General features: G+C 41.1%; 1 protein-coding gene across 5 annotated transcripts; it reads left to right on the top strand.

Moving 5' to 3' along the window:
* The first annotated feature begins 56470 nt into the window (after window positions 1-56470).
* Window positions 56471-281725, top strand: wnk2 (WNK lysine deficient protein kinase 2). 5 transcript variants are annotated; one of them, XM_041191976.1, is made up of 27 exons: window positions 56471-57337; window positions 126822-126994; window positions 135307-135527; window positions 138982-139139; window positions 160838-160926; window positions 164366-164585; window positions 175651-175927; window positions 185588-185787; window positions 194030-194152; window positions 194277-194315; window positions 194716-194880; window positions 212205-212263; window positions 212932-213097; window positions 213193-213309; window positions 213446-213616; window positions 214902-214932; window positions 230196-230315; window positions 230721-231964; window positions 243691-243784; window positions 246559-246656; window positions 252754-253409; window positions 253764-253978; window positions 254307-254501; window positions 263303-263401; window positions 275967-276008; window positions 276340-276614; window positions 279702-281725. In XM_041191976.1, exons 1-27 carry the CDS (start codon window positions 56579-56581, stop codon window positions 280053-280055), a joined length of 6360 nt encoding a protein of 2119 aa, XP_041047910.1. In that variant the 5' UTR covers window positions 56471-56578; the 3' UTR covers window positions 280056-281725. The 5 variants fall into 5 exon arrangements, with proteins under 5 accessions (XP_041047910.1, XP_041047909.1, XP_041047911.1 ...); XM_041191975.1 differs by having other exon boundaries at window positions 243688-243784; XM_041191977.1 differs by lacking the exon at window positions 263303-263401 and having other exon boundaries at window positions 243688-243784.
* Window positions 281726-288358: the final 6633 nt, after the last annotated feature.

Here is a 288358-nt window from a genome sequence, read left to right as displayed (position 1 = left end):
TATGGATTTGATTTTCCAGATAGGTTTCTCATTAGAAACATCAAACTTTATTTACAGGTAGCAGCAGCAGTTACATGCTTCCATCAAGCTCCACAACTACAAGAAGAACTCACACTCTAATGTTTCCTGCACTTAGAGCCAATTCATTCACACTGTCATATGATACTATACAACATAATAAGTCTTAAAGCTACAATCACCACATTCCTTAAAGCTACAATTACTACTCATGATTAGTCCTTGAGTCTCCCAAAAACCAACAAAAGTGTTATAGATATCAGATTATAAACAGCTGTTCTGTAAACTATCAATTTACTTCTAAAAAGAGAGTTAGGATCAAATATAGCCAATTAGCATTTCTACCTAGATACAAGGATATGGTGTTTCACATTGCCATGGCAAAGAGGGCAGAGGAAGCCATTTTTGAGATCAGGGTACATGCTTCCCTACAAATCCATGACTATCAAAAAGACAGTAGTTTTTTGGGTGGGGTCTGCAGCCATCTGGGAAGCAGAGAGCAGGAGATAAAAGCAGCCAGTCCTGCACCTGAAGTAGAAAAAATGCTGACTCTATTGATTAAAATGTGGAATGTGGGTGAGAGCTCACATTCAGATTGAAGAGTGACTTTCTGAGGATTTAAAGGAGGCTGGAAGATCTGTCTAGCTTGGGGCTGGAGGGAAGGAGTCTATAGTGTAATTGTCACAGTAAGAGTCAATCTGGGATCAGATGTTACCTGGCTGAGAAAGTGAAAAAGGAAGCAAGCCATTGGGAGCTGAGAATTATTTTAGACTGGTTTGTGGAGGATGAAGTGTCCACTCATGGGGCAATGTTATGTATAACCATAGTGGGAGATTTTCATTTGTGCTAAAAATGAAATGGTAACTCTCTTTTCTGTAGTTCAAGGTATAAGTTACCTACAAAAATATAGTGTTGGTCATTAGGTTTTTTTTGTTCATTTGTTACAGTATAAGTTTTAAAACATGAAATCATGTCAGATCATTCTTTCAGCTAATAAGTGGAAGTTTATCTCTATGGAGATCATAACACTAGGTATGACTCCAACCATTGGCAAGGTTTTTTGACTTTCATTGTGGAAATGATGAAGACTGCAGCCATTTTGAAGTTACAGTGACTGAACATTCCCTGATTACCATTGATGAGTTGGGAAGAAGGACCTCTAAACATGATGGCTTTGGCTTGGCCTGGGCCATATCGTAATACCCTGATACCCATTGACTTCAATTTTATTTGGACTCCTTGATGCCAACTCAGTCAAATGCTGCCTTAATGTCAAGGCAGCCACTGTCACCTCACCTCTGGAATTCAGTTCTTTAGTCCAAGATTGGACCAAGGCTGCAATGGGGTCAGCAACCAAAGGTTCCTGGTGGAATCCAAACTGAGCATTGGTGACCAGGTTATTTGTAAGGGCTGATTGATAGCACTGTTGATGACACCTTCTGTTGATGATTGAGAGTAGTTTCATGGGGCAGTAAATGGCTAGATTGGATTTGTCCTGCTTTTGTGAACAGAACATACCTGAGCAGTTTTTTGGGTATATGCTAGTGTTGTAGATATACTGGTTAGAGACATGGCTACTTCTGGAGTCTTCAGCATCACTGCCAGAGTATTGCTAAGGCTGACAGTCTCTGCCCTATCCAGTGTACTTACTGTTTCTTGATATAAGAATCTAATTGATGGAAAATGGAACCGGTGATGCTAGAGACCTCAGGGGGAGACCGACTTGGCATTTCTGGCTGAAAATGGTTGCAAATACTTCATCCTTGTCTTCTGCACCCACGTGCTGGGCTTTGTCATCATTCTCCTGCAGTTAGTTGTTTAATTGTCAATTGCTGTTCATGACTGGATGTGGCAGGACTGCAGAACTTTGAACTGATCAATTGGTTGTGATGTCACTGAGCTCTGCCTTTGGCATGCTGCTTCTGCTGGTTAGCATGTATGTTGTCCTGTGTTGTAACTTCACCAGGTTGTCACCTTATTTTTCTCCCTCCTGTCCTCCTCTGAGGAAGAGTGGCATTCCAGGTTCTCCTCTTCATCCAGCTCCAGGTCTTTTTGTTTATTCATGGTATAGGGTGCACAGCAGATGACCACAATATGACCCACCCTGGAGAGCTTTTTTTGGATCCTGACCAATCAAAGCAGGGGAAACATATCTTCAAGATGCCAATGGTCTGTTTAATGCAGGTATAGATTGGTAGATGGGGGTAGGTGGAATGCAGAGCTCAGACTACAATCAGATCAGCCATGATCTTACTGAATGGCAGAGCAGGCTCTAGGGATGAATGGCCTACTCCTGCTCCAATTTTGTATGTTTATATGTTCATATGTCTTTGGTTGCAACACCTCCCTACCTCTGTGCCTGGATGCCAATTGTGAGATGCCTCTCATGTCCGCAGTGGGTTCCTGGTACAAATTGGATGCATAAAAGTTCAAGGCCATGTTGACCATGGAGGCTACGAGGCCTCAGGTCATTATGGATTATGGAGCAGAACACAAATGTCCAGGAGCAATTGCCTGGATAGGCACAGTCTCTTATGGCACTGGCATTCTGTTATTTACAGGTAGCTGACTCTTGAGCAGTACATCTGATGTCTTGAGTAGCGTCTTTTTTCTCTTGCAGCCCTTGCTCTGCTCCTCGGGTCTCCTCCTGACCAAGTGATACATCTGCTGAAGCTTCTCCTCTCTGCTCTGTCCAATGTAAGACTAGGCTGCTTACACCACTGTTCATTCACCTGCTGCCTATTCATTCACCAGGGTTTCCTCTGATTCCTAAGTGATGCCAACAGCTTCACATCCCGCTCAAAACTCCAACCACTCACTGTTCACAAATGCAAGCCTCTCAGCAACAACAGTGATAATTCTGTGCCATTGGCTGAGCAGCTGAGTTTAAATCTCCCTTTTCATACAGCTGTTGAAGAATGCATTCATTCGCATTCCTGGCTCCCAGCCATGTTCTCAACAGCTGCATCCTGATGTGTCCCAGATCCTCCTTTTTCCCCATGCCTCCCAATTGAGAATCTCAAACTGCTGCTGTAAAGATTGTTAATGAGCCCTACAATGAGCTCAACAAACTGTTAATTGGAGGAGTGCGGATTGCTGGCCTCCCCCGCTGCCCTCCCTTTGAAAATCGCATCACATTCAGAAGGCATCGGCAAGAAGTGATGCCACCTAAAATCGTGATTTTCAATGCACATCTGCACTCAACCTTGCACTCACAGATTATTTAAAATCCAGCCCATCCTTTTGGCATCTACCCTGTTAAACTCCCTCAGAATCTTATATGTTTCAATAAGATCACCTCTTATTCTTCTGAACTCCAACAAGTCTAGGCCCAAGCTGCTCAATCTTTCCTTATAAGATAACCTCTTCGTCCTAGGGATCAACCTTCCTTGGACTGCCTCCAATGCAAATATATCTCTCCTTAAATAAGGAGACCAAAACTATACACAGCACTCTAGGTGTAGCCTCACAATGTCCTGTACATTTGTAGCAAGTCTTGCTTACTTTTATGATCAATCTCCCTTGCAGTAAATGCCAACATCCCATTTGCCTTTCTAATTACTTGCTGTACCTGCAAGTTAGCTTTTTGTATTTCATTTACGAAACATCCAAATCCCTCTGTACAGCAACATTCTGTAGTCTCTTTCCATTTAAGTAATATTTTACTTTTCTATGCTTCCTACCAAAGTGGATAACCTCATTTTTTCCCACATTATACCCCATCTGCAAATTTTTGCCCACTCATTTAAACTATCCATAATCTTTTGCAGACTCTTTGTGTCCTTCTCACAACTTGCTTTCCTACCTATCTTTGTATCATCAGCACATTTGGCAATGCACTTGGTCCCTTCACCCAAGTTATTAACACAGATTGTAAATAGTTGAGACCCAGCACAATCCCTGTGACACCCCACTATCTACAGTTAGCCAACCTGAAAATGACCCATTTCTCCCAAGTCTCTGGGCAGAATTGTCCCAGAATTGCACTAAGTGTGGTAGTGGGCATGAAAAAAAATGTTTTACCTGCCAGTTGCAATGGCGGGCTTTCATGCTGTATCGTCCATCTCCTGCCTCATTAATTATGCAGCCACAGGAAACACGCCACCTTGCTGGTGGGCAGCCTCTGAATCGCCTGCCATGCTGTTACCTCACCATTTCCTCACTCCAAGTGCCATATCTAAACTGCAGTCACGCATACAGTTCTCAATGCTTGTAGCCCAGGACTGCTCCACTGAAGACATGGCCCTGAAAGCCAGGAAGAGCTCAGGAATGCCTCTTGGAAGCCTGTCATGATGACCTCCACCCCCACTCTGGCCGCAGGAGGTCCAGCAATCTCACCGCTCCATCTTGGGAAGCAGTGGCAGTGGTGGTCAGGGCCAACGCTGCACAGAAGAGGTTGGCCATCCAATGCAGAAAGAGGATGAATGATCTCATCCATGCTGCCAGGTTAAGGCAAACATTTCATCACTCTAAACTCACACACTCACAAGCCCATCACACATTCACTGGCATCTCACTCACTGCCAGCTCAAGGGTCATCACCACTCATTCTCTCACACACACCCTCACATCTCCATCTGACCTCACCTTCTCTGGAGACTGCCTTCTCAGACCTCACCATCTTGAGGCCCTTGCACAGATTAACATGTGGCCCCACAAACATCCTGGGTACACCTCAGTATACCCCTTGTCCTGCAGCTTCTTTCCTGCAGCCTCTTTCTTTGCCTGAGGCCACTTCTCCCCTTCACCAACCCTAGCCCTAGCCTTGAAGCTGTTGAAAAGCCACCCCCACCTTATGCTGGTGGTACATAGAGACCTGCCCGTGAATCCCCTAAAAAGTGATGTGGTGCTGCCTGTGAAGCCTGGCACTGATGACCGGAGTGCTACACAAAGCTAGATATACAAGCAAACCTCAAAACCCTGAGTGAAGTGCAGCTCACCAGGTGCACGTCGCTTATGTGCAGTTGTGAAACACGTCGGTTTGGAAGATCCAGCGAGAAGGTCTGATAATGAAATGCTAAAGTATTGAAAGTAGTTTCCCAACAAGCGGTGGCAGGAAACGTGGCCCACCATTGACGGGTGGAGCAGACAATCGGAGATTGGTTTCACAACGGCATAAAACCAATTTTTGGTCTTCTTGTTGTATTGTGCGCTCAAGCCGCTAAACACGGCCTTTGCCAAAGGGAATGGAAAATTCCACCCTCTGTTTTCTGTTAGTTAACTATGCCGTACACACTAATGTGTTGATTACTCTAACATCATGAGCTCCAACTTTGTGGCAATTTTCGAATGCCTTTTGCAAAACCATTTTCACTACTTCTACTGGTTCCCCTTTATCCACACTGCTCATTTCATCCTCAAAAAACTTTAAGAAATTTGTTAAATATGATTTGCCTTTCATAAAACCATGTTGACCTTGTTTGATTATATTATGATTTTCTAAATTGTCTGCTGCTGCTTCTTTAACAATGATTTGCAGCACTTTCTCAATGACAGATGTTAGGCTAACTGGCCTATACGTTCCTGTTTTCTGTCCTCCTCCTTTCTTGAAGAGGTGAATTAAATTTGTGGTTTTCCAATTTTCTGAGATCTTTCCAGAATCTAGAGAATTTTGGAAGATTACAACCAATGCATCCTTTATCTCCATAGTCAGTTCTTTAAAGACCAGAGGATGCAGGCCATCAGGTCCAGGGGATTGTTAGTCTTTTAGTGTCTTCTACCGTGAACAACAGTTACAAAATATTTGTTCAAAGTCTCTGCCATTTTCTTGTTTTCCAGTCTCATCCCTTAAGGGACCAATGATTACTTTAGTCACTCTCTTCTTCTTTATATGCTTCTAGAAGCACTTACTGTGTGTTTTTATATTGTCCTTTTTTAGGATAAGTTTTTTATTCTTAGAATAAAACAACTAATTTGGGGTAACATTTTCTTCCTTTGCACCAGTGTCATAGGCACATGACCAGTGTAGGGGGTTTAGAAAACCAGGTTCAGAGGCCTTGAGTCCATTTTGCACTGATTTACACCTGCGCAGGGTTTTCGATTGGACTTGCACATTGAGGCACAGGAGCAATCTCATTACAGAATTCATTTGGGGACATGTCGGGGTGCGTTCTTGTTGCTCCAGGAATCATGATATACTGCACTCTTAGCGCCAAAAGATTGAGTAAAGCACACATTCATAGGTGCACAACTGCCTTAAATATTCTTCCAATTGACTTTTTGCCTTTATTTATAAAAATTCATTTTTGGCAATGCTTATTTGTATTAAATTTTCATTGGCTTGTTTATTTAGAGTGGATATTTATTTAGTTGTCTTTTTTGTTTTGAATTTTAAAATTTGCATCTATACATTTGAACAAATGGGGCAAATACCTGTGGCATTATTGGTGTATACCCACAATAACATCAGGGGTACCATGCTAGAAACATCAGAAAGTGGTCCGGAGCCTGTCACAGTTTGCAGCCATGGGACAAGTTAAACATCCTAGATGTGCCAATGACATTAAAATTAAGAGACTCTCCCATGAATTTGACAAGGTCAGCTGTAGAGATCCCAGGACTTTATAAAGGGTCTTGGTAAACTATCAGGGCGTTGAATTTCTTCTTCAGGTAGGTAAATGAACCATATACTACAGGTACTGTATTGCACTCTTCAGGCACCTCTTCTCAGGCAGCCTTAATGGTGGCTTACTGAAGAGGGTGGCCCACATACTCATAAATGATGGTCCAGATACCAATGGGGCAGAGATGTTGAGTTTTGGTTTGGCTGCTCTGCTTTCTGTGCATGTTGAGGAGTTTTAACTTCACAGTGTCCATATTTTGGTCCTTACAAGTTCCCTGCCTGGAAGTCAGCTTGATTGACAGGCTGGGATTTCAGTTGGGTGGAGAACATTTTGAAGCAGGCCACAGGATCAGGTAGGTCCAATCCACAACTTCAGAGGTAGTATGATCCCGGGTAGGGGGTTTGCAGGGTCTAATCCCTGTCCCTGGAGGTGGGTTCCGATCCCTGACTTCAGGGTGTCTGATTTGGGGCATCCAATCCCCAACCTTGAGAGAGAGGAGGTTCTGACTCCTTGGTGATATTGGGGAGTCTGACCCCAATCCCATAGGCCTTTGTATGGAGTAAGATGGGGGAACTTGGCAGGCCCAGCAGAAGCACTCCTATTCCTCCTGGCCCACAAGCAGTGCTATGAAGGCTCTTAACTTCTGTCCTCACCTCACTTCAGCTGCTGGATTTCCTGAGACCTAGGAAACCTGGCAGCCCAACGCAAAATCTGCAAAGCAGGTTAAATCAGAGGCTTCCAGCCTCATTAAAATATTTCAGTTGCCAATTTTCCTCCTGGAAGTGGGCAGGTTTGCCCCACATCCATAGCTGTGGGTTAAAGTCAGAGTTCAGCTATTTAAAATTTTAGCATCTGACCCAAACTACCTATTTTTGTGTGCCAAAATTCAGTCCAAGAAGTCTCCAAGCCACCACTTCACTCAGCATGACCTACCAGACTCTCTCAAAAGTGGGATCTGTCCCCTTCCTCTAAACATTCCTCCCTTAAACTAAATATTTTATCATAGTAGCATATTTCATGACTAGAATAATCAATTTGGAAAGAGTAGAATGCCGGAATTGGACGTATTTCATGTCGACCCATGCATTATATAATCCGCAATGAAAATAAACTGTTATCGAAAAGATTAACACCTGCACAAGTCATTCAAATGCTGAGTTATAACATCTCTTAAAATTGCAGCTGCTTAATAGGCTGTATATAGGATTCATATTGGTACAACATTGTGAATTTGATTACACAAGTTGATGATACAATCTCTTTAAAATTATCATCCTACAGTAACACTGAATGAAAGAATTGCAATGGTAGACAAATTTCAGTGCACCAAGGCATTTCCATCAATTTATTATCATGCACAGGCTGAATCTATTTTGTAATGTACTTTGCTAAAAATTCCCAGTTTGCTTTAACAAAAACTGTAGTTGAAGGAAGTACCACAATTATAATACATTCTGTATTTAGTAAAGCTATAGCAGTTGATAATGTGATCCCTCCCTGCATACTGACAATGGGACACACACTCTTTGGACACTGAGCTAGAAGTTCATCTAGGACAGTGATGCACAAAAGGTGGTTTTGGATCACCCACCCGTTCAATGTGGCACCTGATATTTCATTCCATTGATTTCAATGAAACTGAATATTAGGTACTGCATATGGTGGGTGGTGATCCGATGCCACTCATTTTACGTCACTATCCCAAAATGAATTTCTAGTCCTCTTTGTTACAATAGTTTGAGGCAGCCTTCATTTGAGAATGCTAGGTAAACTCCAGGTTCAAGCACAAACATCAGAGCAGCTCCATTTATTGAACCAGGTACTGCTGAAGATCTTGTCGAAAAGGGTAATCCTTTTTGGAGCTGAGGGCCAGCCTCCAGTGAAGAATAGAGCCACAACAACCTGGATAGCCATGACTAAAACAGTGACTGCAGTCTGACCTGTGCACTGCATGTGGGAACAGGGAACAGTGACTTTTGCTGGTCTCAGGAACATTGTCAAGGTAAGTATGCTTACATTTCATATAATGGTATGATGTTGTCTTACAAGGCATCTCATTAGTGCTTCAGTTCAAGTCTGTGGCAGCATTGCAAATGCAGGTATATATAGCACTTAGCAACTCTTCATGTAATTTCCAAATGCACTGAGCACTATGTAATGTTGTCATGGCAATACAATTGTCTGTGGACCATAACACGTGGCAAGCAACAAACATCAACCAGACACCCTCAGCAGTACATGTATAATTGGGGGTGTGGGGCAGGGTGAGACAGGGTGAGGTGGTCATCCAACATGACCTTTGGTCCCTTATGAGGGGAGGTCCTGAAGATTCTTAAATGAGTGGCTAATAGAGAGATGTGGATGATGAGGTCATAGGTGTCTCCCAAATTCATGAATGATATCATCTTTTTTCATTCTTTATCTCCTTTGTCAAAGGCATCCCCTTCAACAAAATAGCATGACATACTGGAATGCATTGGCATGTATGTTCTTTTTCAAGGTGTCTTCCAGCCAGTATTCCAAAGCCTATTTTTCTTCAGTAAGAAGAGAAGGAGATGAAAGGCTCTGTGTGTTGTCACAACTGAGCATCTCAAAATGTCATGTGTCACCCACCTCCATAATGGCAAACACTAGCATAGATATATCAAGCTCAGGGAATGTCAGTTTAGTGGTGAAGCACAGAACACAAGTAAGGAAGAGCAAGTAGAGGGGAAATTGGAGGTGTTGCACTTTCAGCCTATGACTTAGCTCAATGGAGCCAACAAGTGCTGAACCAGGCACTTACATTTCACAATTCTTGCTTACAAATATTTGGTATCTCAACATCAGCAGTTGCAATCATTCAAGAATGTACCAAGTAGCCTGTAAAGTTTAGGGATGTTTGTAGAGAAGTCCACAACCCACAGCTGTGCAATGCAGGATAACTGAGACTCCAAAAACCTTGGGCTGCAAACTACATCCGTCTTCTTTGCATTCACCAGATGACCCAGGCCCTCAATATCTTCATAGCTGCACAGAGGTCTCCTCCCACAGGTATGTCAAGTTCCAGGTGAGCCAACAACAAGATAACATTCCTTTGCAAGAACTACTCTGAAGTTATCGTTCCAGTGCGTATGAATTGAAACTGCCTTAATATTTTGAAACAAATGATAAATTGACTTTGGAAAGTTTTACTGGACAAAATGCTCCAAATGGATGGGAAAGAAAACACCCTCTGGGACCTTGATACTTAACTTAGAAAAATGATCCTAAATATGAACAAACTTGTTTAATTGTTTTGTAGGCCAGGCCCTATGTAATGGTGAATTCACTATATAGCACTTTTTAATGAACCAGGTAACTATAAGAAGATCATTGGCATATCTGGTGAATTACTTAATTGGGGATTTAACCTTCTTTATTTACGTAATTCCTGTACTGTGCTTAACAGCCCCTATGTTTTGATACTGAGGAAGAAACAGTAATCTAAATTTATTCAACATTACAGTTATGCTTATTTCTCATTTCTTTCATTGCTTAAAGGTTCAGATACTAATTGTAATTCATAACTGGAGTTGATTGTTAGCTTAAATTCACACAATAGAAACAAGTACACAAATTATTAAATTACTGGGAATGTAGCAAATATGACAATTATTTTTCAGGGATTAGTATATTTCAATAATATATAACCGATAACCTAAGTTTTTAAATCTCAGTTTCTGTGGTAGTTCAGTAGCGCAATTAGGCAACACGTGGATCCATGGGATGTTAGTAATGCGTTTAAGCCAATTCCCAGTATTGGGTAGGATTTCAGGGCAGGCACGTGCAGGGAGGAAGAACTGGAGAATCAAACTATTCTCACCTGCAAAATAAAAGCAAAATATGGCAGATGCTGGAAATTGGAAATAAAAACAGAAAATGCTGTAAGAACTCAGCAGGTCTGACAGCATCTGCGCAGAGAGAAACAGAGTTAAGGAGTGGAATCTTCTGTGCGCAGTAATGTTGGGTGATCGTCCGCTCAGCGTGTCAATGCTGGGTCACATTTCCTGCCATTGGACATCGGGAATCTCATTGTAATACATCTGCATATCCTTATAAGACTAGCCCACCAGACTTAACCCCCTCCTCCCTCCCCACGCTGGATCGTCTGCCATGCCAATGTGTTTCACAACTGCACATAAGTGATGTGCACCTGGTGGGCTGCACGTCACTGGGGACTTCAAGATTTGTTTGACTGCACCTGCAGTCACTAGCACCAGGTTTCACAGACAGCACCACAGCACTTTTAGGGGGGTCTCACAGGCCAGTCTCTACCTGCCAGACCAGCCATAAGACTGGAGTGTCTTTGTACGGCTTCAGGGCTAGGGCTTGCCTGGGAAGTGGGAGAAGTGGCTTCAGGCAAGGGAAGAGGCTGCAGGGTGAAGGCTGTACGGGGGAAGGGGGGGATATCCCAGGGTTTGTGTGGGGGCATGTTGATCTGTGCAAGTGGCTTGAAGATGGTGAGGGCTGGGGAGGCACTCTCCAGAGGAGATCAGGCCAGATGGAAATGTGAGGGTGTGTGTGAGAGAATGAGCGGTGATGTCCCTTGAGCTAGCAGTGAGTGAGAAGGCAGTGAATGTGTGATGGACTCGAGCAAGTTTAGAGTGATGAGATGGTTGCCTTACCCTGGCGGCATGGATGAGTTCATTCATCCTCCATCTGCACTGGACGGCCAACCTCTTCTGTGCAGCATTGGCACTGATCACCACTGCCATTGCTTACCAAGCAGGGGTGGTAATTTTGCTGCCACACCTGAATGGGGGTAGAGGACATCATTGCATGGCATCCAAAAGGCACTCAAGGGATGCATCATTAATCCTGGGGGCTGCAGTCTTCTTGCCTTTCGGGCCATGTCTTATTTGCAGCAACCCTGGGCTGGAAGCACTGAGAAATGTGCGTGGGGCTGCACTTTAAATGTGGCGGCCAGCGTGATGAAGTGGCGAGGTGACGGCATGGTAGATGGATCAGAGCGCACCCACCATGGTAACAGCGTGTTTCCAGGGAATGCATAATTAACACGGAGGGTTTGGGTCAATATGGCGTGAAAAGCCGCCATTGCGGCTGGCGGGTAAAGCATAGCGTAAATTTGGGACAATTCCACCCCACGTTTCGAATCCAATATGAGTTCTTTAGAACTCATTGAAGTCATTTTGGACTCGAAATGTTAACTCTGTTTCTCTCGACACAGATGCTGCCAGACCTGCTGAGTTTTCCCACCATTTTCTGTTTTATTTCAGATATCCAGCATGCGCAGTATTTTGCTTTTATTTTACTGTTTTACTGCAACTTCTCTTCCAGGAATGCCTACCTTGAAGAAGTTCTGCTCTTCTCTTCAATGTGATTTCCATTAGGTATTTTCCAAAACTTGCTTTCGCAGCTATATTTCCTCTCTGAGTGACTGTCTCTGGCTCTGACAGTTCTGAAGGGTCATATTGGACTGGAAACGTTAACTCTTTTTTCTCTCTCCACAGACGCTGCCAGACCTGCTGAGTTTTTCCAGCATTTTCGTTTTTTATAAATTCTCACTTGCAGCTGACCAATTACAGAGCAGCTTCAGAGGCAAGAAATCAGGACACACCACTGCATTTTTTGGCCAATGAATTTTAGCCAGCCCATGATGATTTAAAGAGGAATAACTTTAAAAATCAAGTCGTTTAACTTTAGAAATATTCCCTCTCTGTCATTCTTCACTGAATAAGGTGAAGGATTCTCCACAGGCTCTTTCATGCTTATTCCATGGGTTGCACACTTATGGAGAGATGGAAGAGTTATTGGAAGAAATTCCAAAACTGGACTGTCGGATGACCTAAGGCATTTACTTTTCTTAATGTTTATCCCTTTTTCAGATATATTAGCTCCTTGACATGAGAAATGTCATTCGTCAGAAAAGTAAAATCTTCGATTTTTGGTATCCAGCATGGGTAACAACTTTTCACAGGTTCTTGCTTCCAGCTGGGCTTGCATCCAATCAGAAAACCCAGGCCTTAGTGTTAAAGCCTTAAACCGTGTGACTGTTTAACAATTTGATTGTCTATGTTACGATGCTTGTTTCAACTTGTAATGACAGAACTGTGCTTACAGCCTTGTAATGAATGAAAAAGTGATATAATTATAAATTGTTCCCAGGATATGTTCCAGCTTTGAATTGAAGATGTGCACACAAAGATGTATTAAATGAGGTATCTCTAAAAATGTAAGAGGCAAAAAGTAAATGATGTTACAAGAACTGAATAAAACAATTCAGCACAAAGTAAAGGGAAATTACCTCATATAATTGTGAAAAACTAAAAATATGAAGCAGCATTTTGGAATGTAACCTAAAGCTAACATATTTAATAAATAATAGATAGAAGATTCACGTACTCCATCGCTCTCAACTCACACACTCACAAACCCATCACACATTTACCGGCATCTCACTCGCTGCCAGCTCAAGGGACATCACCACTTTGCAGATCGTGTCCTTATCCAGTCCATGGCTTCCCTCACCACCCACATATGCCAGGCATCCTTATCATCTGCCCTGGCATGAGTCCTGCTTACGCTTTTTCCAACTGTCTTTATGCAGAACAAGATCACACATAGTTGCAGGGAGAGGTACCAGACCTGGGGTGGAGTGCCGGAACTCAGGGTCCTCTCTCAGTTCGAAAACCAAGTCATTAAGCTGGCCGGAGAGGACATGGACCATGCCTGTCAGGATCCAAGCTAGCTCATCCCTCAAACAACTATACTATGAGTGCATTGTCTTGTTTTAGAGTCACCTGCCATGCACTAATTATCTCTATTTTCTTTCATAGGAACCTCAGCCAAGTGCCCAATGGCCTCAACCAGCAAGACCTTAGCTTGAGCCCTGACAGGGCGAAAGAGGATCCTGAGGACCCATCAGGAGACCCATCACATTGCTCACCCACACCCTCCACCAGCGCAGAGACACACACCTCAGAGGGACCTAGTTCTAGAGGAGTCTCGGGGTCACAATCTGGTGAGCACAGCACACAATCTAGTCCTCAGTAGGCGGAGGCAGGGACATACGAAGTTGCCAGCACTCAGAGGACTGCTGGAAGCCAGGATTCTGCTGAGTCCAAGTTCAAATACAGGCCTCTGGACTAAGTCTTAAAGTTGGTGGAGCTGCAGCGTCAATCACGGGAACGTCAGGAAGGGATGCCAGCTGTATTCCTCAGATTGCAACGGGCGATGGAGTGGCAAACCACCCACATGAGGATCCTGCACCAGCTCATCCTTCAGACAACCATACTGTGAGTGCGTCGTCCTGTTTTAGAGTTGTCTGCCATGCACTAATTATCTCTACTTTCATATGAATCTCAGCCAAGTGCTGAGGTCAACCATGGCAGCATTGTGGCCGCTATGGAGACTTTGGTCCAGGACATCAGTCCTGCACTGGTGCAGGAACTGCACTCCATTGATGTAGCCATTGGTGACATCCATCAGTGGCTATTTGAGAGGGAGCGGGGCACCTCGATCCCACTCCAGCTGCCCCTTCTCCTCAAGGAGTCAGCCAGGGGCCCTTGGGCACCCATAGGGAGGAGGATCAGCAGATGGACATCCCGGGGCCATCAACCCAGGTGACTCCATGAGTGTCCAGTCGATTCCCCCCCCCCCCACTTCCTGTGACCGCATCACTTCCAGCTCCACAGGCCAAGGAGAGTCTACCTGCCCCACAGCAGGAGACCCAAATCAGGCTGGGGCCCTCCAGGTTTCTGCTGTCCAGAGGACACCTGCCAAAGTCATCCCAGACAACAAGGCGGAGCAGTCAGCTGGATGCCTCTACCTCTGCTATGGATGTTGGTATGCACCCAGACATTGTGGTAGGAAAGTTGTACATCTGCTAAGCTCACCAATAAGTAGGAGGACCTTGCCACCTTAAGGTGGCAAAGCTCTGCCTTTCTCACCCACAATATTCCCCTAGTGCTCGAACTGACAACCTTGATCGTTTCTCAACCTGTAATTGTCTGTATTGCAGCCACAAGGCTCTCGTCACAATGTTAGGATGCAGCGCTGTGCATCCCATTACCTAAATGTTTGCTGACCCGTGTGATGCTAATTGCAAATGGTGATTTTTGATGGTCAATGGAGCCTTTGAGCATTCTCTGGAAGCGCTCATTGTAGCTTTAGACAATGTTGAGGGGAGCAATAGGATAGGAGTGAGGATGTACTGAAGCTGAAGGCTGCTCTTTATTAGCAATGACTCTTCATCTTGAGGGCCTCACGGTGTCTGAGCATTTTGGAGGTCGCATGGTCTAGGGCTGGCCACGAGTCCACAATGTGTGGCTTAAAGAGGGGGCATTATAATGTCTGGCATGCAAGTGGTTGAACGTCATCATCCTCAGGTGGTCCACATGCATAGGAAGGAGAGGATAAAAGCAGGCCAGCATCCCTAATTGAGAGTGTCGAATGTTAATGGATAGAGAAGAGTGTGACACAGAGGATTAAGTCATCTCCGATTAGATGCATACCTGCGGAATGTCCTCAGCTGCCTTGGCCCAAGTGTCACCTATTAGTTTTGCCATCAAGGTTACACAGAATGCACTGTCCCATTGTTGGAGATGGATCTCCTTGAGGAGCTATGTCACACTGAAGACATACAGCTACAAGCCCACTGATGATAGTGGAACATCTCCTGGCTCTTATAGGCTGCTGCTGCGACTGGGGTGCTGGAGAGATGCTTGAAGAGCTCCTTGAAGAGACCTTCTAATGTCTGATGCTGGGACTTCCTCCTCCAGTTAGCACCTCATCTCAGCAAGGACACATGCTCCTGAGGCTTCATCGTCTTTCAAAGGATCAGGACAATGTGATGTGTAACTATTCACTCTCAGATTGAAGTACATGTTTGAAATGAGAGGAATGGCAATGCTGGTGTAAATGTTGGCCCATGATGGAGGGCACTTGTCCAAGAGCGTACTCGCTGCAACTTGTCATCCTCCTCATGGAACCTGGTGCTTATGTGGGTCTCACCACTGACTGTCTCATCTGGCCCAGGCATTGGCCTCTTCTTCTGGAGCCTCAGCTTCCTCAAACTCAACGCCTTCATCCCCTTTGATGTCCTCCTCATCGACAGAGACGTGCAGCTCCTCCATGTCGGCATCTGGCAAGTCCTCCCTCTCTGCAGCGCCAGGTTGTGCAGCGCATGATGATTCATGAGACCCTCTGAGGACTGTAGAGGAGTTCTCCGCCAGATCTGTCCAGGCATCAGAATCACATCTTTGGATGCCTATGATATGCTCCACCAATGCTCAGGTAGTGGCATGAGCGTTGTTGTACCTTCTCTTTGCAGGATTCTGTGGCCACCGCACGGGCACTATCAGCCATGTCCTTTGCAGGTACCCCTTGTCATTGAAGAGCCAACCTTGTATCCTACATGGTCCCTTGAAAATATCCAGGATTTGCGATCTACTCAAATTGTGTGAGTCATGGACGCTTCCTGGGTATCTGGCCCAAACCTGCATGATAAGTTTATGGCCGCAGACCAGCTGTACATAAACAGGAAAGGCTTCCACTTGTTCAATGTGTTGGAGTCCTATTGCCAAGGAGCTTTTATAGCCACATGAGTGAAGTCAATGGCACCCTGCACCTGTGGGAATCCGGAAATCTTGGCAAAACCCAATGCTCAGGCTTGCTTTATCTCGGTCGAAGTTGATTTATCTGTGGACTTTGGCAAAAAGGGTATTGTCATGTCATGTATGCATTTGTGGGTGTATTCTTGAGAGACCCACAGAAGATCCCCAGTAGACCCCTGGAAGGAGTCACTTGTGTAGAAGTTCAGTGCAATGGTTACTTTCATGGCCAATGGCAATGGATGCCCTCCTAGTCCCCGTGGTGCCAATTCCTGGAGAATGTGGCAAATTTGAGTCACCAGATCCCTACATTCAGAGGCATCGGTGACACTGTTTCTCGCTTATCTGCAGATAAGGCATGTGAGTTCTGTACACCCGCCCTCTTGCGAGGCCCACTTAACCTATCTATATTTTTTCATAGCCTTCCTTTGGTCCTCTTCACAACTTACTTTCCTACCTATCTTTGTGTCATCAGCAAATTTGGCAACTATCCCATCTATCCCTTCATCCAAGTCATTAATATGAATTGTAAACAGTTGAGGTCCCAACACTGTTACCTGTCATCTTGCCAGCTTGAAAAAGATCGATTTATGCCTACTCTCTGCTTCCTGTTAGCCAGCCAATCTTCTATCCACGCCAATATATTACCCCCTCTCGCCTGAGCTTTTATTTTCCGCAATAACCTTTGATGTGGCACTTTATCAAATGCTTTCTGGAAATCTAAGTACAGTACACCCACTGGTTCTCCTTTATCCACAGCACATTTTGCTTCCTCAAAGAACTCCAATAAGTTGGTTAAACATAATGTCTTTTCACAAAACCATGTTGACTCTGCCTGATTACCTTGAATTTATCCAAGTGACCTGCTATAGCTTCTTTAATAATACTTTTAACATTTTCCCTATGACAAATGTTAAGTAACTGGCCTGTTGTTTCCTGCTTTCTGTCCCAGCTCCCCTTTTTGAATAATGGAGTTACATTTGCTATTTTCCAATCTAACGGAATCTTCCCCGCATCTAGGGAGTTTCGGGAAATTAAAACCAATGCATCAACTATCTCACTAGCCCTTCTATTAGGATTAAGACCATCAGGACCTGGGCACTTTTCAGTCCGCAGCTCCAACAATTCACTCAGTACCAACTCTGGTGATTGTAATTTTCCTAAATTCCTCCCTCCCTTCCATTTCCAATTTATAGCAGCTTCTGGGATGTTACTTGCATCCTCCATAGTGAAGACTGATGCAAAATACCTGTTCAATTCATCTGCCATTTCCTTGTTTTCCATTATCAATTCTCCAGACTCACTTTCTATAGGACCAACGCTCACTATGTTAACTCGTTCCTTTTTTAAATATTTGTAGAAACTCTTACTGTCTGTTTTTATATTTCTGGCTAGCTTTCTCTCGTACTCTAGTTTAACCCTCCTTATTAAACTATTAGTCATCCTTTGCTATTCCTTATATTCTGTCCAATCTTCTGTCCAACCACCCAATTTTGCATAATTAAATGTTTTTCTTTAAGTTTGATGCTACCTTTAACATTTCTAGTTAACCAGGGATGGTGTGTCTGTCCCTTGGACTTTTTCTTACTCATTGGAATGTATCTATTCTGTGCATTCTGAAATATCCCCTTAAATGTTTGCCGCTGCATCTCGATTAACCTATCCCTGAACCTAATTTCGGGTGTTTGACAGTTAACTGCCACTAAGGCAGCTGCCTGTTTAACAAGGCTATCTAACTTACTTAAAAGCTACTAGTTCTAGGTTGTTAGTTCTAGGTCAGAATCTGACCCTTACTCTAAAATTGAGCTTGAAAAAGATTTACCAGTTGAATTCCCACTTTGAACCAAATTCCAAATATATCAATGATTTGGAAGAAAGAACCAAATGTAATATTCCCAAATTTGCTAACAACACAAAATTTAGAGGGAATGTGTGCAATGAGGAGGGTGTTAAGAGGCTTCAAGGTGATTTGGACAGGTTGAGTGAGAGTATAAAGTGGATAAGTGTGACATCCACTTCGGTATGAAAAAGAGAATGGCAGAGTAATAGATTGGGAAATGTTGATATACAAAGGGACCTGGATGTCCTAGCACACCAGTCACTGAAACCAAGCATGTAGGTGCAACAAGCAGTTAAGAAGGCAAATGGTATATTGGCTTTCATTACAAGAGGACTTGAGTACAGAAGCAAGGATGTCTTACTGCAGCTATACAGGGCCTTGGTGCGACCACGCCTGGAGTATTGTGTGCAGTTTTGGTCTCCTTATCTAAGAAAGGAAAAACTTGCCACAGAGAGAATGAACAGAAGATTCACCAGACTGATCCTTGGGATGGCAGGATTGTCGTATGAGGAGGGATTGGCCGACTAGGCCTGTATTCACTGGAGTTTAGAAGTGTGAGAGGAGAGCTCATTGAAATGTATAAAATTCTGACAGGGATGGACAGACTGGATGCAGAGATGATGTTTCTTCTGGCTGGGGTGTCTAGAACAAGGGGTCACTGTCTCAAAATATGGGGTAGACCATTAGAACTGAGGTGAGGAGAAACTTTTTCACTCAGAAGGTGGAGAACCTATGGAATTCTCAACCACAGAAGGCTGTGGAAGCCAAGCCATTGAATATATTTAAGGAGGATATAGATAGATTTCTGTGCTCTAAAGGTGTCAAGGGGTACGGGGAGCGTGTGGGAGTATGGCATTGAGATAGAGGATCAGCCATGATCATATTGAATGGCAGAGCAGGCTCAAAGGGACAAATGACCTATTCCTGCTCCTATTTCCTGTGTTTTCATGTTTACCAAATATACTCATTCGGTCTCTGTCTCACTCAGGCTGAAGTCTCCACTCACTGACCATGCGCCTCTTCTGATTTCTTGAGGTATATAGTAAAGAAACATGCTTAGGTTTTTTTTGTGTTGTGTTTGGTTATAACCATTTTTTTAAAGACACAGGCAGGATTTTAGCTTCCAGTTGATTATAAACCACCTTAATTTCATTGTTATTTTGAATCCTTTAATTTAGTTACATACATGTGATTTAATTACAAGTAAATACATTATTACATACAGCAAAGTAGAAGGTGTTTGAAAACTGCTGTTTTAAATGAAACAAGCTGGTGTAAAGTTGAGCACCATAATGCAAGTCTCAAGATCTGTATATGTTTGGACACATTTATTTATTCTCAGGAATTGTTGACAAAACCAGCATTTCTCTCTATTCCTAATTGTTGGTAGTCACCTTCTTGAACTTGAACTACAACTGAATGGTTTGCTAAGCCACTTCAGAAGTCAGTCAGACATGTTCCCTATTTTACTTTCTGTAATTTTCAATAATTTTCCCAGGAGGTTATCTGGAGGTTTGGTTTCACAGAGCTATATCTCAGATATTGGCTCTCAACAGTAATCAGCTCCATAAGTTAATATATCATAATGTCATCTTTTGAATCATTCCAATCAGGAAGCTTCTGAGACTGGAAAATTCAGTGATTAAATGTTGTGGGTTGTTCTGTTTTGGAGCTGATGACTGAAAAGAATACCAAACAGAATGGATAACCCCCAAAAACAGATATAGTGATCGCAATGCTCGATTAAGTCACCATGTCACTTCTTATACAGGCAGCACACAAAATTAGTACTGTAGTGTAAAGAGTTATTGTAAATTGACAGTCTACATCATCAGTGATATAAGGTCACATGACAATGGAGCATGCTGAGAGATAGTTCCATGTAAAGCCTCGTGCTAAACCTTATCCTGTACATTGTTAGAAGAATGTTCAATAAAAGTTAAAGTTTACCAACAGCTTTGCCTCCAGCAGTCTATATTGATCCTAACCAAGGACAACCTAAGCTAAATCTCACAACAATGATAATAGATGGTGACAGTGATAAAGACAACAGAAAAAGCACTGAGTAAACAGCCCAGCAACTGAAAAAGCAGCAAGCAAAATGCTTGTGAGGAAAGAACAGCATGGGAACAAATGCCAACAGAATTCGAAGAAAAGCTACAGTATCGAAAATTCATGGAGAATTTTTTTACCTTACCAGAGTGTTTTGAACACATGGAAGGCACAGATCAAGCCAAGAAGTGGCAGAACTGGTGTCATAGGTTTACCAGGTACAGAACCGCTTCAGGACTAGTAAAGAAGCCTAGGAAGAAAGAGGTCAGTACCCTTCTAATACCATAGGCAGTAGTGCAGATGATGTAATGGTCAGACAGGACATAAATGAAGAAACAGAGACATACAAAGATGTTATAAAAGCTTTTGATATATATTGCAACCTTAGAAGGAACACAATCATAGAAAGCTCAATAGGTGTACCCAAAGACGAGAGAGACCATAGATTCCTTAATTAACGATTTATATTCATTAGCTGAGAATTGCGAATAAGAAGCCCTGAAAGCTTCAGGATTGTATTGTAGGAATCTTGGAGGAGACATTATCAGATTTTCTACAGCCTAGGGAGGATTTAATGCTATCAAAGGCCGTGCAGTTAACAAGGCAGATAGAAGTGAGAAAGCAAAATTGTGTATATATTCGAGGCAACAGGGAGCTGTTGTGGAGAAAAACAACTGACAGTGCAATTTATAGGACACAGAAGTAGCAGCACACCTACTAAAAAAACAAGCCATTACTCAGTGTTCTTGCTGTGGTGGGAAAAGGCTGCACAAACTATCCAATATCTGAGTGCTACAGTGGAAGCTCACACTTGAAGCCAAGCAAGCTCAGACTGCTGCAGATATCCGTGTTTAAAGTGTCTAGGGTGGTGTCATACAGCAATCCACCCATCTGCCCTCCAATTCATTGCTAGGGTTGCCGAGGTGCCACCCCAGCAGAATGGCAGTAGTTCAAGATGACAGGGTTCATGCTTTCGCCGCTACTATTTTGTCTGTACGCTATCTGTTACCTGTCAACCAGCCAGACGAGAATTCTGTTGCCCATGTCGAGGTGGTGCATCCAATCCCACTACGGCAGCTGGTGGAATTTAAATTCAACTAATAAATCTGGAATATATAGCTGGCCTCTATATAGCTGGTCTCAGCAATTGCGACCATGAAACTATCATCAATTGTTGTAAAAACCCATCTGGTTCACTAATGTCATTTAGGGAAGGAAATCTGCCACCTTTACCCAGTGTGCCCTGCATGTGACTCCAGACCCACAGCAACATGGTTGACTCATGACCGCTCTCTGCAATGGCCTAACAAGCTACTCCATTCAAGGACAGTTAGAGATGGGCAACAAATGCTGGCCTTGCCAGCGACACCCACATCCTATGAAATAAATAAAGAAATAAATCTGGTCCTTCTAGGATCAAAGCTGCTTGATGTCATTATGCAAGGCCATCAGCAGTCTCTTCCACTGAAAGTCAGCAACCCTCCGCTAGCCATGCTTCAGCCATTGAGTTAGCACAGTGTAGGAACACTAGGACAGGTGAAGACACATGGAAGAAAGCCGTAAAGGGAATGCACAAAGGTATTAGGTGTCTGGGATTTTGGATGGTTTGTTTTATAACATTGGTTTAGAATGTTTGTTTTGTGGTTGCTTTTATTTTAGCATTGTGGCTGAGGATGCTGTGAGAGTCAGTTATAGGAGAAAGTTAATGTGCGAGACCATCGTTGAATGGGGAATTCAGATTGTGTTCACTGGTACCACAGTTGGATGAGTTGATTATGGACAACCCAGCAGAAAGGGGGATTTGGTGGCTATCTCCACCCTTCCTCCTCCTCCCTTTCAGCTGCTCAGCATATACATGGTGGCAAGGTTGTGCAGGGTGCAGCAAACCACAACAAATTGTGAAATACACTCTGGAAAGTACTGCAGGTTTCCCCCAAAGTGGTCCAGGCTATGGAAGCTTGCTTAAGCATCCCAATGATCTGCTTGATGACTTTTTGTATGGCAACATGGCTCTTGGTATAAGTACAATATGCAGATGTGCATGTGTTATGCACCAAAGTCATGAGCCAGGTGATCAGTGGATTAGTTACTGCCCAGTAGTCAGCTCTAGTTTCTCATGGTGGCTCAAATATTGATGGTACAGAGGACTGGTATAGAACAAAAGCAGCATGACTGCTGTCAGGATATCAATCATTAACCTACATGATGTCCTGAGTGTTGTTGCACATCAACTAGACATTAAGGGAATGGAACCTTGCAGTTGTGATGCATCTCTGGATTTTCATGCAGCACCTGCAGCATGATAAGTGTGCAGTCAATGGCACCCTGCATCATAAGAAAGCTATGTGCTCACTATGCTTGCATACAGAGCGTCAGTAACCTCCCTTACGCAATGATGGATGACAAACTGCGAGATGCTAGAAATGTCACCCGCTTCAGCCTGGAACCCTTGTAAAAAAAATTCATAGCCATGGTCACCTCCACAGCAACTGGCAATGCTGTCCTCACCCTTCTCTGACAGCAAGTGTGATTTCAATAGGTGACAGATTTCCTTATCGACACAAAAGCCTTACACTGTTCTTCAATGAAGTTGAGGTAGCAGAATTGCTCCTTGAAGACCTTGGGCGGATATGACTTCCTGCGGAGAGCCCCTCTCCCCTTTTCCTTCCTTCCTGTTTGAGCAATTTGCCCTCCTCTGTGTCACCTCTGTTCATTCTCCCTGCTATGCTGTAGGCTAAGGGGGAAGGAAACCACAGTGCCCATGATTGGGAGGAAGTGGTCTGAGCAGAACCTTTGAACCTTCACCACATGCACACCACTCCCTGTAAATTTCAGCAACTTTAAGTAGCAGTACAAATCAGTCCAAAAAGTCATTCCTACTGTCAAATCAGATTGACCTACTAACTGGTGTCATGATCTGGCTACCCTGTATACTTCCTGTGCACATTCCCAGTGCCCACACTAACTACCCACCCAAAATTACATCCGGCACAGCCCATGTTAGAAGTGCACATGCAGAGCAGGGATGCCATTTTGGAGCCACAATGGCACCTGTAATGCCAAAAATACATGATACACAACAAAGGTTTGCAGCCAGCGGTTCCAAACATTCATCATTTTAACTTACAATTGCTGGGCACCACTGCAGTAATCAATTTAATTGCTTAACATATATAATAGATTTTGGATTATAAAATCTTAAAGCTGTTAATTTTGCATGTGCCAACCCCTTGTTTTAATGTTGACCCATGAACTCACCTGCACCTTGTGCCAGCCAATTCAGTTTATACTTTTCTAATTGCTGGTCTCGAATCTCGAACTTTTTGCTATCAGAGTCTCATAACTGAACTGACTCACTAATCCAAACCCTTCCCATAAAACCCAAACATAATGTAATTTGTGAGTCAGGTTTTTTTTTTAAACATATAATCATGATTCTTTTTCAAGTCTTTTTGTTAACGCCCCACTTTACTGATTCATTTGGCATTTGGACATCTGGGTTTTATAAGTTTGCTTATACCCTGTTGACTACATATTTTTCTAAAAGAAAAGCTTACTTTGCTTGACTGTTTCAATTCAGTGGGTAAAGGTTGGCGCTATGAATTCTGTGCACGTATTTCAATAGCTAAATTTATCAAGAATCTTTAAATTGAACACCCCCCTTGACATGTGATCTTGGGCGCAGTGAGGAAGTAGTCTGTAAAGAGCCTAGGGATTTTGTTTTACTTTAATGGCACTATGTAAATGAACAATGTCGTAAATGTCTCTCTCACGGAGATGAGCATGTATCTTTCAACCAGAAATCTAAAAAGGTTTTTGGTACATAGAACCTTATTATGGAAAAGTTGGAGGAAATTAAACATTTACACCGTGACGTAATCCATCTGCTTACTCTGTGCTTCAGAAACCTGCCAGTAGCTTTTACTTGGAATGTGACTAAATTCATTCCAAGTAAAAATGCGGTTAGCTTTTGAACATGGATTTTCATTTCTCCTCACATTAAAGGAATTCTTTCATCACAGTTCTAATCATAATGTCAAAGAACTGATTTGTTCCAAAGTCCCGAGCTTATCGCTGGAGTTGTCAAAAAGGAGATCATGAAAACTTGCCTCTGACAGCAGAACCCCCACAGAGTTGAGGCTTCCCAATGCAGGTGAGACATTGGCATTCTGCCAGTTGTGTTGGAGTGCACATCAACCCTTCATCTGCTTACTTCAATATAATTTCACCCACTCCTCCAGGTATTCCCATCTCCCCTTTGCCCACTTGGTGTCATGTGGTGCCACCCTCACGTTGTCCATGTTTCCTCCTCTATAGCTATGAGGATGGTGAACTAGGGCAATTCTCCTTCTATGTGCCCTTGCATTCTGTGCCCACTTTTCCTGCAAGGACAAAAGAGAGACAGAGCGAGAGATAAAGCAGCGCAGGCCTCTCTCACTAATGCCAGCAGTTCATTTACCTAAGAAGTTACATGTATCAGTGCTGCCAGATTCTCAACATCATGAGGGCTCTGAGCCTTTCTGATGGGTCATTAATTACCCAAGGCACATATATCTCCAATATTCAGGAACACCATGCACCCTCAGGCTGCTCAATTTGTGTGTCTGCTGGAGATTGCAGATCTGAAAGCCTGCCATCTGGTTCTAGTGTTGCACAGAATTATGGAATCACAGAATGGTTACAGCTCAGGAGGACACCATTCGTCCCATCGTGTCAGCACTGGCTCTCTGTTCGAGCAATTAATCTAGTGCCATTTCCCCACCCTCTCCCCAAAACCCTGTACATCCCTCCTTTTCAGATGATAATCCAATTCTCCCCTAAATGCTTCGATCGAACTTGCCCCTACTATACCTTCAGGCAATGCATTCCAGATCCTAAGCATTTACCCCATGAAATAGTTTTTCCTCATGTCTCCATTGCTTCTTTTGCCAATTGTCTTAAATCTATGCCCTCTTGTTCTCGATCCTTCCACAATGGGAACAGTTTTTCCCTATCTGCTCTGAGCAAACCCCTCACGATTTTGAATACTTCTATCAAGTCCTCTCTCAGCCTTCCCTTCTCCAAAGAAAACCATCCCAATTTCTCAACTGCACTCACCTTGCTGGAATGAAGAAGGTCATTAAATCTCTTGCAGAACTGCACCCAGTTCCTCTAGACGGCATTGTGGCTAATGACATTTGCTGCCACCTCCTGCTTGGTTTGATGGGGTGGCCTTCTTCTCCCACCTTATAGGAACAAGATGCCTTAATTCTCTTGTACTGACTCCAACAACTCCTCAAGAGCCGCATTTGGGAACAGTGGGGCAGCCCTGCCCTGGGTGCCAGACCTCTGTCTTTTCTCCTGATGACCTCGGCTTCCATTGATATACAAGACTAATAATGGCTGATGTTCTGCTTTAAATCGGGTGTGCACTTTAAGATCCCTGCCTCCATTCCTTGGGACAATGAGATCACTTTGGAGATGTGCAGTACACATTGGTGGTATAGTGCATCTATTCAAGGTTGTGTTTTCAATGGATGTGTTCTCACAGGCAGATCAAAGTGGGTGCCAGAGATTGCAGTTCTGCTGGATGAGCAGCACCGAGGTGATACGAGTCTGGATCAGAGGTGCCACAGCATTCTCATCATCCTGATGAGAGCTTTGACTCCTGAGCTGGCCCCAGATACCTCCCTGCACAGCATGAGCAGTGTTCTGCTCTGCAACTTCCTCCTCCTCTTCCTGCTCCTCCTCAGATGAGCTGTGTTGATCTAATTCTTCACCCTCTTCAAGTTTTATCCTCTCTGGATGACCATAATAGATGGAGGGTGAAGCAGGAAATCATAAATGAGCAAGATCCTTGGAGGAATGTGTTATGAAAGTCAAACTTACCATAACATTGAGAGCAGAGGTCAGAAACTTCAATTCCTGACAGACCTCAGAATTTTTGTGCATGTGCAGATTGGCATTTTTACACTCTTTGGGCCCAGCGCACCTGTGCAGCAAGACAAACAGCATGAATACACAGGTCATGTGACAGAGCGGAGCACCATGGAAGACTAGTGCCCTAGGCAAGGAACAGGGAGAGATCCCAAAGGGAAGAGGGGACTGAGAGAGAGATCCCAAAGGGAGAGGGGGCAGGGAGAGGTCCCAAAAGAAGAGTCCCAGACAGAGAACTGGAACAGGAAAAGGTCTTGGTTCTGTTAAAAAGAGAGGAGCAGAGAAACAGGCTCCAAATTGGAAAAGGGCTGCAGGAACCAGACTTTAAGAAGAAGGCAGCCAGAGGTTGGTGATTCCATGCTGTGGGCTATTGGAGCAAAAGTACCCCTTTGGAGCTGGTGTGTTCTGCTTTATGCAGCCAAAGAGCTGAATTTGCACTTGTGAGTTAGTGTTTGAGTGTATACTTGGGAATCCAGGGGAACGGAATCTCGGGAAATAAGATAGAAGCCCTGCACGGTGGGCCATCATTGATGCCATCTGAGTTGGAGCGATCTTTGGAGAAAATTCCCAGGTTAGACCTTTAAAGGTGAAGAATGGAGTCCCTCATGAGACAAAGACAGGGTTTCAGTGAGACTGACTGACTCACAGTGCTTACTGATGTCTGGGTGGGTTGTTGAGAAATCTACAGACTCTGTCCTGGTCGCGTCTACCATTTATTGTGCAGTGTGGTATGTTCGACCACAATTTGTTTGTTAATTCATTTGTACCACATATTAACCCGGAATGTTAGAGTATAAGATGGATATTGTTAATTGTTTTATCTTTCTGACTTTGTATAGTAAAGTTATTTTTGTTTGTTCAAAACCCATGGAATCTTGTGGCTTTATTCATTGGGCAAGTGTCTTGAATCTCAAACATTGTCTACTTGAAACAAAATGTTATTGGTCTCTAACTGTATCTCCCCACATGACTTGGGGGTCTGGTCAAGGATCATAACTAATGCAATGCAGGAGGTCACCTGACTTGGTGCCGGAACCATATTTTCAAGCCCAATGGCTTGCTCGATGGTGGTCCCTGTGAGCAGATGCCTCTGTGCCTCCATTTCAGGATCAAGTAAAGGGGTGAGTAGCCATCTTTTCAAGCGATATTTCTTGTTACCTAGAATCCATCCACAAGGCTTGAATAGTGGCATGAGGAGCTCTGGCATCCTGGACTGTCAGAGGATGGAGGGATAATTGCAGCAGCCAGGAGGGTCCACTAATATCCCCAGCCTCAATGATGGGGAAACCCATCAGTACAAAAGATAAGGCTGAAGCATTTGCAACAATCTTCAGCCAGAAGTGCTGAGTGGATGATCCATCCATAAGAGGTCCCCAGCATCACGGATGTCAGTCTTCAGCCAACTCGATTCACTCCACATGATATCAAGAAATGGCTGACGGCACCGGATACTGCAAAGGCTATGAAACCTGACCACATTCTGGTAATATTAATGAAGATTTGTACTCCAGAACTTGCTGCGCCCCTAGCCAAGTTGTTCCAGTACAGCTACAACACTGGCATCTACCCAGCAATGTGGAAAATTGCCCAGATATGTCCTGTACACAAAAAGCAGAACAAATCCAACCAGGCCAAATGCCACCCTATCAGCCTACTCTCGATCATCAGTAAAGTGATGGGAGGGGTCATCAACCGTGCTATCAAGTGGCACTTGCTTAGCAATAACTCAGTTTGGGTTCTGCCAGGGTCACTCAGCTCCTGACCTCATTATAGTCTTGGTTCAAACATGGACAAAAGAGCTGAACACCCGAGGTGAGGTGAGAGTGACTGCCTTTGACATCAGGGCAACATTTGACCAAGTGTGGCATTCAGGTGCCCTAACAAAACTGGAGTCAGTGGGAACCGGGGGGAAACTCTCAGCTGGTTGGAGTCATACCTGCCACAAAGGAAGATGGTTGTGGTTGTTGGAGGTCAATCATCTCAGTTCCAGGACTGCAGGAGTTCCTCAGGGTAATGTCTGAGGCCCATACAACTTCAGTTGCTTCATCAATGACCTTCCCTCCGTCATAAGATCAGAAGTGGGGATATTTGCTGACGATTGCACAGCACTCAGCAAGTGGACAGTATTCCATCACACTCCTGACTTGTGCCTTATAGATGGTGGACAGGCTTTGGGAACTTAGGAGAGTTACTCGCTGCAGTATTCCTAGCCTCTGACCTGCTCTTGTAGCCACAGTATTTATATGGTTAGTCCAGTTCAGTTTCTGGTCAATGGTAACCCCAGGATATTGATTGTGGGAGATTCAGTGATGGTAATGCCATTGAAGGTCAAGGGGCGATGGTTAAATGCTGTGGCTACAACAGCAGGTCAGGGGCGGGGAATTCTGTGGAGAGTAACTCACCTCCTGACTACCCAAAGCCTGTCAGCTATCTGCAAGGCACAACTCAGGAGTGTGATGGAATACTTTCCACTAGCCTGGATAAGTGCAGCTCCCACAGGACTCAAGAAGCTTGACACCGTCCAGGACAAAGCAACTGGCTTGTTTGGCACCCCATCCACAAACATCCACTCCCCCCATCACCAATGTACAGTGGCAACAGTGTGTACCATCTACAAGATGCACTGCAGGAACTCACCAAGCCTCCTTAGACAGCACCTTCCAAATCCATGACTACTACTATCTAGAAGGACAAGGGCAGCAGATACATGGGAACTCCACCACCTGGAAATTCCCCTCCAAGCCACTCACCATCCTGACTTTGAAATACCTTGCCATTCCTTCACTGTTGCTGGGTCAAAACCCTGGAACTATCTCCCTAACAGCACTGTGGATGTACCTACACCACAGGGACTGCAGCAGTTCAAGAAGGCAACTCACTACCACCTTCTGAAGGGTAATTAGGGATGGCAATAAATGCTGGCCTAGGTATTGACACCCAGATGAATGAATAAAAAAAAACAATAGGAATCTCTTGTTATGAATGTTATGGAGTGGAAGCCATTCCTGTTGCTTGACATCTTGATGGCCACAGGGGCACAATCAACGATGCCCTGCACCTGTGGGAATCCAGCGATGGAGGCGAAACCCACTGTCCTCTGTGTCTGTGAGGCCCTATCTATTTGAAGTGCATGTACTCATAAATAGGGCATCAGTGAACTGCAAGATGCAGCAGTGTGTGGCTGCTTGCAAGATACCACCAAGGTCTAATGATGATACTTGGAATGAGCTGGAGATGAAGATGTTCAAGGCCAGAGTGACTGTAATGGCTATTGGCAGAAAATAGCGAGCAGTGCTGCAAAGCTTGAGGACATCCTCAATGAGGGTATAAATCTCAGATACTATCTGCATGAATAGGCAGTCTTCCGTGGCACTGATTCTCTGACATGTCCAGTTAATTGCTTCTTTGGTGGTACACTGTATGCTGAGGGTATGAATTTCATGGCCTTCCTGACCCTCATCCCTCTCCTCTGCCCTCCTCATGTCCAGGGTTCTGAGGATGTTGGTCCTCATCAGTATTCATCCCTATACCCAAGTATTTAATCCCATCTTCAGCTGTTGCCTTGCTTGCAGTCAGCTGTCTTCATAATGCTTACTGGATATCCCTCTGATAGCCTTGTGATCCATGAAGGGGCAAAAACCCCTACACTGATCGAGTGCAACTCTGGTCACCCAAGAGCATATGCTGTCACCCTTTAATGGGCCCACTTAATTGAATGGCATGGTGAGGACTGGCTCCCCACTGCCTCCAACCACTTGAACTGTTCCTGATCCACCATACAACCTGTGCATTCCACAAAAATTCCAAAATGGCCCTTGAGCTGACAAGAAGCTCATAAACAAGCTCAATTAGCCAATACAAAAACAAAAACAGAATTACCTGGAAAAACTCAGCAGCTCTGGCAGCATCGGCGGAGAAGAAAATAGTTGACGTTTCGAGTCCTCATGACCCTTCGACAGAAGCTCTGTCGAAGGGTCATGAGGACTCGAAACGTCAACTCTTTTCTTCTCTGCTGATGCTGCCAGATCTGCTGAGTTTTTCCAGGTAATTCTGTTTTTGTTTTGTTTTGGATTTCCAGCATCCGCAGTTTTTTTGTTTTTATCAATTAGCCAATACTCTAACTCGGGCAGGTTGCCAGGTCTCACCTTCCGCTCCCCTGAGAAAAATCACCAACAGTGAGAATTATGATGACAAACCAACATGATGGCCAATGCAATAATTTTCATGCCCTCCTACATCTGTACGGGAAGAGTCTCTCTGAGGTGCAACTCTTACCTACAGAAAGGCTTTCAGATCTGAGCATATAACAGGCTGAAAATTCTGCTCCTTAACATTCAAGGAAGGTTTGGTGGCTGAAGGAAGGGGGACTAAGGGTATATGAGATCAAAGTTGCATATCTGAATTTGGATTGCTTCTCAAGTGGGTGCGCTGAATGCTGTTTCTATGGTGTGCTTTCTGTGTCGTTCTGTGTAAAATATTCTTCTCCTGCATATTTTGAATACAGCCAAACTGGAGGAATACTGACCCTTTGAAAGCTTTGCAGTACTTCCATGTTAGATGAACAAAATATTTGCATATGTACATGAATGCACTGTTAAAATACAGAACAAAGCTACCGTGAGATCAATTTCAATAGCGTGGTACATAAGCTAATAAGAGCTTTGTGGCTCTCTGAACTATGAATAATGTATGATTCCCAATTCAGTTAATGCAATTAAACATGTGGTAACATGTATTTGTGAAGTGCAATGTGTTGTTAACTTGAAAGTAGAAAATGACAATCCATTATTCAGGTAGGAGCATATGCAAATAATCTGATTAAAAGGCTGGTGAAATAACAACCTTATCACATCAAAAGTGATGGTGACCAGGCTGAAAGGAATCTTTGAGCTGAATTTTATTGGTCCCCAGGTGATGGGATTGGAGACGGGAGGGGGGAGTGGAGGGGTGGGTGGGGGAGCAGCTGGTAAAATGGCAGAAGAACACATTGGAACAGGACCCTGGCATGTTCCCACCAACTGCAAAATTTTCAGGTGGACAATGACAATATGCCCAAGCCTGTGACACCGAGGGCCAGCAACATGCGTGCCAGGGAGACATAGGAATCACTCAAATGGGCACATTTCTCCTGAGCTTGCGTAAAACACCTATGTATGCACTTTCATTATCTCCCTGAAACATCCTTGTTGTTTTTTTCAAAATGCCCTTACCATCGCAGTTGGTCCATCTTGATAGGAAATACACTGCCCATTTCCCTCATGCAGACTGTCTCCTCACCTCCTTCTCAAGAGCTCACCAACTGGTGACAGCCCAATGGTGCAGAAATGAACAATCGGGACCTTAGCTGAGTAAAAACATCACCTTTAATTTAACACATTCAACTAAATCTTTTCCTTTACACTTTAAACTATTACCCGATGAGACCCAAGTGCATTTAGGTAGTTTTACACGAATGTTTGTGGCTGTTCCTACAGTATGCTGTTCTGGTACATGAAGCTGAAGCAGAGGCAGGCTGCTTTCTTTTCTGCTCCTTTAGATGAACAAGGCAATTGTCCTCTGGGTGGTTCAGATCCTGAGGACCTTGGCAACTGTTGGTAGCCACCTGCAGGAGCTGCCTCTGTTATTGTGGCTTCATGGAGCATTGGTGTCATCATCAAAGTGCCAAGGACCTGTGATCAAAGCCAGAAATGTCCTGAGAGGAGCACCCAGAGGCTTCAGATATCTGTTCCTTCACCCTTTCAAGGCCCTCCCCTGTGCTTCCCTGTGCTCCTTATGTACTCGAGTACCTGACAAGGGGGTCCATGAATCTCAAGCTCATTTCACACACCCATCACTCCACAGAGCTCATGGATAAGGCAGTAGTATGCAAGTCAGCATGTACCTCCTGCATCCACTGTGTGGTTGCTGTATGTCACCACTCTCTTGATGGAAGAGGTCATGTGCTCATAAGCCAGAGACATGGTACCACTTATGACATGCATGGACTCCTCCATCCTCCGTTTATGGGTGCAAACAGCTTCTGGGAACTCTGACAGATTTCCACATATTTCATGCTGCAACTCCAGCATCAGTCGCCTTAATGACTCCTGAGACTTGCCATCTGCTTGAAGCCGAGCACTGCTAGGCCCTTCCCCAGGCCTTCAATGACCAGGGGCCTCTGATGTGAGGCAACTGTGCATTTCTCTATGAACATTGATGCCTTGTCATGCCAGATGTTGGAGTCTTCAACCTTGTCTCATATTATATTGGCGTCTTTTGTGACATCCAGGGTTGGGAGTCTAATATAAAGAGGTTCACTCACTTTGCCATATGTCAGCAGATCATTGAATCACTTGAGGCACTGTAACCAAGCCCATTTGGCTACACCACAACTGCTAACCTCACCTGCAGCCTCAAGCCACACCTTCTTAATAAGGCTTGCTGGCCTCTTCCATCACATGGGCAAAGCATATCCCTCCATGCCTTCGTCACCTGGAGAAGTACCTCCAGGGAGGCATCACTGAACCTGGCTGCCACTCTTCCTCTAACTGCAGCATTATTTGCATTTGACCTTCTTCTTTCCAGCTTCCCCATTTGGTAATTCCTTTAAATTTAGCAGCAATGCATCAGTTATAGGTACAGGGACTTCCTCCCACTCTCTGCTCACCTCTCACTACTGGGGGCTCCCAAGCTTGTCAGCTCATGGGATGTGAACAGCAAAATCCACTTCCAGGCCCTGCCTTCTGCTCAAGCAGCCATGTGACCCAATTTAGGCCGACATCAGTATGTCCTCGCATTTGGTAAAACTTAGTCCTTTGTTTACTAAAATGTAGTTCTGAATTAATCATTAAAAAATTTTTAGAAAGAGACAAAGCTGCAAATGCTGTTAATCTGAAATAAAACCAGAAAATACTCTCTTTACCGATGCTGATTTCCATCATTTTCTGTTTTCATTGCAATTATGTGATTAGTGAGTATCTGGGTCTGGGGCTTCGAAAAAAAAACCTGACACAGTCCAAGAAAGTTGAAACTCAAAAAATAGCATACAACTGAAAAGCTGTCCTGAGTAAAGGTCTATCACGAAGGCAACTGCTTCAAGGTGAATGAATATGTATGTTCAACCTTTCTTTATTATATTAGGGGTAATATGAACCTAGATGCCAACTGTGGCTCAGTTGATAGCATTATTGCCTCTGAGTCACAAGGTTCTTCAAGACTCACTTCAGGACTTGAGCAGAAAATCTAGGTTGACATTCCAGTACAGCACTGAGGGAATGCTGCACTACAGAACGGCTGTTTTACAGATGAGATGTTAAACCCTGTACACCTTCTTGGGTGAACAGAAAACATTCCATGGCACTACTTTGAAAAAATGTATGGGAATTATCCCCAGTGTCCTGGCCAATATTTATTCCTCAATTTACATTCCAAAAAAAATTATCTGATCATTATTATCTTGTTGTCTGTGAGAGCTTGCTGTGCACAAATTGACTATCGTATTACCTCCATTACAACCCTGACTTCACTTCAAACGTTGTCACTGGGTGTAAAGCACTTGGGGTGTCCTGAGATAGTATAAGGTGATATATCGAACTGGATCTTACACTCCTCGCTGGTGGGTGGCCCTTTGCTGTCATTCGTAGTCCGATCCAGTGCAACACTATCTCGAGGGATTTGTGGCATTTGTGAGTAAAGGAGGAAACAGCACATCTCATTAATCAATCCAGATTTAAAAATCTTCACTGACCCATGCAGAACTACACCAGGAAGTATGGATTAGGTTTAAGTCATGCACAGAAAGTGAAATTATTATTGGGAAAACAAGATGCAGATTAAGAGAGAGAGAAAAAAGATACAGAAAAAAATTAAAAAGTGCGGTGATAGCAATTGCCCTTGACTGAATGTGATATCAAGGAACCCGAGCAAAATTGAACTCAATGGGGGAAATCTTTCCACTGGTTGGGGTCATATATAAAGGAAAGGAAAGTGGTTGTGGTTGTTGGAAGCCAATCATCTTCTGGATTTCCATCTTTAACCGTGTGTGTACATGGACCAGAATTTGCTGTGCGACTTATACCATGTTGAGTGCTGTAAACCTTGATCTTCATGCAAAACCTGGTCCAACTTGTTTGGCTCTTTTTGTTTACACTATCTGACTTTTCTCCTTTGAAGATAATACCTGACAGTCAGATTAAATACAATGGCCTGAATTTTCAGCTTGGTAGGTCTGGGCCCAGTTCGGAAACAGACCCACCAATTTCAATCGGCTTCCGATCATGATTTCACGCTGCCTCACCAATTAGCGGCCAGCCAGCATGAAGCACATGCTGGAAAGCTCAGCACTATCACGGTGAGGGTGGAAGGAGGGCGGGCGATGAGGTCAATGCGGGTGCAGGCAAGCGCTGACAGAAAGCTCCCTGAAGACAGAGAGCTGTCTCAGGGAGCTGAAGACCTGAAACCCAGGAAATAAAATCAGGAAAAAAATGCTCAAGCATCACAATCAGGTACCTGAACATACAGATTATAAAAATGCTGTACAAAGATTTCTATTTTTATTTTGTTTCATAATGGAAACCTCATCCATTGGATGAGGTTTCATGAAAAATATAATGGCCGCCTGGCTGATTTGCCCTTCTGTTAACCATAAGCTTGGATGGGCTACGTAAAATGACAGACAATTGCGCTGTTTATGGGCTTAATTCCCTCTTAATTGTTGGTGGGCATCCTTCCAACTTTTGAGTGCTCCCGCCGACCAAAATATCACGTGAGCGCGAGATGACGTCAGGCGTGTGTCTGATCAGTGTAAAATTCAGCTCTGTGTCCTGTAACAAAGTGAAAACCTGAAAACCTGGATTGATAGCTTGTATCGAAATATCAGCATCAAACAATTAGAATTGACATCTAAAGACTACATAAAAGCATAAACTAAGTGTCAAACTGATTTATAAAATATGTGCCTGAATGGTAGCAAAAAAGATATCTTTAGGTCTGTCGCTAAACTAGGAGGGAATATTAATAAGACATCTTATGAGACAAACTGAAGAGAAAGCACATTATGACCTGTATTACTGGACAGAGAGATTCATTTTCTGGCATGTTTAGATTTTGGGTAGGAATCTGTCTCACAGTAAAGTTTTTAGGATTACCACTGAGCAAAGACTGCTCTGCCACTGATGTCCTGGTGTATTTCCCTTCCCATTTCTCCCAGTTTTCCTGATGCAAGTTACTCTTCCTGGGGTACAAATCATGATGCCAAGAGCCCTCTAATAACTTCCTCAAGTGTTGCAGCCTTAGTATGTGGGTTACAATTTAATAACTGCTATTTTGATTGCTACCTAGATGTAGTGGAAATCTGCTGCTTGTGGTGCCTTTCTGAGAGTTCTAAATATATGATATTCTTTTCCCCTGCCACTGGTTCTTTTTCTTTTACCCCATATAGTGCCTTGAGCAAACCTTAATTTCCCAAGAGTGATTATTGAAGATAAAAGCAAGTTGTGACTGTCCCTGTTGGCATTACCTGATGAGACCAGATGGTACCGTCAACTGCAGTTGGTATAGTAACATTGTTCTGCACCTATAATGGAGATGCCTTTCAGAAAGCTGGACCCGATATTTTCATATGGTCAATCTTTCCTGCCTAAAACATGCTTGACAGTGAATAGCGTTCTGGCCACAAGAGCTTTGTGTTCTTTAAGGGCCGTCTGGGTGAAACAATAGACACGGAAATTAAAGTTAGAAAATTGAGGATGAATTATATTTTTCTTTTCTCTTTTCTTGTTTTTGAGGTCTTCCAAAAGATTATGGTAAAAGTTACTATCTCAGTAAGGGTGTGAATGTTTCTGTGCTCCTGATCTATCTCTAATTGGAGATTATGCTGAGGTGAAATGGCTGAGGGAGTGGGACTTGCAGCTCACCTCCTGAGCAATTTTCTTAAATGGCCTTTGTAGACGGATGAGCCCCTTAACCACAATCCAGTTGCTGAATGTTAAGCTGTGCTAGTTTCAGCTTATTTTTCCCCATGTGACACATTGTACAAGTCTAAAGTTCTTCTTCTGGTGCTTTGTGTTTTCTTTTGAAGCTTATTTGCTGTTTTCTTCTTTGCAGAACCAAAGGTTGCAGATTCTATTAAACAGAAGCAATGATACTAACTGGCAGATGATACCTGGCTCCTTAAAGCATTATATGAATGAGACTGAATATGTACACAAAGCAATTCACCTTAGAAATATTTCCCTAAGTAACTTTTAGCATGTTTCCACCTTTTGTGGCAATCTTTACTACTGCTATGTTGGGGCCAGACATCCAACAAGAACTACAGTATATAAACAATGATACTAACTGTGTGTTTATGCACACACTGAGCAACATGCAATAGGGACACCCTACAATGCTATAGTATCATCATAATGTTCTGTGGACTGTGCTTAAATGTGACTCAGTGTTGATAAAAATGTTTGAGAAGTCATTGTATGTGAGAGTGTCAAATGAATAAATGATTCTCTTTTACACATTTTTCCCTACTTAGGAAGAACATAGGAACATAGGAGCAGGAGTGGGCTGATCCGCCCCTCAAGCCTGCTCCACTATTCAATCACATTATGGCTGACTTATTTTAATGCCATTTTCCTGCACCGTCTGCATAACTCTTGATACCTTTAATATCCAGAAGTCTATCAATCTCTGTCTTGAATATACTCAATGGCTGAGCTTCCACAGCCTGCTGGGGTAAAGAATTCCAAAGATTCACCACCCTCTGACTAAAAAAATTCTTCCTCATCTCAGTCCTAAATGGTCTACCTCTTATTCTGAGACTGTGTGCCCTGGTTTTAGCCCCCACCCCCCCAGCCAGGGGAAACATCCTTCCTGCATCTATCCCATTGAACCCTGTAAGAACGTTGAAAGTTCCAATGAGATCCTCTCTCTTTCTTCTAAACTCTGGAGAATACAGGCCCAGTATCCTCAATCTATCCTCATAGGACAATTGCGCCATCCCAGGAATCAGTCTGGTGAACCTTCGTTGCACTCCCTTTATGGCAAGTATATCCTTCCTTAGGTAAGAAGACCAAAGGTGTACGCAATACAACAGGGCATGAATTTTCAGCTTGGCAGGCGGGCGCGGTCATCAGGCCTTGGAGTGGCCGGGAAACAGACTGCCAACCGCGATCAGCCCCCAACCACGATTTCACGCTAGCTGGCCAATTAAAGGCCAACTAGCGTGAAGCGTGCGCTGAAAAGCTCAGTGCTGCCCGGGTGGGGCAGGAGGACGGTGGGCGATGATGTCAATGTCAGTGCAGGCGAGCGCTGGCAGAAGGCTCCATGAAGGCAGAGAGCTGCCTCAGGGAGCTGAAGACCTGAAACCCAGGGAATTAAGTTTTTAAAATCAGGAAATAAATTCTGCCCAAGCATCACAATCAGGCACCTGAACATATAGATTATAAAAATGCTGTCCACTGATTTCTATTTTAATTTTATTTAATAACAGAAACCTCATCCCGCCCTTGGATGAGGTTTCATGAAAAATGTAAAGGCCACCTGGCAGATTTGCCATCCAGCAACTGTAAGGTTGGACAGGCTATGTAAAGTGACAGACAATTGCGCTATTAATGGGCTTAATTGCCCTCTTAATTGTCGGCGGGCGCACTTCTGACTTTTGAGTCCGCCTGCCGACCGAAATATCGCACGAGCACAGGATGACATCAAGATGCTCGTCTGGCATCATCTTGCGCAATTTCATGCCCAATTGGGTCGGGTGTACAATTCTGCCCCAGATGTGGTCTCCAGTACTCAAATTCTCTTGCAATAAAAACTACCATACCATTTGCCTTCTCAATTGCTTGTTGAACCTACATATTTTTCAGTGATGTATGAATAAGGGCACCCAGGTCAATATTGATCTCCAACGCTTCCCAATCTTTCATCATTTAAGAAATACTCCGCATTTCTGTTTTACCTACCAAAGTGGATAACTTCACATTCTTCCACATTATATTCCATCGGCCATGTTCTTGCCCACTCACTGTCTAAATCTCCTTGAAGCCTCTTTGCATCCTCCTCACAACTCACATTCCCACCAAGTTTTGAGTCATCAGCAAACTTGGAAATATAACATTTAGTCCCCACATCCAAATCATTGAGATAAATTGTGAATAGCTAGGGCTCTTATATTACCACACTAGTCACAGGCTGCCATCTGGAGAATGAATCATTTATTCCTACTCTCTGTTTTCAATTTTTTAACCAATCCTCAGTCCATGCCAGTATATTACCGCAATCCCATGTACTCATCCCACAAGGGCAGCTCAACATGTATCCTCTGGGTTGTGAGGGCCACAAATGCACCATCCTGTGGAGGGACCCCTTCTCTGCAATGATGGCCTGGCTGCTTTGTCCACGTTATATTTTGAAACATTTTTCAAGTCTTCAGTAGGTGCCTCCTTCTTGTGGCGCTCTCTCAATTTCTCATCTACAGCAGCAGTACTCACTTCTCCCACTGGGCCTGCAAGCCAACTAGAGCCTCGAGTGCTTGCATTGGCCCTCCCAGTTGCAGAACCCTTCGTATCATCAGCAAATTTGGCTACAATACACTCAGTCCCTTCATCCAAGTAATTAATATAGATTGTAAAGGGTTGAGGTCCCAGCACTGATTGTGGCACCCCAATAGTTTGCCAACTTGAAAATGAACCACTTATCGAACTATCTGTTTTCTGTTAGTTGCTTAATCCTCTATCCATGCTAATATATTACCCCCAACATCATGGGCATCTTGTGCAGTAACCTTTTATGTGGCACCTTATTGAATGCCTTTTGGAAGCCCACATACACCACATCTACTGGTTCCTCTTTATTCATCCTGCTCATTACAATCTTAAAGAACAAATAAATCTGTCAAATATGATTTGCCTTTCAATAAACTATGTTGCATCTGCTCAATTATATCATGATTTTCTAAATGTCCTGTTACTATTTCCTTAATAATGGATTCCAACCTTTTCCCAATGACAGAATAACTGGCCTGTAGTTTCCTGTTTTCTGATTCCCTCCTTTCTTGCTAGGTTCTAAAATTTTCCTGATCTTCTTCCCTACTACTAACATTGTATGCTTTATCTTTCGTTTTGATACCACCATTAACTTGCTTAGTTTTGTACCTTCTGTCTCTTGTTGCTTAGCCGATTTCCTAACCAGGTCAACAATTTGCCTTTAATTCCTGCACTTCAAATTTAACTACTGGTCTTTTATAAGGAACTTCGTATGTGGATTGTTATATGTTCTCCTCTTCAAAGAAGTACCATGTAGGATGAAAATGGGCTGTGAAAGGCGGACAGAAATGTGAGCTGGATGATTCCTTCTTTAGTTTTTTTCCACAATTATCTTAAATAACCACTGTGGGTACCAAAAACACTGACATGACTCACTAAGTACTGCCAGTTTATCCCATTTCATCATATTATTGTACTTTATGTTCTGACTGACAATTCCAAATGCTGTGGGATATAAATAGTACAATCAACAAAATTGAATGTGCCTTTTCTCAGAACAGTTTGCTTTATTTTTCTGTTCTTTATTGTCATGAAGTGGATTCCAGTTTAATTCTGGTTCATCTGTAGATGAATGAAAGAATGATTTCAGATGTATTCCTTTTCCTGATTTTGAGTTTTACTGCAACGTTTACTGAAAATATTGTAATGGAAGTTTGAATGTTACATCCAGCAGGAATAGCAGCAGCAGAAATAAAGAATGTTAGGTGACAGTTTTTTGTTCCTGAGCTTCTAGATTTAGTGAGATTGGAGTTAAACTTATGAACAGTGAAACAATTTATAAAGTATTGAAGTGATCTCATCATAAAGAAGTGGTCCCATTGCCAAAAAGAAAGCTGTAATAAATATTTCCTTTTTCAAAGATGGAAATAAGATGAAATCTTGGGTTTGTTTGTCCGCACAAAAAATTAAAGGCAACAATGGGTGGAATCATCCCAGATTTGCATTGCGTACAGTAGCCTTGATAGCAGCTTTTCACGCCATAACATCCCAATTCAGCCTCTTTAAAAATGCTTTCCCAGCAAACATGCCATTTTGCTGTAGGGCAACCTCCGATTCACCTGCCATGCTGTCACCTCACCACTTCCTCACGCCAAGAGCTATATTTAAAATGCAGCCATGTGCACAACACTCAGTGCTTGGAGCCCGGGACTGTTGCACAGAAGACATGGCTTCGTATGGCAAGAAGACTGCAGCCACCTGATTCAGTGATGTGTCCCTGGAATCCCTTTTGTAAGCCATGGAGACCCACCATGATGTCTTCTAGCCCCGCTCTGGCTGCAGGAGGAGCAGTAACATCACCAATCTGGCTTGGGAGGCAGTGGCAGCGGTGGTCAGTGCCAACACTCTGCAAAAGCCATCCAGTGCCAAAAGAGGATGAATGTCTCCTTGCCTATGGCCACTTGTTCTGATGAGCAGTGTTTGTGTCACTCAGATGTGAAACCTTGGTCCGTGCACAAGATAAAGGCAGGTGTCTCAGTCCAGAGCCTGTTTCCTGTGCTTTGTGCAATCTTCCAAGCACAGTGATGGCGTGCCTTCACTGTCACTGGTCGCATCAGTCATGCCTGCACCTCCATGGGGCTAATCATTGCTGCCAGAATGTCCTGGGCCAGCGGCAGAGTTCCATCATCCTCTCTGTGTGCTCCCAGCACCTTTGAGGTGTGGCTGCCACCCCCATCTTATCAGCATCTGTGTCCAGTGACAGGGTGGTCCTGAAGGGTTCAACTCACGAAGGATGCCATAGGATCAGGAGATCCTATGCATCTCCATGATATGACCCTGTTCACAGAGCGCAAGCGATCTGCCATCAGGCAGACAGGAGTCAGACGTTTAGATAAGCTATGTGAGGATCTATGGAGTGTCCCCACTGCATGTCATCATCATCCTCCTGAATGTAGGGAATATGGGCATCCGCTGCATCTCCATGATAGGAGCCATAACACAGAGGGTATGTGCGCTGCCATCAGCCAGACAGGAGTCAAAGTTCCCAGACCGGTGATGAAGTAGCCCACATTAAGCCCCTCACTCACTTTGAGGAATGTGCCATCGAGCTGACTGGTGAGGTTGTTGGCCGTGCCTGCAGCGACGGTGAGGTTGGTGGCGCATATCCATATGAGGATCCTGCACCACATCATCCCTCCCTCAACACAACTGTGAGTGCTCTCTCTCCTGCTTTTGACTCTGCCACCATGCACTAATTATCTCTACTTTGGTTCACAAGGAGCTCTGCCAAGCAACCAGCACCCTCAGCCAGCCAATCCCTCAGCTCCATCCAGATCCTCACCTCCAGCCAAGAGGGCACGTCCTCCATTGAAAAGCTGGAAATAAGCAGCCTGAAAGACCCATCACAGCGCTTACTCACACTCTCCACCAGTGCAGATACACACATCTCAGTGGAACCTAGATCTAGAACAGGCTCGGGTTCACAATCTGGTGGTCACTGCATGGACATGTGTCTGCAGCTTGAGGAGGCAAGTTCAGCCGAGCTCCCCGGCACTCGAAGGACTGCTGGGGAAGAAGCATCTGTGAGGTCTGAGTCAGATGACAAGCCTCTGGATTTGGCCTTCTAATTCATCATACAGAGTCAGCAAAAGGCGGGGAAATATCAGGCAGAGCTGTTGGAAGCCCTCAACAGAGTGGCATGTGAGTGAGAGGCAAGCGTCTGCCTGCTCTCTGATGAAATGGTGCCCACATGTGCACATGTGGAGGTCTCCATGGGAAGGATGGCAGATGCCATGGAGACCTTGGTCCAGCAGAACGCAGAGATGCATGTAGACATGCGGTCCATCATGGTAGCCATGGGTGAGTTGCTGCAGTGGCAACGTGAGAGGGAAAGAGGACACCTCGGTGTTACCCCAAGTGCTCCTTCCCTCTAAGGAGTCAGGCTGGGGCCTTCAGGCACCTGAAAGGAGGAGGAGTGGCAGCTGGACACCCCTGGGTCATTTACTCAGGAATCTCAGAGACTATCTGCTCCCTCCGAGTCCCCTTTGCCTGTAACCCCCACAACCTTGTCCTCTATCACTGCAGAGGAAGCAGCTGGCCCACAGAACAGCTAAAGCAAGCTGGGGCCCTCAAGGCCTCATATCTCCAGAGGACCCACACTGAAGGCATCAGAGGCAACAGGGCCAATCATTGCACAGGCTGTCTCCACACCTGCTGCAGATGTCAGGGCAGCACCTAGATGAAATGGTAGGCCTAGAAAAGTTAAGAGTTTCTGATCACAAATGGTTGCACGGGTGAACACATTTTGTCACTTTATAATCTGAAAATATATTTACTTTGACTGAATAATGTGTAATGTTGTCTTTCAGCATCATTGACAGGCTTCACGATTCCTCCCACTGCATCCCCCCACCACTAGCAGTTCAGTTGCACACAGCCAGACCATAAGTGATCCTGGAGGAAGAAATGTGTGTGTGTGTGTGTGTGTGTGTGTGTGGCAGGGCCTTTCAGAGCCTCGTGCAAGAACTCTGCCACGCAAGCCTTTATCCATCACACTCATCTCACTGTCCTGAGCATTTCATGGGGTTCTCTTTCAGTTGTCCATCTGAGCTGACTTGCATCTCCACCCAACAATTGATTGCACTCCAACATAGCTCCTGTGTCCATCTGACATGAGGCTCAGCTCACTTTCGATTTCAGCAGACATGGTAGTCGTTAAGTTACTGATCATCTCCCCTGTCCTTTCTCTTCCCCCAGTCACCCTTGTCCTTTCCCCCATGACTGTTGACCCCCCGGCATCACCTTCTACATCCCCACTATCATCTACGAACCCAAATCTTTTTCTTTCCGGGATGTCCAAGTGAATGTGCACGTTCCCTACCTTCCTGAGAATCACACTCAATTTACATTGGCCTCCCCGACCTCGTCCTTCCCATCCCCAGGGTCCATGTCTGCCTCTGAGCCCCCACCAACTATCCTCGCCATCCCTTCTACTGCTACCAACGCACCCTCACCCTCCTAACCTTCCAGCTCCCTCTGTCCCCTCTCATCCTCATCATTCACTCCTACCATGCCCTCCCTCAGTATGCCCCCCAGGAGGCAGTGATTGACTGCAAAGAACCCTCCCTTGCACGTTCGCCTGGACATTCCCTCCCTCCTCCACTCTTACTCTTTCCTCCACCCTTATGCCCATGGATACCTTCCTCCCCTGGACTCCACCCTCCTTCAAACTCCTTCCCCTCTCTGAACGCCTTCTCTTACACCTTCTTCCCCCCCCCCTTACACCTACCTACCCAGTCCATTACGCCCTCTTCTCCCCTCCCAACCTCACCCCCTCTGACAGCTTCATCGCCCCTCCAAACTTCACCCCCCAACATCTTTGCATCCCCCTCCCAACCTCAAACCCCAACACATTCATCTACCCCTCTCAATGTCACCTCCTCCTATCGACACCCTCGTCTCCCCCTCCCAACCTTATCCCATCCCTCCAGGTACACCTTCATCTCCCAGCCAAATGTCAAACCTAGACCTTCCTCTCCCAACCCCCGTTACACCTTTCTCTCCCACTCACAGCTGGACCTTCCTCTCCCCTCACTTGCTGATCATCGGTAGCAGCTCATGGCCAAGACTGTGATGTTCTGAAGCAGACCCGAAGCATCAACAGAGAACTCCCACCTTACAAGAGCTGCTTCATGGCAGAGCCATGTCCATGACGAACCACCCTGCATGCAATGCACATGTTCGGTCCGGTAGCTGTAGGGCTCCAGCATCTTCTGCTCCTCGGATGTCCACCATCTAAATAAGGCCCTAATGGTAAGTCCCAATTTCTGCATGTCATACATGTCCAGTTGTATTCTGGGCCAGTGTGTTTTCCCACCGGCGTAACGGTACATCTGGTGGGTGAAGGGCGATTCCAGTCAGGCCTTACTTTGCATCCCACTAGCTGGATGCAAAGCGGGTTCATGCTGGTCTCCAGCAGGATTGGCATTCTGCCATGGCAGACATCATCGGATGATCCCGCTGTGTTTTCACACTGGTGTGAGACTGATTTTAGGCCTTCTCACCAAATTGTGCCCCCCTGCCCACCATGACGCCCAACACCAACGAGGCCAGAAAATTCTGGCCTTCAATTAACATAGCACTTTTCACAAACTCAGGACATCCCAAACCACTTCACAGCTAATGATTTCCCTTTTGAAGCGCAGTCACTGTTATTATGCAATCAAACACAAGAGCCAATTTTACATAGCAAGATCCCACTAAAACCAAGAGGTGAAAGAGCAGCATAAAGAATTTTTACTTCCAATTGTACCTTACTCTGTTGTTCAAATTCTGTAGCTTTCAGTCAATGACACTGATATTGACCACAGTGAATAAGTAGTTTTTAAACTGTGGTTCTTAAAAATAAAAAGGGGAAATACAATTGCACTAGGCAAAACAGTAAAGAATTGGCAGAGTCCATTAAGAATTATTGAATGCAAATGAGTAAAGAAAGAAAGAAAAACTTGCATTTATATAGTGCCTTTCACATCGTCAACACTATCCAAAGCACTTCATAACCAATTAAGCACTTGTAAAGTAGAAAATGTGGAAGCTAATTTGCATTCAGCAAACACAGTGAGGTAATAACCTGATTGTCTGTATTTGTGAGGTCAGTTGAGGGATAAATATCGGCAGGATGCAGTGGACAACACCCCTGCTCTTGTTTGAAATAGTGCCATGGGATGTTTCATGTCCATCAGAAGACAGATAGGGCCTCGGTTTAATGTTTCATCCAAAAGATAGCATCTCCAACAGTACAACTCCCTCAGTGTCAGCCCAGTGTGTGCTCAAGTTTCTGGAGTGATATGTGAACTCACAACTTTCTGACTCAGAGGCAGCAGTGCTACCAACTCAGCTACAGCTGACATCATGAAGAGTAAACTTGTTTGTTGCACGTGGAAATGCGTTAACCCTTACCAATCCCAGTTGTACCACATGGAGGGGTACTTAATAAAGATAATTGTTTCCATACAGCAATGGGCGCTATGTCCAGAGGTGATTTGTCTGAATCACCCCTGTACATAGAATAACATAAGAAAGTAAGAGACAAAAAAATGCATTAGGCCAATCAAGTCCACATCTTTGAATCAGCTTTGTGTATTGTGTGTTGTTATTACCGCTTCCCCAATTTATTAAGATCCTAAGGGAGGTGAATAATCACAGGTAGAACCTTCAGGAAAACTAAGATCTGATACTTTTCTGTGTCTATTGAAAGTAATTTAGCAAAACTTTCATGATATTAAATTAAAAATGCATCCATTATTAATTTTGACTGGGTTGAAACCATGGCATTCTAAAAGTATAGTCATACATAGCCTTGTAAAAACCTTCTTAACCAGATATTAATTCAGTTCCTTTCTAAAGGGGGTAATTAACATAACACTGGTCACTTTTTAACGGTAGTCTTCCAACTAACGATCTCTCTGTGGAAATTTGTCTCTTGAGGTCTGCCTGTTTGGTATTTGAGTTCTCGAACTCTTCAAACATATAGTCACTTGGAAGTACAGAACTAGGGTATTGCCAAAAAATGCTGTTGAAGCTTTTCATCTTGCCATAAAGAATGCATGAGGGAACAGTTAACTGACATGCTTTTGTTTTAACTCAAACCAGGCAGGTCAACTCTGATTGGTCAAGGCATTGCGATGGGAAATGAACCAGGGAATGGCAGATCCCAAGCTTTTGTTTAGTTTAAAAAGGTGCAATCTTCCTTCTGTCTGCATCTGGAATTAGTTACTTGAAAAATAAGAATAGAGAAGGCTTTGGGGAGCAAGCAAGAGTATGATATTAGACTAAATTACTTAAATAGAGAATAACACTAGCATAGCCTTAATTGGTCAAATGGCCAGCATTCGTGCAATAATGCTCTATGATTAAACAATAACTTTAAATATTTTAAATGCTCGCATTATGTACCTTCTTAGTTTCCTTTAATGCTCTGAAGAAAAGTGTTGTCATCTCTCCACTTAAGTTAGGAAGACCGTTAAGTTGTGTAGAAGGGAACAGGAAGTTACAACGGGATTTGGCGAGGTTAAGTAATTGGGCAGAATTGGCAAATGGAGTTCATGAGGGTCAGTCGGAGGTCATCTACTTTGGATATAAGGCAAATCAGAATATTGTCTTAATGGTGAGAGAAATATGAACTGTGGAGGAGCAAAGGGATTTGGGTGTCAGGTAAACAAATCATTAAAATCTAGCGCACAGGTACAAAAGTAATCAAAAAGCCTAATAGAATATTGACCTTGGTCTCAAGTAGGTAGGAATACAAAGGAGATGATGTTACCCCTCAGTTGGATGAAGCCTTGGATGGATTTTGTTAGGCAACGATGTCAAGGGATATGGTGCAAAGACAGATGAATGGAATTGAGGTACAGATTAGCCATAATCTAACTGAATGGTGTAACAGACTTAAGGTGCTGAATGGTTGACTCCTGTTCTTAACTTGGAGTTTTAAGTTTGAATCATTCTGGTGTTCTATGAAATTTTTCTCCTGCACCAGATTCATCTTCAAAGTAGAGTGTGCAAAGCTACACAAAAATGGCATTACTATATTAAGAAAGGGTTAAAATGAGCTTTTTTATCTTATCCATAAGACCATAAGGCATAGGAGCAGAAATTAGGCCATTCAGCCCATCGAGTCTGCTCTGCCATTCATTCATGGCTGATAAGTTTCTCAACCCCTTTCTCCCAACTTCTCCCCATAACCTTTGATCCCCTTACCAATCAAGAACCTATTTATCTCGGTCTTAAATATACTCAATGACCTGGCCTCCACAGCCTTCTGTGGCAATGAATTCCATAGATCCACCACTCCCTGGCTAAAGAAGTTTCTCCTCATTTCTGTTCTAAAAGTTCTTCCCTTTACTCTGAGTCTATGCCCATGGGTCCTAGTCTCTCTTACTAATGGAAACATCTTCCCCACGTCCACTCTATCCAGGCCTTTCAGTGTTCTGTAAGTTTCAATCAGGTTCCCCCTCATCCTTCTAAACTCCATCAAGTATAGACCCAGAGGCCTCAAACGTTCCTCATATGTTAAGCCTTTCATTCCTGGGATCGTTCTTGTGAACCTCCTCTGGACCCTCTCCAGGGCCAGAACATCCTTCCTGAGATACGGGGCCCAAAATTGCTCACAATATTCTAAATATGGTCTGACCAGAGCCATATAAAGCCTCAGTAGCACATCCTTGCTTTTATATTCTAGTCCTCTCGAAATAAATGCCAACATTGCATTTGCCTTCCTAACTACCGACTCAACCTGCAAGTTAACCTTAAGAGAATCCTGGACAAGGACTCCTAAATCCCTTTACACTCCAGATTCCTGAATTCACTCCCCATTTAGAAAATAGCCTATGCCTCTATTCCTTCCTACCAAAATGCATGACCTCACACTTCCCCACATTGTATTCCATCTGCCACTTCTTTGCCTATTCTCCTAACCTGTCCAAATCCTTCTGCAGCCTCCCCACCTCCCCAATACAACCTGTCCCTCCACCTATCTTTGTATCATCTACAAACTTAGCCAGGATGCCCTCAGTTCCTTCATCTAGTTCCTTCATTAATGTATGAAGTGAAAAGTTGGGGTCCCAACACTGACCCCTGTAGAACTCCACTAGTCACCTGCCGCCATCCTGAGAAGGACCCCCTTATTCCCACTCTCTGCCTCCTGCCAGACAGTCAATCTTCTATCCATGCTAGTACCTTGCCTCTAACACCATGGGCTCTTATCTTGCTGAGCAGCCTCCTGTGCGGCGCCTTGTCAAAGGCCTTCTGGAAGTCCAAGTAGATAATATCCATTGGCTTTCCTTTGTCTAACCTACTCGTTACTTCGTCAAAGGATTCTAACAGATTTGTCAGGCATGACATCCCCTTGATGAAACCATGCTGACTTTGCCCTATTTTACCATGCACTTCCAAGTATTCTGAAATCTCATCCTTAATAATGGACTCTAAAATCTTACCAACGACCAAGGTCAGGCTAATTGGCCTGTAATTTCCCGTCTTTTGCCTCGCTCCCTGTGAGCGATTTTCAAGTCCTCTGGGACCCTCCCTGACTCGAGTGATTCCTGAAAGATCACCACTAATGCCTCCACTATCTCTTCAGTTATCTCCTTCAGAACTCTGGGGTGTAATCCACCTTCAGACCTTTCAGTTTTCCTAGCATCTTCTCCTTGGTAATGGCCACCATACTCACCTCTGCTCCCCCCGACTCTCTTGAACCTTGGGGATGTAACTCGTGTCTTCCACCGTGAAGACTGATGCAAAGTACCTATTCAGTTCCTCTGCCATTTCTTTGTTCCCCACTATTACTTCTCCAGCGTCATTTTCCAGCGGCCCAATGAACACTTTTGCCTCTCTCTTCCCCTTTATATATCTAAAAAAACTCTTGCAATCTTCTTTTATATTACTGGCTAGTTTACCCTCATATTTAATTTTCTCCCTCCTTATTTATTTTTTAGTTGTCCTCTGTTGGTCTTTGTAGGCTTCCCAATCCCCTGGTTTCCCTCTGCTCTTCGCTGTAGATATATATTTATGTGATGATATATTTATCATCAAATACTTTAGAGATGCATGCCCAGTACTTGATTAGTCTTCTGACAGCTTTTCATTAATTGGATGCCATCAGTGTGTGGTCAGCAAGTACATCCAAATTATTTTTGGTTCCATCAATGAAGTGGGCATTAATGATTGCACAGGCATGTTTATGTTGACAGTGGTAGTATCCAGAAATCTGTGCTGCAACCTAAATTTATATTTGTAATTTGAACATAGGCAGAAGAGGAATGATATTGAGCTTAGATGATAAAACCAAAATACGCGACAAAGCAAACTGTGAGGGCAAGTGCAGACTGTTGAAGCAGATGGATAAATAAGTTTGCAGAGTTGACAATTGTTCAATGTGAAGTAGCAGACATTGGGGAAAAAACAGTGAAATGAAATTGGCCTTGAACACTGACATTCTTATCTAAGAGGAGGAACAGTTATCTATGAATGCAGATACATAGACCTCTCATGGTGAAACTGCAGAAAGAATGGGCAATTTAAAAAGTCATAGGATTCTGAGTTTTTAATATATAGGGCACTGAATATAAAAGCAAGAATTGGTACTATAAATTGGCTAAAGTACAGTTAGTGTATTGTATGTAGTGGTGGACACCTCTTAAAGGAAGGACTTTAGGCCTTTGGAAAGCTTACGGTGTAGATTTGTTAGAATTATACCATGAATAGAAGGTTATATTGATTAATAATAGACTGAAAATTGGCTTTTATCATAGAAGATTAAAGAGAGGGGAGTCAAATAACAGTTTTCAAAATTTGGAAAGGTTTTGAGTATAAACAGTTAAAGATTATTTTGACTGATGGGCAAATCAATAACAAAGGGATCACACTCATGACTAAAAAAAAAGATAGTGGAATTTTACCACAAGATTTTTTTTCACAGAGTTGTTAGAACCATGGGATATTTTAACAGAAGTTGTTATTAATGTGGAAACTACAACATCAATGAGGAATATAAAAGAATATGGGGAAATAAATTGAGACGAGATAGCTTCAGTCAAGGATTTAACACTAAAACAGATATAATGCACCAAAGGGCTCCTACTCTACTGTCATGTTTCTGAATCTATTTTTTCTATACTATGAACGTAGGCTACTTTTTGTGTTAAAATCCATTTGTTATCCAGCTCTTTTTAAATGCTAACAGTTTTCCTTGTACTGTAACTGTATTCTTGTAGCAATATTGAGGTCCCAAGGATGATTTTTAGATAGATTCCATTGGCATTACTACGGCAAAAATCAAATTAGAAAATTGGAAATGATCAAAAATCTTTGGATATTTTCTTGGTTAAACGATGCTTTGATAGAAAAACCTGTCTATTGAATAAAATGGTTATGGTCAACAGCCTGTGAACAGGTCCTCTGTGTATTACAAAGAGATCTAGGGAGCAGGGAGAGTATAAATCTATCTTGTATATACATCAACATTAGGTTAAAGGTACATTAGAAATCAATGCAAAATTTGTGGTTTATAATTAAATTGTCAGATACTTGTCATAATACATCCAAGGAATATTTAGCTTTAATGATTTGGAAATGCTCCTGCTTCACTGACAAGAGAATTTATGTTCTTTGTTAAGCATACATACTTCATAAAATGTATTGTTTTATCACATCACTCTTTGCTGGTAGGTTTTCCTATAATGTTAATATTACAAAAGCGTTCTGTAGTTGAAGCCATTGGCAAGACCAGACACAAAATAAAATTAGTAAATTATGAATTATCAAGCAATATTTTGGCATTCTATTAGTTAAATGATGGCCCAGTTCAAAATAACCTAATGAAAAAATGTTATTGCAGCTAACTGATATTCCTTCTTGTTATCCTTTCAATCATTGTTCTGGATGCCCTCAAAGCTCCTGGCAAATGGTAGCATCAAGATTGATACATCATAAGCCCCCCAAGAACATGAACAATTTAAATATGAATTGTAAGGATTCTTTAATTTATGTATTTACATACTGTCTAATAGACAATAGAATACCAAAATAGATCAATGGTAATATGTTATCAAATAATTTATTTTTTATCCAATTTTTTATCAATATTTTTTTCTGTTATGCTTTATTGCTTTTGGTTAGTTCTATTTAGTTGTTCCCTTCTGCTGGTACTTTTGAATTATTTATTTAATGTTTTGTGATGTTTATGTAATTGCATGTTGTGTCTGTATTTATTTCTTTAAAGCACAAACACAAAGGATATAAAGAATCATAAAACATATATTTTAAATAGAATACCAGGGAAATTGGGGTGAAAATAGGAAATGTAATGCCATATGCATTATCCTGAAAAATCCTGAGGCCAAAATTTGCTATCAAAATAATAGCAAGGCTAGTTATTTATGGGTAGAAATGCTTTAGGCAAGGAGCATGCTCAGCCTTTAGCTTTGCAAAAATGGTATCTGGTCCTTAGCCTCTTAGTCTTCCTTTAAAGAACTTACTATATTAACCCATTAATTGCCCATTAAAATTGCTACAAAAATTAAGCCATGTCATTACAAGCACAAGTACCATTTTATCATGAGATCATTTTTATGACTGCCAATCATTCCCTGGTACCAAAAATTAACTATTACAAATGTAGAATCTCATTCCTTCAGGTTTTGAATATTTTTGGGAAGATTTTAAAAACGTCAAATTTTTAAAAAGAAGTTTCACTTGTCTTTTCTGTCTCTTTTCTCTCAATCCAATCTTTCCCTCTCTTTATTTCTATTTCTGTACCTTACTTGACATTGAATTAACCCCCCCCTTTAATTCATCCTCCTTTAATTCATCCTTCTTCTCATCCTTCTTCTCAGTCCTTCTGCTATTTATTTCCTAATTATTAAATCACATTAGTTAATGAAATACCCTGTTGGTTCGCCTATTCACTCAGGTCCCAAATGTTCTGTTTCCCTCTCTGTGCCTTCATCAGTTCACACGTTCAGCAATTCCACAGGCAAAAACCAACAGCAGATGTCATTGGATGCATTACTGCAGGAAATTCTGGAGAAATATGCTTCTTTGGGAAGAGAAGATTGGAAAATAGGTGATTTGTCTTAAATCTTATAAAACATGGGTTATAATTATAACCCTGAGAAATATATGCTTGTCAGGGGGTATTCATTAATTTTCCTATTTCACAAATGTTTCGGCAATGTGTTCTAGTTCAGGTACAGAAGCAAAAATCTGAACTGAAGACAGAAAATGACAGAAATACTCAGCAGTCTTGGCAGCATCTGTAGAGGGAGAAACAGAATCAGTGCTTCGGGTCATTGACCTTTTGTCAGAACTGGGAAAACAATAACAACAACTTGTAATTGTATACAATAGCAAAATACTGTGGATGCTGGAAATCTGAAATAAAAACAGCAAATGCTGGAAAATCTCAGCAGTTCTGGCAGCATCTGTGGAGAGAGAAATAGAGTTAATATTTCGAGTCCGTATGACTTCTTCAGAGCTCTGTTTATCTCTCCACAGATGCTGACAGACGTGTTGAGATTTTCCAGTATTTTCTGTTTTTATTTCAACTTGTAATTATATAGTGTATTTCACATTGGAAAATATCCCAAGGCATTTCATAGGGGCATTATGAAACAAAATCTGACATCTAGCTACATAAGGAGACGTTAGGGCAGATGACTAAAATCTTGGCCAAAGAGGTAGGTTTTTAAGTAGCATCTTAAGGAGAGAAGTAAGGTAGAGAGGAGGAAAAATTCAGGAAGAGAATTCTAGAATGTAGGGCTCAGGCAGCTGAAGGCATGGACCACTAACCGTGGACCAATTAAAATCGGGATGCTCAAGGGGCTGGAATTAGAGGAGCACGGATATCCTGGAGAGTTATGGACTGCAGGAAATTACACGGATAGAAGGGCGACACCATCGAGAAATTTGAAAGGAGTATGAGAATCTTAAAATCCTGGCATTGCTCAATTGGGAGCCAATGTAAATCAGCTAACATGGGCATGATGGGTGAGCAGGACTTGGGGCCAACTTTTAACTGCCAAGTGTTGGCAGATTTGGGTGCAGGAGGGTGGCAGGTTATAGCCCTGAAAAGTGGTGACAAGTTTGGAACCAACTTGATCCTATCCACTTTTGGGTTTAACCCATGTGGGTTTGCAAGGTGAGCCGGAAACTCCCTGAGAGTTATCAGGTAAGAAAATAAAATCTTCAAACTGGCAATTAACTCAGGAAATGACCCAGAATTCTGGATTTTACAGCCATTTCCCAAGCTGTGTGGAAATTGCCAGTGAGAGCACAATGGGGTGTACTTCTTTATGAAAGTTACAGGCTGAGAAGCCTTCAAACAATGAAACTGATAGGCTGCAGCTCTGCCTAAGTGAGAGACTGGTGTTCATACCACTTCTTCTGAGAGTGTGCTTTTACTGCTTCACAGGTTATTCCCAGCTTCTTAGAAGTCAATTCATTTCTCTCAGACTTTACTTATCTTGATCTGCATGTCCCTGCTGTCAGCCTTCACCACAGCATGGGAGCAACTTAAGGAGCTCTACCTTGCACACCTGATGAGGAACAAGAGAAGGAGCAGGAGCAACAAAGGTGTCAGAACCAGCCATAGCCTCAGCCATATGTTGCTCTACAGGACAAGAGGGTTGGATACAGGAAGCGAGATCCCCAGCACAGGCAGCTGATCAGCTCTCTTGACACATGTGAGCATCAGTGTCTTGGGAGGCTCAAACTTTCACAGCTTGCTGGAATGACATCTGCAGCCTCCTGGAAAAATATCCACTTCCCAGTGCATCAGATGGCAAATAGTGCCAGGGGCTGTTACTGGAGGCCCCCTCCAGTTCTCCGCATCTTTCTGGAGTTCTGCGCTTTCTTCTCCTGCAAGGAGAGGAAGCAAGAGTTTTGTATGTGAGAAATGGATTATATCAAGAGAACAGAAGGACATGTGTGGGGGTTGTTAGATGGCACAAAGTTGAGGGTGAGTCTGTGTGTGAGTGTTGGCTGTTCAGTTGGGGTTGTGAGAAGTTGCTGGGAGTGAGAGGAGTGAGTGGAGCTGCTGAGCAGTGTTATACAGGAGAATGCTGGGAATGTCAGAGTGTGGGGATTGGTACTAGAAAGTGATATTCCACTCACCTTTCCTGCCCTTCTGTGTTCCTTGAATCTCTTGCGGTGCTGCCTCCAGGTTCAAGGGATCACAATCCTGCTGCTCACTTCCTCAGCCACTTCCATCCATGCCTCCTTGGTTTCAGAGTTTGGACATGAAGCTTGAAGAACATTATCTCAATTTTGATTTGGCACTTTGCAATCTTCTGGATTCAACATTAAGTTCAATAATTTCAGATCATAACCAGAGTCCCCCTTTTTCTTGTTTATGGACAAAGGCTGTTAGTGATGATTCTACTATTCTCCTCTAGACTCATTAATTGTTTCTTTACTTGTCCCATCACCATTTCCTTTTTGCCTTCCACCATAATCCCTCTCGCCATTTAATCTTCCCTGCTTTCAACTCTATCATGGACCTTCCCTTTTGTTCTTTCCACATGCCCCTCCACCCCCGACCACCTTTCCCACTCTTTCTCTTTACTTTTTTAAAACCAGTTAGATCTCTAACTGTCCACCAACATCCAGCTGGTTGGGATTGCATTCACCTGATTCCATTCATATCTATCTAATCATAGCTAGAGAATCACCTGCAATGGCTTCTCTTTCTGTTCCTACATGGTTACCTCAATTCCACATGTACACTGATGGTACCCAGTTCTACCTCATCACCAACTCTTTTGATGCCTCCATTTCCTCTAAATTGTCAGACTGTTCGTCTGACACATTTATCTTATCTAGCGCCAGTGTTCAAATTACCAATTTATTGAACTCAATTTCACAAATTACTATGGAATGGTCACTATTCAGTCAGAAATACTTGCACTAAGGCTGTGACTAACCTTTCTAAAACAAATTTATCATTTCTTGTTCTCCTGAATCAACTGTTTCAATCTATTTTAGTACTCTAAATACTTTTTTGCCCACCTTGAGCACAATCCACTCTTTTAACTTGCCCATCTCTTACAAGATTACAATTTTTCTTGTAATCAAGTTCAAGTTCTTAATCATTTCTGGTATTTCTGTAAAACCTCACACTGAATTCTTGTCTTTCCTTAACATTTCACACTTACAAGTTTCCAAACTATGAGCAATTAAAGATGCTAGAACAGGGAAAACCCAGGTATGTGTTGAATTAATTTATCTCAATGAATATCACAATAGGGAGGCTGCAATTGATGTTACTACCCTTGAGTTGAGGAGAACACAAAAACCCTGGATTGGCTAATTGCAAGTTTTTGGCCATTGCTGAATGTACAGCAGATGACAGAATTGGCAGTCTTTGCTGCTTTCACTGTCAAATAGCCTGCTAAGATTCACTCAAGGTAATTTTCCACTTCTTGGTACTGTCGGTAGGTACCAGCTACAATTTTCCAACCATTGTAACAAATGAATGAGAAATCGAGAGTTGGGAGGACGGTGACAGCAGAATTTCCCAATATGTGTGACTTATGGATGAGACTCCCTGTAATATGAACCTGGAAAATTGGTCCACAGATCTGAAGACCGAAGATTTGGACAAAATAATGGAAAGCCCTGATGCTTGTGGAATCTCAGCAGAAATGGAGAGAAGAAAAATCAGAAGCTTATATAAGATTTTAATTTTAATATACTGCATTAATAAACATGCTGAAAAGTTTGAGCATTATACCAGATGCAACTCTGATACACATTGCCTCTCTTGTCCTGGTTGTTTGTGTCCCTCACGCCTCAGTCTTCCCATTAGGACTAGCAGTAATGCATCATTAAATATCAACTCAGCAGGTCTGACAGCAACTGTGGAGAGAAAGACAGAGTTAACATCTAATCATACGGACTCGAAACGTTAACTTTGCCTTTCTCCCCACAGATGCTATCAGATCTGCTGAGTTTTTCCAGCAATTTTTTGTTTCTGATTTCCAGCGTCCGCAATATTTTGCCTTTATATTAAATATCAACTGTTGCTTGCGCATTAGATATAGATTTTTAAAAAACTGCAAGTGACATTGCAAGAATTATGTTTAAGTGATTGTGGATGAGCTTTTACTACCAGTTGTTTTTCGAGTGTGACTGTGAAAATATGAATGTTTATAATCCATAGTTCAGCTCAGTGTGACATAAATGAAAAGTTACAAAGATGTTCCTGCTAAAAGATTTGAAGATATGACGTATTGTGATAGGTATTATGCAATGGGTATATTTCTCAAACAGAAAATTACAAATGTATTCTCTGCAGGTTACACATCTTGTTTTTCTTTTGACATGTACCGCAGGGTATTGACTGTCCAGCTGACACAAACAACGCTATTGCGATGAAGAATTCTAGATCTCTTTATGATGGCACTTTACATCTAAATCATGTTAATGTAGCCTCCTTAAGAAAGGACATTTGTGGAACTATGTTTCGGCTGGTGACGCTGGGACAACGTAGTGTCAAATTTATTGGGTTATTAAAAAATAGCCAAACGTCTGTTTCGGGCAATAACAGTGATCTCTGTCAAGTAGGGTTTGATTGCTATGAGAGGGAGAGAATAGAGATCTCAATAAAGCAGTAATATGGGGGGTCGAACCCACCTGAAAGCAAGCCTGCGCTGCAGCTCACGCGGCTCCAGGTGGCCGCGCGCATTGACGCGCGAGCGTGCTGCTGACGTCAGGGCGCGGTGGGCGTGCGCCCGGAACGAGGGGCTGGAGCGAGCGGGAGAGCGCGGGCATGTTGGAGCGCTCATGACGACACGGGGCTGGCGGCTTAGCTGTTTCTCTGAATGGATAAAGTTGCAGCTTCGGGGCTGTTGTGCGAAGGTGTCTTTTGGGCGGGGGGGCAGAAGAGGGGGGAGTTTGTGCCGGTGGTGGGGGTGGTTGTGGCTGGGGAGGGGGGTTGGGGGGGGTGGGTGGTTAAGAGAGAGAGCTGCGTCAGTCGGGGCTGCGCTCTTTGCAGCGAGGCATCGTGTCGGCTCCCATCCCCGGCGTATCTCCCCGTTAAATTTGGTCATTTTTGTTTTTTTTTTGTCTCTGGCCATAATTTAAATGGAGCCTCGGGAGGGTGTGAGTGGGAAGCCGGGGCTGACGGAGATAACCGCCGCCGCAGTGAGTGACAACACCGGCGCTGGGGGAGACGACGCCGCGGCCGCCGGCGGTGTGGTGTCTGCGGTCGGCACTGGGAATGGCCCCGAGTGCGGTGATGGTGGACAGGAGGAGGAGGAGGAGGAGGCTGCAGCTCCCACCGGCGGCTGCAGCAGCAGCAACAGCAACATGGACTCTGCTGCAGTGATGATGAGGAGGAGGAGGACAGCGGCCCCCGGCCCGAATCCTCTCGTCCAGGATTACCCGCGTCACCCTCACAGGTTCGTCAGGCGGATCGTGCCGCTGTCGGTGCCGCCGCCGGCGCCGGCCGACAGGCCAAGCCGGCTGCTGCAGAACGGGGCTGAGCCGGAGCCGCAGAGCGCGGCGGTGAGAGCTTTGCAAGGCGAAGCGGCCGCCGAAGGCTCCAGCACCGAGAGCCAAGCCGGGAAGAAAGGCAGCGCCACCGAGAGTGTCAGCGCCGATGAAGACAAGGAAGGCAAAGCGGGCGAGAGCGCATCCAAAGAGCCGGCGGATAGCTCCAAAGACCTCTCCAAGTCCAAGAGTGAGGACAACGAGGAAGAAGCTGAGATGAAAGCGGTCGCCACTTCAACCGACGGCAGATTTCTCAAGTTTGATATTGAACTTGGAAGAGGCTCGTTCAAAACTGTCTACAAGGGTTTGGATACGGAGACATGGCTGGAGGTCGCCTGGTGTGAGCTTCAGGTAAGGTGCTTAAATTATCGCCTGTACGCTTGTCAAATAGGTCTTCACTCTTAGTGCTGCCTCTTATTTCATTCATTTGGGGAGGGGTTTTGGGGTTGTTTGAAGCTCCATGCCCACTGGCTTGGTAAATTACTACAGTAAACCTCAAACCAGACCTTTCACTATTTAAATCATAAGCACTGAATATGAGCAAGTATTTAAGGGATACGTTTTGTTCTTGTAACCGGTGTTACTGTTTTATCTGTCCATCTGTTAATCTGGCCAATGCCATAAACATGTCTATGGTTTCGAAGATGGTTGAATGTAAGTGTTCATCGGTGGATAGAAGTGTAAGGAATAAACGGATAAAGCCGCTGCCAATAACGTATAGGATTGAGATCGGGCAGATCGCTTCTTTCGACGAAACGCTTCAGCGTAACACTTGTCAACCTGGGAAACTACCCATTACCTGAGTTTATAACATGCTTTCTTTTTGATCCGGGTTTATGAAAACAAGACCGTGCGTCGCCCACTTCATGTTAATAATGTTGTCATCCCGTAAAACATTTTTCCCCCGATATGAAGAAATTTGGGGGTGAGGTGATGATGCTGGTTAACGTATTTGAAGTTTCTGCATTACCCTGATAGACAATTTTTAAACCTTCAGTGCTTTGCCCTGAAATGCCCCTTATGTCACGGTTATTAAATCATGGATTAAAATGAGTCCAATTTTAAATGAATTAACATTTTATCTTTTTACTTTTAAAAGTAAAAAGATAGAATGTTCATTTAAAATTGATTTCGGGTTAAACGCAGTAAGGCTAGTTTTTGTTTCGTCGCTTTGGAAAAAAAATGAATTGTGCTGCAGTCTGTTCAGCGCTCAAAACGGACAGTAATTGGCTTTGTAAAAAAAAAATCACTTCCTTGGGTTTGGAAAGAATTATATTAAAATTACGGGTGTTAAAATTTGCAAAGAAACGTTGCCATAAAAGCTTGGGTTCCTTCCATTTTTGCACCATATTGGCCAAATACTGAAGACCTCATAACCATAATTAGATGGGTGAGATGTTTTCTAGAACACGTATTTTACACATGATTCAGTCCAGATTCTGATCAGCCATTGCATAAAGTAAGAAACTTCAATTTCTTATTGCAGTGCAATTTAAGCTTAAAGGAAATCCTATTTAAACCTTCCAAAAAATCAGCCTAATAGATATCATTATTTCAAGTGAGCATGAAGAAACCTGTATTACTTAATTAGATTTCTTTCCTAAAGTTATAGTATTTGTTTTCCTAATGAAACAGATGTCCAATGTCTGGTGATTATTGTGTAGACATGTTCCTTCTGCCATGAGCCCATTTTAGAATTTAGAAAGCAGCATCTGTTTTTTGTCTTGTGGACAAAATGTCAAATCTTTAAAAGTTCTTTAATTTACCACCTTAAGAAGATGTAATTGTCTATGAAAAATCCACTTTCACCATCCTACTTATTAATTACTTCTCTAGTATGGAGTTAAGCCAGTGCTTCCAAAACCTTTTCCTGATGTGACCCCATTTTAATGTCTCAGACTTTGTGTGGCCCTGGGGCAAGGGGATGGGGCAGGGCAGGGGGTTAGTGGTAGCTCCTGAGCGGAGTGGGGGTCGGTTTAACAGCACGGAGGGGGTTTAGCTCCCGAGTGGTAGTGTGGGAGAGAAGTTCAGCATGTTGAGAATTGTTTAAACTGCAGGGTTTTGAAAACTAACACCTACCTTTTAATGGGTGTTTTTTACGGCACCAATTGGTCCTCAAAGATCTGTCTGTTAAGCCATGCTAATAGGGAAAAAAGCCCCAAGGATTTAAAGGGGCCTTGGGATTCAGTCCAAGCTCCATGGCAGCCTCTGAGCTCACAACCCCAAAATCTTGTGTCGCAACCCCACTGGGGGTCGTGATGCACAATTTGGAAGCCCTTGCTTAAAGCACTTTTGCTCTAGCAATAGTAGGTGCGAGTTGCGTAGTATGGCACTTGCGTTTTTATGTATATTTTGGCAGTAGGGCAAATTATAATTGCTATAAGTTCCATGTGTAGGGAGAAAATGCACAATTTCTGTCGGATGTATGGTTCTTCCTACAACCTCTTTGAGCAATGTAGTTTCCCTTGGGCTTGAAATAGGGTTGAACTAGAATTGTAGCGGCACATTACTGGGTTCCCAGTCACAAGTTTTAGATGCCGGCCTCATTGGACAGATTTTTCCAGTTCTTGTGTGGCCTTTTGAATGAGCTTGGTGGTTCTTGTAGAGCCCATCTAGCATGCGAAGATTGTGATGCTTGCTGATGGGACTGATTTCTGCAGCCATCGCAGAAATAGACATGTAGAAATGATTAAAAGCAAAATACTGTAAATTCTGGAAATCTGAAATAAAAACAAAGTGCTAGAAAAACTCAGCAGGTCTGGCAGCATCTGTGGAGAGAGAAACAGTTAACATTCAGTCCGGCATGACACTTCAGAATCAATAAGAGTCAAATTGGATTTGGAAAAACTAACTCTGTTTCTCACTCCAATAGGCTGGCAGACCTCCTAATTTTTCCAGTGTTTTGTTTTTATGTAGAAGTGATTCTTTTCCAACTCCATGAATGGGTGCCATGAATTGTGGGCAGTACTCCTTTTCCCTGATAAACTTGAGATCAAATGAGGATGTTCCAAACACAGCATTGCAAAGCTTCCTCTATCAGTTCAAAGCATGCAAGGTGATGACTAACAAACACATGTACACATACATGTACTTTATCCGTCTTTTAATACAGTTAAGAGTGTTGGGATTGAAAGATATTTGTAACCGTGAATTTTCTCAGGTCAGTATTTACCAAATGATGGAGCCTTTAACTGTCAGCACTTTGTACATGCTGATCTGTTGTCTTGATGCTGTGTAGCTATAAACTAAAAACACCTCCATTCAGGTTACATAGGTTTGGTAAAATTCGAAACCTAGATCACAAGGAATTGCATCGTATAAAGATCAGAAATAAATATACAAATGTCTGTGAACATTTTCAACTCTTAAACATTGGGTTTTATGTATTCAGTTTGGCTCTTTCAAATGCCTCCAGGAATGCAGGGTTGTATAAATTCTTGTTTCCAGTCTGTTAATGTTGGATCCATAAGAATTGGCACTGTTGATACTCTGTTGTATTCTTGTAGGTGCTATGTTTTCATTTCTACAATGAAATTTATTTATTTTTAATGTTAGTGTTTAGTAGTTGGTCTGACAAATCTATGCAGAGCCGTTCTTAAATTTATTGAGAAACCTAATGGTAAAACTGTTCTTGAGCTTTTTAAATTTGTCTAAGTGTCCTTGAAAACCAATTGAAATACACAAAGTAACAATTAGTAGTAAGTAGAATAATGCTGGCATTGTTCTGTATTTGGCCAGCAAAACCTTACTTTAATGATTTATCCTAGAAAGCAGGTATTATTCCATCAAAATGCCATTGTTAGGTTGAAATGAAATACACTGTAATCTCTCCAGTCCAAAAATCTGTTATTTGGAAATGCCAATTATCTGGAAATATTTTGAGCAGACCCAAGCAACTCACGGCATCGTTTTAGCAGTAACATGGAAGATACGGTATTTGGATCAGTAAGACAATTTTTATTACTGCTTTTATGTCTTATCACTTTTATGCTTCAGGTAAATATTTATATCTGCAGTGCTTTCTGGTTCATACACTTGTGATTAGGCATTCCAATGCCATTCTATAATCCAATAAATTGCAAAATCCAGAAATGATTTAGTCCCAAGTGTTTTGGACTAGAGAGGTTAGTTATTTTTCTTAGAAGATGGACAATTTGCAACAGGAGGAGAATGTTGTCATCCTTTAATCAGTTAACATCAAAAAAAAGGGTGGGGGTTAAAAAATAAGTTTAATTATAGTCTGGCTAGCAGAATTGTGGAAATATTTACAAGAAGTCTGGCTTTACAGGTATATTTTTGCACTCTAGATGCTCTATATCTTCACAGTGTATTTGCTTAGCATTTCATTATGCCACCATTTTTGCATGGCATATTTGGTCATTTTTTGCATCTAAAGTGCTTTGCGAGGTTTCGCATTTAATGTTTTTAAAGTGCATGTTTGTAAGTAACTTTGAATAATTTTTCCTGTTTGTCATTGCTGAAACCATCACTCTTGGTGCTAGCTACTGACTCATCTACCTCCTAGGCCACTCGTATTGAACAAAACATGTCAAATCTTTTTCTTTTGTAACTGTGAATTGAGCTGAAGTCCCACATCCTATTGACTGTCAAGAATAGTTATCTGCCTCATAAAAGTTACCTGTTTCCATTTGTATGTTGCTGAACCCTTTGTCTTTTGCAACCCCTAAACTCTATTCCAATGTGCTCATCATTGGCTGCATTTTGTCTATCCTCCATAAAGTCTAACTTGTGCAAATTGCTTTCATGAGGTGTGGGTGTTGCTGGCAAGGATAGCATTTGGTATCCATGAACTAAGTAGCTTGATGGGCCATTTCAGAGGGCATTTAAGAGTCAAACACAGTGCTGTGGGTCTGGAGTCAAATGTAGGCCAGACCACATAAGGATGGCAGATTTTCTTCCCTGAAGGGCATTGGTGGATCAGATGGGTTTTTACAGCAATCAATGATAGTTGTCATGGTCACCATTACTCAGACTAGCTTTATATTCCAGATTTATTAATTGTATTTAAATCCCACCAGCTGCCCATTTGGGATTTGAGCCCATGTCCCCAGAGCATTAACTCTGAATTACTAGTCCGGTGGCGTTACTACTATGGCACCACCTACCTCCTTTGTAGTCCTTTACCAAGCCCAGCTCATCCATCAGGCGAGTTCTTGTAGAACTACATTGGCTTCCAACCACCCATAGGAAAGTTACAATGCAATAGAGGCCATTCAGCTCAACATGTCTGCACCGGCCTAAAAAAAGACAAACTAATCTGGTCCATAGCCTTGCAGGTTACAGGTCTTTAGATGCAGATCCTGGTACCTCTTAAATGAGTTGAACATTTCAACCTCAACCACCAACTTAGGCAGTGAATTCCAGACCCATTGCATTAAATTTATATATCTTTGTGGTTTCAGTCGATTCATCCTGCAACTTTTTCCTGACTTGTTTTCCCTCTCACCCTTTGTTTTATCGATTCTAGCCTTTTGCTTCCTTTATCTCATGTGCAGGTAATATGCTGCACCCATAATATTTAACTTAATTTTCATTAAACCCTTCCACTTCACTACTTCTCTTGCCTGTTAAAATCTTTACCAAATTAATCTTTTCTCCCAATTGTTTGATTACCCTTCCTAAATGCTTTCACATGGCTCAGTGTTCCATTCCTCTTACTTTTACTCTAACCTGCAAAATGTACAAGCACCTAAAGTTCATATTCTTAACCTGTTTCCATTAAAATCTGCATTGGTAGTGGAAAATGGAATATTCCCATGTCTGGGATAATGTAAAAGTATTCTTCTAACTGAATTTATGATTGGATTTTGGCCTGCTTCTCCTTTCCTTATGTTTTGTAAATATTTTCTTTCCGATATCAGCATTGTAGTTTATGATACAAAGGAAACAAATTATCAATCTGTGTGCAAGTAGGTTGGGAGACTAATTTTAAAACTGTTAATATAGATTCTTAACTAGTTATAATTTTACTTTTGTCTCCAAGTTGAAACCTAGAATGATGTTTTATAGGTTTCATTGCTAACTGAAGTAATTTGTTGCATCCATGCCCTTTTACTCCAGTATTAACAACTATAGGTGGATGACAGTTAGCTAACCATGTACAATTGATTGGAAGTTTGCCCTTACAGATTGTGTTGCTTGGAAATGAGCTGAGTATGTTGAAGAAAAAAAATCAAAATTTTATTAGGACCTTTCCTTCTGACTTCAAAAGTTAAGGTTGTGATCTGTTTTTCCATTTAATAAGCTTAAGTGCCCTTCAGAATAAAAGGGCAACATAGCTGAATCTGATCCCATCCTTCCTTCACAGCAACACACAATTTCAGACAAACCTCACTGGAAAGTTTTCAGAAGTAGAAGCCTTACTTTTTTGCTTTGCTGCTTCTCCATTCTCCTTCCCTGACCCAGGAGTGATGAGGCCACCTTTATTGCCCAACTGGTGCGTCAGCTGAGAATGCTAACTACAGGCTAGTTAGCCTGATATTAGGTCATCAGAAAGATGCTGGAATCTATTATTAAGGAAGTCTTAACAAGTAAATCACAGTATGATAAGATAAAGTCAACATGGCTTTACAAAAGGAAATTGTGGTTGACAAATTTGTTTGAGCTTTTTGAGGATGTAGCAAGGCCGATAAAGGGGAAACCAGTTGACGTAATATATTCCAAAAGGCATTCGGTAAGGTGTCACGTGAAAGGTTGATGCACAAGATAAGAGCTCATGAAGTTGGAGATAATATATCAACGTGGATGGAGGATTAGCCAGCAGACAGGAAGTAGAATGTAGGGATATACAGGGCATTTTCATTTGACAAGCTGTAACTAATGAACTGCCACAAGGATCAGTGCTGGGTCTTCAGCTATTTACAATCTATGTTATTGACTTAGATGAAGGGATCCGAGACTAAATGATGATACAAGGCTAGGTGGGAATCTAGTGCTGATGAGAATGAGTGACTCAGATAGTAATAATTAGGTGATGCTAAACTTGTGTCTGTAAAAGTCTAAAGGTTATAAGAAGAGGGAAGGACAAGTTAAACTTATCACAGTTTTGAAGTCAAGAAGGGGCAAGTTGGAATTGGAGACTCTGTGGTAAGGTTGCGAGTGGGGATACCACTGTCACAGGGTCTTCGGCTAAGAGAAGGCATACCATCACTACTTCACGGTAACTGGTGAGAGGCAATAAATGTGAATTTGACAGTGTCATCCTAGAACCAAAATATAGAAAATGTCAACATTGCAGGATGCAGGGAGAAAGGAAGAACACGTGTTTCGTGCTCCAGAGGGAGAAATCCACAGACCATAACAGTACCAATAAAATGGAGAGAAAGAAATCAATTAATTGTAGTACAGAGATGAAAGGGTGAATTGCCATCGGATAATGAGCTCACCTTAATTCCGATTATAGTGTAGCTTATAGCTTTGTCTTTGGGTCTGTGAAAGATGCAAACAGTAGGAACTTAGCGGTATTTTTTTAGCTCATCTTACGAGCACTTTTATAATATGTAAAGCATTATATGAGCCAGTTTTGGGAACCAGACCTATTTCCCTAAACGACTTGTGAAAATTTTATTGCATAGCTGTTAAGGGTGTCAAGCTTGTAATAATATTCTTTGTAAACCTAAGTAATTATGAACTGATGCCTCAAACAAGAGCAGGGGAACATTTCTTTCCTCCCAAGTATCTACATGTCACAATTCAGACACCTTGTTGGAGTGGCCAGTTTCCTGTCAAAAAAGGTTGAAGTTTTGAATTATAGGAATAAAGCTGAAAAATGATGTATATGGTTATTTGGGAAAACTAGCAAAAGGATTATGACTAAGTATGAAGAAAAAATCTTTCTTCTTGGAAATAAGTTAATATAGCTTGGATGGAAAGTAATGTTCTTTTGAGCATTTAACACAAGATGCAGTTTATTAGAATAAGAGGATAGGGAGTTTTTGCATGTGGGAATAGTGCACCTGATGTAATGCACAAGATTTCATAAACTGGAGTTTGAGAAGATTGAATATAATCAATGCGTTTACCCAATGTATTTAGTGGCAGTGTAAAGTGTTTTCTAATTCACACTGATGCTAAACGTATGTAATTCCCAACAAAAACAAAAATTGCTGGACAAATTCAGCAGGTCTGACAGCATCTGTGGAGAGGGAGACAGTTAATGTTTCGAATCCGAATGATTCTTCATCAGAACTAAAGAGAAATAGAAGTGTGGTGAAATATAAGCTATTTAAGGGGGGCTGGACAGCTGAAACTGAATAGGGGGCCAGTGATAGGTGGAGGCAATGGAGAGATTGCTAAAGATGTCATAAACAAAAGGTCAAAAGGATGTTGACGCTGGTGATATTAGCTAAAGGATGAAGGAGGTCATGCTTCCTATAGTTTGCCATTTCAACACACCACCCTGCTCTCATGCCCACATGTCTGTCCTTGGCCTGCTGCAATGTTCCAGTGAAGCTCAACGCAGACTGGAGGAACAGCACCTTATCTTCAGATTTAGGCACTTTACAGCCTTCCAGACTTAACATTGAGTTCAACAACTTCAGATCATGAACTCTCTCCTCCATCCTCACCTCTTTTTGATCCCCTTTTTTCTAATAATTGTAATTTTTATATGTTTTTCTTTTCCCACCTATTTGTATTATTATTTTTAAAATTTATTTCCATCCATTGTTTTATCTCCACCTTTTAGCCTATTTTGATCCCCTCCCCCCACCCCACTAGGGCCATCTGTCACTTGCTCATCCTGCTTTCTACCCTTAATGTCACCATTAGTACATCCTTTAGCTAATATCACCACTGCCAACACCTCTTTGATCTTTTGTTTATGACATCTTTGGCAATCTCTCCTTTGCCTCCACCTATCACTGGCCCTCTATCCAGCTTCACCTGTCCAACCCCCCTTGAACAGCTTATATTTCACCACATTTCTATTTCTCTTTAGTTCTGATGGAGTCATACGGATTCGAAACAACTGTCTTCCTCTCCACAGATGCTGTCAGACCTGCTGAGTTTTTCCAGCAATTTTTGTTTTTGTTTCAGATTTCCAGCACCCACAGTATTTTGCTTTTATCTTAGTATGTAATTCCCATCCTCCTTTTGAAATTCTGAATTGAGACTGTATTAACACTATAGTTGCAGTGTCAGGATGAAGTGAAACTGCTTTTGCACTCACAATACCTCCTAAATTGCCTCAATAATTTGCTGCGGGTTGTGTTTTGTCAATTTTAAAATAAGTATAAATTATTCTGTAGGATCAGTCTACCAAATGTTTCTTGTCCTAGCCAGCTACCTTGCTGGATTTACTTTACTAAGCAATGGATCACAGTAATTATACCTTTTATCAAATGTAAAGTCTGATATAAACATGACCTAAATGTTATCGCCAAGACTTTACATGTTACCAAGTAAAATCAAACTGAGTTACTGAGTAATAACTGCGAAGGATGTCTTTGCATTTGATTTGTATATCATGTCTCGATTGGAAATTGAAGACAATTTGGTATAATCTGATGCTTAGTTCAGAATTAAGTTTGAGTTACTACTTCTAGAAAAGCACAGACATTATCACTTACAGTTTTACCTTACAATAACCCTTAACTAATTTCAGTCTTTGTTTTCAAATATATCACCATTATTTTTGTAAGAAGTTAGCATATGACATTTAAGAAAATTGCTTTTAAGACGAGGTAATGCGGTATGTATGTGAAACTGATTTTATTTTAAAGTAACAAATTAGGCTTATTGCTGAGATAGAATCAATTGATGTTTTAGCAGAAAGCAATTTTTAGCCGAACCACTAGCTGTGGGGGGTCAAAAATGAGTTACACCACATTCCTTGGATTAGTGAAAAGAAAGAAAGTTGTATTTATACAGTGCTTTTCATGATCACCGATGGCTGTAAAACACTTTGGTATAATGAAGCACTTTTTGAAGTATAGTCACTGTAATGTAAGGAATGTGGCAGCCAATCTTTACACAGCAAATTCCCACAACATGCGATAATGACCAGATAATACTTTTTAGCAATCTTGATTGGGGGAGAAGTATTGGCCAGGACACTGGGGATAACTTCTCTTCTTTGAAATGGTGAGGTGGGATTCTTTGCATCCACCTGAGCAGGCAGATGGAGTCTCGGTTTAACATCTCACCCAAAAGAAGGCACCTCTAACGCGACCTCAGTACTGCACAAGAGCGTAAGACCTGGAGTGGGAATTGAACCTGGAACCTTATGATTCAGAGACAAGAATGCTGACAACTGAGCCAGAGCTGACACTGGAATATAATGGAATACAGTGTGCAAAAAAATTCTATTTTGGGCATTGAAGATGGCCTGGTTAAAGGGTGATTTCTATGCTTTTGCATGTTGAATTATTTTGTAAGATATAGTACTTGACCTGTGTTCTGCAATGTTCTGTGATCTGGTGAATACTGAAGTCATCAGGAAGCAAACTTTAAGGTCATAGAAATTTCTGAATACAAAAAGACACTTTGTGGATGTTAAATCCTTGTTCGTGACTTATGAGTGAAATTAGGAAATGGAAAAGGATTTAAGACTAGGCAGAGATGTGTGTAGACCCGCTGGTAGCAACCTTGAAATGGTAGATCGTATAAATGCAGAGATTAGGCAAGCATGTAGTAAAAACTGTGATTTTAATGGGGGCTATTAACTATTGTATATATTTGACTAAGTAGATTAGCACATTCCAGAAAGGTAATGAATGTTCAGGATAGTCTTTTGAAACTGTCATAGAACCAGTAAGTGCGTATCATAAAACTAAAAGCTAACGTGCACAAAAATGCAAAATATAGCTCAAAACCTCATTAAAGGGAAAGCTACAAAGAACAGCAAAAAGGTGATAGTAAAAGTTACAAAAAAGGGAGTATGAAAAGAAACTTGCAAGGCGCATCAAAATCAAGTCTTTATAATTGTGTTAGGAAAAAGTGGTCAGGAGAAATGTGGGATCCTTAAGTTGATATTGTTAATAATAAGGAAAGGGTGAACATAACAAAGTAATTATTCATGGCCGAGGAGGAGGTCAGTATCTAGACATCTTGAGGAAACTAATATTGAAGCAGGGATAGGACTCATCAAAATTAATGTAAACAAAAAACAGTAATGAAGAAAATACTGGCACTAAAAAGGACAAGATGGGTTCCATCCCAGTGTTTTAAGGGAAATAGGTGAGAAAATTGTTGATACCCTAACTATGATCTTCCAAAGTTCACTAGAATCAGGAGCTGTTCCTGTAGACTGGAAAATTGCACATCATTCTGCTGCTAAAGAAAGGTGAGTGTGGAAAGCTAGAGAATTTTACACCAATTAACCCATCATCTGTTATTGCAAAATTAATCAAGTCCATAATTAAGGATAACATGACTGATCAGAGAGAGCCAGCTGGATGTGTAAAGAATAGGTCATGCCTGACGAACCCGATGAATTTTTTTGAAGAAGTGACTAATCTACTGGTTAGGGAATGTCTGTGGATGTTACGTATCAAATGCCTTCTTTAAGTCTATATAATGTCTGTTAAGAGACTGTTTGTTTAAAGAATTGAAGGCAAGTTATTGACCTGGTTTGAATAATGCTGAGTGGCAGGAAATAAAGTACCTGTCCATTATCCCTAATTTAATTGTCAGGATGTGAATAGTGGTGTCCTGTAACGGTCTGTTCACTGTACTATTCACTGTATTTATTAATGACTTAGATGATGGGATAGAAAGCCACATACCCAAGTTGCCAATAACCCAAAGATGGGCACCATTTTAAGCAATGTTGATGGAAAAATAAAATTACAAAGAGATACTGATAAGTGAATGGGCAAAAATGAGGGTTATGTACACAAATGAAGTCATCTACTTTGGAGCCAAAAAGGATAAACAGGATGCTTTCTAAATGAAAGGCTAGAAGGTGTGGAGGTCCAAAGAGACAGAGAGCCCATATACATGGATCATTAACATGAACAGGTGCTGAAAATAATCATAAAGGGTTAATGGAATGCTGACTTTTTATATCTTGAGGACTAAAATACAAGGGAATAGAAGTCATGCTTCAGCTATACAAAACCCTGGTTAGGTGATACCTGGAATACACTGAGCTGTTTGGGCACCACACATTAAGAAGGATATATTGACTTTGGAGTGCAGATTTACCTGTATAATACCTGGACACAATGGGTTAAATTGAGACATTACACAAACAAGAATTGTATTCCCTGGAATTAGATGGTTGAGAGGTGATTTTTTTTTTAAGGGCAGCAGATGGATCAAGTAGAGAGAAAGTATTTCTGCTGGAGCCTGGGACTAAGGCATGTTCGGAATATTAAAGCCAGACCTTTGACGAGGACAATTAAGGAACAGTTCCACACAGTAGCAGAGGTTTGGAACTCTGTTTTGAAAATGGCAATGGATGCTCGATCATTGTTGATTTTAAATTGTGAGAATGATTGATGGATTTTTGTTAATCAAAGATATTAAGGGATATGGGTCAAAGGCAATTATATGAAGTTGAGCTACAGATTGATCTCATTGAATGGTGGAACAGGCCAGGGGCGAGTCATTCCTGTTTGTACTGGCTGCTTTCCGTTTACACTTTATACCTGTCTTCATGTGTATAATTCTGTATTGAACACTGTTGATTGATCGTCTTCAGTAGTTATTTGTGATAAAGTATTCAAGATCCTAATAATTGTGTGGTGAGGGATTACTTCTAAATTGCCCCTTTTTACTGGACAAGTGTGGTATTCCTTCTCATCTCCCCTCTGTACTTGTGCCAATCCTGAGCTTATGGCTACTTTGTTACTGATTTACAGCAATTATCTTTCTTTATTTATCTCTCTAAACTACTTCATCAGCGCTGGTTTTGTGGTATTTCTAACAGGAAGGCTATCAATACACACTACATGTGCAGCAAAATGTGGAAATCAGGAAGATGCGGTCTGATTTACTCTGCTCCACCACACGCTTGGCTGCGCTAGTATCTCACTGACTCAGCATTAAAATATATGAAGGTTGTGAAGTTGCAGTAGATGCGCACTAAGCACATCAGGAAAAGTTGGGGCGGGTTCATTCAGGTGTATGTAAATTATTAACAGTGCTTTAAGTCTTTAATTACTGTCAAACAATCCTTCTGGCACTCAAAGTTAACTTTTCCAAGTCTGGAGTCTCATTATTTCAGATTTTAATTGTTGGAAGCTTTAAAAAAAATTAATTATTTCTTTGTCTCTTTTATTTCTCTCTCTCTTAATCTCATCTTTATTTCTCTTAATTTTGCTTTCTGGCTTAGCCTCTAAGTATCTGTGAAGATTCTTCAATCTGGTTGGTTTGCTTGCCCTGCCCTCAAGTCCCAGATGCCCTGTAGACGGCACTGAACTGTATCAGATTACCAATGACAAAATTGTCAAGCAAAAATCTCTGGGCTGCTGAAAGCATAATGAATGCTGGCAGCGTTCGCTTACTGCTGACTACTAAATATAGGCCACCATTTAGTACTGCTATTAAATCTCACCCCTCTTGATATATATATATGGTACTTGATAACTGAATACTAGATAATCCTGCTTTTAAAAACTTGTGAGCATCCCTGATCTCCAATCTTCATTTGGGATGCGCTTCCAACCTTTGTTAACGTTTTCTGAAATTTAGTTTTTCAGTTTTTTAACTTTGAACTGCACTCATCTTTTATCTACTCATTTTCTGACCATGTTTTCATATGGCTGATGTGAGGCAGGCATGCTGATCTACAATAATCTGAATTATTCACTATCCCTTTTCACGGGGTAAAGCTTATCATCTTTCATTTTCTTTCTCTCTCTCCAGCATTTGTTTCAAGCCAGCAGTGTTAATCCATTGCCTTTCCTTGCTCTGTTTCAGTGTACATTATCCAACAATGAACAATTTTCTACATGACATTCAATGGGAATGCCCATTGTACAGAATCTCACTTAAAATATTCTACAAATAGAATCCCATATCCACTGCTTGCACTAGAGCCAGTGTTTCAGTGGCCGACGTATTTTTAACAGCCTTTTTATTTTCTTAGCTTCTAAGTTAAGGGTCAATGTTTTGCAGTTTTCACTCAAATAATGTGAAAGTAGCTGCAACATACTTAAGGTGATGAACATGTGAAATAATGCTAAAAATGATTAGCTTCATGTTGTTTGTGTCACTTGAGTATGCATTTCTCTAGATTTAATTTTTAAAATGTTTTATTTGCCCTTAAAATGTTCTTGCCTTCAGTGTTTCATTATAATACTTAACTCCAACACATCAAAGCTAGCACCTGGTCTAGTGTTAATGTCTAATTCAATTGACCCACCAAATTTCCCAATTACTTTATCACTTCTTTAGATATAACACCATCTTTCTGTGAGGACCCATTATGATTGACTGGATGGGAGTAACAGTCTCTAAATAGGATTGCTGATTTAAAATTATTCCACACCTCCTGTTGTGGAGTGCTACCACCATGCTAAATGGGATAGATTTCAAAAAGATCTAGCAACTCAAAACTGGGAATTCATGAGGAGCTGTGGGCTATCAGCAGCAGCAGAATTATATTCCACCACAATCTGTAACCTCATAGCCCAGCATGTTCGATACTCTGCCTTTACCATCAAGCCAGGGGATCAACCCTGGTTCAAAGAAGAGTGCAGGAGGGCATGCCAGGAGCAGTATCAGGCACACCTACACATCTGTCAACTTTGTGAAGCTACAACACACAAGTACTTGCATGCCAAACAGCAGAAGCAGCATGTAATAGACAGAGCCAAGAGATCCCACAACTAATGGAGCAGATCAAAGCTCTGCAGTCTCGGTGCAGCCAGTCATGAATGGTGGATAATTTTTAAAAATTATTTGGAGCAGAAGGCTCCCCATCCTCTACGATGGGGGAGCCTAGTGCATCGGTGCAAAAGACAAGGTTGAAGCATTTGCAGCCATCTTCAGCCAGTGGTGCTGGGTGGTTGATCTATCTCAGCCTCCTCCTGAGGTGTCCAGTATCACAGCTGCCAGTCTTCAGCTAATTTGATTTACTCCACGTGATGTCAGGAAATGGCTGAAGGCATTGGATACTGCAAGGCTATGGGCCCTGACAATATTCCAGCAATAATACTGAAGACTTGTGCTCCAGAACTAGCCATGCTTCTAGCCAAGCTGTCCCAGTACAGCTACAACACTGGTATCTACCTAGGAATGTGGAATATTGCCCAGGTATGTCTTGCCCACAAAAAGCAGGACAAATCCAACCTGGCCAGTTACTGTCCCATCAGTCTACTCTTGATCATCAGCAAAGTGATGGAAGGTATCAAGTGGCACTGAGTCAACAATAACCTGCTCACTGGTAATCAGTTTGGGCTCCACCAGGGATACTTAACTCCTGAACTTGTTACAGCCTTGGTCCAAATATGGACAAAAGAGCTGAACTCGTGGTGAGGTGAGAGTGACTGCTCTTGACATCAAGGCAGCATTTGACTGAGTGTGGCATCAAGGTGCCCTAGCAAAACTGGAGTCAATGGGAATCAGGGGGAAAGCTCTCAACTGGTTGGAGCCTTACCCAGCAGAAAGGAAGATGGTTGTGGTTGTTGGAGGTCAGTCATCCCATTCCCAGAACATGGCTGAAAGAGTTCCTCGGTGGTGTCTTCAGCTCAACCATCTTCAGCTGCTTCATCAATGATCTGCCTTCCATCATAAGGTCAGAAATGGTGATGTTTGTGGATGATTGCGAAATGTTCATTTGTGACTCCTCAGAAGCTGAAGCATCTCTCTGCAAATGCAGCAGGACCTGGACAACATTCAGGCTTAGGCTTTTAAGTGGCAAGTAACATTGGTGCCACACATGTGCCAGGCAGTGACTAGCTTCAACAAGGGAGAATCTAACCATCTCCCCCTGACATTCAGTGGGATTACCATTGCTGAATTCCCCACTAGCAACATCCTGGGGGTTACTATTGACCAGAACCTAAATTGGGCCAGCCATATAAGTATTGTGGCTGCAAGAGCAGGGCAGAGGCTGGGAATTATGTGGAGAGTAAATCATGTCTTGGCTCCCCAAAAATGTCCCATCATTTCAAGGCACAAGTCAGCAGTGTGATGGAATACTGTCCACTTGCCTGGATGAGGGCGGCTCCCACAGCACTCAAGAAGCTCGACACCGTCCAGGACAAAGCAACCGACTTGATTGGCACTTTCTCCACACTGATGCACAGTGGCAGCAGTGTGTACCATCTACAAGATGCACTGCAGCAACTCCCCAAAGCTCCTTCAACAGAATCTTCCAAACTAGTGACCTGTGCCCCTAGAAGAATAGGCAGATGATGTGTGGGAACACCACCACCACCAAGTTCCCCTCCAAGCCCCACACCTTCCTGACCTAGAACTATAAAGCCGTTCCTTCACTGTCACTGGGTCAATATCCTGGAATTCCCTTAACAGCATTGTGGGTATACCTACACCATGTGGGACTGCAGCGCTTCAAGAAGGTGGTTCACCACCACCTTAAGGGCCAGTGATGCCCACATCCTGTGAACAGATGAGAAAAACAACCCATAAATCATCAGTGTGCATCGTGAAGGTCCCTGAAAGTTGTCCTTTGATATCAGTAAAAAAAATTCTGGGATCATCTTTTAGCAAAACAGAGCACTAAAAAATACCACATCCTGGAAGCATTATTCAGACCACAGACACAATTGTTTATTTTCCATAGTTTTCCTTCTGCATCTCCTGCGTCTTGGGTCATTTCACAAACACTTATTTCTCTAAGTGTTGCCCTGCAGAAATTCAACTTCTAAGTTGATTGATCTACACTCTGTGAATACTTGGCCAAAAGAGCTAAAAGGTTTTTAAGATTACTTTTCCAGCTGTGGTAGAGTTCACTGTATTATCCAGTTGCTCTTCAAACCCCCTAGTAATGAGCCTTGCTTTAGCATTAAATCCTATCTTCAGGAAAATATTTGTCTTAAGAGGGTGTGCAACGATGATTCACTAGATTGATTTCTAGGATGAGGGTTGCCTTGACTCAAATGGGCTTATACTTTCTTGAATTTAGAGAGGTGATTTTATTGAAACATTTAAGATGCTGAGTGACTGTTTCCCATGGCTGGAGAACCTGGATCTGGGGGCATAGTCTCAGGATTAGAGGCCTGTCATTCAGGACTGAAGTAAGGAGAGAGCTTTTCACTCAAGGTTGTGAAGTGTTAGAGCTCTCTACCTCCAAGGGCTGTGGATGCTAAGTCGTTGAGTAAGCTCAAGGCTGAGAACAATAGTTTTGGACATTAAAAGAATCAATTGGTAGAGGAATCGGGTGGGAAAGTGGAGCCTAAGGTTGAATAACAGCCACAGTCTTATTCAATGATGGAGCAGACTTGAGGCTATATGGCCTATTCCTCTCCTTTGTTATACATTTTTATTTTTTACATCTTTAAAAATATCTATGTTTTAGAGCAAGTTTTCAATATATTCTCTAGTTCTAAGTAAGCATGCCTTCAGAAGCCACTTGTATCAGTGTCTCTTTCACCGCCTGCCCTGTATGGATTGTCTTTTCTTTCGAGAAAAGACATGAACACAACCGAATTAAGTTTATAAAAGCGCAACCTTTTGGATACTACTGCAGAAATATCTGCTAAGAAAAATATATATACAATTAGTTTTTTTTTCTTTACTGAATCTCAATTGTATAAAGTTGTGGTATAGTTGTTGAAGTAAAAAAAATTGTGGGTTCAAGTCCTACTCCAAAAATTGAGTACATACTTAGGCTAACATTTCAGTGCAGTTCTTGTGGAGTGCAGTATTGCAAAGAGATACTACAATGTCAGCTGGGATGAAGAAGAAGAACCTTTTTACGCAGTAATTGTTAATGACCTGGAACTTGCTGCTGATAAGAGTGGTCAAAGCAGAGGCATTGAATGGTTTTAAATAAAAAGTTGGATGGACACTTGAAGGAATGAACCTGCTAGGCTGTGGGGAAATGGGTCTGATTGGATTGCTCTACAGAGCCAGCATAGATTCCAAGGGCCGAATGGCCACCACCTGTGCTATAATGATTCTATGATGTGCTCGTCTCTGGAGCCAACAGCTCCTTAAGTGAGAATGTCATTGCTTAGCCATGTTTTAATACTTCAAAGAAAGAATGAGGAAGGCAGTACTAAAGACTGACAATCTGAGTTTCAGGTTTTCAAACTGGGGCTGGCACCTGCAAGTCCAAGAGGAGACGATGAGGTTATCAGATGTGAGTGTGGTTAGGCATACAGCATGCCATGATCGGTTTTGAGAATTCATGTATTTTGAGTATTAATTGATTTTTGCCTGGGTAGATCAACAGAAATAACATAGAAGTATGTAACAATTAGCTGACAATTTTGATTTTAGGTAGCTGGAAATTCTGGAGTCCTTGGGCTTTGTCAATATTTGCAGGCCTTACCCCTGCTCACTGGCTTCCGCTGCCCCCACCCGTCCCACCTCACCAATATATAAAAGCTTTGAAAATCATTGTTTGAAGTTTAAGCACGTGACTTCTAAGATCATACTCGTGCAGAACTAGAAAATGTATTAAAAACATGCTCTAAAAGGCATGCATTTTTAAACAGGTGATGCTGCATTTCATAGTGCATGGAATATTTTTTTGACATCTATGCTTGTAACAGGCTACGTGCTGGTAGATGGCTTCTAATATGATACTCAGAAAAAGCTGCAGTGCATGCCATTACAATCATTAGAATGTAATCCTTAGTGAGTTTTTAAAAATCTATTATAACGATGCTGGAATGAAGATACAATAGAAGTCTTTTAATTGTAATATCTCTGACCTGCTGTACCCTGGGATATGTCTACAAGCTAAGAACAAGTTATTCCAAAATAGCTCTGAAGAAGAGTCATAGGGACTCAATGTTAACTCTGTTTCTGTCTCTACATTTATTGCCAGACCTGCTGAGTATTTCCATCATTTTGTTTTTCTTTCAGTTTTCCAGCATCTGCAGTATTTTCTTTTATTTTAGAGAGTTATTCCATTTTGTTTGTGTGAAGAGGATGACAAGTTCTATAGCATTTTAGGCGTACACCTTTTGTTTAACAGTAAGAAGTGGTGCACTGACTCCCCACAAATCAAACAGGGCAAATGGTAGAAATAGCCTGTATTTTTCAGCATAAAATGCAAATATTTTTAATCTCTTTTGCATGGTACGTTGCTTCAGTAAAATGGCTTCATTACCTCATGACCAAGTCACATTGATTCTTATGCTGTCATGAACAAGAGTAACAGGAGCTGCTCTATCCTGGATTGCAGTGCCATGGGAAAGTTATTAGAACACATACAGAACTAGTTAGTATGAAAATGACATTTGGATTTGGATTGTTTTCTGCTGGCTGCCATTGTTAAATTCCATGTAAAATAATAAATGTGATTATCAGGAATGTAAATTATTAGTTATATAATGAGCCAGTAAACAACAGTTAACATATTGTAAGTGGGAAAACTCCTTGATAAACCACCTTGGCTTTTTTGGGTCAAGTTACTCAAATCAATTGTAGTAAATTCTGAAGTTGTGTGCCTAAACTTCCAAAAAGCATTTGTTAAAGCTCAATACAAAGGGCTTCTCAAAGCTGTTAGGATCCAGAGCAAAAGATTTTTTAAAATAGCTAATATATAGGAAACCACTTACTGCATTAAAGAATGTTTTCTCCTACCGCCTTTGGTTCTTTTGCTAGTCACCTGAAACCTGTGTCCTCTGTTTGTCCACCCTTGCTCCAAAGGGAACAGTTGCTCTCTATCTGCTCTGCCTAGACCCCTCTTGATGTTGAACACTTCTTTCAAATCTCCTCTCAACCTTCTCTAAGAAGAACAAACCTAACTTCTCTGATTTATCCCTGTAACTGAAGTCCCTCATCCCTAGAAACACTTTTATAAATCATTCCTGAACCTCCCCTAAAGCTTCACATCCTTGCTGAAGTGTGTGTCCAAAATTGGATAATTATCTGTCTATTATAATCTAGTCCAGAACAAACTTGGCCCTGTGGTTTGAAAACCATTTATGCTGGAATTTTTAATATGGGATGCAATCAAACAGTTGGCAACTAAGTTTGGAGAATCTCCCTCCTCATGTTAGTGTGCGATCTATCAAAAGGGGAAATGATTTTTGAAAACTTGACTAAAAACTTTCTAACTGTAACACTTAAGTGGTGGTATGCTTAAAGTGTTAAGTTCTTGAATGTGTTTTTGCCCCTCAAATCTGTGCCCATCTTTCCTGGAATTCCATGACTGGTGGGATTCAAGCAAGGCTTCTTTTCTGCCACAGCATCAAAATGGTTCTTGTCAAAGTCACAAAAGACTTCCTTTGTCAGTCACAAAGGTGAACAATCCCTCTGGACCTATCTGCAGTCTTTGACACAGTTGACTACACCATCCTTCTCCAAACGCACCGCCACCGACATCCACTGCACCCTGGTTCTCTGGTTCCATTTTTATTTACCTAACCATAGCTAGTATATCACCTGTAATGGCTTGTCTTCTTGCTCTTGTATAATTCTTTTTGGTGTCCTGTAAGGATCTCTGCTTGGCCCATTTTATTTCCCATCAGCATGCTGTCTTTCAGCAGCATCACCTGAAAATACAGCATCGGTTTTCACGTGTACACTGACACCCAGCTAAACCTCACCACCCATTCTCTTGACTCCATTATTGCTAAATTATCAGGCTGTTTGTTTATTTGACATCCAGTCCTGGATGAGCAAAAAATTCCTCCAGTTAAATATTGAGAAAGATGAAACCATTGCCCTGCGACAGTCCCTGTTCCATTGCTGCTGACTCCGAGGTTAAATCAGATTGTTCACAACCTTGGTGACCTATTTGACCGTAAGATGAACTTTTGACCAGATATCTACGCCATCACATAAGACCACCTATTTCCACTTCATTGACATTGTTGACTCCACCCCTGCCTCAGCTCATCTGCTACTGAAACTCTCATTCATGCCTTTCCTTTTTACCTCTAGTCTCAACTATTCCAGTGCACCCCTGGCTGATCTCCAACCTGAGGTCATCCAAAACTCTGCTGCTGTCTTTACTTGCATTAAGTCCCCTTTACCCATCACCCCTGTGCTTGCTGAACTACATTGGCTCCTAATCCAGGACAAAGCAGCCACTTGATTGGTACCCCATCCACCAAATTAAACATTCACTTACTCCACTACTGATGCACAGTAGCAGCAGTGTGTACTATATGTAAGATGTACTGCAGCAATTCACTGAGGTTCCTTCAACAACATCTTCCAAATCCATGACCTCTACCTCCTAAAATGACAAGGGCAGTTGTCGCATGTGAACACCACCATATGCAAATTCCACTCCAAGTCTCTCACCATTCTGACTTGGAACTATATCGCCATTTCTTCATTGTCACTGGATCAAAATCCTGGAACTCCCTTTCCAGCAGCACTCTGGGTGTACCTGCACCAGATGGGCCTCAGTGGTTTAAAAAGCTGGCTCACCATCACCACCTCAAGCATAATTAGGGATGGGCAACAAATGTGACTTCCATGTCCCATGGTAGAATTAAAATAGAAGTAACGTCTTGATTTTGAAATTCTCACCTTGTTTAAAATACCTCCATGGAGTCACTGCTCCCTAAGTCTAATTTCTTCCAGCCCCACAGCTCTCTGAGATACCTGAACTCCCCTAATTCTGGCCACTTTCACATGCCCAATTTTACTTGCCACCACAATTGATGACCATGTCTTCAGCTGCCTAGGCTTTAAGCTCTGGAATTCCCTCCCTACACCTTTCTGCATACACCTTTTTCTCCTTTAAGCTACTCTTTGAAGCCTGACTCTTACAAAAGAGAGACAGCACAGAAACAGACCATTTGGCCCATGCTGGTTGATATGCTCCACTGTAGCGTTATTAGATCTTTTCTCATCTAAACCTACCATCATAATGCTCTCCCTCAGATGCATCCATATTTTTCATTTCAACCACTCCCTCTGGTAGTGAGTTCCATACACTTGCCACTCTCTTTGTGTAAAGGGGTTTCTTTTGAATTCCCAATTGAATTTCTTGGTGATTATCTTATCTATATCTCCTAGTTATGCTCTTCTTTGACCAAGCCTTTGGCGGTATACATAACATCGCCTTATGTGGCTTATTGTGAAATTTACCATTATAATGCTCCAGCTGTGAGATGTTTCATTGCATTAAAGGTGCCCTAAAAGGGTGCCTCGTCTGGCCCCTCACTGTCTCTGAGCCCACTTGGACCAGCTGGGATGGTGGCGTCCAGTGACTCCAGGGTGAAGATATCTACTGAGGCTCCAGCTAGAGCCTCCTAGCCAGACTCTGGTTGCTCTGGGGTAGCTCCTGCCTGGCGGGGATGTACTGAGTTGCTGTTGAGGAGGCTGTAGACCCAGCCATTGTTCTCCCATTGAATCATCTGCCCTCAGTATCCATCTCTTTGTTCCCACTGAGCTTCTACCAGCTGAAAGCGGAGGGAGGCTAACCAGGAAACTGACCAGTCAAGTTGCAGCTAAAATGGGATAGCTTGAGCCCACATTACCCAAAGAGTCTTCAGGTGAAGTTATCTTTTCACACAGCTTGGTTATGCTGGCGTTGATTTAGTGGATGTTCCTTTTCTCTTTATAGTGTGGCAATCCTATCAGCTATCTAAAGAATCCATGAATTATTGGTAATTCGGTGGATTGGCATTGTAGTGGTTGCAGGTGTACTAGTTTGGAGATGAAAACCTGACACTATCTATTCCCAGGTGGCCTCATAGCGAAATCACTGGCCAAGATTTTGCAGTCAGCAGTATATGAACACTTTCTGGGAGTTTTGCACTGGATCTTGCTGTGGTCAGAAACCCATTTTGATGCTGCACCCTCTACAGGGGAATTGGGACCTGTGCAACAAGCACTGCATTTTCTTAACCAACCAAAGTGAAGAATTACTACTGTATAGCAGAGTCTGAACTAAGAAGTATACACTAGAATATTTAATTTGATGCCAATTACATAGAGCAAAATGAAGAGAAGGAATAGAAAGATAGGATTAAGTGAGAGATAAGAGGCAGAAAGAAAGTTTTAAGATTTTACTTTTTTTAAATAAATCTCCAATAACTAAAATCTGAGAGAGTGAGACTGCATACTAGTAAAAGTTAATTTTCAGTGCCAGAGAGGAGTTTTGGCCATAATTAAGAATTAACACACCATTTGAAAGTTCACTTATACTTGAATGGGTAAACTTTTCTGGTGTGTTTCGTGGTTATCAAGTACCAGAAATTCAAACTCTTGCAGGCGTTTCAGCGAGAGATTGATGTGTCAGAATTTGTGAAGCAGGGCAAATCGGACAACGATGTCTTGATTTTCCTGCTTTACTATGCATGTGCAGTCACCAGAGATTGCTGTCCAATTTACTGCATAATAACGGTGAGCGCTGATGGCCTCGCCATTATTTACTGGAAAATCTAGGCCCATGAATTTATCTTTTACAAATATATTCAGCTTGACTGCAAGGCTGCGTTCAGCCCCACAAACTGGAAATGCTGAACATAAACCATTTTTTAATGAAAGAAAAATTTAAGTTGTCCTGAAAAGAAAATCTGAGTTTAGCTAAATTTTGAACATAAAATCCATTCCTAATTTTTTATAAGAGTAAGAGAAGCAAAAATGAATGTATAATGTTGTATAAACAAACTGTCTCTTTACCCATAAACTTAGGGAGGAGAGCAAAGGAGATAAGTACACTCAAATATTCTTATTCTGGATGGTCCTTTGCTTGATCACAATGGAGTTCTATTTTAGTCTTCAGTAGATTTCATTTTCCTATCCCTCACCATGCCCCCACAGAATAACTGATACTATATGTAAATTTGAGTGAAAGGTGGACCTGTAAAAGAGTTAATTTGTATGGTCGGATCGTTCTTAAAAAGCTGGGGTCGTGGAGCATGATGCACTCTTTCTCATTTGTATACATTTTGGCATTTCCAAGTTTCTTAGGAAATCTTTGTACTAAATTTATTTGGATTTTTCTTCCATTACTAACATGGAGTACTTTTATCAGCTAGATTTATCACCAGTAAAACTTCCACAACTGTTGCTTGCCTCTTGGAAACCTAATCATGGCAGGTATTGAAATATGATCATCTACCTCGCTTTCAGGTAAAATCAATGCAACAACCATACTTTGTATTTATGTAGCACCTTTAACATAGTAAAATGTCCCAACGTGCTTCCTAAAGCAAAAATCAGCAACAAGCCACATAATCTTAGGGCAGATGACCAAACAGTTGGTTAGAGGTAGGTTTTAAGGACTGTCTTTTTAAACATTCTTTCACAGGATGTGGCTGTTGCTGGCAAGTCCATTCCTAATTGCTCTGGCGAAGGTGGGATGAGCTGTGCACTGCTGTCTATTAGGAAGGGAGTTCCAGGATTTTGACCCAGTGACAATGAAGGAACGGTGATGAATTTCCAAGTCAGAATAGTGTGTTGCTGGGAGAGGAACTTGCAGATTGTGGTGTTCCCATGTGTCTACTGCCCTTGTCTTTCTAGATGGTAGAGGTCACTGGTTTGGGCCATAGTATTAAAGGAGGCTTGACGAGTTGCTGTAGTGTATCTTGTAGATGGTGTGCACTGCTGCCACTGCATTGATGTGGAGGGAGTGAATGTTGAAGGTGGTGGATGGGGTGCCAATCAAATGGGCTGATTTGTCCTGGATGGTGTTGAACTTCTTGAGTGTTGTTTGAGCTGCATGCACCCAGGAAAGTGTTGAGTGGTCCATCATACTCCTAACTTGTGCCTTGTAGATGATAGACAGATTTTGGGGTGTCAGGAGATGTGTTACTCATTGCAGAGTTCCCAGTCCCTGACCTGCTCTTGTAGCCACAGTATTTATATGGCTGTTCTAATACAGTTTCTGGTCAATGGTAACCCCCAGGATGTTGTTTGTGGGTGATTCAGCAATGGTAGTGCCATTGATTGTCGAGGGGTGATGATTAGATTCTCTCTTGGTCTTTGGAGATGGACATTTCCTGGCACTCTTGTGGCATGAATGTTACGTGTCACATATCAGCCCAAGCCTGAATGTTGTCCAGGTCTTGCTGCGTATGTACTTGGACTGCTTCAGCATCTGAAGTCGCAAATGGTGTTGAACTTGTAAATTATCAGTGAACATCACCGCTTCTGACCTTGTATTGAGGGAAGGACATTGAAGCAGCAGAAGATGGTTGGGACTGAGATGATTGATCCCCAACAACCACAGCCATCTTCCTTTTGTGCTAGGTGTGACTCCAATCAGTGGAGAGTTTTCCCCTGATTCCCATTGACTTCAGTTTTAATAGGACACTTTAATGCTTGGGGGAGAGAGTGGTGCAGTGAGAAAGTCACTGGACTAGGATTGGTGGAATTTAAATTCAACTAATAAAATCTGGAATTAAAAGCTAGCCCCAGTAATAGTGATCATGAAACTATTATTGATTGAACCCATCGGTTCACTGGTTTCAGTCTTAACCAATATTTAGTTGGAGGAAATTTCTACGCGTCCAGTACTGAATGTCAGATAAGCAGCCTGATAATTTGGCGACAGTGGAGGAGATGAGAGAGGGAAGGAAGATGATGGCAGATTTAAAGGCGAGAGGAAAAACACTAGAAGAGAGAGAACTGTTAACAATGTTACCTAACATGGGGGCCAGGAGGCAAGCTGAGTAGTCATCAGTTTAGTGGGGGTAGGCTTCAGGGGGAGCAGGGGGTGGGTGTCATGGACAAGATGAACTTGGACAGAGGGAGATGGGAGAGAAGCTAGAGAAAGATGAGAGTTCAGGGTTGGGGCAGGAGGAAACCTTAAGAGGAAGTTTGACCGAATGGGCTACCGGAAAGGCAGGAAGCCCAGTGGTAGCTGGTCGGATGGCCTCGATTCTAATGGCAAAGAAATGCTTGAGCTCTTATTATCGAAAGTGGGGTGGAGGGACATGCATCCTGCTTACTATGCAAAAACCCCCCCCCCCCCCAAACTGCTTCCACTGTGTGTTGGCAGATCTACAGTACAGGCTAGTCCAGGATCATGTACGTAACCTGGAGGAAATGCTTCTGTTGCATGCCTAGAAGTTCTGAGTTGTGAAGGAGATTTGTTAGGATGTGCCCTGTACACAACAAGCTTAACCTGCACAAAGACCCCGCTGTTAATGAAGAAAGCCAGAAAGGATTTTTATTAGCCTGGAAAGTACATCTTTTAACAAAATGAAACTAAATTTTAAACACACATTTTAGTAGTATTTTTGCACTTGGTTTGTACTTCTCTGCATGTGACCTACCAGGGCTAAACTGCTCTGGAGCAAAGACACTTCTATACACACAGTATAGAGTATGTAGAACCAGTTTGGCTGGAGATTGTTTAGTTTGCTTCCATTTAGCTTAGCGAAGGAGGAGCATGGAACAGAGAAGCATTTATACAAGTCACAAATTTAGCACTCAATAAATGACAGTTCTATTGTTTCAATAGCAGTAATTATTGTGGGCCATTTACAATAACATATCTTGTGTTGGCTAGAAGTAATAATTTATAATTGTGATAAAAGCAAAATACTGCGGATGCTGGAAATCTGAAACAAAAGCAAAAATAGCCGGAAAAACTCAGCAGGTGTGACAGCATCTGCGGAGAGGAACGCAGTTAACGTTTCGAGTCTGAATGACTCTTCTGAGTTTGTTGTCCATTCTGATGAAGAGTCATTCGGACTCAAAACGTTAACTTATAATTGTGCCTGGTTTTAAATGCTCCATGCCATAGGGCAGCTTGATTGGACCTGGGGGAAATATCTGTGCAATATATAACATTGTCATGGTAATGTAAATGAGCAGCCTATGTGGTATCCTACTTCCACGTAAAGTGCCCAGGTATGTGTAATTGAGCAAGATGATTTTTCTATGGCTGTTTGTTTTCATGGACAAGTTTGGTACAGAATTTCCAGGCTCTCTCTTTAGAAGCAAGATAGAGTAGTGACAGATTTGAATATAAACATCTGTTATCTAAATTAGCCAATCTGGGTTTTGGTTTTGAACAGGTTCTTTGAGACCTGAGGTGTTGATAGTGGTTGACATCTGCCATATGGGTACTGTACTAAAAAAATTTGTAGAAACATGCAAAAACAATGAAAAGTTGTGGTCCTCGTTTGCTAATGTGACCACTGACCTAATCATATGCTATCTAGACAAATAAAGCACAAGGAACTAAGGAACAAATGAATATTTCATAGCATGCATCTAAATTCCACTGCAAATCACACCTGGAGGCTCATTGTTCCTTTATCATTGCTGCATGAAAATCATGGAGTTCCCTACTTGTCATCAAGGTAGGAACAATGCAGTTCAAGAAGACATCATTGATTTCTTTGGGCATTCCAGTATGGACAAAGAAATACAGCCTTACCAGCATCACCCAAACAGGGAACATAAAATGCCCAGGAATACATCTCTATCAGAACAAACCAGTGCTTCCACGGATGAGCCAGCACATGTGAACCAATATTTGCTATACTGTTGCAAACATGGACAATCTGTTGTGAAGTACGGTTATTGCATAAAATGTTTGTTGTCCAGAAATACGCAATGTTGCAACTAGCTGGATTTGGCGAGTTCACAAAATGCGCCCATAATGGATGATCGACACTGAATTCTGTGTAAACTTTGGGTTTAATATATCTTGAAGCAGCTAAATATGATTCCAGTAATGCCTGTGAAAGCTAGCCTTTTGTAGCCAGCTCTGTATGCTCTTTGTTATTCCCCTGTGGAAATAAGGATTCTCAGGCTCACAACTGTTGTGAATAAGTAATTCATCTCTATGAATGCATGTATGCTCTCAGTCTACATCGCTTTCATTAAAGACTTCTCCCTTGTGAGGCACAATTACTTCTATCTAAAAACGAGGACTTAAGCCAGCAAAGGTATATATGGCATCCTTACCCATGACCATGCTGGTGAATTGCAAGACATTTCAGATCATGACATCTGCAATTTCAGTTGTTGCAGTTGGAGGACAAAAAAAAAGGCGGCTACATTGTAGCATGCTGTGGAATTGAGCAAGATTTAACTTTCAGCTTGCTCCTTGGCAGATTTGCAAGGCTGTGTTACTGCACAGCGAATGGTAAATACTGAGCTGTTCAAATCCCAGATGGAAGCTTGAAACAGCTGCCAGAACTATTTTATAATTTGTATTTGAGATGTGTGCCTTGAATTCAGTTGTAATAAAACCACCAAGTCTTATAGGTTTCTTACAAAACTAAATTAAGCTTTTATTAATTAAAAAAATGATTTTAAGCATGCATAGGTTTACAAATTACTGCTATGTTAATTCCTAGCTCCACTAGTTAATCTAACTCCAGTTACACCTCTGTTAAGGTAACAGTAAACCACACAGATTTTAAAAGACCCAGGCAAAGTAACACAATATCCTGAACAGTCGAATTCAAAGTGAGTTTTCTTCACTTCAGTTTGTGTAGACAGCAACTTGAGGCTGCGGGCTTTTCACACTTGTTAGAGCTTAGAATTCCTTCCTCTTACACACAATCTCATCTCCTTTATACAGGTTTCTCCCTTTTTAATGTAAATTCCAATGTCCCAATATGTCTTCTTTCAACTCTACTTTTTTAATAATAAAAATCTTTTCATAGTACCAATTTTATCATTTGGCTTTAGGCAAAATAAACCTTATGTTTGGCTTATTCTGGCTGAGTGTACCACCTCCTTTGAAATTCAAATTACTCTGGTTTATCTAAGAATGCAAATTTTCCCTTTACACCTCATGTTCTAAAATTTCAGCCATGTTTGCCCATTTAACTTTTCAAACCTAGCTTCTCTTCTGATACATCAAAGCCTTCAGACCAGCTGTCTTTAATTCAATTAAGTCCACACACACACACACACACACACACACACACACACACACACACACACACACACTCTTCCTACCTTACAATAAAATTTAATAACGTTATGAAAGTTATTATATTTTCCAAACAGTATGTATCGCTTCACTCTCTTGGGAGCTGCAGCTATTGCTACAGCCATTTAATGAGCAAGCTGTTTATGGGTATCAGTATAGGAACTGTTGGAATCATCTTAGGAATAAAGATGAACGTGTCTGCTATCATAAATACTTGACTATGAAAACAGGATCCATTTTAAAAAGCCCCCTACTCCATTCAGTTGGGATTACAAGCTGGGTTCAACAAAAGCCAAAGTCAGTATAAGTTAGCCTCAGAATACGGAGGGATCAAATGAGGTGGTGGTGACTCAGATCTGGATGTTAGAGATTCTGACATTGTGTGTTTAGATGTTGCTGAGGGGGCAGCATGCAGATGAGAAATGGGTGATGGTGATAGATCTTTAGGGGATTTTACAGCTAACAAAGTGTGGGTGGAAAGAGAAGCCATTTTAAATGAATTTGTGGCTGCAACTGAATAAGACTGTAAATAAGCAAGAGCAGCTCTCCTCAGTTTAGCAATGCAAGAGCATGGCATAGTCAATTGTGTCAAACATTGCAGATATTTCACAATGATGAGGGGACAGTGTAAAACAATTAAAGTAGATGTCATTTGTGTCTTTGTTTACAGCCATATCAGCGATGGAAGCCAGATGCCTGATTTGAAGGCTGAAACATGAATTTGCAGGAACAATGTGCACAGATTTTGAAAGTGACAACCATTCAAGGACTTTGGAGTAGTAATGGAGATAGATAAATAGGAGATGAGCAATAGTTGATAAGCATATAGGAGCCAATGGTTTTTTAAAATTTGTCTCATAGACTCCTAGAAGTTTACAGCACAGCAGGAGGCCCATTGTGTTTGGGCCAGTCAACAAAGATCTGACTACACTAATCCCATTTTCCAATGCTTGACCCATAGCTCTGGAGGCAATGGCAACGCAAGTGAATATCTAAACACTTGTTAAATGTTACAAGACTTTCTGACTCAACCATCCTTTCAGGCAGTGAGTTCCAGACTCCCACCACCCTCTGGGTGAAACATTTTCACCTCAACTCCCCTCTTAGCCTCCTAACTTAAATCTATGCCCCTTGGTTATTGACCCCTCTACTAATGGAAAAAGTACCTTCCTATCCACCCTAATCTATGCCCCTCATCATCTTATACATCTCTATCAGGTCCCTTCTCAACCTTCGCTGCTCCAAGGAAAACAGCCCCAGCCTAGCCAATCTTTTCTCACAGTTTAGACCCTCCAGCTTAGGCAGCATCTCTTCTGCACCCTCTCCAGTGCAGTCACATCTTCCTATAATGTGGTGATAGAACTGCACGCAGTACTCCACTTGTGGCCCAACCAGCGTTTTATACAGTTTCAGCATAAACTCCCTGCTCTCGTATTCTCTGGCTAATAAAGACACGTATCCCATATGCTGCCTTAACCACCTTATCTACCTGCCCTGCTACCCTCAGGGATCTGTGGATCCCTGTGCACACCAAAGTTCCTCTGATCTTCAGTACTCTTCAGGGTCCTACTATTCATGGTGTAAACCCTTGCCTTGTTAGCCTTCCCCAAGTGCATTTTGCATGTTGAATTCCATTTGCCACTGCTCTGCCCACCTGACCAGTCCATTGATGTCCTCCTGCATTTAAGGCTATCCTCCTCACTATTTACCATTCTGCCAATTTTTGTCATCTGCGAACTTCTTGATCAAACCCCCTAGTCCAAATCATTTATGTACACTACAAACAGCAAGGGCCCCAGTACCGAGCCCTGTGGAAACCCACTGGAAATAGACTTCCAGTCACAGAAACACCCCATTACAATCACCCTCTGCTTCCTGCCTCTCAGCCAATTTTGGATCCAACTTGCCACTTTGTTTTGGATCCCATGGGCTCTTACTTTCTTGACCAGTCTGCCATGATCTGCCACCTTATCAAAAGCCTTGCTAAAGTCCATGTAGACCACATCAAATGCATTACCCTTATCAGCACTTCTGGTTGCCTCCTCAAAAAATTCCGTCAAATTTGTCAAACATGATCTTCCCTTAAATCCATGCTGACTATCCCTGACTATAATAGTTATTTTCTGCCCCTCAGAATTCTTTACAGTAACTTCCCCACCGCCAAGATTAGACTGACTGGCCTGTGATTTCCTGGTCTATCCCTTCCTCCCTTTTTTAATAATGAGACAACGTTAGTAGTCCTCTGGTGCCTCACCTGTGGCCAGAGAGGATTTGAAAATTACTGCCTGATACCTCTTCCCTTGCCTCCCTCAACAGCCTGGGATGCACCTCATCCAGGCCTGTGCATTCATCGACTTTTAAGACCACTACACCTGGTATTACCTTCTCTCGCTGTTAATTTCCTCTAATATTTCACAGTCCTCCACCATGATGCCTATACCTGTGTTGTCGTTTTCCATTGTGAAGACTGATGCAGAGTATTCATTGAGGACTGTATCCAGGTCTTCTGGGTCCACACACAGATTACCTCTATGGTCCCTAATTGGCGCTACTCTTTCCCTAGTTATTCCCTTGCTCTTTATATATCTAAAAAAAACCCTTTTGGGTCTCTTTATTCCACCCACCAGTACTTGTTTGGTGTTAATAGCAATTTTGAAAGGGAAGAAAATAATAGCTGAGGCAGGAAATATACTATTAGCTAACATGGAGGCCAGATAGGGAAGTTGGGTTGTCAGAACGGTAGCAATAGGGCTGATATAGCAGATGGATGTGTCTTGTGGATGAGATGAGCTTGGAGACAGCACGATAGAGAGAAGCTAGGAAAAACAGCAGGTTCGGAGCTCAGGTGGCGGGGGGGCTGGTTCTCTGAGGGGTGCTTGGCCTGGCGAGCAAGGGGAAGGGAGGGGTCTAACAGTGACGGGCAAATGGATAGTTATAAAGACAAAGAAATCCCTGAGCTCCTCTCCCTCATTGGAGGAGGAAGGGGAGAGGGGTTAAATGGTTGGCAGTGGAGAATAGAAACTCTGGTTACCCTGCAATTCCAATTTTGGCAGAGGAGAGCGGGGCTTTGGAGTTCAGAGCAGAGAAGGTTGGATTGTACTGGGAGAATGGCCATGTTAGGAGTTACATGTTTTACTCGGAGCAAGAAAATTCATTGCATAATGCTTTGGGACATCTGAGGTCATGAAAGGCAATGAAGTTTTTTTTTGTTTCATTTGTTCTGTTTGTTTATTCTTTACATTCTTTCCTTCCTAAAGCGCAACCCATTGATCCTAACTAGATCAGAACAAACTGCTTAAATAAGTGTTAATGAAGCCTGTCCATTGTGCCAAAGAGCACATGACAGTATGTGTCACTGGTCACAAACAAAAAAAAATGTATTGCCTTTGTGCACCAAACCTAAATGGACTCTTTATACCTCTAAGATATAATAGTTGAGATTTATGTGGCCTCTGACTTCTTCTACAAAATTTCCATTAGCAAAAAATTGAGATCTACAATAGCATAACATATCAAAATTTTGTCTTTTATACACTTACCCTATCCAGTTCAAGATAGTAAGAAGAACAGGTAGGGTAGGTAGAGAAAAACTATTCCTGCTGGTTGGGGATCTAGGAGAAGGTGGAGATTGACTAAAAATTACACCCAGACTTCTAAGGAGTAAAACTGGGAAAAAAAAAACTTCCCCACATAAAGGGCGGTAGCAGTTTGGAACTCATCAAATGGAAATTATGCTAAATCAGTTTTAAAAACTGAGATTGACAATTTTGTTTTAGATGAAAGATATTAAGGGATATAAGACAAAGGTGGGTATGTGGCATTAGGCTACAGATCAGCCATGATCTCTCAGAATAGGGAACTGGCTCGAGGAGCTAAGTGGCTTACTCCTGTGCCTGCATTCCAATGAAACCTGCTGAATTGAATATAATATGTACTGGAAATATTATGATCTCGATTGAGACCGATAACTTTTTTTAAAAAAAAGAGAAATTTGAACTTCCAGTGAATAGCTGAAAGAATGCCATGGCAAGATTTTACGTTTTCAGACTTCCAACTGTAACAAATAGACTAAAAGCATTTTTGACTAAACACTGTTGTTGCAGACAACTTATACTTTTAATTATAGAGTAGAACTTTCCCCTTTTTACTTCTAACACAACTCAGAAAATTCACTTCATGGGTATCTTTTATTTAGTCACTTAAGTAGTCATTAGACTTCCCACCCAGTCCAAAGTGATTCTTGGTTCCCAAGGGTTTACTTCCATTCCTTTCTTTTCACAACCTGGTAACTGTCTTTCACAGTGAGGGGGTTTTTCCTGGCAATTCTCCCTCTAGCTCAGCTAGGCAAATACTCCAGCCTGTTTCATACCCTCACAAATGTGTTTTTTTTCAGTCCAAGCATGAGCTCCCCCACCTGCATTCCTGTGCAGTAAAGCAGAGAGACTCGACCTCCAGCTGCGCTCTCTGTCCTGGATCCTGGCAGACTGTGTCCAAGTGTTTTTAGGAATTTCTTAGAAACCCTTCCCCTCTCGAAGCCAATTTTCATGGCAACATGAACCACATGGGCCTGTATCCAAGTGGAAATGCTGATTCACTATTTTTGAGACTCCAACTTCCTTTTATCTGTGAAGTAAATGGACAGTTTAAAGCACACTGTTTGCAATCTCACATTCTCAACATCTCCCTGGGACTTTGGAGACCAGCATTCTAACCACTGTAAACACAGATGCTGCTCCTATTGTGTCCAAGTATAAACACCTTGCATCTTCTTTCTAGCAAACAACCTGAGCCTCCCTTTAATCTTTAACAGTCACGTCACACAGGCCTTTTCAGATTAACTTCAGAACAGGTCACATGACTCCTTCATTTTATCCTAAATAAAAGACAGTACCAAAGCCCAAATATCTTAAACTTCATATTTGTAACAGTATGTTGTAAGATGTTTTCTTATATCACATTTTGAAGGCTATTCTGAATATACTGAGTTTTATGAAGTAATTTTTTAAAGGGTTTGAAATTTCAAGTGTCAGTTTATTTTTAACATTCGGCAATCTAGTAATTTTACTGAATCTGCTTGAAAACATGCTTTAATGTTGCATTGAAACTGTTCTAAATGTTCCAGGAATTCTGTAACTAACCTTACAGTAGAATTGATTTTTTTATTAAGAGTGACCCTATCCATGGAAAGCTAAATACTATATATTGTTTAATAAATTTGAAGATCTGGGTAGAAAAGTTAGACAACATATCAATAAACCATCAAAAATCTTCAACTATATGATAGAGTAGAAAATAAATTTTACAGACAAAAAAACAAATGCATCAGAAATTAGAGTTCCGCTGCTAGCTTGAGACTTAAAAGGAAGGCATATGATAAAGCTAGAGCTGGTAATAAACTAACTGAGTATAGAAAGTAGAGGCTAATGGGAAATATGCAAGAAAGCTAGCAGGTAGTATAAAAAGCTGTTTTTACTTTTATAAGTAAAGAAAAAGTAAAAATAATTTCAGAAGGTGTAGGACAGTTTGCAATGCAGGAGGAATCGAGGTCTTGCAGAAATTTGATTTTGTTTAGAAATTATTGTGAAAGTGTAAACATGGATGCACTAGAGAAGGGTCGGAGCAACAATTAGTTGCAGAAAAGTAATTGTTCTGGAAAAACTGAAACTAGAGGTGGATAAGACTACCAAGCAGGCACCCTGGGCTGTTCAAAGGAAGGAGAGATTCTGGCCATAGTTTTTGCAATCTTCATTAAATATGCAAGTTGTGCTACCTGACTGAGAATTAGTTGATACAACACTTCGTTGAAGGATAAGCTGGTGATAATTTCATCTGATGCCTGTTGTGGCAAAATGTTTGGAGCTATAATTTTAAGTAAAACTATTGAGCATTTGGAAATGCATGGATTAATGGACAGTCAGAACAGATTTGCTAAAGCCAACTGATGTTTAACAAATTTAAAACTTTTTGGACTGCAATATGGTTGGTGTCTATGGATACCCAAGTGTTCAATAAGGTATCTTGAATTTTTAGACCATATGTCTGATTTTTTTTTTGAGGAAATCTGGAAGCTGGTTAGCTTTGGCTCCTTGTACTCTCTGACTTCCTCTGCGGTGCTGCACACGTTTTTTTAAAGATAAAGCAACATGTAAGCTTTACCTGCAAATAATTTTAGAAATCGGTTTTCTAGCATTTTTTCCACCTAGTTTGGAAAACAATGATATCATCTTGGAAGCTAAGAGAAAATTCCTTTTGGGAATGATTAACTGCAATCTGGGATTTGGCACACACTGCATGTTCAAATCACAGCATCTGCTAATTTTGCTCTTGTGCAAAAATATTAAGACCAAATCTAGGGTTTGGGGAGAACTTGAGGCTTTCAAGTACTAACTCTAATGAAGGTTCTTAAAGTCACAAAATCTGTGTTTATAGTTGAGTTTAATCATGCGATTGTGAAAAGTGTTTTTAATGCCCTTATATGGGAGTTAGAAAGTTGGAAGTTATAGATCATTTGCTTAGAACCCTGTAAGGTTCAGTGTGCATATTTAATTTGTGATTGTTTCCTGAAGCTTGCAATAAAACTCTCATGTTAGTTTAATTTTCTTCCCATTGTTGCCACTCAATGATCTCTTGTTAACTAGCCATTCTATTTTGTGTAAAAGCTTTTTCTTCTACAGGTGTAGTGTTTTTTTGACATTCCATTTTTATTTTGTCTACTGCTGTTTCTCTAAATAGGGTTCAAAATTAATTGCCCATTATGTACATTTTAGTTGGAGTTTAATAGCATTGCTTTAATATGACCTGTTTTTAGAGTTATTTTCAAAATTACAAATAGCGTTGTTTCTGTTTATGCTATGCTGTGAACAAAGATTATTGTAGTCAAAAAGATGTTGTGAAGTGCCCCACTGAGCTGAATTGTTGTAACTGAACACATTTGGAACAAATACTGCTTTTAACTTGGGCAATTACAGCCACTAATCAGACAATTACCTTTAAATCTAAGCTTTGAATTATGCTTTGCATAAGGAAAATCAAACAATAAACTAGATAAAAGATAGTTAATCATCCCATTTCAGAAATAGAATAAGGATTTAAGAGCTTTAATATGTTTTCAGGATCGATTGTATTGAATTGATAATTTACCGTGAACACTAGGGTTGCATTCACCAGAAAATGACAAAATGCAATAGATAACACTTGCATTGGTTTGTATAGAATCCCCTCTAACACAGTACGCTGAGGATATTTGTACTCGTTGCCACACAAAGTGGCTGAAGCAGATAGCATTGACAAGTTTAACAGGGGCCTTTTTATACATAGGGAAACGGTAATGGAGGCATGCAAGGTGGGAAGATATAATTAAAATGAAAGGAGGCTATAATGTATTCAGGAAAGAAAAAGGGGTGGGCTCGGCAGTCTAGATCAAATATACTATTATAACACTAGAAAGGGATGTTAAGTATCTATTTGGTTAGAATTAAGAAACAATAGAGGAACTCGGGTCTGGCAGCATCTGCGGAGAGGAACACAGTTAACGTTTCGAATCCGAATGACCCTTCAACAGAAGGAAGTAAAAATAGAAGAGAAGTGAAATATAAGCTGGTTTAAGTGGGTGGGACGAGTAGTGCTGGATAAAGGGGCAGTGATAGGCAGAGATAACCAAAAGATGTCACAGACAAAAGGACAAAGAGGTGTTGAAGGTGGTGATATGATCTAAGGAATGTGCTAATTAAGGGTAGAAAGGACAAGCAAGGTACAGATAGCCCTAGTGGGGGTGGGGTGGGGTGAAGGAATTGAAAAAGGCTAAAAAGTAGAGATAAAACAATGGATGGAAATACATTTAAAAATAATGGAAATAGGTGGGAAAAGAAAAATCTATATAAATTTATTGGGGAATAAAAGGGGGGAATCGGAAAGATCATCGCATCTGTTCTGATGATGCCACTTTCAAAAGCAGTTCCTCTGACATATCTTCCTTCTTCCTTAACCGAGGTTTTCCACCCACGATGGTTGACAGGGCCCTCAACCGTGTCTGGCCCATCTCCCACGCATTTGCCCTCGTACCTTCCTCTCCCTCCCAGAAACATGATAGGGTCCCCCTTGTCCTCACTTATCACCCACCAGCCTCTGCATTCAAAAGATCATCCTCCACTATTTCTGCCAACTTCAGCATGATGCCACCACCAAACATACCTTCCCTTCACCCTCCCGGCGGTATTCCACAGGGATCATTCCCTCCGGGACACCCTGGTCCACTCCTCCATCACCCCCTACACCTCAACCCCCTCCCACAGCACCTTCCCATGCAACCGCAGAAGATGCAACATCTGCCCCTTTACTTCCCCTCTCCTCACCGTCCAAGGGCCCAAACACTCCTTTCAAGTGAAGTAGCATTTCACTTGCACTTCCCTCAATTTAGTCTACTGCATTCGTAGCTCCCAATGCGGTTTCCTCCACATTGGAGAGACCAAACGCAGACTGGGTGACCGCTTTGCAGAACACCATCGGTCTGTCTGCAAACATTACCCAGACCTCCCTGTCGCTTGCCATTTCAACACTCCACCCTGCTCTCATGCCTACATGTTCATCCTTGGCCTGCTGCATTGTTCCAGTGAAGCTTAATGCAAACTGTAGGAACAGCGCCTCATCTTCCGACTAGGCACTTTACAGCTTCTGGTTTGAATATTGAGTTCAACAATTTTAGATCATGAACTCTCTCCTCCATCCCACCCCCTTTCCGATCTTCCCCCCTTTTTTTCCCAATAATTTATATAGATTTTTCTTTTCCCACCTATTTCCATTATTTTTAAATGTATTTCCATCCAATGTTTTATCTCTACCTTTTAGCCTTTTTCGATTCCTTCACCCCATCCCACCCTCATGAGGGCAACTGTACCTTGCTTGTCCTGCATTCTACCCTTAATTAGCACATTCCTTAGATAATATCACCACCTTTAACACCTCTTTGTCCTTTTGTCTGTGACATCTTTTGGTTATCTCCACCTATCACTGGCCCTTTATCCAGCTCTACTTGACCCATCTCCCCCCTTTAACCCAGTTTATATTTCACCTCTCTTCTATTTTTACTTAGTTCTGTTGAAGGGTCATTCGGACTCGAAACGTTAACTGTGTTCCTCACCGCAGATGCTGCCAGACCTGCTGAGTTTTTCCAGGTATTTTTGTTTTTGTTTTGGATTTCCAGCATCCACAGTTTTTATTGCTTTTAACAATAGAGGAACTGTTAGTTGAATACTATAGGCCACCAAATAAAGAAAAGAAGGTTGCAGCAAGATGAGGACTACAAGGTAATAATGAGAGACTTTGCTTATGTTGATATAGAAATTAACAGTGCAAAGGAGGGGAAGAATTCCGAAAATGTGTGCAGGAAAATTTTTATTAATGTTTCTTGCTCAAGGATGAAGAAAGCAGTGCTGGATCTAGTTCTATTGAATGAAGTGGGTCAATCGAAGCATGATTCATTGGGGGAATATTTGAAAACTGTGATCACAGTATCATTAGGTTGAGAGTAATTATGGAAAAGGACAAAACTATCATATGTGAAAATACTCAACTGGAATAGGCTAACTTCAGTGAATTTAAAAGGGACCTGGTGCAGGTCGATTGCAATCAGAGTGACAGGTAAATAAGCAATGGGAGGCCTTCAAAGCAAAGATAGTTTGGGTACAGACTGAACACCTTACCACAAGGAGGAAAGGAATGGAATCCAGTGCTAGAACTTCCTGAAAGACTGAAGATATGAAAATTAAAATCGATGAGAGAAAAAAGGGGGCTTATGATGGATGCCAGCTTCATAATTCAGTAGAGAAGCAAGCTGAGTACAAAATCCAGAGAGAACTGGAAAAGAAAATGAGAGGCAAGAGCTTGTATGAGAATAGATTAATGAATAGTATACAAGGGAACCTGAAAGTCTCTTTATAAACAAAAAGTAAACAGTAGATTTGGGAGGGTAAGGTTGACTTAGAGATCAAAAAGGAAATCTTTGTGGCAGCAGACGGCATGACTCGAATGTAAAATGAACACTTTAGCAGCATCCTCCTCTTTAGTGAAGATAAATGTGACGTGAAGGAAAAGAAAACTTCCACTTAAATAGCCTTTCATGTCCACTGGATGCCTCAAAGCGCTTTACCTCCAAATAAGTACTTTTTTGAAGTCTAGTTACTATATTTTAATGTAGGAAATGTGACATGCAATTTGCGCAGTAAACTCAATGTAATAACCAGATAATCTGTTCTTGTAATGTTGATTGAGTGATTTTTATTGGCCAAGACGTGGGATAAACCCCTGCCCTCCTTTGAAGTAGCGCCAGGCAATCTTTTATGCCCATTAGAGGGCAGACAGGGCTTTGGTTTAATGCTTATCCGAAACCTCTGACAATGCAGCACTCCCTCAGTACTGCGCTGTATTGCCAGCCTAGATTTGCACATTCAAGTCCTGGAGATGGACTTGAAGCTGGCACCTTTTGATTCAGAGGTGAGTGTGCTACCATTGGTACCACAGCTGATGCAATAATAACGTAATCAGCAGAGGGTGTTATAGTAAAAGACGAGGTAGTAGTGAGAACGGATAGGATTAAAAATAGAGGAGGTACTTAAAAAGTTGGTAGAACTCAAAGTAGAAAAGTCACCCACATTGGATGGGATATTTTATAAATTATTGAGAGAAGTTAGAGTAGAATTTGCTAAGGCTCTGCTGCGATAACCAGTCCTTAGATTTGGGAGCGGTGCCTGGGAAATGGAGGATTGCAAATGCTACACCCCTGTTCAAAAAGAGGCAAAGGATAAGCCCAGCAACTATAGACCAGGCAGTTTAATGTTGCTGGGGAAGCTTTCAGAGACAGAGGCAAAATTGATTGCCACTTGGAAAAATTAGTTAATAAAGTGTTATGGACAGGTGGGGGCTTGATTTAAACAGCACTAATTTCTCCTCTTACCACCCATCTGCAAACAGAAAGGTATTTTGACTTGTTTCCCTCTGAGCGGTGGCATACTTCTCAACCCTTTGGTTTTTTTTTTGTGATTCAATTTTTTATTAATAACCCCACAGCAAACTCAGGATGAATTCAAAGGGTTTGTTTATTTGCACACACTGAAAATGTGGGAGGAGAGTTCGGTACGTTACCTCCAGACCTAGACAATAAAGAGGGATAGAGAAAAGAAGGATCTACAATAGAGACCACAGAAATAAATATTGATGTGGGTTCCAGAGCCCAGAATCAAACTCCAATGAGGTATTCGTTCACTGAGATTGGTTGAAAACCGATGCTGTATAATTCACTTTTTTCTGGTGGTACCCAGATGAATTGATCTTGTAGGCAGTGGTACAGAACTTCCAACAGAAGCAATGTGTGGGGCCAAGTGTTCCACCTGGCCAGAGCTTCTTGTCTGTGAGGCTGTTAGCCAGATGAGAAAGAGCCGACTGAGCTATTCAGTTCAGCAAAGCAATATTACTTGTTCCACAAGCCAGAGGCCTATGCCACATGATCCTCACCTCTCCACCCGGTCTTCAACAAAGGATGTGTATCCATTACAAAAACAGAATTACCTGGAAAAACTTAGCAGGTCTGGCAGCAACGGCGGCGAAGAAAAGAGTTGACGTTTCGAGTCCTCATGACCCTTCAACAGAACATCCATTGTTTGGAATGTGGCTGGGTTTTGAAGATCGCTAAGTGTCCCCAGTCATTACAAATTGAAAGAAAGGTTGTGGGGTCTTTTGTCTTTGCAGACCATTAGTCTCCTTCTGGCCAGCCTTGGTTATTAAATGCAGATGGCCTTTGTACAGCTGGCTTTGAAGTGGGCTGTGAAGTCCACAGGTTAGTGGCCCCTCAGAGAAAACAAGGTGTGGGTTTCCCTGAAACTGCAGCATGGCTTCTTTTATTCAGGGGTCACAGACAGACATAGGTTCAACCAGTTTAAGGATTTTTGGTCAGTTAAAAATTTTAGAAATGGCAATGAGGAAACCTGTGTGTATATTTTATAAAAATATACAGGATGAGGTCATAGTCCCTCACAAAAGAAGTCAGCATTGATTTGTTAATGGTAAATTCTTTGACTTAATTTGAGTTCTTTTGAAGTAGGTGGTTAATGAGGATAATGCAGTTTGTGGTTAGCCATTGAATGACATGAGCTGTTCATCACGGTTAGGCTTGCCCAAAGATTTTGTATGGGCTTTTACGCTGGAAGTTGTAATTAGAAGTCCATTTCAACATGATGCCCTTTACGTGGATTCTATGATCTGTGTGAACAGGGCAAACAACTGTGTACCTTGTTAGCCAATCAAATTGTAGAATTCTAATGAGGCTCACAGAGCTAGGAAATGTAAGTTGGAATAAAAACAAAAAAACTGCGGATGCTGGAAATCCAAAACAAAAACAGAATTACCTGGAAAAACTCAGCAGGTCTGGCAGCATCGGCGGAGAAGAAAAGAGTTGACGTTTCGAGTCCTCATGACCCTTCGACAGAACTGTCGAAGGGTCATGAGGACTCGAAACGTCAACTCTTTTCTTCTCCGCCGATGCTGCCAGACCTGCTGAGTTTTAAATGTAAGTTGGAATATTTAATTCAATCAGGAAGAGAAATAGAGACGACAAGAAGTTGGGATTAAGCAGACAGCGATAAGAGACGATGAAAAAGTAAAAATTTACATATGGATTAGGAACAAAAGTGGGCTGTTTGGCCCTTTGAGCCTGCTCCACTATTCAATCAGATCATGGTTGATTTGATTGTGGCCTCAACTCCAGGTTCCGCCTACCCTGATAATCTTTGACTCCCTTGTTAGTCAAGAATTTGTCTACCTCTACCTTAAAAACATTCATTGGCCCTGCCTCTATTGCTCTCTTGCAAGAGAGTTCCAAAGACTCTTGACTGAGAGAAAAAAATTTCTTCTCATCTCCGTCTTAAATGGGAGACCTCTTAATTTTAAACTGTGCCCCTAAGTATCTCCGACAAAGGGAAGCATCCACCCTGTCAAGTCCTCTCAGGATCTTTGTTTTTCAATAAGATCACCCCTCATTCCTCTAAACTCCAATAGGTACAGGACCAACCTGTCCAATCTTGCCTCATAAGATAACACTGTCCCCACCATCCCAGGTTTCGGTCGAGTGAACCTTCTCTGAACTGCTTCTAACACATTTGCATAATTTCTGTACACAGTGCTCCAGATATCTCACCAACACCCTGTACAGCTGTCGGAAAGCATCCCTGCTTTCATATTCCGTTCCCCTTGCAAAAATGACAACATTCCACTTGCCTTTCTAATCACTTGCTGTACCTGCAGACTAACTTTTAGTGTATCATGTACTTGGACACTTGGATCCCTCTGTACCCCAGGGTTCTGCAATCTCTCCATTTAAAATAATATGCTGCTTTTGTTATTCTTACTGCCAAAGTGGACAAGTTTGTATTTTCCCACAATATACTCTATCTGCCAAATTTTTGTGCACTCTCTTAACCTATCCATGTTCCTTTGCAGGCTTCTTGTGTCTTCTTCACAACTTAATTTCCTATCTATTTTTGTGGTATCAGCAAATTTAGCTATCATACATTTGGTCCCTTCACCCAAGTCATTGGTATAAACTAAAAGCAAAATACTGTGGATGCTGGAAATCTGAAACAAAAACAAAAATTGCTGGAAAAACTCAGGTCTGACAGCATCTTTGGAGAGAAAGACGGAGTTAAAGTTTTGATTCTGTATGACTCTTCAGAGCTAGTGGGGGTGGGGTGGGGGGAGGGGATGGTGTGGGAGAAAAGATCGAAATAGGCCAAAAGGTGGGGATAAAACAATGAATGGAAATAAATTTTTAAAATAATAATAGAATTAGGTGGGGAAAAAATATATATATATAATCGATGACTGTTTTGGTGCCGCTTCATGCTCTCGCCTGAACCTGAAAAACTTATTAATTTTGCTTCCAAGTTCCACCCCTCCATCATCTTCGCATGGTCCATCACTGACAGTTCCCTTCCCTTCCTTAACCTCTCTGTCTCAATTTCTGGTGATGGATTGTCCACCAATATTCATTACAAGCCCACCGACTCCCAAGCTACTTGAACTACAACTCCTCACACCCCGCTTCCTGTAAGGACTCCATCCCATTCTCTCAGTTCCGATGATGCCATTTTCCAAAACAGTGCTTCTGACATGTCTTCCTTCTTCCTTAACCTCAGTTTCCCACTCATGGTGGTTAACAGGGCCTTCAACTGTGTCCAACCCATCTCCTGCGCCTCTGCCCCCCCACCTTCCTCTCCTTCCCGGAACCATGATAGGGTCTCCCTTGTCCTCACTTTTTACACCATCATTCTCTGCCATTTCCACCAACTCCAGCATGATGCCACCACCAAACACATCCTCCCCTCGTCATGTCTTGCCAACCCGAAAATGACCCAATTATGCCTACTGTTTCCTGTTAGCTAACCAATCCTCTTATCAGTGCTAAAATGTTACTCCCTATACCACCGCATCTTATTTTGCATGGTAACCTTTGAGGTGCCTTTTCAAATTGATTTTTTTCAAGTTGTCAGGCAGTGAATAGTGTAGTGCCTCAAGATTAGTGCTGAGGCCTCAGCTGTTTACCATTTAAAGACACAGGATTGTCATGTATCTAAGTTTTCTGATGATATGAAGCTAGGATACAAAAGGTAAGCTGTGGGAGGACACTGAAGCTGCAAAGAGATATGCAGAGGTGAGTGGGCAACAATATGGTAGTTGGACTATAATCACTTTGGTCATTAGAATAAAAAATAATTTTTAAAAGGTGAGGAGCTTGTAAGTATTGATGTTCAAAGAGGCTTGGGTGTGCTTGTACAAGGAATGCAAAACGTTAGCATGCAGGTGCAGCAAGCAATTAGGAAGGCAAATGGCATACTGGCCTTGCAAGGGGTTTGGAGTGCAAGAATAAAGAAGTCTTGCTATAGTTGTACAGGGTTTTGGTGGGATTGCATCTGGAGTACTGTGTGCAGTTTTGGTCTGCACATTTAAGAAAGGATGTACTTGAATTGGAGACGGTACAGTGAAGGTTCACTAAATTAGTCCCTGCAATGAGGGGGTTATCCTATGGTGAGAGGCTGAGTACATCGGGTTTATATTCTCTGGAGTTTAGAAGAATGAGAGGCAATCTCGTAACCTTCAAAATTCTGAAGATGCTTGATAAGAAGGACACTGTTTTCGTTGGCCAGGAAATCTAAAACATGGAGTCACAGTCTCAGGATAAGGGGCCAATCATTTAGAACTCGAATAAGAAATTTCTTCACTCAAAGGAATCTTTGGAATTCTCTACCCTAGAGGATTTTGGACGCTCCATTTTTGAAAACTTGAGTATACAGGACATAATTTTAAAATTTGCAGATGACACCAAACTCTGACATGTCGAAGTCCAGGAGGACATGGATAAATTAGTAAAATAGCCAGATGTGTAGCAGACGATTCATTTTGGTAGAAAGAAGCTGAAGAGGAAGCCCTAAGACCAGATGAAAAGATGCGGTGGCAAGAGACTTAAACACCGCAGAGTTGGAAGAGGAATGCGTAACTAACAGGAGGAGATGGAGATGGGTGATCAACCAGTATTGTGGTAACTCCAAGTAAAATGGGAAGCTGAATGGGCAGGAAAAATTCAGATAGCGTATGAGCTCCTTGGCTTTATAAATAGAGGCAGAGTATAAAAGCAAGGAAGTTGTACTTAACCTTCATAAAACATTGGTTAGACCCCACCTGGACAATTATTGCCAATTCTGGGCACAACACTTCAGGAAGAAGAAAAACAAAAACAGAATTACCTGGAAAAACTCAGCAGGTCTGGCAGCATCGGCGGAGAAGAAAAGAGTTGACGTTTCGAGTCCTCATGACGCTTCGACAGAACTTGAGTTCGAGTCCAAGAAAGAGTTGAAATATAAGCTGGTTTAAGGTGTGTGTGTGGGGGGCAGAGAGAGAGAGAGAGAGGTGGAGGGGGGGGTGGTGTGGTTGTAGGGACAAACAAGTAATGATAGAAGCAGATCATCAAAAGATGTCAACAACAATAATACAAAAGAACACATAGGTGTTAAAGTTAAAGTTGGTGATATTATCTAAACGAATATGCTAATTAAGAATGGATGGTAGGGCACTCAAGGTATAGCTCTAGTGGAGGTATTTTTTTTATATAAAAATAATGGAAATAGGTGGGAAAAGGAAAATCTTTATAATTTATTGAAAAAAAAAGGAAGGGGGAAACAAAGGGGGTGGGGATGGGGGAGGGAGCTCACGACCCAAGGTTGTTGAATTCAATATTCAGTCCGGAAGGCTGTAAAGTGCCTAGTCGGAAGATGAGGTGTTGTTCCTCCAGTTTGCGTTGGGCTTCACTGGAACAATGCAGCAAGCCAAGGACAGACATGTGGGCAAGAGAGCAGGGTGGAGTGTTAAAATGGCAAGCGACAGGGAGGTTTGGGTCATTCTTGCGGACAGACTGCAGGTGTTCTGCAAAGCGGTCGCCCAGTTTACGTTTGGTCTCTCCAATGTAGAGGAGACCACATTGGGAGCAACGAATGCAGTAGACTAAATTGGGGGAAATGCAAGTGAAATGCTGCTTCACTTGAAAGGAGTGTTTGGGCCCTTGGACGGTGAGGAGAGAGGAAGTGAAGGGGCAGGTGTTGCATCTTCTGCGTGGGCATGGGGTGGTGCCATAGGAGGGGGTTGAGGAGTAGGGGGTGATGGAGGAGTGGACCAGGGTGTCCCGGAGGGAGTGATCCCTACGGAAAGCCGATAGGGGGGGTGAAGGGAAGATGTGTTTGGTGGTGGCATCATGCTGGAGTTGGCGGAAATGGCGGAGGATGATCCTTTGAATGCGGAGGCTGGTGGGGTGATAAGTGAGGACAAGGGGGACCCTATCATGTTTCTGGGAGGGAGGAGAAGGCATGAGGGCGGATGCGTGGGAGATGGGCTGGACACGGTTGAGGGCTCTGTCAACGACCGTGGGTGGAAAACCTCGGTTAAGGAAGAAGGAGGACATGTCAGAGGAACTGTTTTTGAAGGTAGCATCATCGGAACAGATGCGACGGAGGCGAAGGAACTGAGAGAATGGGATGGAGTCCTTACAGGAAGCGGGGTGTGAGGAGCTGTAGTCGAGATAGCTGTGGGAGTCGGTGGGTTTGTAATGGATATTGGTGGACAGTCTATCACCAGAGATTGAGACAGAGAGGTCAAGGAAGGGAAGGGAAGTGTCAGAGATGGACCACGTGAAAATGATGGAGGGGTGGAGATTGGAAGCAAAATTAATAAATTTTTCCAAGTCCCGACGAGAGCATGAAGCGGCACCGAAGTAATCATCGATGTACCGGCTAAAGAGTTGTGGAAGGGGGCAGGAGTAGGACTGGAACAAGGAATGTTCCACGTACCCCATAAAGAGACAGGCATAGCTGGGGCCCATGCGGGTACCCAAAGCCACACCTTTTATTTGGAGGAAGTGAGAGGAGTTGAAGGAGAAATTGTTCAGCGTGAGAACAAGTTCAGCCAGATGGAGGAGAGTAGTGGTGGATGGGGATTGTTCAGGCCTCTGTTCGAGGAAGAAGCTAAGGGCCCTCAGACCATCCTGGTGGGGGATGGAGGTGTAGAGGGATTGGACGTCCATGGTGAAGAGGAAGTGGTTGGGGCCAGGGAACTGGAAATTGTTGATGTGACGTAAGGTGTCAGAGGAATCACGGATGTAGGTGGGAAGGGACTGGACAAGGGCAGAGAGAAGGGAGTCAAGATTACGAGAAATGAGTTCTGTGGGGCAGGAGCAAGCTGAGACGATCGGGCTACCGGGGCAGTTCTGTTTGTGGATTTTGGGTAGGAGATAGAAGCGGGCTGTCCGAGGTTGGGCGACTATCAGGTTGGAAGCTGTGGGAGGAAGATCCCCAGAGGAGATGAGGTCAGTGACAGTCCTGGAAACAATGGCTTGATGTTCAGTGGTGGGGTCATGGTCCAGGGAGAGGTAGGGGGAAGTGTCTGCGAGTTGACGTTCAGCCTCCGCGAGGTAGAGGTCAGTGCGCCAGGCAACAACAGCACCACCCTTGTCAGCGGGTTTGATGACAATGTCAGGGTTGGACCTGAGAGAATGGAGTGCAGTAAGTTCAGAGAGAGACAGGTTAGAATGGGTGAGAGGAGCAGAGAAATTGAGACGACTAATGTCGCGCCGACAGTTCTCAATGAAAAGATCAAGAGAAGGTAAGAATCCAGAGGGAGGGGTCCAGGTGGAGGGAGAATATTGGAGATGGGTAAAAGGATTCGTTGAACTGGGAGAGGACTCCTGCCCAAAGAAGTGAGCCCGGAGACGAAGACAGCAGAAGAAGAGTTCAGCATCATGCCGAGCCCGAAATTCATTGAGGTGAGGGTGTATGGATATGAAACTAAGTCCTTTGCTGAGCAGTGAACGTTCATCATCGGAGAGGGGAAGGTCAGGGGGTATAGTGAATACACGGCTGGGGTTGGGATTGGAAGAAAGGGTGGGGACGGAGGGACAGGTAGGGGTGGAGGGTCCTAGATGGGTGTTGGTGTCGATGAGTTGTTGGAGCTTGTGTTCCTTAGCACTTGAGAGAAAGAGAAAAAGTTTCTTCTTGAGGCGTCGGATGAGCCGAAGGATAAAATGAAACTGGGGGCACGCGCAGCTTTGAAAAAGGGTACGGCGGTGCTGCTGGAGAGAGAGGTCGAGTGTGTTCATATGGCGGCGCATGGCACTGAGTGTGGATTTCAGAATGTGACGGGAACAGCAGTCTGAGAAACCGTCTTCGTCTCCGGGCTCACATCTTTGGGCAGGAGTCCTCTCCCAGTTCAACGGATCCTTTTACCCATCTCCAATATTCTCCCTCCACCTGGACCCCTCCCTCTGGATTCTTACCTTCTCTTGATCTTTTCATTGAGAACTGTCGGCGCGACATTAGTCGTCTCAATTTCTCTGCTCCTCTCACCCATTCTAACCTGTCTCTCTCTGACCTTACTGCACTCCATTCTCTCAGGTCCAACCCTGACATTGTCATCAAACCCGCTGACAAGGGTGGTGCTGTTGTTGTCTGGCGCACTGACCTCTACCTCACGGAGGCTGAGCGTCAACTCGCAGACACTTCCTCCTACCTCTCCCTGGACCATGACCCCACCACGGAACATCAAGCCATTGTTTCCAGAACTGTCACTGACCTCATCTCCTCTGGGGATCTCCCTCCTACAGCTTCCAACCTGATAGTCGCCCAACCTCGGACGGCCCGCTTCTATCTCCTACCCAAAATCCACAAACAGAACTGCCCCGGTAGCCCGATCGTCTCAGCTTGCTCCTGCCCCACAGAACTCATTTTTTGTTATCTTGACTCCCTTCTCTCTGCCCTTGTCCAGTCCCTTCCCACCTACATCCGTGATTCCTCTGACACCTTACGTTACATCAACAAGTTCCAGTTCCCTGGCCCCAACCGCTTCCTCTTCACCATGGACGTCCAATCCCTCTACACCTCCATCCCCCACCAGGATGGTCTGAGGGCCCTTAGCTTCTTCCTCGAACAGAGGCCTGAACAATCCCCATCCACCACTACTCTCCTCCATCTGGCTGAACTTGTTCTCACGCTGAACAATTTCTCCTTCAACTCCTCTCACTTCCTCCAAATAAACGGTGTGGCTATGGGTACCCGCATGGGCCCCAGCTATGCCTGTCTCTTTATGGGGTATGTGGAACATTCCTTGTTCCAGTCCTACTCCTGCCCCCTTCCACAACTCTTTCTCTGGTACATCGATGATTACTTCGGTGCCGCTTCATGCTCTCGTCGGGACTTGGAAAAATTTATTAATTTTGCTTCCAATCTCCACCCCTCCATCATTTTCACGTGGTCCATCTCTGACACTTCCCTTCCCTTCCTTGACCTCTCTGTCTCAATCTCTGGTGATAGACTGTCCACCAATATCCATTACAAACCCACCGACTCCCACAGCTATCTCGACTACAGCTCCTCACACCCCGCTTCCTGTAAGGACTCCATCCCATTCTCTCAGTTCCTTCGCCTCCGTCGCATCTGTTCCGATGATGCTACCTTCAAAAACAGTTCCTCTGACATGTCCTCCTTCTTCCTTAACCGAGGTTTTCCACCCACGGTCGTTGACAGGGCCCTCAACCGTGTCCAGCCCATCTCCCGCGCATCCGCCCTCATGCCTTCTCCTCCCTCCCAGAAACATGATAGGGTCCCCCTTGTCCTCACTTATCACCCCACCAGCCTCCGCATTCAAAGGATCATCCTCCGCCATTTCCGCCAACTCCAGCATGATGCCACCACCAAACACATCTTCCCTTCACCCCCCCTATCGGCATTCCGTAGGGATCGCTCCCTCCGGGACACCCTGGTCCACTCCTCCATCACCCCCTACTCCTCAACCCCCTCCTATGGCACCACCCCATACCCACGCAAAAGATGCAATACCTGCCCCTTCACTTCCTCTCTCCTCACCGTCCAAGGGCCCAAACACTCCTTTCAAGTGAAGCAGCATTTCACTTGCATTTCCCCCAATTTAGTCTACTGCATTCGTTGCTCCCAATGTGGTCTCCTCTACATTGGAGAGACCAAACGTAAACTGGGCGACCGCTTTGCAGAACACCTGCGGTCTGTCTGCAAGAATGACCCAAACCTCCCTGTCGCTTGCCATTTTAACACTCCACCCTGCTCTCTTGCCCACATGTCTGTCCTTGGCTTGCTGCATTGTTCCAGTGAAGCCCAACGCAAACTGGAGGAACAACACCTCATCTTCCGACTAGGCACTTTACAGCCTTCTGGACTGAATATTGAATTCAACAACTTTAGGTCGTGAGCTCCCTCCCCCATCCCCACCCCCTTTCTGTTTTCCCCCTTCCTTTTTTTTTCAATAAATTATAAAGATTTTCCTTTTCCCACCTATTTCCATTATTTTTATATAAAAAAAACACCCCCACTAGAGCTATACCTTGAGTGCCCTACCATCCATTCTTAATTAGCATATTCGTTTAGATAATATTACCAACTTTAACTTTAACACCTATGTGTTCTTTTGTACTATTGTTGTTGACATCTTTTGATGATCTGCTTCTATCACTGCTTGTTTGTCCCTGCAACCACACCCCCCCCCCCCCCACCTCTCTCGCTTTCTCCCTCTCTCTGCCCCCCACACACACACCTTAAACCAGCTTATATTTCAACTCTTTCTTGGACTCGAACTCAAGTTCTGTCGAAGAGTCATGAGGACTCGAAACGTCAACTCTTTTCTTCTCCGCCGATGCTGCCAAACCTGCTGAGTTTTTCCAGGTAATTCTGTTTTTGTTTTTGTTTTGGATTTCCAGCATCCGCAGTTTTTTTGTTTTTATTACTTCAGGAAGAAGGCCTTTGGTTTACAAGAATGGTACCAGACTTATGTGGAGAGACTAGAGAAACTGGGTGGTTCTCTCTAGAGCAGAGTAGGTTAAGGGGAGATTTGCTAGAGGCGGTCAGGTTTTAGTGAAATAAATAGTTTCCAGTGGCAGCAGGGTTGGTAACCACAGATTGCAGGTTTAAGGTAATTGTCAATAGAACCGGAGGTGACATGAGGGGGAAAAAACATTTATGGAACAAGTTATGATGATCAGGTATGTACTGCTTGCAAAGATGATGGAAGCAGGCAATAACTTTCAAAAGGGAATTGGATAAATATTTGAAGGGAAATAATTGCAAGGCTATGGGGGAAAGAGCAGGTGAGTAGTCTAAATGTATAGTTTTTTCAGAGTTGATGAGCATAATGGCCACCTTTCTTGCTGTTTGATTCTATTTGTGAAGTATGAACACTTGTGTAGTCCAGTTAGATTGAATGACCTGTTCCTGTTGGGTTGCCTTGTGGAATTTTCCACTCAAAGTAATATTTGGTCCACATAAGTACCAGGCACCATTTCCAGCAAGAGAGAATCTAACCATCGTCCCTTGACATTCCATCGCGTTACCATTGCTGAATCCCCCACTGTGTGAGTGTGAGTGTGAGAACTGGACAAGCCATATAAATAAATACTGTGGCTAGAGGAGCATGTCAGAGACTAGAAATTTTGCAGTGAGTAACTGACCACCTGATGCCCCAAAAGCTGCCCACCATCTACAAGGCACAAGTCAGGAGTGTGCTTGCCTGGATGAGTGCAGCTCCAACAACACTTGAAGCTTGACCCCATCCAGGATAAAGCAGCCCAGTTGATTGGCACCCTATCTACCATCAAGGCACAGTGGCAGCAGTGTGTACCTATACTATATAAAGGTGTAATTCAACTCACCAACACTCTTTTGAGAGCACTTTCCAAACCTGTGACTTCTACCACCTCAATGGACAAGGGCAATAGATATATGGGAACACCACCACCTGCAAGTTCCCCTTCAAGCCACAAACCACCCTTGGCTTGGAACTGTATCACCATTCCTTCATTGTCACGCAGTCAAAATCCTGAAACTCCCTTCTGAAGGGCACTGTGGGTGTACCTACATCAGATGAACTGCAGCAGTTCAAAAAGGCAGCTAACTCCCACATGGGCAAATATGGATGGGCAACAAATGTTGGCTTTACTCGTGATGCCCACATCCCATGAAAGAATAAAAAAAACAGATTTTCTGCATTAGTCTGAGATTGGCTTAAATTTACCTTTTTTATAAAATGACCTGAATAGGTTTACAACTATGCCTTTTTTTAAAAAAAACTTAATGTCATGGACCTCATGTTGATTAATATTTGGAATCTTTGATGAATATATCAATGAGTATATTGCAGCAATCTCTTTGCTGTAAACTCCGAGTGCAGTCTGATCTGGTTTCCATGGGAAGAGTTATGTAGCAGCTGTTTTAAAGGCTGGTGACAACCAAAAATAGTTGGGTTATAGAGTCTGCATCTTTCACTTAGCATTAACTTTATTTTTGAAAATTACGATATAATTGAGGGTGTAATAAGTAGGAAATATTTAGGATACTGAAAAATAAGAGCTGAATTTGCAATGGGACATGGCAGCAGGTAAGTCCGCAATTTCCCTCTACCAGCCAGCATTCTGTGTAGTCAATTAGGCCAATTAAATTGTCCTCGAGGGTACTTGTCAGAAGTCATCTTAAATTTTCCAGACAGCAGATGGGCCTCCTGCTGAGGCCAAAGCCTGGGCAATGAATTGAGGTGGCCTCCTGGTGGAAGAACAGGGGCCCATGGATGCCTCAGTGAATATAATCACCCACACTCCAGCCTCAATTGCCAGAGGGCCGCAGCTGCACCAAAACCTGCCTACATCTGGCCTGATCTGGCAGCTGTGGCCACTTTACATTTTTAATCTTTGAAAAATTCTTTAGAGGGCACCTCTATCTTGAAGCGCTGCTATTGGCTCTCCAGCCTGGGAGCCCACCCACTGACATGAATTGGACAGGCTATCCAGAGGCGGCCATCCAATTGGTCATTCTCAGCAAATGCCCTGATACTGTTGGGTTCCTGACCCATATATTTTCCCGACAGCGGGATCAGGGCCTGGGAATTATTCAGCCCCCTGTGTTTGGATGTACCACCTCCTTTAAAAAGCTTATTTTCTGTTGTCCTGTTTTCATCTTTGCCCCCAATTATAATTGAAACTTAATGTATTAAGCTTCTAGTGGTGGTGCTGTAGCAGCTCAGGTTTTTGCCTCCCATCTCTTTAGTCTGCACTACAAAGAAGTTAATATGCTCCAGCAAAAAATTATTTATCTGCTTTTCAAATTATCATATGTTTTGCCATTTAGCTACAAGTAATATTTTTAATATAGCACTTATTTTAAAAGGGCCAATTGTTTAAATTTAAAATGGGGACTGAATTACATTTGCATGTCCTGCTGTAGTTATATGCTCTGTTTTGCCTGAAGATTGCATGTGGCTTTGACTCCACCTAATGACTGCCATGGACAACCTACTTGTTTCATTGTAAAAGTTAAATTATTCTCGTGCTTTTTTTCTGTTTGAATAATTACTTAATCTGTGGAATGAGAGATTCAAAGTTAGCAAACATTAAATGGTGCTGTATGATAAAGTTAGGGTTAGCATACGATGATCATTATGGAATATTCAAACTATAATGAGGTAAGGAATTTAAGACTAAAATAGATTATGTAAAATGACTAGCACATAATCTAGACTGGTAGGAAACTGTAAGGGAGGTAAGAGCACTGGATTCAATATCCCATCTCTCATTGTTGGTATGCTGTGGCTGCAATGTGTACAGAATGCACTGCATTCTGAAGCAGTCATTTCAGCAGCACCTCTCTTGGTGACGTCTACCACTGAAGAGCAGCAATGTTGTGGGAATATCACCTCTAAATTTCCCTCTGACTTGAACATAAGCTTGGACATAGATATAAAAAAAAAGTCATATTCAATTCGAAATGTTAACTCTTTCTCCCTCCACAGATGCTGCCAGACCTGCTGAGTTTTTCCAGCACATTAAGTTTTAAATAAGCATTCTTTTATTTTTGCTAGATCAGTACCCTGGAATTCACAACCTCACACACCATTATGGGAGCACCACAAAGACTGCAGTGGCTCAGGGAGGTGGCCCACCACCTTAGAACTGCAAGGAATATGCAGTAAATTTGGCTTCACCAATGTCATTCAAACCTTGAAAACAAAAAATAGTAAGGCTTTTTTTCAGCAGATAAAAAGTGAAAAGACTGTTAGTGAGGATAAGACCACTTCAGTGAAGGAGAGAGCCTTATTTCGGAGGATACAGTTATGGCAAATGATATTAATTAAATGCTGACTTTATATAATTGGGGAAGTGAGAACGTGAGTGTACAGGAATTAAATAAATAATAGAAATTCCTAGAATAAGAATTTGTTCTGAAAAAATAGAATAGTTGACAAGTTTGGCATTGTTAATGTACCCTGAGGCTGTTGAAACAAGAGACAGCAAAGACACTGACCACAACTTTTCAATTCTTGCTAAAGATTCAAAATGTGGCATGGAACTGGGGAATAACCAACATAATGCCCTTTCTCAAGACGGAAAGAAATAAACTGAGTATCTGTACTCCAAATGGTCTAGTAAATTAAGGGAAAACTCTTAATAGAATTTTACTTGAAATTCTAGATTCTTAAACATTCAGAAATGCATAGGTTGATGTTGAACAGTTAATGCAGAACTTTAATTGTATATGTTTGGAATTAGTTATTTTTAACTATCTGAGTATACTTAAGGGAAGGGAGTAGATGTAGCGCGTGCATTTTCAGTATATACATTGCTGTGGCTGTAATTGAAAAAACAATATAAGACAAATTTACAAAATATATCTCACTTTCTACAGTTTCCAAGAGGTCTGGCTGAACTGTTCAAAAGTAGCATATTTGCAAATCTCTTCTCTGTATCTATTGCATCCACACTATATTGGAAAGTTTTTCTACACCAGTAGTTTCTAGTTGAAGCACTAAATTTCTACTGAGATTAAACTGAAGTGCAAACATAGGATGATGACAGAAACTAAGAATAGAAAAGTACAATATTATTTAAATGGAGAGACTATAGAATGCTGCGATACAGAGAGATCTAGTGTCCTTGTATGTGAATCTCAACATTAGTATTTAGGCACTTTAAGTTATCAGGAAGGCAAATGGAATGTTGGCCTTTATTGCAAGGGGCATGGAGTATAAGAGTCGGGAATTCTCCCTTCAACTGTACAGGGCACCAGTGAGGATGCACCCAGAGTACAGTGTCCAGTTTTGCTTTCCTTATTTAAGGAAAGATATCCTTGCATTAGAGGGAGTTCAGAGAAGATTCACTAAATTGATCCCTGGGGCTGAGGAGGTTGTCTGATTGAATAAAGATTGAACAGGTTGGGCCTTCAATATTGGAGTTTAGAAGGATGAGAAGTGATCTTATTGAAACGTTGAAGATTCTGAGGTGGCTTGACAGGGTAGATGTTGAGAGGATATTTCCGCTCATGGGGATGTAGAACTGGGGGGTTGTGCAGTTTCAGAATATGGGGACTCCCATTTGATAAGGAGATGAGGAATTTCTTCTGAGGGTTGTCAATCTGTGAAATTCTCTACCTTGCAGAGAGGTAGAGGCCGGGATCATTCAATATAGTCAAGGCTGAGATGGACAGATTTTTGATTTGCAAGGAAGTGAGGATAATGGGAGCAGACGGAGAACTGGAGTAGAGGCCATGACAAGATCAGCCATGGCCTTATTGAATGGTGGAGCAGGCCCGAGGGATTAAATAGGCTACTCCTCCTATTTCTATGTTCTTACGAACATAGCCTATTTGATATTGTCATGGTGTAACTTGTGCTGTATATATTTTGCCATAACAGCTAGCTATGTACCCTCTCAAGAAGAAAAAACCCAAAATAAACTCTATTGTCAACTGTGGAACTAATTTAACATAAGTGCTTTGCACACTGAAAGACTCTATGTAGTTTCCTACAGGTTTGAAATCACTTATGTGAAATGTTAATGATTTATTTTCACAAATGTTTTGTGTTTTTTTTTTCACTTATTTACTGGTTTGGTGGTTAAGCCAGGAACTTAAGTTGCCTGTGTTGATACATAGATTGAAAATTGCAGAGGCATGAGAATATGACCCCTGCATGAGGAAAGATATATATATATATTTTTTTATGTCCTGAAGTGGCTGTGGCCATTTGCAAGGGGATGCATTTTTAATTCAGTGTGTGGAGTGCACACGTCAGTGAAACAGCAAAATATTTCTTTTGAGGGATGTTAAAGCACGTTATTCATACAGAGCAGAAATAATTTAATCCTACCTGTAGCCTTTGTTTTACAAGAGCAACTGATGTTGATTCTGAATATCAAAAATGGTAGTGTGCTCAACTCCAGTTATAGCTGCAGCTCTTCTTGATAAGACTAAACTCCTCACAAACATTTCCTCATTTTTGTGCAAGGTGTCTGGAACATCTTGGGTTGTCTTTTTGTGCATATTTATTTCATTGTGAATGACTGCTATGAGCTTTTGCTGAGGTTGAACTAATTAACCCTGCCTTTTTATCTAATCCATTCACCCCATAAACAAATGATTACTTTTCATCCCTTGTGGCCGAAGTGAATGTCCACCATGTGTCATAATGAATCTCACTACTGTAACTACTGAGCAGCTGAAATGTATTTGAAACTCTTGTTTCCACTGCTCCAGTAATTCCTAGAAAAGAAAACCCTTTTATCTAACATCCCAGTCACAGCTTTTTGAAGGAACAATCCATTGATCTGGATTTTCCCCATTTGTCCTGCAATTTTTGCCTTCTGTAAGTAATTCAGTTCTCTTTTATTATTGAATCTGCTTCCAGTCAGTGCAATCCTGATCATCATGACTGGCTTCATGATTTTCTTTTACTTCATGTTGCCTCTAGTTCTTTTGTCACATATTTTAAATCTATGTCCTCTGTTTACTGGAAACTTTCTGCTACTGGAAACACCTTCATGATTTTGAACACCTCTATTCCTTCTCTGCTCCAAGGAGAAGAACCACAGTTTCTCTAGTCTTTCCATGTAACAATTCTTTTCACTGGTGTCATTACAGTAAATCTCCTGCTTCCTCTCAAAGGCCTGTATTTCCTTCCTGAAAGTGTGGTGCCCAGAATTAAACACACTGCCAACTGAAGCTAAACTAGTGTTTTGGAAGGCTTAGCATTACCTCCTTGCTTTCATACTCTGTCTCTTTTAATAAAGCCAAGGATCTGATGTACTCTTTTTTTAAAACGGTCTTCTCAAATTGTTCTGCCAATCTTCTAAAATTTTTGGAGGCACACCTCCAGTTCTCTGTTTTTGCACTCCCTTTAAAAGTTTAATTATTACCTTCGTCACTGAAGGTGGGCAGAGGTAATTTTTTTTCCCTGTTTGTATTAAAACAATATACCTCAAAAAATTAATAGACAGATTTCAGTGCAATTTAGCACACAAAGTATGACTGATGGAAGAACTTATTAGCTTTGGCAAAGGTGTGGATATGGATCCCAGAATGTTTTAAAGGATCCGTTAACATTGGAAAACGGGACAAATTGACATTCTTGTTTAGAATGTTGTCAGTTGTTTAGAATATTGTGGATTGCTGTGGTGAAATTTGTCACAGCTGTCAAAATGTGAGCAGTTTTCAGAGCAGGTTGTTGGTTGTGGATTGGCCTGAAGCATCCTCAGTGAGTTGGAAGCTCTTAATAAAAAGAATTATTTTTTCAGCTTTAGTTACAGAGCATCAGTCAGGCAGGAAAAAGCCTTGAAGAACTGCGTAATTATAATGTTGAGTTGATGCAGTATCGCAGGCATATCTGTTCTACCATCCTCTTCGCTTGTTAAGTTTAAATTGCCCCTCTTCATTCTTCCTACTGAAATGATTTGGGATATGGGGCACAATCTCAAAATTTGCAGATGACACTAAACTTGGAAGTGTATTAGAAGTGTAGTAAATAGTGAGATCAAGAGGATATAGGCTGATGGATAGACAGGTGACAGATGAAGTTCAACATAGGAAAGTATGAGGTGATACATTTTGATTGGAAGAATGAGAAGCAACAATAGATGCTAATAGTCTTTTGCTAGTACAGAACTTGAGCATTGTTTGAAAAAAGAGATGTCTGGCATTCATCAGGACGCTTACAAGAGTACCAATATAAGGGGGAAAAACAACAATTTGTACTGTATGTGAAGAGAGTACTGATTGGTTGGCAAGTGGCATTGCCATGGAGAATGCACCAGTGATGGTGACTGACAGTTCACTGTGAAGCATTGTTGAAATTTAAACCATTCAGCTTGACCCTGATTAGTTAAGGCATTGCCCTGAGGAATGAATTAGTGAATGGCTGTCACTCATTTTGTTTAGCTGAAACAGGCCCAATGTATGTATATGTTCTTTCTGTCTGCAAAGAACAGGGCCCTGTGTATTAATATATAGCAAAACTCAAAACAATGTCCAACATTCGATGTGATTCCACAATTGGACAACATTTGCTAATTAATCCTCAGTGTGCTAAGAATTACGCTGACAACCAATTTAAAATTGTCAGTCGGGCTCGCAGTGTGGCGCATTTGTGTGTACTTGAAGCTACATGTAAAAAATAAACAGGGCCCTACTCTTTGCAGACAGAAAGAACATATACATACACTGCACCTGTTTCAGCTAAACAAAATGAGTGACAGCCATTCGCTGACTCATTTCCTCAGGGCAATGCCTCCACCAATCAGGGTCAAGCTGCCCAGTTTAAATTTCAAACAATGCTTGGCAGTTAACTGTCAGTCACCATCAGTGGTGCATTTTCCTTGGCAATTCCACTTGCCAGCCAATCAGCACAGTCTTCACATACAGTATAAATTGTTGTCCTTTCCCCTTATATTAGTATTCTTGTGAGTGTCCTGATGAATGCAAGACAACAAACTCAGACACGTCTTTTTTTCCAGCAATACTCAGTAGATGTTAGGTAGTGCAATTTCAAGGAGGGGTACAGAAACCTAAATACCAAGTGTATTTGTGCACAAACCTTTGAAGGTGGCAGGTAAGGTTTAAAAAACAGTTAATGAAGCATGTTGAATACTGGGCTTTATAAATTGAGGCATAGGGTACAAAAGCCAAAAAACACATATAAAAATGTAGTTTGGCCCCTCCTGCAGTATTGTGTTCAATTCTGGGCACCGCTGTTCAAGAAGGATGTGTGCAGGCTATGGAAAGGGTGTACAAGATTTACTGGTTCCCAGGATTAGGGATTACAGTAACATGGATAGACTGGAGAAGCTGGAGTTGGTTCCTTGTAGGCCAGATAATTTGAAGAGGAGAATTGATGGAATTGTTTAAAATAAACAATTTACATAAAATAAGTAAGGGGAATTGTTTCTAGTGGCATGGATATATCAGAAAAAGAGCAGTGAATGGTAATCGGGTGAAGTTACAGTTCATAAAAATATAACCCCAGTCTTAAATGAGGAGCAACATTATCTTGGGTCTTTGATCTACCATGTGTTTGTTCCTGAAGTTAAACCCTTCAGAAGTATCATGATGAACTATATTTTTAGTCTGTTTGGCTTTATTGATATCCCTCTGGGCAATGAAACAATGAACTGAATGGAACAGGTCTCAATAGAGGAGTGCCCCAGTTTTGGATCTTGCAGCTCCTCAATCTGTATTGAAGGAAACACCTATGCATCAACCCACTCTGCTTCCCAAACTGCTATGTTTTCTACTTGAACTATAAACAGTATAAAATTGAAGTACTAAATAATTTAATCCTATGTAAAACGATGACCAAATTATATCTGTACATCTTGGTCCAATTGTCCACTTTCCTCTAACCTCATTTCAAACGCTGACACTTTTCACATGGAGTCAAGACCATTGAAGATTTACCTGTGTTCATTACCAGTGGTAGATCCATTGAAAAGCACAATTGGGGAAAAAAAAGACGAACAAGTCACTCAGTGGTCATAGAAATGGGATTTGAGGTGTTAAGTTTGTGGGACTTTACTATGTGCTGCTTGGCTGCCTTGCTTCCTCCATTTCATCCATGACTATATTTCAAAAGTACTTCAAAATGTTTTGGAACATCGCAATCATGAAAGGTGCTTTATAAATGCATGTCCCTTCTGTCTTTGTCTCTTTTTCTTAAAGGACAATCATGATGAAAATAAACCCTTGCTTTAGACATTCATCAATATTACCCACACCACCTAAAGACAAATAGAAACTGTACATTCTACTAAAGAGATACCTTCCATGCCCCCTTTCACTCAGTAGAAAGAAGCATTTTTAGGTCACTTGTAAACTGAAAATGAAGCATCCAGGACCAAAAGTCAGCTGGTTTAGTTACATAAAGAGAGCCTCATTAGCATAAGATCCCTCTTGCACAAATATGCAGGTAATTGATCTTTGTCCAAGAATTAGTACAAACAATGTGATGAATTTTGAAAAGCAGCACTTCTCATACAGTGTAATTATGTATGCTACTGATGCATCTGTATTGGAAAACATCCTTTTTACTTGCAAATTTCCCAACAAAAATAGGAATATTGTTTAGAAGGTGGAGGTCAGATTGAAGAATTTTGTATTCTACTGTGGAACACATCTCTTTTTAATGTGTAAATAATGCAAACAGATATTGCATTTGTAATGCAATATATTGTTTCAAAAAGATGAACTGGACAGTATTTTAGTGTCTAGAGGTTTATTAACCTGAGGACTGGTGTGACATTGCTGCATCAAAAACATTTTCATAATGGAAACTTGATGATCTAATAAAATTCAACACTGCATGTTATTTATCAATGTTAATTTTTAAAAAAAGAAATAATTTCAAATGACTTGCATAGCGGGATATGAATTCTTCACTAAGTTCCAAATCACACTAGAATCAACTTTATTTTATCCATTCCATCTGCTATCCAGCTCCAAAGAGAAAAAGTTTTACATTTATTTGGTGCTTTTCATGACCATTAGACATCTCAGAAGCATCTTACAGCCAGTGAAAATGTTTCTTAAAAAATGTAGCCTCTGTAGTACTGTACAAAACGCAACAGCCAATATGCACTCAGCAAACTCCACAAACAGCAAGGTGATTATGATCTGTTTATTGTGATGTTGACTAAGGGATAAATATTAACCAAAACACAGCAGAGAGCTCCTAAGCTCTTCATCGGAAGTCTTTTGCATCCACCTGAGGCATGTGGGGTCTCAGTTTAACATCTGATCTGAAAGGTGGCACCTCCCACACTGCAGTGCTCCCTCAGTAGCACACTGGAGTGTCTGCCTAAATTTTTGTGCTCAAGCCCTGGAGTGGGACTTGAATCTGGAAAAGCTTAACAATTCTACCACTGAATTGTGTTTGAATTTGATTCTAGCAAAATTATAATTTTACATTTAGATCACCATTTTAGAACCTCAGTAAAATATTCAATAACCATCTTTTAATATTTTAAGTATAATAATATCACAACATCTGTTCCAACAAATAGTATTGATTTAGGAGATTAAGGATTTTCTGAGAAACAACACAGATATAAACTGAAAATAGCTTGTGGTTATAACCAATATGAAAATTACATAACTACTCGGGTTAAAAAGAAACACATTACATTAATAGCCTATTAACTTGGTTCCTTGCATAGTTTAAAAGATGGGTCCCAATCTAACACTATACTGGCATGTTTACAACACTACAATGTGAAAATATCCATGCATTTAAGCATTTAGGAACCTTTCTTTTATGGATTGGGTACATTAAAGCAACAACAATGACTCCAAGTACAACAGAATAGCATCAAACAGCTACATGGAGAAATGTGTGTACAGTTAAAGTTAGATTTCAAATGTGTAGTTAGTGACCGAAACAGTCAATTTCCATTATGAATGTAGACTTACAAAATTTGACAGGATGCTTGCCCATCTACAACATGTTTAACATGTTATATACAATTTTGTTTCTCATATGCATTTCCAATTGTTAGGAGTTAATGATATGCTAATGTCTGCTTCTATAACTTAATAGCACTAATGCCACATTCAGCCCTGACACCAGTTATAAGACTATAGCACGTGTCCAGATGTGCCCATTGCCATTTTGATAAACACGGCTCAAAGATGTGCTGTTTCATGTGACTAATCATGAACAAAACCACAGCAGATTAGCCAAAATAAAAGCAAAATACTGCAGATACTGGAAATCGGAAATAAAAACAGAAAATGCTGGAAAAACTCAACAGGTCTGATAGCATCTGTGGAGAGAGAAGTTTTGAGTCTGTATGACCCTTCAGAGCTAAAGAGTAGTAGAAATGTGATGAAATTTATACTGTTTAAGGGGGGTGGAGCAGGTGAAGCTGGATAGAAGGTCAGCGATAGGTGGGGGCTAAGGAGAGATTGACAAAGATGTCATGGACAAAAAGATGAGAGTGTTAATGGTAGTGGTAAGGGCTAAAGGAGGTGATGACAGTGGCATAAAAGTAAGAAAGTAGAACGTGTCAGTAGCAGAACAAGGGTATGCACTCTGAAAGAACAACATGGAACAAGTAACATATGGCCCTTTTGGGACGGGGGAGAAAGGTTGGGGGAAAAGGATGTTAAAAGGGATAAAATAATGAATAAATGAATAAAAATGAAAATAAGTGGATACATTTTTTAAAGGGTGAAGATAGAGGGGAGAGTTCATGGTCTGAAGTTGAACTCAATGTTAAGTCCAGAAGGCTGTGAAGTGCCTATTAGCAGATTAGCCAGTTTGTGCTGATCTTACAAAGTTGAAAGACTGAGGCAAAGTGTATTTTATGGCCGGAGGGCATGGGAAATGTTTGGCATATTAAAAAAGGGTTAATATTTAACATTTGAAGTCCTGGCTATAAAACCAGAACGTCAGGCTTGGCTCAGTGGTACTTTTTAAATTCTGATTCAGAAAATTGAGTTTAAGACTTGAGCAAATCATCTTGGTTGATACTTCAGTGTCGCATGTTACTGGTAGTTTTGACACCAAGAGCAACAGTGAGATAATGGCATGTAACTGATTTTCTCTCAATATCCTGCTTATTTTAATTCCCAGCTATTGGAATTTGTGTTGTCATTTTTGTACAGCACACCAGGAGGGATCTGTGTAGTAGATGATCAAAATTTGAAGTCTGAGTCGGCCATCTTAGTTTTTAATAAAGCAATTTGTAACCATTTTAGAGCTATATATCCCCATTTAAAAGACATCAAGAATCTCATGCCTTTTGAACTGAAAATTCTATTTAATGTACTGTTCAAGTGAGGAAACAATATCTACTCTTAAACTGGGCTTGACTATGTGTAAAAATGCAAGAGACTTAATTTTGCTTTGGGGGCATGGGGGATGGTAGAATGCACAATAACGTGGGGAGGATCATCTGATGGGAAGGCATAATGTGTCCTTAAACTTTAGATATGCTGAGAGTTTTGTTTTTGAGTTGCTTAGGCATACATGGCTTTGCATCACAGCTTATTGTGATGAGAATACAATATTTGAAAAACAATGTTTAAAGGTATGGAGAACGGGACTTAATTCTAAAGATTGGTGCAAGTATAATGCACTTGTTGGTCCAAGTTGAATGAAATGCCTGAGGAGGCGGCTGCGGCTAAGGGTGATGCGTCCTGCAAGGCGTTGAAGCAGTCACTGACTAAAGTCACCAAGAAGTTGCCCAAGAAGCGGATGAAATCTTGCAAGCAGAGCTATTCCACTTACGTGTACAGGATGTTGATCCTGGTCCATCCTTCCACCAGGATCTCATCTAAGGCTGAGTGTTGTGAATTCCTTCGCTGTCGACGTTTTCGAGAGCATTATCTCCGAAGCTGTGCACCTCGTTCACTACAAGTGCCACACCATCTCAGCCAGAGAGATTCAGAACGCCATCCGCTTCATGTTGCCAAGGGAACTGGCCAAACGCACCATCTCTGAAGGCACGAAAGCAGTCACCAAATACACCAACTCCGTTTAGGTTGTTCATTCTGAGGATTATAATGTGCTTAATGGTCTTTCTAAAAAATTGTTCTTGTGATGTAGGAGATTCTTGCACAGCATATTTAATTCCCATTCCTAGTTCCCCCCAAGAAGATGGTGATAGGCCACCTTGAACTGCTGAAAATTTTGATTTGTTTTGTAAAGGATATTTTCAACTCTGTGGTTTAATAGGTCACTTCAAGGACTGTTAAAAGTGAACAAGTGGATTGGAGTAGTGTATAGGCCATACCAGTTAGGGATGGTAGATTCCTTTCTCTGAAATTCATGGGCCAGTTGCTATTTAAGAACAAGATAGATGGTTCTGTGCTGTAAAAAAAAAAAATACAATATTTCTAATAAAGCACTATTATACAGCAGCAATGATGAGGATGTTTTCAGCATTTTGGAAGACAATATAAGGTCATTGGTTCACAGTCTGGGAAAAACATGCAGCATTTTAAATTAATTGCTGAATTAATTAGCCATACTAATCTGCTGCAAGAACAGAAAGGAAAATTTAGAGAAGAAATTACAGAATTGAAGCTGCCTCTAGGTGCTGAAAAGTAGATTTTGTGGAAAAAAATACTCACTTAAATGAGCTAAGCAGACACAATGTCCTGCTCGTGCAAAGAGAATGTAAAGAAGCAGCCCTGAATAGGTCCTACTGAAGTGTAAGAAAACTGAATTGAGATTCCGCAGGGACACGATGTACAAGCCTCTAGATAAAGGGGGAAAAAACGTGCCCAACATCGCCCTCAAACTGATGGCCACCTTTGTGTGCGGCTGCATCAAGCGGTGCGTAGACCCTCAGTATGCAAACACCAAGTGTCACTACATGCTGAGGTTCTACCTGTCCCCAGTGTTGCGAAGGATGGGTCTGGCCACGATGCCGCGGAACGCTCCAAGTAGTTGGACCGTGCCGTACCACCTATCCCTCATGGGAAAATTTATGCAGAGAAACACCTTCAACCACAAGTCCGTCAGGCAGTGGTTGGCACGTAACATCTTAAAGGCCCTGAGGGAAAAGGAGAGGGTGGATCCTGTGGGATGGTTCCCTGAGCAGACTGACAAAGTCATTTGGCAGAATGCCTCATCACCAGAACTTTCCAACAAACACCAAGATGTAGCTTGGCTGGTGGTGAGAAAGGCCCTCCCTGTAAGATCCTTCCTACACGCCAGGAGTCTCACCCCCTCTGCACGTTGCCCTCGAGGTGGCTGTGGTGGGGAAGAGACCGTTGTTCACCTCCTTGTAGATTTTGTCTTTGCAAAGAAGGTCTGGAGAGGGATGCAGTGGTTGCTGTCGAGGTTCATCCCGAGCAGTTCTGTGACAGAGGACTCTGTGCTGTACGGGCTGTTCCCAGGGACACACACCGAGACAAACATCAACTGCAGCTGGAGGATCATCAACTCGGTGAAAGACGCTCTTTGGTCTGTCCGAAACTTGTTGGTTTTCCAGCGCAAAGAGTTGTCCCCGACCGAGTGTAGCAGACTAGCACTTTCCAAGGTCCAGGACTACGTGCTGAGGGACACAGTTAAGCTTGGGGCAGCCGCCGCAAAGGTGCAATGGGGAAGGGTTGCTGCCTAAGACCTTTCTGCCACAGTGCACTGGGGGGCTGGGAGAGCCCCTCAGTCTGTACAGATTAAAATGTATGTCTGCCAATGATTGAAATATTCATTGTTTTTTCTGATACACCTTGTGTTTTCAGTTTGTAAAAGTTGAACCTTTGTATTTTTGTAATGGTGATTTAAAAAGTTTCGAAATGTTTTTGAAGATTTATGAATAAAGTATATTTTTGCAAAAAAAAAACTGAATTGAGACTAAGGAACCATTTGTGTTTTAGTTTGTGGAGAACTAAGTATTTCTCTGGTGGTAACTAGTTTCAATTAGTCCCAATGTGAAACATACCCAGTACTTTCGAGTTTGAGGGAATTCTTATGTGAATATAAATGTCCTTACTATAGGGCATCCTTATTTTGACCTGTCTCTGCTCTTATTTAAGACTGAAGAAATGATTTTTTGCAACTGATGAGCAGATCGGACTTCTATCAGACAATTAGATTTTGCTCATTACAAATTCTTGATTTTGTCTAAGAAATCCTTGTAATAAAATTAATCATATGATTGGTCAGCTATTTGAATGGGAAAAAAGTGTTTTTAACCTTGTGGAGTTAAAATATAAAAGAGTTTTTGACTCTGAAACCCAGAGCAATGATTGAAAAATAACATTATAAGACTTGAGTAGCTTGGATAAATCTAAGAGTTCGGAAGATTAAAAAAAGTAACTAGTGAAGCACAACCTCTAAATTAGGAATGTTAGAGCAAGATTCCAAAGTTTGAGGTCCAGCTAGATGTTGGCAAACACTATGTAGTACATCACTTACAAAGGAGCCTTCTGAGCACAGAAGACAAAGTTAGGTCCTTCCAAAACAGAGCAGACATTGAAAGTAGGAAGGAATAGCATGACTACAGACAGATTCATTACACTGGCCAGCCCAGTTAGTGATAGATGAACTTTGAGGGATAAATTGTAAAACTTCTGAAAAATATGAAATAGTAGAATTTCATTTGAATATTGTCAAATACACTGTCTAATCTTCTAAAGAACAAGCAAGCTTAAAAAGCTTGTTTTTTCAACAGTTCTGGAGCTCTTTAGAAATTCTGTTCGCACAAACAGCTCAATTTTTTTGTCCTGCTTGAGCTGTGCTTTACCTTATATATTAAAATGTGATATGCTGGTACTGAAAGTGACATGAACAAATTCGATCTTTTGGTAACCAGGACTAGTTAACTAGGTATATATTAAATATATATATTTATGGAATAATGTACATTATGGATTTGATGTTCAGATCTCTGATATATTTTCTGGGTGCACTCTCACATTAAGGGCAGTTTAACAGAAAGGCAGTTTCCAGATTGTGGGACACAAGCTTATTTAAACCACTGGATATGCATTTACTATACAGCTTTAACATTGTAGAGTGGTTTTCTGCCGTTGCTGACCATGGCATGTAAATCCATGCACACAACTCCTGCCTAGATAGTGGAATTCAAATTTCAGCCAGGTAATGCCACATGACAGTGAGTACAGAAATAGGAGGGTAAGGCAGTTGAATGCATGGCTGGAAGGATGGTGCAGGAGAGAGGGCTTTAGATTCTTGGGACTCTGGGACTGGCTCTGCGGGAGATGTCACTTGTACAAGCTGGGCAGGTTGCACCTGAACAGAGCTAGGACTGAGTTCCTTGTGGGGCGTTTTGCTAGTGCTGTTGGGAGGGCTTTAAATTAACTCGGCAGGGGTGTGGGAACCTAGAGAAAACCTTGGAATACCAGGGTGCACAAAATACTGGCAGAGACAGATAGCACTAGTGTAGAGAATAGTAAGTTAATGGGTAAAATAGAGGTAAGGGAGAAAGTAACAAAATCTAAATCAAGGTTACTATGCATGAATGTGAATGTACGGAGTATAGTAAGTAAGACTGGGGAGTTACAGGCGCAGATTGCCATGTGGAAATATGTTGTGGCGATAACAGAGACCTGGCTTAAGGAAGGGCAGGACTCTGTACTAAATATTCCTAGGTACAAGATGTTCAGAAGAGATAGGAAGGAAAGGAGGAGGTGTGGCAATATTAGTTAAGGAGAGTATTGCAGTGCTGGAGAAAGAATGTTCCACAGGGTTCGAGGACAGAATCAATTTGGCTAGAGCTAAGGAGCAAAAAGGATGCAATTACATTGCTCGGTGTTGTCTATAGACCGCAAAATAGTGAGAAGGCTTAGAAGAACAAATGTGCAAGTAAATTAGAGACTGATGCAGGGATTATAGAGTAGTAAGAATGGGGGACTTTAATTACCTGAATGTAGACTGGGACAGTGGTAGTGTAAAAGGCGGGGAGGGGCAAAAGTTCCTAGTTGTGTTCAGGAGAATTTTCTATAGTATGTGTCCAATCCAACAAGAAAAGACCTAGTTCTTGGAAATGAGGCGGGTCAAGTAGATCAAGCTCAGTGGGGGAGCATTTAGGAGACAGTGATCATTGCGTTGTATGCTTTAGGATGATGATAGAAAAGGACAGTAGTGGATCCCAGATTAAAATTAATTAATTGGACAAGAGCTGACTTTGATGGGGCAAGAACGGAGCTGGGCCAAATAGACTGGAACGAAAGATTGGCAGGAAAAACTGTAGCCGAACAATGGGCTACCTTCAAAAAAGAATTGGTTCAGGTACAGTCGAGGTACATTCCATCGAAAGGGAAAGATAGGACAAACAAATCCAGAGCTTCCTGGATGAAAAATGAGATTGGAATTAAGATAAAGAAGAAAAAGTGCGCTTATGACAGGTGTCAGGTATAGAAAATACAATTGAGAACCAAGAGGAGTACAGAGGTCCGGGGGAAGGTGAAAGAGCATATTAGAGAAGCGAAGAGGGATTATGAGAAAAAACTGGCAGTCAATATAAAGGGGAATCCCAAAGTCTCATTAATAGGCATATAAATAGTAAAAGGGTGGTAAAGGGAGGAGTAGGGCTGATTGGGGACCTAAAAGGAAATTTACACATGGACGAAGGGGCTGTGGCTGAGGTGTTAAATGAATACTTTGCACCCGTCTTTACCAAGGAGGTAGATGATACAGGCCATGGTGACAGACGAGGAAACCCTGTCACTAGGTGGTTTCAGAATTGATGAGAAAGTGTTGAATAGACTGTCGGCACTTAAAGTTGACAAGGTACTGGCACAGGATGAGATGCATCCAAGGATATTGAAGGAAGTGAGAGTAGAAATTGCAAGGGAACTGGTCATGAACTTCCTGTCTTCCCAAGGCTCGGGGTGGTGCCAGAGGACTGGAGAATTGCCCTTGTTCATAAAAGCCCAGCAATTACAGACCAGTCAGTTTAACTTCAGTGGTGGGCAAGATTCTAGAAACAATTATTTGGGATAGAATTAGAAGTCACATGGAAAAATATGGGTTGATAAGGAAGAGTCAGCGTGGATTTCTAAAGAGGAAACCACATTTAACTAACTTGCTGGACCTTTTTTTATAAAAGGTAACAGAGAAGTTTGATGAGGGTAATGCTGTTGATGTGGTGCATATGGACTTTGAAAAGGCATTTGACTCAGTACCACAGTGGACTTGTGAGAAAAGCTATTGCTCATGGAATAAAAGGAACAGTAGTAACGTGGATACAAAATTGGCTGAAAAATAGGAAGCAGAGAGTAATGGTCAATGGATATCATTTGGGCTGGAGGAAGGTTTGTAATGGAGTGCCCCAGGGGTCGGTATTGGGACCTTTGCTGTTCCTAATCTATATTTATGATCTAGATCTTGGTGTGCAGGGGCCAATTTCAAAGTTTGCAGATGATATGAAGCTTGGGAGTGTTGTGAACTGCGAGGAGGGTGGTGTGGAACTTCAAGAGGTCATAGACAAGTTGGTGGAGTTGGTGGTATATAGGTGGCAGATGAAGTTCAATGCGGAGAAGTGTGAGGTGTTGCATTTTGGTAGGAAGAACATGGACACGCAATATAAAATAAGGGGTGAAATTTTGAAAGGGGTGCAAGAGCAGAAAGACATGGGTGTATATGTGCATAGATCATTGAAGGTGGCAGGATAGGTATAGAGAGCAGTTAATAAAGTGTATCGTATCCTGGGCTTTATTAATAGGGGCATATAGTACAAGAGCAAGGAAGTTATGTTGAATTTATATAAGACACTCATTAGAACTCAGCTGGAATTTTGTGTACAGTTCTGAGCACCATGTTATAGGAAGGATGTGAACACGTTGAAGAGAGTGCAGAAGAAGTTTACAAGAATGGTTCCAGGGATGAGAAACTTCAGCTATGAGGATAGATTGGGGAGAAGAAGGCTGAGAGGAGATTTGATAGAGATGTTCAAAATCATGCGGGGGCTGGACAGAATAGATAGAGAGAAGCTGCTCCCACTCAAAAGAATCAAGAATGAGAGGGTACAGATTTAAAGTGATTTGCAAAAGAAGCAAGTGTGTGGAAAAAGTTTTTTTTTTTCTCATTTCATGATAAGTGATTCAGGTCTGGAATGCACTGCCTGGCAGTGTGGTGGAGGCAGGCTCAATCAAGGCATTCAAGAGGACATTCGATGATTATTTGAATAGAAGCAATGTGCAAGGGCGTAAGGAAAAGACAGGGCAATTGCACTAGATCATAAAGCTCATTTGGAGAGCCAGGCAGACATGATGGACTGAATGGCCTCCTTTTGTCCTTTTAAGATTCTGTAATGTGAGCAAATCTGGACTACAGCTACTGATCTGAGACTGACAGCTACAATGCGAATGCAACTTGAACAAAAACAAGATAATATAGTTATATTAGAATGACAAATCCATATGTGATTGATCTTCATAACCTTGGCATAATTGGTATATGTACTGCAAAATGATTTGGTTGCATTTTTGAAACATGAACTAGAGTCATATTAAAGCATTAATTGTACATTCCTCAATCTATGATTAGACTTTTAAATCTGTCCTTTTGTTGTAACTTTCAATACAGGACAGAAAACTTGCAAAGGCAGAACGTCAACGATTTCGAGAAGAGGCAGAAATGCTTAAAGGACTGCAGCATCCCAATATTGTTCGATTTTATGACTCTTGGGAAAGTACTCTGAAAGGGAAAAAATGCATTGTACTAGTTACTGAATTAATGACCTCAGGAACTTTGAAAACGTAAGTATTTCTTCTAAAATATTTGCATTTATTCTGGTGGCAAAATGAACTACAGTAATTGTAGTTTTTAATCCTCTTATCAAGAGGTAGGTGATATTCTTCAGTGTAGGAAATAAAGCTGGTTAAACTTTAAATGGTTATATACATTTAACCATGCTGATAAATGGAGCTAAAAGCTATTATATATTAAAATATTGAATGGGTTTAAGATTCTAAACATCCTGTACCTGCAGGAGATGCTGCAAATGTAAAGTTAACTTATTATTCATTTACAAAAGCCTGATGTAACTTGACAGTCGCTTGTAACAAACCTCAAATCCTATCCATCGAAAAAATATTACATTTGGAGGCCTCTGAGATGTTCCATTATACAGATATAAAATATAAAAGTGATCAAAAAGTGCCTACTATTGCAGAGAATGAAATTGAGATCAGAAAAGCAAATATTGACCAACAAACTGAATTGGCTGATGTCGCATTAAACTGACCAGCCTGGAGAAGATAAAAGAGCAATTTAAGTACAGTAAAAATCATAAAATGATGGAACGAATTACGTGTTACACAACTCCTCCCACCCAAGCACACCTTGATAACGATAACCCTATTCCCTCAGAACAGAAGCCTGCAGACAGTAAACTTGGTACAGAAATTTAGCAACTAAGCCGTTATCCCTTCATTTGCAGAAATTCAACTGGTTCATATGCAGTCAGGAGAAATTTGGTCTTCCTCACGTTCGACTAAGGATAAACTGGTTTTGCCACACGACGCTACCACTGAGGACATGGAAAACTTGGGCTTCCTGCCTTACCCCTGCACAACCACCACCCACACACCCCCAGTGTGACCTTACCCCCTTTCCTCATGATGAACACTTTCTTTCATGTGAAACTCCATCCCCACTCTTGAACCTCATTCCCCCAGGATAAACTTAGCTTTCAATAGTGAGGAATAGATGCAGCTTGCTGCTAGTTTCATTTATGTAGAGTCTTTAACATAGAAAAAATTCCAATGCACATTAAGAAGACAAATTCAGCAAAAGGATTTTGAGCCAAAGGAGGAAATAGCAGTCAAGAGGAGAGGTAGTCAAAAGCTTGAACAAAGAGGTGGTTTTTAAGGGTGGTAAGGAAGGAGAAGAGGTGAAGGTGTTTAGGGAGGGAATTCCAGAGCAAGAGGGCCTATGTGACCAAAAGCATGGCTGCCAATGGCAGGGAAATGAACAAGAGGCTAGAGTCTGAGGAACAGAATGTGATTGGTGGGGAGATGGTGGTGGTCAAAGGGCTGGCGGAAGCTACAACAATGGGAGAGACATGGCCATGAAGAGACTTCAGTTCATTAATGAGAATTGAAAAGACATTGAGGAACCTGGAGCTAATGCAGGTGAACAAAGATGTGGGTAAGTGGAACTTGGTGTGGGATTATAATACAAACAGCAGAGCTTTGGATGAGAAAAAGTTTTAAGAATGGAGGCTTGGATCTTGTCCAGCAAGCATTGGAACAGTTAAGTCTGATGGTAACAAAGGTACATATGAAGGGTTCAGCATCACATTGGCTGAGGTAGCAGTTTGAGGTGGGTATTCTTACAAGTTGAAATAGGTGGTATTGGCCATGAACAGATATGGGGCCAGAAGCTTAGCTCATGGTTGAGTAAATAGTAAACAATCTGGATCAGCTTGAGATGGTGGTTAGAGAAAGAGGTGGAATTGGTGGTCGTGGTTGAAGTTCGGTTTGGTTTTGATCATCCCAATGTTTACCTGAAGGAAATTACAACTTGAGACTACTTATCTAATGTTATGCCTTAACAGGACAGTAGAACTAGGCATTATTATTAATATACAAGCTGACCTCATACCTGCAATGGTATTGCCACTGAGATGGAACGTGGACACGCATACACCACATGCTACATGCCTACTCCAGTCCCCCTCAGAAGCAATTCAACACCCACCCCACTCTAAAGTGTAAATAAAACCTTCATACTGTCCCCTTTGCCCCTCTCCACTCCCCTGAGAAAGCTACAGTCAAATCCTATCCTGGCCTGGCCCAGTATAGCTCCTTCCTTTAAACAGAAAGCAAAATTGGACCTGGCTCAGTTTCAGTCAATCCTTCCCCTATCACTGTTACCCCTCTTCTCCATTCCTATCTCTCTGTCCCTTGCTCAATCGTTTACCACCTGGTTTTTGTAATCTCACTCCTTCCTAAGTTGTTTCACCTCGGTACTGCATTTGGTTGTCTTTTCCTGTGTGCAATACAATGTGACATCCGTTAGTTAAATGTAAACCAAATAATTGAAGAGGCTAATTTTATTTTTTGGGCAGGAGTTGATATTTGGTCTTCGTTCTGGAAATCAAAGGGCAAACTTCTTAAAATAACTCCTCCTATCAGAGCTCTTTCCCTTCAAATTTTCTTGAATGACCTAGTTCAAATAATGGTGGAAATACAATTGTCTGATTGTATCATAATTTCTGCTTCTGAGTTGCAGGCTCTTTCCCTTTCTTGCTCTTGCTGGCCAACAAAAGGAGAGGGTAAAGGTGATGGTGCAGGATTCGCAGGTATCCAAGGCAGGATGGAAGCATAAATTGGCCAACATCTCTATTTGGACTAAGTTAGGAAGGTTGAACGTTTTCATTTTCCTAAATGAATTCTGAAATGTTGCAATACATTGATCTTGAAAATCATAATAGAAAAAAATAATATATTTGAAATAGAAATTAGTGAAACACAGTCTGGATTTAGATCTGGAGTAGGAACAAGAGAACCAATATTTAAGCTAAGAACAATCTTTGATACATATCTAGGAGTAAGCAAGAACATTTACACCAGCTTCATAGACCATGAAAAAGTGTTTGATCATATTTATCATTAAATTAGTATTGTTGCTGAAATGTGATGTTGAAAATAAAGATGTGAGATTTATCCAGAGCCTATATTGGGATCAAGTAGTAGCATCAGGCTAGAAGAGGCACAATCCGATATCCTATCAACATCCTGGGGGGTCACCATTGACCAGAAAGTGAACTGGACTAGCTATATAACTACTGTGGCTACAAGAGGAAGTCAGAGACTAGGAATCCCGTGGCGTGTAACTCATCTCCTGACTCCCCAAAGCCTGTCCGCTGTCGACAAGCCAGGAATCTGATGGAGTAATCTCCACTTGCCTGGATGAGTGCAGCTCCAACAGGACAAAGCAGCATGCTTGATTGGGACCCCATCCACGAACATTTACTCCCTCCCACAGTAGCAATAGTGTGTACCATCTACATGATGCACTCCAGGAACTTAGTAACACAGCACCTTCCAAACCCAAGATCACGACCATCTAGAAGGACAACGGCAGTAGACACATGGGAACATCACCACCTGAAAGTTCACCGTCACTGGGACAAAATCTTGGAACTCACTCCCTGATAGCACTGTGGGTGTACCACATGGACTGCAGCAGTTCAAGAAGGCAGCTCACCACCACCACCACCACCTCAAGGTCAATTAGGGGTGGGAAATGTTGGCCAAGCCAGTGACGCCCACATCCCATGAAGGAGTATACAGCAAGAGAGGAGTATGACATGGCTGTGTACTGTCGCCAAAATTATCCAATCTGTACACAGAACAAATATTCAGAGAATTAGTATTCTTTCAGGGATTAAAAAGTGGAGGCAAGGAAATAACAAACTTGTGGTATGCTGATGATACAGCGCTACTTGCAGAATCAGAGGAGAGGCCCCACAGAATATCTTAGATCAAATAAAATCTAGAAGTTTAGAATATGGATTGAGCATGAACACCAAAAGACACAGACAGTGAGAGTTAGAAGGAATACATTAGCAGAAGCTAGAGTGTAGATTGAAGTGGATGGTGTCACACTGGAACAAGTAGATAAGTTTGTCTGTTTAGGGCAAATGATAACAAAAGATGACAGATTGGCAGTTGTGATGCAGAAGTTAGAAGAAGGATAGAGAAAAGCCAGAAGTAATTTTGCGAAGATGAATAATGTCTCAACAAGAAAACTCAAGCTTGTAACAAGGAAAAAATACTCTGCTACATTCTATCCACTTTCCAGTTTGCCTCAGAAACCTGGAAAATAAGTAAAGATCTTTGGAAGAAAATAGAGACATTTGAACTGCAGATACTAAGACCCAAGCTTCAAATTCCACATAAAGACTATAAGATAAATGAAATAGCAAGAGTGAAAAGAACTCTTAAAAAGTGATATCCAGAAAAGAAAATGTCAGTATTTTGCCCATTTGATGAAAGTTACAGAGATCTCTTCTAGAGGGCAAAGTGGAGGGCAGCAAAGAAAGAGTGATCAACCTAGGCTTAATTAGTTTGACGGATGTCACAGAATAATTGCAGATGAGCTACAGTGGATCTGTGAAGATGACGCAAGACAGATGAGTGTGGCATACCGTGACAGCAGATCTCCTGGCAGGAGTACTTTGTTTTGCACAGCTAATAACATAAAATATTTACAATAATAAAAGCAGAAAATGTTGGAAATACACAGCAGGTCTGACAGCATCTTCTCTCATGATAGTTGTTGTTGGATCTGCTAAGTATTTACAGCACTTTGTTTTCATTTCAGATTCCCAGCATCCATAGTATTATCGATCATTTAACTGTTTCTCTAAATTTAATGCAAAAGGTGATTGCAACTAGTGGCTTTGGCTTTTCTGAATTTTTCTTTGCTCCTTCAGTTACTCAGTTAAATGTGGGCAATCATTTTGCTGGATTTTACATCTAGTGTGCGTTTCGTTGATGGGAGGTCACTCAGCTATGACATTTTACTGTTCTAAAATGATTTTTTTTTAAAAAAGAAAACATTATTTCAACTAGATGGAAAATGCCCTCTGGAGTGCAGTGTATTTAAAATGTAAATAAAGCTCTGTGTGGGGCAAAACAGAGGCTGCACATTAGGGAACTGTTGCACATGTTTGTGATCAATAGACAGAGGCAACTGAACAATGCATGAGCAATGTTCTAACTAAACTCTGTTCTGAAGTGTTACAGGATGTTAAAGTAATCAATCAGCCATAATAGTCACCAGGAATGCAGGTGATGAGACTGAAGTTTGTGAGATTGCAAGGGAGCATTTGTTGGCATTTGACTTGCCATTGTGAGAGTGAAGGAAAGTTGGTGATTTGATTTCAAATGGTGGACACTTTTGTACTACGCTCATATGAAACAAAAATACAGGTAGAGTATCCTTTATCCGTAAATCCGAAAACCGAACCCAAAAACCACACAACCTCATCAACCCTTAGCGCAGTAAGTACCTGACCTGAGCCGGCGTGACCCAAGCCAACATGAACCTCATGACTGCACCCGACTTTTAGCTCAGGAAGTCCCTGACCTGAGTCGACATGAACCTCGTTGACCGTGCCCAACCTTTAGCACAGGAATCCTAGTTGTTTGTCTGCACATGAGCACTATGAACCCTCTCCTACAAACAGAATCGCAGATGGCACCATGGTGGGAACTTAGTACAGGTACCCTGTATTTATTATTCAGTGGTACATCCTACTTTTCTAGCCATTTTATTTGCTTTAGGCTATAGCAAGCCTAGGCTTAGACTACGGTAATGTAAGTAGGCCTAGCCCTATATGCGGTATCCAAAACCAAATTATCTGAAATCTGAAACTCGATCAGCCCCAAGGATTTCAGATGACGATACTGGACCTGTAGTTAAGTACTATGCCTTGTGGATTTAACAATGAAGTCTTTGTTGCAAAACATTGTCTTTTTTTTTGACCCTAAATACTGACCTAAGCCAAAAGTCCTAGAGTCGTACAGTACCGAAGGTGGTCTCTTGGTCCATAATGCCTGTGCCAATGCATGTTGGTAAAGGAAAAATGCAAATATGTTAAATTGGTATAGATGTGTTTTCCAGTTTTTCTAACCTTTTTTTAAAGATATTGATTCGTTTGTTGGAGTTTGATTCTAAGGGTACGGGGAATCCATCTTTGATATCTCTCCCCTAACCCAAAACTGCTGAGGTTTGTTTCAGTACATCAACTGCTGCCCACGTATGATAAGCTGATTTGATGCAAGCAAGGAATCAAACTCAGTCTGTTAGGCTACTTAGGGACAAAGATGATATCTTTGAAGCATTAGGATGACTATTTTATTAAATCTTTTTTTTCCTGTCACCTTTTGCACTTGGTATGTATATGACGTCATGGTACAGTGTGTAACATTTAATGAAGCAATCCTACGCAATCCTGAATCAGTTTGTATTTTGGCTTTATAAGGAACAGGCTTAATGATGAAATTCGCCATTGGGCAGGTTTCAGCTATTTTGGGTAGTTCAAAGAAATGAATGAATTTATCTAGAACGATAACATAGTAGTTATGCCACTGGACTAGCAATCCAGAGCAAAAACAAAAATACCTGGAAAAACTCAGCAGGTCTGACAGCATCTGCGGAGAGGAATACAGTTATCGTTTTGAGTCCGAATGACTCTTGCATTTCCCCCAACTCCCCCAGATTTGTTCATGTTTTGGCCTTGACAGGGATCTGCATGCATGCTAACTGGCCATCACACTCCACCATCCGTCCACCACCCCAACTTGCTCTACTCTTGTTTTGGATTTCCAGCATCCGCAGTTTTTTGCTTTTATCTTAGCAATCCGGAGACCTGGACTAATGTTCCAGGGACCACGATGGCAGCTGGGGAATATAAATTTAATTAATTGAAATGACTCTGGAATAAATAAGTTAGTATAAGTAATGGTGAACATTTGCAGAATTTTTGTTTGCCTGACGAGGTAGGTGGGCCTGCAGTTTCTTGCTGCCAGCTGGCATGCTAGTCACCCATCTCTGGGCTATTTTCATTCTTGTAGAGCAAGTTGGGGTGGTGGACGGATGGTGGGGTGTGACAGCCAGTTAGCGTGCATACAGGTTCCTGTCAAGGCCAAAACATGAACAAACCTGGGGGAGTTGGGGGAAATGCTCTACCCCTACCAGCACCCACCATAAACATAAGAATGCAACAACAGCTGCTGGAATCCAGAGGAGGGGAGGGAGGGATTGGCCCTTCGTGATAAAGGCCTGGCAGCTGTGACCTTTTTGAATTTAAAAGTTTATTAAAACTCTTCAGAGAGCGCCTCTATGTTGAAGGCCCTTTTTTCCTATTTAAATCAGCAACCTCACCTCTGATAGTGGGACTGCTGACCTTATAGTGCTGGAGAACCTCTTATTAGCACCTCCAGCTTCTGGAGCTGGCCCACCATCGTTAATTGGAAGGCAAGCGTGTACCCTGACTACTAGTTATCTTTGTTAAAAATCTTGTTGGGCATCAGGCACTGATGCGATGTAGGATGGGGATGTAAGGGTCTTGACCCCAGAATGAATATTTAGCTCCGTGAAACTATTGGATTGTCGTAAATACCCACCTGGTACACTAACATCCTTTTAGGGAAAGAAATTTGTCCTTATCCACTCTGGCCTATATGTGAGTCTGGTTAAATACTGTGGCTAAGAGAGCAGATCGGAGACTGGGAGTCCTGCAGTGAGTAACTCGTCACCTGACTCCCCAAAGCCTGCCCACCATCTACAAGCCGCAAGTCAGGGGTATGATAGAGTACTCTCCGCTTGCCTGGATGAGTGCACCTCCGACAACATTCAAGAAGCTTGACACCACCCAGGGCAAAACAGCCTGCTTGATTGGCACCCCTTCCACCACCTTAAACATTCGCTCCCTCTACCGCTGATGCAGAGTGGCAACAGTGTGTACCATTGACCAGATGCACTGCAGCAACTCACCGAGGCTCCTTCTAAACCTGTGACCTCTACCATCCAGAAGGACAAGGGCAGCAGATGCATGGGAACGTCACCACCTACACACACCATATTGACTTGGAACTATATCACCATTCCTTCACTGACACTGGGTCAAAATCCTGGAACTCTGTGCTGAACGACATTGTGGGTGTAACTGCGCCGCATGGACTGCACTGGCTTGCCACCATCTTCTCAAGGGCAGTTGGGGATGGGCAACAAATGCTGGCCTAGCCAACAATAACCACATTCTGTGAAAGAATGAAAACAGTTGAATTCAAGAATGCAGCGCTCAACTCCCTTCTCGAGGGCAATTAGGAATGGGCAACAAATGCTGGCCTCGTCAGTGATGCCCACATCCCCACATATAAATTTTTTAAAAATCTCTCAAGTTCTAATTTTTTTTACATCTACCTTAACATGCATAGGTTCAAACTAAGATTTGAATTGAGTAATTCCGAGATATTTACAATCGCTATTTTAATCTTAAGCATGCTGCTGTAACTGTAAACTTGTGTAAAATACTTCTATTTATTTGCAGATATTTAAAAAGATTTAAAGTGATGAAAACAAAAGTTATGCGAAGCTGGTGCCGGCAGATATTGAAAGGATTATATTTTCTCCACACGAGAGCGCCACCAATTATTCACCGGGATTTAAAATGTGATAATATTTTTATTACTGGACCTACTGGATCAGTGAAGATAGGAGATTTGGGTCTTGCAACTCTAAAGCGTGCCTCTTTTGCCAAAAGTGTTATAGGTAACTACCTGACAATTCCTTCAGATTTATTGTTACACAGAAGCATAAGAAATAGTAGTAGGTATAGGAGATATGGCTCCTCAAGCCTGCTCTTCCATTTAATAAGATAATTGCAGATCCTCAGTCTCAACTCCACTTTCCTTCCATATCTCCACATCCAAAAATTTATGGATCTCATATTCTCAATAAATAAGTATCTACAGCCCTCTTGGATAGAGAATTCAAAAGATTCACCAACTTCTGAATGAAGAAATGTCTCCCCATGTGAGTCTGAAATGACTGTCCTCTTACCCTGAGACTGTCTCCTAGCTCTAGATACTCTAGACAGAGGAAACAGCCTCTCAGCATCTACCTGTCAAGCCCTCTCCAAATCTTATGTATTTCAATCAAATCTCCTCTGTCTTCCAAACCAGACACTATAAGCCCAGTCTACTCAATGTCTCCTCATAGGACAAGCTTGTCATTCTAGAATCAACCTAGTAAACCTTTGTTGCGCCCCTTAAAGGCAAGTATATCCTTCATTGGGATGGAGACAAAAATTGTTTTTAGTACTCCAGGTGTGGCCTCACCAAAACCTTGTACAAATGCCTTTCTAATTGCCTGCTGTACTTGCATGTTAACTTCAGTGTTTCTTGTACAAAGATGGCAAATCTTCTGAACACCAACATAAAAAAAATTCTGCTTTCCTATTCTAACTACCAAAGTGAATAACCTGATTTTCTTGCATTTTACTCCATCTGCCACCTTCTTGCCCTTAACCTATCTGCATTTCACTGTAGACTTTGCCCTTCTCTCAACTTACCTTTTCCCACCTAGCTTTGTATCGTGAGCAAACTTGAATGGATTACACTCTGTCCCTTCATCTAAGTTATGAAAATGACCTGTTCATTCTTATTGTTTTCTATCTTTTAACCAATCCTCTACCCAAGGTGATAAATCCCCACACGCGCGCACACATACACACACTGCGCCACCCCCCACCCCCCCAATACTCCCATTTCTCATGTAACAAACTTTCACGTGGCATCTTATCAAATGCCTTTTGAGAATCCAAATATACTGTATTCAGTAGTTCCCCTTTATAGAAGCATAGAAAAGTTATGGCACAGAAAGAGGCCATTCAGCCCACTGTTTCTGCACCAGCCATAAAAAGAGAAAAAAGAAGCTAGCCGCTCATTTGTAATCCCACTTCCCAGCACCTGATCTGTAGCCTTGCAGGTTACAGCACTCTAGGTGCTAACTCTGCCAATTACACCCTTTGTCAATCATGACTTCCTTTTCATAAAACCATGTTGACTGTGCCCATTTATATTATGATTTTCTAAGTACCTAGTTATAACTTCCTTCATAATGGACTCCAGCATTTTCCTAATGACGGTTGGCCTAACTGTAGTTCCCAAATTTTTCTCTCCTTCCTTGACCTGCTGCTTGTTATTATGGTTAGGAGGGATGAAAACTTGATGGAAGATTTTCCAGAAGTATTTTTTGATTTGTCTCAGTTATGGGATCTGATGAAATTCATAGAATAAACTTTACACTTCATTACTAATAGTTTATTTCACAGAAACACAATTGTTACAGGAATTGTTAAGTGCAGGAGGAGGCCATTTGGCCCGTCATGTCTGTACTGGTTCTTTGAATGAGTAATTCACTTAATGCCATTCTCCCACCTTCTTCCCATAATCCTGCATATTCTTCCTTTTCAGATAACGGTCTAATTCTCCTTTGAATGCTTCGATTGAACCTGTCTCCACACGCACTCAGGCAGTGCATTCCAGACCTTAACCACTCACTGTGTGAAAAAGCTTTTTGTCGTATTGCTTTTGCTTTTTTCACCAATTACTTGAAATCTATGCCCTCTTGTTCTCGATGCATTCATGAGTGGAATAGTTTATCTACTCTGTCCAGACCCCTCATGATTTTGAATACCTTTATCAAACCTCCTTTCAGCTGCCTTTTGTCCATGGAAACAGTCCTAATTTTTCCAGTCTATCTTCATAATTGAAATTCCTCATCCCTGGAACCATTTTTGTGATTCTTTTCTACACTCTCACCGTTGCCTTCATATCTTTCCTAAAGTGCAGTACTCCAGCTGAGGCTGAACTAGTGTCTGTTATAAGTTCAACATAACCTCCTTGCTCTTGTACATTATGCTCCTATTAATAAAGCCTAGGACATTCAATGCTTTATTAACCGTACTGTTAGCCTGTGCTGCAGCCTTCAATGACTTATGTACATGTACTTCCAGGTCCTCTGCTCCTATACCTCCTTCAGAGCCCTTTACTTTATATTGTCTCTCCACGTTCTTTGTACCAGAATGAATCACTTGATAGCTTGAGTGCTTGAGATCTCGACTCTAACTCTGTTAGTAAATTTGGGTCTTAAGAGTTGCCTCGTTGCTTTCAACAGGCTTGCCACATGGATCATAAGATTACGGGAAAATGGAGAGGCAAATCTGCTTATCCCTCAATTTGATTGTTGCATTCACTGTTTGCAAATTCATAAGTTTACTCTGGGTTAATCATGTATGCTTTAAACTAGTCTAAGAATCTTGTTTATATGACCTGTGTATATATAATGTCTGTGAATTTCAAATTAACTGTTTTATGATGTTGAGCTTAATTGTGATGTTATTGAAATGTTTAAAGCAAGTTGATGTCTGAGTTAGTCCAGAATTATTTAAGATGAATTCCTGCAATGTGTGGTTTTATTTATTTCTAAAAGTGTTAGTGGCACACCAAGCTGCTAATGGAAAAGTCCCTCCAAAGTGACCCCGGAGCACAGAAAGACAGGTAATTGTACTTAAAAGTGCTAATGGGAAAACTGCAGTGTCACGTTGTCTAATATATGCTTTTGCAGTCCTCTTAAGTAAGTGATAGTCACTACTTTCTAATTTGTACTTGGAATGCAATAGTTCCATAGGATGGCACCCCCTTGGGCAATTCCACAGACAGTTTCACAAATAAAAAGTGAAATGAAAGTTTGTTGCTTTTACTCTGCATATTTTGGATGGATAAAGAATATTTCAATGTAGTCTGCAGCAATTATTGTGTTTCTGACAAAAATGTGGAAACTGTCATGTTCTATAGTCATGCTGTATTCTGAGAGTTGACCATGTCTTATTTTTTAAGTTGGATGACTCGTATAGAATAAGCCAGCCTCATTGAGTCCATTGTTCTGCATGGCTTTAGACCTTCGTGCAGGGACAGGGAATTCTTTGAAGATTTACAAGTTGTTTTTTTAGAAGCTACATAAGCAATGAGCTTGCAGTTTTTAATATGTTTTTTTATTTATTGACGACTGTTGTCAAACTCACTGACCATTAAAGCCTAGCATGTATCAGGAATTGTGCACCCACAGGCTATGATTTCCTGTTCATGATTTTCTGTGGGATAGCAGTTTTTACTGTCAGTTAAATTTTTGAAATGTTCCATTTGCTTTTAACTATCTTCAGGTACTCCAGAGTTCATGGCCCCAGAAATGTATGAGGAACACTATGATGAATCTGTGGATGTATACGCTTTTGGAATGTGTATGTTAGAAATGGCTACCTCAGAATACCCATACTCAGAATGTCAGAATGCTGCCCAGATCTATCGGAAAGTTACAAGTGTAAGTGTTCATTATCCAAATGAATAATCCTTAATATTTCTCATGTAGCAAACTGATTTATGGCTAGATGAAAAGTTGGCTTAGTAATATAAACAAATTTGTGTTAATCGTGTAAGGTTTTTGTTTTGTGCACTGAAATTTTAAGCTATCCAAATCCATTAGATTTGTGCTAAAAGGCAATAGAACTATTCCAAGAATTCTTCTTTGAGCCTTTTCCTCAAAGTTTTGTGTGTGCTACTTTCATGTACAGTTTCAGTATCAGTATTTGACTGCATATTGTACTGACAGAATTAGCATCAAATAGGTTAATAGTATTTTTGACACATCTCTAGTTGTAAGCTTTGTTCAAAGGATATAGCATTGTTTTAATGTAAGAACTTATTAAATGTACCGTGCAGCATTTTTTAGACTATTTCAATTTAAGAAACTACATGCTTTAATTCCTCTTTTGTGTCCCCACCCTTTTTCCATTTTCTTTTTGTAGGTTTTAACAAATACATTTTAATTGATTAGCAGACACTAAATGTTGCATACAACACAGCTGCACAGGAAAAGAACCATTAATATAAATCCTGACACGTTGGAGATCTTTCCAAAATAAATACACTTAGCTCAACACATTTTGTGGAAGAAAAGCATTTATACCTTGCCTCAAAATGATTGCTGAATAATTTTCACTGAGGTCTACTTCTGTAGATATCCCAAATTCAAGCTCATCAAACTAATGAAGTCAAAAGCAGCCAGAACCATGGGCTCTTTTCATGTAATACTATTTTATTGCGGACTTGCTTCAGCTAAAATCTCAGTTTTAAAAAAAAAATCACTTTCAATAACAGTTCCTCATCTAAATTAAAACTTGTTTCCTTATGAATTTTTTTTTGTGTGAGGCAAATGGATATGCTGTGTCGGGGTTACCAATTGCTTATTTGATATTTGAATTTCACACTAAAAGTTACCTGGGTTGACAATCACGCTATCTCAAGGTAGCTGGAACTCATAGGGCAGGAGGTTATGTTTCAGTTATTCAGGGACCTTGATTGGACCCCATCTAGAGTAATGCATTCCGTTCCGGTGACTGCACCACAGCCAACATATGTTGACCTTGGAATTGGGTCCAACACGGATTCACCTGACTGATACCAGGGCTTAAAGGATTAAATTATGAAGGCAGGTTGCATAAATCTGGCTTGTATTCCGTTGGGTTTAGAAGGTTGAGAAGTAACCTAATTAAGGTATTTATCATGGACAGAATGTATGTGCTCTCTTATTGCCTGTAATCAGTGTACTTTGTAGGGAAAGAGGTGTGTCTTTTTGTGGTAAAGTGAGGTACCCCGTCCCTTTAAGAGAATGCAAGTGTATTGATCATGTGACAGCCCTGACCAATGACTATACAGTGCAGGCAACTGGGAACCTGTAAGTCTAGTTCTGGAGGTTTCTGAGTGAGCATGTATGATCTGGTGCTTTGCCCTATGTCTCAATAAATCATTCACTGTTTATTCTTACATCAGTCTCTCCCCATTATTGAATGCAAGCAGCAATTGATGATAACCTAGGAAGGCATGCAGTTAGAGTCCGGTTGGCCAACGAACTCATTTACCCAAAACACACAACTTTTCTTACCCTTGGAGTTAGTATTCCAATTAAACATTTCAGCAAACTTTCAGGAGTTTGGTACAGAAAGTTATTTATTCTCTCATGCTTATCCCAAATTTAAGCCAGGTGCGCATGCACGCATGCAATGTGTGCTTTTACAAATTGCAGTTAATTTAGTCTCTGATTTACGATTTCTGGTCTCCAACATAGGCCTGTGATTTTTTTTGGATGAATTAAATAGTTTAAAGTTGAAGTGAGGCCCTTATAAAGCGAAGGGTTGCAGGTTGAAGTTTCTTGGAGTCAAATATCTAGTAGGTTGTTCTCAGGTGAACTTTGGAACTGGAACAGGCCAAGTACTTTGGCTGTTTGATGACTTGCAGCTTGTTTCAGGGTTTGATTCTCAGACTGGCTGACGCCTGATGGTTCTGATGGATTTGCTGTGCTGTGGGGTAATAAGGGAGCAGTCCCTGAAACCAGCTTTGATCATGTGACCACTGGGTTAACACTTCTGAAACCCACCCAGTCTGGTTTGGATGGGGGAGACCATCGTGACACAATGGGAAATTGATAGTGGCCATTGAGTTTTGATCTTCCTTTTTGTGCAGTATAAAACATGGAGACAGTCTGTAAACTCCATAGTCTTTAGGTGTTGGCGCAATCTTAATGAGGTGTGTGAATTCCACAGATGGCCATGAAGTACCCTCACTTATGTCTGTATTTAATTAGGTATTCGCCAGAAACTTGATATTGTCAGTAGTCAAAATGCTAAAAGGCTCATGATTTATGGCAATCATCTTAACAGCTTTTCTGTATCTAATTTTTTAAAAGTATTGACTGAAAGTTCATAATTCTGATATGTCTGTACTAGGCATGACATTTTTTAAATGATAAAAGAATTCCAATACCATAGATACAGAGATACTGTTGTGTTTGGTGGGGGAATGGAAAAACAATGAGGTACAGTTATCTTACAATTAGAGCTAGGCCATATAGGAGTAAAACCAGTTTTGTCTCACAAAGGGTAGTGGAAAATCCTGTTAAAAGACTTTGGATTTATGGTCAATTGAAACATTCAACTGAGATCTTTTGGTGGGCATGGATCAGAGGTGGGTAAATAAAATTGAGGTAAGGGTGAATAATCTGATTGAAAGGCCAGGCTGGCCTGTGAACCTGATTGGTCTGTTCCTAATAATCAAAAACATTCCTTGTCTAAACAAAAGCTTAACATTTTTTCTTTTGAGAATTTAATACTACAGGAGAGCATGGCAGCTCCTGTAATCATGCGTTGGCCACTAATTTAAAGATGGAGGAGGGGAGGGGAATAGATAAGAAATTTAAAATTCAATTGGGTAGCTCATGTTCCATGATCAGTTTCTTTGGTTTGCAGTATTTGCTTCTTACGACTATGGTGTGGCTAAAACTTAAAAAAAAATTTTAGGATGGCAGCTGGGAAAGATTCTCAGCTTCTGTTTCTTTGCTGTGAACTTCATGGTAATCAAAGGAAGTGGGCTGTCATAATATACCTGATCCAGTTCATCGTTGTAGTATTCAAAGGGACAAAATAGCTTTTTCATTTAAAGTAAGCAGCAAGGGTTTAGCTAGTGGGAAAGCTTTTCATTTTTTCTTCAAGTATGGCACTCAGATTTGAGTGAATGTATTAGTGGTGTATATTGTACAAAGAAGAAAGTAGATACAGTACAGCTCACACTGCAGACTGTTGGAGAATTTTCACTGTCTTACAGATGAGCATGCAGGTTAGAGATGAAGAAGATTGCCTATTCTGCAAAGCCTGCCAAGCACAATTATAGTTCTACAGATTGTAATTGTAATCCTGATTGGCAATTAAACTCCAACCCATCCCCATTCAAAATTGCAATTTTTATAGTTGATAATTATGAAACCAGATTTTAATTGATCACAAAGGCAGCAACACGCCCATAGTGTTGAGTAGCAGTACCACAGTACTAAATGAGATAGACTCAGAGCAGATAGGGCAGCTCAAACTTGGGCATTCAAGAAGTGCCATCAGCAGCAGCTGAATTGCATTCAACCACAATCTGTAACCTCATAGCCTGGTATATCCCTCATTCTACTGTCTCTATCAAGCAAGAGAATCAACCCTGGTTCAATGAAGATTGCAGGAGAGTATGCCAGGAGCAACATTAAAGCATACCTAAAAATGAGGGGCCAACCTTGTGAAGTTACAACACAGGGCCACATGCATGCCAAACTGCAGAAGCAGCAAGCAATGGATATTAAAGCAATTACAATCAACTCATCAGATCTGCCACATCCAGTTGTGAATGGTGGTGGGCAATTAAACAACCAGCTAGAGGTGCCAACTCAATATCTCCATCCTCAATGATGGGAGAGCCCACCACATCTCTGCAAAAACCAAGCTGAAGCATTTTCAACCATCTTCAGCCAGAAGTGATGAATGGACGATCCAGCTTGGCCTCCTCCTGACGTGCCAGTTGTCAGCAAATTCAATTCTCTACAACATTGGCACCCACTCGACAATGTGGAAGATTGCCCAGGTATGTCCTGTCCATAAAACAGGGCAAAACCAATCTGTCCAATTACCACCTCATCAGTCTGCTCTCTGCGATCAACAAAGTGATGGCAGGTGTCCTGCACAGTGCTATTAAACTATAATTACGTGGCAATAAATTGTTGACTTTACTCAATTTGGGTTCTGCCAGGGCTACTTGGCTCTATACTTCATTTCAGTCTTGCTCCAAATGTGGACAAAAAGTCTGAATTCCAAAGGGGACACGAGTGACTGCCCTTGACATCAAGACAGAATTTGACCAAGTGTGGTATCCAGGAACCCGAGCAAAATTGAAGTGGGAATTCACTGGTTGAAATGGTGCCCAGCACAAAAGATGGCGGCTGTTATTGTTAGAAGCCAGTCATCAATTCAGGCATTCTTCAGTGCACTGACCTAGTCCCAACCTTCTAAAGCTGCTTCGTCATTTATCTCTCCTCCATCATAAGGTCAGAAGTGGGTATGGCTGCTGATTGCACAGTATTCAGGAGTGTACCTGTCCATACACAATAAGACCTGGGTGACATTCAGGTTTCGGTTGATAAGTGGCAAGTGACATTGCCTGGCACTTGTGTGGTGTGAATGACCATCTCCAACAAAAGAGAATCTAACCATCTCCTATTGACACTCCAGGCATTACCATCACTGACTCCCACACATCAACATTCTGAAGGTTACCATTGACCAGAGACTTCACTGGACCAGCCACACATACTGTTGGCAGGATTTTCCCGTTGGCGAGCGGGCCCCATTTAAATTTTCAGGTAGGTGGGGTTGCAGCGAAATCAGCTGTGCGCCCGCCAACCTGTCAATGGCCAGTTGAGGCCATTGACAGTCAATTAAGTAATAAAGGACCTGCCCGTCCAACCTTAAGGTTGGCAAAACAAAAACAGAATTACCTGGAAAAACTCAGCAGGTCTGGCAGCATCGGCGGAGAAGAAAAGAGTTGACGTTTCGAGTCCTCATGACCCTTCGACAGAACTTGAGTTTGAATCCAAGAAAGAGTTGAAATATAAGCTGGTTTAAGGTGTGTGTGTGGGGGGGAGAGAGAGAAGTGGAGGGGGTGGTGTGGTTGTAGGGACAAACAAGCAGTGATAGAAGCAGATCATCAAAAGATGTCACCAACAATAGAACAAAAGAACACATAGGTGTTAAAGTTGGTGATATTATCTAAACGAATGTGCTAATTAAGAATGGATGGTAGGGCACTCAAGATATAGCTCTAGTGGGGTTGGGGAGAGCATAAAATATTTTAAAATGCTTAAAAATAATGGAAATGGCTGGGAAAAGAAAAATCTATATAATTTATTGGGAAAAAAAACAAAAAGAAGGGGGAAACAGAAAGGGGGTGGGGATGGAGGAGGGAGCTCAAGACCTAAAGTTGTTGAATTCAATATTCAGTCCGGAAGGCTGTAAAGTGCCTAGTCGGAAGATGAGGTGTTGTTCCTCCAGTTTGCGTTGGGCTTCACTGGAACAATGCAGCAAGCCAAGGACAAACATGTGGGCAAGAGAGCAGGGTGGAGTGTTGAAATGGCAAGCGACAGGGAGGCTTGGGTCATTCTTGCGGACAGACCGCAGGTGTTCTGCAAAGCGGTCGCCCAGTTTACGTTTGGTCTCTCCAATGTAGAGGAGACCACATTGGGAGCAACGAATGCAGTAGACTAAGTTGGGGGAAATGCAAGTGAAATGCTGCTTCACTTGAAAGGAGTGTTTGGGCCCTTGGACGGTGAGGAGAGAGGAAGTGAAGGGGCAGGTATTGCATCTTTTGCGTGGGTATGGGGTGGTGCCATAGGAGGGGGTTGAGGAGTAGGGGGTGATGGAGGAGTGGACCAGGGTGTCCCGGAGGGAGCGATCCCTACGGAATGCCGATAGGGGGGGTGAAGGGAAGATGTGTTTGGTGGTGGCATCATGCTGGAGTTGGCGGAAATGGCGGAGGATGATCCTTTGAATGCGGAGGCTGGTGGGGTGATAAGTGAGGACAAGGGGGACCCTATCATGTTTCTGGGAGGGAGGAGAAGGCATGAGGGCGGATGCGCGGGAGATGGGCTGGACACGGTTGAGGGCCCTGTCAACGACCGTGGGTGGAAAACCTCGGTTAAGGAAGAAGGAGGACATGTCAGAGGAACTGTTTTTGAAGGTAGCATCATCGGAACAGATGCGACGGAGGCAAAGGAACTGAGAGAATGGGATGGAGTCCTTACAGGAAGCGGGGTGTGAGGAGCTGTAGTCGAGATAGCTGTGGGAGTCGGTGGGTTTGTAATGGATATTGGTGGACAGTCTATCACCAGAGATTGAGACAGAGAGGTCAAGGAAGGGAAGGGAAGTGTCAGAGATGGACCACGTGAAAATGATGGAGGGGTGGAGATTGGAAGCAAAATTAATAAATTTTTCCAAGTCCCGACGAGAGCATGAAGCGGCACCGAAGTAATCATCGATGTACCAGAGAAAGAGTTGTGGAAGGGGGCAGGAGTAGGACTGGAACAAGGAATGTTCCACATACCCCATAAAGAGACAGGCATAGCTGGGGCCCATGCGGGTACCCATAGCCACACCTTTTATTTGGAGGAAGTGAGAGGAGTTGAAGGAGAAATTGTTCAGCGTGAGAACAAGTTCAGCCAGATGGAGGAGAGTAGTGGTGGATGGGGATTGTTCAGGCCTCTGTTCGAGGAAGAAGCTAAGGGCCCTCAGACCATCCTGGTGGGGGATGGAGGTGTAGAGGGATTGGACGTCCATGGTGAAGAGGAAGCGATTGGGGCCAGGGAACTGGAAATTGTTGATGTGACGTAAGGTGTCAGAGGAATCACGGATGTAGGTGGGAAGGGACTGGACAAGGGCAGAGAGAAGGGAGTCAAGATAACGAGAAATGAGTTCTGTGGGGCAGGAGCAAGCTGAGACGATTGGTCTAGCGGGGCAGTTCTGTTTGTGGATTTTGGGTAGGAGATAGAAGCGGGCTGTCCGAGGTTGGGCGACTATCAGGTTGGAAGCTGTAGGAGGGAGATCCCCAGAGGAGATGAGGTCAGTGACAGTCCTGGAAACAATGGCTTGATGTTCAGTGGTGGGGTCATGGTCCTGGGAGAGGTAGGAGGAAGTGTCTGCGAGTTGACGCTCAGCCTCCGTGAGGTAGAGGTCAGTGCACCAGGCAACAACAGCACCACCCTTGTCAGCGGGTTTGATGACAATGTCAGGGTTGGACCTGAGAGAATGGAGTGCAGTAAGTCCAGAGAGAGACAGGTTGGAATGGGTGAGAGGAGCAGAGAAATTGAGACGACTAGTGTCGCACCGACAGTTCTCAATGAAAAGATCAAGAGGTAAGAATCCAGAGGGAGGGGTCCAGGTGGAGGGAGAATATTGGAGGTGAAGGTTAAGGTTGGCAGGCAGGCCAGGAGCTCAGGTGCAAATTAGAAAAAGCATGAAACCTTATCCACGGGCGGGATGAGGTTTCATGTAGGTTTTTAAATTTTAATAAAGTTTTGGTAAAAATTATGGACATGTCCCAACTCATGTGACAGTGGCACATGAGGGGACATGTTAGGAAAATGTTATTTTTCTATTTTGAGCTTTATTTACATTTACAGCCGATCTCCCTGAGGCTGCACTTAGCCTCAGGGAGATGAGTTTGCTCTTTCATTCGCATGTGCGAAAGAGTGCTCTCTCGATTTTGGGATTCCCCACCGCCTGCACAGAGAGCACAAAATGGCGCTGGAAACAGTGTGCAGCATACTTCCCAACTGCTAGTTTACTAACCCCTCCAGGAAGCAGAACACGAGGAAAAAGTCTCGGACTAGTTTTAGTAAAAGATCTGGAAAATTTCTCTGCCACGAGGCAATCAGTTAAGCTTCAGGAGACTATTATTGCCCATGGCACATCACCAGATGAGCTTCACTAATGCCCACCAGCCCTTCACAAATATGTTGCAATGCTTCAATTCTTAATTGTAAGTCTTCATTGATTTAGGTTTTTTAACAACAGAGCAATTGAGTTGAGAGCAAAAACATCTGTAGTGCTTCTATTATTTACGAATGAGTAGCCTCTGGTTACAACTGCTTCTCAAGTTATGATCTGGAGATTAAAACTTTGAAATGTCATTGTCTAATTTAATAAACGTCTAATCAATCCTATTGAGTCGTTGTGCGGGACACATGGAATAGCCTGAAGCCTGAATTTGGAAAACCCCTCAATTTCATAATTTTAAAACTTTACCCATATTGTAAAGGTAGAGTTGTTGCAATATGAATGTTTGGTGTAACGTTTCTGTATAACATCCTATTATTTTGTATACCCAAAATACATATCAATTAGTTAAAGTTCAACAAAAACAGGAAAAGAACAAAATGGAGAGGGCCAAGATAGGGTAGGGAGCAGGAGTGATTAAATGAAAATAGTTATGGTGGTGAAAGGCAAGATGAGGTGGTAATGAAACAACTAAAAAAGATAGGTCCAGAGGAGATCAAAATGATTACAGCAGAAGGGGAGGGAAATCTGACCAAGAAGAGGCTCCCATGGCCCAGGAACGTGGTGGAAGAAAAGTAAGTAGACCCCATAGGTGCTGAGCACCCAATTGGCCATGTTCCAATTGGAGATCTCCACCCCAAACACCAGCCCCTACCTCTTTACTTCCTGTGTCTCTGCTGCAGTCATTTACCATTACCAGCACTGTTGCTGGAAATAAAATGGGAGTGATGGTGAAGATCTGAAGTTATTAATGCAAGTTTGAGGCTGGAAAGCTGTAATGCGTCTAAGTATAAAGATTAGGTGTTGTTCCTCAAATTTCCCTTGAACTTCACTGGATCAGGGGAGGAGGCCAAGAACAGAGGTTAGAGGTGTAGAAAATTAAGTGACTACTGGAAACTCCAGGTCGTGTTACAGACCAACTTGAGGTGTTCAACACAGCAATAACCTATTTTCTGGATTCCAACAACATAGGTTGAAAGGAAATTCTGGCTCTTGTGTATCTGTATTTACAGTGCCAACATTATTTCATACCAGTATGTGAAGCACCCAGACGAGGATGTTTACTTTTACTTTGTTTTGGAAAGTGACTACATTGTGTGTTTCTTCTAGGCTGTTAATGTTATATTACGTTCGCTCTATCAAGAATTGTGCTGTAAATTTATAGCCGTAAGCACAAATGTCTGTTGCAGTGTCTTGATCATATCTCTAGTTTACTTTATCACCTTCTCTTCCTCCCCTCCTGTTTCTGACAACCAGATTTCAAAGAATGTTCTATATTTTCAACTTTTTTTTTCTACCCTTGTGCTTTCTCATCATATTATGAATGAACTCAATGAAAGCTTAAGGTGTATTTGCCCTTGAAGCATTTAGCTGGAGTTAGATACTTAATCTGATCAGTAACCTCTACCATTCCTAAATTTTAAAATTTGCATTGAATGTCTTGGATTATTTCTGCCACTTGATTTATAACACTTGTTATCTGATGTAATGAATTTCAGAAATGTGGGTTATTCAGCAAATGCTGTTAAATGTGTAGCTGTGATTTTTTTTTTTCAATTTGAATTGCCATCCTGACAACAAAGTTGTCCAAGCTTAATTTCTTCCTGATTTATTGAGATCTATATTTGCATCTGACCAGAAGCATACTTCTAAGTAAAAAAGGAAAGGTGCATAGGAAGAGAATGCTTTCATGAACTTTTCAGGAAACATGCATTAATTAAACAAAATTCTGTCCTGTCAAGGCAATGGGCTCTTTCAGCGGCACAGTCACCCTCCAGTATTCATCACAAACATGACACAAATCAGTTCTGAATAACTTGTCCAGTGTCACTTGACAATAGGTCACAATAAGTGACTGTGTTATTGCATTTGATTGCTGAGAGGCTTTGGTGAAGTTTTAGGCAGTTGCTATGGAATCACTGTCAATTTTCTCAATTGATATGAGGTAGGAGAACAATGCTTGACCACCCTCTCCTGCTTGAAAGAGTGAGGTTTCAACAAATGTCTTAAAAGAAAAAGCTGAGGCACTCTGAAGGATACTTTTGTGATAACTTTTGTATATAGAAATTCTTTATTAATTTTGTGCTTTAATAGGTGTGCGTGCCAGCCAGACATTCCCTGAATTTCAGCTCTCTCCCATGTCAGCAACCATAACAATTGTGAGAATTTGTCAGGCTGGTCTAGTAACTTTTCGTCTAGATAAAGTACACTGTATCAATACTGATGCACACCATTAATAGTGTTATTTGTCATGGTCAGACAAGATATGGGCAATCTACTAAAGTAGGCGATGTTCCCAGCTTCAAAAGTACAACAGTTGGATGTCTGTGAAAGAAGTTGTTTGTATAAAGATTGCCGTGGCTAACACTTGCATCCTTTGAAATCAAGATGAGATAAAATGGATAATAGTACCAAGATAGCTTTGCTGCAATAATTTTTCTGTGGATCTTGACATTGGTACTAGAACAGTGGACTAAGGTATCAAATTGCAAGGATCTTTTGTTTTCTTGTAGATCTCCAGAAATGATCATCTATTACTTTTGTTTACAACTGAAAACTCTTGCTACTCCAGCTTGTTATTTTTATGGGCCAAAAAACACGATTCTTCTTTGCTTTCTGTAGGGCAGCTATCTCAATCAGATTTCAGAGTTTTAAACCATTATTATATTTATTCCATGACTTATGATAGTAATATGTTGGCATTGTAATTTTCAAAGCTGTACTGAACATATAGGTCTTTGTCCCATTTCCAGTTGGTACATCAAGTTGGTGTACTATTTTAGTGTTGAGGTTCAATGAGAAACCTACTATAGATTCCTGTTCCTTTTGACTTAATATTGTTGGCTTAGGAAATACATAAATGTAAATCTGTTAAGTTGAATTTTAGTCCTGATGTCCACTTTTTATCCATTTGTCTTTTAATCTTTGGCCTTCCTGGTGGAAATTTTGCCTGCTTGTACAATGCATTGCAGCAGTATTTTGAGTCTATACAAGTTGCAAATCATACTTTTTTTGTCAACAGAAACTATTTTCTGGGACATAATTTGCTTTGGTGATGGTTGGCACATAATATTGCAGAATCTGAAGTTTAAATCCAAAGCTGGACAATTGGTTATAGATTGATGACAGAAACACAGCTTGGATTTGAGCCCACATGCTTGAGTATGCATTTGAAGCAGTTGATATGCTGTGTGCTGCAGAATTTTATAGAGAGGAGTAAACTGAATCCCTTGATAATTATTAGCTGCAATATTTAAGCGCACATTCTGTGAGGGAGAGGGGAGTAAAAGCTGCAGTCCATGATAAAACCAATGACAGCAAAAATGTTGGGGCCTTTCAGGGTAGAGTTTCAGGAGCTAGGAGAAAATTTAAAAAACACAGCCCAAGGTAGTAATCTGAAGATAGCTATCAATTCTGTGTGTTAGTGAGTTTATAAATAGAAAGATTAGGTGCAGGTAAAAGCATGGTCAGAGAAGTATTGCAGGAGGGAACATTTCAGACTCTTGGGGCATTGGAATCCGTTGTGGTGGAATGTACACTTGTATGAGATATAATGATTGCACTTGAACAGAGCTGAGATCAATATTCATGCTCTGAGGTTAACTAATAATATTGTTGTGGAGTGTTTAAACTAATTTGGCAGGCAGATGTGCACCAGAAAATAGCAGAAAGGGGCAATAGTGAGATTACAGGACATCAATAAAGTCAGAAATATCCCAAAAGTTGTAGGAAAAAGATTAAGTAAGAAAGCAAAAGTGATGGGAAAGATATTGTTGGAAGTCACTGTCCATTGTGTAACTGATATGGTTGGTGAGCTACTTACATAAGTTGTGACGTGGGATTATGAAATGGTTGTATTAAGAGAAATGGCTCAAACAAGGCTAGAAATGAGTTTTTAATGTTCCTGGTTACCAAGTATTCAGGAATGATAGAAGGAAAAAGATTAAGTGAGAAAGCAAAAGTGATGGAAAAGATATTGGTTAAGGATGATACAGTTCTACAAAGGGCATGCTAGATAGTTCTAGGACTGAACCTATTTGACTTGAATTAATGAACATGGGGGAGCTGTTTACATTGTTTTTTTTTCAGTAGAGCTCCAAACAAGTGAGAAGCAGATGGGCAAGTTTGTTGGCAAATTGAAAGGCGCAAAAATATAGTAATATTAGGAAACTTGAATTATCCTAATATAGACTGGAGAAAACATAGTACTAAGCTCGCAAAGAAGAGGAATTTCTGACATCTGTACAGGTAAACTTTTTTGGTTGATGCACCTCCAGCCCAGCAAGGATGGAAGCAGCTTTGGATCCAATTCAGAGGCATGAAGTGGTGCAAATGGAGTGTGTTACAGTAGGAGATCATCTAGCTAACATGATTGCTACCTAATTCAATTTACACCAATAATTGACAGATCAGAAAATATCAGAAGTAAAAATGCTGAACTGGGGAAGAGCTCATTCCGTTGATTAAGTAGGAATCTAGCACAAGTAGATTGAAAAGGCAATGTGGGGGGGGTGGGGGTGACGGTAAAACATTACGGAGCAATGGAGGGCTTTCAGGGAAGGGATGGTTCAGGTACAAATTAGGCATGGAAAAGGTAAAGCATCCAAAGCTAGTGAGCCCTGGATGACAAATGAAATTAAAGTTAAAACAGTAAAAGAAATCTCACAACAAATATCTGGAACAAGTTTCAGCTAACAGCCAGGAAGGTCATGGGAACTAAAATAATGTGGGAAATAAGGAGAGGTTATGAGAAAAAAATATCAGGCAACATTAAGCTGAACCATGAAACATTTTCTGAACATATCAAGTTGTGCCAATTAAGGACCCAAAGGAAGAAACCTCCATGTTGAGGCAGAGGCTAAAGTACTTGCATCTGTCTTCACAAACGAAACAGGTGATCTGAAAGTTGCACCAATAGAAGGGAGGGATATTGTGAACAGGATAATGTATAAAATAGCACAAAAATGATCAGCAGTATTCAAAATTGGAAAGTCATCTTGTCCAGATAGAATGCATCCTAGGTTGCCGAAAGAAGCAGAGGCATTGGTCACATTCTTTTAATTCATTGTAGTGTCAAAGAACTTGAAGGTTGCTAATGATATACCACTATTCAAGAAAGGCAGAGGAATAAATGAGGAAACTATGGGCAGGTGAGTCTGACATTTGTGATGGGAAAGTTATTGGAAATGATCAAGGATGAAATAAACTTTTATTTGGATAGGTATGAGTTAATCAGGGAGAGGTAGTATACAGTTGAAGATAAATTGTGTCTGACTAGCGATTGAATTCTTTGATGTAAGAGAAAAGGTTGATCAAGGTAGAGCAGTAGATTTTGTATAAATGGACTTTGAGAAGCCATTTGAAAAATGCCACATTAGCACATTAAGGTGGAAGCCCACGAATTACAGGAAAGATGGTAAAATGGATATGGAATTGGCTCAGTGACTGGCGGCTAAGGGTGTGGTGGAGGATGGATTTTTTTCAGACTGGGAGGTGATTTGCAGTGGTGTTCCCCCGAGATCAGTATCGGGTCCATTCCTTTTTCACCTATGGTAAATGACCTGGACTTGGGTATAGGGAGCAGCATTATAATGTTTGTAGATAATATAAAATTTGGCAATGATAAATATAGTTGTAGACTTCAGGGTGTTGAAAAGAACAGAAGCATGGCAGATTGAGCTCAGTAGGGAGAAGTATGAAGTGATGTCCTTTGAAGGCTAATATGAGAAGACAATGTACTATAAATGGTGCAACTTTGGACAGTGCAGATGAACTGACTACACCAAAGTGGTGGTGTCCATACACACAAATATTTAAAGGTAGCAGGGCAAGTTGATAAGATGGTTCAAAAAACATGGGCTGCTAGGGTTTGTAAGTAGAGCGATAGAATATAATTTTTTTCCAGATATTCAGAAAACCAAAGTCCTCCATCAGCAAGCTCCAAATGCACACTCCTCAGCCCTATTGATCAGGATTCATGATGGGTGCCTGGAAAACGTGGAACACTTCCAGTACCTTGGAAGTTATCCCTCTCGGAAGGCTGACATTGACAAAGAAATACAGCATCGCCTGAAATCTGCTGATGCAGCCTTTGGCCACCTTGGAAGCGAGTGTTTGAAGATTGTGACATAAAACTGAATCCAAGCTCATGGTCTACCACACGGTCATGATCCCCTCCTTATCTATGGGTTTGAAACATGGACGATGTATAGGAGGCGCCTTTTAAGCACTGGAGTCATACCACCAACGCTGCCTGCGAAAGGTCTTACATATTAAATGGGAGGACAGACACACCAACATCGTTGTCTTCTTACAAAGCGAGCTCCACAAACATTGAAGCTATGATCATCTGCCATCAGTTTTGTTAAGTTGGTCATATAGTCCAGATGTCAGATACCAGGCTCCCAAAGTAGGTCATCTTCTCCCAACTCAGTCAGGCAGACGCACCAGAGGATGACAGAAGAAGCACTTCAAGGATGAGCAAAAGCCAACTTGAAGAAAAGCAACATTGACATCAATTCCTGGCAGACCATTGCCTTGAACTGAACCAGATTGCGGCAGAATCTGTGGGAAAGATCATGGCATTTTGAGACCCAACATAGACAATAAAGAGGAAAAGCAAAAGCAGTGGAAAGAACATGTCATGACTCGAGCTGACATCCCACATGACAACAAATGCCCTATGTGCTATTAAATCTGCAGATCCCAAATCTGCCTCATCAACCATCTTTGAACCCGTGGAAGGCAATCATCGTCTCTTGTGAGGCGTAGTCAATAATAATAGAATATAAAAGCAAATAAATCATGCTGAACTTTATTTCCTACTTTAGAAGTCCAGTATATGATCTGGCTAGATGCAGAGCCGATCTCCCTCTACCCCACCCAACATTGTGGTTTGATCCAGGTGGCACTTTCCTGGGCCAACTTCCCTTTTTGCCAAAATGAAGCTGACAGCTTGTCCTGATGTTGAGTTTTTTGGCTGTGGGCAATGCCTACTCATTGCAAATAGGATCTTTGACAACTGATAGTAAGCTGAAGTGCTGGATTTGCTTCGCATTTGTACTCAATGGGCAGAAGATGTGACCTGCGGTGTTCATCCCATCAGTCTGTACTCCATTTGGACATGTTTCTTGTTACAAGGTCAACATTCTAATTAATCCCAAGCCACCCTTTAGGCTTTTCTAAATGTTATTTAAAATCTAGACAGCTCCATCCTTTTCGTTAATGGAACTATTATTTAGATTTAGAAAATTTAGAATAAATAGTAAGGTATTTTGGAATAATTATATTCTTTCATTGAATTTAAAATATGCCCAGTATTAAATATCAAACAGATCTTAATATGGGCCACTGCTTTGTGCTTAATTTAACTTTCATGCAGGTGGGCATGGTGTACCAAAGTTGCCTTGAAAAGTTTTTGTTGGACAAAAGGAGATGGAGTGTGTTATGATCCTGTTAGAGACTGTTAACATGTAAAGAGAAATCTGAGCACTTCATAATTAACTGACAGAACTATGCCACAGTATTTCACGTTTTTGTACCAAAAAGTTTATTGTATGTAAAAAGAATTAAGCAAAACAAGCGCTGTTAACTTAACATTGTGTAGTACTGTGGTTTATGACCATTTGTGCTATGAACTTAAACCTACATTTTATTTTTCTCCCCCACCCACCAAAGAGTTCCCTTTATACATTACAAGAATCTTGAAGGTTCATTCAGTTTTCTTGGGACTAACTCAAAGTATGTCACAGCCTTCTGGAATTAACTTTAATTCTCCTCAGTGTTTCAGCTATTCTCCGTAGTAATATTTTGAGGTTTCTTCCATTTGCTTTTTGGCTAAGTGTCCAACTTTTTAATATCTCACAACTGTGGATGCTACAGCTCCTTTCTCTGGTTGCTGGCAGATACCCAACTGCCTTCTCATAGCTTCTAAGCCAACTCTACTGGCTGCTTTGTGCCTCACAGCTCTGAGGACCACCGTAGATATTTTTTCTCTAGCTGCAAACTAGGCAAATCTTCCAGCTGCTTTTTCCCTCATGAAATCCAAATTCAGCTTGAGCCCAAGCTACATTCCACATGGTAAACAATTAAGTTAGTATTTTCTCTGCATGATGTGCAGGTTTGACTAACGATCATCTCCTGTTGGCTCTCTCAATTCAGTGAAATACAGTCTACACCAAAGCAAAATTGCAACTGCTTGCTTTCTGTGCAAACACCCAAATAATATAAGCAAAAGAACCTTCTACACCCACAGCCAATTTCTATGACAACATGACATACTTTGGGATGCCATCAAACAGTAATGTAAATTAGTTGATACTTTGATTCTGTAACCAATATGAATAATTTATATTTATTAATGTAATTGACCCCTCTCCAGAATCCCTGGTTCTACTACGTGATCCTGAGATGGACGTTTAAGATTTTTCTTTTTATGAACTCTGACCTTGTAAGATAAACACAGGTTAATTAAATCCAGAGGCTTGTTTGATCTGTCTTTACCTTAAGATTGTTTCAGTATCTTAACCAAGGTCTTTCATTTATGTTGCTTTTAACCATTTAATTTCTAAAACTCAATGTTATTATAAAACATATGAATTACTTGCAACAAATTAAAAAGAGTAAGAGCGCATGGAATGCATGCCTCCATGTTTGAGCTATGGTGTGACTTAAACACTGGGCAATTGACACTTTGAACTTGCCATTTAATTGTGACATGGTATAAAAATAAGGGTAATTCTGAAAAGATTGCATTATGTCAACAAATGTCTTTAATTTTTCGAATAGAGCCTCATGAGAATTTTAAAGGCTCTACGAGGTCTGTGTATCTGGGACCAGACATACTACATACTTTGCGGATAGTGTCTTGGATTCTGTGCTCAAGATCCTGTTTGCAATAAGTTTGCATGGCCCACAGCCAAAATATTCACAGCATTCAGGGCAAGTTGTTGGCATCACTCAGAAAAGGGAGGCTGGCACAGGAAATAGTGTCATCTAGATCAAGCTACACTGTTGGTGGAGTAGAGGCAGTTTTGCCCTGCACCCAGCCATATTATACCTGACTTGTGGTTCCAAAATAGAATTTTAATTAAAAAACAAAGAACAGATACTTGAATGCAAAAGCCTGTTGCGGGTGTTGGAAGTCTGAAGTGAGAACAGAAAATGATCAGTGACAGAAAAAAATGAATTGCATTAAAGATCAAGTGGTTTTGGATGTAGCAAATTTAAAGTGTAATGTACAGTAGATTTATATAGGTGAGGTACAATGGGGCACAATCCTCCTTTCTGTGACATGCTTTTTTACTAAGGTTAACCATCTTAATTTGTTTAAAATAATACATTATTATAAAATTGGATTAGCAATGGTTAAATTGGGAATGCATTTCATTTGTACCAGGATTAAAAGAAAGACCATAAAAATATCTGGATTTAAGTAACTACTTTTCAAGTTTTTATGTTTTTCTGACCCCCAAAAGATAGTTTAGATATTTCCTTTGAAAACAATTGATTTCCTGGTAAATTGTACTGTGAACTCTATCTGGCTCTTCCCAAAGAAATGAAGTAATTCAGTCAGGTGAAACACCCGTTATCATTATCTTAGAAACTACTTTGTCTCAAAGTGAGTCCAGTGAAACCAAAAATTACTGCCTGAAGATCATTAAATAAAAATAGAAAATTGTATTTTTATTTTGAGTGATAATGATTTCAAATTGCTTTGTATTCACTCTTTTTCTGCTTTTCTTGTACCAACATGGTTTTATGACAGCAGAGAAGTAACTTGTGTCTCAGTTTCTGCTCGTGTACCCCCAGTAGCCCATTGTCAGTGATATGAGTAGGGCTAACTGACAGTGACACTGTTTAATGATGGCTGTCATTTCAAACTTATAAAATGCTTGTGGTCTACGTTTTATGGGGGGTAAATATATTCCATCTGGCTGACATGAAATGTGCAACTTATCAATGATACGAAAATTATTTGACAGATTAATGCTTTTGTGGGAGAAATAATGCAAGTAAAATCTTTTTTGCTGACTTGATGCCAGTTTTCTTTTGTCAAATACTGGCCTGGCCACAATTAAAATTTATCTAAAATTTATCCAAATATAGACTGGGATAGGAATAGTGCAAAGGGACAAGAGAGGTGCAAGTTCCTGCAGTGTGTTCAAGATAATTTCTGCAGCAGCATGTTCCCAGTCCAATGAGAGGGCAGGCACTGTTACACCTGGTCCTGGGGAATGAGTTGGCCCAGGTGGATCAAATATCACAGGGAGAGCATTGAGGACAGTGACCATTGTATCATAACGTTTGTGTTGGCCATGGAAAAGGACAAGGAACAATCCAGAGCAGAGATAATTAATTGGGGGAAAGCCAACTGCGATGGAATGAGAATGTATCTGAGTCAAGTGAGTTGGAATCAAATCTTGGCAGAAAAGATGGTGGCTGAACAATGGGCCAGCTTCAAAGAAAAAGTATTGCAGGCAATGTCAAGATATATTCCCTTGAAGAGAAAGCGAGGAAAAATAAATCCAGAGCACCCTGGATGATGAGAGAGATAGAGGTGAGGAGGAAAAGGAAGAAGTGGGTGTACGACAGACGTCAGGGAGAAAATACAACGGAGAATCAGGCTGAATATAGAAGGACCTGAGGAAGTGAAAAAACTCTTAAGAAAAGCAAGAGAGAGCATGAAAAGAAACGGGTAGCTAACATAAAAGGGAACCCCAAGGTCTTCTATAAGTATGTAAGTGATAAAAGAAAGTAAGGCCAATTTGGGATAAAAAAGGGGACTTGCATGGGGGGGCAGGAGAAATAGTAGTGGTATTAAATGAGTACTTTGCATCTGTCTTTACAAAGGAAGAAGATGCTATCCAGACTGAGGTGAGAGAGGAAGTAACTGGTACAATAGAAGAATTTACAATTGATAAGGAGGCTATCTTTACTTAAAATAGATAGGTACCAGGACCAGATGAGATGCATCCAAGGGTACTGAGGGAAGTGAGAGTGGGAATTGCAGAGGCACTAGTGATGACCTTTCAGTATTCTTTAGACACGGATAGTGCCAGAGGACTGGAGAATTGTGATTGTTACATCCTTGTTCAAAAAGAGGTGCAAAGATAAAGCTGGCAACTACAGACCAACCAGTCTGACTTCAGTGCTCGGCCAACTCCTGGAAACTATAGTTATTGACAAAATCAGTGATCACTTAGACAAGTGCAGGAAATCAAGGAGAGCCAGCAGGGGCTCATTAAGAGAAAATCATGTTTAACTAACTTGCTGGAGTTTTTTTGAGGAGGAAACAGAGAAGGTTGGTAAGGGCAGTGCTGTTGATATGGTATATATGGATTTTCAAAAGGCATTTGATAGTGTCACACAACAGACTTGAGCAAAATTCTAGCTCTCGGAATAAAAGGGAAAGTAGGCATTTGGATAAGAAATTGGCTGAGTGACCGGAAACAGAGTAGTAATAAATGGATGTTTTTCAGAATGGAAGAAGGTCTGTAATGGAGATCCCCAGGAGTCAGTGTTGAGACCATTGCTCCTCCAGACATATATTAATAATCTAAACTGTGGTGTTCAAGGCATGATTTCAAAATTTGCAAATGATATGAAGATTGGAAACATTCTCAGCTGTGATGAGGATCATCTTGAATTTCACCAACATGTCTATGTCCTTTGGAATTGGGCAAATAGCAGATTAAGTTCAATGCTGAGAAGTGCGCAGTGATTCACTTTGGCAGGAAAAATATGGCGAGACAGAATAAACTAAAGGGAGAAACTCTAAAGGAAGTGCAGGAACAGAGGCTTTGGTGTATATGTACATAAGTCATTCAAGATGGCAGAACATGTTGAGAGAACAGTTAATAAGGCAGAAAGTATCTTAGGATTTATTAATAGGGGCATTGAGTACCAAAGTAAGGAGGTCATGTTGAATTTGTATAAGATACTAGTTAGGCCTCATCTGGAGTACTGCATCCGGTTCTGGGCACCATACTTAAGCAGGATGTGAAGGCATTGGAGAGAGTACGGAGGAGATTCACAAGAATGATTCCAGGGTTAAAGAACTGTAGCTATGAGGATAGATTTGAGAGGTTGGGACTGTTTTCCTTGGAGAAAAGAAGGCTGAGAGGAGATTTGATAGAGATATTTAAGATGTTGAGGGGCATGGACAAGGTAAATAGTGACAAACTGTTCCCACTTAAGGGAGCATCAAGAACTAGAGGGCAGAGTGATGAGAGGAAAGTTTTTCATCCAGCAGGTGCTTGGAGTCTGGAACGAACTTCCCAAGAGGGTGGTGCAGGCAGGTTTGATCGAGGTATTGAAAAGGGAATTGGATTGCCATCTGAAAAGAGAGAATGTGCAGGGTTATGGGGATCAGGCAGGTGAGCAGAACTAGGTAGAATGCTCTTTCAGAGAGCCAGTGCAGACTCGATGGGCCGAATAGTCTCCTACACTGTAAAGATTCTGTGATCTACTTGGAGGATGACAAATCAAGTCACCTTCAGTTGAAATATCTTATCAATCTGGATGAAAATTCTTACTGTAAACCCAGACCAACTGTGGCTGTTTCATAATGGCATCCGACGTGAGTTTACAATTATGTATTAAAAGGTGTTCACACTTTTTTAAAAGTACTTTAATAAACCAATTGTTGCAAAGGTTACAAGTTGAAAGAGGAAAACTAGCAAATATTCAATTATTGATCCAGATAAGCAGAAGCAAAAAGAAGAATCTGCTTATCACAGTATTTACAGGAGGGTTTATAGACTGCATAGTTGAACAAAATTGTACAGTAGTTTTAACAGATTCTTAGGAGAGCCTGATGGGAGAAACTCAGCCAGATAAAAGCTTTTTTTTAATCCTGTATACGTGAAGATCAGTAGTGCTCTGACTGGCAAGAATCTATCCCTCCCTCTATAGGGATGTGTTGTTGGATTTGTGAGATGGGATAAGGGGATGGATCTATTATACTTTCTAAAGAAAGTGATCCTGAGAACTTGAAATACAGCCTCTATATCATGTGGTGTCACCAACATCCCATTGGTGTTTAAGTAACATGTTAGTAATGGAAAAATGTTGCTATATTGCATGAAGTACATTTTCATTTGATGTATGTAACATATATGGCTTCTTTGAGTTGCTGCTGGAAAGTTGTTCGCTAAGCAGAAAGCATTTTGCAGCTGTGGCAATCTCTCAGGCAACAATATAGTGTGTATATGAGATATAGTATCAGTTCTTCCTTTAATAATTTGTGTATTTGCTGTAAGTTTTAAATTTGCTTTTCCACATTTAGTTTTAAATGTTTTTAACCAATGAAATATTCATTTGAAATTCCATCTTGCCTACACATATCTAAAAATGGAAGTGGTATTGTGATGGAGTACTTACTCCCTTTGAATCGAGAGAATTTTTGTGAATTGCTAATTGTATTGTGGTGATAGTTGAGTCCAGTGTAATTTTTCTGTACAATTATGGAGAATGCACACTAAAACTACACCTTTCGAAGTTTATGTTGATTTTGATAATTGATTTTGAATACTTTGGATAATATTCCTCCAAGCTTCAATGGCAAAAATCATCAAGTTTGTGCAACTTTTTTCTAAATTTTCAGGGTGTAAAACCAGCAAGTTTTGGCAAGGTCACAGATCCAGAAATAAAAGAGATCATTGGAGAATGCATCTGCCAGAATAAAGAAGAAAGGTTTGTAACAAAGTCATGAACAAATGTGTATTGTTTCAGACCTGATGATAATTAATTACTATATATTACTAACAAGGCAATTGCAGTAAATGTTTCTTCGCCAGTTATCAGCAAGTCCTTGACTTAGTTGACAAAGTATTTTTTTTTTTTGCTTTTTAATATTTATTTATTAAAGAACAATATATTGCATTCAACATGGAGTGATACAATGCAACATTTTTGTCTAGTATTAATAATTCACTAGCAGAGAGCACCCCCCCCCAAAAAAAACCATTTGTGGTCAAATTAGTATCTTTACTTAAATAGTACTTCTTTACAGGATTTCTAGTTATTCTTTCACCAAAGACTTTAACAGGACAAAATTTCTCCATTCTGGAAAAAAGCTGCAGAAAACTGTCAATACATTTAAAAACTGGCCTAGGAATATATTTACAAATTTTGTAAAGAATCTGTCCTTGTGACTTGTTTATCATTTTAGAATATGAAAATCTAATTGCGAACTATTTTCTCCTGAGTTGAAAAGGAAGGTTAAAGGGCTTAATATTTTTTGAGGGACAAGCTCTTTCCTTGAAATCTGCTTGTTGTAATTTTAACACATCTCAGTAAAAGAAATAGTTTTCAAACTACCAGCTTTGGTCCATGATGACACAGTCCACAGTCCCAGGTTATCGTAGCAACATTTTCCCTTCCTTCAGTCTTAGTTGGCCTGGTGACAAAACTATTGAAGTTAGACTGTGGAGAAACTCTAGGGGGTATAAACTGTTATCATCTTCATCTATAGAATCAACACTGATGTATTCTCTTAATTGACCTGACAGCTTCTCTGCAACTTTTTATTCAAGTTTATTGAATCTTAATTTTTAGCTCAAAGAATAGCTTTTGAATAATTTGTATCAAAGAGTTTTCTTTGACATTTTGCCACACAACCAGTTCCATCATCTCACCCTTCCCTTCATGCCATCTTCTCTCTCTCATGCCACTCATATCCCGTACCGTGCCATCCCTCTCATGTTAGATCACACCTAGAATACTGTGAACAGTTTTGGTCCCCTTATCTAAGGAAAGATATAATGTCATTGGAGGCAGTCCAGAGAAGGTTCACTATGTTGATCCTGGGTATGGAGAGATTTTCTTATGTGGAAAGGTTGAGTAGGTTGGGCCTGCACTCATTGTAGTTTAGAAGAATGAGACACGATCTTATTGAAACACACAAGATTCTTCGGGGGCTTGACAGGGTCGATGCTGAGAGGTTGTTTCTCCTTGTGGGAGAGTCTAGGACCAGAGGAAATAATCTCAGAGAGAGTGGTCACCCATTTAAGACCGAGATGAGGAGGAAAATCATCTTTGAGTTGTTAATTTGTAGAATTCTTTACCGCAGAGGGCTGTAGAGGCTGGGTCGTTAAGTATATTAAAGACTGAGATAGACAGATTTTTAATCAGTAAGGAATCAAAGGTTATGGAGAAAAGGCAGGAAAGTGGAATTGAGGATTATCAGATCAGCCATGATCTAATTGAACGGCGGAGCAGACTTGATGGTCCAAATGGACAACTCCTGCTCCTACGTCTCATGACCTTTTCCATTTCTTCCATCACTCCCATCCATCGCATCTTTCCCAACCCATCTCTCACGGAAACAATCTCTTCAGCCAGGGCTTTCCTGCCCCCTCCCCCGCCCCAACTACCTCAAATCCTGATGCTGTCGTTGCCACCAACTGTTGGCAGCTGCCTGTGCATCAGTGTTTGCGGCCCATGTGCTTCCGCATGCACTAGGCTCCGCCCACAATCACTCACGAATAGATGCACTCCTTAAACTGACCAAGTAAAACAGTCCAGTCTAACAAAAAGACGGAGTAATATTGTAGATATGAATTTGTTTTCTTGAATTTTCGATACTCGACAAGCATACTTTTCCCAATAAACTGAGTTGTTTTACATGTATAAGATATTTTCAACTGCTTTTAGAGTTTCTATAAAGACTGATCTTTTAAAAAAATTTACTGTTGATAAGAATGTGAACGTTGTATATGATCACTTAGCACATGAGAAACCTGAAGTACAGCTGCAAAGAGAATAAACATTACACATTTTCGCTAGCCTTTTCAGCACAATTTGCTTGAAATCAGTGAGACCTGTGCAATAGATAGTCAAATTGCATCCAGCGCAGTTTCCAGAATCTCTCTGCTGGATTAAAAACATTGCCCTCAACAGACCCCATCCACAACTTTTTTTAAATTATTCTGTCATGGGATGTGGGCATTCACTGGCAGACCAGCATTTATTGCCCATCCCTTATTGCTCTAATGTCAGGCCATTATGGAGGGCAGTTAAGCCTCTGGATTACTAGCCTAGTAACATTACCACCATGCCATTTCACTACCAGTACTATTGGTAACATCCAATAATTGTGTTCATTTGCAGACCTAAGGCTCTTTTTTTTTAAAAAAAAAAGCTGGTTCTTTTGGGTGCACGGTCACTAATAGGCATATTTAAATACTTTTGTATGTAATTCTTTTAGATTTATGAACAGCTGAATCCCAATACAGGTTGGACATCCCAAATCTGGCACACTGGGACCTTTTTTTTAATTTGTTCCTGGGGTGTAGGCATCGCTGGCTGGGCCAGCATTTATTGCCCTTGAGAAGGTGGTGGTGAGCTGTCACCTTGAATCGCTGCAGTCCATGTGGTGTAGGTACACCCATAGTGCTGTTAGGGAGTTCCAGGATTTTGACCCAGCGATAGTGATGGAACAGTGATATATTTCCAAGTCAGAATGGTGAGCGACTTGCAGTGGAACTTCCAGGTGGTTGTGTTCACTGTGCTGGATTTTTCTAGGTTTTGGACTGCTCTGCTTATTGCTCTCATGTTTATTACGCTAGCTGCTGAAGTTATATTGCACAAGAATTTCTCATAGAATATATGCAGATGCAGGAAAGTTTGAATATTAATCCTCACCTCTCAGATGCCCAACCTATACAGTCTTTCACAGGAGCATGGGAACTGGACCTGCATGCCATTTCAAAAATGTCTGGTTTTCAGACAGCTGGATTTTGAATGTGGTTCCTATATAACATGGAAATGGCTCAAAATGGTTTTTAAAAGTCGTTATCAGTAACATAATATTGGGTTACCCACAGGTAATGGATTGATTAAAATGCTTATTTTTCTGTGGTAAACTCATTTTCAGTTATGAACTAAATTCTGCCAAGTTAACACTCTTAAAGTAAAATATTAATACAAGTATTCTAAAATGCTGTTTGAATGCACTTCTTCAGAGCAGATATTGCATTTGACAATGTGCAAAAAAGTTTGAAGGGAAACTTGAAAACCATGAACCTCTCAATGCTGCAATTGTGGGCTTGGTTTACACCTGGAGTGCTGACTGTGCCCAAAACAGAAACTCTACCCTAAGCTGAATAACGAGTGTTGAATTATTTTCCAGGTTTGCTATAAAAGATCTATTAAATCATGCATTCTTTGCGGAGGAGACTGGGCTAAGGGTTGAGCTTGCTGAAGAGGATGATGGGAAAAAAAATTCAATTGCAATGAGGCTCTGGGTTGAAGACCCCAAGAAGCTGAAGGGCAAGCCGAAAGATAATGGAGCTATTGAGTTCAGTTTTGACATAAATAAAGAAAATCCTGATGATGTTGCACAAGAAATGGTAAGATTTATATACTTCAATGAATATGAGGTTAAGTTGAGTTAGAAATGGGAAAAGTAACTTTAATTTATATACAGAAAGTGTGTGATCATATTCCTGGAACATCCCAAAGCATTTTACAACAACTGGATTTCTTCTGAAGTGCAGTCACTGTTGTTTTGTAGGCCAATGCAGCAGGTTCACAAACTGAAAACACATGAATGACTGATCTGTTTTTGGTGGTAATTAAAGCATGAATGTTAGTTAAGATGCCAGAAGAAGTCCCTATTGTTTTTTGGGGGAGTTCTTGTCTTGTCCAGGGAAGGATGCCTCCAACAACATAGTATCCCCTTCATGGCATAGAAATGTCAGCCAAGTCCATAATGAGGCTGAGCTCTCTCTTAACTTTCTGATAGATGAGAGCTTTATAAATTAAATCAACCTGGTACCCAACATGTCATGAGGAACAAAGGCACCTGGTTTAAAAGCTTTACCTCTAATTAACAAGGTGTTTTCATGGTCTGCCAAGATGATGCATGGGTTGCTTGCCTCCGTTTTCATACTCCTTTTGAATATTCCAACTGTGCACATGCGTGCTTCCTGTGTTTAGCCACGATGCTGATGGGGATATTTCCCTGCAGGTTGGGAAAGTTTGCCCTCTCACTTCAAACTGTTTTAGAAGAGATGTTTGAAGAAGTTACCTGCTTGGATCTTTGGGCATGGATGGCCTACTGAGAGTGAAAAAGGTGTGGTAACATAAGATGCCCTATCTTGGGAAAGACTCACCAATCTTATGCAGTCAGTTTATATCTCCTTTTAAAATTGAATTATTCAACACTGCATTTTCTGGAAAAGAATCTGAAACCCAAGCTTCCTTTGAAGCATACCAGTTAAGTTAGTTGAATCAAGGCCTGGTGCAAGTTATGTACCTTCAAAAGGCACAGTTTCAGAATAAGGAGCCTCCCATTTAAGATGGAGATGAGAAGGAATTTCTCCTCTCCAAAGGGTCAGCAATCTTTTAAGCTCTACCCAGAGAGCAGTGGAGGCTGGGTCATTGCCTAACTCTGTATTGAATATATTCAGATTTTTGATCCACCAGGGAGTCTAGGGTTATGGGGCGCAGGTAGGATAGTGGCGTTGAGGTCATGATCTGATTGAATACTGGAGCAGGCTTGGGATGCTAAATGGCCTACTCCTATTTCTTATGTTCTATGACAACTATTTCAATTACCTCTGACAACCAGTGCCATTGCATTGCAAAGATTAGTGGTAGGCCAAAAGATTTGGAAAATTGGAGCAGAATGCAGCAAGTGTATCCCCATAAAATATGAACAAACCCTGTTAATTACACATTTGTATTATTGTAAATTGTGCTGAAGCTATTAGAAATCAGAGAATAAGTGAGACGTGCTTTAAATACCGAATGGTATTGTCGCAGGATGCTTTTTATGTTAGCTGTTTTCTCTCCTCAAATAGGATGAGGTCACTGTTCATAGTTCATTCAGCATACAACACATGCAGTTATGGTTAACATCCTCTTAGTCGATAGTGCTTAACTGAAATAGGGAATGGATAGATTGGGGACTTAAACGTGTTAACATTTCTGAGCTCAGCATACTGTTTGACCAGGTCAAACCTGTGTACAAGCTGCCATTTTTTGCATATTTTCTGCTAGGTGACAACCCACATGTTTTTGCACTGATGTTTAAGTACAACTCTAAGGAGCATTTAATTGAACTTGTCCCGTCATAACTTTTGTTAAATATTAATGAGCTCTTTTTTCTATTGGGTAAACAAGATTGCTATAATCACCTTATTTTATTTATCAACAGTTTTACTTTTGTTATTAAAGGACTGTTATTGTACCAATTGACACCATAAGTTATAAGTATGTCTTCAATTGTCATATCCCATTCTATAAAAACCTCAATTAAATAGATAACGTTTACCCAACTGTTTTTCTTCTGCTGAACTAATGACTGTCCTTCTATCCATTGACCCATCAGAAGTTTGAGATCACATCATGTCTTTAATTAGATTCCCTCATGATACAGCTGATCATTTCATCCTGAAAATGATCATTGTTGAGGTGCTGTTGTCAGTGTAACAGTTGTGTTCATTACTTTTGAGATGCTGGCTTCTTATAGTGAGGGCAAAAGGGGCCAGAAATGTGTGGAGTTCAGTCTTTGGGTGCTATGCAAATTTATTTTGTCCTGAAATAAATATTTCTTTGAAATGAGCACAAAGAGCTTGTGCATGTGTTAAAATTTCCCAGCTTTGATCTTTGCATCAGCGTAAGTTCATAAAGTGCTACCACTCATCCTGAGGTTTTGTGAGTTTTTCAAATTTTTCCAGAAGACTGAAAAGGGAGATAAATTTCCTAAAGCATTATTTCAGACTGCTCTACACGAGTGCCTCCTCATTCCCTTTGCAGCTTCCTTTATTCAGACAACCAGGGCCCACTCCTGGCGAGAGGCTGCAGCATTGCTGGGTTCCCAACACAATGGGGCCAGGAAAGTTGCAGTACTTGGGGGGGAAAAAGTCCCTTGAATGGGGCCTTAATTAATTTCATTGCTTGCTGCCTCTGTGGATTGGTCTGCTGATTCCTGTGGCAGTCTGCCCTGGGAAAGTTGCGCCCCATCACACCACCCACAAACCTGTCTCCATGTGGCAAGAACATTTAGCCCCCTGTTTTTAGAGAGCTTGTGCATTCTCTCTCAGCTCATTGATACATTCAAAGACTGTTCATCCTTTCTGAAAGTAAGGTGTAAGCGCAGATATGGAGAACTTAAAGAATTTTAATGGCAGAATCTCAATGTTTTTCTTCTGTTTCCTGTCCAAAAACTGGCCAGAAGGACAAAATACTTTAGTGGACCCTTGGAGGTCCTTGGCAATTGGAAAAAGGAGGAAGTGAGATAATGGGTTTGGGAGGGAGATCGTCAGTTGCGGTCAGTAGGTAGCCTGTTTTGGGGGAAGAATGAACCATAGCTTTTTGATATAATACTCAAGTGCTTGATGCTAAATTGTGTCATGACAAATATCTGTTAGAAACTAAACCATGAAATGTGACTGTTGTGGATCCACTGTGCCTATTTTCATATTTCTGCTAATGACCCCAATGGAAAAGTTTAATGATTAGCAGAAGCCACATTTGGTGCACAATTGTTGAACAAGCAGCTAATTCCCCTTTATTCCCCACCTCATTGTCAGTTTCTTGTAATCTTGCTATTAGTAGGTAATAGGAGCCTTGCTTGATTTGTTCACTTAAGCAAACCAAATTAATGGACTCATTTGTGAGACAACTAGTAATAGACAAATGTGTGAAATGTGTGTTTAGGAAAGACACTCTGTAATTATGCTGAAAAAAGAGACATGTTGCTGAAGCTTTTCGTGTTGCACTCAGGGCAAATGCAAGCATGCCACATTTCAAATGATTGCAACAATTTATACTACAGGAAAAAAGGCTGCTGATTGGTTGGCGTTGGCCAAGGAATTGCCATGGAGGAAGCAACAGGGAACTATAAGCTCCCCAAGCTCCAGGCTAATTCAAAAAAAAAATCCAGGCTTGAACATATTAATTTCATTTGCAGAGAACAGGTTCCTTAAAATGAATTTATGTTGCTTCTAGCGAGCATAAAGGAGTTACGTTACAAGCTTGACTGATTATCTTAAATTGGTTGTTAGTGTAGCTATTGGCCTCAGCCAATCAAAGTCGACTTGCCAACCAATCAGCACCCTCTTCTCCTGTAGTAAAAATTGTTCTGATTGTTTGAAATTGGCATTCTTGTGTTTGTCCTGATGAGTGCAAGATGAAAAGCTTTTGCAACATTTCTCTCTTCAGTAATATTCAAGTTCTGTACTATTAAGTAACTGATTCTACAGTTTATAAATCCAGAGGGGCCATGATTCACCTAAAATTAGGTTTCAGTTGGACAAGTACAGAAGTAGTTTGTGTATTACTGGTTTAAATCAGCCCTCATCATTTGCGAGAATACCAATTGTAAAGGAAGCAACCATTTATACTGCATGAGAAGAGAGTGCTGATTAGAGGTACCATCTCTAGCAGAGGCATTGCCATGGAGAATGCACCAGGGAACAGTTAACTGCCAAGCTTTTGTTTAAACTCAAACCAGGCAGGTCAACTCTGGTCAAGACATTGTCATGCGGAATGAACTAGGGAATGGCTGTCCCCAAAGCTTTTGTTTAGTTGAAAAAGATGCAATGCATGGACATGCTCCTTCTGTCTGCAAAGGACAGGGCCCTGTGTGTGAATGTAGGTAACTCCAGACACATGTAAGTGGGCCACACTGCGAGCTTGACTGATGATCTTGAATTGATTGTCAGTGTAACTCTAAGCACAGTCAGGATTGTTTAGCAAGTGTTGTCCAATTGCAGAAACCATCTAATGTCAGACACTGTGTTTTGCAAGCAAAGGGCTGATTGGGTTCAGCCAGTTATTTGCCTGTTGCGAACAGCTGAAGGGCTGTGCTATTTGATACAATCTGCCAGTTGTTGGGATGTATGGCCTACACACCTCGGATTAGACTGGCACTAAGATGGACAAAATGCCTTTTTGGCTTGACAGCAGCACCCTGTTAGTGGAGAGTATCACTTGTGTTGCTACTGCATAGAAGCAGCATGAAACAGGTAGCTTCATCTGTTGGTCAAATTTTTGGGATGCCTTACCCTTCTGGGATAATCTGAGGTAGACTAGGCATTTTTCAGATCTGAAAGTGGTGGTCTTAGACCCATTCATGAGTTTGCGTGATATGTAGTGAGTAATGATCTGATCAGGGTAGCCATTATCCTGCAGGATAATTTTGATACACCCTATTTCGTAATTGTCCTTAACAAGTGTGACTATATCAACAAAATGCATGCCATTCTTAATGATGGGTCCAAATTCATATCCATTGGACCTACAGCTAAGCATGACTGGATAGCCCCCCTCGAAAGCAAGTCCCAAAAACCTTTGTTGGACTTGTGTAAGAATAACTAGTTGCTGGATGGTATATATTTTAGGCTTACTGCGTATGCATGGGGGCTGTGCAAGACGCACAAAAGTGATGTCCCTTTATATCGTATCGATTACTGTTTCTGTATTAGCCAAATGGTTGACCGAGTTGCTAGAACTAGTTCTGAGCAAGCTTTCCACATACACGATGAAAGGTTCCTTCACCTTTACGAAGACCATACAGGGCTTGTGAATCAATAGCAATGCTGTGTTGATGTGCTTGTTCAGCATTGCTAGCCTATTCGCCAATATACCACTCAAGGAAGTCATAGTCATTTGCATCGTTCCACTGTCATGGTGATGTAGACGCACCACCATTGTCTGAATCTGTATTAATTGAATTTGTGAACTCAAAAACTCGTGCAGCTGAGTTCAGTTTTAACAACACCATGTGTCCCTAAGTAGATGGTGTTGCCAAGGGATCCCCTCTAGGCCCAGCTCTTTCAAACATCATTGTCAATTTCTATGAGAAACGAGCCTTCAATGGAATGACACCTAACCTCCTACCTCTTGCATATTTCTGATATGTAAATGAGATATTTTCTATATTTGAATTTGCAGCTGCATGTACGAATTTCCTTACACCTTAATGGACTCCATCCTGTGCTCAAATTCACCTTTAAAATGGAGCAGTCAAATTTTCATTGAAATGTGAGTTCAGAAATCTGCCGATGGATTCTCTACTTTGTCAACCGCAAGCCTACCTTGACTGGTCAATATACGTGTTGGGATTCCTATAGCTCCATGCGCTATAGGATTGGCCTATCGGCAACCATGTAAATAGGCCCAAGCCATTTGCTCACCCTGCAGGCTTGATGCTGAAATCAGGCGCATCGAAACATCCTGTGGGATAATGGCTACCCTGATCAGATCATTGCTTGCTGTATATCCTGCAAACTCATGAAACTCTAGCGAAAAGGGTAAATAGGGTGGTCAACAGGACTTTAAGCTAGAAAGTTGGGGGTGGGAGGGGGTGCAGGGAAGGGTAAAACTCCAAGAAGTATGACTAATGGGAAACAAAGCATCAGGTTAGCGTGTGGGGGGGTGGATTCAACTTCATGGAAAATTATGAAAAAACTGAAAAGAAAGGAGAGCCCAGGAGAGGCTATTAAAGTCTCCAGAACACAAAATAGGACAGTGTGTTTGGAAAGGGCTAGGAATCTAACTTCAAGCACATCAGATAAAGGGATGACAATGAGAAAGGGGACGGGAAATACAGGACTGAAGGTGTTGTATCTGAATGCACGCAGTATACTAAATAAGGTAAATGAGCTTGTGGCGCAGATTGAAATTAGCAGGTATGATGTGGGCATTACGGAGACATGACTGCAAGGGGATCAGGACTGGGAGCTAAGTATCCAAGGATATACATCCTATCGAAAAGATAGGCAGGTTGGCAGAGGGGGTGGGGTTGCTTTGTTAGTAAGAAATGAAATTAAATCGATAGCAAGAAACGATTTAGGGTCAAATGATGTAGAATCTGTATGGGTAGAGTTGAGGAACTGCAAAGGTAAAAAAAAACCATAATGGGAGTGATGTACAGGCCTCCAAACAATAGTCAGGATGTGGGGCACAAGATACACCAGGAAAAGGTGTGTAAGAAAGGCAAGGTTCCAGTGATCATGGGGGATTTCAATATGCAGGTAGACTGGGAAAATCAGGTTGGTAGTGGATCTCAAGAAAAGGAATTTGTGGAATGTCTACGAGATGGCTTTTTGGAACAGCTTGTGGTGGAGCCCACTAGGGAGCAGGCAATTTTGGATTTAGTGATGTGTAATGAGGCAGATTTGATAAGGGAGCTTAAGGTGAAGGAACCCTTTGGAGGTAGTGAGCATAATATGATAGAATTTACCCTGCAATTTCAGAGGAGAAAGCTGGAATCAGATATAACGGTATTACAGTTGAATAAAGGCAGCCACAGAGGCCAGAGGGAGGAGCTGGCCAGAATTGACTGGGTGATGAGCCTAGCAGGAAAGACAGTGGAATAGCAATGGCAGGAGTTTCTGGGAGTAATTTGGGAGACACAGCAAAAATTCATCCCTAGGAAGAAGCATACTAAAGGGAGGATGAGGCAACCATGGCTGACAAGGGAAGTCAGGGCCAGCATAATAGCTAAAGAGAAAGCATACAAAGTGGCAAAGAGCAGTGGGAAACCAGGGGATTGGGAAGCCTACAAAGACCAACAGAGGACAACTAAAAAAGAAATAAGGAGGGAGAAGATTAAATATGAGGGTAAACTAGCCAGTAATATAAAAGAAGATTGCAAGAGTTTGTTTAAATATATAAAAGGTAAGAGAGAGGCAAAAGTGGACATTGGGCCGCTGGAAAAATGATGCTGGAGAAGTAGTAGTGGGGAACAAAGAAATGGTGGAGTAACTGAATAGATACATTGCATCAGCATTCACAGTGGAAGACACGAGTGACATCCCCAAAGTTCAAGAGAGTTGGGGGGCAGGGGTGATTATGGTGGTCATTACCAAGGAGAAGTTGTTAGGAAATCTGAAAGGGCTGAAGGTGGATAAATCACCTGGACCAGATGGATTACTCCCCAGAGTTCTGAAGGAGATAGCTGAAGAGATAGTGGAGGCATTAGTGGTGATCTTTCAGGAATCACTCGAGTCAGGGAGGGTCCTAGACTGTTTAAGAAGGGAGTGAGGCAAGAGACGGGAAATTACAGGCTGATTAGCCTGACCTCGGTCGTTGGTAAGATTTTAAAGTCCGTTATTAAGAATGAGATTTCAGAATACTTGGAAGTGCATGGTAAAATCGGGCAAAGTCAGCATAGTTTCATCAAGGGGAGGTCGTGCCTGACAAATCTGTTAGAATTCTTTGAGGAGGTAACGAGTAGGTTGGACAAAGGAGAGCCAATGGATGTTATCTACTTGGACTTCCAGAAGCCTTTGACAAGGTGCCTCGCAGGAGGCTGCTCAGTAAGATAAGAGCCCATGGTGTTAGAGGCAAAGTATTAGCATGGATAGAAGATTGGCTGTCTGGCAGGAGGCAGAGAGTGGGGATAAGGGGCTCCTACTCAGGATGGCGGCCGGTGACTAGTGGAGTTCTGCAGGGGGTCAGTGTTGGGACCACAACTTTTCACTTTATACATTAATGATCTAGATGAAGGAACTGAGGGCATCCTGGCTAAGTTTGCAGATGATACAAAGATAGGTGGAGGGACAGGTAGTATTGAGGAGGCAGCGAGGCTGCAGAAGGATTTGGACAGGTTAGGAGAATGGGCAAAGAAGTGGCAGATAGAATACACTATGGGCAAGTGTGAGGTCATGCACTTTGGTAGGAAGAATTGAGGCATGGAATATTTTCTAAATGGGGAGAGAATTCAAAAATCTGGAGTGCCAAGGGACTTGGGAGTCCTAGTCCAGGATTCTCTTAAGATTAACTTGCAGGTTGAGTCAGTAGTTAGGAAGGCAAATGCAATGTTGGCATTTATTTCGAGAGGACTAGAATATAAAAGCAGGGATGTGCTGCTGAGGCTTCAAAAGGCTCTGGTCAGACCACATTTAGAATATTGTGAGCAATTTTGAGCTCCGTATCTCAGGAAGGATGTGCTGGCCCTGGGGAGGGTCCAGAGAAGGTTCACGAGAATGATCCCAGGAATGAAAGGCTTAACATATGCGGAACGTTTGAGGACTCTGGGTCTATACTCGATGGAGTTTAGAAGGATGAGGGGGGGATCTGATTGAAACTTACAGAATATTGAAAGGCCTGGATAGAGTGGACGAGGGGAAGATGTTTCCATTAGTAAGAGAGACTAGGACCCGAGGGCACAGCCTCAGAGTAAAGGGAAGACCTTTTAGAACAGAGATGAGGAGAAATTTCTTTAGCCAGAAAGTGGTGAATCTATGGAATTCATTGCCACAGAAGGCTGTCGAGGCCAGGTCATAGTATTTAAGACCGAGATAGATAGATTCTTGATTGGTAAGGGGATCAAAGGTTACAGGGAGAATGGGGTTGAGAAACTTATCAGCCATGATTGAATGGCAGAACAGACTTGATGGGCCGAGTGGCCTAATTTCTGCTCCTGTGTCTAATGGTCTTATGATTGAGCCTAAGGCCACCACTTTCGGTCCTGAAAAGTTCCCAGTCTTCGTTGCCCTGGCAGGGTAAGGTGTCTCAACAATTTGAGCAATAGATGAAGCTAGCCGTTTCACGCTGCTTCTATGCAGTAGCAACACCAGTGGTTTTCTCCACTAACAGAAAGCTGCCATGAAGCCAAAAAGCCATACTGCCTATCACACAAATGAGTAACCTGGGATATAAATTTTACTGCTGGTCTGATGCCTGGTGTGTAGACCGTATGTCTCAATGACTGGCTGATCATATCAAACAGCAGTCCTCTTTGTTTGCAACAATTGAAGTACTAACCAGCTGGTGCTTGCAAAACTCAAAACAAAGCCTCTAACATTAGATGTAATTCTGCGATTATCAGTTGGCTCGCAGTGTGGCTCACTTCTGCATGCTAGAAGCTAATGCTAAAACACAAAGGGTCCAGTCCTTTGCAGACAGAAGGAGCATATCCACGCATTGCACCTTTTTTCTACTGAACAAATGCTTTGGGGTAGCCATTGCCTGGTTCATTGGTCAAGCCTTAACCAATCAGAGTCAACCTGCCTGGTTTGAGTTTAAACAAAAACTTGGCAGTTAACTGTCCCCTGTGTATTCTCCATGGCAAAGCCCTTAGCAATCAGAGTCTACTTACCAACCAATCAGCTTCTCAGGCTATATAAATTGTTGTTTCCTTTATGATCGGTATTCTTGTAATATGTCCTGATGAGTGCAAGACAAAAAGCTTTGACAGCATGTCTCTTTTTTTCATCAAAATTCAATCCTGTACCCCCGTACAACTATAAGAGAAATGCCTGTTCAGTAGGTAGAGCTTGGCAGCACTGCACAAACTTGGGAGTGAGTCTTGATGGTTGGCAGGTGATTATGAACTGAGGAAGGGTCAGGAAGCATTGGGCACATTATTTTACTGTGGGCACATAACATCTTGAGATGAAGGCCCTAATGGGTTGGTCAAGATACCTTTGAGACACTCATGGTGTCAGCACTTGAGAGCCCCAACATTGTGCTCTGTTTGTAGTTCCAGATGCAGTCTGTTGAATATCTGATTTGACAAGCACATGTCCTACAAGTATTTTTACCATGTTTTTATTGTAGAGCGAGGAGAAAACATATCTCTAGCACAGCTGATGAAGCTGCGCAGCAGACCAGGTGTGCATGCAGAGCTTCAGGAGTTAGTGCAGGGGGTTGTGGCTTGTGTAGCCTCTTGTCTTTCTGTGCAGAATAACTGGTGGGTGTAGGCCCAGAACTTCTGCACTTGTTTATCCATGGCTTTCTACAAGGGCTGGATTTGTTGAGTACCTGCAGGCTTAGAAATGCTCACTAATGTTGAGATATCTCCGTTCATTGCTATAGGTGAAAATGGTGATGGTTAACCTGCATGCTACTCTTTAGCTTGTGATTTTACTTCTACTGATAACTTTGCCTTTTCACATTGTTAAGCTCAGCAACTCCTCTAAACTACCAACTATCTATAGTTGAAGTCTTGAAAGTACTTAATGTGGGAATGAGTGTTTTTTTAAAAAAAAAAGGAAATTAACGTTAATAGCCTTTTGAGTACTTTTCAGTTTTAGCCTTATCAAACTCCGAATTGTAACTAGTTTAAACTTTAGTTTTATATCCACTATACACTGTTAACCATTGTGCTATTTTGTAGTATTGAAATGAGGGAAGGGATAAGGTGGGAGCTAGAGTAAGTAAAGGATTTGTCAGTTCTATTATTTGTACTTCGCTTCAAAATGTTAAATACGAAAGAATTATAAATGTCTTTCTTTTTACTCTGCATTGCCAGCACTTGTGCACTAAACAAATATCATTTGATTTCCTCTACAATTTTGAGTGTGAAGTTCTTTCACCTTAAGAAGTTAAGATCATTGACTAAACCTGAAATTTACAGCAACCTTGGTTAATATTTTCCATCAGACTCTCATGTAATGGGGGAGAACAATTTTTGTACATTATAACATTTATTCAATGTTGATATTTTGGTTGCAGATTGACTCTGGTTTCTTTCAAGAATGTGATTCCAAGACTGTTGCCAAGTCGATACGAGACAGAGTAGCCTTAATTAAGTGGAGAAGGGAAAGGTGTCAGCAAGTAAATGTGACTAATGCACAAAGTGAAAAGGCAGAATTGGAAAAACAGAAGGATTCTTTTCATCAAGTTGTTGGTGCACCCCAGCCAGGCCAGCAAATCCCTTCAGAACTGGAAGAACCTGAAGTTGATCAACACGTGCATCAGAATCTGCTCATTAGTGTCACATCTGTTATGTGTAAGTGAAGTCATTTGATTTTGACTTTGTGTTTGGGGATATGACAGAAACATTTAAAAGTTCTGTCTGGTATGAAATAAATTAAACTAACCATTTTTTAATAAAAGCTGTTTATTGGCATCTAGCATTTGAGAATTATGTTTGGTCATCTCCACAGAAATTCTGAGATCAGAAAGTAGTGTTGCTCTTTTACTTTTTTCTTCTATCTACCCCCTTTACCGTATATATTTTAAAAAATACTTCTTTAGGGATCTCAACAAGAATAGCCTTGGAGAGTATAACTTGCTTCAGTTCTACCAAAACCAAACTGAATGTTAGAGCCTCTCTAACCTCCTGAAATGTATCCTCACTCAATTTGTCATAAAATCATTTTAAGATTGTGTGAGATCTAGAAAGCGAATTATGTTACTGGAGTAGGTACATGCATTACAAGTAGGCATCTTCCAATGAGACAGACATTTTATTTTGTCGAATCCATTCATCAATAAGATGTCAAAATTAGTATTGCTTTTGGCATTTTGCAAAACTCTCTCATTCTGAGAGAAGCTGTGGATAATATGCAGACAGCAAAAAAAGCCATAGCAGTCCATTCACTCTAAAGCTGCGATCTGCTACCAAGAAGCAGTATGATTGCATTCTCTGCTTCCAGGACTCCTCAAGTATTAGGAATCTATTGCTCCAGGTGGCACTCAATATACTTAATTATTGGTTGATTTATCGAAAGGTACTTTTTTATACGTGCTTTTCATAGTGTGGATATTTTCAACTGGTTTGAAGGCTATTCCATATTATTGGCCAAAATTCTGTTCCCCTGTGCTTTCTCCTAATACATCAAAATTAATAAATACTTGTGGCAGGCCGTACTATCCTACTGAGTAACCAAATGAACTTTGAAAAAAATCCCAACACTAAAGTCAATAATTGCATTAAAAGCAAGTAAGTAGGCAAAAGTTTGCAGAAAAAATAATATGCAGAAAAAAGGAAGCCAAAAAGAGTGAGCACGATTAGGTGTAATAGGTTAACCATAGAGAACAGTTAATTAAACTTGAAAATAATATGGAAAAGAATTGTAAGTGACAAAATTAACTGAACCCAGATCAGAGCACATCATTCTGTTTCTCCTGGAAAAACTCAGCAGGTCTGGCAGCATCTGCGGAGAGGAACACAGTTAACGTTTCGAGTCCATTTGACTCTTCAACAGAACTAAGTAAAAGTAGAAAAGAGGTGAAATATAAGCTGGTTTAAGGGGGGAAGGGTAGAGCTGGATAGAGGGCCAGTGATAGGTGGAGATAGTCAAAAGATGTCATAGACAAAAGGACAAAGGTGTTGAAGGTGGTGATATCATCTAAGGAATGTGCTAATTAAGGGTAGAAAGCAGGACAAGCAAGGTACAGATAGCCCTAGTGGGGGTGGGGTGAAGGAATCGAAATAGGCTAAAAGGTAGGGATAAAACAATGGATGGAAATACATTTAAAAATAATAGAAATAGGTGGGAAAGAAAAATCTATATAAATTATTGGAAAAAAAGTGGGGGGGAATCCGAAAGGGGGTGGGGATGGAGGAGAGAGTTCATGATCTAAAATTGTTGTACTCAATATTCAGTCCGGAAGGCTGTAAAGTGCCTAGTCAGAAGATGAGGTGCTGTTCCTCCAGTTTGCGTTGAGTTTCACTGGAACAATGCAGCAGGCCAAGGACAGACATGTGGGCATGAGAGTAGGGTAGATTGTTGAAATTGCAAGTGACACGGAGGTTTGGGTCATTCTTGCAGACAGACCGAAGGTGTTCTGCAAAGCGGTCACCCAGTCTGCGTTTGGTCTCTCCAATGTAGAGGAAACCGCATTTGGAGCAACTAATGCAGTAGACTAAATTGAGGGAAGTGCAAGTGAAATGCTGCTTCACTTGAAAGGAGTGTTTGGGCCCTTGGATGGTGAGGAGGGGGGATGTAAAGGGGCAGGTGTTGCACCTTCTGCGGTTGCATGGGAAGGTGCCGTGGGAGGGGGTTGAGGTGTAAGGGGTGATAGAGGAGTGGACCAGGGAATCCCGGAGGGAACGATCCCTGCGGAATGCCGCCAGGAAGGGTGAAGGGAAGATGTGTTTGGTGGTGGCATCATGCTGGAGTTGGTGGAAATGGCGGAGGATGATCCTTTGAATGCGGAGGTTGGTGGGGTGATAAGTGAGGACATGTTTCTGGGAGGGAAAGGAAGGTGTGAGGGCGGATGCACAGGAGATGGGCTTGACACGGTTGAGGGCCCTGTCAACCACCGTGGGTGGGAAACCTCGGTTGAGGAAGAAGGAAGTCATGTCAGAGGAACTGCTTTTGAAAGTGGCATCATCAGAACAGATGCAACGAAGGTGAAGGAACTGAGAGAATGGGATGGAGTCCTTACAGGAAGCCGGGTATGAGGAGCTGTAGTCGAGGTGGCTGTGGGAGTCGGTAGGCTTGTAATGGATATTGATGGACAGTCTATCACCAGAAATTGAGACAGAGAGGTCAAGGAAGGGAAGGGAAGTGTCAGAGATGGACCATGTGAAAATGATGGAGGGGTGGAAATTGGAAGCAAAATTAATAAATTTTTCCAGGTCCAAACAAGAGTATGAAGCAGCACTGAAGCAGTCATCGATGTACCGGAGAAAGAGTTGACTGGAACAAAGAATGTTCCACATACCCCATAAAGAGACAGGCATAACTGGAGCCATAGCCGCACCTTTTATTTGGAGGAAGTGAGAGGAGTTTAAGGAGAAATTGTTCAGTGTGAGAACAAGTTCAGCCAGACGGAGGAGAGTAGTGATGGATGGGGATTGTCCAGGCCTCTGTTCGAGGAAGAAGTGGAGAGCCATCAGACCATCCTGGTGGAGGATGGAGATGTAGAGGGATTGGACGTCCATGGTGAAGAGGAGGCGGTTCCAGTCCTTCTCCAGCCCCCTCCCACAACTCTTTCTCCGGTACATCGATGATTGCTTCGGTGCTGCTTCATGCTCTCGTCTGGACCTGGAAAAATGTATTAATTTTTGTTCCAATTTCCATCCCTCCATCATTTTCACATGGTCCATCTCTGACACTTCCCTTCCTTGACCTCTCTGTCTCAATTTCTGGTGATAGACTATCCATCAATATCCATTACAAGCCCACCGACTCCCACAGCTACCTCGACTACAGCTCCTCACACCCTGCTTCCTGTAAGGACTCCATCCCATTCTCTCAGTTCCTTCGCCTCCATCGCATCTGTTCTGATGATGCCACTTTCAAAAACAGTTCCTCTGATATGTCTTCCTTCTTCCTTAACCGAGGTTTCCCACCCACGGTGGTTGACAGGGCCCTCCAATCGTGTCCGGCCCATCTCCTGCGCATCCGTCCTCACACCTTCCTTTCCCTCCCAGAAACATGATAGGGTCCCCCTTGTCCTCACTTATCACCCCACCAACCTCCGCATTCAAAGGATCATCCTCCGCCATTTCCGCCAACTCCAGCATGATGCCACCACCAAACACATCTTCCTTTCACCCCTCCTGGCGGTATTCCGCAGGGATCATTCCCTCTGGGACACCCTGGTCCACTCCTCTATCACCCCTTACACCTCAACCCCCTCCCACGGCACCTTCCCATGCAACCGCAGAAGGTGCAACACCTGCTCCTTTACTTCCCCTCTCCTCACCGTCCAAGGGCCCAAACATTCCTTTCAAGTGAAGCAGCATTTCACTTGCACTTCCCTCAATTTAGTCTACTGCATTAGTTGCTCCCAATGCGGTTTCCTCTACATTGGAGAGACCAAATGCAGACTGGGTGACCGCTTTGCAGAACACCTTCGGTCTGTCCGCAAGCATGACCTAGACCTCCCTGTCGCTTGCCATTTCAACACTCCACCCTGCCCACATGTCTGTCCTTGGCCTGCTGCGTTGTTCCAGTGAAGCTCAACGCAAACTGGAGGAAAAGCACCTCATCTTCTGACTAGGCACTTTACAGCTTTCCTGATTGAATATTGAGTTCAACAGTTTTAGATCATGAACTCTCTCCTCCATCCCCACCCCCTTTCCAAATCCCCCCTTTTTTTTCCAATAATTTATATAGATTTTTCTTTTCCCACCTATTTCCATTATTTTTAAATGTATTTCCATCCATTGTTTTATCCCTATCTTTTAGCCTATTTCGATTCCTTCACTCCACCCCACCCCCACTAGGGCTATCTGTACCTTGCTTGTCCTGCTTTCTACACTTAATTAGCACATTCCTTAGATAATGTCATCAGTTTCAACACCACTTTGTCCTTTTGTCTATGACATCTTTTGGCTATCTCCACCTATCACTGGCCCTCTATTTAGCTCTACCACCGCCCCCCCCAAACCAGCTTATATTTCACCTCTTTTCTATTTTTACTTATTTCTGTTGAAGAGACATAAGGACTCGAAACGTTACCTGTGTTCCTCTCCGCAGCTGCTGCCAGACCTGCTGAGTTTTTACAGGTATTTTCATTTTTATTTTGGATTTCCAGCATCCGCAGTTTTTTGATTTTATTCTGCTTCTTTCTCCTCTTTACTCTTTACCCTTTCAAGATGCCTCTTTTATCATCATTCTTCCTTTCACTTTTCCACTCTCAGGTGCTCTACCCTCCCTATTCCCTACCCTAACCCTTGGGTACTCCTTGACTTTCTTGCTCTTTGCTACCATCCCAGGCTTGACTTCCTCTTGGATAAACCTACAGCTTCCCCCTGTGCCTCTTGCAGCACCCTCCTAAAGGTACACCAAGGCACTTGGCACTGGCTCATTCTGAGCAGCAACCCCAATTGCCCCATCCCACACACTTGTTGACCTTTCCATTCATTAGGCCTACTAGTGGCTAAACTTGCCAATCTCCTCCTTGCCCAACTCACCACTCCCACTGTTGACCCTTAACACCAAATCTCACCTTGGCCTGATCCCTGACTTCTCTGAAACTTTATCCTTTGACTATTTTGAATGAGAGGGTGGAACAAGGCAAGATGCTCAATCACTGCCATTCTCCCTGGAACAAGAAAAATATTCTCACCCCTTTCCTCCCTCAGCATGTGCATCAAACGACTTCTCATCCTCAGTGATTTCAGCCTCATCATCAATGCATCATGTTCTCTTTCCTCTTGAGTTCTCTGCCTTATATTTCTCCCTTAGTCTCCGCCTTCATGAAAACTCCCCAACATATATTCTTGCCCATCCCTTGTCCTTGCCATCCAACATAGTTTTGCTCACCCCATTGTATCAATCACACGAGGCCACCTCTGATAAATTCCTCGTATCACTCCACCCATATTCCCCTTCTTTGCTCCAACCCTATCTGTGTCCACCTCAGAAAAAGAAATCACCCACTTCATTGTCATATTCAGTTTCCAAATCCGAACTGTCTAACTTTTGACCTACTGTTTACCACAGCATTTCTGCACCTATTGATTTACTCAACCACAGCCTCACATCCACCATTGATCCCCTAGTTCCCAATAAAAATCATTACTCTTTCTCACTCAGAGATTTACCTTTATCTCTGCTTTTTATCCAAGATATGCAGACATTGAATGATGTGGCGGGCGACTTGTTTTAGCTATCACAGCAAGATTTGGTTGATCACATACTGGGTCCTGCTCACTTCTGCTAAAGTGCAAAGATAACCCTGACTTCTTTCCTCCACTACAATGCATCTGCTTAAAGCCCTCTCTCCTGTCATCTCCTCCCTCACTCCTATCAATAAGTGCAAGGAGCTCATGGACTTGTATATCACTAAGATTGATGAGCTGTGTCCCTCTCTTCTGCTAGCACATCAGATGCAACTTCCTCCCCCTGCCTTAGCCCTGAACTTTTATAATTCTCTCCTATCACCCCTCAAGCCCTTGTCTACGTGACCCACCACATGCTCCCTTGACCCTATTCCTACTAAGATTGATGGCTGCACCGTCAGTTGCTGATGTTCTGTTTAGCCTAGGCTCCGCTGATTGCTTCACAAAGACACTCCTTAAAATCTACCTCCTTGACCAAGCCTTTGATCATTTGACCCAATATTTCCTTATCTGGCTTGGCATCACATTTTGTTTCAAAATGTTTGTGAAATGTCTAGGGACATTATTATATTAACTACTGTATATAAATATGTTGTTGAAGAAGAAACAGAGCATGGATTAAAGGAAATGTAGAGTTAATATGACAGTATCCCTTCTTTAAAATGACTCTCATACAATCAGAATTTGCTGTTTTCCATAATTGATCTTTGTTTCCATTTTGAAATAGCTATAATGCCACATTCATTCACATTTGGAGCCTGTCACCCTTCCGGAAATGCCTGCTCACAATTGTTAGCATTCCCTAAATATGGAATTGGTGGTTTTGGTCATAAATTTAACTTGAATCAAGGATGATTCAAAGAAAGTGAGCATAAATAATAACTAGAAGATGCCTTTGAAATGAATACAAAATTTTGTATATACTTCTAGTATATACAAAATATTTTCCTTCGCTAAGCTGCTTTTGTGGGCAGGGTTCTGCAGAAATTCCATTCTGTTGCAAAATACAGCATTCTGACGGATTTTCAAAGAGCTGTGGAATGCAGGAGGTAGATAATGTAAATGGAGGTGGTTTTCCTCCATTTTCCTCCAATACTAATAATAGTATTGAGCCTCTCGTTCTTTCACATCTTCAGCAATGAGAGTGTCAGTTGATTTTTGCGACAAATCAAATGTGTAAAATTATCTGTTGGGATTCAGCAAAATACACGATCTTATGGAAGAACCCTTGGTGTGTAAATTTGACTGGAGCACATCATAGCCAAGATGGCTCAATGAGGAACAGCATAGTGTGGAACAAAATCGCTGCTTTAGAATCATTGGAATGGCCACTTCAAACACTAATGACATTTTGCAATAGGAAACCTGTCCAGGAAAAAATTACGAATCCTGAAACCTTCTGTCATATTGCAGCAGTACACAAAATTAATGTAGTTTTGAAAAGATACATCCAATTACATTTTCATAACCTAATATTCTGCTGGTCTGGTCAGTTATATGGGAAACTGGTTTACAGTGGAACTGTCAATCACTAAATTAAAAAATGATTGACGCAATGAGGAATGTTAAGGGAGTGAGAAAGACATTCAATATAGGGTACTTGCACTTGTGTTTTCCACCACCCTGCCCTGTAGTTTTTCAGTGTTATCATGGAAATACAGCTTCCATGGTCATTTTTAGTTTGTGGAATGATGCTAAGCTTTACTGATTGCTTCTGATTGATTGTCAGCAGTGTTCAGCAGTATTTTCATTAGCTTTTTTCTTCATTTTTGAGACTCAGTAAGAGGAGAAGCTGTAAATTTTGGAATATTACTTTGTTGATGTAATAGATCAATATTTTGACATGCTGTTATATTTTTTACATGATTACACTATGATCAAATCTTTTGGCACATTAACTCTTCTAGAATAAATGTTGCTGTGTAGCATGCTGCCGCTGACCGCAAGGAAGCAGCTCCTCTAATGAAACATGGGGCCATTGTGTTTATCTCTTTGTATCACTGAGTCTCCCTCCAGGTTTCCACTTCTGCAGTTAGGCTTCCTTTTTTAAGCTGGTGCCACTATATCCAAGCCTAACATTATTTCTCAACATCAAAGCTAATTTGTGCTGTTGTGATTTATTTTTAAAGAAGGACAATAAATAAAAAGAAAAATGCTCAACCTGACGGAAGAACACAGAGGGCGTGTTAAATCCCAAAAATGTATTTTGAGTTGCATGCAAGCACAAGATTTAATTGCAGTCTTGACTTGCTCCGTTGAGTTCATATTGTCTTTGTTTGTTCAACAGTTAGTCTTACTACTTATAAGTAGTACTGTGTTGATAATTCCTGAATAGATTTCTTGCCAGCTGGTTGCAGCGTTGAATGAAAATGCAGGCATTTAAATTTGTAATATTGTGATAAGTTTACTAACTGCAGTCACTTCAAAGAGTGGCCTTAGAAATCAACTGGAGTTTTCATAGCGACATTATTGAAGGAAGCCATTCAGTCCATTGTGTCTGTGCTGGCCCTCTGAAGGAGCAATTCATCTAGTGCCACTCCCTTGCCTTTTTCCTGTAGCTCTGTAAATTTTTCCTTTTAAGATGATGATCCAATCCCTTTTTGAAAGCCTTGAGTGACCCTGCCTACACCACCGTCTCAGGCAGTGCATTTCAGATCCTAACGCCTCTGCTTGAAAAAGTTTCCCCTGTGCCACCATTGCTTCTTTTGCCAATTGCCTTAAATATGTGCCCTCTGGTTCTTGACTCTTCCACCAGTGGGCACTGTTTCTCCATACCTACTCTGTCCAGACCCCTCATGATTTTGAATACCTCCATCAAAGTTCTCAACCCTCCCTTCTCCAAGGAAAACAGCCCCAACTTCTCCAATCTATCTACTTAATTGACATTCCTCATCCCTGGAACCATTCTTGCAAATCTTTTCTGCACCTTCTCCAATGTCTTCACATTCTCCCTAAAGTGTGGTGTCCAGAACTGAACACTGCTTCATTTGAGGTCGAACTAATGTTTACTACAAGTTTAACATAACTTCCATGCTTTAGCACTCTATGCCCTTATTAATAAAGTCAAGGATGCTGTATGTTTTATTAACCGCTCTCTCAGCCTGTCCTGCCTCCTTCAATGATTTATGTATGTAACCCAGGTTCCTCTGATCTACACCCCCTTTTAAAATCGTATCTTTTTTTATTGTTTCTGTGCATTATTCTTTCCAAAATGAATCACTTCACACTTCTCTGCGTTAAATTTCATCTGCCATTGTCCGCCCATTCGACCTACCTGTCTGTGCACTTTTGAAATTCTACATTGTCCTCATTGTTCACAATATTTCCGACTTTTGTATCATCTGTAAATTTTGAAATTGTGCCCAATGCACCAAGGTCTAGGTTATTAATATATAAACAGGAAGATCAGGGGTCCTAACACCAATCCCTGAGAAACTCCACTGTCCAAAAACGTCCTCCAGACCAAAAATAAGCATTCACCACTGCTGTTTGTTTCCTGCCTCTCAACCAATTTCATATCCATGTTGCTTCTGTCCCTTTTCATGAGACCTAACTTTGCTCTCAAGTCTTATGAGTTTTATCACTCTATCAAATGCCTTCTGGAAGTTTTAAGTTATCCTTTTTATCCCACGCATGTTCTTGTGATGATAATATGGAGAATCTGTGTCCGATAAAAGTAACAATTTTATTACCTTCCTATTTAAACCAGCACTCATCACATAGGGGCAACTTGCTTATTGTGTCAAGATAGCACTGTCTTTTGCTTTTTCACAGTTAGGGTGGAGGTTTCCTCCTCGTAAGGTTTATTTGTTCCTGCCTGGAAGCAAGGATAACAAAAGAAGGTGCTTCCAGTTTTTGGTTGCCTAGAAGCCCTAAACAAGATCAGGCTGTCATGACTTGTCATTTCTCAGGAAACACTGGCTCTGACCTCCCAAAAATAAGTTTGAAAACATGGGAACAGTGTTGTTTGTTCTGAACATTTATTTTAACATTTATTTTAATACTTCATGGCACAGGGTGCTACGTTTCATTTGGATTGTCAGAATTGACCTGCTCAGTTTATGTTGTACTTTTGGTGTTTTTACAAATAAATTCTGTGGACATGTAAGCAATATTACTATTTATCAACTATATATTTTAAAGCCGACAGCACTTGTGACAGTGGGCAAGGGTCAACACTTTACTCTGACTCCCAAGGAAGCCAGCAGAGCGTAGTCCACTCATCTGTTCATGAACCAATCCCCCCTGGAGTACAGCAGATCAGCAGTCCACCTCAGAGTGAGATTCAAGCACCTTCCATTAGCTCACAGCAACTGTTGGCTCACTACCAGCACACATCTACAGTAAGTTTTAAAATTCTAACATGCTATTTCAAAATTTATTTTTTGCATTACTATAAAACCAATTTCTTTCTCTCTCAGTTGAAGTAACTACCAACTATAAGTTGCATGACTGGACCAATAACTACTAACAAAAATATAATAATTGAATTTCATCCCAAAGCTGATTTATGATTCTCTTAATTCATCGGACTCCAAATGGGGACACTTTGAGTATAGCACAAGCTAGGATATGCAAATGGCATCAAAATAACTACGCTTAATAGCTAAATTGTAATGTTTAAGATCTCTAGAAAATAGTTAGGTTTGTTAGCAAGCTCTTAATAATTGTATTATTTACTGGTAACTTTCAAAATGCACTAAGGATAAAAACATAGCTCCACTGTAGCCTTGATGTAAGTGTGAATAGGAGTTTTTCCAAAATAAAACTGCTTTGAAAACCTTACTGTCCTGTGGCTAGACTACCATATTTGTTGCAAATATCTCAGGTATACAGATTGAGGTGTTAAAACCTATTGTCTTAACTTGTAAGTTGTGGATTATTGCTTTTTGGGTTTGAAGATGACATATAGTCATGCTTTAGCCTTGGTAAATTTTGAGATAAAGCCCATCCACCATGTATTGATTTAAAAAAAATAAAATGTGTGGGGCCTTGTCTTTCATGGCACATGGAAAAAATAAGAATTTTATTTCCCTACCTTTTTAACTGGAACTATCTCTGACTTTGTAAGTAAGCAATTTGTCTCTAGTAACTTATTACAAAACTACGGTTATATTTTGTTTGCTTAGTTTAAATTATGAAGTTGTCGAATGCCGTGCTAAAGCATGGATGAGTGTTTCAGTGGCAGATAAACTGAGGCTGGTTGGATGGGCATTGTCACAGAGGTGGATATAGGCGGCCTTTGTTATAGGAAGGAGTAGGGTTGAAGCTCATCTTGGTCAAGTAGAAAGCTGAGCATACAGACAGTCTGAGCTTTTTGAGACCGTGGCCAAATAGGGTGTTGGAATTGGTTGTGATGGATTGAGTTTCTGGCAAAGGCCAAAAGTGATGGCTTTAGTTGGCCCATTGTTCAATATTAAACATTTGCTGCTCTTCCAAGATTAGATTTTGGACAAGTGATGGAAGGGTTGAGATATCATAAGTGCACATTTGGCACTTGCTATTGTGCTTTTTGATGATGTCTCCAAGGGGGCAGCATGTAGATGAGAAAAAGGAGGGGGGCAAAGGATCGATCCTTAGAGTCCAGTGCGTGTGAGGGGAAGACATTTGAAGGAGATTCTCTGGTTATGACCGGATAACACAAGAATTAGGAGCAGGAGTATGCCATTCAGCCCTTCAAGCCTGTTCCATTTAATAAGATCAGGGCTTATGTGATGTCTCAACTCCACTTTCCTGTCTCTCTCCCCATAGCCCTTGATTCCTTTGTCGAACCAAAACTTATCTAACTCAGCCATGGATATATTTAATGAACTACCCTCCACTGCTCTTTGGAGAAGAGAATTCCACAGTCTGATGACCCTGAGAAAAAAAAAATTCTCCTTATCTCAGTCTTAAAAGGAAGATCCCAAGTTCTAGACTCCCCCTCATGGGGGAACATCCTCTCACTATCCATTCTGTCAAGTCCCCTCAGGATCTTGTATGTTTCAATAAGATCACCTCTCGTTCTTCTAAACTTCAGTGGGAATAGGACCTGCCTGCTCAACCATTCCTCCTAAGATGACCCCTTCATTCCAGGAATCAATCGAGTGAACCTTCTCTGACCTGCTTCTAATGCAGTTATATCCTTTACTTAAGAGACCAAAGATGTACACAGTACTCCAGATATGATCTCTCCACTGCCTGTATAACTGTAGCAAAACTTCCCTACTTATATATTGCATTCCACTTGCAATAAACAACATTTCATTTGCCTCCCTAGTCACTTGCTGCTGCTGCATGCCAACTTATTGCAATTCACGGACCAGGACGTCCAGATCTCTCTGTACTGTAGAGTTCTGCAGTCTCCATTCAAGTAATGTCTTGCTTTTCTGTTCTTCCTGCCAAAGTGGACAAGTCCACATTATACTCCATCTGCCAATTTTTTGCCCACTCACTTAATCTGTCTATATCCCTTGCAGGCTCCTTAAGTCCTCTTTACAACTTACTTTCCTACCTAACAATTTGTCACAAGGAAATTTAGCCACCATTGATCCCTTCATCCAAGTCATTAATACAGATTGTAAATAGTTGAGACCCCAGAAGTGATCCCTGTAACACTCTACTTGTAACAGCTTGCCAACCTGAAAATGACCCAATTATCACTACTCTTTGCTTCCTGTTAGCAAACCGATCCTCTATCCTTGCTAACCTGTTACCACCTGCATCATGAGCACTTTCTTTGTGTAGTAACCTTTGAGGCTCCTTGTCGAATGCCTTTTGGAAATCCAAGTACACCACATCTACAGGTTCCCCTTTATCCGCCTTGCTTGTTACTCCCTCAAAGAACTCTAAATTAGTCAAACATGATTTCCCTTTTACAAAACCTTGTTCACTCTACTTGATATGATTTTCTAAATGTCCTGCTATTATCTCTTTGATGAATTCTAAGCTGCTGGGACCTTTCAAGAATCTAGGGGATTTTGGAAGATCACAACCAATGCACTTACTATCTCTGCAGACTCTTCTTTTAAGAGCAGAGGATGAAAGCTAACAGCTCCAGGGGACTTGTCAATCTTTAGTTCTAATAGTTTTCCTGGTACCTTTTCCCCAGTGATTGATTGACTGTTTGAAGTTCCTCCCTTCATTTGACCTCTTGATTTTTAAGCATTTTTGGTATGATTTTTGAGTCTTCTACAGTGAAGTTGGTCACAATACCCATTCAACGCTTCTGCCATTTTTTGTTTCCCATTATTAATTCCCTATTCTCACCGTCCTAAGGGACCAACGCTCACTTTAAGTTACTCTTTTCCTTTTTAAATACTTGTAGGAATTCATACTACCTTCTTATATTTCTAGCTAGCTTTCGCTCATATTCTAATTTCTCCCGCCTTTTTATGTTATTCTTTGCTGATTTCTAAAATGCGTCCAATTTTCTGATACCACTATTCTTCACAGTATTGTACACTTTTTCCTTCAATTTGATATGATCCTTATCTTTCTAAATTAACCATGGATGGTTCATCCTTCTCGTGGAGTTTTTCTTAATGGAATACATCTTTGCTGAAAGTTATAGAATATCTCCTTAAATGATAAGTAAGCATAAAACTAAGCAAGGCCAGTCCCACACTGCTGGGTAACAGAAGAAAGATGTTTGAGGAGGATGGCATGGTCCAATATTCAAGGCTGCAGAGAAGTCAAAGGTGTGGGGTGGGGGGTGGGTGCGGTGTTATAAAGCACCAAAGTCACAGAGGATGTTATATTAAAGGAAAACGTGGGGACATCAAAACAACAGATCAAATGAAAGACAATTAAAAATAAATATATGATAAAGAAAAGGATAGAGAAGTGGAATTAGTGAGTAGGAAATGGATGGGAAAAGAATTGTAAGGAATAAGGAAACCGAAAAAGGGGGAAAACCAATGGCAGGTTAGGGTTGCATATGGTACTGGTTCAGAGAACTTGTTCCATTGCACTCTGTTTCCCTTCCATCCCAAATACAGTGTGCTCTAGCTCTGAAGTAGCTTCTTAAGATTCCCATGTTCTGTCCATTAGAATTTTTAGAAAAATGCAGCTCCCTGGAAAACACTCTTTATTAGTCATTGTCCATAGCCATTTTTTTGGTTTAGCTTCACATCATACATAAGTTAACTCATAGGAAGTTATATCCCTGAATCCTAAAAATTGTGTGACTAGCAGGCATGCTAAAGAGCTGAGTGTTTGCATTAAAGGTAACCAGACCATGAGCCAGTGTGGTGTTGATCAAATAGTTGAAAAGGAATTCTGGAAAGCTATGCCATCAAGACTGTCATGACCTGAGTGAGCGAAGGTTTATAGAACTGTGCCCTGTCGGTGTTAATGTTATTTGGGGACCTTGGATGGAATAAGTGACTTGAGGGTCAAATCCATTGAGTGGGAAAAGCGAAACATCTTACCTATTGGAGGCCAAGTTGGAAAGACTGAGACACTGCATGTGGTGCCACATTTGTGCAGAAAGTGATGCAAATGCTTGTAATTTAGTGAGATTGTCTTGTATCTGCTATTCCATGTTTAATTTATAGTTCACACTGACTGCAATTTGCCTGTTAATTCATGTTTAATTTACATTGATTTTGACATGTTAAAGTAGAAGTTACAAAAAGTGAAATTGCTGGTAATTTCTTTGTGGAGGGGAATCATTTGGTTATTTTGGTTTATGATGCCCCTGCCCCCAAGGTAATTGAAATAACTGTTAGGATTTTCCAAATGCATCATAAATATAGTTTGAAGAAAGTCACAACATGAAAAAGCTGTGTGCAGCACAGTATAAATGGTCAAAAATGTTTATATATATTTTAAAATTTTGATAGGTTTGAATGAGTCTTGTCCAAAGCCTCCACATATTCAGGACTGACCTAGTGGCTGAATCTAGCCTCACCATTCTGCATCTTTACCATGAGAGTCTGTCCATATAAATTAAATGTTCTCATTAGAGGGTTGATTGAGAAGAGCTCTGAAGATTGTATTAATGATCCATAAACCTATCCATTAATGAAACTGATAGTAGTGTGCTAAAGTTTCTTGTATCGTTGCATCGAATTATGTAATCAAAAAGACCGTTTTGGTCATTAAGAATCCACTGTAGGTCCTTGCTCCATGTGCAGAATCACTCATTGTCAGTGCCAATAATTCAAAATGGACTTGGTGTCCAGCACTATCAAAATGGCCAGGCTCTTAATAATATAAAATTGCAAAACCCTCATTGCGTTGAGTCTGAAGTATGATGATTTCATGTGTATGTTTCAAATCTACTACTCAATGGAACATTTGTATTTTGCAAGAATATTATTCCATTGTGCTGATTTCATACAATCTTGTACTAGCTCTGGATGTCATCAGCACTTTGGTTATTTAAATATTCCTTTTCATTTTGTAAATGATTTGATTATTGAAAACATTTCTTCATAATTTTCATTAGTTTAAATGTTATTTTTGTTTGCTGATGCCTTAACATTTAAATAATTGAAATGAGAAAGAACAAAGAACAAAGAAAAGTACAGCACAGGAACAGACCCTTCCGCCCTCAAAGCCTGCGCCGATCATATTGCCCGTCAACTAAAACATTTTGCACTTCCAGGGTCCGTATCCCTTTATTCCCATCCTATTCATGTATTTGTCAAGCTGCCTCTTAAACACCACTATCGTACCTGCTTCCACCACCACCTCTGGCAGCGAATAACATATACTCATTACCCTCTGCGTAAAAAAACTTGCCCCGCACATCTCTATATTTTTCTCCTCTCACCTTAAATTTATATCCCCTAGTGATTGACTCTTCCACCCTGGGAAAAAGCTTCTGACTTACCTACTTTGTCCATTCCATTCATAATTTTGTAAACTTCTATCAAGTCGCCCCTCAATCTCCTTCGCTCTAGTGAGAACAATCCTAGTTTCTCCAACCTCTCCTCATAGCTAATAACCTCCAGACCAGGCAGCATCCTGATAAACCTCCTCTGCACCCTCTCCATCGCCTCTGTATCTTTCTGGTAATGTGGCGACCAGAATTGCATGCAATATTCCAAGTGTGGCCTAACCAAGGTTCTATACAGCTGCAGCATGACTTCCCAGCTTTTATACTCAATACCCCTGCCAATGAAGGCAAGCATACCATATACCTCCCTGACTTATCTTATCCACCTGCGTTGCCACTTTCAGTGACCTGTGGACCTGTACAGGCAGATCCCTCTGCCCGTCAATGCATTTAAGGGTTCTGCCATTTACTGTATAAGTCCTGCCTGTATTAGACCTTCGAAAATGCGTTACCTCGCATTTGTCCGGATTAAATTCCATCTGCCATTTCTCCACCCAAGTCTCCAACTGATCTATATCCCATTGTATCCTTTGACAATCCTCTTCACTATCTGCAACTCCTCCAACTTGAGTGTCATCTGCAAACTTACTAATTAGCCCAGTTACATTTTCCTCCAAATCATTTATGTTTACTACAAACAGCAAAGATCCCAGCACTGATCCCTGCGGAACTCCACTAGTCACAGCTCTCCATTCAGAAAAGCACCCTTCCACTGCTACCCTCTGTCTTCTATGACCAAGCCAATTCTGTATCCATCTTGCCAACTCACCTCTGATCCCATGTGACTTTACCTTCTGTACCAGTCTGCCATGAAGGAAGTTGTCAAAGGCCTTACTGAAATCCATGTATATAACATCCACTGCCCTTCCATCATTGATCATCTTTGTCACCTCCTTGAAAAACTTGATCAAGTTAGTAAGACACGACCTCCCGATAACAAAACCATGCTGCCTCTCACTAATAGGCCCATTTGCTTCCAAATGGTAGTAAATCCTGTCATGAAGAATCTTCTCCAATAATTTCCCTACCACTGACGTAAGGCTCACCAGCCTGTAATTTCCTGTATTATCCCTGCTACCCTTAAACCTTGGAACAACGTTGGCCATTCTCCAGTCCTCTGAGACCTCACCATCCAGGAAGCCCTCCTGGATGCACCTTACAAATTCTGCACCGTCCAAACCCCTAGCACTAAGTGATTTCCAGTCAATATTGGGAAAGTTTAAAATCACCCAAACAACCCTATTGCTTTTACATCTTTCCAAAATCTGTCTGCATAACTGTTCCTCAATCTCCCGCCAGCAATTGGGAGGCCTATAGTAAACCCCCAACATTGTGACTGCACCCTTCCTATTCTGGGGCTCTACCCATATTGCTTCGCTGCATGAGCCCACCGAGGTGTCCTCCTGTTGTATAGCTGTGATATTCCCCTTAACCAGCAGTGCAACTCCCCCACCTCTTCTACACCCCTTTCTATCCTGCCTGAAACATCTAAATCCTGGAACGTTTATCTGCCAATCCTGTCCATCCTTCAACCAAGTCTCTGTAATAGCAATAACATCATGGTCCCAAGTACTAACCCAAGCTCTAAACTCATCTGCCCTGCCTGTTATACTTCTTGCATTGAAACAAATGCATTTCAGACCCCCAGTCCCACTGTGTTCAGTAATTTCTCCCTGCCTGCCCTTCCTCTCAGTCCTACTGGCCATTTTCACTGGTTCCCAGTCATTTATTTCACCTGCTGACCTGTTGCTCTGGTTCCCACCCCCCTGCCATTCTAGTTTAAACCCTCCCGAGTGACACTTGCAAACATTGCAGCCAGGATATTGGTGCCCCTCCAGTTTAGATGCAACCCGTCCTTCTTGTACAGGTCCCACCTGCCCCCAGGAGAGATCCCACCGATCCAGATATCGGAAACCCTCCTTCCTACACCATCTGTTCAGCCACATGTTCAGCTGCACTATCTTCCTATTTCTAGCCTCACTAGCACGTGGCACAGGGAGTAATCCTGAGATTACAACCCTAGAGGTCCTGTTTTTTAACTTTCTGCCTAACTCCCTGAACTCCCACTGCAGGACCTCGTCACTCTTCCTGCCTATGTCGTTCACACTTTACAATCTTTGTACATCATTTTTATACGCACAATTCATGAAATTCATTATCATCTATGTGTCGTTACAGAATTTCTCAAGCGTGGGATGTACTCTTTCAAATGCTAACAACAGTTTAACAGCATGTTCAAATTCCTTTAGTGCATCCCTGCTTAGTGTTCATCATTAAAATACGAAATAGTTAAAATTAAACCTCAGACACAACGTCAGTCGAAAATCTATCAGGATGTATTATTGGCTGCTGATCCACTGCACCTCACTTTGCATCTTTGAAATTGCAATTTACCCCCTATGTTCTAGAGCTTTTTATAAAATAAAGTACATTGCTTTGAACAGGTAGTTAAATCTTTGTGTAGTGTAGAAAATTTAAAAAAATTGAGATGTCTGGCAGCAGATGATCCTTCCCTGAATCAGCCCTGAAATGCCTTATGATGCAACAGTGTAAAGTTTCTATTTCCCATACCAGCCTGAATTAAATAACAATGAAAATGTAGAAACAAGTTTTGTGCTATAGTGTGCTGTATTTATTTACAGGCACTTCAACTGTTTGCATTTCGAACGATAACCATATGGCAAATAGAGTAAAAAAAACAATTGAGTAAAAGAGCAAATTACAAAAATAAGGAAATATTGTCATTTTTTTTTTAATAGCCCAACCCGATGATGCATGCCCCATCTGTTGCTTTGCCTATACAATCTCAGCAACTTGGGCCCCAGCAACATTACCAGGAACCAGCAGCACTTGCTGCAATGCACAAAGGACAACCACAACAGGTGAGCAATTTATCAGTCAATTTGTTATTAAACTAAGGGTCCTTTTAGGAATGAACTGCATGCTGTGCAGTTTGTGATTCTTTCTAGTTTTGTTACCTTACCCATATATTCTGATTTCTCATAGTTGGATCCTTATTTCTGCACTGCAACATTCCATTTTCAGGTAGATATTACATTCTAATTGCACATTATATTCTCATTGGTTTGTTCTTCATAAAATGGCAAAATCTTATACTAATTATTCTAAACATGGTGGCTATTACTGTTGGAATCACCTGCATTTTTGCCTCTTGGTCCAGTTTCTCTCACACCTTATGTAAGAAGGGTGTCTTAAAGGAGCTAATCTTACAGGGTGATTTATGTGGCCAGTAGATGAAAAAGGCCAGATGACAAATAGTTTTGAAGCCAGTGTATGGTTTCTGTCAGCAATTTTTGTGTTGGGGCCATCTTACTTGAAATTTTGATGGGCACTGTACATTGATACAGGTAAGCAAAACAAATTATGTGCAGGTTCTGTCAATGTTTTTCAGCTGTGCAGTGAATTCTTGTGTATTTTTTTTCAGAAACAGGTGCCAACAGTACAGTCTCTTGTCCAGCCTGCATCTCTGCCACTGCCACAGTATCAGGTCCAACAACCTCTGATGCCAGCACAGCTATCCCAACCTGTTACACAATCAAAACCATTACAGATTTCTTCAGTACCACCTCAACTTAACCAAGCGACTCTGGTACAGCCCTTATCTTAATATGAGCAATATATTTTTAAAATTGCTGTTGCTAGAGCATAAGAAAGCAATTGCTTATACACTGAGTCAAACTGTTTTACATGCATTTGCACTCTCACACTGCCCTCAAATGTCAATCCTGCTTTAATAAAAGCAAAAAACTGCAGATGCTGGAAATCCAAAACAAAAATAAAAATACCTGGAAAAACTCAGCAGGTCTGACAGCATCTGCGAAGAGGAGCACAGTTAATGCTTCGAGTCCGTATGACTCTTCAACAGAACTAAGGAAAAATAGAAAAGAGGTGAAATATAAGCTGGTTTAAGTGGGGGTGGAACAGGTAGAGCTGGATAGAGGGTCAGTGATAGGTGGAGATAGCCAAAAGATGTCAGACAAAAGGACAAAGAGGTGTTGAAGGTGGTGACATTATCTAAGGAATGTGCTAATAGGTGACATTAAGGGTAGAAAGCAGGACGAGCAAGGTACAGATAGCCTTAGTGGGGGTGGGGTGGGGGGAAGCAATCGAAATAGGCTAAAAGGTAGAGATAAAACAATGGATGGAAATACATTTAAAAATAATGGAAATAGGTGGGAAAAGAAAATTATTTGAGCTTGGTAACAGATCTACTCTTGTATCCCATTGCAAACCACATGATTATGAAGTAGCAGTTAGAAAAAAAATATTTTACTACTGAACTTTTCATCAACATTAGTAATGTTAGACAGCCTTGTCTTTTTATATCCTGTTGTTTCTGAAAAATTAAAAGTATAGACATTTTAATGATTTATTGATATTTGGATTCAGATATTGAAGTCAGTGTCATATGTTTAGATATGTTTACTGCATTTGGATTTTATACATTACATTCTTCTGCTTTCAAACTTGCCTATTTATCGTTGTACCAGTTTTAAAAAGTGTAGTGCTTTTAATTTATTGAAAAACATTCTGAAAGAGCAAGGGCAGGAGTAAATAAGTTACAGATAACCCTGAAGGGCTAATATTTTGTGATAAGTGTATTTGGTTAGGAATATCAGTAAGGGAGGAAGATAACGTAACTTATTTCTTAGCTTCTAGTCTGTAGTTTTGCTGTAGACATTATCCTCTATTTGAGGCAGCACCATTTACTTGATGTGATATATTAGGTGGTCCTATAAATATCATTATATAATATAAAAGGGTTAGATGCATATTTTAAAACTCAAGTAAATGGGAGCAGTTACTGTTGTTTTGGGTAGGCAGATTTTGTATTAAATTTGTCAGGTGAACTTTGAGCCAAAAGGATAAAACATACGCATGCTAGTTGATGTGCTTTTTAATGCAGTATTTAGGCGGAACTCACTGCAACAACAAAATTATAAGAATTCTACTGAACACAGAAGATGTATGACTTGAAGGGGTGAAATAGGACATCAATGTGCTTACTCTTCCTGTACAGAAATTAAAATGTCAACTTCGTGAGACCATGTGGAGCTTTATAACATTTGCATTTGATTGAGTTGGTAGCACCCTTGCCTCTGAGCCAGGGTTTAAAGTCCTAGTCCAGAGACTTGAACACATCCTACTGCAGTACTGAGACAGTGCTGCACTGTCAGAGATGTTGCCTTTTAGATAAGGTGTTAAACTGAAGCTCTTTGAGGTGAACGTAAAAGATTGCATGCCACTAGTTTAAATAAGAGTAGGGGAGTTATCTGTTGTACCTTGCCCAATATTTATCCCTCAATCAACACCACGAGAATGGATTACCTGGCTATTATCACATTGTTGTTTTTGGGAGTCTGCCGTGTACAAATTGACGCTGTATTTTCTAAGTTACAACAGCAATTACACTTAAGTACTTCATTAGCTGTAAAGTGCTTTAGGACACCCTGAGGTCTTGAAGGTGCTATATAGTGCAATTCTTTTTCATTTCTGGGATGTGGCTTCAGATCTAGCCTACTCTGTCAGGATAATCTTTTAAAATGCATCCTAAGCTAAATAATTGTAGGCAACTCTAACCCAGCTCCTAGTAGACATGAAACTGTCCATAAATTAATTAATGCTACCTTGGGAAGCAATAAAGTTGGTTGATGTGATAAATGGGGGAGAAAAATCCTTGGTCTAGTTGCAATCAAGGCAAACTTGGGCAAAGCAGAGATGCCCAGATCTTCCAACCAGAATCGGAAGCCCTATTTCCGACTCTAATCAGGCAAAAAAGAATGCATACATGCCTTCCAATTTTTCCGAGTGACCATCTGATGGAGGATCCTTCACGTCGAACCCAGTACAGCAAACCTTGGAGGGAGCAGTGCGCAGAATCCATATAGAAGCCACTCCCCCTTTATACATCACTATTCTGTTAAGAAAAGAGTTTAACTGTCCCAAAGCTTCTTTGAAAACAGCTATGGAGGATAGGTAAGTGGGTAAGGTGGCAGGAGGGCGAGGTGGGTGGGTGGGGAGGTGGGTGAGGCAAGGCGGGTGGGTGAAGTGGGTGGGGAGGTGGGTTGGGTTTGGTCAGATCAGGTTGGGGGTTAATCGTTGGGGGAGGGGGGGCGACGACACAATGTGAGTGATTAGGGGGTCAGTTGTATAGTTGGACTAGATATTTTTCCTGTCAACGTTTCCTGGGTAACTATCTAGGTAAGTAAGTCAGAACCATTCAAAGTCTCTAACTTCAACTCAAACTTGGAGATTTTTACGGAGGGTCTCAGGGAGCAAGGAATTGCCCATCTGAAGTTCAAACTTCCAGAGCAATTCCTGCGGAGCCTTGTGTTGGACTTCTGAGAGGTCCCATAGCGCATCTTCTGGGGTATGACTATCTCTGACTACCTGGAGACTGGAAGATCTGGGCCAGGCAAGCTGTTGGGCAAAGCAGAGAAAATTTCCATCTGCATCTAATTTTCCTATGCCTTACCAGGAAGTGTTCAATCAAGGTTTTGGGTATCAAAACTGGAGGATTGTTCGCGGCTCTAGCATTGATGATTTTGCAATTTTAGAAGTACAATGCTTCACCAAAAAAGTGTTTAAAAGCTGCTGAAACTTACTTGTGTACAAGTGTTTTCAATTTCCTTTGATCTTCGTGTAATGATTTAGGCATGTAAACATGTTTCAATCTAGTTTAAAAATAGAATTATTATCTGTTAGAATAAGTTGAAATATTTTGTATCTTGAAAGTTATATTCTTTTCAATGGGTAGATAACCTGTAAAAGACTAGAATCGTGCCTCTCAGATTCTCTTGCAATGTGGAAACAGTATATGTAGGAAGTGGAGTTTCAAATTGTATCAAAGAAACTTGCACTGTAATATGTCAAACCTGTGATTGCTGAGACACATTCTGTACTGGTACATTGATATGGTATGTGCTGGAGAATTCTAAGAATTAGGATAGTGTTACTTGCCAAAAGATTTGATGGTGAGATCTAAGCACTTTATTGAGGCTCATTTCGCTTTTAGACAGATTTTTTTGGGTTGGTCGTTAGGATTTTTTTTAGTGTATCGAAAAATGACAAATACAATGTAACAAGTAGTTCCAGTGAAAGACAAAATTTTCACAAAACAAACTCTATTGTTACTTTTTACTTCTAAAACTTAATTTACCGCGTCTGGAATTTGCATTTTTATTTATTTTAGTTTTTCATAATATAGCAGAGGTGATTGAAGATGTGTTTACTTGGATGTTCGGTGACATGCATGCACGTTTGCATTACTGTCCTTAAGTTTGTGAAGGAAATTTTTTTTGAGTAAGTGGTACTCCTGGATATGACTTTCAGAAGCAATCCTATGTCATGCAATTTGCTGATCATATATAGTGGCAGATATTGGGCTGGATAAGGAATTGGCCTACCACAGATTCATCTGTCCATGACAGTAACGGTAGAAGTGACCACCGCACAATCTCTGTGCAGACAAAGTCCCATCTTCACATTGAGGGCATTGAGGGAAACCTCCATAGCGTTGTTGCGGTACTACCACGGTGCTAAGTGGGTTAGATTTCGAGCAGATCTAGCAACACAAGACTGGGCAATCATGAGGCGCTGTTGGCCATCAGCAGCCTGTAACCTCATGGCCTGACATATCCCCTTCTCTACCATTACTACCAAGCCAGGGGATCAACCCTGGTTCAATGAGGAGTACAGGAGGGAATGCCAGAAGCAGCACCAGGCATACCTAAAAATGAGGTGTCAATCTTGTGAAGCTACAACACAGGGCTACTTGTGTGCCAATCAGCATAAGCAGCAAGCAATAGACAGAGCTAAGTGATCCCGCAATCAACAGATCAGGTCTAAACCCTGCAATCCTGCCACATACAGTATTGAACGGTGGTGGACAATTAAACAACTCACTGGAGGCAGTAGCTCCACAAATAACCTCATCCTTAATGATGGGAGAGCCTAGCACATCAGTGCAAAAGATAAGGCTGAAGCATTTGCAAGAATCCTAAGCCAGAAGTGCCGAGTGGATGATCCATTTCTGCCTCCTCTCAGATGCCAGTATTCAGCCAATTCGATTCATGCCACGTGATATCAAGAAACAACTGAAGGTACTGGATACTGTAAAGGCTTTGGGCCCTGACAATATTCCGGCAATAATTCCAAAGACTTGTGCTGCAGAACTTGCCGCACCCGTCGTCAAGCTGTTCCAGTGCAGCTACAACTTGGCATCGACCCAGCAATGTGGAAAATTGCCCAGGTACACAGAAAGCAGGACAGCCCAGCCAAATACCACCCCGTCAGTCTAACCTCAATCATCAACAGTGCTATCAAGTGGCACTTGCCTAGCAACAGCATGCTCACTGATGCTCAGTTTGCATTCCACTAGGGCCACACAGCTCCTGACCTCATTACAGCCTTGGTTCAAACATGGACAAAAGAGCTGAACTCCAGAAGTGAGGTGAGTGTGACTGCCCTTGACATCAAGGCAGCACTTGACCAAATGTGGCATCAAGGAGCCCTAGCAAAACTGGAGTCAATGGGAATCAGGGAAAACTCTCCACTGGCAGGAGTCATACCTAGCACAAAGGAAGATGATTATAATTATTAGAGTTGAATCACCTCACTTCCAGGACATTACTGCAGGAGTTCCTCAAGTTAGTGTCCTGGGCTCAAACATCTTCAGTTGCTCTTCAATTACTTTCCCTCCATCATAAGATCAGAAGTGGGATGTTCTCTGATGATTGCAAAATGCTCGGCACCATTCGCAACTCAGATACTGAAGCAGTCCATGTCCAAATGCAGCAGGACAATATCGAGGCTTGGGCCGACAAGTGACAAGTAACATTTGAGCCACAAGTGCCAGTCAATGACCATCTCTAAAAGACCGAATCCAGCGATCGCCCAATGACATTCAGTGGTGTTACCATTGCTGATTCCCCCAGCATAAACATTCTGGTGGTTATCATTGTCCAGAAACTGAACTAGACTAGCCATATAAATATTGCGACTACAAGAGCAGTTCGGAGCCGAGGAATCTTGCAGCAAGTAACTCACCATCTTCAAGGCACAAGTCAGGAGTGTGATGGAATTCTCTCCACTTGCCTAGATGAGTGCAGTTCCAACAACACTCGAAGCTTGACACCATCCAGGACAAAGCAGCCCACTTGATTGGCACCCCATCCACAAACATTCACTCCCACCACCACTGACGTACAGTGGCAACAGCGTGCACTATCTACAAGATGCACTGCAGGAACTCATTAAGGCTCCTTAGACAGTACCTTCCAAACCCACAACCGTTACCATCTAGAAGGACAAGGGCAGCAGACGCATGGGAACACCACCAGTTCCCCTCCAAGTTACTCACCATCTGGACTTGGAAATAAAACCCTGTTCCTTCACTGTCGCTGGGTCAAAATCCTGGAACTAGTTCTGGACTCACGCACAAGAGCAAACATCCTTTCCACATCCACCTTGTCAAGACCATTCAGGATCTTATATACTTCATTCAAGTCATTCCTCACTCTTAACTCCAGTGGAAACAGCCTGTCTAACCTTTGCTCATAAGACAATCTGCTTATTCCAGGTATCAATTTAGTAAACCTCCTCTGAACCGCCTCCAACGCATTTACATCTTTCCTTAAATAAGGAGACCAAATCTGCACACAGTATTCAAGATGTGCTCTCATCAACGCCCTGAAGCATAACATCCTTTTATGTTCAATTTCTCTCATAAAAAGGATAACATTCCATTAGCCCACTTAATTACATGCTGTACCTGCATACTAACTTTTTGTGACTGCACGAGATCACCTAGATCCCCCTACACCTCAGAATTCTGTTGTCACTCTCCATTTAAGTAATTCTCTGCTTTTTTTATTCTTCTTGCCAAAGTGAATAACTTCACATTTTCCCATGTTATTCTCCACCTGCCAGATTTTTGCCTGCTCTCTCAACCTATCTATATCCATCTGCAAACTCCTTATGACATCTTCACAACATAATTTCCTAACTATCTTTGTGTCGTCTGCAAATTTAGCTACCGTATCTTAACTACCCTCATCTAAGTCATTGATGTAAATTGTAAAAAGTTGAGGCCCCAGCACAAACCCCCACAGGACTCCACTTGTCACATCCTGCCAATCAAAGACCCATTTATGCATATTCTGTTTTCTGCCAGCCAGCCAATCTTCTATGCAGGCTAATATGTTAGCCTTACACCATGAACTTTTACTTTCCACAATAATCTTTGATGTGACACCTTATCAAATGCTTTCTGGAAATCCAAGTATAGTACGTCTACCGACTCCCCTTTATCCACAGCATATGTTACTACTTCAAAGAGCTCAAATTAATTGGTTAAACACACTTTCCTTTCACAAAACTATGCTGACTCTTCCCGATTACCTAGAGTTTTCCTAAGTGCCCAGTTATAAACTCTTTAATGATCAATTCTAACACCTTCCTCATGACAGATGTCAAGCTAACTGGCCTATAGTTTCCTGTTTTCTGCCTTCCTCCCTCCTCCTTGAATAGAGGGGATATGTTTGCTACTTTCCAGTCTTCTGGAACCTTTCCAGGATCTAGGGAATTTTGGAAAATTAACACCAAAGCATCTACTACTTCATTAGCCATCTCTTTTAAGACCCTAGGATGAAATCTATCTGGACCTGGAGACTTGGCAGTGGAGACTCCAACAATTTGCTCAGTACCGTTTCCCTAGTGATTGTAATTTCACCAAGTTCCCCTCTCTCCTACACCACCTGATTTAAAGCTATTACTGAAATGTTTATTGTAGCCTCTATAGTGAAGATAGAAGCAAAATATTTGTTCATTTCATCTGCTATTTCCTTATTATTTACTCCCCATTCTCACACTGTAGAGGGCCAACACTTACCTTTTTTTTTCCTGTTCAAGTACCCGTAGATACTCTTCCTAGCCATTTTTATATTTCTAGCTGGCTTCCTCTCATACTCTAATTTCTTCTGATTAACCTTTTAGTCATTCTCTGTCATTGATTCTGATCAATTGCCTGACCTGCCACTCATCTTTGCACAGTTATATGCTTTTTCCTTAAGTTTGATATTTTTCCTAACTTCTTCACTTAACCACAAGTGGTGGGTCCTCTCTTTAGAATTTTTTTATGGTAGGAATATACTTATTCTGAGTATTCTGAAGTATCCCCTTAAATGCCTTGCACTGCATCTCTATTGATCTATCCCCTAACCTAGTATCCCAGTTCATTTCAGCTAGCTCAGCTTCCATACCCACATAGTTGCCCTTAATTAAGTTTAAAATTGCCTTAGATCCATTCTTCTCCCTTTCATACTGGATGGAAAATTCAGTCATATTGTGGTCGCTGCTACCTGAGGGTGCCTTTACTTTGAGGTCATTAATCCTGTCACATTACACAAGGTCAAGTCTAATATGACCTGTCTGGTTGATTCCAGAGCGTGTTGCTCTAAGAAAGCATTCTGTGAGCTCCTCATCCAGGCTACTACAGGCAGTACCTGGACTTGTGAAACAATTGATTCCTGCAAACCACACCTTAAGTTGAAACATCGTAACTCGGAGCTGATTTTCTCATAAGAAAAATGTTATAAATGGGGGATTGATTCCTGAACCAAGGCCCGATATCCTATTTTCACCAAAATAACCCAGAATTTTGTACTCTGATCAATTATAGATGAGTAATATATCAACATTGATGTATTTATGTTGTGAAAGTTTGGAAACAAAGATTTGCAAAGTAAAAATAGTGTCAGTACAGCAACAGAGCATCTTGAGTCAGGGAGATGGGCAGCACAGAATGTCAATGTACATGTATGAACATTTGAACTTGTTCACTGGCGTGGCGTCATAAAATTAAAACTGGCGTGGGAAAGTCAAAATAAGGTGTCAGTTTATAAACATAAGTGCCATTCATCAAAACTCGAATGTAATAAAGTCTAGGACTGCCTGTACTGCCAATCTGATTTTTCTAGTTTATATGTAAATTAAAGTCATCCATGATTATTGCTGTCCCTTTATCACAAGCACCCAATATTTCTTCTTGTATACTTTTGTCCTACATTGTGGTTACTGTTAGGGGACCTGTAGACCACTCCCACTAGTGACTTCTTGCCTCTACTATTCCTCATCCCCACCCAAACCAATTCTACACCCTGATCTCCCAAACCAAGGTCGTCTCTAACTATTGCACAAATGTCATCCTTGTTTAACAGCGCTACTCTTCCATCTTTATCTAGCTTCCTATTCTTCTTGAATGTCATATACCCCTCAGTATTCAGGACCCAATCCTTGTGCAGCCATGTCTTGTAATGGCTATCAGATCTTACTTGTTTACTTCAATGTGCGCTATCAATTATTTACTTCATTAAGAATGCTGCGCACATTCAGATACAGAATCTTTGGTTTTGTATTTTTGTATTCTTTAAGTTCTAGTCTTGATTTTTGGTGCATTCTTAGGTTTTTTCCCTCTTTGTTCCTTCCTACCATTCTCTGACCCTCATTTCCTATATTACTATTTTCCTCTCTTACCTTGGCTCTACTCTTTGATATACCATATCTTTCCACATTTGATCACTTGCCCCCACTATTTAGTTAAAAACTCTCTTCACTTCCTAGTTATGTAGTTAGCAAGAGCAGTGGTCCCAGCATGGTTCAGGTGTAGACCATCCCAATAGTATAGTCTCCACTTTCTTCAGTACTGTTTCTGGAGCCCGCTTCTCCCACACCAGTCTTTGAGCCCCTTATGTATCTTTCTAATTTAATGTACCCTATGCCAATTTGCATGTGGCTCAGGTAATAATCCAGAGATTATAACATTTGAGATTCTGCTTTTCAATTTAGTGCCTAGTTCCCCATACTCTCTTTGCAGAACTTCTTTCCTAGTTCTTCCTATGTTATTGGTACCTGTTGTCATTGGTCCCTCGGAATCTGTCAGTCTTGGTGAGACTCCAGATGACTGAGGAGCCCAATTCTGGATCTGCGTGTTCTTCCACAGTGGGGGCACATTTTTGCGCAGGGGCATGGAAATCGCAGCCCCAGGTTGGCTTCCTTCACCTTCCTCTGTCAAACCGCTGAGCCTCAAAGTGGTTTGTGCCTTGATGTACCAGGTGGTTCCATGCTGAGCAATTGGCAGCATTCTCCTCCCAGTCAGTTGTGTTAATGCCTTTGTGCTTTAGGGCATCCTTAATCATATCTTTAAACCTTTTTCTTGAGCCGCCCTTTGAGCATTGGCCAACGGAAAGCTGTGAGAAGAGAACTTGCCGAAGGAGGCAGCTTTTGGGCATCCGGGTGCAATGGCCCGTCCGTCGGAGTTGGTTCCGCAGGAGCAAGGCTTCAGTGCTGGTAGATACAGCTTCATGGAGGATGCTCGCATTTGTCTAGTGGTACTCCTATTTGGTCCCCAGGATTCAACGCAAGCACCACTGATGGCAACTCTCAAGGATCTTAATGTGGCATCGGTAGACAGTCCATGTTTTGCTGCAGTGGAGAAGGGTGGTTGACACAATGGCCTTATGAACCAGAACCTTTTTGACTTTCAAAGGTTCCTGTTGTCATAGACATGTTGGCGCAGCTTGAAGAAGGCAGTGCTGGCACAGTTGACTCGATGTTGGACTTCCTCATCGATGGAAGTCCCTTGGGAGAGGTGGCTGCCAAAATAAGGGAAGTGCTGCACATACTCCAGAGCCACTCCATCTATGTGGTACCTACATGGACCATATCACCCGATCCCTCTCCCCCCCCCCCCCCCCCCCCCACAAGTTACTCTCCAGCCCTGAGCAGGTGTCCCGAACCCTGGCACCAGGCAAGCCAATGCAGCCGCCTGGACTCTCACTCTTCTTCAGAGACCAGTGTCAATTCCCCTCTATACTGTCCCCTACTACCACTGCATTCCCTTTTGCTCTCTACACCTGAATGGCTCCCTGTACTACAGTTCCATAGTCAGTTCGCTGATCCACCCTGCAGCCCCCGCTCTCATCCAAACAAGCTGAGAGAATGTCAAACCTACTGGACAATTGCAGAGGCTGACACTCCTATCCTGTGGGTCCCTTTACCTGCCTCACTCGCAGTCGCACCCTCCTGTCCCTGACCACTGACCAAATCAGAAGACCCTATCCTAAATAGGCTGAGAGAGTTGGGTATTTTTACTCGATGAAAGTAACATAACGAAGTGACAGAACTTAGTCATTTGGTAGTGCCGGACTTGAGGTATTGCTGAAAAGAGAGACATGTCGAAGCTTTTGTTTTACATTCATCAGAATACTTCGTAAGAATACCTGTATAAGGGGAAAACAAAAATTTATACTGTATGAGAAAAGTGTGCTGATTGGTTGGCAAATGGACTCTGGTAGAGGTATTGCCATGGAGAATGTATCAATGATGATGACTGACACTTAACTGCCAAACATTGTTTGACATTTAAACCACTCAGCTTGACCCTGATTGGTCAAGGCATTGCCCTGAGGAATAAGTCAGTGAATGGCTGTCACTTATTTTGTTTTGCTGATGTAGGCCTAATGTGTGCATAATGTATGCATATGTTCTTTTGTCTGTTGTTTTTGACATGATATAACTCTGCACGTGCTGGTAGACCGAATTAGGTTAGGATGGAAAGGGAGAGATGCATGTAAGTTATCTGATCTTAAAGCCATTTGCTAAGAGAACTTGTGGGCAGTATGAAACTGTCAATCAGATTTTTTTTTCGCTGCTTCTCTTTGTATTCTGTTCAATTCTACATAACTTTGTTTAATGGTGAGTTCTGGTTAGATCATTGGGAGCACTAGTTTTTAAAACATTTACGAAGTCGAGTTAAGGTAAAAAGAATTTGTATTTATGTACCATATTTCATAAGCTCAGGACATCTCAAACTGCTTGACAGCCAATGAACTATTTTTGTGTGATAGCCTCAATTGTGTATAGGCAATTTGTGTGTAGAGCAATGTTCCACAAACAGTAATGAAATAACTCACCAGATGATCTGTTTTTTTATCATGTTGATTAAGGGATAAATGTTAAATTGGACACAGGAGAACTGCCCTAGTCTTAAAATAGTGCCATGTGGTCTTTTATATTTGCTTGAGGGCAAGAGGGCTTTGGTTTAATCTCCATCAAAAAGACAGCATCTGCAACAGTGCAGCATGGCCGTAGTATTACGCTGTAAGTGTAGAGTAGATCAGTTTAAATGGAGATTAACCCAAGTTTCCTATAGCACAAATTGTGCTTTTGGATTTGCACCTGTGCAAGAGCCAAGGCAGAGGCATTTGCAACTGCCCTCAGCCAGAAGTATACTGTGGATGATCCATCTCGGCCTCCTTCTGAAATTCCGACCATTATGGAAGCCAGTCTTCAGCTAATTTCACTCCATGCAATATCAAGAAATGGCTGAACACACTGGATACAGCAAAGGTCTGGGCCCTAACAACATCACAGCCACAGTGCCTATGACCAATGCTTTGGAACTTGCTGTGCTTCTAGACACGCTATTCCTATACAGCTACAGCAATGGCATCTACTTGACAATGAAATGAATTTCGGGCTCGGCATGATGCTGAACTCTTCTTCCGCCATCTTCGTCTCTGGGCTCACTTCTTTGGGCAGGAGTCCTCTCCCCGTTCAACGGATCCTTTCACCCACCTCCAATATTCTTCCTTCCCCTGGACCCCTCCCTCTGGATTCTTACCTTCTCTTGATCTTTTCATTGAGAACTGTCGGCGCGACATTAGTCGCCTCAATTTCTCTGCTCCTCTCACCCATTCTGATCTCTCTCTCTCTGAACTTACTGCACTCCATTCTCTCAGGTCCAACCCTGACATTGTCATCAAACCCGCTGACAAGGGTGGTGCTGTTGTCTGGCGCACTGACCTCTACCTCGAGGAGGCTGAGAGTCAACTTGCAGATACTTCCTCCTACCTCTCCCTGGACCATGAACCCACCACTGAACATCAAGCCATTGTTTCCAGGACTGTCACTGACCTCATCTCCTCTGGGGATCTTCCTCCCACAGCTTCCAACCTGATAGTCGCCCAACCTCGGACGGCCCGCTTCTATCTCCTACCCAAAATCCACAAACAGAACTGCCCCGGTAGACCGATCGTCTCAGCTTGCTCCTGCCCCACAGAGCTCATTTCTCGTTACCTTGACTCCCTTCTCTCTCCCCTTGTCTAGTCCCTTCCCACCTACATCCGTGATTCCTCTGACACCTTACGTCACATCAACAATTTCCAGTTCCCTGGCCCCAACCGCTTCCTCTTCACCATGGACGTCCAATCCCTCTACACCTCCATTTCCCACCAGGATGGTCTGAAGGCCCTTAGCTTCTTCCTCGAACAGAGGCCTGAACAATCCCCATCCACTACTACTCTCCTCCATCTGGCTGAACTTGTTCTCACACTGAACAATTTCTCCTTCAACTCCTCTCACTTCCTCCAAATAAAAGGTGTGGCCAGGGTTACCCGCATGGGCCCCAGCTATGCCTGTCTCTTTATAGGGTATGTGGAACATTCCTTGTTCCAGTCCTACACCGGCCCCCTTCCACAACTCTTTCTCCGGTACATCGATGATTACTTCGGTGCTGCTTCATGCTCCCATCGGGACTTGGAAAAATTTATTAACTTTGCTTCCAATCTCCACCCCTCCATCATTTTCACGTGGTCCATCTCTGACACTTCCCTTCCTTGACCTCTCTGTCTCAATCTCTGGTGATCGACTGTCCACCAATATCCATTACAAACCTACCGACTCCCACAGCTACCTCGACTACAGCTCCTCACACCCCGCTTCCTGTAAGGACTCCATCCCATTCTCTCAGTTCCTTCGCCTCCGTCGCATCTGTTCCGATGATGCTACCTTCAAAAACAGTTCCTCTGACATGTCCTCCTTCTTCCTTAACCGAGGTTTTCCACCCACGGTCGTTGACAGGGCCCTCAACCGTGTCCGGCCCATCTCCCGCGCATCCGCCCTCACGCCTTCTCCTCCCTCCCAGAAACATGATAGGGTCCCCCTTGTCCTCACTTATCACCCCACCAGCCTCCGCATTCAAAGGATCATCCTCCGCCATTTCCGCCAACTCCAGCATGATGCCACCACCAAACACATCTTCCCTTCACCCCCCCTATCAGCATTCCGTAGGGATCGTTCCCTCCGGGACACCCTGGTCCACTCCTCCATCACTCCCTGCTATGGCACCACCCCATGCCCACGCAAAAGATGCAATACCTGCCCCTTCACTTCCTCTCTCCTCACCGTCCAAGGGCCCAAACACTCCTTTCAAGTGAAGCAGCATTTCACTTGCATTTCCCCCAACTTAGTCTACTCCATTCGTTGCTCCCAATGTGGTCTCCTCTACATTGGAGAGACCAAACGTAAACTGGGCGACTGCTTTGCAGAACACCTGCGGTCTGTCCGCAAGAATGACCCAAGCCTCCCTGTAGCTTGCCATTTCAACACTCCACCCTGCTTTCTTGCCCACATGTCTGTCCTTGGCTTGCTGCATTGTTCCAGTGAAGCCCAACGCAAACTGGAGGAACAACACCTCATCTTCCAACTAGGCACTTTACAGCCTTCCGGACTGATTATTGAATTGAACAACTTTAGGTCTTGAGCTTCCTCCTCCATCCCCACCCCCTTTGTTTCCTCCTTCCTTTTGTTTTTTCCAATAAATTATATAGATTTTTCTTTTCCCACCTATTTCCATTATTTTTAAATATTTTATGCTCCCCCACCCCCACTAGAGCTATACCTTGAGTGCCCTACCATCCATTCCTAATTAGCACATTCGTTTAGATAATATCACCAACTTCAACATCTGTGTTCTTTTGTTCTGTTGTTTGTGACATCTTTTGATGATCTGCTTCTATCACTGCTTGTTTGTCCCTACAACCACACCAACCCCCTCCACTTCTCTCTCTCTCCCCCCCACCCAAACTACCCCCCCCCCCCCCCCACACACACACACACACGCACACACACACACACACACACACACACACACACCTTAAACCAGCTTATATTTCACCCCTTTCTTGGACTCACTCAAGTTCTGTCGAAGGGTCATGAGGACTCGAAACGTCAACTCTTTTCTCCTTCGCCGATGCTGCCAGACCTGCTGAGTTTCTCCAGGTAATTCTGGTTTTGTTTTGGATTTCCAGCATCCGCAGTTTTTTTGTTTTTATTTTTTGCTCAGATACATCCTGTCCACAAAAATCAGGACAAATTCAGTCCTGTTGGTTGTTGCCCCATCAGCTTTCACTCAATCATCAGAAAATGATTAAGGTTTCATTGACTGTACTATAAAGCAGCACTTGTTTAGCAATAATCCACTCAATGCTTAGTTTGGGTTCTGCCAGGACCATTCAGTTCCAGATCTTGGTACAGTCTTGGCTCACACGCGGACAAAAGAGCTGAGTTCCAGAGACGAGTTGAGAGTGGCTGCCCCATGACATCAAGGCAGCATTTAACCAAGTATAGCATCAAAGAGCCCCAGAAAAATTGAAGTCAATGGGATTCAAAGGAAAAACTCTCCACTGGCTGGAGCCATATATATCACAAAGGAAGATGGTTGTGGTTGTTGGAGACTAATCATCTTAGCCCAAGAGCATGACTGCAACAGTTCGTCAAGGCAGTGTTGCAGTCACAACCATCTTCAGCTGCTTCATCAATGACTTTTGCTCCATCATAAGGTCAAAAGTGGGGACATTTGCTGATGGTTCCACAGTGTCCATTTTCATTCGTAACTCCTCAGATAATGAAGCAACCAAACATACTTGCAGCAAGCCTTGGGCAATTTTCAATCACAGGATGATGTGACAAGTAATATTGTGTCACACAAGTGCTAGGTACTGACTACCTCCAAGTGAGAATGATCCCATTGATGTTCAATGGAATTACCAATGTCTAATCCCCCATCATCAACATTTATGTCATCAACAAGGCATAGGTCAGGAGTGCAGCTCCAACATCGCTCAAGAAACTCTTCACCATCCAGAACAAAATAGCCCACTTAAGCATTCACTGTTTCTACCACTGATGCACTTTGGCTGCAGTGTACACCATCTACAAGATGTACTGCAGCAACTCATCAAGGTTACTTCAATAACACCACCCAAACACCTGACCTATAGTGATTGGAAGGATGAGGACAGCAGATGCATGGAAACGTCACCATCTGCACATTGCTCTCGAGTCACACTATCCTGACTTGGAAATAAATCAACATTTCTTCCTCCCTACCTAAGTGCTTTGGGAGTATCTCCATATGAGCTATGTTTCAAGAAGGTGGCTTATCACAATTGTCTTAAGGGAAATTAGAGATGGGCAATGCATGCTGGGCTCTCAAGCAATGAACAAGTTTAAAGAAAAAAAAAATCTTCCTCAAATTAGCAGGGATCCTCTGGCAACCATTAGATTGGTGTCAGAGGTGCTACTGAAAATGATTAAGCATGAGACTTTACCAAAAAATCCATGTATGGCTACTTTGTAGAAATGTGCAAAAAATCTGAAACCAGACATTTTTTAACTCTAAAAGCTATAACATGTAAAATGACAGAATTGCAGATATATAAATATGTTTATGATTACTGAGGCGCAAACTAAATGCTTTCTGACGTTAAGATGAGAATCAGCTTAGATTCTAAATTCTGTTCTTGAGTGTAACAATTCCACTATGGAACAAATTTATTCAGTGAAATATATTGACTTCCAGATCATATATATCATTGTTGAAATACCTTGACTAATTAAAAATGAAACTTATTTGCAGATGCTCATTCCTCAAGTTTCAGTTCACTATTCGATTGAAATAGGAGTTCCACCACAAAGGCATCAAATAACAATTGTGCCAGAGCAGCCTTTAGTTTTCCCACCACCTCTGGCTGAAACTGTTCCAGCAACTGGTACCTTCTACACTGAACAACGAGTACAAGTGCAATCCAGTGATCTCCCACAGTCAGTGCAACAAACTGTGCCAATGCAAGTCAATATTCCTCAGTTGTTAAACCAACAGAACAAAGATACTCCTTTGTCAACAATACAGATCTCTACAGCTGTTTCTCAAAGTATACATTTAAATTTTGTTGTTAGAGAAACCAATTTGAAGACGTCATTCACAATTAGTTACTTAAGAACATATGGGAACAGAGAGAGGCTATATGGCCCTTCAAGCCTGCTCCATCATTAAAAAAGAACAGGGCTGTACCTCAACTTGACCTCTGCTTTCCTGTCTGACTCCTTTAAAAATCTATAAATCTCAGCTTATAAATTGTAAATAGCTGAGGCTCAATAATAAGCCCACTGTACTCCACCAGTAACACCCAGCCAATCTGAAAATAATCCACTCGTTCCTACTCTGTTTTCTGTCGTTTATCCATGCTAATATATTACCTCCAATCCCATGAGCCCTTACTTTGTGCAACAACCTTTTGGAAAACACCATCAATTATTTCCAGGTGATGCAGTGATACAAATAAACCATATTCTGTTCTATTTGGTAGAAAAGGTTCTGCTGTGAAAGCTTATGCTTCTCCATTCTTACTTGCATTGTTACTTGACTGAGAAAGGATGTAAATAATCTCTTCCTTGGAGACATTAGTGGGTGCTGAAGTTTTCATTTTTCAGATCCTCTCCTCCCATGGTGAAGCATCCTTTCAATACTTGTTGCCTTCCTGATGAAAGCAACTATTAGTTGGAAATTATGGATTAGTCCCAATTTATGTTTTCTTTGTTTGGACTTCAACTGTATTGTGGAAGCATAACCAATCACAAAGTACTAATGTTATCAAAAGCTCTACCCTTTAATGGTCCTTTCTCTGCTTATTTTAACTGTACAAGAATTGCTAAAGTAGTAAAGTAAAACTTCTTAGAATGTTTGAGATTTTGAATTGTTGCATTATAAGGCTGTTTTGTTTTTATAAATAGGAGAATCAACTGCAACAAGATAAGCAACAGACAGCAACATATGGTGGCTGTTATGAAAAGTAAGTAATTTGACATCCAGTGTAATGACTTATTCAAACTCTTTAAAAGAGGTAGTCTAAGGGAGTTCTTTTATTGAAATTACATTTTTAGATTTAGATTGGAAATAGATAAACAAGGTAAAAAGTCTATTGACATTCTTTAAAACTTTCAGTTTTCTTCAAGAATTTCACTTCTTCATTGTTTCTGGATAATGTCCTTGTGTGCTTCCTTGAAGTATAGAACAACTACATACTGCCTGAGACTTGATGCAGAGTTCCATGACCACAGAAAAACCATACAATCTGCCAAGTACTTGGCAGCTGCAGCTGATAATGTGTCTCCCTTGAGTTGCACTTCAGATCAGCCCTTAGTCTAAAGTTCTGATTAGTATTTATTCATTGCGGTGGGTTATCCCTGGGTTATATCAAAGAGCTGCCTGACAAAGAGCAATCATTTCATGGTTCCTTTCAATTAAGTATGTAGCCTTTTTTAGTATTTATGTAGTTTTTAAGCATTAAATGGGTAGCACATGGCATCTAGACTTCCCTTTTAAAGAATCCTAGCTAAGTAGCTTTGTTTTGAGCAAGATACAAATAAAATAAGAATGGTGAAAACTGGGAGATTCATGTTTCGGCAGGGCACTTGGCCTTATTATATTACGTTTCTGTGATTATTTGCCTCCAAACAGTATATGTTCTGATGCTGCTTCAGGAAAAGAGATGAGTGATGGATACGAAGGAATTCACGCCAGTGGGAAACAGGAGAGCAAAAGTTCAAGGAAGCATCACAAGAGGTCTACACGCACTCGTTCACGTCAGGAAAGGGCCAGTAAGCCAAAGCTGACTCTTCTTAATGTGAGTGTTTAAAAACCTTTTATGTAAAGGGTATGGCCTGACAATTAGTAGCTTCAGTTATCTTAAATGCACAACTGATATTCACTTCCTTACAGGTGTCAAATGTAGGAGATAAGATGGTGGAATGTCAACTGGAAACTCATAATCACAAAATGGTAACCTTTATATTTGATTTGGATGGTGATGCTCCAGATGAAATAGCAAACTATATGGTAAGTTTTATAACTTAAAGAAATAGGTGAAAATGTAACATTTGGATTTGATTTATTGAAACTTAATCAAACAATTTTCATCAAGTGAAAAAGAGAACCAGTAATTTTAAAAGATATTTTGTCATTTTGTTAATAGGTAGATAATGATTTTATACTGGAAATTGAGAAGGAGATTTTCATTGAACAGATGAAAGACATAATGGATAAAGCAGAGGATATGCTCACTGAAGAAACCGGGGTAGAAAGAGGCTCTACTCTCAATATAAGTTTCCAGCAAGTTGCTGGCAAGTCTGAAATTGAGGGTCAGGTATGTAACTTATTTTGGTGTTTATTGTATCTGAATAATCAAGCCATACCATTTGCCATCTCTGATTCATCTGATAGTAAATGAATAGTTGGTGATTGACTAAATTCAAAACAAGTGAAGAGGTCACTCAGCGCACGTACCTTTGCCGCACTCTGTTAACTCAATGTTATTACCATTACCTAGCACTTGAGGTTTTTCCCTGCCTGGTTAATGCTCTAACTAGAAAGCTGAAAAATTATTAAAGGCTTCCGTCACACTACACAGGCCAATCTAGATCCAACAATCTGCTCTGAAAACTCCACTCATGTTTGACAGCTGTGACAAATTACATCACAGCAGCTGAGATAATCTACAACATGATAACACAATCAAAAACATTCTAAATAAAACAACCCACAATGTTCTTAAAAAAAAAAGTCTATTTGTCCTATCTCCCAATGTTAACGGATCCTTTAAAAAAAAATCCAGGATCCGGATCCTTGTTTTAGCCAAAAATTCATCTATCCTTCCTTGGGCCATGCCCTATATGTATGCAGAGATTCTTTGAAGTCCATCCATTAGTCTTTGAGATATGTTGTTTACAGACACGTGGACTAATGGGCGAAAACATTACCTTTAGTGTCAGACTTAATAAGGATGAAAAAAATTGGATTGTCGAATGCTTGCTGAAATAAAATACAAGTATTAGTAAATGCTGCTGTTTTCCCAATTTGTTTTAAAATTCCAGATGTAGTATTACCAAAATATCAGCTAGGTGCATTAGGTCTGGGTATATTCACAGGTTCTCGGAGCATAATATTATTTGATAAAAATGAATTCAGACATTTTACTTATGATAGCAAACTAGGAATATTGCGGTTCAGTTCAGCATTCCAAATTTGGACAGACTGACGACTGTCTTAAATCTAAGATTCTAAGCATCATAAAACAGAATTTTACTCTGTTACAGTAATTTATTTAAGACAGTGGTGCAAAAATAATAGTCTATGTAAATGCGAATTAGAGTGAAGGTTTTAGGTTTCTTAGTTTGTGTTCCCCTGACTAGCCTGAAATGAAATAATCATTCTAAAATAATTTTCTATCCCTTGTATTTTGGGAGACATTCAGAAATGTTAATAATCTGTTGATGGTGATCTTATGTTTTAAGTAGGATTGTGGTGTTTTACACTTTGGTTTTTGCTCCAGGAAATGTTTGTATGAAGATGGGTCCTGCACTAGAAAGGCTTTGCCTTATGTGCCTATAGGTCCTAGTCTAATGCTTGTACCATTTTCCTTGTTATTGTAGATGCCAGCTTCTCAACAATGCCAACAGAATGGTAAGTAATGTTAAATACCTTCTATAGAGAAACTAAACAGTTTATTATGAAGTTTATCATTTTTTTGAAGGAGATCAGTATGTTTCAGAAATGCGTGTCTGGGCAATGACAATAACACCTTGCATTTATATAGTGCCTTTAACATAATAAAATGTCCCAAGGCATTTCACAGGAGCAAAAAGGAACAAAGTTTGATGTGGAGCCACTGAAGCAGATATTAGGCCTATTGGCTAAAAGCTTGGTCAAAGAAAGTTTTAAAAAGTCACTTAAAGGAGGAAAATGAACACAGAGAGGGAAAGGGAGTGAATTCCAGAACGTGGGGCCTCAGTCGAAAAAGGTAGGGGCACCAATGGTGCAGTGATTAAAATCAGGATTGCTCAGTAGGTCGCAATTTGCTAAACACAGCAATCTAGTGGGATTGTGGGTCAGAATGAGAAAACCGAGATAGGTGCAAGGCCATGAAGTGATTTTAAAAACAAAAATGGGAATTTTAAAATTGAGGTTTTGCTTAACCAGGAGCCAGTGTAGGTCAGAAAACATGGTGTGGATGGGTGAATGGGACTTGGTACAAGTTGGGACACGGGCAGCGAAGTTTTGAATAACCTCAAGTTTGCAAAATATAGAATGTGGGAAATTGGCTAGAACGCATTGAAGTAATACTAGAGGTAACAAAGGCATGGATGAGAATTTCAGCAGCAGATAAGCTGAAGCAAGGCTGAAGCCCAGCAATGTTATGGAGGTAGGGCCAGCTGGTCTTGGTGTGGGTGTGTGGTTGGAAGCTCAACTTGGTGTCAAATGTAGCACCAAGGCACTCGTCTGGTTCAGCCTCAGAGTGGTCAGGGAGAGTGGAGTTTGTGACTGGGACTTAAGGCTTCTGCCTTTCCAATATTTGATTGGAGAAAATTTCTGCTCATCCAGTGCTTGATGTCAGACAAGCAGTCAATTTAGAGGGGTCAAGAGAGGTGGATGTGAAGTAGAATTGGGTATCATCAGTGCATACACTGAAGTTGATGCTCTGATTTTTGGATGATGTCGCCAAGGGTCAGCATATAGATGAAAAAATGGACGGCGGCCAAGGGTAGAACTTCAAGGGACACCAGTGATGATTGTACAGGAATGAGAAGGGAAGCCATTGCAGGTCATTCTCTGGTTACAACAGGATAGATACAAATTAAACCAGATAATTACCAGATGAGAGTGGAAATCCATTGGAGTAGAATATCATGGGCATCCATGTAAAAGGCTGCCCACAGGTCAAGAAGGATGAGGAGTAATTGTTTACCTTTATCACACTTAACTAGGTTGTTGTTTATGACTTTAATAAGAACCATTTTGGTACAATGGCTGGAGGAGAAACTTGATTGAAAAGATTCGATAAAGAGTTCCAAGAAAGGTTGGCATGGATATGGGAGTTTTGTTTTTATTCAGATGTGGGTGTCACTGGCCAGGCCAACATTTAATGCCCATCCCTAATTGCCCTGGTGAACGTGATGATTAGCTGCCTTCTTGAACCACTGCAGTCCATGTGCTGCAGGTACACCCACAGTGCTTTAGGGAATTCCAGGATTTTGACTCAGCGACACAGAAGGAATGGTGATATATCTCCAAGTCAGGATGTTGTGGGGCTTGGAAGGGAACTTGCAGTAGATGGTGTTCCCATGTATCTGCCCTTGTCCCAGCTGGTAGTGGGTCGCGGGTTTGGAAGGTGCTGTCTAAGGAGCCTTGGTGAGTTTCTGCAGTGCATCTTGTAGATGGTACACGCTGCTGCCACTGTGCGTCAGTGGTGGAGGGAATGAATGTTTGGGGATAGGGTGCCAATCAAGTGGGCTGCTTTGTCCTGGATGGTGTTGAGCTTCTTGAGTTGGAGCTGCACTCATCCAGGCAAGTGGAGAGTATTCTATCAGACTCCTGATTTGTGCCTTGTAGATGGGTGGACAGGCTTTGGAGAGTCAGCTGGTCAGTTACTCTCCACATGATTCCAAGTCTCTGACCTGTTCTTGTAGCCACAGCATTTATATGGCTGATCCAGTTCAGTTTCTGGTCAATGGTAACCCCCAGGATATTGATAGTGGGGGATTCAGTGATGGTAATGCTGTTGAATGTCAAGGAATGATGGTTAAATTCTCTCTTGTTGGAGATGTTCATTGCCTGGCACTTGTATGGCGTGAATGTTACTTGCCACTTGTCAGCCCAGGCCTGGATGTTGTCCAGGTCTTGCTGCATTTGGAAATGGACTGCTTCAGTATCTGAGGAACAAAGAACAAAGAAAAGTACAGGACAGGAACAGGCTCTTTGGCCCTCCAAGCCTGCGCCGATCATATTGCCCATCAACTAAAAGATTTTGCACTTCCAGGGTCCGTATCCCTCTATTACCATCCTATTCATGTATTTGTTAAGCTGCCTCTTAAACACCACTATCGTACCTGCTTCCTCCACCTCCTCTGGCAGCGAATTCCAGACACTTACCATCCTCTGCGTAAAAAAAACTTGCCCCGCACATCTCCTCTATAGTTTTCTCCGCTCACCTTAAATCTATGTCCCCTAGTAATTGACTCTTCCACCCTGGGAAAAAGCTTCTGACCATCTACTCTGTCCATGCCACTCATAACCTCGTAAACTTCTATCAAGTCGCCCCTCAATCTCCGTCGCTCTAGTGAGAACAATCCTAGTTTCTCCAAACTCTCATCATAGCTAATAACCTCCAGACCAGGCAGCATCCTGGTAAATCTCCTCTGCACCCTCTCCACTGCCTCCATATCCTTCTGGTAATGTGGCGACCAGAATTGCATGCAATATTCCAAGTGTGGCCTAACCAAGGTTCTATACAGCTGCAGCATGACTTCCCAGCTTTTATACTCAATACCCCTGCCAATGAAGGCAAGCATGCCATATGCCTCCCTGACTACCTTATCCACCTGCGTTGCTACTTTCAGTGACCTGTGGACCTGTACAGCCAGATCCCTCTGCCCGTCAGTGCACTTAAGGGTTCTGCCATTTACTGTATAATTCCTGCCTGTTAGACCTTCGAAAATGCATTACCTCGCATTTGTCCGGATTAAACTCCATCTGCCATTTCTCCGCCCAAGTCTCCAACCGATCTATATCCCATTGTATCCTTTGACAATCTTCATTATCTGCAACTCCTCCAACCTGAGTGTCGTCTGCAAACTTACTAATTAGCCCAGTTACATTTTCCTCCAAATCATTGATGTATACTACAAACAGCAAAGGTCCCATCACTGATCCCTGCGGAACTCCACTAGTCACAGCTCTCCATTCAGAAAAGCACCCTTCCACTGCTACCCTCTGTCTTCTATGACCAAGCCAATTCTGTATCCATCTTGCCAGCTCACCTCTGATCCCTTGCGACTTTACCTTCTGTACCAGTCTGCCATGAGGGACCTTGTCAAAGGCCTTACTGAAATCCATGTATATAACATCCACTGCCCTTCCATTGTCGATCATCTTTGTCACTTCCTCGAAAAACTAGATTAAGTTAGTGAGACACGACCACCCCTTCACAAAACCATGCTGCCTCTTACTAATACGCCCATTTGCTTCCAAATGGTAGTAAATCCTGTCACGAAGAATCTTCTCCAATAATTTCCCTACCACTGACGTAAGGCTCACCAGCCTTCCTGTATTATCCCTGCTACCCTTTTTAAACCTTGGAACAACATTGGCCGTTCTCCAGTCCTCTGGGACCTCACGCGTAGCCAGTGAGAATGCAAAGGTTTCTGTCAAGGCCCCAGCAATCTCCTCCCTTGCCTCCCTCAGTACTCTGGGGTAGATCCCATCTGGCCCAGGGGACTTAGCCACCATAATATTCCTCAAGACGCCTAACACCTCTTTTTTGATCTCAACATGATCCAGGCTATCTACACACTCTTCCCAAGACAAATCAACCGCTAAGTCCTTCTCTTTGGTGAATACTGATGAGAAGTATTCATTTAGTATCTCTCCCATTTCTTCTGGCTCCACACACAGATCCCCGCCTCTGTTCCTGAGTGGGCTTACCCTTTCCCTGGCTACCCTCTTGCTTTTTACAAATGTCTAAAAGGACTTGGGATTGTCCTTAATCCTGGTTGCCAGTGACTTTTCATGACCCCTTTTAACCCTCCTGACTCCTTGCTTAAGTTTCTTCCTACTTTCTTTATATTCTCCATGGGCTTCATCTGTTCCCAGCCTTCTAGCCCTTACGAATGCTTCCCTTTGCTCTTTGACTAATCTCGCAATATCCAAGGTTCCTGAAACATTGTGCAATCATCAGCGAACATACCCATTTATGACCTTATGTTGGAAGCAAGGTCATTGATGAAGCAGCTGAAGATGGCTGGGCCTAGGATGCTACCCTGAGGAACTCTGACAGTGATGCCCTGGAACTGAGATGGTTAGCTCCAACAACCACCTTCCTTTGTGCTAGGTGTGACTCCAACCAGTGGAGAGTTTTCCCCCTGATTCCCATTGACTTCAGTTTTTCTGGGGCTCCTTGATGCCACTCTTGGTCAAATATTGCCTTGATTTCAAGAGTAGTCACTCTCACCTCACCTCTGGAGTTCAGCTGTTTTGTCCATGTTTGAACCAAGGCTGTGATGAGGTCAGGAGCTGAGTGGTCCTGGTGGAACCCAAACTGAGTGTCAGTTAGGAGATTTTTGCTAAGCAAGTGCCACTTGATAGCACCGTTGATGACCCCTTCCATCACTTTACCGATGATCGAGAATAGACTGGGGCAGTAATTGGCCGAGTCGGATTTGTCCTGCTTTTTGTGTGCAGTACATAGCTGGGCAATTTTCCACATTGCTGGGTAGATGCCTTTGTGTCGTTATACTGGAACAGCTTGGCTGGGGGAGCGGAACGTTCTGTAGCACAAGTCTTCAGTACTATTGCCAGAATATTGTCAGGGCCCATAGCCTTTGCAGTGCCCAGTGCTTTCAGCCAATTCTTGATGTCATGTGGTATGAATCGTATTGGCTGAAAATTGGCATCTGGGGACCTGCAGAGGAGGCTGAGATGGATCATCTACTTGGCACTTCTGGCTGAAGATTCTTGCAAATGCTTCAGCCTTACCTTTTGCACTGCTGTGCTGGACTCCCCCATCATTGAGGTTGGAGATATTTGTGGAGCATCCTCCAGTGAGTTGTTTAATCCATTGGTTGTAGGATTACTTAGCTCTTTCTATTGCTTTCTGCTTATGCTGTTTGGCATGCAAGTACTCCTGTGTTGTAGCTTCACCAGGTTGATACCTGATTTTTAGGTAAGCCTGGTGCTGCTCCTGGCATACCCTCCTGCACTCATCACTGAACCAGGATTGGTCCCCTGGCTAGGTGGAAATGGCAGAGTCAGGAATATACCGGACCATGAGGTTACAGGTTGTGGTTGAGTACAATTCTGTTGTTGCTGATGGCCCACAGTGCCTCATGGATGCCCAGTCTTGTGTTGCTAGATGTGTTCAATATCTATCCCACTTAGCACAGCGTTAGTGCCACACAACACAATGGAGGGGATCCTCAATGTGAAGATGGGGCTTCATTTCCACAGGGGTTGTGCAGTGGTCACTCCTACTGATACTGTCATGGACAGATGCACCTGCAGTAGGCAGGTTGGTGAGGATGAGGTCAAGTATGCTTTTCCACCTTGGTTACCTCACCACCTGCCACAGACCCAGTCTAGCAGCTATGCCCTTCAGAACTTGGCCAGCTCGTTGTGTAGTGGTGCTACCAAGCCACTCTTAGTGATGGGTATTGAAGCCCCCTGCCCAGAGTACATTCTGTGCCCTTGTCACCCTCAGTGCTTCCTCCAAGTGGCATTCAACATGGAGGAGTACTGATTCATCTGCTAAGGGGATGCAGTGCGGTATTCAGCAGGAGCTCTCCTTTCCCATGTTTGACCTGATACCATGAGACTTCATGGGATCCAGAGTCGATGTTGAAGACTCCCAGGGCAACTCCCTCCTGACTCTATAACAATGAGCCTCCACCTCTGCTGGGTCTGTCCTGCCGGTGTAAGATATAATTCCATGAGTGTGATTATGTCAGGCTGTTGCATTACTAGAGATAAAAACAAAAAAACTGCGGATGCTGGAAATCCAAAACAAAAACAGAATTACCTGGAAAAACTCAGCAGGTCTGGCAGCATCGGCGGAGAAGAAAAGAGTTGACGTTTCGAGTCCTCATGACCCTTCGACAGAACTTGCGTTCGAGTCCAAGAAAGAGTTGAAATATAAGCTGGTTTAAGGTGTGTGTGTGGGGGGCGGAGAGATAGAGAGACAAAGAGGTGGAGGGGGCGGGGGTGTGGTTGTAGGGACAAACAAGCAGTGATAGAAGCAGATCATCAAAAGATGTCAACGATAATAGTACAATAGAACACATAGGTGTTAAAATTAAAGTTGGTGATATTATCTAAACGAATGTGCTAATTAAGAATGGATGGTAGGGCACTCAAGGTATAGCTCTAGTGGGGGTTTTTTTTTATATAATGGAAATAGGTGGGAAAAGGAAAATCTTTATAATTTCCTCTCTCCTCACCGTCCAAGGACCCAAACACTCCTTTCAAGTGAAGCAGCATTTCACTTGCATTTCCCCCAACTTAGTCTACTGCATTCGTTGCTCCCAATGTGGTCTCCTCTACATTGGAGAGACCAAACGTAAACTGGGCGACCGCTTTGCAGAACACCTGCGGTCTGTCCGCAAGAATGACCCAAACCTCCCTGTCGCTTGCCATTTCAACACTCCACCCTGCTCTCTTGCCCACATGTCTGTCCTTGGCTTGCTGCATTGTTCCAGTGAAGCCCAACGCAAACTGGAGGAACAACACCTCATCTTCCGACTAGGGACTTTACAGCCTTCCGGACTGAATATTGAATTCAACAACTTTAGGTCGTAAGCTCCCTCCCCCATCCCCACCCCCTTTCTGTTTCCCCCTTCCCTTTTTTTTTCCAATAAATTATAAAGATTTTCCTTTTCCCACCTATTTCCATTATATAAAAAAAAACCCCCACTAGAGCTATACCTTGAGTGCCCTACCATCCATTCTTAATTAGCACATTCGTTTAGATAATATCACCAACTTTAATTTTAACACCTATGTGTTCTATTGTACTATTGTCGTTGACATCTTTTGATGATCTGCTTCTATCACTGCTTGTTTGTCCCTACAACCACACCGCCCCCCCCTCCACCTCTTTGTCTCTCTATCTCTCCGCCCCCCACACACACACCTTAAACCAGCTTATATTTCAACTCTTTCTTGGACTCGAACGCAAGTTCTGTCGAAGGGTCATGAGGACTCGAAACGTCAACTCTTTTCTTCTCCGCCGATGCCGCCAGACCTGCTGAGTTTTTCCAGGTAATTCTGTTTTTGTGTTGCATTACTAGCGTGTGAGACAGCGCCCCCAGATGTTATAAAAGAGGACTTTACAGGGTCGATAGGTCTGAGTTTGCCATTGTCATTCCTTTGTCTTAAGTACCAGGTGTTCTCTGGTTTCATTCCTTATTGACTTTCTAGTGGTTTGATACAACTGAGTGGCTTGCTAGGCTATTTTGGAGGGCATTTAAGAGTTAACCACATTGCTGTGGAACAGGAGTTGCATAGGCCAGACCAGGTAAGGACGGCAGATTTCCTTCCCTAAGGGACCAGATGGATTTTTACAACAATCGATGATGGTTTCCTAGTCATCATTAGACTTTTAATTCCAGATTTTTATTGATTGAATTCAAATTCCATGGTGGGATTGAAACCTGGATTCCCAGAGCATTACCCTGGGTCTCTGGACTACAAGTCCAGTGACAATACCACCATGCCACCATCTCCCCCTAGGAGTGCATGGATCCCACGGAGGGGTCAAGTGTTGATTTTTTTGAGGAGAGGATTAATGTCGACAGACTTGGAGGGGAGGGAATTGTTAGTAGCAGGAAGGGAAAGTGGGTGATCATAATTTAGTGGTCATAAGAGCTAAGGTGCAAGAGATGGGTCTGATCAACAAGATGAGCTTGGAGAGGGCATGTGAGGAGATAAGAGAGAAACTAGAGAAAAATGCAAACTCGGGGTTGGGGAAAGGGAAACCTCAGTGAAAGTTTACCCCAGTCTGTAGGAGAAAGGAGGGAAGCAATTGAGGTGGTTGATTGGATGGCCTCGACCTTTGTGGTACATATATCCAGGAGCTATTACACTCATTGTTGATGGAGAGGGTGAAAGAGGCCAGGTAGGATGGTTTAAGAAGGCAGTTTGTGGTGAAAAGAAATAGAAGCCAAGTGTTACCTTTACCTTCCTCGATGTTCTTTGAATAATGGACAGTTTTTGTTATGGAGACCATAGCCTCATAAAGCTTGAAGTGGTCTAACTAGATCGGGCATTGAATATTTTAAATAATAGCTCAGTAAAAACTTTCAAGTCTCCAGCTCTTGGATTTAAGGGAATAGAGGTAAGAGATACCAAGGGAAAGGAGTAATAATTCTAGTGGGGATAATAGCATAAATGGTGGGCAATCAAATAGCTTGTCAAGGTGGTTGTTAATTTCTAATCTTGAATTTGATTTCATTTCAACTTTCTTGGCTTAGTTGCGCTTATTCTGTGAATTGTTAGTTGATAAATAACTGCTTGACACGGTGCTTATGATCACAAATCATACAACCACCAGTACAACTGGAAGAGCGGTCCAAATAAAGGCCAGAGCAGGGCATCATCAGCATTTATTTGGAAGATGATGTCACGTCTGTAGTCGTTGTTGCCATAAAGTAGCATTTGAAGAGGCCCAAGGTCGGATCCATGCAGGGCTTGGAAGGTAACAGTGTGAGGGCAGGAAGGGAAGCCATTGTTGGAGATGCTCTGGCTATGTTCTGACCAGGAACAGTAGAAGCAATGAAGATAGTTCCACTGAACTAAACAACAGTGAAGTGCCATTGGAAGAGGATGATTTGGTCGACTATGTCACAAGTTGTAGAGAGGATGAGTATGTATAATGTATTGTGGTCACAATAGGTATCATTTGTGAGTTTTGTAAGAGCTATTTGAGAGTTATTGCAAGCGAGAAATTTTGGGGAGATTCAAACATGGAGGTGCAGGAAAGATGAGCATGGATTTTGGAATGTGACAGAATGTTGAAGAGTTTTTAAGAATACTGGCAAGCTAGAGTTAGGATGGGAGGTTTGAGGCAAGGCAGGGGTGGGGAAATGGTGGTTGTGAGGAGTTGGATGTCAGTACCTAAGGAGAGAGAACAATTTGTAATGTAATCTATAATGATTTTAATAGTACAGTGTAAGAAAATCTTAAGTCGTGTTCAGGGTAGTTTATTAATTCATTCATTAATGAATGAGTGTAGGCGGCAAGGCTGGCATTTATTGCCAAGCCTTAATTGGTCATGAGAATACAGTAATCAGTTGTTGTTGACTGCTGCAATCCATGCGGTGAAGGTACTCTGTGTTAGGCAAGGAGTTCCAGGATGTTGACCAGCCACGATAAAGAAATAGTAATATATTTTGAAGTCAGGATGATGTGTGAGCTGGAGGGGAGTTTGTATGTCGTGGTGTTCCCATGTACCCACTAACCTTGACTTTCTACATGATGGAGGTTGTGGCTTTGAAAAATGTTGAAGCTTTGGGGAGTAGGTATAGTGCATCTTACACTGCAACCATGTTATACTCATGGTGGAGTGAGTGTGGCGTGCCCATCAAAGTAGCTGTTTCGTTCCGAACGGTGTCAAGATTCTTGAGTGTTGTTGGTGCTGCATTCATCAAGCAAGTGGATAGCATTCCACCACAGTCCCGACTTTTGCTTTGTAGATGGTGGAAAAGCTTTGGGAAATCAGGAGGTGATCAATTGTTACAGAATATCCACCTCCTAACTTCCTTTTTGCCACAATAATTTTGTGGCTGGCTGAGTTAAATTTTGGTCAGCGGAGACCTCCAAATGTTGATGGTGGGGCATTTGATGATGATCAAACCCTCAAATTTCAAGGGGAGATGAATTGGAGACTCTCTTGTCGGAATTGATCATTGTCAGGCACTTCTGTGGCATGAATCCTACTAGATTCAGGGAAGGTTCCATTAGATTGAAAAATAGCTAATGTAACTCCTTTACTCAAAAAAGGAGAGAGACAGAAAGTAGGAAACTATAGGCCCTTTTCCTTAACATCAGTCATAGGGAAAATATTAGCTATTAAAGCAGTTATAACAGGGCAGTTAAATAAATTCAAGGTAATCAGGCAGAGTCAACATGGCTTTGTGAAAGAGAAATCATGTTTAACCAACTTATTGGAGTTCTTTGAAGAAGCAATAAATGGGAACCGGTGGATGTACTGTACTTAGATTTTCAGAAGGCATTGATAAGGTGCTTCGTCAAAGGTTATTATGGAAAATAAAAGCTCATTGTGTCAGGGTAACATATTAGCATGGATAGAAGATTGGCTAGCTAACAGGAAACAGTAGGTATAAATGGCTCATTTTCTGGTTGGCAGGATGTGAAGAGTGGTGTGCCACTTATCCCAAGCCTGAATGTTGGCCAGGTCTTGCTATATGCAGGCATGGACTACTTCATATGAACATTCATACAAACATATGAATTAGGAGCAAGAGTTGGCCACTCAGCCCCGCAAGCCTGCTTTGCCATTCAGTAAGATTATGGCTGATCTGACTTCAACTTCGTTTCTGCCTACCCCTGACAACCTTTCACCTCCTTCCTTTCAAGAATCTATCTACATCTGTCTTAAAGATATTCAAGGACTCTGCCTCAATCACCTTTTGATGCAGAGAATTCCAAAGTGTCTCAACCCACTGAGAGAAAAACTTTTTCCTCACCTCTGTCCTAAATGGGCAACCCCTTATTTGGATCAGTGACCCTGAGTCCTGGATTCTCGCACAAGAGGAAACATCCCTCCCATATTCACCCTGTCAAATCCCCTCAGAATCTTATATGTTTCAATCGAGTCATCTCTTACTCTTCTAAACTCCAGTGGATACAAGCCTAGCCTGTCCAGCCTTTCCTCAGAAGACAACCCACTCATTCCAGATATTAATCTATTAAGCCTTCTCTGAACTGCTAATGCTTTTACATCATCCCTTAAATAAGGAGACCAATCCAGGTGTGGTCTCACCAATACCCTGTGTAACTGAAGCATAACCTCCCTACTCTTGTATCAATTCTTCTTGCAATAAACGATAACATTCTATTAGCTTTTTTAATTGCTCGCTGCACCTATATGCTAATCTTTTGCGAGTCATGCACTCGGACACCCATATCCCTCTGAATCTTGGAGTTCTGCAATCTCTCACCATTTAAATAATATACCTCTTTTTTTATTCGTCCTACCAAAATGGACAGCCTCACTTTTTACTACATTATACTCCATTTCTCAGACCTTTGCCCGCTAACCTATCTATATCCTTTTACCCTCCTTATGTTCTCTTCACATCTTGCTTTCCTATCCATCTTTGTGTCAGCAGCAAATTTAGCAACCATTCCATCAGTCCCTTCATCCAAATCATTTATATAAACTGTAAAGAGTTGAGGCCCCAGCATTGATTCCTGTAGCACACCACTTGTCACATCCTGCCAGATGTTAAGCTAAAGGGCCTATAGTTTCCTGCTTTCTGTCTCCCCTTTTTTAGTAAAGAAGTTATATTAGCTATTTTCCAATCTAATGGAAACGTCCCTGGATCTAGTGAATTTTGGAAAATTAAGACCAATGCATCAACTGTTTCACTAGCCACTTCATTTAAGACCCTATGATAAGATCCATCAGGACCTGGGGACTTATCAACCTGCATTTCCAACAATTTATTAAGTACCACTTCCCTGGTGATGATTTTCTTGAGTTCCTCCCTTCCAATTCCTGGGGGAGAATTTTCTCCCTGGCAGGCAGGCCAGTCGGGAGAAGGTGCGGGCGGGCGCAGAGCCAATTGTCACCCATGATCAGCTGTGTGCCACCATTTTATGTGGGTGGGCTAATTAAGGCCCACCAAGGGTGACGTGCGCCCAATAGCGCTCAGCGCTATTTGTGCAGGAGGTGGGAAATTTGGGGCCTGTTCTCTTTCAGCATGCGCTTGAAAGAGCTCAGAAATCTCCCTGAGCAGGGAGATGAAGTTCACTTTTAAAGTTTGTTTAAAAAAAATGAAAAGGTAAAAATTATTCAGACGTGTCCCCACATGAGCTGAGATATGTTTATGAAGTGTCAAAAGTTTTTTTATTCATTTAATAAACCCTTCATGAAACCTCATCCCGCCCATGGGTGAGGTTTCATGAATAATGCGAAGACCACTTGGGCTCTTTGCCTGCCCGCCAACCTTAAGGTTGGATGGGCAGCCCTGTCAATTAGTTAATTGTTTTATTAATGGCCTTAACAGACCTTTGACAGTTTGACAGGTGCGCAGCCGACTCTGGTGTGCACTCGCCGAACGAAAGATCGGAATGACGTTCGGTGACGTTGGGACGCACACCTGTTTTCACGATGCATCGGCGTGCGGGGCCCAACCCCGCATGCCAAAGAGAAAATTCTGCTCCTGATTTACAGCTTTTTCTGGGGCGTTACTTGTATCCTCTATAGTGAAGACCGATGTAAAATACCTATTCAATTCATCTGCCATCTCCTTATTTTCCATTATTAATTCCCCAGACTTTCTTTCTGTAGGACCAAAGCTCACTTTAACTTTTCTTTTTTAAATATCTATAGAAACTCTCATTTGTCTTTATATTTCTAGCTAGCTTTCTCTCATACTCTAATTTTTCCCTCTTTATTAATCGTTTAGTCATTATTTGCTGTTTTTTTTATATTCTGTGCAATCTTCTGACCTGCCACCCATCTTTGCACAATTATATGCTTTTTCTTTAAGTTTGACACTACTTTTAACCTTTCTCATTAACCCATGGATGGTGGACCCTCCCCTAGGAATTTTTCGTTCTCCTTAGAATGTATCTATTCCGTGTATTCTGAAATATCCCCTTAACTGTCTGCTGCTGCATCTCTTTTGGCCCATTCCTTGACCTAAATTGCCATTTCACTTTCGCTAGCTCTGCTTTCATGTCCTTATAATTGCCTTTATTTGAGTCTTCTCTCTCTCTCAAACTGAATGTAAAATTCAATCATATTATGATCACTGCTACCTAGGGACACCTTCACTCTGAGGTAATTAATTAATCCCATCTCATTGCACAAACCAGGTCTAGTGTAGCCTGCTCCTTGGCTGCTCCAGAACATGCTGAGCTAAAAAATTATCACAAAAACATTCAATGAATTTGTCATTTATGCTACCTTTGCCCACCTGGTTGTTTCAGTCAATATGTAGATTAAAATCCACCATAATTAATGTCATACTTTTCTGACAAGGTCCTACTGTTCCTTCTTTGATACCCTGTCCTATTGTGTGATTATTGTTAGGGGGCCTGTACACCACTCCCACAAGTGACGATTTGCCTTTATCATTCCTCATCTCTACCCAAACCACTTCTATACCCAGTTTTCCTGAATTTAGGCCATCCCCCTCTATTGTGTTGATGTCGTCTTTAATTAACAGAGCCACCCCTCCACCTTTTCCTAACTTCCCATCCTTCCTAAAAGTCACAAACCCTTCAGAGTTCAGGTCCCAATCTATCCCCTCCTGTCACCATGTCTCCGTATTGGCTATTAGATCGTACTTATTTATCTCTACTTGTACTTTCAGTTCATTTGTTTTGTTTCAAATGCTATGTGCATTTAGATACAGAGCCTTAAGTTTTGTCCTTCTATTAATTTTGTAACCTCTAGCCTTATCTGTTGGAATTGTACTCTCTGTACCCCTTCCTATCATGGTCTGTTTAACATTTCCCATATTAACTCCCCTCTTACTTTGTCCCTACTCTTTGATATACCACAACCTCCCACATTTGATCCCTTCCTCCCCATGATTTCGTTTAAAACCCTTTCTACTTCCCTAATTGCGTGATTCACAAGAACATTCATCCCAGCATGGTTCAGGTGTAGACCGTCCCATGAACTTAGGTGATACGAATGGAAGGGAACTCACTGCAATCATCAGTGGCATTCCCCACTTCTGACCTTGAGATGGAGGGATTGTCAATGATGAAGCAGCTCAAAATGGACAGGCCTAGAACACTGCCCTGAGAAATTCCTGCAGTGATGTTTCGGATAATGAAATGACAAAGCTGGGAAGAAAATCATACTGATCAACTACACAGCATGACTCTGCCAATAGTGGATTATTTTTTTCCCCACTTCCCAGAAATTTCTGGTTCAACTCAAGAAATTTTCAGATTTGCTTTGGAGCAGCTTCCCTGCTGTGTTTCTAATTGACAGCAGTTGGAGTGATACTCTGCTGTTTGGTGACAATAGGAATATGGAGAAATCATTAATGCAAATACTTCAGCCATGTAATAGAGTCTGGCAGTTTTTTGTGATTGTATAAGTACTTCTCACTTACCCATTTCTCCTTTCTCCACCCTCCCAGCCCTACTTCACACTAAAAATATAGTTTCATTCATCGATCATAGAAGATCACAGCAGAAAAGCAATCCACTTGCCCAGCAAGCCTGTGCTAGTATTTTTCTCTGCAAGAACCACCTACTGTATTTACTTCATAATATTCGAAGAACCCAATTCTATATTTTTTACACCAGGACCATCTTTCCAGTTCTGCAAAGTCCCAAGACTGCCCCAGATTATGCACTGTCTTTTGCAGAATAATGGAATCCTGTAAATGGATTTCCAAAGTGCCAGTTAAAAAACTCTCAATACAATTGAATACACATTGACTGAATCAGTCAAATTCAATACAGGGTCAGTGGCCATGATGTTATGGCCTACTAGGCATAAGTACCCCGTTGATATAAAACCCTGCCTTCCAGTTTGCCGTAGGAACATTGCATGAAGAAAGTCAAAGAAAATCTCCAAATATAAGTGCTACCCATCATACTTCAGTTATCACATTTAGTTGATTTGGGTGGAAATAAAATGGAAGCAACTTGAAATTCAAGATGTAGGGACGATACAAATGAAAGGCAAGGTGCATGTCTAGGAAAATTAGTGAACCGTAAAGTGTATTGAATGGCGTAACATTCCATTGTCATAATACAACATTCTTGCACAGGAAATCTGTGCTGTTTCAAATGACTGTGGCTAATGTAGCAAACAGCCTCTCTAAGGTGGTAGAGGATCTCCTCAAAATAAAATAAAGCTGGAATACTCTAAACTAATATTTTGATATAACATTCATGTAACGTAGTTTAAGTTGATGAACAGCTAAATTCTAATACGCTCTTTAATCTTTAATCTTTATTAGTACTACATACTGGTCGAAGGTGGTTTATTGTTTGTCCAGTTGTGGAAAATCTTGCAACGCAACTGCCAGAATCTGTACCAGACATTCCTTCAACTCAACCACAGCCAACTTCTGTTCTGGGTAGGATTTAAATTTTTATAACTGTAGAACTGTAGAAGTTCAAAATGCAAATAGAGAAACAAATTTTGGCATAATTTTATCAAGATGAAGAATTGGCCTCCTAAAATGAAAGATAAATGTTCCTCTTATGCGACATAAATGTTTTGCATTTGCACAAGCCCCTTAAATAATTCAACATTTTCCTTCCCATTTAGATGCTTGTGTTCTTTAATCTTAACGGCATTGATAGTATTTTAGTGTTTATAACTTTAAATATTAATTATGTGCAGTAAATTAAAATTAGCTTGCATGAATATGTGAATTAAGTCAATAAATTAGGTTTTAGGAGCAGTTCTAATTTAGCAGTTCATTTAAATTTGCAAATATGTTCTTCAGCAGTAACACTTTTTTTATATTTGATTTCAGAGGCAGAAAGCGGAATTGATGATGAGCAAGTGGAATCTATAGCAACACAGACAACTGCAATGACTTCACTTGTTGCTAATGATAACACCTCTGGACATCACATTGCATCTCCACCTTTGGTACCACCGCTGTCTAATATTACTCATCCAACAAATTTGCCTGTTGAAGTAACAATGTCACCTGTTATTTCTACACTGTCAATCCAGAGAGAGGATAAAACTGGAAATGAAGCACAACCAAACAGTCACCACATATGTACTGCTGTTTCAAATGGATCAAATGTTGCACTTCAAAGTCAACTTGCAGGTCATGAGCATTTAGAACTTCAATCGAAGACTGGTCTGCTGCAGTCAGTAGAAGAACAATCGAATTTGGCTTTTAGCCCCCCTACAGCTGTAGACATGCCATGTTGTGCAGCTGTTCAGCCTCTTCCCATCCAATCAATATCTATCCAAACAGAACATTCACTTCCTACTCAATATGCTGAACCTAGTCCAATTCACAGCCTGGTCTTGGAGCACCAGTCTGTACCACAAGCCTATGTGCCTGATGTTATCCCACAATCTGTTGTAATGCAGCAACCTTGTGCAAACCAGGTGCAGTCAGCCATGGGCATTTCTGGAACAGTGAGTAATACAGCAATAGGTTCTCAGCCCCAGAGTCCTGCACAAGTAGTTCCAGGTGTTAACCAACAGTACGCAGCACAAGCACAATCTCAGTCGATTACTTTGACTGGTATTATTAGCAGTCAGCAACAACTTTCTCTAATGATTGAATCAGATAGTGAAGGTCCACGTAAAATTGAATTTGTAGATAATACAATAAAGACGCTGGATGAAAAATTACGTACTTTATTATATCAAGAACCAGGAGGGATTCTCCCTGTATATCCTGCTGCAGAGTCTTCTGAAACTGCCCCCGTGGGAGAGGTGGGTTGCACTGAAGAGCTTTATACTGAGCCTCTTGGTGAAGTCCTTAATGCTGCGCTTTCTGTGGCTGTTTCTGTTCATGATGTAAAGAATATAGATGCACCTATCCATTCTGTTTTACCAATTACCCAAGTTCCTATTATGGGATCACCGCCAAGCTTGCACACTCTACCTGCAGAGTTGCTAGAAGAAACTTCTAATCACGTTGTTCTTGGAGAGGTTCTGTATCAGCATGTGACAACACCAGTATTACCTGTAATGGGAGACTCCATTTTGGCTTCTAAAGTTACAGAGACTAGATCCACTGATATTAACGTAAGTCGTGTTTGATTTCTCCTTTGTCTTTGGAAGTTGATTTGCTGTGGAATTTTTTAAATTAGCATTTCTGAATTGTAGCTACATACATCTGTTTTTATTTTGTATATTAAATCCCAATGGATTGCTTAAAGTTAGTATAGAATCAAATTTTCAACTAAACGTTATATGTATTTGGGACTGGTAGGAAAACACTACCTTGCTGGCTAACCTGTGATGCCAATTTTGAAGAAATGTCCTGCAAGTTGCTTTCCTTCCATTTGTATAAATGCCTATTCATTTGTACCTGAATGTAGGACAACATTGAAAGAATCAGGAAGATCATATGAAAAGTAGTTAATCAGTCATTCAATTTCATGTTCTGACTGCACAACCAAGTTCAGTCTCCTTTTGTTTAAGCTGGTGTCAAATTTTAAGAGATTATCTTGAGGCATAAATTTTGAAATACATGTTTTTTAAAAAAATTAAAACTGACGTTTGTTATTCTAGTATGGATAATGTGAAAATGTGCTCAAAATTGATTATACTGATGAATATTTTGGTTGCTTGACGCAACTAGGCCACTTGAGAATACCAGTCCAAAATTGAAATACTTCAAATACTGGTCAGGCATTATCTGTGAGAATTCCAAACTTTGTCTGAATTAATTTAATAATCTCTACAGAATATTTTTAAAAGGGGTGAAACTTTAAATGTTGATGTTCAGAGAGACTTGTTTATTTGTACAAGGAACACAAAGTCAGTATGCAAGTATATCTAACAGTTGGGAAGACATGGCATTTTGAACTTAATTGCAAGGGGATTGGAGTACAAGAACAAGGAAAGTCTTGCTATCATTGTACAGGACTTTGATGAGACCACACCTAGAGAACTGTGTGCAGTTTTGGTCTCCATACTTAGGTAAGGATATACTTGCATTGAAGACAGTACAGCGAAGGTTAAGTAGATTGGTTCCTGGGATGAGAGGATTGTCCTATAATGTGGTGCTGAGAAAATTGGGCCTGGGCCTATTCTCTCAAGTTCAGAAAAATGAGACAATCTCGTGGAAGCCTACAAGATCCTGAAGGCTTGATCCGGTAGACACTGAAGTTGGTTCCCCTAGCTGGGGAATCTAGAACATGGGGCACGTTCTCAGAGTAAGGCAATGATCATTTAGGACTGAGATGAGGAGAAATTTCTTCACTCAGAAGGTTGTGAATTTTTGGTTGTTGATGCCATTTTGATTTAAGATTGAAATAGTTTTTTTGGTGTCTCAGGGAATCAAGGGATATAGGGAGCAGGTGAGAAAATGGAATTAAGACAAGTTCAGCCATGACCATGGTGTAGCAGATTTGAGGGGCCATACTGTCTACTATTTCTTATGTGCCTATGTTCTTAGATTTTTGAACTTGTGGGATTTTAATTTATGATCTCCCACTCCTCTCTCTCCCAACTCTTTCTCTACCACCCCCCAACCCCACCCCCAACCACCATTTCACAAGTTGCATAAGAATTTGTTTGTATGGATGAAAAATGTGAAGTTAGTGATATACAGAGAAAACAATCCTAACACTTCGCTCTCCTGAAATAAGCCTTAGATCTGGGAGTGCATGGTGTGAGGTTTACTGTATATAAACACTCTTCCCATTGACTTGGAATTTGGAAAATTATGCTTGTTCGATTCAATGCTCAATATGGAATCAAGTCTGAGGAGGAAATATTTCTTATGGATGCACTTCAAAAAAGTTTTCTATAATGTCACCAGCATTAGACATAGGCTGACATTTCAGTATTGAAGTTGTGGGCATGTAGCTGACCTAAGTCAGTTCAGGGGCAGTCTAGAAAAGGGCATTGAAAATGTGGACTGACATGACTGCTCTTCTGCATCTGGGGTTCTTAGCCAGGAATGCACAAAAAGGTTTCAAGGGGCTTACCATGCCTTCAGATTATTTCTAGAATCATTTAACATTAACCCCTTTTATATATTCAGCCACTGAGGGTTTCACTGTCTGAAGCAGTTCCCTAGAACCGATTATCTTTGTGGACAAAGGTGGGGTTTAAAGGATTGAAGCCACCCAACTCCTACCCCGCCTTGTCAAAGGTAAAGATCTTTGAGTACTTATACAGATGAGATGGAGAAGTCAGTTTGTGCAAAGGCAGCCTGGTGCCTGGAGAAACATTTTCTCCTCAGAAGCATGTAATGTTGCTGATCCAGCTACACCTTTGAAATCAGCACCCGTGACAACAGCAAGGATAACTTGTATTTATATAGCGCCTTCAACACAAGGATGGGAAATTTTTGCAGCTGCAGGAGTTGCTGTTGGTGCAGGATAGCTGGACCTTCTCGCCCAATCTGTGGCCCTTTTACTGAGTAAGTGACTTGGCTCCAACTCCACCACAGCCTACCACTCAGTTTCAGGCTCCAGACCCACCCAGGAGGGAGGAAGATTCCATCCAGCCATGAACTCAGCCACAGCCCATCTGAGGCAGCAGTTACTGCTTTATACTGCCTCTGGCTTGGCCTACTCAAGACTCTAGTGTTACCCAAGTGCATGGTGATGTACTCCTTGGCCCGCTGGGGTCTTAGCCTCTGGGGTCCAAGCTCCTATCCTTCAGGGAGTTGGCTCGCCAGCCAAGGAGAAGCCACAGCCACCCACTGATGGGCAATGGCAGCAACAAAGAACTGAATCTAGGCAAAGTGGAGAAATCCAGGTGAGCTGGGAGAGTGGAGATGGATGAGGGAGAGTGGCTGGTGGGGAAGGAGGGATGGGTTGAGTGAATAGGGTTGGGTAGGGAGGGAAGGCATGTGGGGAGGGAGGGCATGAGTGAGTGAGGGGAGAGGGGCTGTTGAGTGATTGAGTTTAAGGGGGAAGCAGCTTTACATGCACTATCTGTATTGACTGCTGAAATGCTGACATCACTTTAATGACTTTATACAAATGCATTGGTCCACAATCTTAACGGTAATAGAAGGTAAACAAAGTGTAAACTAATGTTTCTACCCAGTTGAAATCTAATAAATCCACCCATTTGAAGCGGCCTGGAACCATTTACATTTCACTAAAAATTATAAGACGTGCTATACATGATTCCTTGTTACAAAAAATTTTCAAACCTTTGTCTTCGGCCACTAATTTCAGACCTTGTTGTCTTTGGCCACTCTTACCCCAAATATAATGAAATGTCCCAAGGTTCTTCACAGGACTGTTATTAGGCAAAGTATGATACCGAGCCACATAAAAGGTCAGATGACCAAAAGCTTGTCAAAGGTATTTTTATGGAGTGGCTTAAAGGAGGAAAGTCAGGAAGAGTGGCGGAGTTGTCTATTGGGGAGCTCCATAGCTTGGGCCTAGGCAACTGAAGGCATAGCCACCAATGGTGGAGCTATTATAATTGGGAATGCTGAAGAGGTCAGAATTACAGGAGCAACAGGACTTGCTTTGAGCTAAGACACTAGGAGCAGAGTTTTGGATGACCTCAAGTTTACGAAGGTAGAATGTGGGGGACCAGTCAAGAGTGCATTGGAATAATCAAGTCTAGAGGAAACAATGGCATGAATGAGCGTTTCAGCAGCAGATAAGCTGAGCCAGGGGTGATGCCGAGTGCATTTATGGAGGTGGAAATAAGTGGATTTAGTGATGGGATCAAATGCCCAAGGTTGCAAACAGACTGACTTGACCTCAGATCAATAAGGGATGGAATTGGTGGCTGGGGAACAGAGTTTGGAGAGGAAACTAAAAACAATGGCATCAGTCTTCCCGGTATTTTATTAGAAGAAATTTCTGCTCACTCACTATTGGGTGTCAAATAAGCAGTGTGATAATTTAGCAACATTGGAGGATTGAGAAGGTGGTAGTGAAGTATAACTGGGTGTTGTTAGCATACATATGAAAACTAGCATTTAATTTTTGGATGATGTCGCCAAGAGGTAGCATGTAGATGAGAAATAGAATAGTGCTAAAGATGAGTCCTTGGAGAATACTGGAGTAATGGTGCAGGAGCAGGAAGAGAAGCCATTGCAAGTGATTCTCCAGCTATGATTAGATAAGAATGGAACCATGTGAAAGCTGTCCTACCCTGTTGGATGGCAGTGGAGAGGCATTGGAGGAGGATGGTGTGGTCAGCCTTGTTCAAGGCTGCAGATAGGTAGAGAAGGACAAGGAGGGGAAATTTATAGTCGTAGGATGTCATTTGTGACTTTGGTAAGAACTCTTTCGGTATCATGGCGGGGGTGGAAACCTGATTGGAGGGATTCCAATTTGGAGTTCTGGGAAAGATAGGAACAGATTTGAAAGGTGATGGCACGTTCAAGGACTTTGGAGAGAAAAAGGAGGTTGGAGATGGGGCAGTAGTTTACAAGGACTTTTTTTGAGGAGAGGAGTGATGACAGCAGATTTAAAGGAGTGGGACAACATCTAAAGAGAGAGGTGTTTGCAATATCAGCTAATGTGGGAGCCAGGAGGGGTAGTTGGATGATCAGCAGTTTAGTGGGAATAGGATGACCTTAGAGAGGGCATCAGGAGAGATGGGATAGAAACAAGAGAAAGATGCTAGTTCAGGGCTAGGGCAGGGAGGAACCTTAAAGGAAATTTGGCAAGATAGCTTAGTGATGCTGTGCGACGGACTTCAGAACAGTGAAGTACCTCTATTGCAATCAGTTTATTTAACAAAATGATTAATTCCTGAATGTCTCAGAAGGATGGAAAGTGAACTACTGAGAATCTTATTCTTACACGTAATTATTTTTGGGAATGTTTTTGCATCACATTTCATTTTGATACTATATACTGGCCGAATGCATGTGAAATGATATGCCAGTCGACCTGTGTAATCTTCTAGTGGGTTGCCTGACTTTAAATAGGATTACAGTGTCAGGGGTATTGATTTCATGGGACAGCTTGACAGACATTGGAGTATGATCTGCTTGATCTCTCTCTGGAGGTGAAACTGATGTAAAAATACATTTGAAATAATGGCATAACATTGCTATTATGAACGTTGATTCCTGGCTAAATAAGCAACATCCTGAAAACATCAAACCATAATTCTCTGCTTTAAACCACAAACCACCACCTTCGTCAGTCAATCCTACTTTTGTGTCATCCTGTTTAGTTCTCAAATATTAACATTGAATGTTAACATTGAAGATTTAGTTTGACTAGTTTGGTGCTTCAAGTTTTGAGACGCAAAGCAGAATCCTATTGTGAGAATATTGCAAAGTATGAAAATTTGAATATTTATCTAATTGGGAAAGATGGTTTGATACTTGTTTGGTAGTTATTGGCCATTTTAAGATTGCAGATTACTAATGAACAATGAGCCTGACATGCAGTCAAGTTTACAAGATGAATGAATTTATTAAAGACATTAGTTGCTTGCTTGTCATATTTTCGGTAAATAAACCCAGCCATTAAAACTCCTGCCAAAACTGTTAAACACCATCCTTTGCTCCTAACACAGATTTACAAGTAGAAGTTGTGAATTTTAGGAATTTGACAGCATACAGATGATAAGCAAAGTTAAATGACTGTGCTGCAGATCACTTATCCCCAAATTATACATTCTGACCTTAATATGCTGGAATTCATCAAATCTTTCTGGTGTTTACTTTCAGCCTTTGCCTGGATGTAGCTACCTGGTTTCCTGAGGCCGGGAAACCCAGTCATCCATAGCTAAATTCAAAAAGCTGAATCATAATGAAGCCCATAGCCTCATTATGATTGCCAGCCTGCCTCCTTGGAACAAGTTGGTTGTCTGCTCACCCTGCTGCCTTCGTTAAAGCTGGTAGTAGGCAGGTTTAGATTTCTGATTTGCATGACTTTACCCCCCGCCCACCTCCCCACCACCCCATCTTGCTCAGCCTGGTTTTTGTGGTTAAAAATCCCTCCACCTGTATGTTATGGCGGAGTATCTGTATGTTTGTACCAAAATCATATACCACCTCTTCAGGATATTGTTACATGAACTACTGAGGGAGTCTTTCAGGCACACTTATAAAGGATGATACCATTTTTATTTGAACTATTCAAAAGTAATGGATCAGCTTTCATAGAATCATAGAGCACATGAGGAGTCTGCTGGGCCCATCATGTCTGTGCTGGCTCTTTTCAGCTGTATAGCTATTTTTTATAATGGAAAGAAGCGTGTTATGCTATGGGTGGTGTTGGGGTGTGTGGTCAATAGAACTTCTACAGCCGGGATGGGGGAAAATAAGAAGTGAAAAGGGTTGAGAATCCCTGCAATGCATCATCAAGCCAAAGAAGGCAAAGAGTCTTTTCCAGTCCGAAGCTTTTCTAAAGCCCATTTCTTGGTGCCCTGTAGCAAGGCTGCATAGATGTGGCAATAGTACCTGTGTTGTCAGCATTTATTAGCCTGTAAACATGGACCCCTCGTGGAGAAATTTATCAGGAGGTAATAGCCTGTTAGCTGTGTTGCAGAACAGAAAGCCACTGGAACTTTGTTCAGGTCTTTTGAGCAACAAAGCAGTAGCCCTTGGAGGTTTCAGTCCTCTGGCTGGCAGGTGGTTGGTTCCTATATAGATTGCCTAATCTTCAATTCACTTTCATAGTATAAGCAGTCCCATAAGATTTGGCTAAAGAAAGCATAAAAATACCTGTGTTGGAAAACTGTTATTCTGTTTATTATGATTAAATGATCACATATCCCTGTCACCATTTTTTATCGTCATGATTCCCGGAAGTCTAGCAAGAGGAAATGGGTTTCAACACTCATTTGTAGCAATGTTGCTAGCTTTTGTGGAGAGTCTCAACCAATGTTGGCAACTAAATGGTTTGTCCACTGCAGTTACAACACTACTTCATCCAATGAAGTGCAAAGGTGCCAACAATCTTATTGGTTCAATGTTGTTAAATTCAGAGTAAACTCGCTGAAATTTCACACTGCTGTCATCTCTACTTATCAGTCATCTATTGCCTATCATTTACTTGCATTTCCTGCAGTATACTTCTCTCAAGAAATTGTGATGCAGAAAGTACATTTGCTACAATTCTCTTGAAGATGAAACACATTTTTCTGTTTTAGCTATTTAAAATCTGCAGGGTATGCTCACGGGTTTTGAATCTGCATGTTCTTTTTTGCATTATAACAACAAAACTTCGAGTGATCCCATTTTAAAAAGATTCCTGGAATATGTTTTTGTCATGGTGCTTACCACTGGGCCCAAAATAAAGGAAACATGGTTTCAATTGAAATGTACTGATGAGTGATCAGTGCTTGCAGTATTTTCAGTTTGGAAACAAGGGACAATGTACAATTTTAAAAATAAAAAGCTGTTAAAGATCTATTTTGAAATCAATTTGTTATTAACAATCTATGTCACAAATAACTGAAAGAATGAAGAACATCCTCAGCAGATAAGTAAGTGATATTTTCTACCTGCGGTCAAAAAATGCATTATGCACAAATGCATAATGGATCAAAACCAAAAAAACTTTGCCTGAAAAAAATAAAGTTTAATTGAAATGAGAAAATATATTCCACATCACGTCCTCAGGATATCCCAAAGAATTTAGCAATCATCGGATTAATTTTGAAGTGCAGTTACTGTTGTTGTGTCGGTAAACATTACAGCCTGTTCTTCCACAGCAGGATCTCACAAATAGTACATTAAAACTTACCACTTAGGATTGTGTTAAGAATAATGGTGAAGTTATTAGAACTCACCATTCGTATGATGCAAGTCAGACGTATCTTGTGGTGTCCGCAAATGCATGATGAAGCACTTTCCAATTTACCCTGCTCCTCCAGAAATCTTGTTGCGTAGTGTTCACCCAGTGGCTCGTAAATTTATGAAGTTGCTGTATGTACCCACTAAGCATGCCAGAAAATGTTGGGCCTTATCAATTCAAGTGTAAATGAAGTTTTAAAGGCATCATCAGTTTTAATTGCTGACAAAGCTCCCTGGCACTGAAATTTAAATTTTATAAGTGTAGAGTCTCATTCCTTCATGTATTAATTATTGAAGATTTTGTAACAATTAAAATATCATTTTTCTTTTTTGTCTGTTTATATCTCTTATTCTTATTTACCACTTCATTTCACTTTCTGTGCATAATTTTACGCGGAGTTAAATATTCTAACTTTCACTCCCTTGTTAACTCAATCTGTTTGTGAGGATTCATCAATCTCGTTGAAGAGATATTTGCTCGCTTACTATGTTTGTTCAGATCCCAGTTGCCCTGTAGAGGGTGCTGCGCTGCAGATTGACAACCATAAGTTTTTATTTCAAAAGCCTGTGGACAACTGTAAGCGTGATTAATGATGAGCGATGTTTTGTTCACTGCTGACGCAAAATCCCTATCATGGCTTTTGGTGTTGGTAATGGAGGAAGGAATGTTGGTTAGTATACCAGGGAAGCTCCCTAAAATAATGCCATAGAATCTTTTATGCCCACCTGCACAGTGCAGATGACCTTGGTATAGTATCCCAGGCAAAAAATAGTACTTCCATAAGTGTAGCATTTGCTAAAAATGTAGTGGGTTTAAACTCAATAGAGAGGCATGAGTACTACCAGGTGAGACAAACTAACAATTAATGCTAACTGCCTTCTATAAGAAAAAAAATCAACTTATACCATTTGTTAAAATGTTTCAAGAACATTTAATTTGACCAGAACGCTTATTGAACCACAGTTTAATGCATTACACTGTGAATTTCTCAGTTAATTATAATTTAGCAATTTGAAACTCGATCAAAACTGTGCGCTCAGTCTCTTTTGTAACTGTGCAATTTTTTCAGAAGGCCACTGGAAATGATCACTGGATGATTCTTGGCCCCTGGGTTAACTTATTCGCTGTTTGAATTCTCAACTGCCAATCAATGATATGTATCATTCAGGTTTTAAAGCTTGTATGTTGCCCACATGATGGCTAAAATCAACAGTTTTGCCTTTTAGAATTAATCTATATTGAAGTAGTTTAATAGTCTGTTTTTTTTTTGCATTTTCATTAATGAAAACTGTCTGGTTTGCATTTGTTCCTATTTTTGCACGTGCTTAGTTTACATTCTTGACGCATTCAGTTAACAAGAATTTCAGACAAAATAATCTCAACATTCTTGTAGCTGCAAGAAAATTTTAGGTGATATCTAACAAGATCTTAAATTCAGATAGAGTGAATACTTATAGGATTATTCCTACACTAAAACACAATTTGTTAAAAAGTCTCGGCCTACGAATGTTTGACTGTAGAGTGCTTTCAGTGTCAGGGTCCGTGCTGACCACATGACTGATCATGCCACAAGCTTAACATTGACCGAATCGAAAAGTAGAATACTGTGCATGTTGGAAATCTAAAGTAAAATTAGAAAATGATTCGGGTCAGGCAGCATTTGTGAAGAGAGAAACAGTGTTAGCTTTTCAGGTCAGAATGACCTTCAATCAGAATCACAGACCTGAAATATTAACTCTGCTTATCTTTCTACAGATGTTACCTGACCTGTGTACTTTCAGCATTTTCTGTTTTTATCTTAATGAGACCAGATTGATCCAAAAACAGAATTGGGCATTTGGGACCTGAGTGAACAGTGCGAACAACTTTAACCAATTAGATTGAGAGATTGAGGCATTGATAAATTAAAGGAGGATGACTGAGAAGGAAGTGTAAATTAATGGGCGAGTTTAATGTCAAATCAGAGAAAGAGAAATGAGAGGGAAAGAAAGAATGGAGTGAGGGGAAAAATATAGAACTGAAAAGTTTTTATTAAAAATCAAATTTATCATAATCTCCAATAACAATCAAAACAAAGGAATAGGATGTCACTTGTAATAGTTCATTTTCAGTGATAGAGAGGTTGATTTGGCAAGTTTAGTTCATATCTACTGTGTAAATACAGCAACTTTTTGACATTTATTGCATGTCTATGGTGAGGTGGACAGCAAAATGTTGTCTTTGCGAATCTAGTAGTGGAGTGGTGCAACTTCAACAACACTTGGATTTTGATCTTTAACCATGCATCTGCTCCTCACCTCAAGTTGCTGCATCATTTAAATAAGGCAACACTATTAGCATTACCACCACTTGACAGAAAATTCTAGCCTCACAGAATAGCATATGAGAGGCTATTTGGCACATCAGGTTTGTGCTGGTGACTTTTTTTTTGCACAAGTCACCTGATTTCATCTAACTCTTACTCCACACTTCTTAATATTCCTATTTTGCAAGCATCTGTCTAATTCCTTTCTTAAATCGAATATAATTTGTAGCAGAAAAGTCAACATTCCAACCACCCTCTGTAAAGATGTTTTAAACTCTAACCTCCCCGTTAATTCTCTCTCTGTTTTTGTGCACTTATGCTGCAATCTTGCTAATGAGTGGAAACAAACTATCACTCTTTACTATATCAAACACTACAGTTTTGAAAAGATCGCATTATAGGAACAACAGAATAGGAGTATGTAATTCAGCCCCTCAAGCATATGGTGCTATTCAATTAGATCATGGCTGATGATCTCAGTTCCACCTTTGATCTACATCCCTTGGTACTCTTATCTATATTATAAATGAAACTACACTTTAAAAATACTTGATTGATGTAAAGAAATTCTGGATGTCCTGAGATCATGAAAAATGCATATATAAATGAAAGTCTGCCATGCCTAATAAAAATTTGTCAAATTAGTCTTAAATTTCAGCTGACCCATCATCTACAGCATTTTGGAGGAAAGAATTCTGCACTCTGTGGAAAAGCATTTCCTGATTTTAATCTGAATGGTCCAGCTCTAATTTTAACATTGTGCCTCCTTATTATGAATTACTCCCATCTCCAGGTCGTCCCTTAATCTTCTCAACTCCAGTGAAGGCCTGTTTCTCAAGATTCTTCATAACTGATAACACCTTTTCCATTGCTTTTACATACTCTAATTTTAGATGATAGGACATCACCTAAACTTTAGACCCTATTACTGAGCAAGCCTTTGCAGGTGCATAAAAGTCCCAGTTTGTACTCTCCGAATGGCAAGACCACAAACAACATGGAGACGCCACAGGTGTTTGTTTTTGTCATTTGCAGTTATGCTAATTTAAATCTTTCTTAGCTGCTATTGCCCAAACCTGATGGTGGCAGTGGTGTAAAATAAGTTCACATTCATATGTTCCTGATTTCAGATGCTTATTGCAGGGGAATACAGTGGATGGAAAGAAAGAAAGGCTTGCAAATAAAGTACCTCCCATCTCCTGGGACTTCAAAGTGATTTTAAAATGAGCTGCTATTATTTTGTAGACAAACATGACAGCCAATTTGCAGCCAGCAAAGTCCCACAAAAGGCAATGAACTTGCTCATTAATCTGTTTTGATGGAGCTCGAGGGATAAATGTTGACAAGGGCATCAAAAAGAAACCCCTTTCTCACTTGAAAAATACCAATGAGAAGCCATGGATTCTCCAAAAAGACAAGGGAAATTTACAAGGTTAAGTTAATCAATAGAGATTCAGCAAATCTTATGATTGCTGTTGTTATTGACATCATGTCCCCAAAATAGTGGCGTGAAAAACAAAACACTCTAGATGGAGGAAGGAATTGGGGAATACTTACTGTAATATATCTGAAGAATCACTGAAGTCATAATGTGCAGAAAAGGCAAATAAGCCTTTCGATTGACTTGAGTGGATTCATTCATCTTTTGTTTAAAGTAAACATTTCAGTTAAAATAGATTTTAAAAATTGTCTTTGGCTAACTAACTGTTTATCTACCAACTCCTATCTGTACATTTTTGTTTCTTGCTCAGCAGAATCAAAAGCTAAAAGTAAAAGAGTGTATTCAAAGCTATATACAACCGCAGACAACAGCATTGTCCACAGGAACATCGATTATAAACAGTCAAGGTGCGTTAACTGAAGTGTTACTTATATTCAAACTTATATTCTTATTGAATAGTAGGGCAGGTTTGAGAGACTATATGGCCTGCTCTTGTTCTTATGCTCTTTAAACCTATAGGTTTGTCTTTCCAGACTTCAATGTTACATGCATTCCATGACTGATTCTACTTGGATTAATATATTGTGGTTAGAATTTTAAATGCTCAGTCCTTCTTATTAATCCAATGATTTATTACATATTCTGTTAAATAAGAGTCATAAACATGTTACTCAAGAGGTATCCCATGATATCATCAGCTATCTATACAAAGCGCAAGAAATGTGCAGCAGTGTTTGAAGGAAGCACTTAAGAAATCTAATCATATGGTTACTCTCAGCATGATTTACAATCTTAATCACAGCAGTTGTCCTCGGAAATGCAAGCATTTAGATAGGATAAGGTATCTTCGAGGCTGGTTGCAGTGATCCAGTTGTGCTAGCTAAATGTGTATGGGTGTTCTTCAAATTCTCCTTCAGTGAAAGCCCTCAAGTTTGCCCCTGTTAATTAATGGTGGTATTAGCACAATAGAGAGGGATGAGCTAAGTTCAGGAAAAAGCTACATATGGACTGGAAAAATCAGATGGGCAAAGGAAGCCTAGATAAGGAATTCGTATGACGTTTTCAGGATAGTTTCTTAGCAATTTAAGTTAAGGAATAGGCCAAAAGAGATGCGGTGGCAGACAGTTAAGGGGTTATTTCAGAATACGTAAAATAGATACATTCCAACGAGGAAGAAAAGTTCCAAAGGGAGGACCCACCATCCATGGTTAACTAAAAAAGTTAAAGGCAGTATCGAACTTAAAGAAAAAGCATATAACTGCGCAAAGATGGGTGGCAGGTAGGAAGATTGGACAGAATATAGAAAACATGACTAGAAAGAATGACTCAAAGATTAATAAGGAGGAAGAAGTTAAAGACACTAAGAGTTTCTATAGCTATTTAAAACAGAGTAGCGTTAACAGAGTGAGCATTGGTCCTATAGAAAGTGAGTCTGGGGAATTAATAATGGAAGATAGAGATGGCAGATGAATTGAACCAGCATCAGCCTTCACTATAGAGGATGCAAGTAACACCCCAGAAATTGCTGTAAATAAGGAAATGGAAGGGAACTCAAAATTACAATCGCCAGGGAAGAGGTACTGAGCAAATTGTTGGAACTGCAGATTGGCAAGTTCCCGGGTCCTGATGGACTTCATCCTAGGGTCTTAAAACACGTGGCTAGTGAGATAGTTGATGCATTGGTTTAAATTTCCAAAATTCCCTAGATTCGCAGAAAGTTGCATTAGATTGGAAAATGTAACTCCTTTATTCAAAAGGGGAAGAAGACAGAAAGCAGGATACTACAGGCCAGTTAGCTTAATATCTTTCATAGACAAAATGTTAGCTAAAGAGGTTATAGCAGAGCACTTAGGCAATCAGGCAGAGTCAACAAGGTTTTGTGAGAGGGAAATCCTGTTTAAGCAACTTATTGGAGTTCTTTTAAGAAGTAACGTGATAAAGGGGAACCAGTGGATGTACTGTACTTGGATTTCCAGAAGGCATTTGATAAGGTGCCACATCAAAGGTTATTGCAGAAGATAAAAGCTCATGGTGTAGGGGTTAATGTATTGGAATGGATAGAAGATTGGCTAGCTAACAGGAAACAGTAGGCATAAATGGGGCATTTTCTGGTTGGCAAGATATAATGAATGGAGTGCCACAGGAATCAGTGCTGGGGCCTCAACCTTTTACAATATATATAAATAATTTGGATAAAAGGACCAAAGGTATGGTTGCTAAATTGGCTGATGACATAAAGATAGATAGGAAACTAAGTTGTGAAGAGGGCATAAAGCTACAAAGGGATATAGATAGGCTAAGTGAGTGGGCCAAGATCTGGCAAATGGAGTACATTGTAGGAAAATGTGAAATTGTCCATTTTGGCATGAAGAATAAAAATAAGCATATTACCTAAATGGTGAGAAAAGGCAGAGCTTAGATTCAGAGGGATCTGGGTGACCTAGTACATGAATTGCAACAGGTTAGTATGCAGGTACAGCAAGTAATTAGGAAAGCTAATAGAATGTTATTGTTTATTGCAAGGGTAATTGAAAAGAAAATTAGGGAGGTTATGCTTCAGCAAGACACGGCATTGAGACCATATCTGGAGTACTGTGTTCGGCATTGATCTCCTTAATTTAGGAAGGATGTGAATGCTTTGGAAGCAATTCAGAGAAGGTTTACTAGACATACCCAGAAAGGTTGGCTTATGAGGAAAGGTTGGTCAGGCCAAGCTTGTCTCTCCTGGGGTTTAGAAGAGTAAGGGGCAACTTCACTGAAATACAAGAGGGGTCTTGACAGGGTGGATGTGGAAAGGATGTTTCCCCTTGTGGGAGAACCTAGAACTAGGGGTCACTGTTTAAAAATAAGGGGTCACCTATTTAAGACAGAGATTAGGAGAATTTTTTTCTCCCAGAGGGCCGGGAGTCTTTGGAACACTCTTCCTCAAAAGGCGGTGGAAGCAGAGTCTTTGAATATCTTTAAGACAGGAGTAGATAGATTCTTGATAAGCAAGAGGGTGTAAAGTTATCAGGAGTAGGTGGGAATGTGGAGTTAGGGTTACAATCAGATCAGCCATAATCTTATTGAATGGCAGAGCAGGCTTGAGTAGCCTACTCCTCACAATTCGAATATTTATATGTTTGTAATTTTGAAATATTGAAAATGCTAGAAACCTAATAATTCTTCTGCACTATTTCAGTTACCATTGCTGACATCTGTGGAGCAGGATCATCCGATACAATGCTTGTTATGTCATCTACAGTGGATCATCTTCCTCTAGCAATAGACAGGTTTCAGGTATGTCTCAAAGGGTTTCTAAATGTTCTGTATATTTTTGTATCAATTGTCATTTATGTTTCTGCTTCATGTTTTCCCTTGATTGTTGCACTTGTTTTTGAAACAAGATGCTTATACAGATATTTCACTGCAGTAAATATGTAATCACAGATTAGCATAATGTTTGTGTAGTTCATTCAGTCTACATGCATTTTGTTTGTTTGTTTGTAGCACCTGTTGTTGCTACTGTTGCATTATTTTTCTTCACTGAATCCTTTTGAGTTGTTTAATAAAACTTATTAATTTGCTGCCAAAATTGTTGTTAGTAATTGAATGGGCATGGATAACATTTTCACTTTGTGAACAGTGACACAATTGCACAGTGGTTGGTGTTCTGTATTTTCTCCAACAGAATGCAACTAGAAGCACATTTAATGAGAACAAATGTCTTATAAAACTGATCCTGGTGGTTTCTGAGTTCTAAAGAGTCTAAGCTGAGGTGCCAATGGAAAATTAAGATTATTAATATAATTTAATTTGTGAATGATATGTAACGGGATGTCTATAATAGTCATATGTTTGCTAGTGACCTGAAGCGATGTAGGCAGGTGCTGAGTAAAAAGTTTACCATCTTAAGAGACTTGAGACCAATTGGGCTGCCATAGGGTGCATGATTTTAATGTGGGAAAAATGTAGGATAATGCATGTACAAAAAGGTAGAAGTCATTATCCAAAACATGAAAATGTAGCTAATAGTCACGTAGGACACAGGAGGCTATTCGGCTTATCAAGTCCTTGCTGGCAACCCAGTGATACCTACTCTGCCACTCAGTCCCATAACCGTGCAAGTTTATTTCCATCTAAGTGCCCATCCAATTTCCTTTTGAAATCATTCATTGTTTCAGCATTCACCATCCTCATGGGAAGTTGTGCTCCAGGTCATTATCGCCTGCTACATTAAAGATAAGTTCTTCCTCACATTCTCCCTGCATCCCTTGCCCAAAATCTTAAATCTGTGTTCCTGATCCCGTGTACAATCACCTAATGGCAAAAATTTTTCCTTGCCTGCCTTATCTAAGCCTGTACATCTCTATCAAATCTCCTCTCAATCGCCTTTGCTCCAGGGAGATCAACTCCAGCCTTTCCAACCTAACCTTATAACTAAACCGCCACCCTGCCCCCCTCAAATCCCTGGAACCATTCTGGTAAATCTCCTTTCATATTCTCAGGGACCTTCACATCTTTTCTAAAGTGTGGTGACTAGAACCAGGTGCAACACTCTAGCTGGGGCGTAACCAGAGTTTTATAAAGATTCAGCATAACTTCCCTGCTTTTATTACTCAGTACCTCTATTTATGAAGCCCAAGATCCTATATACTTTGTTAACCATTCTCTCAATTTATCCTGCCACCTTCTAAGATCGATGCACATGCACCCCCAATTCCTTCTGTTCCTGCACACTTTTTAGAATTGCGCCATGAAATCTACATTGCCTCTCACCATCCCTTCTGCCAAAATGCATCACCCCACACTTCTCTCTGTTAAATTCCACCTGCCTGTTGTCTGCGCATTCTACTGGCCTATTGATGTCCTGTTGCAGGCAGTTCATATCATCCTCACTGTTTGGCGTGCCTCCAAGTTTGGTGTTACAGCAAATTTTGAAATTTTTACTCTGTATTCCAAGATCCAAGTCAATTATATATAGCAAAAAAAGTCATCCAAGCACTGACCCTTAGGGAACACACTGTCTACTATCCTCCAGTCGAAAAACAACCATCTCCTTAAGCCAATTTTTTATCCAGTTGCACACGCCCTTCTACTCCACAGATCTCAATTTTGTTAACCAGCCTTTTATGTGGTGCCTTGTTAAATGCTTTTTTAAATCCATATAAACAACATCCACTGCATTCCCTTCATCAACCTTCTGTTAGTTTATCAAAAAATTCAATTATATTAGTCAAGCACAATCTGCCTTTTACAAATCCATGCTGGCTCTCCTTAATTAACTCAAACCCCTCCAAGTGCCTGTTGATATTTTTTTCCCTGGTTAAGGATTCCAAAACCTTACCCCTGTTATTAGACTAACTGGCCTGTAGTTGCTAGGACTGTACTTGCACCCTTTCTTGAATAAGTGTGTCACATTTGCCACTCTTCAATCCTCTGGCAGCTCCCCCATATTTAAGGAAACTTGGAAAAATTAAGGCAAGCCCCTCTGCTATCTCAACCCCCAATCCCTTTACCATATTTTTTTCTGATGATCACTCTTGCCTAAATGTTCCCCCACAGACATTTGGTCCACCTCATCCCCCAGCAGCAGATATCTCCTTTCTAGTTGGACTGAGAACATACTGATCAGAAGGTTCTCCTGAACACAGTTCAGGCATTTCTCCCTGTCCTTGCCCTTTATTCTAACATTATCCAAATCAGTATTTGGGGAAATAAAGTCCCTCAGTATCACCACTGTACATCCTTGCATGTTATTGCCCAATCCTCACTATTTTTAAGTCACGTTTTCCTTAACGGCACTACATAATATTTCCACACTGCTATTTATGCTTGTAGCTCACCAACCTTATTCACCACACTTTGTGCCTTTCTGCACATGCATTGTAATCCTGTTTTTGCATTCCCCGTCGTCATCCTTAGTCCACTCTTACTTAATGTCGTATTACTTCCATCTCTAGTACTGTCCAACATACAGACTCCATGCACCTTATTTTTTCTTTCTACTTCTATAATGCTGGTGCCCATCCCCCTACCAATTTAATTTAAATCCTCAAGCACACTGGTAAACCACCCCCACAAGGACGTTGGTCTCAGCCCTGTTGAGATGCAACCTGTCCCTTTTGAATAGGTGTCTTCTGTCCACTGGTCCGAATGCCACAAGAACCTGATGCCCTTTCTACTGCATCATGCTTCAAGCTACGCATTGATCCTCCTAGCTTATTTATACTCTGCCTAGCACAAGGCACTTGGACTAATCTAGAGTTTGCTACCCTCTAGTTCCTACTTTTTAATTTCCTCCCAAGCTTCTGAAAAACTGACCGTAGACCTAAACACCTGCCCTTTGTGTTGTTGGTACCAACATGCACCATCACTTCTGGCTCAATTCCTTCCCCCTGCAAAATATTCTGCGCACTCTCCATGATGTCCATTATCCTGGCACTAGCGATCAACACATCATGTGGGGCTCGCAATGACGGTTACAAAAATCCCTGTCTATCCCCCTAACTATGAATTTCCTTTAACAACTGCATTTCTACACTTTGCTGTTCCCTCTTGTACAATCCCTTATCCATTGGTGCCATGGTCAGGGCTGCACTTCTTCAGGGTAACATCGCTCCCAGCAGTCTCTAATACTGAGTATCTGTTTGAGAGTGGCACATACCTCAAAGACTCCTGTGCTACCTATTCTCCCAGATGGCCACCCACCTACTATCCTGAACTCTTAATGCCTGTGGGGTGACCATCTTCTGAAATGTATGCTCCAAGAAACACTCATCCTTCCTGATACTCTGCAGTGATTCTAGCTGCCCCTCAAGTTCAGAAATTGTGAGCTTGAGCTGTAGCAGTTGAAAACACTTCCCACGTTGGTGGGCATGCAAGACAAGTGAAGTGTCCTGAAGTTCACACATGGCGCAGGAATTGCAAGCAACATGTCTCAGAGGCCCGTCCATGATGTAAAACAAACCCTGTTCCCTCTCTAACCAACTAGTTAGTGCCACGTTTAAACTATTAATTTTAGTTCATACCTCTGAACCTGTTAATGCTTATACTCTTACTAACTGACTTACAGCTATACTAACCCAACACCTAATTTGAAACTATTACCCTAGTTTAGAGAAAAGAGAAAAATACTGATGAATGACTTGGCTTCTTCCTTGTGACTTCACACTTTGATTTTCTTTAGAATGCAGTTGGTCAGACTGTCTCGCTGTCTCACCCAGGCCTATATAGCTTTCTCCTGTCTCTCTGTGTTCTCTCCAAGGCCATTATAACTCTCTGGTCCTTCTCTGCTGTCTGCCAGGCCATGTCTTTATAGCGCTCTCTCGTTTTGCGGTAGTTTCACCCATGCCTGCTCCCTTATAGCTCTCTTGGTCTTGCTGTTCTCACTCATGCCTGCTTTTTTATAGCTGCTCTTGGTCTCACTGCGCTCTCCCTGGCCTTTATCGCTCTGGCTCACTATACCTATTCCCAGGCCCCACCCCTTAATTGCTGCTGCTTGTTTTCTGGCCTCCCCCCTTAATTGCTGGCCTCCCCTAGCCCCACCCCTCAATTGCTGGCTCCCCCAGGTCCCACCCCTTCCAGTGGCCTCACTGGAGACAAACCAACAAAATAAAGGCTTTGGAAATCGGGAATTAAGAGTGTTGGAAATACCCAGCAGGTCAGGTATCATCCATGGTGAAGAAACAGAGTTAACTTTTAAGGTTGATGCCATTCTGAGAGAACTGGGAAAAGTTAGAGATGTAACATGTTTAAAGCAAGTGCAAAGGTATGAAAAAGGAGTAGTGATGATGGGTGGAATCCTCAGGCTGACCTGTTGAGTATTTTCAGTACTTTGAATGAAAATGTACCCACTTAGAGACTCAAAAGGATTTGGAAATGATCTTTGCACCTGAAAGCATCGTGTCAGTGTGAAGCAGCTATCAATAAGACAAATCAAGGGCCTTGGCAACTCTAAATAACGTTGAATTACAAGTTTGAACAAGATTTGCTGACACTACAGATCAGTTATGAATCTGGCAAGCAATTTTGGTACCTTCTCTGGAAAAGAATATCGGTGCATCACAAGGATTCAGAAGTAGAGTGAAATCAAGGGGAAGCAGTGGTGTAGTGGTATTGGCACTTGATTGGTAATCCAGAGACCCAGGGCAATTCTCTGGGGACCTGGGTTCAAATCCCACCACAGCAGATAGTGGAATTTGAATGCAGTAAAAAACAAATCTGGAATTAAAAGCCATGAAACCATTGTCAATTGTTGTAAAAACCTATCTGGTTCACTAATGTCCTTTAGGAAAGGAAATCTGCTGTTCTTACCTGGTTTGGCCTACGTGTGACTCACGTCACACCAACGTGGTTGACTCCTAAAGGCCTTCAAGGGCAATGGGATGGGCAATAAATGCTGGCCTAACCAGCAACACCAAGAACGAATTAAAAAAAATAGAATATTTTAAAGCTCAGTTTTCGGCAGGAGAAAGGAACTCAGTGGAAAGATGTGATATATCTCCTCTTTTGGCCAAGCTCTCTTGCTTCCCCCCCTCCACCACCCCCACCACCACCACCACCACCACCACCTCACCTTACACACTCATCTCCCCACTTATATCCTGCTCACTCTCTCTCCTCAACCCTTAGCTCATATGCAGTCATGTATACTCATGCTCATTCTCTCTCTCCCCTGCCCTCCCCTCCCCTTTCAAGTAAGTTGTAACTCGTTTTGTTTCCGTGTAAGAAATCAGATCAATTTTTTGCATTCGATCCTCCATGCTGTGTTTAAAAAAGGGAGATTGCAAAATATTGTGTTAAACTGACCAGCTGTGCAAATGGACATCTGGCCCAGATATATTTTTCCAGATAGTCAGTCAAACATATAGTTCGCATGAAAAACAAATGGAAGTTTACAGGTGTTGATTTCCAGCTGCTTGGAAGAGAATTACTGGATAGAGAATGGACAGATGTACTGGTTTCCCTCATATTAAAGGTCCAATGAAAATATGTACATTGCAGATTTAATTATTTAACCTGTACGTATCACTTGCCAGATCAATTTCTCATGTGAATAAAATGTAATTCCTTCTGAGAAGGATTCATTTCAGAATAACAGAGTTCCTTCATTTTCCAAATAAAGCTGGCTATTAACCAGCTTGTTTAATTCAATGAGGCCTAAGTGAAGTAAACTTTGGGCTCTCCTGTATATCTGATAACCAGTAGCTTGTAGGGGAAAAGAGGAAATTGTTATATATAAGATAGATTAGTAAGAGTTGAATGCTGTTTTGCATTTTCTCAAAATTGTATAAAACAAGCATTATTATAGTAAAGCATGCTAGTGTGTCAGAGACCCACTCTCTAAAGAATGGTGCTGATCTTGTGAATAAGATTGTTCACTAATTTATTTCAGGTTGTTCCAGCATCTCAGGACATTGTTCATAAAATTGACCATTATGCAAAAAGTGAAGCTAAGCCAAATGAAGCACCAGATCCACCAGGGGGAAATTTATTATGTCCATCATTAGCAAATGGTGAAAATGACCCAAAGAGAGAGAAAACGGAAAATAAGCTGCTGTCCATTACAAGAATCAACACTATTGGCAGATTTTCAGTTATCAGTACAAAAGACGAAGTGACTTTAAAATACCCATGTCGCAATAGATATTCTGCACCTCCTGAGCTTTATACAAATGAATCTCCCACTAGTCCCGATTTAAAGCCTTTGGTAATTCGAACTCAAACCTCTGTTCCTGTGGAAGTTATGCTTCTCAGTCATCCATCTTCAGACTCTGATGAGCCATTCAATACACAACCAAACGTTATTCAAACATCAGTTATTTGCAATCAGACAAGCGCAGCTGGAGAGTTTCCTTTACCAAGAAAATCAGCTGCTTTGTTGAAGACTGATGGGCAGAATACTGAGCTTGTACATGGTCAAGCAACAGCTCCTCCAACCATAACTATTAATTCTGCATCTCCTTCCCAGTCATCTTATATGAGCAGCGACAATGACTCTGAATTTGAAGATGCTGACATGAAAAAAGAACTACAGACCCTACGAGAAAAGTGTGTTTGTCCATACTTGGGTTCAAGTATACGTTGTCTTCTTTGATAAATTACTAGTCTGTATATTATTTTGGAAATTGCAATAACACCCTTTTGAGTCAATCAATACAAAAAATAGAAAAAAATATATTTGTGATGCAAATAGAATAAATTAACATGCTATAATTTTGTTGGCATCTAATGCACACATCAACTTATGCAGGTTAATTTGCACATGTACAGTTAATTTCTCAAGTCTGCGTTGATTTATGTGCTCAAATGCTCAATTAACAAAACCTTTATAGTTAACCAATGTAGCAGAACTTCATGTGATTTTGTTATAAAATTTAAGACATTTTAATTCCTCTCTCCTAGACACATGAAAGAGATCTCAGAACTTCAAGTTCATCAAAGACATGAAATAGAGGAATTGTACAGACGTTTAGGGAAACCTTTACCAACAGCTTTAGGATTCTTGCAAGCTGTACCACCGACAGGTAGACGACGGAGACCCAGCAAGAACAAACTAAAAGCTTGCAAGCTACTAAATCCATTAGTGCAGTCACTGAAGAATACAGCCTCCAATATTAGTGAGTGCACATATTTGATTGAACAGTTCATCAATCAAGAATTAAAATGTTTCAACTTAAAAACGTTAACATTCTGTTAACTTTGCGAAGAATCGTGCACCCCGATGAACGTGGCGAGGTATCAATACTTGTCTCTTGTATTAAACCTAATTGTTTCTTAAGGAACTATCTATAGTGGATTGCCGAATGGAAACAAAAAAGCTTTTCTGGTGCAGATGTTTAGCTTAATATATCTTTTAATAAGGCAAGCCATCTTGATGACTTTGCAATTTTCTCAATATTGTGGAGTCATTTGGGTACTTAGAATGCACTCTCTTTCCTATCCCAGGTCTTCAACCAGATAATTACACAATTTCTACAGCTCAAGGTGACCCATGTAGCTGCGATACACCAGAACTTGCTCAATCTCAGGCAGTGCAGACACAACAGCCCTGTTCTATCAAGCCCTCTTTATCCTCTGACGATGTTTATTCAGGCTTTATTAGTGATACAGCAGGTGCTGCACAAGGAGACATTGGCCAAGGTAACTGTATTAACAGTTTATTAAATATATGGTACCATAATGAGCACATTTTGGTTACTGAAAATCTGTTAGATTTTAACATGGTATGCAAAATTAAATACCAGCTTTTACCAAATTTCTTTTTACGTTATGTTAGGAAACCGTCCTTGAGAATTGCAAAAATAATTGGGCCTTGTTGCAAATAAGTTGCCAGGTCAATGGCAGTTAAGATTTGATATGGCCAAGTATACGACATAAGAAATTGGACAATAAAAGTGTGAATGATGTTGAGATGCTCAAGAATGAATTGTCCTGATGCTCAACATGTTCAGTTAATGAAGAACAACAATCAATACAGCAAATTGAATGCTGAACAATATAACCAAAAAGCACATTGAACCTTGGAGGAAATTCAGAGAAGGGCTAGAAGATTGATCCATAACATTAGAGAATTGAATTATAAGGAGTTGCTTGAGAAACAAGCTTTCCTGCCTTTAAAGAACCGACTGAAGGGTAAATGAGATAGTAAAGAGTGTTGAAAATATTTATCCAGAACAAGCAAACATTTAGTAGGATAGGTAACTATAGGATGGCCAAGCAGCAATGCATGCCAATCAGCCACCCAGTAGTGTCAGTGGGAGATATGGTAAGCTGCACACTACAAATGGTTGTTCCAGTGCAGCTTGCTAACTCTGGCACAATCTGTCAGCCCTGCCAGAAAGAAGGTAGGTGATGAGTTGCAGTTGGAAAGGGAGGAGAGCCTAGGTGATAGCAGTCAGTTATTCTTGTGAAATAAGAGGAGCACTTTTGCTCGTCCTGGTCCCAAAAAAGAATTTTAGCTTTTTTTTTTCAGGCATTGTTTTCTGTACTGCCAAGATTTACTAATCAGAACATCCACAGCAGATATTTTGTCCAGTTGTCCATATAAAATGGCTTTGGAGTCCTATTTATGACATGGGACTCTGATTTGCATAGATTAGTGTGGGTCCTATCTAATTCAGCCCTACTCCATCCAACAGAAAGATGGCGGCAAAGAGTAAACAATTCACCAGCTACTTAATAACTCCCCTACTGTCCCAATTCCCGAGGGCTTTGAAATCTTCTCCAGTGTGTTTATGATGTGTGAATTTTACAATTAGAAACACCTGGTGTTTTAAATATAGCAAGATTTTAGAATTGTTCCAGCTTATAATTTATTTTATGCAGCATTTATTCATCCTAGCCTTTATGATGATTTTACATGGAGAAAATTAAGCAGTTCCGCTCACTGTTGGTCCCAGAAATGCCACCCTGTTTCTTAGTTATCCTAGCAGTTGATCTGCTTGATTCACATGCAGCCAGTCATGGCCAGTTTCTTTTCCATCCATCAGATATGTAGAAAGCTAGAAATCTCTCTGCTGCTTGGGAAATGAATGAGTCTCGGTCAAGAGTTTGGAACAGGAGATGTTCAATATTTCATTTTACTTCAATTCAAAACTAGCAATTATCTGTTCTAGTATTAAAATGTATGTTTTACTCTTTTCCAATTCTGTAAATGCAATCTATATACATTATTATACAAGAACTTGCAGATTTTGCACCTGATACCCTTTTCCACACATGGTGTAGTATTTTTGCTCATTACAAACTATTAACTCACCTCACCTCAAGCATTTTTCATTAAGCATAACAAAAAGCAATGTGATTAATGATAAGGGAAGAATTAGACTTTTGATTTACTGCTGTCTGTATACAGTATACACATAATTCACCCTGGCTGTTCATGCTGCCTAATCATGCTTTCTCAGCCTTGCCACTGAAGGAATATACGTGTAGCAAATTAACAGCAAAGTACTGCAATCAGAAATACAAGAAAACTATTTCTGCTGATGCTTGATACAGAAAACATTAAAATTACCATTCTCATATTTCAGTTCCAAAACTTTAGTGCTATTTTTGAAAAGGATCCAAATATCTGGCCTGAGAAACAATATACGCACAATAAGTTCTGATTCTAAACCACGTTTTAAAATGTGGAAAACTTATTGATGAAATTGAATGTACTACTTCACACTTCAAAAGAAAATCACTTGAAACTTGGTAGCTGCAAAATACCCTTTTAATGATTACTGGAATACATTACCAGTAATCCATTAATCTAGCTACACTACTGAACTGCTACACATTGTCCTTCTTTTCTGCTCTCACCTCTTTCATTTGCCCACCCAAAGGAAAAACCAAATGCTCAGGGCACAAGACCTGTTTCTCAAGCTGCAGTTTTCCATGATGGACTCCACGCACACTTTCACGCACTCAGGTTGAAGTTACACTGCACTCAGTGTAAACTCAAAATGGTTGTAAAATGACTCTCTTAGCTTTAATATGCTCAGGAATTGGATCAAAGCTATATCCATGAGTGAACTGTCACTTATATATAGATAGATATTCAAATGCAGTTTGCACCGATGCAGAATTTGCAGTATAAGTGCGGCAGTAGCTTAAATTCAGCTTGACCTTGGGAAAGCTCTGGTTCATCGACTGCAGTTTTCTGCTGACATAAATACAAATAGAAAGAATGAGATCATTGTAGACAGAAGTATAAATTCTGGAGAAACTAGTACTTAATTTTGCTTATGAAAGTTAACTGTAAACATGTTAAGCACCTAGTTTTATATGACAGATTAGTAGTAGTGTTATGTGAAAATAATGGGTTTGCAACTGTCGCTTTTCCGAACTAAGTGTAGAATCTTGGCTGTAATATCAGGGTAGATGCAGAGCGGGATATGTAATTCTATTCATGGTGATTGGTGGAAACATCTGACTGGATCATGTGCACCCTGCAAAAAAAAAAATGCACAGGAAATTGATGGTGATCGACAAGGTCTCTAAATGTAAATGGTGACTAGGTAGTATGGTACTTAATTAGAGAAGCAGCACAAATGATTAATTTAACTCAGTATCTAACTACAGTGTACTGTTGGACCAATTGTCTTTGCCTTATATGTGAGTTTGCTATTACATTTTGCATGCCTATGCTTGTACGCAGCTGTTCAAAAATTCTTGTTTTGTGGACATTACACCAATATGTGTTTACATTAAGCATTGTGACTTTTGCTTGAAGTTGCATTGCCTTTTATTTAAAAAAAAAAATGCTAGATCCTCCTGCGATGAACAAAATCTCTAAGCCTGTGACTGCTGGGCAGCATCAAGGGTCGAGTAAAAGAACTTGGCAAGTTCAATGGGAGCTCTTCTGGTCTCCAAGACTTCTGTCCTGAAGGACTGGAGGCTGGTACTTACTCAGAATATGTGCATGAGTGTACTCTTGCGCTAACAATGTTACCAGCACTCATCTTCGTTGACTGTGAAGCCCTTTGGAAAGTGCTGAGTCTTGGAAGATGCTATAAAAATGTTCTGAAATTGTCTAGGATGACCGTGCATTGGAGGATTTTTCTGCAGGTGGAAGTTGTAAGGGTTAATCTCCGAACCTGCTTTTAGTCCTCCCCAGAAATTGAGTGAATTATCTTGTGCATTAACCCAATAACTCTGCTCACAATATGGACAAAGTACCAGTGAGATATCTGCCAATCAGAGCATGGACTGCATGTGAGGTTAGGCAACCTCAAGAAATATGGGTACCTTTACTGTTAATAGCCAATGCATTCCAGCTGGAGTCCGACCTGGGGTAACACTTCAGACAGGTCACATGTTCTTTCAATACTTGTAGCCCACTACAACATTCTTAGCCCACTGCCTGGTGAACCTTATTCCCCTTCTCATGTAACCCTAGCCAAGGAATAACCTTGGCCTTTTCACTAACTATTCCCAAACAAGCAAAAAGCACTGCGTAACTCCCTTAACAACCCTAAACTTAGGCACCTGATTATATCGTTATTGGTTTCCTTTCTTTATCAAAGATGGCCATTTCTTGCACAACGTAGCGCCTTCTGCTGTATGTTCTAACATGATTATGGGGCCCGATTGCATACCTTCACGATTTTCCAAAGTGTGGGCAAGGATGAATTGTCGATTTTGTTGGGATTACCCATTCTTTCTAGCTTGTATTTTGTCATTTGCTGTCTGTATTCTTTGCTGTTCGAAGGAAACAGTGCCACTACTTGCGATTGCTCCTGAGATAATTCTTTCTTGTGCATTTATCTCCCAGTCTGTGCTGGCCATGCCATATTTCCTGAGGTTCGCCATCAAGGAGTCCTTGAACTTTAATCTCAGCCTACCTAGCAGACGGCGTCCAAGTTTAAGTTGTGAATACACAACCGCCTTAGGGATTTTATCAGTCATATGTGCTATACACTCTACATGTGAGCTCAGCTCTGATGATGAGTGTTTCAATTCCAAATATTTCTGCTGATTTAAATACCTGAATGCTGGGCATTTTGTCTTCCCATTTGATGCCCATGACATTTCGAGTGCATCTCATGTGGAACCTGTCCAATTGCTTAATACATTTTAAAATATAACATTAAGTTGTGAAGAAGGATTTAAAATGTGCAAGCTAATTTTATAATTAATATGTGTACTGCTGCCAGACCCAAGGAAATTGGATTCTTCATTGAACTGCAGCAGTTCAAGAAGGCAGCTCACCAACACCATTTGAGGGCAATTAGGGATGGGCAATAAATGCTGGCCTAGCCAGCAATGCCTACATCCCATGAATGAATTTTTTTAAAAAGTAGGTAGTCCATGTCTCTCAGGCAGGAGCAATGTAGGTATTACTGCAGTTTTGTACACAGCAAGTTTTGTTGTAATTCTGATTCTAGTTCTGATGAAGGGTCATTCGGACTCAACGTCAACTGTATCCCTCTCCGCAGATGCTTTCAGACCTGCTGAGTTTTTCCAGGTATTTTTGTTTTTGTTCAAGTTTATTTGTAAGTTTGATGCCTCGTTTTCTCCAGTCTCTTATGCAAACAGGCAAGTGCTGAGTTTACTCTGGCAATTCTATTTGCCAACTTGCTATCAATGTAGACATTCTAGGAGATTGAGCTTCCAAAATAGGTGAAGTTATCTACAGCCTTCAGGATGGTGTTATTGATAGTTATAGTAGGTATGGTATAGTCAGAATTTGGTGATGCTTGGTGGAGTATTTCTGTCTTAACCTTAAGCTGCTTTTGCAAAATGGTCCATGATCCTTTGAAGGCTGTGCTCACATTGTGACACAAATGCACAATTGGCAAATCATAGGAATATACAATCTAGAGTATAATGTAATGAATTTAAATGGGAATACATGTAAACATTTAAAAGATAACATTAAGTTGTGAAAAATGATTTAAAATATGAAAACTAACTTTTTAATTAATATGTATACTGCTGCCAGATCCAAGGAAATTGGATTCTTTATTGGCCAAACATATTTTTACATTCCTACTTTGATCTTGTTCAATAGACCTTCTCAAGGGTAAACTACAAAAATAAAACTACTTATTTAAAATATTTTAAAATACTAATTCAGCTTGCCCTCTCTCCTTTCCATTACATTTTCTGTTTGATTTTTATCTCTCTCCTGCCTAATCAAACATATCATATTTTACTTGTGTTCTGCAAAACTTTTAAACTTCCTGCTTCTCTCCTGTCTTTCATCCGTCTGAACCCCAGTCTACATTTTGAAGATGGGAAGGAGTCTGTTTGTACATTTAAAAATAGAAATAAGCAAGTTAATTCACTGTTTGCCCACAGTGCAGTAGTGTGTCTGGATGATTCAACTTGGGCTGAGGGTTGGTGCTTCTGGCTCAATTAAAATGGAAAATTGTTACCCAGTCTTTCCCTTTGCTGGTCCTAAGGATTAAAATGCCAATTTTTCAAAGACTAAATGCTTGCTAGCATTTAAAAAATATATATACACACATTTAAAACCAGAAAATTTGAAAATATATAAGCATTGTAAGATTTGCTTTTGATGTTACCTGGTGTAAAGTTGTGATATATTAAAATATATCTGATTTGAATGTATATTCTACAGTTTAGTGATTTATAATTAATAAAGCACAGGTTTATTTTTGCAACTTATTTTAGTATTATGGAAGGACCCTTGATAGTAAATTATGATAGCAACCATGTTACCTCCAGCTGTTATGTTTCAAATGCAAATTAATCAGGCAATGTTATCATCAAAATGTAATAAATAACTTCTCCACAAAAAAATTTAACCTTATACTGGAATAAATATGATAACCTTGATATAAATGGTAAATGAATTTCTTCCAAGGCTTGTGGAATATTTTCTTCTCTCTGTTTTTGGATGCATGTTGCACAGTGGTAGTTGTGATTAAAAATAGCCACCGTGTTATCTGAAGGTCTTCCAGCATTCAAATCTAGGGGAAGGAAAGTTTTTACACTATCATGCTAACATTTTCACCATCTTTTAAGTTTATATATATATATAAAGCTTCTTTGCTATGTTATCATGACAAAATGTCCTTTCAAAGCTTATTTTGAAAAAGCCAAACAAGGATCAGCAAGGTTAATTAGGTTTAAGGTAGAAGTCCAGGTACCATAGCGTTCCAAACTTAAAATCATTATACTGTGTGTTTTAATGTTTCCAGCTCTGGTTATCTTGTTGGTTATATGTACTTTTTAATGGTCAGACATGGCTTCTGTTCAAGCAAACAGTTTAATCGTTCTATTACAGTTTAATAGTTATAGTTGCAGTTATACTACCTAACACTAACACGGTATTGGTTTATAAACTCCACAGTGATTTATTAGCTCTTATGTCCTAGAGGATATTGTGAATGCTCAAGCAAAGCAAAATTGGGCTAATTTTAAAGAGCTGTTTAGTGTAAATTTCCAATTTACTGAAATAATTAAAACAAGATGTTGATTTACTTGTTCATATTACTGAATATTGTGTATAGTAGTACTTAGTTACAATCATAAATGTCTGCTATGATATAGTGCCTAATCTTGAATAAAACTGTAGTCTCTGAGCAGATATTGCTATGACACTAACAATATAGTGTTTCAGCAACACATTGAATTGGTGTATGAATACAAGACAGTACAGAACAGCAAGATTATAGATTTGCAGCTGATAATTCCAATATTAGGAACTAGTCAATTGGGAAATACTAGATTTGCTATAATCCATAACCATGATCACCTTTGGGAATACTCTGGCTAATTAAATGATACAATAATATTTTAGTAAAACTATAAATATTGCTAGTTGATAATGTTCAGGATTGTATGGTGTAACAATGATTAATTAAGTAGTGTTTACAGGTAAATTGAATAACTCACTGCTATGGTGCAGAATCTGGGCAATATAGCTTTCCATCATATGATGGGCATGTTATATTAATCTAATCTTAATTGCATCTAATGACAGGAACCATTTACTATTAATGCACCTTTTTCCAATATGTTCAAAGAGCAAAAAAAACTTGTATTCATATAGTGCCTTTCATGATACCTCAGAGCACTTCATGGCCAATAAATTACTTTTGAACTGTCACCATGCTTGCTTTGTAGGCAAATATGATTGCCAACAGGTTCCCACAAACAACAATGAGGCAGATGACTAGGTAATCTCTATTGGTGGTGGTGGTGTTTGAGAGATAAATGTTGAAGAACTTCCCTGCATTGGGGTCCTTAACTGTATTAGAAAAGACACACAGGACTTTGTTTCATTGTCAGAGGTGCCATCTTTCAGATGAGACAATATAGCGCACTCCTATCTAGAATATGGCTTAAACCCATAACCTTCTGAGTCAGTCCCCACATGCTACTACTAAACTGTTGACAATTTCACAGTCCCTATGCTAAATATTAAGTAAGCATTGACAATAAAATGTCTTTAAGTCATTGCAATAAGAAAACAACAAATATGTAGTTCCTTTTTCAGAAGAACCTGAGGATTACTCTGTTCAGAGAAATAATGGAAGAACCAAATACAGTGCAAAATGTGTCTGTTAAGTGGTTCACATCTTGTTTTGAATGATGTTAGAATTAAACACTTACACAGATTCATGAGAATGGTTCCAAGGATGAAGAACTTCAGTTGTGAAGGAAGATTGGCGAAGTTAAGACTATTTTCAGTGGAGAAAAGAAGGCTGAGAAGAGATTTGATAGGTGTTCAAAATCATGAGGGGTCTGGACAGAGTAGACAGGGAGAAACTATTCTCACTCGTGAAAGGATTGAGAATGAGAGGGCACAGATTTGAAGTAAAATCAGCAAAAGTAACATGAGAATAAGCTTTTTCACACACGGACTGGTTAAGATCTGGAATGCACTGCCTGACAGTATTCAAAATAGAAATAACCTGTTATCTGAAAAGGAAGAATGTGCAGGGTGACAGGGAAAAGGTGAGAGAATTACACTGAATTGCTCATTCGGAGAGCTGGTGCAGACATGATGGGCTGAATGGCCTCCTCCTGTTCTGTAACAATTCTGTGATTATGTGAAATAAGTCGGTATTTATAAACTCTCTAAAATTTTAGTAATGAAGCAATATAATAGCTTTTCACTTTAACTAATTTTATAAGCATTGCTTTGATTCCAAAGTAGCTCTACCTGTAATTGTATATGAGGGAGCTGATTGCAAATTTATTCAACATGGCGCACTACTTTATAGCAGATCTTTAAGTAGTGAGTAAATTTTCAGTAATCTTTCATCATAAATCTTGTGACATAAAAATTAAACTTTGATTTTTTTCCTCTCATTGCATTTATTTGCACATGATCAATTTTAACTAAAATTCTTTCATTGTTGTATTAGTAGTAAGCTGTGGATGCTAAATCCACCCAGCTAAATTAATTACGATTTCGAGTCACTGCTGTATGTACTTTACGAGTGTCTTGTTTTTTTCCCCTTTATATTCATTCGCAGGCTGGACGGTTTTCCACCAAACGTCAGAGAGAGTGACCTATAAATCTAGTAGCAAACCTCGTACCAGATTCCTCAGTGGACCTGTGTCTTTGTCCATCTGTTTGTATTTGTTCTTTTGTATTTGAACTAATCATCCCATCACCTTCTCTTGCTATCACAGTCCATTTTATATTTCTGCAGGAAGCCTGCTTTTTAGCCCACTTTTTTAATTTATTGGTTATCATAACTGCATATTTTCATTTCACATACAAATGCTTTAGTGCACTGCTTTTGGCTCATCACTAAATACTAAAGGCATATGTGGAAGAGCTCATCTTCTGTGTGTGTGTGTGTATATATATATATAAATATATATATATAAATATGTATATACTTGCGTAAAGTTTACTCAGAACATTTACCGAGTGTACCAAAGCTTTTGTATTTTAATGTAATTTCTTTTGAAGTAATTATTTTAATTTTCTCAAAATGTGGCAAATATACAAGTCTACTCCCCTAGTCTCTCATTTCACCAAAAATGGGGAACTCAGAACTCCTGTAGAAGACTGGTCTCTTTCACACATGTTTCGTCAACGAAGACTTGCATGTAACAAGCTGGATACTTAGCAGTGTATTTCCTTGATGCAATACTAGGAAGGTCACTGGAGGCTACAACTCTTATTTAAGGACTGTGTTGAATATTTTAATATTTTTACACTGTTGTATCTTTGAGATGTCTGCATGTGAAAAATGCCGATGCATCAGTGCTCCAGTTAGTGTTCAGTAGAATAGTCTAACATGGTTTTCAATAAGCTTTGTGCACCCACATTCATTTGAATATTTTCTACTCTCATTAATCACACTTGTAACCACTCCTCCATTTTCCTACTAGTTTATTAACTGTTAAGTAACAGATTTTAGGATGTTTGGTTGTGTGTTCTGGGTTATAATAATTTTTGTGCCAGATACACCTTACTGTAAAAATCCTGGCTGGAGCACTAGAACTGATAATTCTGTTATGCTGTTGTGTAAATTGCCACAGTAATTGTGATGTAGTTTGTTTAAACACTACCTTAAAAATCACTAGTATTCTCCTACGTAAAATCCACTTTTAAGATGTCTTTATTTAGGACAAAACTTTGTGCTCTCAGTAATGCTTGAAAGCCAAGATTTTGGGACAATGTTTCTAATCTGCATTGAAACATCACCTGTAAGCAAGGACTTAGGCAGATGGCAAAAGTTACTGTTTTATTCTGCAGAGGATACAGTCAGGGGTATCGAACCTGTGGCTCTCAACACCAATGTGGGCGTGCAGGTTCAGGAGTGAGGAGTAAATACTGCATGCAATAACCTGAAAACACACAATCAGATGAGCTGGTGCTGCAGCAGATGATAAGTTGCCTGTTTTTTGTCAGCTTTCATATTTGGGCATCCACCTGGCATTGCTGCAGCCCTGCTGGCTGCACGTCACACAATTTGTTGGAAGTTCCATCTGTGAAATTGATGAGTAAAATTTATACAAAGGGCTGATTGGTTGTCTTCAACCACCCATTGGAGCTATCTCAAGCAATTAAAGAGCGGCAGTTTAAAAATCTGCACATGTAGAATACCTTCTCAAATTGGCAAATTATATGGAATGGGGAGTATCTCTTCAAATTGACTTATTGAGCAGTTGTGAAGTATTAGTGCACAAAGCTCCTGTAGAATAGTATACTTGTGATTCCTCAGGGGGAAGATAATTAGATAATATATATTTGTCTAGCTTTTTTCCATGCTAGCATTCTTTACACCATTCAGATTGTCTTAAGTGACTATTTTACCATATTTACTGATTTGTTGGTTAAATTTATCTAGAATATATCAAGATATAAATGGTAACCTATAAGCTGCACTCTGAGCACATAGTTTTATACTCCATTTTGTGCACCATAATTTGTAGTTTCCTTAGAATTAAAAAAAAAAGTTTCCTTCAAGAATGTATTTTTAAAAATGCAAAGTCTGTGTGTTGTTTTGAACATATAAAGGTATATTGTCCTGATCAGGTACTGAAGGCCATTTAAGCATTGTAAATTACAAATATTTTGTGATGAAGTTTTTGTTTTTAAGAAAGAAATGTGGATAAGTTTTGAAATTGCTAAGTTAGAGCGGAGGTCAACCTTTATACTAAACTAATATATTTTAGATATTTGTAAAGAAGGCTTTGAATGCTATGTGTTTGAGTTTTGGTTTCGTTGTGGATTTTTTGACAATGTAAGTACTTTTATTTAGATCAAATGCAGAAAGGAATATTTTTTCTAAAGAAATCTTGCACTAAAACATCTACTTCATAGTAATTCCAACTTAACTGTTTGAAATTCTGGTGTATGATATTGGTAATGAACTCACTATTGCTTTCATATGAAATTCCTTTATCATTTTATAGAATGTTAATTTATTTATTTTGATACTTTTTACTAATTTTCCACAGTATAAATTCAACTCATCAGTTTTGCAGGATTGTTACCATCAAAACTGAGCTAATGAAGTTAATTCTCCTGAAAACTACAACCCGATTTGTGTAACTACTACCTTAGGAGATAGTAAATAGATGAAAGGAGAGTTTTTAATATGGTAAAAGCAAAATACTGCTGACGCAGGAAATCTGAAATAAAACTGGAAACTTTCTGGCCAGGCAACATCCCTGGAGAGAGGAAAGCAGGTTTAATGTTTCAGGTTTTATGATCCTTCATTAGAAACCCTCTTGACCCGTTATCATTCTGACAAAGGGTCATAAGACCTGAAATATTAACCCTTCCTTCCCTCTCCACAGATGTTGTCTGACTGATTGAATGTTTCCAACAATGTTTTTGTCTTTTATTTCAGTTTATCTTGATAGTTTAATTTCACCTTAGTATCCTAACTGTAAATTTGAAATTGTTTTTTATTTGTTTCTGATTCATGTGAAGAAAAATGTAAATATACTAACTACTAGGAGGGTAGCTTTCAGTTATTAAAAACCAATGATTTGCACGGTCTGGCTCAACAAGTCCAGAGGGTGTTGGATAATGAATCCAGCACATCTGCATTGTCATAACTCTTAGGTGCCAAAGCATTTCAAGCCTGAGTGCAAGAGCCTATTATAGCCCCACCCATCTTCCGATTTGGAACAGCTTTTGGAAAGTAATTAATTGGCACAGGTAAGTTTTTAAAAATTAATTTTCAGTGTCAGGTAATTGCAGTCAAAAGAAGAATATTCCTATTTGTGGACTCTTTTTTGAAATATTCCCTTAAAATTGGATAATTTAAAACAATTCTCGTTAACATATTAGTTCAACCAGATGTCTGGCTACATTTCACAATAGTTATGAAGCATGTACCCTTCCCAGGAAGATGTATACTATTACTTTGTAGAATGCTGACAACCAATTGAAAGCGTAAGTGTTTCCCTTTAGGATTTCCACTGGCTACCATTTCATGATGGTGCTGAATTTCAGCTATCCATAACCATGGTATGTTGGTATTTGGCTATCTTTACAAACTGTAACATAATTGCACAGAAATCTGCCTTACGATGGTCATGGGTATACTAGTGAAATACTCCAAATCATATTTGATATTCTTTTGGGATCTTTTATTCACAGGCATTTGAGATCAGGCTAGGGGTCTTTCTAAATACACCTAAGTTCACAAATCTTGAAAACAGCCACAATTTTCATCATAGACTGTTTTTGTAAGAAATGGAAATTGAAATACTCAGACTCCATGTGGTATTGTTGGAGCAGGATGTGAAGTGCATAATATTCAGCTGAACCTCCTGGTATCTTGTTACTTCTGTTTTCTGTAAAACTCAACAGCAGAACACTACGGAATGCAAATTATCTTACTCTAATATCAATCACTCTTAAGGAGTCTCGGATGAGATGATCACTTGGGGATTTAATTTGATCTCTGCATTACAGCTAGCATGCTGTAAATATGTATAAAAGAGCGGTAGTTTTATACATTTGCATTAACCAGGTATTGACTCTGGATTTGCTTCATTCCCATGTTATTAATATCTCCCACTTCAAAGTTGACAAAACATCAGATTTATCTGATGAGGTTACAATAGTAAGCAGAACAAGTGATTTTAGTCCACGAATTTTACCCTCTTCTGATAGTTCATTGAACTTTGCAGCATGGGTTTCTGCCTTTGCTAAATATGTAATAGAGCAAGGAAGAGCAGCAGTAGACCGTGGCCATGGAACCTGAGTTGTAGGTGGCAGATCCAGCATTTGTTTTTAGCCTGTGCAGAGAGAGTGTCACAGGTCAACTACCTGGACCACAGCTAAGAGCAGCATGTTAAGATAAAATGTCTTGGCAGGAATTTGGTGTTAGATTGCAGTCAGCTTATGAAACAAGAACTTCAGCTACAGAGTAATTTCTCAACAGCGGTCTTGCATGAAAGTGATCTCATTAAGTTTCAATGCAGCAGTGGCCAACAAGACATGGCACTTTGATCAAGTTTACATTCCACATCTACATCACCAAAATTACATTTCCTTTTCTGATACAAAACAGCATGTTTCAAGTTCAGTAATGGCATGTAACACCAACTGGTGAGAAAATCCTAATTTTGAATCAGGTGGCATTGCTTGAATAAAAGCCATCATCAATTTTTTTTGGAAAGCAAGACAATGCAGATTTAGTTTCCAAGAGACAGAGGTTATTCTCTAAATGTGATTGACATTTCTGTCAAACCTACAAATCTCTTCTCTGTTCTTCTCCCCTCTCCCCCCACCCTCCCAAATGAAAGCTCCTGCAATTTAAGGCAGGAATATAACAGAGAAAACCTTTAGCATTTGGATTACTTTACTGCCTTGCAGTGTAAGCTGGAGTAAATAGACAAAATGATTGTAGTGTGTTGCAACTTGCACAATATTCCCCTTGAAAGAGGTAGACATATGATTGTTTAGGAAGTGGTTTGGCTTGTTTCCTTTTACTTGTGTTATTTTCTGGCTCAGTGAGGTTTCACTTACTCTAGGAGTGTCTTGGAGATAGTCAGTATTTAGTTTTCCATGGAACTATTTATTTAGAGCTATATACATCCAAGGTCTCATGATAAGTACAATGTTCACTCCCCATCAGTAATTCTGGCAAGAAGCCATTATTTAATGGCATTGCCCTATAATTAAGGCTAATTTTAGGTCATAGTTCTTTTACATCAACATTTTGATATTTTTCACACCTTGCTTTGCTTCTCCATTAGCCTGTGGATGGTGTGGCGAACTGGTCACAGGGTGAAATCCGTATTCAGCTGCGAATGGTCGGAAATGTTCGTTTATAAACTGTGGACTGTTGACCGAGACTACCTTCTGAATAAATGTGTTTCAAAGGTTTTACCACAGCTTCCGCGGTTGTGGTATGGGGTCTGCTGATTTCCAACCAGCGAGAGTAATGGTCAGTGACTATAAGATTTTTTTCCTGAAATCAAATAAATCCATTCCTAACCTTTGCAAGGTCTGGACAGAAATGTTGATGGTTCTTTTGGTTCTTGGCTGTTGATGGCATAAGTTTGGCACATTGAAATAAGTTATTTTATGGCTTCCAAATTCCAGGCCACCATACAGATTGTTGCACCTGTGCTCTCCATTTGGTAATGCTGAAGTGACCTCTGTGGAGTTTACCAGCCTTTCATGGAAGACTAGAAAGGTTGTCACCAATCATCAGATGTTATTGTGGTTCATGATATTGTCTTAACACCCAATTGCTTGAGACATATTCAGGCCAACCATCTTGACAGTATGTTCTGTTGTGACTGCATTCCATTTTCCTTCAACTGGGCTCTTCTAATCTCTCTCAATTTATTTGTAGAGGCTGGTTGAGTACTTGTCATTGATTAAGAATATGCTTCCACCTTAGATGAGCGTTAAGTCTTGTTGGGTAGCCTGGTCAACTGTAGCTCTCAATAATGTATTGTCCGACCTTTCCCCAGCATGTACTCTGTTGTAGAGTCATAACACATGAGTCTTAGCTGGAAGCACTGTATCCTTGGCAGCATCTTTTCAATTTCCTTGGACTTCTAAATGCTTGGAAGCTTGTTCCAGCTTTTGTCCTTAAATTGTGCTTTAGATCTGCAGAATTGTTTAAAATGTCTGGTCTTGCCACCGAGAAATCATTCAGCTTCCCCTGCTGGGCATTCTCCTCTACAATGCTGTTTTTTGGTGCTGCATCTAGAACATCTTAAAATAGTTGGAAAGGCTCTTCCCACCCCTTTGACAGTTTTGGTGGGCAGGGCTCCCAAATTTGGACTTTCATACTGGATTGAGCCCTCCCAGGCCTTAACATCTCCCTGGAGTACACCCTGATTCTGCTTTTGCAGCTTCACCTGCCTTGTAAACCATTCAGCCTTCTGTAATGTTAAATCGTCCTCAGTTTGCAAAAAGCCCGACAGCATCTTTTTGAGCATGCTGACTACAATGTGGTCACGAGTTAACTCATGTTTTAAAGCTCTGTATCCACACTACTCGCCAGCTTATACAAGAAATAAATGAATATAAATGAATCGATGGATTCGTCCTGCCTTTGGCTCCTTTAGATGACTCTTGCTTTTTCAATTACCCTGCTTGGGGCTGAAGCAGTAATCAATGGCTCTCAAAATCTCCTGGTTTGATGCTGAGGTCTCCTAACTCCTTGTCTTGCCAGGACATCATCAGTTATGTCTCCAACTGCATACTGAAAGATGGAGACCTGGTATTTTTGTGTCTTTTCTCGTAAGCCCGAAGCTGTTTGGTACCTTCTAAACTGTCAATGCCAGAGCTCCTATCATTGTCCTTGCTGTGAACCCTCGATGCATTGGAAAGGCTCTGGATGGAGTAGTGGTATGCCTTATCTTTGCGAAGTTGAACTGTTCCTAGGTCTGTGGGTTACCAATCCATGGTCTTAGTTGTGGTAGAACCTATAGCTATCCAGACCCACTTGAATTGCCTCGTGCAGTGAGACAAGTTATCAATAGCCTCTTCATCCTTGTGAACGATCTTGCATTTAGTCAATAGCTCCATGAGCTTGAAACTTCAAAGTGACTTAGAGTTCATAGCCATGTTGTACATCTACATAAAGCAATCCCTTTTTCAACCGCCATCTCTTTGTTTCCTTCCCTGTGATCAATGACTCATCCTGTATTCCCTTCTCAAACTCAGTGATGCAAAATTTGCCTAAACAGATGGCAACTTCAAATGTATAGTGTGGAACGCTGAGGTAACCACAATGGTTCCACTGACTCCCTCCTTTGCGAGTTTCCTGTAAAATAAAAGGTGCTGGTGAACATATGGACATTGTTGAAGTGACAGCACATACTTTGTCTTATGGTGGAACACAAATAATACTTTGAATCTAGTGAAATAAATTATTGTCGCAGTAAACAGACTGTAGTTCACAAGATAAACTGCCCACAGTGGTTCTTGCTCAAATCAGACTCCGCCAAAGCGGACTGTATTAATCCCATGAGATGTAATTATGTGGACAGGAACAAAAACTACAATGTAATGTATGTATTTGCTGTGTACGTGAAGGAAAGGAAAACATTCTTGATAGCTGAAAATGGAGTAGCAAAGTTCAGTCAATTCTGTTTGTACACAAAGATATCTAGAGTAGCTGTATGTACTTTAGGATAAAGAGGAAATAAATCTAAAATATCTTGCTGGCTGACGATGGAAAAAGCGAATATTTATTTTGCATCTGTTCTACATAAACATTGGATATCTAGAACTGTTTTCCTCAATTACTAATATACACGTTTACCTTTTCTAGACTATAATCATTTGGAGATACCCCTATTATCTCTCCTTGCGCTTCACTTGCAGCTAAATTTAGGCTAACAATATTATTGTGTGAAACTATTCAACCATGACTGATCAGCCTACTTAGATAAAAGTTTATCAAGGTAGAATAATTGAGAATCATGGCAATACCAAAGTCATACCGGAATGTAGCAGTGTGACGCCTCATTTTGTGTGTCTCTGTGATAAGTTGTAGAGATCTCTTACAGCCTTCCATGCTGGCTGGGCTTTGTCATGGGTGCATTTCTTATGCTGGAACAGCATTTTCCTGCTCCTTCCTACATTCACAATAATCTGCATGGCTTGCTTAATCCACTCATTGTGATCACAGTTGTACATTTCACCGCTGGAATGTTGCACGATATGTAGAATTTGCATGTCTATTAAAAAGCCATTTTTATGTAGTATCTGACCACATCCTTTGGACCAACTAAAGTACTTTACAGCCAATTGATTGCTTCTGAAATGCAGTCATTGTTCTGTAGGCAAATACAGCAGCTAATATACAAATGGCAAGATCCAACAAACAGGAAATGAATGAATGATCAGATAAACTGTTTTTGGTGTTGTTTGAGAAAGGAATATCAGCCAGGACACTGGAACGACTCCCCTCTCATCTCATGGTACCATGACATGTTTTGCATCCACCTAAGCAGGCAGTCTTTGGTCTTACTTTAGCATTTCATCTGAAAATTGACACTACTGACTAGGCGACATCATTCCGTTAGTACAGTACCACAGCATTTTCATTGAAAGACGAGTGCTACCAAGTTGTTAAGTAGTTGCAACTCACCTCCGATCCAAAACTGTATAATGGATAAACCTGTAACCTCATGAATGAGAAATTATTGACTCATTTAACAATGGACTGAAAGAAAATTGAAGACCATGGATGGTCACTTTGAATGGGCCTGCTGCTTGTTTTCGAAATTATGCCAGAGTTTGAGTCCCTGGTACTTGCAGTGAAAACAAACCATAGAAAAATTGTCAAATCACTTTTTTAAATGTAGCTTGTAATGTTCAATACAGACTCAGTGAAAATTGGATTGTTTTGCACAAGACTTTCAGGTGAAGCCTTATACTTTTCCACATCAGGTTGGAGAATGAATTTGAAAGAGAGAAGCTACTCTCTTTCAGATTTATATGGAGCAAATACCTTTACAGGTTTTCCAGATGCCTGGGATAGCAGAGCTAATTGACAAGGTCCCTTTTTTCCTGGGCAAGATATTGACATTAAAAAATATTTTGGTCAAAGACTGGTTTTGCAGTTGATCACAGGCACCTTCACTTTTCAGTCCAGCTTTGTCAACCAGTACGATAATACTCTGAAAAACTAAGAATGAATTGTAGTTAATTGAGTATTACTATACTGGCCAAATCAGGATTGATTCTCAGAGCGATGGACCTTTGTGGAAGAAAACTGTGGACTTCATGAACTTAAAGCCTTTGGCCTACAGTCTGTGCCAGTGTTTATGCTCCGCATAAGCCTCATCTCAACTTCCTTAATCTTGAAAGATTGTTCTTCTAACTGGAGAGCAAATTCTGGGATTAATAACATAAAATAGACCATTGAAGAGCTGGATGATCTCATGTTAGATTTCTAACTGAGGTTTTGGATTTTTTGTGACTTCAGGAGTAGTACTGTGGTTATTAGCAGCACTGTAAATGTACCCACACCACATGGACTACAGCAGTTCATGAAAGTAGTTCACCATGACTACTATCACCACCTCCTTGAGGATAATTAGGGATGGGTAAGAAATGCTGGCCTAGCCAGTGATGCCCACATCCTGTAAAAAGAATTTTAAAAAATAGATTCCACCAGCTCTAGAAATTGTAACAAGAGAGGTACATCCGTTTTTGGCATAACTCATCCATAACCATTTTACTTTTGTTCTGTTGTTTGCAAATTTAGATAACTCTCTAAATTAGACTTCAGACAATTCCAGTTGTGTGTATAAATAAGTAAGTGACTTTCATTTGAGTTGAATCTGTGACACTGGATTATTCAGATACCTTGAATATCAATTTGATTCCTTAACAATACCTGAATTTCAACTTCCAGAACTTTTTGAAGCCACTATTTAAATTAATCACTTGAGACCACTTGTAATGTTTCCTCGTGTGGGAAGAGCATAATTGGAGGCTATCAATATAAAATAGTCACCAAGAAACCCAATAGGGAACTCAGAAGAAACTTCTTTACCCAAAGAGTGGTGAAAATGTGGTACTTGCTACCACAGGGAATGGTTGAGGCAAATTGTATATAAGGCATTTAAGGGAAAACTATGAAAATCCATGTGAACTATATTGCCTTGGTGGTTTTATCCATTGGTTTGATTATCACCAGATAGAATTTGTGATATATCAGCCATTTTATATTCATCTTGTATCCATACTGACCCCTTTTTAGAGCACTTATGAACATTGATAGCATCCTGTAAAATCCTGCCAACACTTTTACCTGTTGCTAGTTAGCTATTAGCCCAATTTGTCTCAAGAATACCAAAAGGTAAGTTCAGTGAAGGTAGCACAAAGAAGTAACTTATGGCATGATTGGAATGTGCAATTAAAGTAAAATTTGAATGAAAATTATGTGGGATACTGAATGCTGAAGTGATGTCTCCCAGCAGCCACCATTGTTGCTTATCTCATCTTTGTTTGGAACTCAGGCATGTGGCTGAAGTAGGATTGGGATCATTTTGAAATGTATGTTGTCACCTATTCAAACTCTGTGTAGAAAAAGCAAGACTGAGGGGTGACCTGATGGAAGTCTAAGATTATGAAAGGATTAGACAGGCTAGGCTTGGAGAAGATCCTTTCACTTGTCGGGGAGACAAAAACTAGAGGCTTTAGGTACAACTTAATCACTAATACATCTAGAAGGGAATTCATTATCCAGAGTTTGTTTAGAATGTCGAACTCACTACCACAAGGATTTGAGGGAAGCTAGATAAACAAATGACAGAAAGGGAATAGAAGGATTCGTTAATGAGCTTCAAAGAAGGGCAGGAGGTGGTTTGTATGGAGTAAAATCAGTGAATGGACCAGTTGGGCCAAATGGCCTCTTTCTCTGTTGTTATTATTATGTAATGTACATTGTACCTGATAACTTGTGCCACTTGGGAGTGAAAAGTTTGGCATATTTGCTTTGTTAAACTTGGCTAATTGTTTTTGAACATTGTGGCTTCAGCTGAAAGTTGGCTGTGAATGTCTTGGATTTCATAGTGTAAAGATCGTCACTGGTCTGACTCTACGGCTAATAGGAAAGTGTTCTGCTTTATCAAAATTGGTATTCTATAGTCTTCAGATAAAAGATCTCGTGTTGTGAGGCAAGATATATTGTGACATAATTTTCCTCCAAGTTTTTTTAGAAATATATATATATATATATATATACACACACACACACACACACACACACACACACACACACACACACACACAAGGGTTTAGCAGTTGTGTACAGTCGGGAGCTGTGTAATATCAGCACCGCAAAATGAGATACCCTTGTATCTTGGCACGCAGTATCAGTATTATGTAATACACGTCCAGAGGCTGCACAACCTATGTAGTACAATTTCATAGAAGTCATAACAGTTCATTTCCCACCCAGCTTAGCCCACAGCTTGAAGTGAAACTATTATTATTGTAAAGTTGGAAGGGTGCATCTGTATTTTTCATGACCCAGCATCATTTTGCAAAGGAAGTGTTCCATGCAGCAAAGAGAGGAAATTTTGATTGGACTGGGTTGGGTTCAAACTGAGTGAAAGATTTAAAAAATAATTCAGTTGTCCACCAGGTCCCCCAACTTTGCTTTTTCAGCCACAATGTACAGCACTCAATGACCGCATAGTATCTAGTTATTGATTCATAGCTAAGTATATTAAAAATTGTTCTGATATTTCCTTGTTCTAAATCAGCAGTATTTCTTTGCCACTGTGACATATTTTGTTATGTTGAACCCATGGGAGAGAGGAAAAATTAACCCTTAAGAGGGGAAAAGGGGGAATCTACTCAGAAAATAAATCTTACCCCATTATACAGCTGTTTGTATTTGAATATATTTTAAATGAAGGCAATTAGTGACGTAATTTCAGAATAGTGGTTATAACTTAAATCCTCAGCATTTGCATATTTCCCAAGTTCATTTGAGGTTTTAAAGGCTGTAAACAATGTGGTTTGCTTTTCATCCATTGATATGTAATGGCCACAGACCTGCAGAACAATGTATCTTTATAAGACTAAGAAGTGTAACAGTTTACGTGCAGCCAGACCAGATTATTCTTAATTCTGGAAACATCAATTAGCCATAATTGTTTGTGGCATTTTATCTATTTCCCATGCTCAATCTAATTATTTGGTAATTTTTCCATTCAACTGAGAAACAAACACTTTGTGTCAATTCAGGAAATATTTCTGAAATTAATAACAATTTCCTGTATAATACATTTTTAAATTAATATCAATGCTGTGTTCTTTTTCAAGATTATAGAATTAATTTTACAAAATGTTTATGCTCAAAATGTATATTTGAAAAGAAAATATTAAAACCTATTTTCCTTTGATACTAAAATGCCACATTTGAAACCTTCTGGTAAGGGGGAGAAGAGAGGAGGGTTGCAAAAAAAACTTGATCATCATGTGTCTCTCTTCTTCCAGAGGTCACAGATGCGAACTATACTGGTGTGGTTGCACAGTGGCTTTTATTAGATCTTGTTTTTAAAAAAAAACTGGCAGCAGGATAACCCTGTTAATTTAACATTTGAACTATTGATTAATTAATCAAATGAATAGCTTTGTACTGCATCAGCAGAGTATTTCCATCAGAGCTGCTTAAAATATTTTGAGGCCTAACTGTGTGTGTCTTGTATCGTCTTACATTATAGGGTCTACCCTGAAACGGCTATGTCTAGGCAAAGATCGAAGTAGTAACTATCCAATTTTCTTTCTACTGTACAATTGCATGAACTATATTTTTGGATTGAAATTAACTGCTTCTGTAGTTGCCATGGAATGTGTATTACTTTTCAGATGACATATCACTGGTGAATTGTTTTGCTTTATTAGAGGTGCATGCATTGGCAATTTTATATTGTTCTATTCTGTATTGTGGTTTTATTAGAATAATACTGATACAAATTAAATCTAACATTTTGATTTCCTGTTTTAGTGACTGAATATTTATTTACAGTTCCACTTCCTCTTACAGCATTTTAGCCTGGTAATTTTTTTTATAAAGTCGATACTTTTTTTTTTCAGGGTCTTCAAGCAGCAGTAGTACAAACCACTCAGTGCAGCAGATTCTGCAACAGCATCAACACCAGCCCCAACGTCATCAGCCACCTCAACAGCAAAATCAAACCAACAACAGTAACAACAAGAAGGGAACTTTTACAGATGACCTGCACAAGCTTGTAGATGATTGGACGAAGGAAACAGTTGGAGCTGCACAGTTCAAGCCTTCTTTAAACCAATTAAAGCAGAACCAACATAGATTTGATAAGGAACCTCGGCAAAAACTGTCCCAACCTGATGTGAGTGGTAAAGACCTTGTCCTGTGTGATGACATTGAATATTTTAACACATTTTAATTAAATTTCAGACAGAAGTCACCAAAATAGGCAGGAATTTCATTTAAATGTAACACACTAATATTACACAGCACAATTTTAAGGCGTTAATTCTGTGAAGCTGCTGTCAACTGGTTTGTGTTTGTCAGCTCCATTTTATGTTTCAGCTTACTTCCTTATTTACATTCCTCCTTTAGGGTCCCTACACCGCAAGTAATTCAATTGCTTAGATTGTGATTTGACATCCACCACGTCATGCATCTTTATAGGTTCTTATTTGTACAATTAACAAAACGGTTGTAATAGTAAAACATAAGAGCAGTTGCCTGAGTAATTAAAAACATAGACCCCAGAAGAGTGTTTTAGATCCAATGCAGTTTAAATGTGGACTTGAAGATATATTCTGGCATCAGGTCAAATATGGGCAATGAAATCTGATTACCATCTACCAACCCATCACCACCAAATGTGAATCCGTACTCCTCCATGTTGAATAATAATTGGAGAAGCACTGAGGGTGGCAAGGGCACTGAATACTCTGAATAGAAGACTTCAGTGTCCATCACCAAGGGTGGCTCAGTAGCACCACCACTGGCTGAGTCCTGAAGGATACAAATGCCAGATTGGGACTGTGGCAAGTGGTGAAGGAACCAACAAGAGGAATAACGTTCTGAGACCTTGTCCTCACCAATCCACCTGTTGCAGATGCCTTTGTCTATGACAGTAGAGTTGGAGTGACCACCCTACAGTCCTTGTGAAGACAAAGTCGTGTCATCACACTAAGTAAAACCCTCCATTGTGTTGTTTGGTATGATCATTCCATGCTAAATGGGATAGATTCAGAACAAATTTAGCAACTCAAAACTAGGCATCCATGAGGTACTGTGGGACATCAGCAGCAGCAAAATTATGTAGAAACACAATCTATAACCTCATGGTCCACCATATGCTCCACTCTACCATTACTGTTAAGCCAAGGGATCAATGCTGGTTCAGTGATGTGAAGGGGAGTGCCAGGAGCAGTACCAGGCATACCTAAAAATGAAATGTCACCCTGGTGAAACTACAACACAGGACAACTTGCATGTCATACAGCAGAAGCAACATACATTAGACAAAACTAAGCAATCCCACAACCAATGGATCAGATAAAAGTTCTGCAGTCCCGCCATGTTCAGTCATGAATGGTGGTGAATGATTAAACAGCTAACAGGAAGCGGCGGCTCCACAAATATTCCCAACCTCAATGACGGGGAGTCTAGCACATCAGTGCAATAGACAAGACTGAAGCTTTTGCAACCATCTTCAGCTGGAAGTGCCAAGTGGATAATCCATCTGGGCCTCCTGCTGAGGTCCCCAGTATTACAGGTGCCAGTCTTCTGCCAGTTTGATTCACTCCATGTGATATCAAACAGCTGAAGGCACTGGATACTGCAAAGACTATGGGCCCTGATAACATTCTGGCAATAGTACTGAAGCCTTGTGCTCCAGAACTAGCTGTGCCCCTAGCCAAGCTGTTCTAGTACAGTTACAAATCCACCCAACAATGTGGAAAATTGCCCAGATATGTCCTGTTCAAAAAAAGGACAAATCCAATCCGGCCAAATACTGCCCCATTTGAACTCCTCTCTGTCACCAGTAAAGTGATGGAAGGCATCAATGTCAGTACTTACAAGTGGCACATTCTTACCAACAACCTGCTCACTGATGTTCCGTTTGGGTTCCACAAGGGCCACTTGGCTCCTGATCTCATTGCCATCTTTGTCCAAACATGGACAAAAGAGCTGAACTCAAGAGAGGTAAGTGACTGCCCTTACATAAGGCAACATTTGACAGAATGTGACGTCAAGGATCGCTGGAAAAATTGAAGTCAGTGGGAATGGCAGGGGCACTTTCCATCAGTTGGAGCCATACCTAGCACAAAGGAAGATGGTTGTGGTTGTTAGACGCCAACCACCTCAGTCCCAGAATATCACTACAAGTGTTCCTCAGGGTAGTGTTCTAGGACCTACCATCTTCAGCTGCTTTATCAATCACCTTTCCTCCATCATAAGGTCAATGAGGGGATGGTCGCTGATGACGTGACAATGTTCAGTACCATTCCAAACTCCCCAAATACTGAAGCCGCCTGTGTTCATGTGTAACAAGACCTGGACAACATTCAGATTTGGGCTGCTAAGTGGCAAATAACATTTGTGCCACAAGTGCCAGGCAATGACCGTCTCCAACAAGAGAATATCCAACCGTTGCCCTTTTACATTCAATGGCTGTCACCATTGACTAAAAGCTGAACTGAACCACCAGCCATATAAGTACTGCAGCTACAAGAGCAGGTCAGAGACTGGGAATTCTGAGACAAGTAACTTACCTACTTACGCCCCAAACTACATCAATCATCTAACAAGACACAATTCAGGAGTGTGATGGGATACTCTCCACTTGCCTGGGTGAGTACAGTTCCACCAACACTTGAGAAACTCAACACCATCCAAAACAAAGCAGCCTGCTTGATTGCACCCTATCCACCAACTTAAACATTCACTCTCTCCACCATCAACACACAGTAGTAGCAATGCACTGCAGCAGTTCTCCAATGCTCCTTCCAAACCCGTGACCTCTACCTACCTAGAAGGACAAGGGCAGCAGACAGATGGGAACATTACCACCTGCATGTTCCCTTCCAAGCCATGTACCATCCTGACTTAGAACTATGTAACAGTTCCTTCACTGTCGCTGGATCAAAATCTAGGAGCTCTCTTCCTAACAGCACTGTAGGTGTACCTGCGCCAGGTGGACTGCAGTGGTTTAAGAAGGAAGCTCACCTCCATCTTCTTGAGGGCAATTAGAAACGGGCAACAAATGTTGGCTTCCCAGCAGCAAAGCCCACTTCCCATTAAAGAATTTTTAAAAAAACAGTTTTACAAATGTCCATTATTGTTCTTTCGTTTGACAGTTTTTAGGAAAGAGTTCCAAAACTTGGTTACACCTGTATATTATTTCATGCCTCATGCCATTCTGCCAGTTTACCAAACATTGTTCTCTTTATTTTAGGGAATAGCTGCACCAGGGAAGACAAGAAAGTTCTCTGCTCCAGTGACATGCCCTACGTCAGCTGCTTTAACACCAGGAAAATCAACAGTACCAGCAGGATTGCCAGCTGCTCCTATCCCGGGTACAGTACCTGCTTACATGCTGCCTCTGTGCCAGTATGGTGGCATGATCCCAGCACCACTGTATGGTGTACAATGGCCAGTTGTCTCAGGTCCAACTTCACAGCCTGGGGCATTCAGTACTCAAGGAATATCCTCATTTCCATCTCTTAGCAAAGGAGGCTTACAGATGTTTCCAGTACCACTCCAAAAACCTATTCTAAACCCATCTGGGTCCAACATGAGGACTACCTAGCTTTATTGTGAAGAATTTGAGACAATAAGGGCATGGGGGGAATGTTTTTGAGAACAGTTTCATTTAACTGCTTTCTTTGTAAAGACAAAATTAAATATACTTGATTGTAGCTGAATACTATTGGCAGCCAGAGTGGGCTTGCTAATGCACATAGCCATACATTGCAATGAGCAATCACTGTGAAATATTTTCACAAAGCGTTGCTGAAAGCTAGTTAGTTCTTGGGCGATAGTTGCATTTGTCTTGCAATTCAGACACTTTATATTTTGCTTTGTACATTTAACACTAGTAACCTTAAAACTAAGTTTAATTAACTTGAATAGATATTGAGATAAATTTAATAACCCTGCAGGAGTACAGTGCCTTGAATTATGCTTTTCAGTTTCCACTGGAAAGAAATATTTAGAAGGTTTTTTAAGTTTCTGCTGTGGTCTGTTGGACACGTTTTAGTTTAGTTTGAAAGGCCTGAAGGTTTACAAGATGTCTGTTACTGGTAATTTAGCTACATGCACATGAACAATGAATATTTATATCTGTTGCTTTACTGTCTTTGTCACATGAAAGTAACTAAATTAATGCTGCTAGAATTGTCTCCCTTTATCCAGGGGCTGAATATCACACATTCAAAATGATTTAGCTGCTGCTCAATCCACTTGCTTCTGTAGGGATAACTTAAGAGTAATTCTGATTCTAAATTTGTTTAGGAGAAAAATAAAAATGTGACCTTTATCTGCTAAGTTTAAGTAATCTGCACTTAAGTTCACTCAAGTTGTGGTATTGTTTTAGAGGAGCATTGAACTTTGTTTGAATTGCTGATTTACCAACAGTATTAACACTACACAGCAATCTGTCATGTCTTTTAATATGATCTTATGCTTTTCAAAGATATGAACCCTTTTTATTTATGTATTCTTAACCATGAATGGATTTGGCTGAAATGATTATTTATCAGAAGGTCTGTTTGTAGTTGGGATATTACTGGATGATTTTTGTTTGTTTAGTTAAACTATAACTTATTCAGCTTATAGGTTGCTTTATTTTTGAACATAATCTGTGTTGATGGCAGAGGGGAAACAAACCTTAACTGTTGTATTGTTAAGCCTGATACAGAACTTGAATTGATAAAACACCTAGTGGAATGCTTTGGGGGAAGAAAGACAGATGAGGGTTGGATGCGACACATTACAAAGTCAGTCTTGAAGGCACACTGATCTGATTTCTTTCTTGCAATGTTTTATAGTACACGCTGAAAGGCAGAGATGTCTTGTGCTGCCAAGCTGTGAAGAATTGTATTGTTACTGTACTTCTGATTGTTAATGTCTAAATTATTTTGTTTATACCCTTTAATATTCCATCAATTCAGTTAGAATTGGAATTTTATAGAACATTGTGCAGAGTCTTCTGCCTTGGCAAAATACTTCCCGTAGTAAGAGATTTCTGTTCTCTGTTATTTGTATCTTGCATTTATTTGTTTATATTTATGTCTGTATGCTTCATGAGCAAAAATGGAAAATCTAACCTAAAATCAGACATCTAATGCTTGCACTAAGAACAGTTGGATTGCTTTGCCTGTTAAATAGTTGACTTTTGTTTTACTGACATGGTCAGTGGCATTCAAATCACAGGTTGTAACTGTTTAAAGATATAAATAAAACATATTTTGTGCTTGACTTTGTATACTCAATTGTAACTTTTTGGATGTAACTGCACATGATCATTTACTTTTCAATTGGCAATGGAAGCAGAGCCCTATTATAATTTTTAATTTGCTTTTTGATTGGCCACAGCCCAAAAACATTGGTGGCAGGGGGACAATCCTTAAGTTGTCTTGGGTCAACAATGCAGTGTGGAACTGGAGTCACATGCAGGCCAGACTGAGTAATGGTTCACTCTGCTGAACCACAAGTGAATCAGTTGGACATCTACAATGATCAAGCAGTTTCCATGCTAATTTTTTTTGGTGTCAATCCACAAATTTAGCAAATTCACTTTTGTAGCTCGTTACGGTGGAATTTGAACTCTCAGCCACTAGGTTACTAAACCAATACCATAATCATTGCACTACTGTAACCTAACCTATTATATTTCAAACTTTTATATGACTTTAAGATAAAGGTGTGTATTGATGACTGAAATTAAGATAAATATTTTTATCTTTATAGTACCTTATCATGTTCTTGGATGTTTCAAAACTTACATACAATGAATTAGTCAACTCTGTATGTGGTAAACATGTTAATTAATTCATAGACCCAAGATCCCACAACAGTAAAAGAGGCTGAATAAATAGTTAGTCTGCTTTCAATGGTATTGTTTAAGGGGGAAATGCTTGTTGCATTTAAAATATAAAATACTACTGTGGGATCTCTTAAATCAATCTGAACAGGCTGACAGAGCCTACGCTTAATGTCTGATCCAAGGGGTGGCACCTGCAACAATCTAGTACAAGATTGAATTTTCTGCTTAGACATTCATGAAGTGCTGGATGGTGCTTGAATCTCCAAACTTCTGACTTAGAGGTGAGTTTGTTTTATTTATTATTTCAAAGGATGTGGGCTTCGCTGGCTAGGCCAGCATTTATTGCCCATCCCTAATTGCCCTTGAGAAGGTGCTGATGAGCTGCCGCCTTGAACCACTGCAGTCCATGTGGTGTAAGTACACCCACAGTGCTGTTAGGGAGGATGTTCCAGGATTTTGACCCAGCGACAGTGAAGGAACGGTGATATAGTTCCAAGTCGGGATGGTGCATGGCTTGGAGGGGAATTTGCTGGTGGGGGTGTTCGCATCATCTACTACCCTTGTCCTAGATGGTAGAGGTTGCAGGTCTGGAAGGTGCTGTCAAAGAGCCTTGGTGAATTTCTGCATTGCTGCTAATTAAGCTAAACTGACAGTTCTTTTGTCCTTGTCAGAGAAAGAAATTGTACAAAATTTATCCATGGATGATCTCAATGCCAATTCGTATTCGCAAATCAATTTAATTGTAAGTTACCTCATACATGTAAATGCGCAGACACCTATTGGATACTCAGATTATGCATCTGTTTAAGAGAAGGTAGGCTGAAAGGCCAATGTTGAAAGCAAACAAAAACACCAAAACGGAAGACTGTTGTTCAGAATGACTGCATTAACTATTATACATGTTTGCCTACCTAGTGGGAAGAATTCCTTCCATCTTGCATGTTGTAATTGGGCTTAAAAGAATTGTGTAAGAGATGTAGACTCCCATATTCTGGCAGGTGGACATGAACCCCTGTATTATATTCATTAGCTGGTCCATAAAAAGATTCCGGATTCATTTTTATAGTTTGAGTAATCAAAATCATATTGTAATGCTGGTCAGTGGAATTTTTTTTTGCTTTTGTGTAATCAAAGTAGATTTGCTGAATGTATGCACTGGTAGAGGAGGATGAGAGGGTCATAAAATCCCAAAAATAGGCCTCGTAACTTCATTCGGAATTGTGCAACCAAACTGTGCCTTTATGCCTTCACAAACTGTGTAAATTAAGTTTAAACTTATCTACCTGGCATTTTACAGATGTGTAATTTAATTGCTGGTGGCATGATTAAAACAGAATTGCTAATTCATTTGGCATTCATGACTGAGTTCATTAAGGATGTGTTTGTTATTTGTTAGTGATGGTAGTTTTTATAGGCAAGACTGCCTTTAATTTGGTCTTTTACTTATGCTGTTTTGCAATTTTTCTGGGATATTTTGTTTCTTTTCACTCTCTAGCAATGAGGTGAATTAATGTTTTTTTTTTACATAGTATTTACAGCACAGAAACAGGCCATTCAGCCCAACAGAACCATGCCAGTGTTTATGCTCCACACAAGTCGTCACCAACCTTCTTAATTTAATCTCATCAACACATGCTTCTATTTTTCTCTCCCTATGTGTTTATCCAGATTTCCCTAAAAGGCATCTATGCTAGTTGCCTCAACTACTCCTTGTGATAGTGAGTTCCACATACTCTATTCTCTGGGTAAATAAATTTCTCCTGAATTCCCTATTAGCTTTATTAGTGTATTGGTCTTGCCCACAAGTGGAAATGCTCTCTTCCCATCTATGCCATCAAACCCTTTCATAATCTTGAAGAACTTTATCAGGTCACCCCCTCAGTCTTCACTATTTTTAGGGAAAAAAACAGCCCAGCTTGTTCAATTTTTCCTGGTAGGTATACCAGTTCTGGTATCCTTTTTTTTTTGCACAACCTTCAGTGTCTCTATATCCTTTTATAATATGGAGATCAGAACTGTTCACAGTACACTAAGTATGATTCTATACAAGTTTAATATTTATCTGCTTTCTAATTCCAATGTTGTAGAATTGAATCCTTTGTCTTCCTTTTTATCATCTTCGTAACATGTGTCTCTACTTTGTGATTTATGTATCTATCTCTAGATCCCTCTGCTTCTCTCCCCATTTAAACACTCTTTCACAAAGTATTTAAGCATCTTGAACAAATAGATGGGTGTTCCTATGGAATTTTCCTTACTGGAGACCCAAACGAATTTGCGGAGGTCGGACTGTGTGCTGCTGAAGTTGTTTGCAACGAGCAACCACTGTCCAGAAAAATAGGTCTGTCGATTGTGCCAGATTTGTCTGAGAATATCTGGCTTAAACGTCTACATTTAGCTAGAGAACCTGTTTCGGAGCTTTGCTGTCTCCTGGAGTCCAACCTGCAAATTTCATCCAGGATGGGAACAGTACTATCTGCAAGTAACTTTATCAATTTTTCCAAAAGGAATCAGCCAGCAAAAGAAATGGATTGCATTTCTCAGGATAACCAAGTTCCAAAACGTGCGTGGAATCCATGGGTCCATACTGCCAACTGCACCATTAACCTCATCCATGTTCGTTCGCTACAACCTACCAACAATCTCAATTAGTACTCAACCCTAAAATTTATATGCTTTACCTCACTCCCACACACTCCAAGAATCTCTCACTGGTAGTGTTACGAATATCTACTTCACAATTCATATGTTTTACTATATAACTTGATTATGGGAATTTAAATTTTAACTGTAGAAAATGGCAGCATCTGGTTGAGAAATTGGGCATAACTGATGCAAATGCAGTTTGGGTTTGTCACACTTAGAAGTGACCCTGTGATTATCTTACAAAGTCAGAGCTGATAGTAAAAAATAAAAAACACTTATTTGGGGTACCCATTTCTGGACTTCTTGATAGAGGCAGGGTGTCAATTTTTATTTCCGTAAAATAAGCTATAAGTGAGCAATTCTGGGAAAGAGGGTCATTAAACTCCATTAGAGGTAGAAATTATTCATGTGGGTTGCAGAATCAGAGTTGTGTTAAAGGTAAATGATTTGATTGCATTTCTGTTTGAACCATCCCAAAGCATGCCACATCTTCGTGAAGATGGGATGTGGAGGTAGTAGGTTCTTTTGTTGAATTTATCTGTGTGCATTTGCTGGTGCAACCAAGCAGTTCAGTTTAAGAACAGACACCGGCAGTTACAGCTTTGGCCTAGGCATGGCCTGTAGCTCACTGAGTCGAGAGTGCCAAAGAAAATAAAGGTTAGTCAGGCCTACATATCAAGTGGAGACAATACTAACTTTATTGTTCACCACGTGGAATGTGCTCTAGATAGGGCTCTATCTCCGTTTGAATTTTGTGAGGGCAACAGAAGTTGGAGGATTTGCTCTAGCAGCTAGTGGAAAAAATATGCAGTCATCCTCAGAGTTTTGTGGCAGAAAGCAATCAGAGGTAACTTGGAAAGCTATTGGAAGGTGGGTGGGTATCTGCTGGCAACCCGAACAAGGGGCTGAGGCATCCATAGTCATGAGGTCTGTAAAGGAGAAATGGAAGGTAACGTAGCCAAAAAGCTAATGGAAGGACCCCAGTAGAATGTTACCTGGATAGCTGGAACACTTAAGAATTAAAGTTAATTCTGAAGTACTGGCCCCAGGAAAAGTGAATGAACCTTCAGGTTTTCATAAGATAAGGGAATTCTTGCAGACAAGGAAAAGGTCAAAATGAGTTCTTAATATACATAACACTATAGTTTACAACTAATACTGCTTACTTTGTTTCTTTTTGATAAAGTTTGTTTTTGTTTAAAAATGTGAAATCTTGTGACATATTTCCATCAATTAATTGCTGGGTGTTTGGATTTCTTTGAATGTTAATGGTCCCTAACATGATTGTAACAGCAGTTGGTCAATCATGACAGCAGCATCACCTAAACATTGTAGGACACTCATTCGCTCTTTCCTCTTTCTTGCAGGCAAATGTGGCACATAACAGGAGTACTGAAGGAGGACAAACATATCTGCATGTTTTAACCCCAATGGAGCAAATGATGCTGGCCTTCATGGTAAGGCCTATCATCACTAAGGCTGTGGCCACTGGTGGGGCTGAAACAATCGATGATGAAGGTATCTGCATATCTAATCTTCCTCTCATCCCACTTCTCTCTTATCCCATAATTGTTTCTGACTCACAAGCTGCAGATTATATAAGCACACATTTTACATTTTCCTTTACCTTCACCACAACCCAATAATTGATCCTTTTGCATTTCAAGTACCCAAGAACTGGAACTTTCCTTGTCCAAGCAGAACGAGGACAGTGAAGATGAAGAGACACCATCACTTGATCATATACTCTCATCCACAAGCTCAGATGCTGAAACTGTGCATAATTTAGAGACCAAGCTAGGGAGGGATCTGCACATGATGAGGCCAGGGCAGGGGAAGAAAGGATACTGCAGCTACCAGCTCACCAGAGGGTGAGGTATCACAGTAGTTCTGTCACAGAATTCTTGTGAAGATTTTGAGCCAGAATAAGGCTGAGGTGCGTATAACCAAATGCTTAGTGTACTGGAAAGCCTGCCAGAAAACCTGTGCACAATGTCAAGAAGCATGGAAGAGTACAGCATCAACTAAGCACAGGGCTTTGCCCAAAACTTGGAGCAAAATCCTTTCCGACCATGGAACCCACTATGATGCAGCGTTTGTTGGCCAATGTCACAGCTTACGTGATTCTCTCTTCTTAAGTACTGTCCCCCTTCAAATCTGCTGTCATCACCCAGTTTTCAGAAAAACAGCCTTGGCTCGTCTATCCTTGAACATAAGAACTAGGAGCAGGAGTAGGCAATTCAGCCCCTTGAGCTTGCCCCGCCATTCATTACGATCATGGCTAATCTCATTTTGGCCTCAACTCCAATTTCCTGCCCTCTCCCCATAACCTTTCAACCCATTACTAATTAAAAATCTCCTCAAATTCATTCAGCATCCTGGCACCCACTGCACTCTTGAGGTAGTGAATTCCACAGATTCAGGGCCCTTTGAGAAAAGTAATTCCTCCTCATCTCTAATTTAAATCTACCAGCCCTTAGCCTAAAACTATGGCCCCTTGTTCTAGAATGCCCCAGAAGGGAAAACATCCATTCCATGTCTACTTTGTCTATCCCCTTTAGCATCTTATATACCTCAATTAGATCTCCTCTCATCCTTCTAAACTCTAGCAAGTAAAGGCCTAAACTACTCAAACTCTCCTCATAAGACGAGCCCCACATCTCTCGAATCACTCGAATCAATCTAGTGAACCTCCTCTGAACCGTCTCCAGTACAATTACATCCTTCCTCAAGTAAGGGGACCAAAACTGTGCTCAGTACTCCAGGTGTGGTCTCACCAATGCCTTTTACAGTTGCAACAACACTTCCCTATTTTTATACTCTATTCCTTTAGCAATAAATGTCAAAATTCCATTTGCCTTCCTTATTACCTGCAGTATCTGCATGCTAGCTTTCAGCGATTCATGCGAGGACATCCAGATCCCTCTGAACTGAAGCATTCTGAAGTTTCTCTCCATTTAAATAATAAGTTGCCTTTTTATTCTTCCGACCAAATGGATAACTTCACACTTATCCACGTTAAACTCCATCTGCCAAATTTTGGCCCATTCACCTAACCTGTCCTTATCCATTTTTAATTTCTTATTTCTTCCTTGCAACTTACTATCCCACCTATTTTGGAGTCATCTGCAAATTTAGCTATAGTACCTTCTACCCCTGAATCCAAGTCATTAATATAGATTGTAAACAGTTGGGGCCCAAGGACCGAACCTTGTGGCACCCCACTAGTTACAGCTTGCCATCCAGAAAAAGACCCATTTATCCCGACTCCCTGCTTTCTGTTGGTTAGCCAATCCTCTATCCAAGCTAATATATTAACCCTAACTCAGTGTGATCTTATCTTGTGTATTAATCTTTTGTGCGGCACCTTATCAAAGGCCTTCTACACCTACAGGATCCCCATTATCCACTTTGTTTGT

This window comes from Carcharodon carcharias, chromosome 7 (assembly GCF_017639515.1).
Source record: "Carcharodon carcharias isolate sCarCar2 chromosome 7, sCarCar2.pri, whole genome shotgun sequence".
NCBI lineage: Eukaryota > Metazoa > Chordata > Chondrichthyes > Lamniformes > Lamnidae > Carcharodon > Carcharodon carcharias.
This window is presented reverse-complemented; position numbering and strand designations above follow the sequence as displayed.

What these genes read in the sequence shown, in the direction of transcription:
- wnk2 (XM_041191975.1), top strand. Translation starts at nt 56,579, where the DNA reads ATGGAGCCTCGGGAGGGTGTGAGTGGGAAGCCGGGGCTGACGGAGATA. An exon ending in ATCGATTATAAACAGTCAAG is followed by an intron (nt 243,785 to 246,558) that starts GTGCGTTAACTG and finishes GCACTATTTCAG; the next exon opens with TTACCATTGCTGACATCTGT. An exon ending in CTACAGACCCTACGAGAAAA is followed by an intron (nt 253,410 to 253,763) that starts GTGTGTTTGTCC and finishes CCTCTCTCCTAG; the next exon opens with ACACATGAAAGAGATCTCAG.